Below are 239,590 nucleotides of genomic sequence, written 5' to 3'. Positions count from 1 at the left end.
AGCAACGATCCACTTTTAGTAGTAAAACTTTCTGATAAAATTTTATATGAACAGGTCTTAGTAAAAATTTATTGCCATGCATTCTTTGTGGCCTCCATTACCAGCATGGTGACTGCCTTTCATGACAGTGCAATAAAATCGGATCGCAACGGTGACATCTGCGAGCTCGAGTCAAATCGGTCGGCTAAAGAGAAACAACAGTTTTCATTATTTTCTATCACCATTGTAGCTAGCCTCTGATTTTTCATGGCACTCCAGCTTCATTTGCACGCACAGTGATGCCAACAACTGTAAGATAACAATACAACACATTTATGTTTACATCAATTGGGATTCTACCGCTCAATTTTTTGCAGTTTTGTGAATCTCTGCCAGTACAGCGCAAAGCTTTATGTGAGGATAGAAAACAGCTTTATGTGAGGGTAGAAAACAGCGAACATTAAATTCCATTCATTATTATGCTTTGTTTACTACTATCGGAAGCCTTCAAAGCAGCAGGTAGCAGATTATTTCAGTAAAATCACAATATAAAAATGGATATGGGGAAATAAATGTCACGCAAAACGTTGTTTCACGCCCTTTACCTTTCGAGCCCAATAACTATCCATTGAATAATCTTTCCAGTCTTGCGCCACATGGCTCTTATAACTCAGGCTACAATTGATCGAAATGTCTACATAAAAACATGTACAAGGAAATAACTATATTGCCCCCGTAAAGCATAGTTTTTCCAACTCCCCCCAAAAATGCAATCAATTTAATGTGACACATGACAGCTCAACCCCACTAAAATAAAACCTTAACCAATCGATTTTTAATTCATAAATATGATAAACAAAGGAAAGTAAAGAAGCAGACAGTGCAAAATATTTAACTTAATAGATCATCGTGACCTTAATTTCTGTAGGGGAAAATCACACAGCTTTTCATCTCACGTTCTTTTGATTGCTCTAATTCAATCCGTGCGGCAATGACTGATCAGCAATTAGGTTCCCTAGCATGGATATAGCTCTATTTTTGGAGTATGATATCGAAATCCCTCGCGTGTTGTGAATATCAGAGATAGATTAATCCAGGCGTTAGGGTATCACTTTAAACTTGAACTTCCTCAAAACAAAGTTCATCAGCAACATAATTACTTCCTATGTCTGAGTTTCCAGGAAAACTTTCGTTAAGCCTGATGATACATGCTCCATTTGCCTTCTAAAGATTGTGACTATCTTCTCTGAGGACGAAAGCAAAAGGGGTATGGCTGACTACACTTTAGAAATTCCGTGTAAAACAGAAATATTTGATTGAAATTAATTTATATAAGAATGATGTGATGTCATAGCACACATTCAAATTACATGCAAATGACATGCAAAAGACATCTCTTCATAGACGTGTACAGATGTATCTGAAAGTCTACAACATCATCTGCTGCAATTTTAGAAAGAGGTAAATGGCATGCACGGAAAGTGAAAATTTGTGTGAGTTATAGTGACAGCATTCTACAGTCTGTTTCACTTTGCTTGGCTATAGCCGCGGCTATTTATTTACTTCAATTTTCCCCAGTTTATATGTTCTACAGTATAAACCCTTTGTTGCCTTCATAGAATATAACACAAACAATTTTTTTTCATATCCACACATTTTTTCAGATTTTCCCCAAAATTTTGGTCAAAAACCGTAGCCAATAAAAAGTTATGTCCTTTCGGTCCAAAATTAAAAAAATGACAGAAAAATTCATAAAAATTTGTAAGATGTTTCCCTGATATTTTGGTGGGAAACATTACAGTGCTCAAATCGTTGGAGCATCTATGGCCGCAGCGAGACTTGAAAGTGTTTGATATAAATATTGCCAGGACGCATACGACTTCAAAACCAAGTGGATAATTCACTTCGAGAATTCACGATATGTCTTCTGTTTTGCAAATACCTGTTATGTTTTATGTGGGACTTTTCAAAACCCAAACATGTTAAATATAATTTAAGAAACAAATCACAAGTATGCATAACAAACTCAAGAACAACAAGATATGGACTACAGTCTTTATTGAATTAGGCTAAAGTGCGAGGCTTTGGAACTCACTACCCCAACATATGAAAAATTGTACTGATTTACTTGATTTCAAAACAGTGATGCAATAATGGACGGGTTCTTTGTGTAAATGTATATTGTGTCGAGATTAAGTATTTTTCTGTAAATGTTTTTGATGTGTTTATTTTTGCTTGTTTTCAGTCAGTGATATTAGTCTCTGGCTAAATTTTGAAACTGACTTTAAATAAAAGGATTAATTTTAATTGAATATACCTTGTGAAGTATCCACCAGCCAATAATTTCTAATTTCGAAAATAACAAAACTGACCACTCTGATCTTTCATAAGCTTATCTAGTATTTTGCCTTTGGAGATTTTTGGTCTTCGCCCATAGGCCAAAAAATCTCAGAGTGCAAAAATACTTCCTCGAGCGACAAGATTGTGCGAATTATAACTCAGAGAATACGGCATTAGACCAATTATAGTAACCGCAACTGAGACGAGACTTCGCTTTCAGACACGCGTAGCCGATCTAGCTCTACTTACACACATCTTTGTATATCTTGTAAAATGCGCTGAGATAAGGGAAATTGTATTTATGTAGATTTAATGGCAGTTTAATAAAATAAGCTTTAACAAATATTTGCAATTGTTGTTCCACTGTTTGCACAAAAAGCGGACAGGCCGAGCGTCCAAAGCAAGTTTTGATTTGTACAGATTGCGAATACTTGGTTGATCGACTGGATTCTTGAAAATTATGACGTAGACAATTGAACAAACAAATGTTCAGTTCACACCGAGTACCGCCTGCGCTGTTGGAATGGAACGGCCGCCGCGCCTCTACCTCGCCTGGTGTAGTCTGGTTCCCTGACCCATTTCCCCGGTAGAGGGCGTGGGGAAATATAGGGTCAGGTACCGGGTAGCCATCTTGAACAGAATTTTGTTCAAGATGGCGGAGGTTAGTCACCTGACAGAACATGCTACAATAAATATGGCTGCTACTATGAAAACGCCGGTCAAAATTCGACTGGATCAGAATTATGTTCCAACACCGGTATCCGAACGAAAAACATTGGCACATGAGACGGGAAACATAAACTGAAAGGATTAATCCAGAAGTACGGGGAAATAGAGGTGATTGAAGGCTGGCTGTGATATCGCAGCAGTACTTGTGGCGTGTATCGAACGCGCTAGGGTCATTGAGGTCATCGCCGACTGTGGCGTGACCCCAATGACCAGAGCACGTTCGATACACGCCACAAGTACTGCTGCGATATCACAGCTAATTGAAAGCAAACTTTGTTGGAACTGTGAACGACGATTGATTTCGATGGATAGAATGGTGTCCGAATTTCGTGAAAAATGCCAGGCATCATGTGGACGTTCTAAAAGTATCAAGAGGTGTGCTAAATCACAGTGGTTAAATCATGGAGGTAAAAAGTCTTTCTTTCTACCTCCACGGCTTTGTGGTACAAACAAGAAGTTGGTGTCAAGTGAGCCTGAAAGTGCGAAACCAAGAAACATGAGAAAAAGTTACAAGTGTTACTTTCATCCAATCACAGCTTGTTTTATTTTAACCCAATAGCGTCCATGTTTACATTAGCCGGTACCTGACCCCATATTTCCCCACGCCTTCTATCGGGGAAATGGGTCAGGGAACCAGACTACGCCTGGTGTACCTGCAAGATTACATAATTCATGCACAATCTCTCGCCTGTTAAGATTGTTATGTAAATAAGACCAACTGATGTGCGAATGGGGCTCCGCAAAAACAAACGTGTGTGAACCGTAACATTCCTTATTCAATCAGCTTCATTTTACTTTCTAACAGTTAAGGAAATCCCTTTGTCGTTATAAATATTGAGACAGTTGCCCATAGGCCTAGTGCGCCTGATTTGTATAGATTTTTGACGGTGAAGTTCGTCCCTCTGAATTCAAACTGTCCACCCCTACGTATAAATGATCTATCGTTGGTCTGCGACGTCCCTGACGTCACAGTCTGACGCGTAACGCTTGATGAATAGCTGTGCAACAACAGAGGCAAGGTCGCCCTAAACTTGGTAAGCTATGCATTCCTTTCTCATATCTCATGTCCTAAACTTGACCTTGGTACGCAGGTAGAGCTAATTTGCATTCTCCGGATTGTTCTTTAGTAGTTTTTGGCCTGGTTTCGAGGCTATTTTTTCACCTTGACCAATTCCGAGATCTGTGGCGTCCTTGAAAAATGGTGGAGACCCAGACAGCACAGATCGCCAGCCATGTTGATCATATTATTTTCGCCGTTGTGCCCACCAACCGCCGAATTTGAGAGTAACGAACATGTTTCATCGGAATACTGTTGCTGAACACATGTGTGTTTGTTATGGTTTAACTCTTCAAAGTAGGTCTCAAATTGGTAGCGCCAAATTTGATTTGGTTAAGCTGTATGTGTTGTCGGCTTGGCGTGTGGGTGTTGCAGACGCGTAGCCGTCCGTCTGTCTGCGAAGTGCGATGGCCCGTTTTAGCTTGCAACACGTGTCTGCAACGAACCGCCGACTCGACTAGAATACCTAATTGAGTACACTACAATGCTCAGTGGGTCTGAGTGGACAAAAAAACCCCTCGGCCTATAACCGAAAGCTAAAATAGATTCAAACACTTCGGCTGTCCAATCGTGATCGACAAAAAGATAAATTCTAGTGTCTCGAGACATTTATCCACCGTCTATGTGAACGTTGGTGCAGATCATATTTGAGGTGCATGTTCTCTTCAGGGTTCTATCCGGTTGCCGCGTTCTCCGATTTTACCTAGTTGTGGAAGTTGAGATTGCAACCTGTACATGTTAATTTTTTCGGACTTAATGATTGCAGATCTTTTGTCTGTATTCAGTATTGACATTGTCTACGTGAAGAGGCACAGACTGGAAATGAGTCTGCTCTACGTATTACGTAATGAGAAAACAAAAGGACACAGTTATATGCATGTGGTGTTCAAAGCCAGTAGACAGTTAGACCACAGCCTTGCTGGCTGAACCACCAAATGGCTGGCACAGGCTTTTTTACCTAAATTTCCGTAAACCTACCCTTGGTAACTAACATCAAATGGTGTGCTAGTATCATGTTTCATAAATCTGATCGATTTTATTTTATTGTTTATTTGGATTAATAATTGAACCCTGTCCCAATCTCTGTGGTACCTGATTGAAATATTTTAAGCTTATACCCAATAGCAGTGTGAAGGGAAAAAGATCCAACAATTCAATTTTAATACCAATTGATTTGGGGACTATTTTTAAATATTTCCTTTTTAAGCAGTGACTGGGGAACTATTATTAGCTGAGGTTTTCTGCCATTCAATTTTTTCAGACTACACAACAATATGTTCTTGTTAGGTTGGTTATTATGTTTTGTTTAATCCTTGGTTTTCATTTTTTGGTTGGATAAATTTAATGATACATGGAGGGTAGAAAAAATATCTGTATCGTGTGTTTTTGTATGACTTATTTTGTGAACAAATATGAAACAAAGTTTCTTTTTCAGATACCAGAAATCCCTCAGATGTCTATTGTACATTTTGATGTTTGGATTCATGCTTGAATGTTTCATGACCCACTGTCTAGTTCCTGCAAACTCTGATCAAGTGTTTCTGCAAATAACTCTTACATGTTCTTTCCAGTTTCGGTATTTTAGGTCAGTTTTTGGTAGTACCTTCCTGCCTTTTTAAATATAGATTATACTCAGATATCTTGAAGCGTATTTCCTCGAGTTTTTTATGATATTTTCTGACCATGGAGAATTCTATGATCCCCTGTAAAAAAGTATATCACATTCTGGTCATGTGGTCTGCTTAAATCCACCTACGCAATCACAAAGGATTTGGGGAAAAATATTTTTTCCATGAAACGTTTGTGTAATTCATATTCACAGTATTTGCTCAAGTTAAAATTCTGTAATTTAAGACTCGCAAAGGATGACATTATTAGGGACAAAGCGATATATATTTTTTTATTCATTATGATTTATGCTGGAAGTTGTATCAGTTTCTGTTGACATAAGTGATAGTAGTTGGTTGGGAAAAAAGTCTTGTCAAGCCAAAAGTTCAGTCAAGCCGTGTAGACATACATTGCATACATACACCTCAGTGAATGATGCAACTCATACTGTATTATCAGACATAACATTGCCGAGGTATTCTGTGTTATATCAATAATCAAGCCAACAGCAGAGCTGCTACTGCTGTTGATACAACTAGTCCTAATCAACAGAGGAAAAGATAACTAGTCCTAATCAACAGAGAAAAATATATACATATATATTGGTTCTCACATGGCTTACACATATATCAAAATATATCAGGTGAATTGTCCAGGTGGTCTGTTTTATTTTATATCAAAGATACTTCTGTTTATGGCTTTCACCACTGTGGTTTGGCCCAAACTCATTGTTATAATGGTGATTGTGGACTGGTTCACAAGGCACTTGGGTGAACAGGTTAAGGAAATACATGCCTGGAAATTGACAGGCTTAAAGTTTTGCTCAAATTTTCCCCAACAAAACTTTCAACCATTCTCTTAACAAAGCAAAAATGAAAATCGGGGGGTCAGAGGTCAAATTTTGATACTATGGAAACAAATTACCAACATATTTACTGATTTGTGAAATTCAAAATGGCCGCCATCCCTGTGTTATCTCTATGGAGGAAAATTTTTGATTTTAACAAAAATAAGATTTTGAAAATACACTTCCTGAAAGAGCTTCAACATGAGCCCCCACACGGGTATACCAGAAAAGCACTGAAAATGTGAGTCTGAATATCTGTCCTGGAGGTGTATGTTACCATACATGCAAGGATATAAAGTATTGATATTCAAGTCACGTATTCTGTTGTGTGAAAACAATTTCTTTTTATTTAATAACAAGAAAGTGACTTATGCTTTCAAAGTATACAGACGTTAGTTCAAAAAAAAAAAGAGACAAAAAGTCACATCATGTGCAAATAACATTCTATTTACAGTTTTGTTTATTAGTGGATTTTAGAACGCAATAATGGAAAATTCTAAAATGTGTGAAGGAGACTTCAAAAGGCTGAGAGGTGAATCAGATTTTTTTCAGATGATATACTTTGTGTTCACAAAGATTTTATGCTAAAATCAAAAAAAGGAGTGTTCCGTCCCTGTTATAGTGTGAGACAGAAGTCTGGGAAAAAAGTTTATTGTACTGTAAGATGATGTTCTGTATGAGTGCCAAGCCGGAAACAGAAGTTACTGTTCAACTTTCATATTTTCCTATGATGTCATTCAAAATCTCCTGAGCCAAGCGAAAGTATCACATGCCAAATGCAAGTCGTGAATAGCAGATTGAAATTCTTGCATCGTTAGACCATGAGGAGGTCTTTCCATACTCAATTTGTCAAAGGTGACGTGGATCTGGACACGAAGAAGTTAGGATGTCAGAGTTGCATAAGTGGGACTAATGCAGATGGCTGTTTGTATATCAAAGTGTACAACACAGACTTATTTGACCAATATTTACATTATCACATCAATAATTAATTCAGTAAAGATGATGTGGAATAGATTTATATTTGCTTTTTGTTGTAAAGGATATGATTAGAGGTAGTGACTTTTTTAAAACCACTTGTCAGTAACTTGATATTTTCAGGTGAGTTTGACAGTACTGTAATCATACCAGGTCAAATGTACATCTTTATACAAAAACACAGGTAAACACAGATTACGTATAGTTCTGAGAAGCCAGCTGTATTAATAGTTGCTTGAAAGATGTGTTTGATAATTGCGTGTTGTTAGTATGGTAACATTACTATGGGGAGTGACAAACTTATGTCATTGTATGTAACCTGGTTTATAGTAATATAGATGAGTGACAGTGGACTACGTGTTCCATTCATCATTTTCAACACCAATGAAAGCATGTACTGAAATAACATACCCGGGTTGGCCAAGAGAAATAGTATGGTCTGTTGTGAGCATGTTGGTGATTGGTTGTTCGTATTGTGATCTTATTTAAAATCGCGCTCTCGGAGAGTGATCATACAGTCTATGAATCTAGGGATTTGCACACACTTTGGTTGATCTGGTTGAGGGTGCTACCCTGGTGAATATTTTCTCAGTTTTAACCCTTTGAGCGCCAAAGTCAATTTTTGTTGCCTTTATAGAAGTCACATTTTTTTCAGAATTTTGCCCGAATTTTGATAAAGAACTGCAGCAAATGAAATGTGATGTGCAATTGGTCAAAAATTATCAAAAAAATTACAAAAAAGTTCTTAAAAATTGGTAAATTGTTGCACTAAAATTTTGGTGGGAAAAATTACAGCTCTCAAAGGGTTGATGAGTTCTGTTTGGAGTTTTCTTTGCCATGTAAATGCAGTTACATCAGGGGTCAGATGTGCCGATATGCTGTTGGTGTTACCTAACCTTTTTATAACAATGCCTTCCAACTTGAAAGCGAAAACGCTGACATTATGTGGTATTTAATCATTGCAATTCAATCCCTGAATGGCTTGTTCATGTAATGAATTGCATGACAATACTCCAAACACAAAGAAGAGTGCATGACTTTCCCTATCACAATGAAAACACCATTGTTTTACCCACACTGTATTGTGAGCTACTTAAATAAAAAAATGCTTTGCATCTATCAAAGTACATGTGACTTTGATGTTTTGTGATGAACTTAATTATGGTATGGAAGATACGATAGCAGTGACTTTGATAACATTTTCATCACTCGCGTCGAAAACAAGTATGTCTTCTTCCTGCTTCCTTAAAAAATATGTTGAAATGAAAGTGTGATGCAGGGTGCAGTGATATATTGATTCTGTTAGGACTAAAGTTCAAAAGTCAGCAATGATAGTGGGCATAATAGGCTGTGTTATAAAATTGAACACTAGTGATTTCAGCGTAAAGTTGGTAGTAAAACAAGGGAGTATTTTACAAACAGACCAGTATATCATATGTCAAAGTAATGGCTAGCCCGATTCCCTGTGAATGGTAGACAGAAATTGATAGAAATTGGTTTTGGTAGCACCATGGTGACAGAATGGTATAAATTTAGAGTAGCATAGCTTTTGCTCTTACACACCATAGCGTTTGCAATGTCAGTAAGTTGATTTTGTGCTGCTAAGGACGAGGCAAGGGAGACTGAAGTTGACAGTGTCAGGATCGGGCTACTATGGCAAATGAGTCTAGGAAACACTGGTGATATTTACTTGAGCGCTGTTGTGAGTAGATACCTTGAACCAGTTGTGCTAAGTATACATGTACATATATATCAGTTTCTACCGTACCTGTGCAATGTAGATCATCAAATCTACCACAGATCTCTCAGTATGCAAAGAACGTCGCCATGTCTTATGAATTTACAGTCTTTTTTTGTCCAGAGCTCTTGTGTTTTGCACCACTGTTGAACTTTTTTTCAGTCATAACGTCAGTAATTTAGTCATGACACAGTCACAGACATCAACATACATTCACTGGAAAAGGTTTGCACATGTACACATTAGACACTGATAGACACAGACGCAGACAGACAGAGACAGACAGACACTCATACACACACACACATACACTATTGATGCACAGACGGGCACACATCCATGTGTTTCATTGCTAAGGCGAATCCTATTTCTCACTTTTTCTTGCAGAATATGAAACAACGCATAATGTACACACAGCAATGCATCATGGTCCCTTGTTCCCCATGCACCATGATCCTTTCTTCACAGATATCATATTCATAATATTTGAACCCATTTTGGCAATACCCAGAGAATCATAGTCTCTTTCATATTGGTTACTGTCATTAAGAAATGTGATATTCCTTAGATTGGAGATTGTGTCCTGTGAAGTTGCCAAAAAGGTAACATATTTAAAACGTATAACATGAACATGGACAGGGAAAGATAGCCAGTTTGTTCATTTTTAGTCCCCACGGACACCGTCCGGGGGGACTTATAGGTTTGGTCATGTCCGTGTGTGCGTCCGTGCGTGCGTGCGTGCGTCCGTCCGTGCGTGCGTGTGTGCGTGCGTCCGTCCGTTCACGCAGATATCTCAGAGATGCAAGGAGCGATTTCATTCAAACTTGGTACAAGGATTACTTCATATGTCATACAGATGCACGTTGATTTGTTTTGTGATACGATCCAATATGGCCGCCAGGCGGCCATTTTATTATGATTTTTTCATGTACAAAGCCATAAGTCAGACATGTTTCAACCGATTTTATTCAAAGTTAGTACAAGGACATTGACCAATGTCATAGATATGCATGTCGATTTGTTTTGTGATACGATCCAATATGGCTGCCAGGCGGCCATTTTATTACAATTTTTTCATGTACAAAGCCATAACTCAGACATGTTTCAACTGAATTTATTCAAAGTTGGTACAAGGACATTGACCAATGTCATAGATATGCATGTCGATTTGTTTTGTGATACGATCCAATATGGCTGCCAGGCGGCCATTTTATTACGATTTTTTCATGTACAAAGCCATAACTCAGACATGTTTCAACTGAATTTATTCAAAGTTGGTACAAGGACATTGACCAATGTCATAGATATGCACGTCACTTTGTTTTGTGAAACGATCCAATATGGCTGCCAGACGGCCATTTTATTACGATTTTTTCATGTACAGAGCCATAAGTCAGACATGTTTCAACCGATTTTTTTCAAAGTTGGTACAAGGATATTGACCACTGTAATAGATATGCACGGCAATTTGTTTTGTGATACGATCCAATATGGCTGCCTTGTGGCCATTTTGTTACAATTTTTTCATGTACAGAGCCATAACTCAAACATATCTCAACCGATTTTATTCAAAGTTGGTACAAGGACATTGACCTATGTGATACATATGCACGTCAATTTGTTTTGTGATACAATCCAATATGGCCGCTAGGCAGCCATTTTATTATGATTTTGTCATGTACAGAGCCATAACTCAGACATGTTTCAACCGATTTTTTTCAAAGTTGGTACAAGGATATTGACCAATGTCATAGATATGCATGTCAATTTGTTTTGTGATATGATCCAATATGGCTGCCGTGTGGCCATTTTGTTACGATTTTTTCATGTACAGAGCCACAATACTCAGGCATATCTCAACCGATTTTATTCAAAGTTTGTACAATGACATTAACCTATGTCATACATATGTACGTCAATTTGTTTCATGATATGATCCAACATGGCTGCATGGCAGCCATTTTGTTACAATTTGTTCATGTCCTTTGGACACGTACGATTTTATTCACCAATTTTATTCAAACTTAGTGCAAGGACATTGACCTATGTCATACATATGCACATTGATTTGTTTTGTGATACAATCCAATATGGCCGCCGTGTGGCCATTTTTTTTTCCCGATTTTTTCATGTCCGGAACCATAACTCAGACGTGTATCCAGCGAATTTATTCAAAGTTGGTACAAGGACATTGACTTATTTATACATATGTATGTCGATTGGTTTCACAAGGTGGTCAAATATGCCACATGATGGCAATTTTGCTATGGTTGTTTCATGTCGAGAGCCATAACTCTGGCAAGTCTCAACTGATCCTATTCAAAGTTGGTACATGGACATTGACTTATGTAATACATATACGGTACATGTTGATTTTTTAAACAGTAAGATCAAATATCGCTGCATGGCAGTGATTTTGTTACAATTTTCTAATGTACAGAGCCATAACTCAGACATATTTCCACCAGTATCATTCAAAGTTGGTACAAGGACATTGACCTATTTCACACATATGCTCGTCAATTTGTTTCACGTCATGTAGCAGTAACATGTCAATTATTGAAGTTTTGTAAGTAGGCTGATATGTCAAGAAATACTGCACCAAATTTCATGAAACTTTGCACAGATGTTAAGCTCACATTGCTTTAACATTGAAAAAGACATTTATCAGTGCCATTTTAATTAATTTGTAATTGCATATGTAATGAACTTTCCTAATTAGAGTGATATAGCCACAAATTAATACAACGTCAAATTTGATGAAACTTGATACAGATGTTGATCTCATAGTTTGTTGTAAATACTGCGTCAAACTTCATGAAATATGGTACCAGTGATAATCTATTAAGTATTAGGATTGTATGCAAAAAATTTTTGCAACACCCTGTTGATTAATTCCTAGTTGACTCATTTTATGAACTTTAGGATGGTGGCCTACATTGGTTTTATGTTTTCATCACCATGGAACTCATTCTTGGCCATTGAGTGCCATCTGTATCAAAGTATTTTTATCACAGACCTAATTAATGAAGAGGACTCTATCCTCTCTGAGGACTTGTAATCAAAGTACCCATTAACAAGTGGGGACTGTGTCATCAACGATGACTTGTGTATTAAAGTGTGAATATATTTGTTTACCTGTGAATATGTCTGTATACACAAATACCTACACACACACAGAGCATACACACATATATGTGTGTGTGTTAATACATACATTCATATATATACATATATATATAAATATATATTTACACACACACACACACATCCGGATAGAGCTACATATTCTTAAAATCCAAGGGACATATGGATGAAGAAGCAAAGTGTGATGTCTGTTCATTTTAATATTAATTTTTTGTATTTATATCAGTACACTACAGCAAATAAGGCTGCTGTCATTTTTAGTCCCCACGGACACCGTCCGGGGGGACTTATAGGTTTGGTCATGTCCGTCCGTGCGTGCGTGCGTCCGTCCGTCCGTGCGTCCGTCCGTTCACGCAGATATCTCAGAGATGCCTGGAGCGATTTCATTCAAACTTGGTACAAGGATTACTTCATATGTCATACAGATGCACGTCGATTTGTTTTGTGATGCGATCCAATATGGCTGCCAGGCGGCCATTTTATTATGATTTTTTCATGTATAGAGCCATAACTCAGGCATGTTTCAACTGATTTTATTCAAAGTTGGTACAAGGACATTGACCAATGTCATAGATACGCACGTCAATTTTTTTTGTGATACGATCCAATATGGCCGCCATGCAGCCATTTTGTTACGATTTTTTCATGTACAGAGCCATTACTCAGGCATGTTTCAACAGATTTTATTCAAAGTTGGTACAAGGACATTGACCAATGTCATAGCTATACACATCAATTTGTTTTGTGATACGATCCAATATGGCCGCTCTGCGGCCATTTTGTTACGATTTTTTCATGTACAGAGCCATAACTCAGGCATAACTCAACCGATTTTATTCAAACTTGGTACAAGGATATTGACCTATGTCATACACATGCACATTGATTTGTTTTGTGATACGATCCAATATGGCCGCCGTGCGGCCATTTTATTATATTTTTTCATGTCAAGAACCATAACTCAGGCATGTATCAAGTGAATTTATTCAAAGTTGGTACAAGGAGATTGACCAATGTCATACATATGCACATTAATTTGTTTTGTGATACGATCCAATATGGCTGCTGTGCGGCCATTTTGTTATGATTTTTTCATGTACAAGCCATAACTCAGGCATATCTCAACCAATTTTAATCAAATATGCTACAAGGACATTGACCTATGTCATACATATGCACATTTATTTGTTTTGTTAGATCCAATATGGCCACCGTGTGGCCATTTTATTACGATTTTTCCATGTCCTGAACTACAACTCACACATTTTTCAAGCGAATTTATTCAAAAGTATTTTTATCACAGACCTACTGAAGAGGACTCTATCCTCTCTGAGGACCTGTAATCAAAGTACCCATTAACAAGTGGGGACTGTGTCATCAACGATGACTTGTTAGTGTGAAATATGTGTTTTGGTGACCCATGAGATTTATGTCTGTTATTTGATAAATGGTGTTGGTGTGAACAAATGCAGACATATGAAAGCTTGTATGGTTCAAATTCAAGATAAAGAATCAGTTTCACTAAATAACAAAACCGATCAGTGTACTTGTTTGCTACCCGTTTCCTACACTGAGAATGATTTATTCCACATTTCTGTAATATTGCAAGAAAAAATGGCGGAGAGTATTAGAATGACGGCAAAAGATTGCTTTGTGTTTAAGCAGCTGGGTTTTCAGAATGGCTGGTGAATGAGGAATGTCTGTGGGCTAAGCAGCCTGCTCTGTGAGCTATTTCTGGGCTGTAAACCCTACACTGTTGGCTTTTTTCAAGAGCAATTAATTTTCCTGGCTGTGTCATGTACCCTGTCCCCTTTGCTCTTTGTCGCATCTAGCAGTCACACAACCAGCTAAAAAAGCACCTCCGAGAAACAATAGAAAATGCCTTCTATGATGCGAGTGCAGGGTTAAGGTCAACCCCTAGGCACAAAAGGGACATAAATTTTTGTCTGGCGGTGTTATTTTTGTCTGTTGTTGTGAAATGGTGGCGTTAAACACATAAAGCCAATCTATTCATCTTTGTCAACATTATCATTTACAGACAGCTACCTATTCCTCAGTTCTGTGTGCAAAGCGTTTTATTTGTCCAATCATGACGTAAGTGTTGAAGAAAGTGCGTAGTATTCTAACCGTTTATCACGGGTGTTGAAACGGTGTTAATCGACTTTGAGAAATGAATGGAAGATCATAAGTAGGTTGATTGTTTTGTCTGCAAGTGTGGCAGTTTGTCAGACAAACCTACGTGCTATGCCATCCAGAAGTACATGTATGTAGATCTGCATGCAAACGTACGTTACTGACTCTCCATGTGCGTGCAGTTCTGAGGCCTCTTCTACCTTGTTGAATTTTGTGGAATTGGTCCTTTGTGCTCGTGGTTTCTCCAAAACCATCAGAAATCCAACTTCAAGACAGTTCAAGTCTAATGGTTAGTGTCATTAACATGTAGATATTTTAGGATTCAGAAATTTCAAAGATGAATACGCATGTTCAGGATTTAAAGTGGCACTCCCACTCGGTAACATTTTTAAAGCACATTTTTTCAGTCCGGGTCAGCTCCAAAATTGGAGACTCATTATGATAATGTATTCCGGCATTTAGCCAATCATCGACCAGATTACATTATTAATAAAGTACAGGTCACGCTGGGTCACAAATTACCGAACAAGTGTGATCGGCAGTTTTGGGCCGCTTATTAAGCCCTGTCTTGTGAATTTCGACGAATTTCGACAGTCAACATAATCCACGTGTTCTGCAGAAGGTCATGTCCAACAAGGAGTCCGATTAGTGAACAAATATTCGAAATATTGACGATTCATTTCTACCCCCAGTTTATCGATTTCGCTCAAGTACCGAGAATCATTTTGTGGATGTTCGTCATCTCTATTAGAAATACTGTTATAAAGGTTATTTGTGTAGGTACGCGTATAAAATTTTGCAAGAAAGAAGAGCAATGTCAGAGCTTTAAAACGATACCTGTTTTGTAGTTGTCAAATGCAGACTAAAAATGGTACGCGATTTTGAAAATGTGTTGACAGAGTGGCCACACAACTGTTCCCCATACGGTAGAATTTGTATCGCTGCCATCTCCGATACAAATGGGGTATTCTGAACGATCTGTGTAGGTACACGATTTATATTTCGCAGGACTTCAAGCCAGAGTCTAGGAATCACAGCGATATATGGGGTTTGGTTGTCTTAGCCAGAATAAAACTGGTACGCGATTTTGAAATTGTGTTTTGACAGAGTGGCCACACAACTGTTCGACATTATGACAGAATACCGCGCGGGAGTTCGACACAGTATGGCGTACGTAACGAAGGACGCATGTGGAGGTTGCCAGGAAATATAATTTTTACTGATGGCGCGCTGGTCGCTGATTGGCTAATGAGAGGGGAAAAATATTATGGTATAGCGTCTCCAATTTTGGAGCTGACCCGGACTGTTTTTTAATGCCAACGGTCGATATTTGACGTGGCGGCTGCGCACGGATTGCGAGATATCGATAAAAACATGTCTTCAAAAAAGTAAAAGTTTGAATTCCGGTAGCCAACCAAAATTCAACTACCGAACACTGAACGTTCGGCACTGGGCCCATTGTCAACTAAGCTATGGAGTATGAGTCTACGTTTAGGCTGCTGTACTCCACAGTACCACTGGCGTTGGTGATCGGTCATGCCCTGTGGGAGAAAGCTGAGTCTTACTGACTTAGCGGAAAAAAGAAAAAACAATTTTTGCTGATTCCACCAGAATTCGCATAGGTGACTAGCACAGTTACGTGCGGTTGATACATAGCGGCCGCCGCGTGGTATGCATAGACGCATACCACACGCGCAGCGTACTGTGTGCCAGACGACAAAATGTAGTCATCGGAGGCGGCTAATATTTGACATGTAAAAACTGATGTTTATGTGGTATTGGTTAAAAATATAACGACTGATTTAGAATAATGAAAATGACAAAAACTAAGGAGAAGTTTTAAAAACTTACCTGAGTTAAAGGCATAATGCTGTATATAAAGTCTTTGCAGTGGGAAGTAAATTAATTGCGTCGTTCGAACTTATTGTAGACTCCCTAGAATATCGTCAATCAGCACAACAACAAACCTTCAGGGGATTTCGGGTCAAAATCAGAAACGATCCTAAAACTTCGGGATGTGAAAAATACGCTCGGGAAATGACATGTTTTTATCAATATCTCGCGATCTGCGCGCAGTCGCCACGTCAAATATCGACCGTTGGCATTAAAAAAATGTGTTTTAAAAATGTTGCCAAGTGGCAGTGCCTCTGTAATTCTTTCTTTGTGCATATTGAAGAAGTGTGATCTACTTGCTGATAGAAAACTGACCATACTTTCAGCTTCAGTTCAGTCTGGTACATTTGTAGTTGTGAACTGTACTCTGCAGGAAGAAGACTAATATTTTTCAGAGCTTTCTGGAGTTCGCCCTAAGTGTTATTTTGAATTTAGGTAATTAGGCTGGTTGAACACTATATATAATGTTTATGTGAGAACAGCAGAGGTATGTATTTGGTGTGTACATGTATGACTTTCACCCTATTTCATTGACTGTATGTGAATCAGGCAGCCCTTTCTGACCCTATTGCCACCATGGCTTGGCCTAAAGATGTTGTTATCAAATGATGATTGTGGACCTCTTGGCATGGACTTTGGAGTAAACAGGTTTAAACTATAGGACTGTACCAAAATCTGGTGCTAAAGGGTATATGTACTATCTGTATAACATAGTAGCTTAAATAATAATACTATAGTGTGTTGTGCAGTGTTTTTGCAAAGGTTGGAAAATATCATTCAACACAATTCGGAAACTGGTTACGTGACTGGCGTTCCCCAACATGACAGAATTGTGATAAACCAAATGAAATTGTGCATGAACCTCAGTGTACTTTTAAGGCATACCAGACATGATATGAAGCCCTATCTACCTACCTGTAGGCACCATGACTGGACTTATTTTGCATTTTGAAGGGAGATAAGTTTATTTATTGACCCGATTGCTATCCGTGTGACAATGTTATGTGTGGAAAGACTGCCAGTAATGATAGAGAATGTTATAACAGGCTGTTTTCGTATCTTGGTATTCATCAAATGGATATTGAAAGAGATTTATAGTACTTGGAGTCAAGTTTGATGTTTGACCAGGTGCAAGTTCAGTGTGTGTAGTTTTCAGTGGGAATCATTTATGAAATCTAGCTGAATATCGTTTAATATTTCCATCTACTTTCAGAGACAAAAAAAGACGAATTTTATCAGTGTCATTACTTGTTCGAATTACATTCAGAAATGTTACAATCTGGTCCATGAAGCTTGCTTTGCTCGGCGTAGTATAGTGTCCCTTGTGTGTGAACGCCCCACAGTATCAACTGCAGGATTTTGCCAACATCTTGACATCATGCTGACCAATCGCAGCCACCGTTTCAAGTTCTCTTGTAAACAGAAACCATGTCTGGCATTCGCTGATACAGTAATAACAAAACGAAAAAGTGGTTTGCTGTGGCTCACGATGCAGTGTGACAATGGATACAGTACCACAGAGAAATTTCACTCTGGAGGACACACATGCATTGTAAGCTGCAGCAATAAACAGAACAAAGAGTAAAAGAAATGTGTCTTAATTTCTTTATGAGCAGCGCAACTCACACAGACAGTGCTATGTTTAGTAAAACAAACTACAATTGCAATCATTGCTATTTTGGTGGCCTATGTATTCAATGTGTTTATTAGTCCCCACTGACACTGTCCCGGGGGACTTATAGTTTGGTCATGTCCGTGCGTGTGTGCGTGCGTCCGTGCGTGCGTGCGTGCGTGCGTGCGTGCGTCCGTCATCCGTCCGTTCACGCAGATATCTCAGAGATGCCTGAAGCGATTTCATTCAAACTTGGTACAAGGATTACTTCATATGTCATACAGATGCACGTCGATTTGTTTTGTGATACGATCCAATATGGCTGCCAGGCGGCCATTTTATTACGATTTTTAGCTCCCATAGCCATATGTATATATGGCAATGGAAGCTATTCTTATAGGCTAGGAAAATGTCTGTATGTATGTATGTCTGTATGTCTGTATGTCTGTATGTCTGTATGTCTGTATGTCTGTATGTCTGTATGTCTGTATGTCTGTCCGTCAACATCAAAAACTCCAAAACCGCTGCACATTTCATCTTGATATTTGGTGTGTACATGGATGATGGGCTGTAGATGAGATTTTGTTCAAATGAAGCTGTCATTGCGAAAAATATGCAAATTAGTGCCAAAAAAGGCGTTTTTGGTAAAAAATCTCCTTCTTCATAACCGCTGGTCAGACAGCTTTGATATTTGGTATACAGGTCCCTAGGGATAGCCCAACTTGGATTTGTTCAAATTGTGATGAAATAAGCAAATCTGTATTTTTAAGGAATTTTTTTGTCATTTTTGGTCAAAAATTTATTTCATCAAAACCGCTCGTCTGACAGCTTTGATATTTGGTATACAGATCCCTAGGGATAGCCCAACTTGGATTTGTTCAAATTGTAATGAAATAAGCCAATCTGTATTTTTAAGGAATTTTTTTGTCATTTTGGTCAAAAATTTATTTCATCAAAACCGCTCGTCTGACAGCTTTGATATTTGGTATACAGGTCCCTAGGGATAGCCCAACTTGGATTTGTTCAAATTGTGATGAAATAAGCAAATCTGTATTTTTAAGGAATTTTTTTGTCATTTTTGGTCAAAAATTTATTTCATCAAAACCGCTCGTCTGACAGCTTTGATATTTGGTATACAGGTTCCTACAGATAAACTAAATATGATATACAGAATATATGATGAAATCTGCAATTTTGTATTTTTGGTGCAATTTTTGCCATTTTTGGTCAAAAAATGTGTTTCTCAAAAACTACTTGTCTGATGCCTTTGATATTTGGTTTAACAGGTTCCTGGGGGTTCTCTTAGTGTGATATAGTGAAATTTGATGAAATCTTCAATTTTTGTATTTTTGGGTCAGTTTTTGCCGTTTTTGGTCAAAATATTTGTTTCTCAAAAGTTACTCATGTGATAGCTTTGATATTTGGTATACATTTTATACATAATTATGATGAAATCATCAATTTTGTATTTTTGCAGCTAATTTGCCATTTTAGGTCAGGCCATCCTGAAATGAGCTATCAAAGATCTCAACCTTCTTCATCAATACATATGTCACAAAACGTTGCTCTCTTCATAGCACAGCAGAGCTCTGTCGACCATTGGGTCGTTTGTTAGCTCCCATAGCCATATGTATATATGTTTACAAGTTTACATTTTATTGAAAATCTCAATAGCCACTGAGCAGATTAGATGAAAAATTAGCATGTAAGTACTTTGGGCTGACCTGAAATGATTGTGCACATCTTGGGTCAGTATCTTGGACTTGCTATTTTTCATGAATTTTTTTGTAATTTTCTCCCATTTTTGGTCAAAAAATCTTCTTCTCTAAACCACAAGTCTGATTGATTTGAAACTTGGTGTATGGAAGTGCATAGGAGTGACCTTTCTCAAATCTGGGCAAATCGTGGTGAAATTTGCATATTTGCATTTTTTGGCTATTTTTTTCATTTTTGATCAAAAATTTTTTTTAACTCTGAAACCACACGTCCGATTGAGTTGAAACTTAGTGTAGAGGTTTTTACGGGTGACGTCAGTAAGATTTGATCAAATTCTGGTGAAATTTGTATAATTTTATTTTATTGGGGGAATTGTTTCTATTTGTGATAAAAAAATCTTTTAGCTTGATTTTAGCTTGTTTTGATAACTATATGGGAGCGACCAGTGACATTGTCACTATTTTTTCATGTACAGAGCCATAATTCAGGCATGTTTCAACTGATTTTATTCAAAGTTGGTACAAGGACATTGACCAGTGTCATAGATATGCACGTCGATTCTTTTTGTGATACGATCCAATATGGCCGCCGTGCGGCCATTTTGTTACGATTTTTTCATGTACAGAGCCATAACTCAGGCATATCTCAACCAATTTCATTCAAAATTGGTACAAGGACATTGACCTATGTCATACATATGCACATTGATTTGTTTTGTGATACGATCCAATATGGCCACCAGCAGGCGGCCATTTTATTACGATTTTTTCATGTACAGAGTCATAACTCAGGCATGTTTCTACAGATTTTATTCAAAGTTGGTACAAGGACATTGACCAATGTCATAGCTATACACATCAATTTGTTTTGTGATACGATCCAATATGGCCGCCATGCGGCCATTTTGTTACGATTTTTTCATGTACAGAGCCATAACTCAGGCATATCTCAACCAATTTTATTCAAACTTGGTACAAGGACATTGACCTATGTCATACATATGCACATTGATTTTTTTTGTGATTCGATCCAATATGGCCACCATGTGGCCATTTTATTACGATTTTTTCATCTCCTGAACTACAACTCAGACATGTATCAAGCGAATTTATTCAAAAGTATTTTTATCACAGACCTAATGAAGAGGACTCTATCCTCTCTGAGGACCTGTAATCAAAGCACCCATTAACAAGTGGGGACTGTGTCATCAACGATGACTTGTTTACTTATTTATTTACTATTTTAGGAGTCAACAGGAGAAGAAGCTATAGGTATATATTGAAAAACCGACAGGCAGTACTGTATGAAAAATCTATCATAAATTAGCTCGCATTATTATTTTAAAAGATGATGGAGGTCTAATTTCTAAATTATTTATAGTACATATTATAACACGCCACATGCTCATTCCTTGTCGCGATTCGCCAGAATACGTCACGTGACGAGAAAATAGATACGTCTAGTCCCCACTCGATCGAAAAAAGTGACGTCAGAGGGTGTTTTTTGAAAAGCTATTTCCCTAGGGAAATAGTTCTGACCAAATTTGGAAAAGTGCCCGGTCACATGACCGTCATGGGCAGAGTGTCGTCTGCAGCTTTGCAACAATGGCGGGTGACTGGAACGTTATGTGCGTCCGGGATAGGTGACGACACATTCTCTAAAGCAGATTTTCCAACATTTTCCAACATTCCAACAGCGTAGGAACTTGAACAGCTCATCGACGGAAAATATTAAAGTGCAACTAAGGATGTCGCTAGGTATGCTTCGAATATTTTTGAAAGAAAGTAGTACCACGTACAACTGAAACCGCTGTACATCGCTAAACTTGTCACAATGGATTGTTGCGGTGCGAAATATCAAAACACATTAAAAACTATATAACAATACAACATGAGCATGTGGTGTGTTATAAAACACCTATAGCCTGGTCTTTATTCGGGCTATAGCGCTCGTCTATTACCCCTCGTGGCCGTGTGTTACCAGAAACACATCGCTATACCCCTCGGCCTACGGCCTCGGGGAATAGCGATGTGTTTCTGGTAACACACGGCCCCTCTGGGTAATAGACGGGCGCTATAGCCCTCATGACCAGGCAATAGGTGTTTACTACCGGTACAGTAATGTCATCTTGTTACACTGCACTCCTGGGAATGAAAGTTTGTTGTTGTACCGTATGCAACATTGAACTTATAATAAAGATAGCATTCTAAACTGTCTAGAAGGTGCATAAAATGGCAGTTGATGTCTTCCTGGAACAACTCCATGTATGAGGTGAGATCTGCAAAGTCCCTTTGCACAGACTCGGTGACAGAGACAGTAGGAATATGGGATTTAAAACATACTGACCCACATACAGTATGGATGTGTATTAACAATGGAAAATGGCACTTTGTCATGACATACTCCGGTGCTCATGCACGCTAAATCCATCACAGGGCTTGAAAAGTGGAGAGCAGTTTATTTTTGGATTCACTCAAGATCAAGGAAAAAGTGCCTGATAACTGCCATTGTTACAGAAAAATAAAATGCTATCTTGTTTAAGTTTGGCTCCTTTGCAGTTATACATGTTGGATGTTAGGCCTGAGTAAGATGGTAGAACACGCCTCGGGGATAGATATTCCTACTTACAAACTATTACAGTATTCTTTTGGCCCACCACCTGTGGGGGCTCATTTCGAAGGTGTTGGAGTAAATGAGGTTTTCACTGGCTTTGTTTTGTGAAAATAAGGAATTTTATTTTGTCCCCATAGAGATAACACAGGAATTGATGGCCATTTTGAATTTCAAATATCGGTAAATATTGAGTAATTTGTTTCTCTAGTACCAAAATTTGCATGCTGACCCCAGATTTCTATTCTTGATTTCGAAAGACAATGGTTGAAAGTTTGCTTGAGGAAAGTTTGAGCAGAAGTCTTTCATTTCCGAGGTGCATTACTACTGTAAGTACACGAACCAACTGCCACATCTCTCTTGGCCACACAGTTGCTAGCATTACTCTTAAAAGACATCAGCCCCAATGAAACACCATATCAGTTGAAAAAATCTTGATGCAAAGAGCAAGACATTACAGAGATACAATACTGAAAAAATCTGTCGGCGTTCCTGCCATCAATTGCAGCACATCCCTGCCCTTCACTGTAAATAATCATAGGATTGAACTGAAAGTATTCCTTAACTTGATGTAAAATACCTGTTACTCCTTTGAAATTGAAATTAAATCAAATCAACACCAACAAAGTCATTTTAAATGAGAAATTTGATCTCTTCCTATATGATAATCACATTCCATATGGGTATCTTTATTGCAGTAAATTACTCCCACACACTATTAGTGGGATTAATTTATTCCACAGGCTAGTACCTTCTGCTGGAAGTTCTTCTCCTATCCTTATGTCCAAACATCAGTAATTCATGTATTTTTAGACATATCGAAAGGGCAGATGGTGTCTGTCATTGGTGTATACAGTATATCACAACTTCTATACAAATAAGCAGTCCTTTTGGTTGTTTGTAGACTGTTTTTCCAGTGTGCGGACTTTCGTTATTATTGTATTGCTTGATTAACTTTAAGTGGTAGTTATGGCCTTTCAAAGTGCTCCTTTTCCTGGAAAAAAATGCCAGTAATTTTTAGAACTGTTATGTTGCCCTCTATAAGTTGTACTGGTATTGTGAATCATGAAATGTTTACTAAGGTTAAATAGCCCTGTTCGCAAATTATGTCTGTGTTCTCTCATTAATATGCAAAAATAAATATTTGTCTACAAATTTAGATTTGAATGTTTTGAAATTATGCATGCAAAAACGTTGAAAGTAATGTCACAGGCGACTGCTGCTGTCACAATTGACACCAGAATAGATTTATTATCAGCTAAATAGACTTCAAGCTGCAACTACAGTCACGCATTCAATACTGATAAAATTTGTCCAAATTTCTCACAGTAGTGTCAGATGTTGCGTGCAGCTATATTTAGTACATAAACATGCAGCCTCGAACTGCCCTAGTGGCTCAGAAATCAGTTCTATTTTGTGTAAAAAAATGTACTCTAGTCTGTAGATTTGCAGAACCTTTGGAGATGTGAGTTATGCTGATATGCCAGCTGTAGTGATGAAATGCTGTCCAGGTATAGCTTTCGCAGAGACATAGACAGGTACATTTATGAATGCCATGATTGAGTAACATGACACTGTTTTTTACATAGGCAATAGCTGTAATGGTTTCCAAATATGATATGTTCACAAAGTGTGTGATTTTCTACAACATTTTATGTAAAACAAGTCGAATAACAAAAAAGGTCAGATGGTATGTAACATGGAAAACAGTTTTGACATCATTCAATCTTCTTAGCTATATGGACAACTTGTACTGGGTCAGGCCTCTTGTTGGCATACGACCCACATGACCTTTTCAGTGTAAAGTACCAGCGACTGAGACCTTTGAACTTTTCTTTGGCGTCGCACGAGTCAACCGCTTGTGTGATGCTTTACAACTCGTCTAAAAAATGTCGGTGTGATATTTTGTACTCTCACAAATGTCAGCCTATCAGAAAAAACACAAGCACCAGCTGGTGAGAGAAATACAACAAAACAAAAAACAATTCAGTATTCCACTCATAATTCCGGTAAACATGAATGTTGAGAAACATTTGTAACTCTGTGGTATTGAGAGTTTTATTGGTATACATACTTGTACTATAAAATGTTTAATTCTGTTTGATTTTGTTGATCAAGTCGATCTTATTTGATAATATAAGATTGTAAATACAAGTCAGAATGAACACAATAAACAGATATTTAAGCTTTGCTATAAGGAAGACTGTTTAAGGTAGTATGTACCTCAGAAGTGAAAGACAAACTATGCTCAAATTTTCCTCTATGAAATTCTTTTACCAAATCAAGAACAAAAATCAGGGGTCACCATGCAAAGCTTGGCAGAAAATTACATGTACCTGATAGGTTCCGATATATGCAATTCAAAATGGCCGCCATCCCTGTCTTAACTCTACTCCAAAAGCTTTAAAATGAGCACCCACAAGTGGTAGGCCAGAAAAAAATTGTAGTCTGAATATTTGTCCCCAAGTTGCATTTGACCAAGGCAAGCCTTGTTTTTGATGTAAGCAACACATGTGTATCCATGTGTTTTGTTTGTATTGCTATGACATAGCGTCTTCAGTGTCAGTTGGCCGTAGAACACTGTAGTATAGGCAGGGCACACTCAATCAGAGACTTCTGTCATTTAACAGATTTAAGGTAGAACCAGCCTCAGGGACAGATAGTCAGACTCTCAAATTTCTACAATTCTTTTGTGATCTACCACTTTTTAGGGCTCATTTAAAGTTCTTGGGGGAAGAAAAACTTTTACAGTCTTAGTTTTCGAAAATCCAAAGTTTAAGTTTTCTCCCGCCATTTTGAATTTCAAATATCGCAAAGGGTTTTGTAATTTGTTTTGCTAGTTCCAAACTTTGCACGGTGACCTCGATTTATTGATTTGGTAAGAGAATGGTTGAAAGTTTCATTCAGGAAAGTTTTAGCAAAAGTTCAAGTCTTTCACTTTCGAGGCGCATGCTACCTTAAGTTAGATTAGGTAATAGGTTTAAGTTCACAGTTTTTGCCAAGGTTCGGGAAGATGCTGTATAAATGCTGTGGCAACCCTGGTAGTGTTTCTGTTGTCTTCTGTTATACATTGGTATTGATATTCTTTAATAGGGTAACCCAGTACGATTACTGGCTGTAGCAAAAACACAAAGTTACCTGGTTGGAGTGAAGATCGGATAAGTGGACAAACACAGCATCGTGCATAAATCGCCTGTTAGACTAAGGCTAGAGTACATCAATAGCTAGAGGTCTCCTGGTCAAACCTCTTTAGTTTTAACAAACTGTTTGTGTCCATTGAACTCACTGAAGATTTTGTTTATTATTTGTGTGGTTTGAGAGATCACATCCTGATAAGAAAATTATGTAATAATTTATGAGATCTTCAGGAAAGATTGGCTGACCACCGCTATAAATTGCAAACCTCTGGTGTGGACAGTCCGTCCTGGCTATTTACGTTTCATAGTTATAGCCAGTCATATATACCGGTATCCATATGTTGTGAGTAAGTGCTGTGTGTGGTGGATTTGCAGATGACTGAGTGTTACTGTAGATGGCATGAGGTGCCTGTGGCATCTAGTCTCACTCTGTCGGGCAACTACTTTAAATGAAGTGAAAAAGGCCAAGATGGCGCAAGTGGCTATTGACAGTCAAAACACTGGAATCAGGTTATACACCAGTGAGCTCATGGCCAGTTTTAACCTGATTACCCCAGATCACTGTGAACAGGTCCATATTCACTGCTGATCCCACTGGCTTTGGGCCAAACCATTGTAGTGGAAGGGTTAAGAATGTATTTTCATTGACTTATGACATAAATGCCCCTGTAAGCTGGATTGTGGACTGTTTGAAAATTAACTGAAAATTTTACCCACAAAGATGTAGAATTTTGCAGGATTAGTGCTTTGACGAAGAGATTTACAAATAACGTAATGTGTATTTTTGCAAGTAAGAGACAGTTACATTGAATCAAGAGTGGTGGTTTTTAACTTCATCAGAGTCAGTATTGTCAGATTTGAATCGAAGTTTCCCCAGTTGACCTATAGTATCAAAGACATCGCTGTATTGACAAGCTCAATAGCTGGTAGTTTAACATGCTTTGAGGAGTAGTACAAGAACTCGATATTGGCATGCAAAACAGAAATTGTGAACAAAATCACCAAATGCTACAGCTACTGATCCTTTTCATCTTTTAATATTTAATATCATCAATAGATTTAACTCTAGTGTGAACTAAATTCAGCTGACAACAATAATCTGGGATATCCAGGCGCCTGAGGCAGTACCTGTTTTCAGTGTTTTTTACAGTATTGACAAGTAGAGTACATGGCAAGAAGCATGATTTTTACAGGAGTTGGACAGAAAACAGTGTTTTACAGAGCAAACTAACTACACATGTTCAGGACACTGCATCAAAAGTATAGCAGCCAATTGGAGATTTTATTAGCTCAAATTTGGTATATGTATATATACCAAGTGAGCTTATAGATGTCTTCGCTAGGTGACTGGGGGCAGTGCTTTGTGAGTTCAAATCCAATGGAAAATTTACTGAATGGTAAGTCAGTGGCAATTACATTTAAGTATGTCTGTATGTACACGTATGTATGTATGTATGTATGTATGTATGTCCATCCACATCAAAAACTCAAAACCGCAGCATACTATCTTATGATTTAGTGTACAAGTGCACCCGGGGTGGAGATGCGAATTTGCTCAAATGAACATGTAAGTGTAAAAAATATGCAAATGAGGTAAACAAAGGCAAAATCCTGCAAATTGCTACAGTTCTGTAACCACAGACCAGATTTGGTTCAAACGTGGTATGCAGATTCCTTTAAGCTGACTTGCCATTTAGTTTTCTGATAAAAGGCCCACCTACATAAACGCCCATGGGGGATTATTTTTTATTTTAGAATTGCTTGATCTTTACCTGCAACATCTCAATTTGCCTCACCCTTACACTTAAAATTACCAATGAGCTGTAAACAAATGGTTGTTGTGTGGCAAACAAAATAAAAATATTCAGGCTGCTATATTCCTGGCTTCAGACATCCCTACTATACTGAAAATAACTGCAAATGGAATGATCCTGAGATAGACAATTACAGCTTGAGTTCCCAAATATTGTATACATTGATTCCATGTAATACAATATTACAAGAGGGCATCATTATTTTATTGTGGTAGACTGTATCACTAATTTTGATGTACCAGGCTGCATGGTGTATATGTGTGTGTCCATGTCAACAGTTGCCGACCGTTACATACTTTGCCTTGGTATTTGATGGACGGTGCATCTAAATGTGTTCAAATGCACTTGACAGTGAATATTACAAGCCATGGCCCAAAGAAGCTATTCCTATAAATATTGTATGTACACTCACTTCGGCCTGTCATATCTAACCAAATGTGAGTGATGTGTCATTGATGCTATTTTATCATTTACAATAACTACTATCAGTCTACTTATTTGAATAATTACCAATAATATATTTAGACTCAGAGAGCAACCTGAGCAACAGGAAGATATAAGCTTTCATGCCAGACACTTTCTTGTTCTCAAAGTTTCATGTACATGTAGCTTCCAATAATATAATCCATCAAAATATTACCCAAGTGAAAAAAAAGGGAGATATCAGTCAAAAATACTCTAATCCACTAAAGGTTCAATCATATGATAATTATTGCGTACAAAAGGAAAAACCCATGGTGCCATCTGGTTCCACCTTTTTATGTTATTAAGAACGAGAGTCTGGTTTTTTATTTTAACAAAGATCAGTGGTGTCAGATGGACCAAACTTTCCAGATTAACATGTGGGATTTCTCTTTTTAATATCACAGGGCACATTTTATCAACTGCATGCATTCAGTGGTGCATGCAGTGACACCAGAACGAAACTTGAAGCATGTGTGCGTGTGCTAAAAGCCACAAAAAATTGATGAGTGTGTTCTCAAGTGGAGCAAAACAAGGCCAGTTTCTCAGAGACATCCACTCACAGTGTAGTAAGATGCATGTAATATATTGGTTTACCAAATGTACCAGTAGTAGTTGAATAATTCATCGTTCATTTCTGTTTTAGCATGTGCAGAGTTTGTTTCCTGGTAGCTGAAAAAGTTGTTTTGTTTCTTTCAACACTTGCCTGAGATATTCACAGTAGCAACCTGTGATTCACAAAATGGTAAAATCTTTGAGTACGGGTATAAAAGTCATTTTAATACATCTTTCACAAATAAACTGAAGGTCCTCTTCTTTTGATATTTAGGTCTCCAGGGATATTGTTCGTTTCTGCTTTGTTCAAATTGTGATGAAAATGTCAACTGAATATGGACTCACAATATGTGTATTATTCGTGTTTGGTAAAAACATGAAATTTTGTCAGAGCGCGACAAATCTGCCCAGTTTCCCTTTGTATACATGTACCTGCTCACTGATACCAGGGTGATAGTTGTCGAGAACCTTTCCATAGTTTTGGTATACCAACGCTTGTGTTTAGCTTCTTGCTGAGATCTTGTTAAAACCATGAAACTGCTCATTTCACAGTGAAAGAACTTCAGCTGGGATAAACTATGTTACTTGCATCTCTGTGAAGTTTGTCACCAGATTTGTCCCTTATTGGCTAGGAATGCCGTGTGAGTTTACTTCATCCATATTCATGAAGCTCCATTGTGGCAACTGGTGCTGTCTCCTGGATACTGGCGCTGTGGACATGATGTGAATCCACCTGAATGAGTCCTGGGAATGCAAGTGTTGTAATTTTTTGTCGGCTGGATTCCCTTCACAGTGAAATGAGCAGTTTTATGGTTTTAATGAAAAAATCAGAGCACAACATCCACCAGGTGTTCGTGTTAGAGTACTGAAACTATGGCAAGGTTGTAGATAACTGTCGCTCTCATATCATTGTTATTTCATTAAAACCATAAAACTGCTCATTCGACTTGTGAAAGGATTTTTGTTAAAATCCAATGACAAAATTATGAATTGAACATCCCCACCCACAAATAAACATGATAAATTACTGAAATACGTTGTTTCAAGTTTATAAACTTCTGATGAGTGTTTTCACAACAACAATTTCAGAACAAATCTGGGCAGTAACTGAGTACATTGTTTCCATGGCATAAGCGTGACATATGGTGCAAATAAGCTTTATAGTGGAAATAGAAGTAACCCATCTCCCAATGAACACTAAGTCTGGTTTGCTATGCGCGTGGTTTAATTGTCCATGGTCCCATATGTCGGAGCCATTCGAGCATCACTGCCACGTTATGATCTCTGCATTACGGGTAAAGCTAGATAGCTGCAGTTACAGATACCAGCATAAATGGTGGTATCAGTTCACATAGTACAAACAAATAAATAAATTCATCAGCCATCATTTGTGATAAGTCGTAATTTCCTTTCCTTCCGTTAAGGTAGAATGCGCCTTGGGGACAGATATTCTGACTTTTAAATTTTTGCAGTACTCTTCAGGTCTAACGCTTGTTTTGGCTAAAAAGCTTTTGAAATACGAACAATTTTCATTGTCTTAGCTTTTTGAAGAAAAAAGTTTTTATTTTTTCCCTTTAGTGTAAACAGGGGTGGCGGCCATTTTAAATTCCAAATATCGGTAAATGTTACTTTAGTTAAGTTGTTTCTGCAGTACTGATACATGTACTTTGTTGTAAAGTATTAGCCTTTCAAATGGAATTCGTTTTACTTGATGAATAATAATATTTTTGTTGACAACAAATTCTTGACTTCAATTTAGTCCTCAACAAAAACATACAGGAATCTACACTTCTGCAAATCGCTATAGATTTACATGAAAGGTCATGAGGTCAATTGTCCCATGATTGAGTAGTTGATGGAAAAGCACCATTCAGTGTGTTGCATTGCAACTCTTGTCCATGTCATTATGATACAAGTGAGAATCATCAGGAATCTTTTGTTACTTGAAAAAAATGAAATCGAATGAGGCCTTGCTTGAGTTTGTGGTGATTGGTCTTCTAGTTCTAGGATGGAACAATCCCGTCATCTTTGTGGAACAGTAGATTTGTGTACAGGGCTGGTACATATGCACAGGCTGTGGTGTAAATTTGAGCACTAGGCAGTTCAACGAAACATTTGAAATAGGCGAGAAATTGTATTCAACAAACACAACAAAAATACTGGAAAATATATCAAAAGTTGCATCTGTATGGAGCTTTATTGTTACAGAGGTATATGTGACATAGTGTAATCTTTAATACTGTGATCTGCTTTGTCCGGATCAATTTGCATCTGGTCACAGAGAATCAATCCCACTTATAATGAATCTTTTAAAATGATATTTAACTCTCATCTTTACGGCAAAATCTAGTTTTGAAGCCATTTGTTTTGGCTTTTTTGATTTTGCTGTTTGTTACATGTTGTCTTTTATGTATTTATGTTTTCATCTGTCCTTGCTATTTATTTTTATGCACATATTAAATATATATTTTTGTTGCATCTCAACGCTGTGTGGGAAGAGCCTTTGGCTCAATAATGTATTGAGCTTAAATACATGTAGTCTAATAATAATGTAACATGTACAATTTGAACATAAAATACAAGTTATTTACATAACTTAAAACGTTCAAATGAATTCATACTGCAATAATTCTGTGTGTTCACAGTGTATGCTCATTGAAAAAAATTAATGTCACAAATTCAACTATTTAAGATGTAAGGGTTCCAAGAGCACTGTCTTTTTGTATTCAGTGATTTGAAGAGGTTGAGTTTAAGGTCAGTATGGTGATTATAGACAGTCATGGTGTGGGTGGGGAGTTATTCACTGGTGACGTCAGAAGATCTAACAAGCACTGACCCACTTTTGTTTGAAAAGAGTGGGTGTGTCATAGCCACTGGGGACGAAAAGTGAGCACTTCGTTTGAGGATTTGAGATTGCCTTCAGGAAGTGCAGCCGCGTTTTACACAAAACGTGTGCACTCAGTTATGAAAGCTGACAGGCCAATCCATGCATCATGCAAGAGGTTTAGATGTAGATGTGCATTGACGTTCATATGGGTTTGCACGTATGATGCGCAGATGGTGAAAGTGTATGTGTAACCCGATCAAACAGATCTCTCCTGCGTCACAACAGACTTCATGTGCAAAAGAACCTCTCCGTGTTCACTGCTTGGTATCATATTTTATCCAGTCTAAACCTCTCTACGTTCACTACTTGGTGTCATATTTTATCCGTTGTACAAGTTTCCGTAGATAACGGAGTACAGGTTGTAATTTTGTACATAGGCTGCATGATGTATTGATGTGTATTTCACTATCTTTTTAATTTCAATTACAAAAGTATCCTATAGGAATTCTATATATTGGATTATACTTGCAATGTTACGTCAAACCGTTTCAAGGGACTCTCTTTGACTATAGAATGCACACTGGACCATGCTGAAAATTACTATCTAATTCAAGAAAATTTTGTGAGATTCCCAGTTGATTTCATGACTGACTTTCTCTTATAGAATTCTTGCAGGATATTTTGTAAAGGCTATTTCATCACCACATTGTCGATTTATGGTCATTGAAATGTATTTAGGCTCTTTACCTCGCCGGATCAGGTCATCGGTTTGGCATATACCAGTCACCACTTGGGTTGTGACTTGCACTTTTCCTGCTGCCATTACCTATGTTTTGCCACTGTGGTGATTTGTAAGGTTGTTTACCAGTTCTTGTTATCAAAATACAAGTCAGTGTTTGTTGCCACTGACTGTAACACCTTGTCTCTGTAGTAATTGCTGTTATTATCATCACACCTCTTTTACTATCAACATCCACTATACTTTTGTAATCATGTATCTGGTAGTGTCACCTTTTGTCGTGGTACAGTATGCCACTGTAATACTAATCCAGCCCTGTTAATAACATACATTGATTCTCTGTTATCCCTGATTTGACTGTATTTCTGTTTCATTTACTTCCAGTCACTGATACACAAATTCTCTGTTATCACTGATTGGACTGTATTTCTGTCTCATTGATTTCTTCTAGTCATTGATACACACCAATTCTCTGTTATCCCTGATTTGACTGTATATCTGTTTCATTTACTTCCAGTCACTGATACACACCAATTCTCTGTTATCACTGATCGGACTTATTTCTGTCTCATTGATTTCTTGTAGTCATTGATACACACCAATTCTCTGTTATCACTGATTGGACTGTATTTCTGTCTCATTGATTTCTTCTAGTCATTGATACACACTGATTCACTGTTATCACTGATCGGACAGTATTTCTGTCTCATTGATTTCTTCTAGTCATTGATACACACGGATTCTCTGTTATCACTGATCGGACTCTATTTCTGTCTCATTGATTTCTTCTAGTCATTGATACACACCAATTCTCTGTTATCACTGATCGGACTGTATTTCTGTCTCAATGATTTCTTCTAGTCATTTATACACACCAATTCTCTATTATCGCTGATTTGACTGTATTTCTGTCTCATTGATTTCTTGTAGTTATTGATACACACCAATTCTCTGTTATCGCTTATTGGACTGTATTTCTGTCTCATTGATTTCTTGTAGTCATTGATACACACTGATTCACTGTTATCACTGATTGGACTATATTTGCGTTTCATTGATTTCCTCCAATCATTGACATGCCATGGATCGCTTTTGCCTACTCAGCTTTCTCTACAGCTTTGAAACCCAGAGGGATGAGCAATCTTCTTAACAATGTGCATATTTGTTTGTTGTGAAAATATATTCTTTTGTACATTTATTAACATATGAATAGATTGCTCCAAAACTGAGGGGTGGCCCACCCTTCAGCATCCCCATGTGGAGAACCCTGTCATTGATTACATTGTATATTATGGAAATGCACTATATTCTCTGGTCATGATGCACAACCTTGTTACACCAAAGTAGACATGCAAACTGCATTTCATCAGTGATATGAAAATTTGTCTCGGCAGTCTCTGCGTTTCATTACAATACCAGCAGATGGAAAAACTATGAAATATGAAATTCCAAGAAATTTATCTAAAAATCTGTTCAGTATTTGAACATACATGTTATACCGGGATGCCAGTATATGTGCACAAAATTGTGTATGTAGGTATGCTTGTATGCATACACATGCACTCCTACATAATTGAAAACTGCAGCAGATGATTTAGCTTAATATGAATTTTTTTTTTTGCCTTTCTAGATAATTGGATGGCCTTGCACTGGACAAGTTACAGCTTTGCAGCCCCTGCGCCACATCCGCCATCTCTGCAACCACCACCACCACCACCTCCACCACTACAACCATCAGCATCCGTGCACAGAGTGAGTGACTAAAAAAAAAACCGTGTCTCTAGAAAACGCTAGTGTAGTCAAGCATGAGTCCCTGATCCCTTACTCCCCTCTAGTTCTTTGTTACTGTGATTTCAAAAAAAACACTTCAAAGCGGTAAGTTCTCACCATCATCTCAGCTTCAGATAGTGTGAAGTCTGACAAAACCAAACACCAGTTGCAGGGAGGGTGGAGAAAAGAGATTTTGTCAAATGGACTTTTAAAAGACTATTATTCTGCAGGGTTGTGAATTCATCCAATGTCATGTACAGCAGTGACATTGATTTCAGAAGCTGGGGTTTGGTTTTCTCAGATTTCGTGGTATCTGACAGCTTTTTATATTTGAAAATGATTATTTCGTATTTTTTTCCTGCTGTACCTTGTACTTGTTCAGCGTTATGATGTCCTTTCCAAGGATGTTGATCATGAAGCAGGAAGATTTTGTTGGACTTTGAAGATTGCTAAAATCTAATTTCTTGAAGTTGTTAACCCTTTGAGTGCTGTAATTTTTCCCCACCAAAATCCTAGTGCAACATTTTACCAACTTTTATGAATTTTTCTGTAATTTCTGTGATAATTTTGGACCAAACGGATATCACATTTCATTGGCTACAGTTATATCAAAATTTTGGCAAAAATCTAAAAAGAAAATTACTGGGTAAGATTTATAAAGGTGACAAAAATTAACTTTTCCCTCAAAGAGTTAATTACTTGGTGTGATGATGCAAAAGAGTGTATGTTGTCTTTTGTGAACAAGCCTCCTCCCCCATACTTTTAAAAACTGCTTGCAGAAGATTTAAAACCTTTCATTCCCAAATGTTGATTCTGTCGTATTGTTTTGTCTAGATGGCAATGTTGAACATTGACACTTGGAAATAGGCTGATAGTTGAAGAACGTCAGAACGATACATCCTTTACAACAATATCAAAATAGGAATTGTATGAGATATTTCTGAATGACGAGAAATTGTTTCACAGGGTCCCATAGCATCGAATCTCTACAGTACAAAAGGACAAATGTCAAAATATCGTGAAGTCCCCATTACCCTTGGAAAATCTCACAAAGAGACTTTGTCCCAGTATGAGTCCTTTGTGATATTTTTCGTACGAGTACCCGCATGCCTGAAAATATCAAACAATAGGAAGAACAGCATCAACACCAGAACATTTTCTGGTGGTCGTCTTCCAGCAATATCAGGGGACCACCATCATGGATTTATCTTGTATGAAATTTATTTTCAAAGGACATGGTTTATCGTTGGAGGCCAATCCTTCCAAACAATGTAGCATTCTATCTGACCAATAATGGTTACTTAGACTTTATTTACAAATCAGCTCATAGATTAATCAGATTGATTAAGTAGTCAATTAATTCATCTATTTATTTCGTGACAAATATTTTACTCTGAAGAAAGCTAGATTTATAAGCAACTAAATCTTCTTCTGGCCAGTACTATCTGTGATATGAACTTCAATACAGAACTGCGCAAGTTGAATACCAGCCGTGCCATTTTGCTGTGATATCTAACACCCTTGACCAGACCCTGACATGCGACTCTGGTACGACCTTGATGCGACCTTCATGTGACCTTGGTGCCAGTTGACATAACCTCGGTGCCCATTGTCTGACCCTGAATTGCCCTTGATAAGGCCTTAAGTACTGTGCCCCTTGTATGACCCAGGTGACCTTTCACCTGCTTGTGATTGATACACATATTGTTGGATGTGTATGTTTGAAATTTTATGAGTAGCAACGCATATTAGTGTCAGGCTATCTATTTTTAACTTTCAGCTCTTGAATCTTAATGTCAGTGAGACCTTTGGGCCATTGAATCGCAGATGGAGGACATCTTATCTGCAGTATATACTATTCCGTTTTCGATCATAAATTAAGTTTTGATTTTGCAGATAAGGAAATTAAAATTTGTGTTTTGTAGATGAGGAAATAAGAGCGTGTGTACAGCTCCTCATCCTTTGTAAAAGGAAATCAATTTTACGAGCATAGAATTTTATATTACATTTTAATGAAATGGATCAATGTTGTTACTGCATAAATTCAACAAGTACATGCTTGACACTGTGTACCAGAACTGTAAATAAGAAACTTGATGGTGTTGGCGTTTTCTTTCCAGCATTCTGTGATCTATTCTGAAATCAAACAGTCCTTGCCACCTCATATTGATTGACATTTTCTGAATAGTTACCTATCCAAATGGACATGGTACTACAAAGCAATAAGCCTGATGAGACACAGTCCCTCCAAAGTCCTTATCTGTCAATTACGAGCAAAATATTATTTCACATGAGCGCTGGGGTGATTTATGTTACCAGATGCTAATGTATACATTATATCCTGGTTTGTTCATGTGTATTTGACTAACTATTCCCTATCCGGTCAAGATACATGATCATAATATGAAATTTCATTTGTGAATACAACTAAATACTGCTTCCCTACTAGATATCGATCAGAGCTTTGTAGATTATTAGTTCACTGGTCAAATTTCACCGCAGGTGTAGCTGAGAATTCCGTGGTGTTGTTTGACGATAATAACATGAACCAGCCAATAGAATGCCTAGTTCTGTTCAGTACCAGATGTCAAATTATTTTCATCTGTCAATATTTCAAAACAGTAGTTCTAAATGACTGTGAATATTTGGGACGATGAATGTGGCTTTCTCAGGTTTCACAGTGACGTAGTCCAATACGTTGCTGCAGTTCAGCAATTCTGTGTATGTCAATATTGCTAGGAAAACTGCCACTGCTAGATTGGTAGTCCTGTATTTACCTGTTTACTCTCACAATTGCCCGCAAATGTCCACAATCACCATCGATAATGATGAATTTTGGCCAAAACGTGGTGGTGAAAAGGTCAGTGATGTAAAGGGGTTGTGTATTCAGGATGTAAATGTGTATCACAGTTGGTGCATTTCTCAGAGTCGGTGACATACATACATGTGTACAGATACTCATGTCAGGTGCTTTGTACTGTACTTCAATACCGTGAACATCTGTCAGCAAAGTGTCATTGGCAAGACTCTTTGAATTCTATTCTCAATTTGGTTGCATGATGCATTTGCAAGCGGCCTAAAATTACTGATTTAAGGTACAATGCGCTCGGGGACAGATATTTCAACTCTCAAACTTTTGCAATTCTTTGCTGATCTACCACTTATGGGGGCTAATTTGAAAGCTCTTGGCGTAAGAAAAATTTTTACCAACTTAGTTTTTCTAAAATTGAAAATTTTATTTTTTTCCATAGAGTTAGTAATGGGATGATGGCCATTTTGAAATTCAAATATCAGTAAATATTAGGTAATTTGTTTTTCTGGTGCCAAAATTTGAACGTTGACCCCAGATTTTTATTCTTGATTTGTTAAGAGAATGGTTGAAAGTTTCCTTGTGGAGAGTTTGGGCAAAAGTTTTAAGTCTTTCACTTTCGAAGCGCATACTACCTTAATTTACAACTAATTGCATCCTGTTTCTTTGTCATCTTGAAAGTCAAATATTTTTATCGATCCTTGGCTTCTTTGTTTTGTCATCAACATTTTCTTCTCTTTTCCTACAGAGAATGGGAAATTCACAGGGTCAGCTGAAGTCATCGCGGTTTGAGGCGGCACTGCACACATCAATTGAACACTCACTGCGATCCCACAATGCAGCACCGCAACCAGTATTTTCACAGCTGTATCTAGAAAAAGGTTGGATATGAAAATGTTCTCTCTTCTAAGACAGGGGCCAGTTTGTATCACTGTTAATACATCCAGTGTAACAGGCGTATCTTACTGGCATTTTACAATATCCAAGTGTGCAAATGTCTTAAAGCCCCACTAGCTGTAGCTCATGAAATTTGTTGACATCAAAATATCTTCCTATTCTCTTGTAGTTTTCTCTGAAGGGATATGGGCTTTTACTGCATAAGGAAACCATTCCTTTGTGAAACATTTGACAAGTAAATTCAAATTTTAATGGTCAGTTTGATTTCCCACGATTTTCAAAAATTATTAATCTTACAAAGGAAACAGAACATACATGTACAATGTCACAGTTGACAACATTCACCCCTATGTATTACATTGGACTACTCTGTGCAGTTCATGTGAAGATATCAGTGCAGATATGCACAGTATCCATGGTTTCTGCTTTTCCACCTGAAGCTGTGATTTAAAGTTTGGGCAAACATTTAACAAAACTGTAATCTTTATCTTGTTCAAAATTGAATATACAGTCCCAGCGGGTAGTTAATAATAAGTGAATACACACACCTAAATTAGTACATTCTCACAAACTTGTATATAATATGAAAATAATGCTTAAAGATACAGCTAGTGGGGCTTTAAGTTTACACAAATTTTGATGTGAAAGAAAAAGAGGTTGTTGAAGACCTTTCCTTTGATCAGAATAAAAATGTAAGAACAGTTGTAAGTCAAAACTTCAGGCAAAGCTCACCGTTTGATGGTAGTGGTTTGATGTGCATTTGAGCTGATACAGTTAGGGAGGCACCTTGGACCAGTGGTAAGGGTAACAGACTCACTATCAGAGGATGGTGAGTTCAAGACCTGGTAGGTCCAAAGGAATGAACTCGCTGTCAGAGGATGGTGAGTTTGGGACTCTAGTATGGTGTTGTGCCCTTGAGCAAGGAACTTCACTCCTTTAGTTTGGGGTTAGTGGGTTATGAATATGGGTATCTTATCCTGTAATTGGGCTAACGCCCGTTGGGTGATGGACTGTTAAAAAAAACTGGGGGTTAGTTGGTTATGCATACCTCATCCTGTAATTGGGCTGATGCCTGTTGGATGATGGACTGATTAAAAAAAACAAACAAAAAAGTTATATACGATATTGGACAGTACTAAGTAAAATAAACAGATGTGTGATACTGATGGACCTTTCCTGATAGACCTGTAATGCATAGAGAATTTATGAGATTCAGTGTGACTTAAGTTTGCAAGAAAAGCAGGACAAATGATATATCGTGTACAATTTTTTAGCAGATAAGTCAAACATTAAAAAAGTCAACATGCTCTACTGGGCTTGCAGCCAACTGGTATCAAATATCAAAGACTGAAGACTTAACAAGAGATGAAAATCCTCTTGTGAGATTGTCCACATATGCTGTGCTCTAAATTCCGATCAGGTGAAATCTGAAAAAAAATTATAAATTGATGATATACTGACTAAAAATCAACGTTCCCTCTGTGCTAAATTGATGCATCATTGAGTCAAGAATGTTGCTTTTTGCAAGACAGTTTACTTAACCTGTTCATCCCCAAGTCCCTGTAAACAGGTCCACAATCACCATTGATAACATTGGGTTTGGGCCAAACCATGGCAGTAAAAGGGTTAACACATCAAGTACTGGCTTGCACAAAAATGAAATTCCCAGAAATTCGTAAATTGACGGACGAAGTTCAGACAAGTCATAAGTAGAGGGTTCACTGCCTCAAACATTGTCATTCACATTTATTTCTAATATAAATTAATATATTTGGATTTCCACAAATTAATGTAGAATTCGCCTTGAGAGAGGTATTCGGACTCTCAAACTTTTACAATTCTTTTGTCAGTCAACCACTTAAGGGGGTTTATTTTAAAGCTCATGGTGTGAATAAAGTTTTCGTAGAATTACACTACTTTCGTAGGATTACAGTATTTATATAAACCTGCAAAATGTCTTTTATATGTTAACTTTATACCTTATTTATACTTTATTTATACTTCCATTTATTTATTGTACAGGGAAAAAATCAATGGATTTAATGTAAATAGTTCATGCACACCCAATAAAAAATTACAAAATATAACATAAAAAAAAGTTTTCATAAGATTATTTTTATGAAAATCGAAAATTTTATTTTCCCTGATAGAATTGACACTTTGAGTGTTGTATATATTCCCCCTAAAATCTTAGTGCAACATTTCACCAATTCTTATGCATTTTTCTGTAATGTTTTTGGTAACGTTGAAGCAAATGTACATAATGTTTGATTAGCTCCAGTTTTTGATCAAAATTTTTGGAAAAATCTGTAAAATTATCTAGATCTGTAGAAAAAAAATGGTCTGCATGATATTTTACTGAGGCAACAAAAATTGACTTTGACGCTCAAAGGGTTAGGAATTTCGAATTTCGAATTTGAAGTGTCGGTATATATCAGGTAATTTGTTTCTGTAGTACAAAATTTTGCACGGTAACCCCTGGTTTTTTTTTCAGATTTCCAAGGGGACTAGTTTAATGTGTCTGTACGGAAAGTACGAGCAAACTTTTTACAACTTTTAATGCTGGGGCATGTACTATCGTAATCGGCGTTTAGTGATTTTGAGTACTCTGACAGTGGGTTCTTAAAGACCTATAAACTTGATGGTTTTTTAACTATTTTTGTTTTGTATGTATGTCAGTTGCAAGTTCTTCTTCTATTCCCCAATATTCACCTACTATTTAGCTTATAAACATAGCATCTGTACATGTAAAATGCACTTTATTGTTTATATTTTAGTTCTAGTCCAGACCAAAATTCACTTGTCAACAATAACAATGCAGTCTACACATGTACAAGCAGAGTTGACAAGCTGAATACTGTGTATCTCAACATACTTTGTGGAGTAGAACAAGAAAGTGGAAACAATCATCAAAAGTTGCAGATACTGGGCCGTTAATAATCGTTTTTTTGGCTGTTTTCTTCTGTGGCACAGATGTTAAACCAGTGGACAGACTAACTACTGCAGATGGCGGCATGGTCCGCCAGACACCTGTTGTACTATCATCACCCCACACGTCTCACCCACCGCAAGTGACGGCAGTCTTGGCACAACCACCCCACCCACAACAGCAGCAGCCACCAACGACGGATGTACCAGTCTTTCCGGGGCCTTTTCCCGGTCCACCCGTCATGCAGTTCCCGCACGGAATGCATACAACAGTACCGACACAAGGTTGTCAGGAAGTGGGTATGTTGGTTCATGATTGAGAGTTGTCTCTCTGAAGTGCCGTGGTTACTTGCCTTCAATCATCTAAATCTAATTATGTATTCATAAATCTAATTATGTATTCATACAGATATAAAGGAAGTCTACATAAAACTATTTTTGGACATAAAGGCCAACCTAAGGTTACCCTCGATTAGCATTAATATTTGCCCAAACCTTTCTCATATTTTGTAACATTTTATTTCTGCTCGGAAGATATACTTTCTTCTTGTGCTCCCAAAATGTTGAAATTCCCAGTGTTCAACCTGTCAATACAGTGTGAATGTGTGTATTTTCAAGTATTTTTATTTACAACTGAATATTTTATACTACAGGCAAGCATTCATGTGTCAACAATAACATTGCACATTGTACACACAATACATGGTGTTGGCAGGGCCAGTCCTCTGTATATCACTGTACTTTTGGGAGAGGAAGGAGGAGAAAATATTTTGCTGTTTAGAATAAAACTATTACCGTTAAAGTCAATATATATGACGCATCTCAAATGTCTTTACTGTCCCTTTAAGGTAGAATGGGCCCCCCAATTTTTGCAGGCTTATTTTAAAACTCTTGGAGTAAGACAAATTTTCTCTGTCTTAGTTTTTTGAAAATCGAACATTTCATTTTTCCCCATAGATTTAACACAGCTATGTCAGCCATTCTGAATTTCAAATATTGGTAAATGTTATGTAATTTCTTTTTCTAGTTCTGAACTTTGTATGGCGACCCCTGAGTTTTATCATGAGGAAACTTTCAGCAAAAGTTTGTCTTACATTTTGAAGTGTGAACTACCTTAAGATGTCTATATCAGATCACAGCTACTTCTTGTATACAATAATTTAAAAACAGTAGATGACAACAGTCAACCATTTGAGGCAAACCGTTAATGAATTATGTCCCAGAGATAATAGATAAAACAGATTTAGACAGTTAACCAATATTACAATATAAGTTCTGGTCATTTTCTGTTACAGTTTGCGAAAGTTACTCAGTGTTTTGTTAGGTCAGATACTCAGATACTCACTACTTTTGTACACATTTCACGGAAAACAGTAAGTACAGACTGGCACAGAACCATTGAAATTCACTAATAAATACGGTATGTCCTTGATACATCATACAGAGATGTGTGATTAATTTCTGTATTCCATCATAGGTTTCTGTCAGAAGGGCGCGGACATCCGCCTCACAGAACTCAGTGACAAACAGATTGATGTCCAAGAAGGCTATGTCTTGGTTGGAACCAAATCACCCTATCTCCCTGAGAACATCCTCATTGCAGCTGTTGACAAACGATTCTTGCCAGATCCAAACACAAACCTAGCATTACTTGGTAAGTTCTGATATGAAACAGTTTAACCTCCATATCCATGAGTTAGAGCCATGTGAATGTTACAAAAGTTTGATTGCGACATATCACCAAAGGGTTACAAAATGCAAAAGTATGCATATGTTTGCAAGTTTTAAGATGGCATTGCACGTAGGACCACGTATTTTGATCAAAATCACTTTTTTTAAAGAATCATACAATTTCATTAATTTGTCAATCCAAGATTAAAATATTAGTTAGGTTCGCCGTTTAGCATAACAAGCAATTGTAAGTTGCATGAGAAAAAAAGAGTAATTTATGCAAATCACCTGAGTTCCTTGCTTCTGTTTTCTCCTGTTTTCAACATTCAAAAAAAATTTAACTCTACTGTGCCTGAGTCAAAGTTTGTGAAATTTTTGTATTATGTTCTTCAAATACGGTACTATATAACAAAATGATAATTTTACTTGGCACCATTGTCATGACTACTGCACACAGCTTGTAAACACTCATATTCAATATTCACACAGAAGTCAATGACACAAACATATGAGAAAAACCTGGTTACAGATAAAATTCAGAAACAAGGTGCTGTTGTGTATTTGTTTTCTGAGTTAGTGACGGCAGGCAGCAGTAGGCTCCATCCAGTAAACCTCTCTAATCTAACTCGGTGAAATTAATCGTTTTATTCAGCCTGTCTCGTTCCATAGGGAACAGGTGTTTCCTAATTCTGGAGCGTAGCCAATATATGGTGTTTGAAGCCATCTAATTCTTCTCTTTTCCCTATGAAAGGGGTGATATTTTAGCAATGTTGAACTGAACTACAGAAAAGACACACGTTACTAACAATACAGTGTATTCAGGCAGTTCTGGAAGAATCACTGCTTGAACTGCTAACAATAGGATACTGGTAGTTTGAAGAATTGATTTTGCTGGTGATTTTTAGTCCCCGCGGACGAAGTCCGGCGGGGACTTATAGATTGGGTCCCGTCAGTGCGTCCGTCCGTCCGTCCGTCCGTCCGTCATCAACAGTTTCTCAGACACTGCTGAACCAATTTCGTTCAAACTCGGCACAAAGGCATAGCACTATGACCTACAGATGCACGTCGATTTATTTTGTGATACGATCCAATATGGCCGCAAGGCGGCCATTTTGTTGCGATTTTTCATGTCTTTGGACCATAACTCAAACATCCTTGGACAGATTCTGTTCAAACTTGGCACAAAGGCATAACACTATGGCTTTTATATCCATCTTAAATTATATCACGATACGATCCAATATGGGCGCGAGGCGGCCATTTTGTTGCGATTTTTCATGTCTTTGGACCATAACTCAGACATCCTTGAACATATTCTGTTCAACCTTGGCACAAAGGCATAACACTATGGCCTACATGTGCATGTCAAATTATTTTGCGATACGATCCAACATGGCCGCGAGGCGGCCATTTTGTTTGCGATTTTTTCATGTCTTTGAACCATAACTCAAATATCCTTGAACCGATTCTGTTCAAACTTTGCACAAAGGCATAACACTATGGCCTACATATGCTTGTCAAATTATATTGCGATACGATCCAATATGGGCGTGAGGCGGCCATTTTGTTGGGATCTTTCATGTTTTGGATCATAACTCAGACATCCTTGAACAGATTTTGTTAAAACTTGGAACAAAGGCATAACACTATGGCCTTCATGTGCATGTAAAATTATTTTGCGATACGATCCAATATGGGCGTGAGGCAGCCATTTTGTTGCGATTTTTCATGTCTTTGGACCATAACTCAGACATCCTTGAACCGATTCTGTTCAAATTTGGCACAAAAGCAAAACATTATGCCCTTCATATGAACGCTACTTTATTTCATGATATGATCCAATATGGCTGACAGGCGTCCATTTTTTTGCGATTTGCTCATGTCTCTGAACCATAACTCAAACATCCTTGAACTGATTTTGTTCAAACTTGGCACAAAGGCAAAGCACTATGGCATACATATGCATGTATCAATTAACCTTGCGATGGGATCCAATATGGCTGCAGAACTGCCATTTTGTTGGAATTTTGCATGTCTTTGAAGCATAATTCAAAGGTCATTAAACCCATTTTGTCCAAACTTGGCACAAAGATCAAGCACTAGGCACACATACATGTATACATGTCAATTTACTTCGTGACATGTTCCAATATGGCTGCCAGATTGTCATTTTTGGATTTTTTCATGTCTTTGAGGCTTAATCATATGCAAATATTCCTTATCCAATGTTGTTTAGACTTGGTACAAAGATAAAGTACTATGGCATACTTATGCATGTCTACTAATTTTGTGCTACGATCCATATGGTCAATAGACAGCCATTTGATTTCAATTTTATAAACATAGGTCACTGTCCTTCAATGGACTGATTTTGTTTAAATGTGATATGGCTGCATTCTTGTGCACATTAATTTGTTTCATTATATGATCCAAAATGGCTGATTACAACAACATACCCGATCCCATACCATTTCGAAAATTCCACCAAACCATGTGTATAGTATGTGCTGTCATGACACTAGAGGGCATCGTTATGTGTGATGTAATCAAAAGTTCCTTTAGTGGTCAACACCGGCAGAGATGAGTCTTTTATTGAACGTTCCTCAGATTACTTTATTATGCAAGTCACAGGCCTGATGCACCCGTTGCATCAATGTCATTCCACAGCTACCCAGACACCAAAGATTATAACAAAATGGACAAGCGGGGACTGTGTCATCAACGATGACTTGTTGAAGAATAGATTTTGCCGGTGATTTTCAGAGGGTTATTAACCTGTTCACCCCGATTCCCTGTGAACAGGTCCACAATTGTTATTGACAACAATGGGCTTAGGCCAAACCATTATGGGAAAAGGGTTAATGCTGTATTACCTTATTGCCGAATAATGGTAAAATCCTATTGTTTCCTAATATTCTACTGCAAAATCAGACCTCTAGATGGAGCAAATATGTTCGTTAATTACCAGACAGGTAGAGCATCGTTGACATGCTTTGTGATTGTATCAAAATTTGAAATTGAGAACACTATTTACTCTAAACTGTATGAAACCAAAGAAGGTTTGTATGAAAGTGTGGAATCAATAAAAAATAGTACTGTTGTTTTTGCATGGACGTTGACTGTGCATGTTATGCTCATGTCTGTCACAGTGTGTGTGTATTATGTTTGTTGTGTGAAGTAATGAATGCCCTTTTTAGGTAGAATGCATCAGGGGACAGATATTTCGACTCAAATTTTACAATTCTGTTTTGGCCTACCGTTTGGGTGCTCATTTTGAAGCTGTTTTTGAATAAGTAAAGTTATCACCGTCATATTTTTATGAGAATCAAAGAGTTCTTTTTCCCCAGAGAGTTAAAGCAGGGATGGCGGCCACTTTGAATTTCACACATCAGTAAATATTTGTAAATTGTTCTTGCGAGTACCAAATTTTGTGAGGTGACCCCTTAATTTATTCTTGCTTTGTTAAGAGAATGATTGAAAGTTTGTTTTGGAAAGTTTGAGCAAAAGTTGTAAGTCTTTCAGGGTTTAGGCAGATATAGATATTGCCTTAAATGCTACAGTCATGCAAGATCTCTGCCAGAACAGCAGAATTGGTCCAATACCTCTCTGTGTGTTTTCCCCATAGGATTCAGTGGCAACTGTGTTGGCTGTGGGGAGAAAGGCTTTCGTTACTTCACGGAGTTCTCTCATCACATTAACCTGAAGCTGACAACCCAGCCCAAGAAACAGAAGCATCTCAAGTATTACATCATCCGCAATAAACAGGGTCAACTTGTCCGAGGAGAACCCATTGATTGGAAAGGTAATCCAAATTGTATAGGTATTACAGTGATGATTTACTGTGAATGAGAGAGAGAGAGAGAGAGAGAGAGAGAGAGAGAGAGAGAGAGAGAGAGAGAGAGAGAGAGAGAGAGGAGGGGAGGGGAGGAGGGAGGGAGGGAGAGAGAGGAGGGGGAGCTCTTCTACTGTCAAATAAACAGCACTTGTAGCAAAGTTTCCCAAATGGAAGGGACAGAGAGGGGTCAGGGACACTCTTGCATTGTCAAAAACTGCCAATCTTTGTACTACAGTTGTATGGTAAGTATTCACATGCTGCATTTTACAGAAAGAGGTAAGATTTCATACCAGTGATGATGACAGAAAAGAACTATTAATTGTTGAAGGGCATGTTTTTGTGATGTCAACCTTCACGTTTCAGAGGTCGCTGTCAGTTAGTTTTACCACAAAATATATAAAACTGAGGAAAGCAACAAATTCTAAATTATATACGGAATATTCAGTAATAAAAAACCAGGGATCTTCACTGAATGGCCAAGCAGTATGATGACTGCTAAATTGTTTAATAATAAATAGACTAGATTTTTCACTCTTTCACCTCCAATTTTCATTTCACTTGATGATTCCCGTCGTCAGTGATTTCCAAATTTATCAACCAAGTGGGGACTATGTCATTGGCAATGACTTGTCATTTTTGCCTTGTGAATGAGGTATATCTAGGGCTATATGAATCATCTTTATCAACCTTTGTTTGCATTGTCTGTGGTTTGGTCTAAGTTTGGTTGGTGTATAGGCAGATCTATGTGTATAGCTGTGTCTGTTCTCAGCCTTGTGCCCAGGGGCAGGTTGGCTGACATGCTTTTTATTACCACACATGGGCCTTTTGTCAGATCTGATCAATAAAACATTTAATGTGCTCTATCCTTCCTCCTACATCCAGCACGGTAAATACCAGATGAGGATATAAAGAAAGAAGCACACCCACGTGGCAACATTTTCTACTTAAAAGGGATTGTTGTAACAGAGGGAACCAATTTATGAGTAGGAGTGATTCGTCCGTATCAATTTTGCTGGTTGGATTATGAGCACACGGAAAAAACTGTGTCAGTAAATGCGGATAAAGGGAACATTTACGGTACAAATCGAGACATGTTATGGAACAAAACAAAACTAGCGTTTTATGAGAAGCGTTTATTTTTGGTGCTTTGATTCCCAGAAGTGGCGACTGTAAAAAGTGAAAACCAGAGGTTTATTGGAAAACATCCACCCATAGATGTTAAATAGGGAAGCATTACTCATCAGACTGGTAGATACAACCTTTTTGTTTTCAAATGAGAGGCTGGAGCCATTTATAGGGTAACAAGGAGGGGGTGCAAAAGGAGTTAATGTTCTGTGTTTGTAGGTTTTCTTCTTGGTATTTTCTTTTACTCCAAGTAGTTATATTTGATAAATGTCAGTAAAAATGTCATGAAATGTCAGTGAAATCTATTCTCTGTGCTGGTCGGTAACTTTCGGTGTTAGTCGTAGTCAAAAACAAATGCAGAAAGAGACAAAATACATAAATAGCTTGGTGTACATAAATGCGAACTTGATATTCTTGCAGTTGCGATGCTCAAACTGATAAGTGATATTTTCAACTTTTGCTGGGGAGGTTCATTTGTGTTTAACCCTTTCACCCCCAGTTCCCTGTATACAGGTCCAACTTTACCATAGAAAACAATGGATTTGGGACAAACCATGGTGGTGAAAGGGTTAAGGCTTTGCTGAACCTTGCCTCGGACTCTTTCTTTATCCTGCATGTTTCTGGATGGTATTATCTACAAATACCCAGTGTTCATCAACAATGTCTTGTAAAATACCATGGGTCCCTTACAGCTTCATCCCCAATGCACAAACCTGTTTGCTGGTTGGCTGTCTAGCTCACTTTTACTCATATGTTAGTGATTCCCATCTAATAGTATGTTTCTCTAGCAGTATATTGGTCTGTCAATTGGGATGTCTATATTCTTCTTGTCTGTTTCAAACAATATGTGCTGTCTATTAAAAGCAAATTTGCTTGCCTTTTACTCAAGGAAGTTATACTCAAGAAAATTCGACAGATTAAACACATACTGGTATCTGGCTAGTGAAATGAAATTTCTAAAAATACCTATATTGAGGCAAAGAGTATATGAGTTCAAAGGCATACTGTTTACACATGCCTGTGTGTGTCTGTTTGCCTTCATCAACAGGTGGTATGTTTTTGGTTGGTATGGCTTCAATTTAGGCGGTGAGGGGTGGGGAGGGCAGAGATCTGTGAAGGTGGATTGGTCTTTACAACAGGAGGGTTGTCTTGAGCTCTGGACCCATGCAGATCTCAATCTTAATATCAGTAAAGTGTCACAGACATGCACCCATGTATAGTTGCATGTGTGGAAATTATTGCAAAGGTGCTTTCAATTTTAATTGCAAGTTTGTCAGTTTTAATTGCAAGCTTGTTAAGCTGATTTTAACGAGATCTGCAGAAAATTAAAACCATGGGAAACAAATTGAGTGGTAATTGCTGAAGAGTTATTTCTGAAACGTGAGGATCATCAGAGCAGCTCATTAAATTTCAATAGACCAGACAGTCCTCTTCAATGCATTCTATTTGTTTTGTCAAGGTCTGTCCGGAGATTTTATGTCTGAGTGGATAATTAAAAAAAAAAGCTGTTTTCATCAGTCAATTAGCACTATGTCATTATGCATTGTCATCAGCATGTATTTCAATTAAAGCAGATGTTTCAATTAAACCAAGGTTTTATTGCAGCCTGCATGCTGTCTGAGGGTACCAGTAATCTGTACTTGCTCATCTTTCAATTCAATTAAGGAAGTTTGTACTTTGAAACCGAAAGACTTAAACTTCTACTTAATCTTTCCATAAGGAAACTTTAACCTGTTTCCTTTCAAAATCAAGAATAAAAACCACAGGGTTTCTCTGCAAAATCTGGTGCCCAATATTTATTGACGCTTGACATTCAAAATGGTTGCCATCCCTGTGTTAACTCGATGGGAAAAAGTACAATTTTAGATTTTCACAAAAATACGGTTACGGTAGTGAGTCCCCACAAGTGATAGACCAAGAAAGTGTTGTAAAAGTTTTAGAATATCCCCAAAGTGGCATTTTAGCTCAAAATAGTTGTGTAGTTCTGTATTTGTTTTGAATTTTTAGCTACTATAGACTATAGTCTATAGAAGCTATTGGGATGGGTATTCGTCCGGCGTCCGTCATCAGTCTGTATGTATGTATGTATGTATGTATGTATGTATGTATGTATGTATGTATGTATGTCCGTTTGTGAGGCGTCCGTCCACTCAAATATCTTGAGAACCGCAGTACTTACTGATTTGATATTTCTTGTGTAGCTGAAAAATATGATATTGAGAAACTACTTTTTTTAATTTTTTGATATTGTTGAAAATAGGCAAAGTAATCCCAAAAAAGGTGTTTTTGGTAAAAAATCTTCTTCTTCATAACCGCTGGTCAGACAGCTTTGTTATTTGGTATACAGGTCCCTAGGGACAACCCAACTTAGATTTGTTCAAATTGTGATGAAATATGCAAATGTGTATTTTTAAGGAATTTTTTTGTCATTTTTGGTCAAAATCTGACTTACATTGTATGTAATTGTTGTACTGTATAAACCCTATCAATTCACCCAGTAAAAAATAATTAATATGATTTTAAATAATTGAATTTTAATTAGGAAATCATTAAAGCCAAAATAATTTTAGTGTAGAATTATCAGAAAGTTCAACTTTTTTTGACAGTTCATAGTGAAATGCTTACCATCATGGAGGATTAAAACATATAAAGGCAACTTTCCTGAATCCCAACTTTGACATATTCTGAACCGTCATTTATTGTGCCCTGTATGTTATCTAAAAGAAATTGCTCAAAATAGTCAATAGAGATAGAGATAGAGAAAGTTCTAATTTCCATTTATGGTTGACTTGGTAAGGATAAACTGTGCTCTCGCTGTCGCTCGTAACTTTCGTAAATTACGAACAAAAATGAAAATTTACGAAAAAAAATGAATGCCCGATCGGCCATTTACGAACGATTTTGTTATTTTTGAAGCCTGATTTTCGGTCAAGATTGTGAATTCCGGGGAAATACTGTCATATCTCGTCTTTCAAAACCTACGCTGCCCCTATCATCGGCGCATCGACACATGGTGATAGCTGGCTTTGGACTTTGACCTGTGATAACATGAGCATGCGCAAAAAGGTTTCAAGATCCCCGGGTCTTGTAATCTCATAGTGGTTTTTCATGCATTACCACCCATTACGGTAGTTTCGAGACACCCAAACACTCACATGCTGTCAACTTTCCGAATGGACTGTTGAAGCGGATCGAGGGAAGCGGGCAGTTACAAATACTTTGGATTGATAGTATCCAGTTGGGAAAGAAAGTTGGGCATAAAAACGGCAACTGATATGAAAAAAATACAAAACAATGAAACCGCCGAGCTAGAAGAGATCAAGAACAGTCAGCCTGAAAGACAGTCGAACTACAGCAGAACTGCAGTCCGGACCGCGCATGGTTGAACATGTACTGCAAAGTGTTTTTCTGTGCATGGAGGTGGAATAGACTGAAAGATTCAGTCGCGTGCGGGTGCTCCGGCGCACTGCGACCTACGACCCTTTACCTTTAATTTTTTTTTTTGGTAAAGGGTCGTAGGTCGCAGTGCGCCGGAGCGCCCGCACGCGACTGAATCTTTCAGTCTAGGAGGTGGAAGCGAGCCGGAAATCTCAGATGTCATAGATTTGTCATTTGACGATCTGCAAATTGAATTTTTCAGTCAGCTTGCCAATTTTAATAGGTTTCCTTCAAAATATTTTACAAAAAACTGTCTCAGCAAATGTTATAAATACTGATAGTTTTCTATGATCCAGAGAAAATGCTGTGCACAGTCCCATGACCAAAAAGTTTATCCAGACAAAAAAAATAAATGACGATCATCTGCAGCGTTTTAAAAGTATAACTGTCTCTAAAAAAACATTAGCAGGATCACCAGTCTCAGTTTGCGTACTTAAGTTTGATTGAGATGAGACAAAATTTGTGCGAAACCACAGACTGCCAGATGTTCTGATCAGTGGTTTTTTAGATATGAAAATGGCATGCTGGAACCACCTAGTACCTATGGATGACGTGCATATTTTCAAAGTAACAGAGCTTTCCAAAAATGAAAAACAGGGGACAGATTTTCTAGCATCTAAAATTTGTGCGAACACTGATAATATTTGATAATATTAATGACCGCTTCATAAATTAATATATATAATCATCAACCACTGAGTACACACACAAAGGGAGTTATGATTTGTGTCACAATATACTTGAACATGTTGTGTAATAAAGATAGAGTAATTGAATAACATTCATTGGCCGTTGACCAAAATTACACACTTTATTGAGCTGCGAGACAAGGAAGAAATTTCAATGTTACAAGCATTCATGACCCATGATGTACAGTGTTATTCAATAAATCTTTTGAAAATGCGTATCAAAATATGAGTGTTCATTGTCAAAAAAACTAAAAAGGGATTTTTCATTTTCTTTTGTCTATAATGAAATCATTCATCATTTCTATCCCCTTAAAATCATCTATTGAGTACCAGAAGTGCTTGTTGAAAGTTGGTGGGTTCAGAATAACATAATTTCTGCTTACTAATATTTTTTTGAACCCAATTCGTAAATTTACTAACAATTTCGAAAGGCCAGGGAGAGCACAGATAAAATAAAATTACTTTTTGAGGACAAAAATAGAGTGGTCAATTAAAAGAGTGGTCAAAGTGATAGGGTTTTTATGGTAAAGCTTGGCTGTAAGATTCCTCATGTGCTATTTATAGCAATTATGCAATCTGTGTAAACAGTGCAATGAAAGTTACACGATTCCTTATAATGCTTTTGGTGACCTTGAACTTCTTAAGTTTCAAACAATTGTCTCTTCAGTGTGCTTTTTCTGAGTATGTACAGTCTCAACTTATTCAACAGAACTCACTAATACAATGTTAATCAAAGATATCCACCTTCTTCAACAATCCATGTGTCACAAAAGGTTATTCCCTACATAACACAGCAGAGCTCTGTCAACTGTTGAGTTGCTTGCTGGCATGTTCTTTCAAAACCGCTGGTCAGACAGCTTTAATATTTGGTTTACAAGTCCCTAGGATGACCTAAGTGAGATAATTTCATACAGTCAGGAAATACTTAATTTTGTATCCATGTCTATAGTAGCTTCAGGGACTTTGGCCCTATGTTTTTGGTTTTGATGCAACCTGGCTGAAACTACATTTCACAGTTAATGAAAGATTAACTTATACAAAAATTACATGAAAATTGCAGAAATTATTGAAATCATACAGTGAATTTTTGTATTCTGAGGTTTGATATTCAACTCATCAATTCACTAACTTTTTATGATATTTTGAAATTCACCTTATTGATGCAGACCAGGGTTAGGATGTCTACATGGATGTTTGTGAAGATGTTAAGTAATTGTTTTCCTGATCATTAATAATTAGTGCAAGAGCTTGTAAAACAGAAACAAAAGTAAATTTGTTTATTCTACTGTACTTAAACTCTACAGACATGTATAACCCTGTTACATTACATACATGTTTTTTCCCGCCAAAATTGAGTACAGTTTTTGATCAACAGTTTGGGGAAAATCTGAAAAATAATTGCCTGGATCTGAAAAAACGTGTCTTTGGTTCTATTTATGACAACAAAAATTGACTTTGGTATTAAAAAGGTTATTTCAAAATTACAATCATATTAACCGGCAAAAAAGATAGCAATGGTGTAGACTTGTTTAGTGTACTTGAGAACTTTATCTAGATTATTTATTGATTTACTATCTATTCATCTGTTGATGTGATATTTTATGCTAAATGTACATTCTCGTGGTTTTGATATCTTGCAGAATGTCGAAAACGTGGCCCTGCAAGACCAGTTCCACCATCCGTTGGTGAGTATGAATAATAATTGCATAGTTTTGCTCTGTGAATTTTACTTAATATCATTATAATATAATTAATATAATTAAGAATTCTATTTATGCTCTTGTGCAACTTGCTTCGTTGGGTCAAAGGTCACTTTCAGGTCCAGTAGTCAATATTGCAACAGATATCATTCCACAGTCAAAGCCTTGCCAAGATTGCCAAATGATTGTTCTATTATATCAGTCTGATTGCAGTGAAAATTGTCATGAAGTTACTGAGAACATCAGACCAAAACCATTATTTTCGGTATGGCTTCAAATTTGGCGTTTCCATGGATACATTTTCATGTCTGTTTTTTATGTTCACAAAAACTAACTATACATAAACTTCAACTTTTCACTAAAAAGGTGTTTAAAAGATTGGCTCCTAATACAGTTCAGGTTCAGTCAAAAATACTGATAACATGAGCTCCGCTTTGTTCAGTATAAAGATCATAAATATATCGATAGATCACAATAAAAAATTTGAGTCCAGTGTCATTGACGATATTTTTACAATTTTTATTGAACCAATGCAAGATATCCATGCTTTCACCCGTTAAATTGAAACTTAATTGTGGCTGATCGCCATTTCATGACTCTCCAACCAATCTACACTTCTGAACATGACCAAAAATTATGGCTTATTCATCTGTGGTGAACCCTTGGAAACCAGCTCAAGGACAAATCTATGCATGATGCTATGGGTCACCAGGAGGTCAGAGTTCACAGGGTTATAATGTACTAATGACGGCTGATTTCAGAATTCTCTAAAAAATGATTAGAAATTACGCTCATGAAAATGGTAAAATTTGTAATTCGCTATGACTCAGAATCTGATTGAGACTATAAAAATCACATGGCGAAGGATCAGACTATAAATATCAATAATGAAGACAGGTGTATAAAGAAAAATTGTTTATGAATTTCTGTTTGTAGTTGTTTAGTATATCATATCAATGGTGCTGTATTTAGTTACAATACTGTATAAAACTCGTCTTGTTGGCATACATTTGCACGGCTTCATGCATAATATCTTCCATTACAGAAGCCAATGGAATCCAGCCGTCTGCTGGCCTTGGCACCAAGTCTGGTCCCCCTAGACTACAATCCAAATCATCAGTCTCCAAGCACAGAGGTGACGGGTCAGCGGACGGAGACTCCACACAACCGCCCCTGAAGAAACGACCGCTATACTTCCCGGCTGAAGACGGCGTATTCAATTCTGCAAGACATCCACATGGTAATACTCCATATATTTCTTTATAGTTTAACGGCGACTGTTCTGGTATTGTCACTATTTGTAAAGTGCTCTTGCAACTTAGAAGTGTTCGGGTTCTTGTCAATATTATTGCTGTATCCAGCCTTGCAACCTTGGATAGGCCAGCCAGGCTTTGCATTGACTATCATTAGTACTAACTCCTATTCCTGAATCGCATTTTCTCACAAAAAACAACCAACTGATATGTTTCAGCTTTCTACATATACTAATATTGTTTTTTACCATCAGCAAGAAGTTTCAGTAAAAGTGTTGACCACGTACTAATTTCATTACTTACACTCTTTGCTTATTTATAATTTTTGCGCAGGCTTCATATTTTTCACAAATGTCCGCTTCGAGTGATGTATGTCTCAGACAAACCTCTTTAGTAATCTGCAGCTTCCTAGGGACTGTAGATCACAAAAATCTCAGAGAGGCTTGTCCGGAATTCTATGGAAGCTAGACATAATGAAAGCATCAACTTGAAGTTTGCTGTGGTGTGATAAGAAGTTGAGAACTGTTTATTAGAACTCGTTTAAAATGTTCAATGACAGTACTGCATGCAGTGTGCAATGCTTCTCAGGAATTGTTTCTCTGCTGTATGTAGAATTTGTGCAATCACTGTACCTGATTATATTAGCTTTCTAGAACCAGTGTCTTTCAAGAACTAAACCGGCAATCGTACTGTTTCATCAGGAACAAGTGATTCTGTGTTTCTGCATATTCTCAGCTGATACGAAAATTCAATTCCACATCAAGCACTCTACAATGCAAGATGAGAAGTGTTTAAATATTCCACATTCATAAAGAATCATAAAATTTTGATACTGGTACTATGCACATTAATATAATTTTCATTAATGAATACTAAACCATCTCACATCTTACGCATAGTGGTAAGTAACTTTAATAAAATTTCAAATAGTATCCAATTTACATTCAAAGTACAATTTCTATAAAGTCTTCTGAGTGTATAATAGCTTGTACTTTTCATTTGATATCATATGATAAGTTCTTAGGGAAAGTCCAAAACCAGAGAAAGTGTATCATGAAGCACGTTCGTCTCTTTCCATTGTTCTTTCAGAAGTGATTGATAAATTCAATCGTCTTTCCATGCTGTTTTCTACAGGGCATCATCTGCCGCTAGCGTCTCCCAACTACGTGCCGGCGCCACCAACAGCCACCACCCACGACTCTGTCTTCATCCAGCCCGGACTCATTAACATCGTCAGGTGTAAGCCGGTCATCTTACCTTGCCATGGCAACATGGCTTATCTCCATGGCAACGTGGTGGATGTGGTGGTCAGCCCTCTGTTCCATGACTGTTTCAAGTTGCCCCAGCTACCACCAGCTGTTCTTGACTCAATGGGGTTGCTGGGTGGGCCCACTCTCAGTGTGGAGACCATGGCACTGATTACTATACAGTACCTAGTACAGTTAGGTAAGTCTGACAACTGTACAGAACTTTGTATAGTTAGGTAAGTTAACAGAACATTCCTTGGTAAAGACCAAAAAAGGAAAGGATTTTGTTTCTCAGTTTTGGGTATATCGATCTAGACTGATGTGTATCAGCCTTTTATTCCACATTTGATTGAAAAATAAATGTGAAAATACTGACAATAAGTGAGACACAGGAATATAATGTGAATGTCTAATGGATTTTACATATTCACTTTGTTACAGAGCTAAGCTATGAAATTATAGTGTTCCCCTTGTTGCATGTCGGTACTAGAGAAACAAATCACTCAATATTCCCAGACATCTGAAATTCAAAATGGCTGCCATGCCTGTACTAACTCTAAGGAGAAAAATTAAATTTTCAAGTTTTAAGATAATAAGGCCGTTAGAACTTTATTTACACCATGTGCTTCAAGATGAACCCCCACAAGGAGTAGACCAAAACAGTATTGTAAAACTTCGAGAGTTGAAATATCTGTCTCTTTATAGACACGTTATACCTTAAATAATTTATAGTGAACTGAACTGATGGGTAATGAACAACTGGTAGGACAATGATTGATAGTCATTCCACTATTCCACCAATTGTCCATTATAAATTAGTCATTGCAGAAATTTGTATCTTCAGTCATCAGTATATAGAATAAACTCACGTACAGTGTTTGGCAGGTTGAATTTGAGACATTTCACCATGAAGATTCATGGCATTTCTATCAAGATTATGTAATATATGTAGTCATCCCGTTTCCAATAAATCGGTGTCAACCTTCTGACTTGTCGATGCCTCAGTAGGACACATATTATTTTTTTCAAATTGTACCATGTGCTCCACGTAAGAGCGGTTGATAGCGTTTAGATTTTTTCAAATATTTACATGAGTATTTTTAAGTCTGATACATTATCAATTGTACTTAAATCTATGAACTCGACATTTCCATGGTTTTTTGCAAATTTTTTGATGTCATGTTAGACTGTGTTGCTCAGTGTTAAGAAGATTTTATATAAAATCATATTTGTATAAAGAAAAGTGTAAAATGTAGCATCTGTAGCTTACCATAATTTTCACAATGCTTTGTACGTTCAATGTAGGTACTCGAGTTCCGAGCCGTGAAGAGCTTGATGCAGCATTCCTGAAAGCCAGACTAGAAAGCGTTGTCAAAGACAGACCCATGCAACAAACTCCTCCAGCGTTTGTCACTGTCGCCCCAGCTCAGCTACCATGGCTTGCTAGAATGTCTGCATCCACCTCACGTGGAAGGGTCAAGGTCATTGTACCCCAGGTAAGATCAATTTAACTAGGAAGGGTCAAGGTCGTTGTACACAAGGTAAGGTCAATCCAATTAGAAAGGGTCAAGGTCATTGTACCCCAGGTAAGCTCAATTTAATTAGGAAGGGTCAAGGTCGTTGTACACAAGGTTAGGTCAATCCAATTGGAAAGGGTCAAGGTCATTGTGCGCAGGTAAGGTCAAGGTCATTGTACACATGGTAAGGTCAATCCGATTAGAAAGGGTCAAGGTCATTGTACACCAGGTGAGGTCAATTTAATTAAAAAGGGTCAAGGTCATTGTGCAGCAACTAAGGTCAAACTAATTAGGAAGGGTGAAGGCCATTGTACACCAGGCAAGGCAAAGTTAGTATTTATGGTCAAGGTCATGTATCCCGGTAAGATCAATCTAGTTATGAAGGGCCAAAGTTATTGTATTATGGGTAAAGTCAGGCTAGTTCTATTAAGAGGTTCAAGGCCATTGTATCCCCCAGTAAGTTCAAGTGAATGCTGGAAGGGTTAGCTGTTTTGATAGGCTATGGTAGGGGATTGGCACTGAAGTGTAGTATAGGGTAAGGGATAGGGGTCTTGAGTTTGGGTTTCTGGTGTTCATATGATGTCGGTGTCTATGTCTCTGACAAGTGAGAGTCAACGTCCGTGAGTTTAGGTCAGATTAGTGTTGGTCGGATCAACTAATAGTTATGGAGGGTATTAAAGGTGGGGAGAAGAGGTGACCAACAAATGCCTGTAGAATTGCATAATAAAAAGAAACTTCAGTTTTAATGTTACCTATATTTATAGAGATTTAGGTCAGGAAGCAGACAAAAATATTTTGTGTTAGTCACATTGAGGATTAGAATGATGTCAGGAATATGCTGCAAAGCAACCATATGAAGTGAAAATTTTGATAATAATATCTATGTCAAAACTGATCAAAACTTACGTATATCTGTATCAGTCATTGTAGAAACACAGAAACATAGAAAACTGCTGAAATTCCATGGTGTGAGTGAAATTAGCAGAAAACAAACGTAAGTACTTTGATCCCATTACTTGAAAACTAAAACCAGAGCAAAACATTTGTTGCAGGTATCTCTGGCAGAGGGCGTGAACGAAGCAATGAGACTGCTTTGTAACATCAATCCCAACATGAAACAACCCTTGTATGTTGTGGTCATACACGTGTCAAGACAGAGAGGAACAGAGTTCTGTGTCATTGTATCTGGTATGTATTCCATAAGTCGTCATGTTTGTGGCAGCGTAAATATCACATTGCCACAGTAAAAAAAAAGTTGCAGAACAGTTTTTCATTCCTGGATGTGCCGTTAGTGTGTTGCAAGCTGTCAAGATTTTGATACAAATACTTTATGCACGGTTTGCCTTTGGGTCACTTTATTTGGGTAAATCTTTGTCTATTTTCAAAGCAAAGTTTAGCCTCTGGAAGAAAACGTGTTATTTCCAACTGTGCTTATTTTTTTTCTGCTCTCCTTTGCCACAGAAAGACAGGCACGTGAAAAGTATAGATTTGCAACTTTTCAAAGAAATCATTTAAAGTTGAAAATCAAGCAGAGCAAGCTGTGTTGAAAATTTCCATGCAATTCTACAGAAGGGATTAAATATTTATTTTTTTGTACCCAGGACCATTACAGGCTCGTGTTCTCCTAGAATCTCACTTCTCAATCCCTGAATGCTTCAAGGAAATCAGCTACCAGATCATAACTGGTAAAATTCACCTCCTTCACACACACTTCAAGAGGAACAGTCCAGGTAAGTTGTCCATCAACGCTTCTTTGGCGTCGTTGAATATCCACCATCGGTGTCCAAGCTCAGACTTGGTGTCTGCCTGTATATAGTTGCTGGAGGCTCCCTTCCAACTAGAATCTCTGCGAGACGACGTGGTACCTACCTGCTGTCTATATGCTCTGCAATGACAACGCCAAGCCCCCCAAAGTAGATGACTATTTAATACTTCTTTTTTACCCAAATGTTCAAAATAAGCCAATAATTACACTACCTGTCAACTTTTTGGGTGATGAAAACTTCATGCTGCTTTGATTACTATATTTGAAGTAGTTAAATAGTATACGCCTCGAAAGTGAAAGACTTCAACTTTTGCTAAAACTTTCCTCAATGAAACTTTCGACTGTTCTTTTACCAAATCAGTAATAAAAATCAGGGGTCATCGTGCAAAATTTGGTACTGGAAAAACAATTACATGATATTCACCTATATTTGACATTCAAAATAGCTGCCATCTCTGTGTTAACTATGTGGGGGAAAAATAAAATTTCTGCTTTTTGAAAAACTAAGTTATACATGATGCATATGTAATAATTACATACAAGTGTATCTGAACCAACTGTTTTTTGATTTTCTTCATAGAAAATTTGGGCGATGATGTATTGCTTGATAACTATGCAGCTTCCTTGAAAGGAAACGTGTTCTTGCCATTCAACGGTGGCGTGGAGGAGAAAGTTAGGGAGGACGTAGCCGTCGGTATGAAGGCGTGTGCTGTGCCAGGTAAAACGATACTTGCTTTCCGGCATTTTAACTTGGTGGAAGAACATCAGAGAACAGGTGGTGTGTTGGATAGACATGTGCAAGGGCTAATTTCATTTTTGTTTCAAAAATAAATTTACAGATTATTGCTTGAAAGGACTGTTGTTGTAAAATTTCTCAAAAAACTGCACGACCATACACTTGAAAAGAGAAGGCTCATTATTGATTCAAGTTTATTGACATTAATCTGTCAAACAGACATGATCAAAAGACTTCTCGTCTCAGTTTTGGAGCTATACAATCTCACATGTCAAAAAGACCGAAAATATCTCTAATTTCGTTCCACATGTAACATAAGCCAGGTTCAAAATTTTCCTTCTGGAATGAAGTAAGATACAGTGTGATTGAGACACAAAAGGAACAATGCACCAAATAACGTGAATGGCATAAGGGCTTTTTATCAGACTAGTTGTGCCTCAGAGCTCTGAAATTTGAGAACCCAGATATTAGACTATCCCTTAATATCGCTAAGTACACCTGGGATCTCAGATTTCTGCTTTGTATTAAAGATACAATGGTACTACCATCAGGGATAGCCAAGTTGTCTTTTGTGTGCAATTGAACTCAAAGGAGACTATTCTAATCTGTTGGAGAAGTTTTGATGGGAATATCGAACGACTGACAATCTTAACCAGTTGACCCCAATTGCTTGTAGACAGGTCCACACTCACTGATGATAACAATGGATTTGGGGCCAAACCATTGTGATGGGAGGGTTGAACAGCCTTTCCAGCTGACTGGATTGCAGAAAGATTGTTTCAGTTGCCCATTGTATTTCATTTTTCTGTCAACTTTTGGAGTTTTTCTCACAATGCCCTATTCAGTTGCACTTTTGAGTAAAGGGACAAAGTTGCTGTGTTTTGATGTTTTTTTGTCTGTTGTGAAAAACCTTCAAGATCTCAACTGTGAGCTCGAATTATGTTGATCAGCGTTTTATGTGGATGACACAAAAACCTGCACTGAACACAGATTTACAGTTAATGAGTAAAAATATTTTATCATTGGTAAGTACTTCTTATGGATATCCAGAAATTCCAGCAGCTCTGTCATTGTTTGATTTCACTATCTACTTATCTATTTACTTTTGACAAGTAAACAGGCCAATCCCTGTAGCAGACTCTGAAGGAGAAAGATCACAAAACAGACACTAAAAAGCACAACAGACAGTATAGATTTATATAAAATTTAGTCCTGAATATATCTTGATATTCATATTGGAAAGATGGAGCTATAAAAATATCAACAACAATGTCATTATTTTGGGCCACAGTCCCAGGAGTAAATGTTTGCTTTCATACATTCAACCAGCATCATAGAACTTGAAGTATTAAAAAGACAGTGTTCTAACCTGTTCACCCCCAGTTTCCTGTAAACAGGTCCACAATTACCATTGATAACAATGGCTTTGGGCCAAACCATGGTGGTGAAAGGGCTAAACCATGTCATTGTCAGTGTTCTACCGGTATGCCGTCCGATAGGTTCATTAAGTTGTTTATCTAAAAGTCGGGAAACAAGAAAATTTTCCCCAAATTGTTCTGTGTAGTTAAAAGTCCTTTGTTCTGTGTGCAAGCACGATTGAAGGCTTTGTCTGTTGGCAACTCATTCAGCTTTATTCAAGGTTCGGACCAGCTGGTACAAGAATCACCACTTCTAGGTTTAGATGGCCATGACCCCATTAACGTCAGTCAGTTGAAAAGTGCCATTTGCATTAGTGTATGGAACTGTGACTATTGTACATGAGCACATGATATAGATGGAATTCTGCAAAAATACTGTGTCACTGAAAAGTTATGAAACAAAGGATATTCTCAGCTTATGTTTGCGTTAATTTCTCATCCACAGTGGTACATGTACAAATTGACCCTTGACCTTTCTGGAAATGGTGATTTAGAAGTATAAGCGAGTTCTTTAACGGTGAGATAAAATTATGACAAAAGTAACACCCAAAGGCATTGACTTTATTCATATATTGAGGTTTGGTTGACAATGTTAAGCTGTATGTTGTCTCTTTGTTTTTCACAGCCAACTCACCAGAAGATTTCAAACTGCACCCAGTGCAGATCGCCGTCGCAATGAAAATCCTGTCACAGGTTTGTGCCATCGCTGACTCGGATCAGATGGCCCTTGATCTCGGAAGATTCAGCAAAGTTGACCTGATGATCATCACAGCGCCCTCTCTGGTGGCACGTCAGCAAACTGTTGAAAGACTGGCACAGTCTGGTATGTCTAGGTCATTTTTATCTGCACCATATTAGAAGTGGTATAGCCGCAAACTGATGAGGTCAAATCGCCATACACAGTACACAGTGCCATAATTACAAAGCATTTGTGTTTTGTGTACGGCAATTTGATGTCATCAGTTTGTGGCTATACCACTTGTAAAATTGTACAGTGGAAAAAGTTTACTTCCTGCTGTAGGTGCAATTGTGGGTGCAATTCTTTGGTACATAGGTTAATACAAGGACAGTAAAATTTCTAAGACTTCGGTGTTCCAACAACACGTCCTTCAGCTTAGATCTGTATTTAGTGATAATATTTAGTCTGTATATCCAATCCACTTATTTGTATGTCTTGCAGGATTGCTTGTTGATCTTGGTCTGGAAGAAGTGAGCTCCATCAAAGCAGCTGAGAACCACGTGATGAGATGTGACAAGTCACCAGAAAGTCAAGCCAAGTTTGAAAACTTTGTCAAGCGAGTCAAATCCCATCCGTACACGCTGTTTGTTCTGATACAAGACCAGGCACATATTGACATCAATAGGTAGAGTAATATGTAGTTACTCTTACTGTTACTGAGTCACTTAAGATTTGCATATATCCATATAAAAGAGCAATATATGTAGTTAGTCCTGTGGTCACTGGGTTTCTGAAAATTTGCATATGTCCATATAAAGGAAACATACATCCATATATGGGATGTATGAGGCGTGTCAGCTGTGTTTACTTAAGGAATGTTCAGAACACAAGACAGTTTTGGTAACATACATTTTTCTGTGCCTGTCGCCCAAGTAAAAAATCAATTACTGGGGACTGTATATGCAAGCGAGTTGAAGCTCTGTGACTGCAAGTGGTGACATAAAGGCTCTCCTGACCAAAGCAGGTGTTATTCCTATACAAAACCTATGAAATATTTCTGCCTGCTCTGTTTGCTAATGCCAGAAACAAGACTTAGAATTCTTAATTAAATATTAATTATTCATACATCACATAATAAAATTTGAGTGGTAAAGCAAAGTTATCTTTGTTAAGAAAGATGCCACAAGGCTGATGGTATGACTGTAATGTGAAAAGACATTTCAAAGTTCCCTGTTGGCTGCACAATGTTCCAGGCTTATTATCCAATGCAGAGCTGAGTTCATCCTGGTTTAGTGAGCTGTTGCAATGAAATTTCACCATGCAATAGCGTGATTCGCGTCTACTTGTTTGTTACTTAATACGGTTGCAAGCATGTTGGACATTGATGCTTGAAATGCAGACAAATTTTTGCGTGTTGCAAATATTGCTGTTGCTTCAGCTTGTCGTCTGAGCCATAAATAGGTCTTTCAGTTTTCATGGTATCATTGGCAGTTGCTGACTAAGTTGTATTTTTGTTGTTCTTGCACGCGTAATTTCCAAACATGTAATCTAAAAATGTGGACAAAATTATTTTTGCATGTTAATAAGGGAACAATAAGGTCAATTGCTGACAGCCCTATTGCCAAGCTTTCTTTACAAGCTTTGCTCAGCAAGACCACTGAGGGCACACCAGTGTAGGTAGAGAATGTGAACTGCACAGCAAAAGGCGGACCAAGAGAATAGGAATAGTGTAGTAAATGACAAGCTTTTAGAGAGAGTATTATAAAGTTATAAAGGAACTGTGTATTTGAACATTCTTTTTAACAGACATTCCTTTGGAGCTCAGCCTTTGGGTCTAGCAGACCGGTACATCAACTGCCCTGAAATTCTCGAGTCTCCCAACGCCCTGACTTTGCAGGTGACACCCACTCCATACGTACTGCAAACCAAGAAGTCCAGACTCAGCCCACACAATGAGGTCTACATGCCAACATCAGTCAATCAGGTGTGTGGGTCAGCTTGTTGAAGTACTCAACTTTTCAAACTGATTCCAGGGGTGTCTTTGACAATTTTTACCTGAAAGAATGAATTAAAGAGATTTATCACAATCACTTGAAGACATTTAAACGTCTCAGCTTGACTTATTTTTAAAATCTCAGAGAAATTAATCATTCAGATTAAAGTAATTCTTTGTCATTTACAGATGACTAACGTTCTGCCACCTGAGAAAGTTTACTTTGGTCTTCAAGATTACATCAAGACAACTGAATGGACAGAGAGGCTCCCACTTCTACGATACGATAATGATTTTGAGCAAGCTGCAAATACGTTACTAGCAGCGTAAGTGGAATATCATGCAATAAAAATATTTAGGGGGCTTCATCACACACATATTGTCTTTAGATTGCCGTGTACCCGCAAACTACCCGCAGGTCAAACAAACACATCTGGATAAATGTGTGCATATGAATACACATAGTTCTATCTACATTCCTGTACATGCTGTTTGTACCATGGTCTTTACAAATTCCGGATTTAAAGTATTGTAAAATCAAAATGTACACAAATATACAAAGAAACCAAAGAATCCAGAAATTGAACATTTACATATAAAAATATGTTGAAACGTACATCGGTATCAATCAACTGAAACAATGGTTTGTGTGTTCATTGTGAGCAGGTACCCGCGGCTTCACAGCATGGTTATTCGTACGTATCTATTGATACGGCAGTACACAGCTGCTCTGATGTCACTCTGCGGAATCAAGGACACTAAGAAGAACAGCACTACAGAGACGTACAACATGATTAACGAGATGATCAGCGCGCCGATGCAGAACGACCAAGGCAGGGGAATCATGATCTTGCTACGTATCCCGTCACTTCAGCTGGCGCTGCTGGCTCATGAACGCTTGCGATCGGTTCGGGATAAGCTCGGCTGGCAGTACAGGTTTGACATCTTGTTGAGCTCCATGACGACCGAGTTCACCATTGATGAGCACTTTGTCTCTCGATTGCAGGTGAGTCATAATACTTCTATCTTTTTCAAGAATCAGGGACAAATGCAACCCAGCGGAAGATTTTTTGGGTCTTAAATTTTTATAGTATTTTAAAGTAGAATGCGCCGGGAGACAGGTATCCAGACTCAAACTTTCACAATTCTTTTCTGATCTACCATTTCTAGGGACTCATTTGGTGTAAGAAAATTTTCATTATTTGTATCTTTCAGTTTCATGGCACATACGGCCGTGAATATATAACTCTCGTCATTTGTACACAACCAGGGGCAATTTAGACAAACTGTTACACTTGAAGTATTTCACTCCAAATCATTCCATTCCCTGAACCAAACATTTTAAATCTTGTAAACAGAGATTTTGTCTATTGAAATTATATAATATCTCGGTGTGGTGGGTCACTGATCGACTATATAGCTTATTACAGCAAAACAAAAGCAGGTTGTCTGAAGAATTTCTATCAGTGTATATTTCTTAAAAGATGATGTTCATTTCTTTGCTAAACTAAATTAAGTAATGCATATCCCAGGGTCATGTTCACACAAAATGACAGGAAACAGGTTTCATAATTGACCATGAGCCACATGTGAAGCGTGTTTACAACTTAGCTACATGATGAAAGCCGTATGTGATGTAAATTTTCTGACCAGATGTCGTTTCACCTTCTTACCAACCAGAGCTGGCAGGGTGCCGATAAGAGCTGGCAACCCAAGACTTATGAAGACCTGAATGACCTGCCGTGTATCATGATTTTGTCTGGTCAGCACACTGCTGGAGAAACCTGGCCAAAGTAAGTAGCCTTCTCACCTACTGGTACACTGTATGGTAATAACAAGCTGTTCAATGCAAGTTCTACCACCTGCAGTGCATTGATTAGGTGTTGAATCGTCGGCAATATCTCTCTTTGACCATACTGACTTATCTTGTAGTCAAAGTGCACTGTATGTGGCTGTCTGACATTCTAGTGTTCCTTGTAGACTCTCATAACACCAAAATCCAAATACTATGGTAGTTGTATTTCCCATTGGCAATGTGTGTGTCACAATTTGTCACAAGGGTGTTGAATCTGCAATAATTTTTCTTCTGATGACCCAAATCTAGGTCATTGTCGAAGGAGTCTAGAGTTCTGAAAGAATATTCTTGTTGCGTATCTGTTGGTAGAGGAGTGGACGGATACATGTGGAACTTGTGGATTTGACCGCATGTTGAAATTTACATGTGAATGGGGTGCAGTGGTTTAATACAGATTGAGGATGAGGTTTTTCTCATAAAAACTTTATTTTTTTTTCTTTTTTGACAAGGTCACTACGATACTCTGATCTGCGTCTGGTGAACACTGGAGCCCTTGACAGAACCACTGTGGAGCAAGAAATTGGTCTGGTGTGTCAATATATAGATGTTGGAAGCATCCACGAATCAGTTACGGTGTGCGAACTGAGTGAAGAAGAAGACAGCGATACTGATGACAATGATGGAGATGAGAGTGAGGCTGACCCGATCATACCACCGGTACCACCGGCTCTTCCTTTGCACGGACCACCAGCCTTAGAGCCAATAAACAAAACGCCATCATTAGACGGGCAAAGTCAACGCACTTTGAGAGAGCCTCTCTTCTCTTCTCCATCAGGTGAGTTGTGCAATTGAATAGGGTTGATCACAATTTCAGGTCCGGACAAGTTCTGTTGTTGTATGCGCGGTTGTTGTTGCAGCTTGTAGTCTTAGCCATGAATTCATACGAATTAGTGTGACTTTTAGTGGCCATTTAACTCTAGCAGGTTTTATTTTTGTTATTTATGTGAAAATGGCAGACATATATTTATTTATGCATATTAATGAGAGAAAAAAATAATGTCATTTGCCTTTGTATGCAAATGTTGTCACAGCCTCACTTTGTCCTCCAGTATGCTGTCTTAGTTACAATGGTTTGCATTGAGTCATTGGCAATATGGGAACTGAACATACTTAGTCTAAATATCTGTCCCTGAGGTGTATTCTATCTTAAAGTGGCATTATTAATATTTTTTACCCCATTTTCCCCTGTATATCATGGCAATAACAGACACAGTAAAGAAACCTCCATCTTCTGATCAAACCATTGGAATGCTGCTACAGTCCCATACGAGCAAAGCTACAGATCATGAATCAGCCAAGAGAATGCCATCACCAGTGGTGGATGCTATGGACGGCGTTCAGATGTCGTCAACTGACAAGTCATCGGACAGCGAGGAGAAGAACGGTTTCTCTGACGATCCTCCTCCCATGCTGAAAATCGATTGGGAAATAGGCGGTGTCGATGAGGAAGATGAGGAGGAGGACGTATCTGATACCACTGTGGAAGCAGCGCCGTTAAAAACCATGCCACCTGTCATTCTTGTCTCGCAGACTGCCTTCAACGTACTGAAACCGGACACCCATCACTCGATGGACCGACTGATGTATCTGAATCTCCCCGCCAGCCGCGACTCGGTCTGGGTGTCGTCCCTGCGTCCCACAATGCAAAGCAACATGACCAATGAGGTGAAGAGCATGTTCTACAGACAGTGGACGGAGCCCAAGAATTATCACTATGACTATGAGAGGAAAATAGACAATTCGTCACAACTGCACCACCTGCCTCGCAGATTACTGCTTTGCGGCCCTCACCAGGTAAATTATTTCAAGTTCATCTGTGAAATTAATATCATTAAATATATATATTTTTTGTTTTGTGGAGTCAAAGAAGTGCTCCAAGTAGCTACTGTATATAGAATTTATTTGTCTCCATAGAGTTAATATAGGGCCATTCTGAATTTCAAACATAGGTAAATTTATGGTAGTTTGTTTCACGTGGTACCAAACTTTGCATGTTGACCATTAATTCTGAAAGAAGAGTGTCTTTCATAGTTTCCTTGAAGAAAGTTCGAGCAAAAGTGTAAAACTTGATGTTATAAAGGCATGTATTACATTAAAGGGAAGAGGTTGTCAGAACTGGGCTTGAAGGTTGTATGGGATCAATATGACCAATGTAAACACTGTATCCAGGGTATCTTTGGGATTGATAAGAGTTAAAACATGTTTGTCATAATGTATATCGTAAAGTTTAAATGTTGGCGCTGTGTTGACGTGATGTATCTGATATTGTGCATGGATTACATGGTTTGTAAACAAGAAAGTCATACTGTCCCCATACAGGTGCAGTTCTGACGACCCCCTGGCCTTTAACCCTTTCACCCCCAGTTCCCTGTGTACAGGTCCAACTTTACCATAGAAAACAATGGATTTGGGAAAAACCATGGTGGTGAAAGGGTTAATATATGTTATACATGTGCATTATGCCGATGGGCATTGTGTGGAGTCCTTTGACAAAGGTGAAAGAATAAGCCAAAAAGTCTTTCTATTTGCCACTCTGCTCTGACTAAAAATTCTTGTCACAGGTCGGGAAGACTGGGGCATTCCTGCACTTTGCCAGAGTGCTTTCCCGGATGTTGATCCGTCTCCAGGAAGTTGAGGTCTACGATGAGGAGGAGGTTAACATGGAGGGGTCGTCCAGCATCTTACAGCCACCACAGAGTCCCACGGCCAAGTGGCCAGACTTTGAGCTGATCAGTCAGATGCCATTTGATGCAGCCATTCATCAAAGAAAACTGATACTATGCAGTCCGATATGTGGCACCAATATGAAACCGAGAGGGGGGGTTTTTTTTAGGTGACATTGGTATATGTATATATATCAAAGAGAGGTATTCTGTTGAGGCAGTCTCATTTGCATGCCTGTCTGTATGTGTGTATGTTTAGAGTTTGGGTGCTGAAATTTTTTCAACTGTTTACTGTGTTACATTCTGTACTTGATGCATCAAGCTCTTTACTCCCATATGATGACACTTTTTAGTGTTTTGATAGTGATAAAGTGTGTACGTGTCAATTTTTAGGGCCTGTTTCTCTCTCTTTTATTTAAAACATCTTCTCTATCAGCATCAACTAGGCTGATAGCTTTCAAATTTGGTTTGTACCTGTCTCTGGATGCCTTCATTTAGGCTTTAATTATGGTGTAATTTATGCATGTATATATTTTTAGCGCCAAGTTTCGGACTTTTTGGTCAAAACATCATCTTCTCTGAAATCGCTTTTAGGACAGCTTTCAAATTTGAAAGGTCAAACTTGTATCACATACAACTGAATGGGAGCACAGTATCACTGATACTCCTTTTAATGTGTCTTTGTTTCATGCTATCTCCGTTGCAGGTGACGATGAGAAAATAGAGAGACCAACCACATCCATGATGATGTCACAATACAGTGCACATAATGCATTCCATCACTGTGAACAGTGTCAACATTACAAAGACATTCCAGTCGCAGAGGTAATAACCAACACTGAGGGCGCTCTTCAACAAAAAGGTTGCTGTGTCCTTTGCAAATTTCTACAGGAGATCTTACTTTGAAGTAGGAATGATATATTGTGATAAATTACTCTTTCATGTCAAAACTTCTGTATGTACAGGCAACTTTTCGGGGTGTTTCCAGAAAGTCAGTGAATATGTGTTGAAGAAATAATTAAAAAGGCTGTGAAACAGATATTGTATTCTTTGAACTTTTTCTTGATATTTTCCAATATTTTCAATGCACAATATTGGACTATAAAACCGCAAAAGATCGTGCAGTCTGATTTACACAAAATGGTATACTTTACATATTTTCCATGACATGGTCATAATTTTGTTTATAAGGCTCAACAAGCAAGGACTCACCGTTTCACATTTACATCCGCCATGTATGGTGAAGACCTGGAAATGCAATTCGTCATCCCACCACAACAAGAGAAACACTTCGTATTCAACCACAGCACAGGCCAGCTTGAAAGCATGCTACTGCCCGTCATAAACGAAAAGGTCAGTCACAAGGTGAATGATTTCAAATACATCAAGACTCCATTTTCACCTTTAACCTCTGACCTGAAGTGATAATCTGCACGTTGTTTCTGCGATGTTCATGGGTGATTTGCATGAAAGTCAAGGAAAAAAAAACGCCCCCACTGGCCAAGTTGTAATCTGGTCGTAAAATTGCCCTCTCATATATCCATTTGGCTGTTTGCATCGCTGATCCAACAAATCCATTAATTATGTTAATTTTATTCATTTATGCAAAGTATATTGATAACTTTTGCTACAGTGTGTAAAACCTAAGAATAGCAATTGTAAAATGCGCATATTCATGTACCTTTGATGATGCACTATAATTTGTAACTGCCAAAAGATGAGAACTTTTTGGTTTATGTTTTGTTAACCTCTCGAAAATCATCCGACACTATCATGCAGGGTCCCAATGCCATCAAGACGCCAATCTTTACACCAACAAGTGGACGTCATGAACATGGTCTGATCAACTTGTTCCATGCAGTGGGCGGCGCCAAGCACCTTCACATCCTGGTCGTCAAACAGAGTGAAATGGTATTGTACAAGAAGCAGTGGCCCAACCACATCTTACTGGTCTTGCCAGCCGTGGCCAATGACAATGGAATTGGTGAGTGTGTACTATGTGATCACTATGAAAATTCATTGCATATGGCCAAGAAAAATAAAAAATTTGTTTCTCATCCTCGCCGGCGTCATTTCAGACCCACTGCGTCAACCTTTTGTTCTGCTCATGAGAAAATGAAAGGAAAAAAAAATAAGCGCAAAAATATGCGACAATAGAATATAACACAGTGCTGTATAAAACACAACTGTAAACAAAATAACTGACACTAACATTCCATTCAGAACTGTACACATATGTACCAGTTATATTACGCTGTCAAAACTGCATTGCTGCACTGAAAGTCAAACCACAGAACTGTTGCTATACACAATTACTAAAGCAACACTTTAATATGTGCATTTATCTCTGCATGTATTCCTACATTGTTTTCATGGTTTTTGCACGTTCTTGTTGGTTGAAGAACAAAAAAAAATTGAGAAGAAAAAAAACGTGTCACCGCATCATTTTTGCAATATGTCTAGGCCTAACACAAAACAAGTGTATTGAAATGTAACTTGTGGTTCTATACACTATGCTATGCACTGTAGGTTATGTACTTGTGCTATGCACACTGGTCTGTGTGCATCGCACTGTTTGCTATGCATGATATTCTATGCACTTTCTACTCCATGTACATCTCACCATACTCTACAAAACTGAAATATGTAAAAAAAATACATAACAAACTTATGGAAGATAAATCCCAGTAAATTTATCTTTTAAATATCGTGAATGCAAAGTTGATGGAGAAAGCAAAATGACAAAAACTTTGAAACAAATTGCGATGACATATTAAACAATTCAACCTTTCATTACAGGGGCTGCTCGATTCTTCATCAAAGAGCTGGCCTTCCATAACTTGGAATTGGAACGCAGCAGACAGCAGGAGCTAGGAGTACGCAGACAAGACGTCTGGCCCTTCATTCTCATGTTAGATGATTCTTGTGTGATGTGGCACTGTCATGATTCTGGCAAAATAGAAGATGGGTAAGCCATAGATCTACATGATTGCATTTCATTACAACGTTGATGTAGTTGATGGTGCCTTTTATTTGAACTTTTGAACTTTAGCAGCAACTTCCGGAATATTGTGAAAGTTTGTGAGTCCGTATATATCTGTCCCCAAGGCACGTTCTACCTCCACTATTTCCTTGGATGGCGTAGCTATCTATTGACACATTTTTGAGACTCTGGAATCGTGATTTCTTGGGCTGCAACATCAGAAAAAAATGTCTGAATACTTTAAAGCATGTCTCATAAATTCAAAGTTCAGCAGTTCTTTCATTCCTACTGAGATTTTTGTGTTTTCCCCATCTGACAGCAAAGACACACTGGTGACACTGAAACAGGTCCTTGAACACATCGAGTCAACACCCAAGCTGTCCAATTTTGCCATGTTTGGAATCCGACAGTGGACAAGTAAGAACTCCATGGACACATTACAGCAGAACTTCTCACGATGTCACCTTCACAACATGGTCTTCATCAATGTGAATCTCACCAAGAATGTACAGTATGATCAGAATAGGTGAGTCTATAAAAAAATGTAAATTTTATCATTTTTTGTTAACAAAAATGAGATGCTTCATTAAGGGTTATGTTGTGATGGGTGTATAACATGATATGAACTACCGTAGACCTAGATGTAAATAGGTATACCAGTGTCAATGTAAAGGGTGAGAGAGAGAGAGAGAGAGAGAGAGAGAGAGAGAGAGAGAGGGGGGGGAGGGAGCACACACTGGTTGGGGGCATGGAGGTGTTCACATGAGTTTTGTCTTACTACTATTTTTACAACCAATTGAACGCGGTCCTTATTGATTTTACAAACCAGTGTTAATTTTTATACTCTAAAATTCATGTCAGAGGTTCAGACATGTACAGGGGTTTACTGTGTTTGCATATGATGAACTTTGGACAGGTTGTTTGAACTCTGACCCGATCGTCGATTTCAGGTACTTCTGTGAGGACGTGGATTTCAACATGAGAATCAACAGCTGCGGCTTTGTGGTCTGTCGCTTCAACCAGTTCTCAGTTATGAAAAAGCACATTAGCGTCGGCGGCCAGAGGGAGTTCCCCATCCAGCCCAAGTCTGGCACAACTCCAGAGGGACTCTCACCGCAGCACTTTGTCTGCGCTCCAGATAGTGAAGACATGACGGCCTTGTTGGGTACACCACAGTATCTGCTTGAGAAATACTTGGCATGTGTCAGTGCTGAGAAGCTCTTCCCACTTGCTGCCAATTATCCACAGTATCCTGTACTTGTAGTGGACCATTACATCAATCTGGGTCCATCTATCACAGGTAAAGTTGAACAAGTTCCACAGTATCCAACATCCAAGAAAGGATTCTTAGAAAAAATGGATTCCCAATGAAGAAATCATAACACAAACTCTATCACTTGCCAACCGTCCGTCATCAATATCACAAAAAATCCTTTTAACATTTATGTCAATTTCAAAGAGGTATTGTTGAAATTGTATTCTGATTCTGATGGTGCAGTTAGTATGGTGGTTCAGGAGCGCCCTCACAGTTCATTTGTTATTGGGTTTTGCTTCCAAAGAGTGGTATAAATATGTTTAATAAAGTCAATCAAAGTAAATGATATAAAAATTTTTTACTCATTTTAACCATATCAATATCATTTTCTTGTTTCCTTTGTAGTTCATTACGCCAGCTCCAAACCACATTCCAGCAACTTAAATGATAGTAGCCTGCGATTCAGTGGACTTCTATTGTACATGGTAGACTCGTTTGTCATGGCCGATTTCATCAAGCAGTTCAAGTTCGTATCTGGTGAGTAGTGTCTTTTGCAAATCCTGCATAGTTGTTGTATTGTATTGTATTGTACTCATATTTATCTGTACCATCCATATCACTCCCATATATGTAATACAGAATCAACCACATAGTTACATCGTGTACACAGTAACAAAAAAATAACGTTTCAGATGTCCCTGTTGTTTCACTTGTGATATCCTTCACTAAGCCCTGTACCAATAAATGTCATATGGTAAACTTTCTCGTGTCAAAATGAACATGCTTTAAAGGTATACAGTCACTTGTAATCTAAATATGCCCGTATATGGTCAAAGGGGCGTTCCTTGGTATTCAAAATGCCCATGTGAGGGTGCTGTTTTTAAAAAGCGGCCACCCGCTTAAAATCTATGATTGGTTAGATTTACTCTTTCCATGGTAACTGTGGCAAAATTGGAACAGGTGACAGTATACCTTTAAGCCTTTGGTTTGTTAAGGTAGTACACACCTCAAAATAGGTCAAACCCAAAATTCGAATGGACCGAGGTACAAACAAACCCACGTGTGCAAATGCGCATGTACATATGCATTAGTACACATGTTGGCTTGTTTGTACCGCAGTCATGTGATCTCTTGGGTATGCTGAGTCTGTAGAATGTATCACATCCTTCTTATTCCGGAATATAGTAGAGCCATTGCTCAAACTTTTCATAAGGGAACTTCGGACCATTCCTTTCAATATTGAGAATAAAAATCAGGTGAACACCATACAAAATTTGGCATGAGAGCGAAAATTACTTACATTTACAATTGCTTTAAATTCAAAATTGCAGTTATCCCGGTGTTAATTCTATGGAGAAAAATTAAATTTTTGATTTTCACAAAAATAAGCTGGTGAAAACTTTATTTACAATGTGAGCTTTGAAATGAATCCCCCACAAGTGGGTAGACCAAAGGTACTGAAAAAGTTTGAGAGTTCCATTATCTGTTTCCGAGGTGCATTCCACCTTAATTTGCATAAAGGAAGTACATTTCACACAAAATACACCAAAGTCCATCTAGGCACAAAACAAACACGATATATTGACTGCATCCCCACACAATGGTGACTGCTTCTTTCATAATTTGTTGTTTTGTTTTTTCCGCCAGGTGCTAAATTGTGCCTTATCAGTCCAGACAGAAACACGCTACGACGACAAGTTGTCCGTTTAGAGCTGGAAGACCAGTGGCGCTTCAGACTCCGGGACGAGTTCCAGACCGCCAACAGCGCCGAGGATAAACCCTTGTTCCTGTTGACTGGGACTCATGTGGAGTAAAGACAATACAAACAGCCTAATATAGTCGAGATGTTAGAAGTGTGCTTAGAAAGTCATCGTCAATTTCTTTGTAGAATAGACAGCGAGTAGACAGATATAGCATTGACAACATTGGACCTTTAAAACTGAAGTGTAATACCCACAGTTGTTCCCCCACGCTTGATTCAAGAAAGGGACTCATATTTCAGAAAACTATGCTTTTCTATCTACAATGGAAAACAAATTTTATGCAGGTGGTTAGTGCTAAAAATGCACTTCGGATATCAGAAAGGGGGAAATTCTGATATGAAAAGCTGAATCCCTTACCCCTTGGTTGGGTTGAAAAAATAAACCAAATTTTTATGTTTGAATGAAATAGGGCACAGAGGGGGGTTTGGACGTCAGAACGTTGATATTTACAAGCAGTCGAAGCTGAAAAGTTGACAAAAAGAGTACATTTTGAAATTTTTATCCTGAGAGATTGTCTGTGTTGTTTTTTCTGTTTTTGTAAAGCTTGTAACCCTTCATGGTTAGTCCCATTGTATTTTAACAACCCCCTTTTAGACTGCCCAGGGTGTCAGTCAGGTTTCTTATTAAAAAAGTGCCTAATCTGAAATTCTGAAGATGATGTAAGAATAGAAAAAAAAAGTTTTTGGCAAAGCCAAGTTCTCTGTCTTTGCTGAGAAAGCTGAGACAATCCTTTTATAGAAAAGAAACCCTAAATCGTGTTATGCACAGGTAAATTTCATTAATCCACGTGTGACCAATTTGTGTACTCTTCAAGCTAAAAGTAATCATAGCTCGTGCTCAATATGGTATTTTTTTCCCCTCGACCCATAAACCACTCCCTGACCGGTCCAAAGTAGATAAATAGGGCATTATTATCAGTCATGTTCAAAATTATTCTTTTACTCTTCAATTACTCTCAGTAGCTTCACGCGAGTCTGTAGGTAGTGAGCAAAACTTGTGCTGACTAAGGGGCCCTGGACTAATTAATAACTCATCAGCAGGACAAAAGAAAGTCTTTGCATGTACTGGGGCAGGGTGCAGCTCTAGTTTGATTATTGAGCATAAAATTGCAAAAACTACCGTATAAATCTGCATAAGGGCCCATTGTGTGTGAGTCTCATTCATCGTACATTTATCATTGCAATGTTGATTCTCTTTTCATATTTGGGGAACCTTAAAAGGGCCTTTTCATATTTGTCTGACATCAAATTTGATGACATATTTTGAACAGTGTATTGCGTGTCACGTTTTTATGTCCTTTTCGATGACAACGAAACTGATCACATTTGAACATGTCGGGGCAGGGTCTGGATAAGTGCCCAACCCCAGTATCTGAAGAAAGTTACATGCTACGGACCCGTACGCAGATAAATACGGTATATTGCCATGGTTACCAGCACTATGTACATTTGTGACACTCGATCACCATTCGCATTTCGTTTTGAAATGTTTATCGTTCAAAAACTTGCCAACATTTTCAACTCTCAACAACCTATATCAAACTAACGTTTATTGGAAAAGGTTCAAGTACAAAAACAGAGTATTTCGCTTGTCATGTATGTGTTCAAATAGTCCATGGTCCCCAACACAGTCCACTATGCTTAGGGTTAGGACATATTAAGATTCCTCTTGTCAGGATGTGCATGATGTACGTTTCCGATGAATGGTTTTTTTTTCTGGCTGTTCTTATAATCTCAGCCGCACTCGTGTTTTAGAAGACATATATGCAATTGGCACATGACATGTCGCTATGGAATTTTGAATGACCCTTGACTTTACTGAGATGATGCAAGGCTAATGATGTCATGTGACTCTGGTGCACATCATTCCACATCCATCAAATAATAGGTGTCTCCTAACTGTAAGGTTGAAGGACGGTGGGATTAATGTCAAGGGGGTGATAAATTCTTAAAGAATGAACCAGTTCTCAGAAAAACAAAACCCAGATTCCAATTGTTGGAAAGTGATCATTAGCAAAAAACGCCTGTACTCAGTCCATCATATACAAGTGTGAAATTCCATAAAGTGTTGAGTTGAAATTTTCACATATTCACAAGTTTATGCATCCAGTTTAACTTGTTGACCCTCCCTGCAAACAGGTACAAACTCACCATTGATAACAATAGGTTTGGGCCAAACCATTTTGGTGAAAGGGTTAAAAGTAAAGATGATGATTTCCCACCAGAAGGATATCAGCTTATTTCATACAACAGACGAATCCATGATCCATACATACAGCAATAACAGCAGTGTAAATTGCCTGTGCTCAGTAAAGGCGGTATGTAAAAAATGCCTAATTATGCTTCTACAAAAGGAGATATCCTTGGCAACCCCCAGGTTTTTATCCAAATTTGCATAAACACATTTCACATATAAATCTCAAGTCAAACTTGATTTGAAGACGCAAACATGAATATTTCACAGCTACTTTGTCGTTTAGTGGAGACTTTACCAAACTTTACAGGACTTTTATTCTCATTCTCACAACAGCGTACATTACATGTAATTTCCTTAAATCTTTCACCCTATATCCCAGTGTGTAGTGGTCTACCTTTCCCACTGAAAAAAGATAGGAGTGGGCTAAACCATAATGGGAGAAAGGTATGAATTGGGACTGAACGAAAGTAGTTGTCAATACACAGTCGCATGGAAATGTCATGAAATATTTCAAACAAGCATTTGTGCTCTTTACAGTGTCAGTGAATAGTAGCTGTTTTCTTGATTAGTTTATCAAGTCAAATCCCAGGACAAGTCGGAAACAACTTCAAAAGGTTTGAAGAATTAATACATCATGTTATGTATCACGAATATTAATATGTATAAAATACTTCGCTAATCAGCTGTGGAATTGAAATTTTCCAAAGTGTATAAGCAGATAAAATGAATCATTTTCATGTTTGATTTCCTTGTCTGTTTAACCATACATAATCAAGAGATTTGCTTGGAAATTCAAATTTGAATCAATTCTGCAAAGTTTCAGTAGAGAGGATACCCAGAATCCTTCTCATCGCTCTCGAAAGAAAATGTGTCGCAAACTCTCAATATTTTTGGAAAGTATGGCTCACATAGACAGCTCAAATACAGAAAAGCATTAACACGTAGATTTTAGCAATGTTGAAACTTTCATAGAATACTAGTACAAAACATGGAAAATATTGTCACATCTTAGATGTCAGTTGTTGCATGTTCCAAAAGCGTCCGTTTTAAGAAAAATGGCTGCGGCTACAGACATAGTTTCACATACCACATTTTTAGGAATCCTACCGTCTACCCTTTGTTCTGCATTTGGTTGAACCTAAAATCATTAGGACTGCTCCAAAGTTCAACACTTTGAGGGTTGGAAAAGCTTTCATGTGGTGTAAAACCTACTAAGTGTAGTGTGGAAATTTGAAATTTTGTGTCATTGATAGGAAACATAAGGATACCCATTAGAGTCAAATTTTCATGGAACTAGGTGGCCTAAAAGGACACAGAGGTGTAGGGATTTCATTTGAATTTCAAAATCTATCATGGTACCTTTTTTTAATGAGAGCAAACATTTTCAATTTTACGGTGTCAAAATTTGATGTCTTGATTTCATAGCCTATTTTGTCATGGTTTCTTTTTTTATAGTAGATAGCAACCTCGGCCAGAATTCTTTTTGCCCCACATATTTGTAAGTTTTTTATCTGCAGAAGAATGACAGAAAGTTTTATTCATGGCAAGATGGCAGGCATGGTGATACCCACGATATTAAGATGTAGTTGACCACACCACATTAGATAGTAGCTCTGTACCAAAATGCACGCACCTTTTGAGGAAGTTTGGTATTTCAGATGCAGTCGAAAATGAAGATACTTCAACCAATCAGAAATTAGGTTGTTGCCGTCACTCATGTTTTCTGCAAAAGTATCTTTATGTCGAGGGCTTTCATTGGCTGACGGCTGCAAGTACATTTATCAGTATTCAGTATTACGCAAAGTAGATGCATAACTGGTGTCAAGTGCTGTTAGCATAGTGACCTGTTCCTTTTAGGTTATAATGGAATATTTACAAAGTTAAATTGCAATGCTAATGACAAAAAAAGAGTACAAAAATTTCCTGCAAATTAATATTTTTATTTTTACTAATTTGTACCAAGTATCTGTGTATTAGTAATATGGGGTTTGTAGAAAATAAAATTTCAACCAATAATTTATGGTGCATTATATGTTTGGTGTTGTTGTGTTGAGACATAATCGAGGCATTTTGAGACATTTCATTCTTTTATCTAGCAGCCTGGTAAAAGGACAGATCTAGTCTCACAATGATACTCGAGAGATCAAATGCTGCTTAAGGTAGAACGCACCTCGGGGACAGACATTCGTACTCTCAAACTTTTACAATTCTCTTCTGATATACCACATGTGGGGGTTCATTTTAAAGCTCTTGGTGAAAGAAAACTTTTCATCGGCTTAGTTTTTCGAAATTCGAAAATTTTTATTTTTCTCTATAGAGTTTACACAGGGATGGCGGCCATTTTGAATTTCTGATATCGGTAAATCTTAGGTAATTTGTTTCTCTAGTACCAAAATTTGCACGGTGACCCCCTATTTTTATTCTTGATTTTGAAAGAAAATGATTGAAAGATTCCTTGAGGAAAGTAAGAGCAAAAGTTGAAGTCTTTCACTTTCGAGGTGCATACTACCTTAACATGTGAATGCATATTATAAAACCACCACGGCATCCCATCTCATCACCTGTGAATCTTCTAGTACTTAAAGCCCCAATAGCTGCGAAATCGTAAAACCCAATCTCAAAATATCCTCGGTTTTCCAAGAGTTTTCTTTGAATAAGACCCAGCAAAGACTGAAAAAATATATAGCACTGTCATAAGTGTCAAAAGTGGCATGTAAATTCAAACGTTGTAACATTTTAGATTTCCAACCGTTTATAAACTAATATGGCAGAGAAAACCAAGATTATAACAACAAAATGTTGGCTATCATATGTTGTGCATTCAAGTAAATGGCATCATGCTTGTTTCTGGTGTGATTGTGATGTGTATGTGCAGGAAATGCTGTGTTTTCAGTGCGGTAAAACGTGTAGGCATTGTCCAAATCAGCGGGCAGTGATACGGTACTTCTATACACATCCTTTATTTAGCACTTTGATACTCGAACCAAGTTAACTTGTGGTTTGAAAATAAAATCATGAAAATAATGCACAAAACTTGCTGCAGCTATTTGGGCTTCACAATGGATTCACGTAGCAAATCTGTTTCTGTTCAACTCGTATGAAGAAATATATATGCTGATATGACAAAAGATGACACCATTTGACTGATGATCACCCTTCTGGCATGAAACTTTCTAGAGTGACAAAAGTTTCATGATGACAATATGACTGGCATCACATGAGCAATGTTTCACTCCACGAGAGGAACCCCCCCCCCCCCCACTTGATCATTTGTACATTGTATGGGTGAAGGAGATAAGTGAATACAGAAAGTGATATACACTCCTCACCAGTATCCTAGGGTGTTGTTAGGGTTAGAGATATTCTCTTGTATCAGTGTTGACATTAAGGCAACAATGTGACATTATTTGCTGTCTGATATACTTTGAGTCTTTATGAAAACTCTGTTTAATTGAAAGACTTAAACTTTTTTCAGTTTCCTAAATGAAACTTTCAACCATTTTCTTACCTAATCAACAACAAAAAATTGGGGGTCTCCACGTAAAATTTGGAACTAGTGAAACGATAATCCAATGTAATGTGATATAAATAAATATATTTGAAATTCAAAATGTCGCAATTCCTGTGTTAATTCTACGGGGCAAAATAAAATTTTGGATTTTCGAAAAACTATGATGATGAAACAGAAAGTTTTTCTTTCTCCAAGAGCTTTAGAATGAGCGCCCTCAAGCGGTAGAGCAGAAAAGAATTACAGAAATTTGAAAGTCTGAATATCTGTCCCCCTAAGGTGCGTTTTACCTAAGAGCACTCAAATTGGCACCACATAACCCCATTTTAATATGGAAATTTCAAAATTTTCAGTATAAGGACGGGACACCCTGTCCTAACCACCTCTAAGTAATTGGATTAATTGTGTCATTTCAGTATTCTATTACCTCTATGCATTTACAGTCTTTCAAATCATTAGTCAGTTTGTGCCACATGCTTTTAGCTAGCCTAATCACTAACAGTTTTCTTAAAGATTGAGACCTTAATGGGTTTCTTATTTTTCTTTTATCAGTAATTTTGCTGCAGTAAAGAATGCTTCTATTTTTTTTCCAACTTTCCAGCTTCTTGAAGCAGACATTGCTTGCCAGTTAGTTCCATGTAAAGTTTGTGCTCCTTTACATTTCTTTTCACATTCATTTTTGTTATGTTACATATATGAGGAAAAAGTAAAGAAAGGTGAATATTGGCATTTCAGCCAGCTTATGCACACCCGAAAAAAAATTTCTCTGAGAAGGGAAGTGGATGAAAAAGATACCAGAATTTATACAATTGAAAAAGAATAATTCCGGATGAAGCATGGAGAAAAAATATGCTCCAGAGCCAATTTTCCACGCCCCCTTCCTCCTAATATAAAATGGTCCACCCCTAAACGACACGCGCCTGGCTGTTGAACTACGCCCCCAACGATGTCGCCAGTTTGAATTGCGTCATTGTTTACCCACAATGCTCTGTATTCCTGGTGAAAATGGCGTCCACGCGGAAGTCTGAAATTTGGAATAAATTGACCCCCTTAAAGATACGGTAAGTTGTCCAAAATAGAAGTTGATGTTTACGGTAATATTCATATCGCGTGGTTTTCGTTTGTCTGAGATTTTTACGGAATATCCCAATGTTGAATTTTGATAAACTCGTGCATTGTTATTTTTGTTTACGGGTTGTCTGGACGGTACACAAAGTCACAGCGTCTCACGATGGTAAGCCTCATGACACGAGCAAATCTATTTCAGAAGCTGAGTCAACATGACACATTCACAAAATCTGACTAATAATAGTCGTAATTACCCACTTTTAAAAAAGTGATCACGTCAATTCGTTTTTTACCGTCCATTCAACTCAAATGATAGTTCTGGTGTTGGCGTTTGTCTCGGTCTATCGTGTTTACGTTTCATAACTTGTCAGCGTGCTTCTGTTGTGTTTTAAAACCTACGTTTGTATGACATCAGGATACTTGAATTAAGAAGGTCAGTAATATCACTTTATAATGTTTTGGCGCCATGTACAGATGGTGTGAGCGTTTCTAGATAGGAACGACATGTACTGTTTAAATATGTGAATTCTGAAACAGATTTAATGTTCTAAATGGCAAGAATAGAATGCTATTCAACACGCGCTCTTTGTTGCATAACAAACCAGTTTAACATAGGGTGTTGAACCGATGTTTCTCCTTCTGCTGGTCATGTTGAAGGCCAATGACCTAATACCTATCCTTTCGATATAAAAATGCTTAAATCATTTATTGTGAAGGGTAAGTCAGACTTGTAGCGCAACATCGACCTATAAAAATCAGTGCACACTTTATGTTTTGAATGCTTCAGTCAAGTGAGGAATTCTAGAAATTTCTTCTTGTCAGCCTCATACCAGTATACGTGAACTTTAAAATGTTCTTGCACATATGAGAGCTTTCTTTAGTCAGTGTTGTTTCAGTTTATTGTGGAGGATACATGTATGTTTGTAATGTGTTAATGTGTTATAACTGTACCGAGGGTACAGCAATGACCTTTTTTGTTTCAAGAATGGAAAGTTTCATTCAGAGTTTGATTACTGATTTTCTTTTGGTGTTCATGCTTTTTTCAATCTGTAATATGGCATGCACACAGTATAATGGAGAAAAGTAGTTTTCAGATATATTCATAACACAAAAATTTTAGCCTATATGTAGCGGATGTTTTCATTGAAAGATTGTTCATTTGCCAAAATTTAGAAACTCTGGTATTCCATTCAGCTTTACAAATAACAAATAAACACTAATTATTGCATCTAGGAAAGAGTGTATATAGAATTCTAGCAAAAACACAAAGCTGCATGTCCCCCAGCAAGAATAAATCCCATGTGTAGTAAATTTGCTGCCCTCTGCGTGTTACGAAATCATAAAGGTCATCCAGGTAAGGATGATAATCAGTGGCCTTACAAAGGTTAAGTGATTACGGAACCTAGGTAACACGTCTGCTTCTCCTTCTGTATAGCAGGGGAATCCCAACTAACTGCCCTGGAAATTCCAGTAAAATTCACCTGCCTATCAGACTGGTATTGGAGACAATTAATGCTATAGCATATGGAATAGAATGAACTTTCCCCAATAATCTTCATATGAAATCCCCACATGTAAAATCTTTTGAGTCCAAATGACTGGATTTACATTGCCAAAGTCGCCTGGAAATCCCATACTTGATTCATCGTTGAGTCGTTGGAAATTTATGTTTTGGTTGATAGTTATTGCACAAGGTGAGGGTCTTGTAGAATCTCCCGTATGGTGTAGAAAGAAATCTACTCTGTTACTGATCTGTGTCTATCGTATATGGAAGCAGGACAGGTTTGAGAAACGAGACAAATTTATCATCGTTTGGATTATTACTGTTTGTAATATCAGTCGGTACAAGTAATTTTCTAAGTAGTGCTGTTGTCGTGTTGAAAGATCACCATGCTTTACAGTTGATGTAATACAGAAACACTTTCATAACTAAAATGCATAGATGTTATTCATAATATAGTAAACGTTACATCAATGATGTATTGATATTCTGTGTCTGTATTGAAACAAATACTTACAAAGACATGTTCATAACTAAACTAACCTCTGATAGTCACTGTCATTACAATATAACATCTGCTCAGGGAAACGGCATCCATTGACCAAATATAATGTGAATGATAAATCTGCTTTGATTTTTGCCTAAGAACCATGATTTCTTTCACAGTATTGAATATAGTCAATATTTTCCTCTATGGAGTATACTAATTTAGACCTTTCTTGCTTGGATTATTCACAGAGAATGAAACGATGGCAACTCTTCAAGAAAATACTGACGACTCAGACTTGCACTCGCTTTTTAAGCGACTGAAAGTTGACCCAGAGCGGTATGTACAGTTTACTTGTAATGTCCTTCTTTGCGGTGAATTTTTAGTGATGTGAAATCCTTGTAATACTCTTTTGTTTGTGCTTAATTTCACTCGAGAAGTAAAATTTATTGGTACTAAGGGGCCGTCGATAATAAAAGCTGACGCACAAGAAACGTAATTCCTTCGTTTTACTTGAAACCCCCTCCCTCCCCCTCAAAACGAAAGTTCTTATGCGAAATCAATTTCGTATTATGATGCCGTTTCTGACAAACCCACTCGCACCTCTCCTATCCGCACGCCCATGAAAAAATACCGGAAGTGCACATTAATTAATAAACCTCCACTTTACGCGTATCACTTTTAAGACACAGAACATTTTAATGTATTTCGCACATAGGAAAATGTTTCACGTACATGTCACGTTGAAAAACCATACAAGTTTTATTTCACATTTATATCTTATTGTTGTCTTTTCTGTCTCCGTATTTTGTGGTCATTTTGTTCTCGATGAACGCGAAGGTAGTATTGCGTTCTCGCTGCAAAGTCGCACCTCGAAAACAATAGACGAAAATCCTTATGCGATTTTGACGCACACAAAACAAATTGAGCTTTAACCCCCTCCCCCCCCTAAACGCAAGAATTACGTTTGTCGTGCGTCAGCTTTTATTATCGACGGCCCCTAAGTTACCTTGAATGAAATAGCCTTGTGTATTGAAAGAGAATTTTTATTCCCTGCTGGGTCAGTCAGCTGCCATCCTGGCAAGTAGGCAAAAAACGGTATAGTGAGCCATAAGATTCGTACTTGAAGTCAGCTTTGGGGGCGACTCGCAGCGATTTCGAAGTTGTTATCCAATTGGGTGGCTGAATCTTACCAATATAATGAAAACAATACAAATAGACTCCCTAAGTGGCTGTGAATAGTGACAATCGACCAATCAGATATAACCTTGCAAACAAGCTGTGAGTCAGCCGCAGCTTTGTAGTCTGAGTCCCCCTTAAACATCTTCAGAAACATGATGTCAGGGGTGTGCCACTGGTATACACTAATGGCTAGTTTACATAGACCTCAATTTCACTGATCTTGGCAAGGCTAGATAGCCAGTGAACGCAATCTGTTTGGCATCCTGAAATTCAATGCAATTTCCACTGACTTTTCTGGGAAAAGCAAGCAGCGAAAGCATCAAACACTGTCATAATTCATTGCTGCAGATACTGTTTACCTATCAGAATGTGAACTCCTTGACATTTGAATGCCAGAGTCAATTTTTGTCACCTTTACAAGATAAATCCCAGTCAATCTTTTTCAGATTTTTGCCAAAAAGTTTGATAATGAAATGGCAATGAAATGTGTCCATTTGGTCCAAAATCACGATAAAAAATTACTGAAAAATTCATAAAAATTGGTAAAACACTGTCGAAAGTTTTTATGGGAAAAATTACAGCACTCAGAGGGTTAATCAACCACAAGTCTAAATGCAACGAGAAAAGTACTTGATATGCATATACTTTTATCTTGTGTTGTTTTGTGTTGAGAAGAGTGACAAGGCTTTAATTCACCAATCCCTCTCTCTCTCTCTCTTCACCTGACTGCCAGGAGTTTAAGATGTCACAGCAGAGGTAGGAACAGGAGAAATATGAACTGTCAGGGACATTGGCACAGGTACGTATGCTATGTTTTCTACAACATTTTACAATATGTGCAGCAGTTGCTCTTGTAATGATCATAACCTGTGCAATGCAGAAATCTCATATTTGCGGACGACACTTTCTCACAGTTCAATCACTCTGATGGGAGTGACAGTAACGAAGTATAACATAGTGTAGGTAAAGATAACCTGTAAACCCTCTTTTCCTGTATTAACAAAGGTTTACGTGTATATTTACCATTCAAAAAATAGGTCAAGGCCAGACCACAATTGCGATGCTTTCCACAGTCTCATCCGAAGTCATGTATAAAATATGAACATCATTCTAAACCAAATGTAGGCGTTGCTGTTTCATGTTCTAAAAAAAATTGTGAATATAGAAGCAGTGTTCTCCCCAGGCCGTTTAACAGGATCGGCCCCGATCCTTTATTTTTTTCGCCCGATCCTTTATTTTTTTGCCCGATCCTTTATTTTTCATGCCGACCCTGTTCCATGTCCGCTGATTTTCTTTAAATGTGGCTGAAGACCTATTGTTTCTCGGCGGCGATTTTGTCACTTTTATTTCAGCGAGCGTATCAAGTGTGAAACGGTTCTAATGTGGCGATAACATGACGTGCCAGATGATTAAAAGGTTTATTCCATCGCTAAAATGTGTGAAATGGTTAGACTGTTCTCCTTTCATGTCGATGCTTTAGGTGTTTTACACACAATAAGGCACTGAGGCAGGGTTATTGGGTGCAAAGCAACCAAAGTCGCGCTTGTCCGCTTGTCTGTGAGGAGAATAGGCAGGCCGTATTGCAAATGAACATCGGCTAAGACAGATTAAACTTAAATTCAAAAAGCATGAAATGTGTTACGCTGCCGATCGTACAGATAACGGCCATTTTATATAACGGACATGGAGTATACTCAACGAAAGGCTCGGTGTTGCATCTTTGCCAGCGGGCATCAGTCAAAGCATGGAGGTCGATAGCCCTGCGTACGATGCTGTGTGTTCCGCTACAGCTGTGAGCGGGGCTATTAGCTGTAGCGGAACACACAGCATCGTACGCAGGGCTAGGAGGTCGATGGTCAAAGCATCGATACTAATTACTATAGGCAACTGGTTGAACTGCCGTTGCCACCAATGTCTCGCACTGGTAAGAATCCGAAGATCAGGAAAAGTGATTTCGATCAGAAGTGGCTGAAATCGTACGATTGATTGTGACAAAAATCAGATGCAAAAATGTATGGTACTGCCGCGTGTTCAGATCGTGTCTGAGTTAGCCATTTCAAGATCTGTGTAGCAGTAGGCCTACGTCAACATGACGTTGAAGCCATGTGTGTCACCTCGTGTCACGCATTCGTAACTTGCATGGATTTGTTCGATTGACTTTATGAAACAGTTGCACTTGATCCAGTTTCAAAACCCATGACCCGTTTTACAATATTCAAGGCACCATGAAATGAAATAAAAAGGAACTACATGAGCTAAAATAATCATTCGTGTGATCATCTGAATACAGCAGCTATGTACGTACAGTTAGGGTATACAATATAGGTTCAAAGGTCGCGTGTGTTCAAGTGTGCTCCACACGATGCATGGCCGTGGCCGACGCTACGCAGTTGTCAAAGTTTCGTACGTTTGTCGAAGTAGAAGTCGATGCAATTTCAAATCTTGTTCTTGAAAATACCTGGTATCAATATTTTCGGGCTTCTCTTTATTATGAATTGAGTTTTAAAGTCAACATATTTCTCTGCAGGCATGCTCCTCTGACTCTGAATTGTAAGTGCAATACTCAGTCCCGTATGAACTTGTCCGTGTAACCGTTTTCCCATGGACATTTAAAAAAGACGTCCATGGTTTTAGAATAGCAATCTGGCTACAGACAAACATGTACCGGTTGTAACAGAGGATCACATAAAACGTCTGATTTTGTATGTTATTCTAGAAAGAAAATATGGATGTAATATATGAAATGCATGAAAGATCTTACTTTATCCTTTTATTGTGGGATTTTTTCTGATGCTATGGAGTGACTTTTGTATTGCATAATTTACATAAAATTTACATAGTTATTGTTATGCAAATAAGCCGATCCTGTTTCAGAAATTTCTGGGGAGAACACTGAGAAGTGACTATATCATGCTCACTCACTGCTAGTACAATGCTTTGCTTGACTTTCAGTTGTATGGTGCCCAATCTCTATTCATTGTTCCAAGTTTCTGTGAAAATGTTGTGCACTTAAAATTGTTCATGTGCATACTTTAGTGTACAAGTGTTATACAGGGAAGAAAAAAACTGTAGGTGACTTACCAATGATATTATCTTTGCAGAAGCAGCCTGCTAAAATCTGGAAAGTTCTCAAGATCACTGCCAAAGAAATCTTCATGTGAGAGACCAGTAGTATCAAAGAAAGTTGGAAATTGGAAGTTGATGGCTTGGCAGAGGTTGCACAAGTCCGGCAAAAAATCCTACCACTGCTATGATCTCGTTGACATTGCCAAGTTGGACATTAGCGAAAATGTGAATGACAGAGAATCTGTCCGTACCTCATTGCAAAAGACAAACATGACCAAGTATTCAAAAGCCAGTGCAAACAAAGACTTCAGGAATTCTAGAACTCAGCAGCGATGCTCCGTAATCTGGGAACCGAAGCTGCGGGCGGGAGAGCTGATACGCCGTTACCGACGCAGCCACGACGAGAGACTTCACCAACTGCCAACGATCGAAGAAGACAGGAACAAAGAGGAAGCCGCCTTGCGCGACGTCACTCAAGAGAAATCACCGGGAGCTGACAGCTTCGGAAAGCCACAGATCAAGAGTTTTGACTCCTTTTCAAGCCTTGCCAAAAACAAAGAGAAAGCGGAGGAAAACCAGAATTTTAGAACAAAAAAACGATGCTCTGAGGGGACAGACTTTGCGTCTAAGGAAAGGGCGTGCACCAAAATGCCCAAATATAATTTCATGGGATATCGAGACACTGAAAAATCGGCAAGCGGGTCGGCGCAGGATGCAAGTAAGGCTAAGTCGAGACACGTGGAGGCATGGAGTTGTGGCAGCTGCTCCCAGGAGGCCAGATTTGTGGACGACACCAGCATGGAAGACCTGGCAGGGTACTTTGAAAACCTTGTGTATATACCCAAGAAGATGTCACCAATGGCCGAGATGATGTACACGTAACCTTCTAGGAAGTATAGCTATTATCCAAACGACCATCATATCCACGCCACACGTACAAGTACTCACTTACAAACACACACATGCATACAGAAACACACTTGCCCACACACAGACATACATTGCATACACCCACCCCAGAGTGCTGCTTGCAATCAAGATATATTAAATTTTTTGACTCAAGATTTTCTGTTACGTACTATTGTGATCTACAGCTGCATTTAATTAAGATGAAAAATGAAAGTGTACTCAGAAATCCAAATTATTAATAAAATAGGGATTCTTTTTGCTGTAAGTGACAATCTCGTAGGTAGTAAGTTTTTCTGAGTAGGTATTTTAGGTATTATAGTCCGTGTTAGTATTGATTAGTTTATGATGAAATTAATAACAAATGATTGATATCAAAACTAATAAAAAATTTGGGAATGCTGTTTCATAACGCTAAACATATCCACATTGTAGGGTAGGCTGCAGTTTACATGCAATTTTTGAAGTTTTTTGAGGGGAAATCTGCATTGTGGTGTCCAGTGTGATTGCATTTCCTCATAGGCAGGTCAGCGTGTGCTTTTACTTTGTGAAGACATCTCTACTATGAAAATCAAGAGGTTTTTTCAGTATTTTCCAATAAATGATACTTCCCCTTGTGTGTTGTTCTGCCAGACACAACCCTTCCTCCAACAGTAGCTCTGCATTAATCCTTTACCTGCCAGACATGTATCGCTTCCCAATCTGCCAAGTCAGTAAAAAAGGACCATTGAGCCAAAACCATATACATTTTCTCCCACTTGGCTTGGTATGTTATAGCATCTTTAGTCTGAAAAAATCATGTTTACAGTATCTCTGTCTTCAGGGACCTTCAAATCTTGGAGTCTTTGTTAAAATGCACCGTATGGGACATGTTTTGCTTCACTAGTTTTAACCAACTTGACCTGATGGTGACATACAAAGGGTTAAACACCAGTGCTGCATGCTGACCTGTGTGTGTCATTCCAGCAGTCCCCTGACCAAATTAAAATACCATAAGCTGCAAGACGTATACAATACTTGTTTTTATATTCCCAAATATCAGTTTTGATTCCACTCATTATTTTTTGTGTACTTTCCTAACATAGCGTAGTCTTCAATAGATTGTTATGACTAATTAAGTTTCCAAAGGACTGCTTGTCAAGTCGTGGTACTACTACTACTAATATTATAAATTGCTCCCTAAGGATGTATTTCTTACCAATAAAATGTCTGCTACAGTGATGTGCTCAGCCTTCTATGTTGACACAAGATAAAATTAATCTCTCATTGTAATTTGTTATATGTTTGTTCAATTTCTTTGTATATTTAAAGATTACATTTTACAGGGAAACTACCCTGATCATATTGTTCAGTATCAGTTGTGTCAATGTGTCAACGATGTTACTCCCTCATGTACAAGTAAAGCTCTGCTTTTTCAAGAGAAAAAAATTCCTTTCCACCCAGTCAACATTTTTGCTCACATCACTGAGAAGTATTATTTTAAGTTGTTGATCATGTTAATTATCAAATGTCTGACAAAAAGAAATGCATGATATCCATGTCCAGTATGACATCAAGTGTTTTGCAAGTGTGTAGATTGAGGGCGCATTATTTGCAGTTTCCCACAACCAATAAGTATATCAGACCACAGTCCCTCTGAACAGACATTGAAAGCACTGTACTAACAAGTACCAATATATACAAAATGCTGCAAAATTTCAATGACAGCTGGTGTCAGAAAATGTAATCACACCCAGCCCAACCCACCACTCCCTGTGAATGTATTTATTATAAAAATTATTCTCAGTGAGTCTCAACTCAGGTAAAACAGTAGCATGCTAGTTGACATGCACCTGTTAGTAGGATATGATCATAGTCCCTCCACAGTGATATGATAATAATACAGTTACATAATCATATGTGTGTTATTATCACAAGTATTGCCAATAAAGAAGGCATGGTTTCCTTTATGTCTTGTTGTCACCGTCCGGAATGAAATACAATACATACTGTGTACAGAAACTCTGTGAATCATTTTATATATCAGCACCATAAAGTAAATCCATTTGGAATGCTATATTGCATGACTGGATTCAAGTTTCCACATCCCTGTTGATAGCAACCTTTGTCAAATCAGCTTTGTCAGACTCTTGTGAGATTGTGTAGTGGCATTTTAATCTGTGGTCAGTTTAATGAAAAGACAAAACATAAAAAAAATTAGAAAATGGGGTTAGTTCTGTACAATATTCAGAATATTTATTTCCACCACAACTCATTACTTCATCATTTTAGAGAGATACACCTGAGTTGATGCGACAATTCTCAAATCGTCAAGCATATCGTCATCTCACAAGAGTAAAGTGTAGTGAAGTAGTGTGATGTTAGTTGAACAAACCCAGTAAAAACGCTTATGCTGTATTTACCAAATCCTCTGGAATGCAGAAAGGTGCACAGTTCATTTAGTAGTAGTCTTTAAACACGGCAGTTGTGGAATCAAGTAGACTCGTGTCAGACATTTCAAGAATGAATGCATCCGTGTAGCAAGTTCACACCATAGTTAGTTCCAAATTCATTGAAGCGCAAGCAATTTGAATGTCATGCTTGCTATGTGTTTGATGGTTCTGCAAAGAGTTGCCATATCTTTTAAAAAACATCTTGCATATCGCAGATCTGTACTTTCACCCTACAAGATGGTATAATGTAATCACTATCCAGTATTTTTAACGGGCCCTTTGGTTTCTGTGTATTCTGTAAGTGGCCTAGAAGTTGAAGTTTTCATCCGCGTGTTTAACTCCAGATCATTGTGATTTTCAATTCCTGTCTTTCACAATGTATGGTCACTTCAGCATTGTTAAAACATTTACAGTCTCACTTCTGAAATGCAAGATATGAAATTTCGCCTCTGGAAATCACTCTTGATTAGGCTTGAATTTCATGATCCTCGTAAAATCATGTGAATTGACAAATCCAATCGACATGCAGCTGCATCTTGTTTGAGGCAAGGAAACTCGTCAAGATGCTGTGTCAGTCTGTAACTCGTCCAAATGTTCTTGCAGCACAAACAAATGCTGAATCCTCATCCCTGTCTATAATCAACTGAGAGATTTTCTCAGCAACTGAAAAAATGTAGGAAACAAATAAATATATGAGTATATTTACAAAATATGACACCATCGTTATTGTAAATGAAGCACTGGTTTTCTGCACAATTCTATGAGTCACTGCTGTATGTCAGACATCGATTTTCTCCAATGAAGTGTAAGATATTTTTGCAAAAGTTTATTGCCATATGTAGTTATTTATGATAGGAAAGAATATATAAAAGTTTTGATATATTAAAAAAAATGTAAAAAAAATATACTGTGCAGCGTGGATATCTTTATACTGAGTGTGAAAAAGGCAGGTGGACATCGTTTGACTTCAGTTTGTGGAGCAATCTTGTTGAATGTCATTTGTAGAAACGATTATGCTGAAAGAGTCTCTAATAATGTAAACTACAAGTTTACGTGAACATGTATAGCCACCAAATATGCTAATTGTACAACTTGCCCCATCAATCTCCACACTGATTAGAGCGCGGTGTGGTAGCAGTGCGGCATGGATGACTCGAACCTAGCTAGAGAGTCTCCAAGCCATTGACCGTGCGCCCCAACCAATCTCTGCTGCAGGCAAATTTAAATATTCCAAACTGGGACTTCTTTCTGTCTTGTGCGTGCCCAACTGGCTCAAAAAACATGGCTGACATCTCAGATTTTGATAAGAGCTGTTAAGCTAGAGATCTCACTTTCCATACACTGGTAAACATTATACATATACACTAGCAAGAATAATAAATAATCTGCTAAAACTTTGACAATAGCGTCTGCAATACTGACAGCCATTGGGGCATACATTTTGAATCACCATTCACATCCATGTAACCTTGGGCAAGGTCTATGTTTTGCAAGTGTTCATACATTTTGAATCACCATTCACATCCATGTAACCTTGGGCAAGGTCTATGTTTTGCAAGTGTTCACAGGAATGAGGATCAATATTGAAACTGACGTATTCTGCATTTATCTAATGTTTATTGGTTCGAAGTATTTTATGTGAAAGAGGAAATGTATATTTTGGACGATGCGCAATACCCAAAAAGTGAGTGTCTGAAGTGAGTGTAAAATGTCAATAGTGGCAGAGATTTAAGTGTGGCTACTGCTGAGACTCCCTAGCTAGGTTCTAATTATCCACACCGCGCTGCAATTTCTTCACAGAGATTGGCGCTCTGTAAGTGAGATAACTCACTGAACTGTATAATTCATACTTTGACTTCCTAGTGTTTCTGTACAGGTAGTTTTGAAATCCCAGTGTAATCCTTGATCAAACCGTAGACACTAGAGGGCTCTTCCCCACCTCTACTGTCTATGATTTAAACTAGCTAAATTTGTATTGAGTGAAATTTCAGTCTAAATTTCAAAATACTACAAGAAGTCTGAATGAGCTTGTGGTACAGTATTTGACTTTTGTGTGAGGGTGTCAATATGGCTGCTTTGGTAGATGTCTTCCTTTCTTCAGTATCTTTTCCAATTTAAAATCAAAATTATTTGTTAAAAGTTTGTTTTCAAATTAATAATGATCTTGACTATGAAAGTATATTAAGAGAGTTTATAGTTACAATGAGCTAGGGGTCTGGAGAAATTGAGGATGGGTGGGAAAACGAAAGATATTTTTGTTTTTGTGTGATGGTCTTGATAATATTAGGGAGCATTCGTTTTTTACAGGGAGGGGGGTTGGTGGAAATCAGGGGGGTTGACTTATACGAAACCGTTTTTTTTTTTTTAAGGGGGGGGGGGTCAAATTTTACAATCAATGATTGGAAGGGGGTCAACTTTTACAAAGGTTTGTATGGAGTTATGGAAAAAAGAATTGACTTTGGAATTTCACCGAAATGTTGCTTGGTCCTCCATACATAATCTATAAGTAGTCTATGAGAAGCTATGAATAATTTCTTTCAAATACAAAACTAGCTAAATCTGTGTATTTATAAACTCTTGATTATAGATATTAATGTACTTGATCACTATGTATGCGATTTTGTTTATTCAGTACTAATGGCCACCGGCCAAGACGGTACAAACTTCAATTGAAAACAGTACAGATCACTAGTTAACAAAATTTCTGATTCAAAAGAACGCATACACATACATATACAAGAAATCTTAAATATTTGCATAGTGGGCATCTCCAGCAAACTCTTCCCTGCATTTTGTCGCGAAAAAATATATCTGCTCAACTTCCTTAGTGTGACGGTATTCTGAGATGAAAGGAGGGTCTTGAATTTATACATAACAGGAGGATTAAAGTAATAGTAAGGTATATATTTCGCTCTCAAGTCCATATACGTTGGACAAACAAGTAAAAAGTGAGATTCCTCTTCAGCGATACTTAGATTACAAAAACCACAAACTCTGTCAGGTCTGGGAATATTATTTCACCAGCCGGTTGATCAGAGTAGGGTAGTTACCGATGCATATGTCAGCAAGAAATTTGATTTTGGAATTTTCCCGAAATGTTGATTCACCATACATGTTGGTCTACAAGGAAACTATGAATTATTTTTTTCCAATACAAAACTAGGTAAATGTGGGTATTTATGTACTCTTGATTATTGATATTAATGTACTTGATTAGACTAGGGCGATTACATTAGTTCATGTGTGTGCAAGAAATTTGATTTTGGAATTTCACCAAAAATGTTGATTCTCTATACATAGTGGTATGTGAGGAAACTTTTAATATTTATTTTACAATACAAAACCAGCTAAAATCTGTGCTTTAAAAAAATTGACAATTGCTATAAATATATGTGACGAGAATATTATATTTGAAAGAACAGATCAGAAAAACCAATGTGATATTGGAATTTCACCAAGTGAAAAAAAAGGATTCTTTGAAAGTTCAATGGATAAATGGGAAATTATAATTCAATTAAGATATGGATTGTGACATCCGGGGGAAGGTCCCTGTTTTTTGTGCATGAAAATATGGGTGGGTAACTCTTTTTCTTGCAAACACTTTTGAAGGGCGTAATTGTTCAGCCCAGGGCCATAGGGTGCGAAGGGTTAATGAATCAAATCCGATGAAATTATTATTATTTTTTAGGGGGGGGGGGTGTCACATTTTACAATTGATGAACTTGGGGGGGTCCAATTTTAGAAATTTAATTTGGAGGGGGTCGCTGTTTACATTTGATTTGTCGCTGCAGTTCCACCGACCCCCCTCCCCATAAAAATAGAATGTTCCCTTAGTAATGGTATGAGGGAACATTCAGAGATGAGTAGGTCTATTGCAAAGAAATCGCTGTCAGGCTGTAAAGCAGTTGCCACTTCAAGACCCCATGAACATGATAGTCAGTTGAAACTCTGTGATTCACATTTCAAAAGTACAGGATTCAGCACCTCAGGAACAAGCTTTTACAATATTCTTTTGGCCTACCACTAGGGGGCTCATTTTGAAGCTTATAGAGTACATAAAGTTTTCACCGGATTAATTGGGAAAATCAGGAATTTTATTTTGCCCCATAGAGAGAGCACAGGGATGGCAGCCATTTTGAATTTCATATATCAGTAAGTATTTGGTAATATGTTTGCCTGGTATCAAAATTTGCATGATGACCAGCGATTTTTATTCTAGATTTTTAAAGAGAATAGTTGAAGATTTGCTTGAGAGAAGTCTGGGCAAAAATTAAGTATTTCACTTCTGAGGCACAAACTACCTTAAATGGTTCAAATTTTGCCAAACAAGGAGGGTAAACAACGACGTAGGCATTATATAGCTAACTCCACGTTTTTCCATGGACTATTTCATGAACTTGCTTTTTCTAACAATTCAACTGTAACAATTGATGATAGTGCACACCATGACCAAATTGGTAATAGTGCCCTCTATGGTCACTCTCTGTGTTGTGCCATGAATCGACCTGAGTTATAATGAACTCTAATGATAATCATTAAGCAAGTCTGTCACCAAATTTCAGTAAATGGACAAGTCTAAAGAGCGCCATCATGTGGTCTCGACTGGTATTATTTTGTTTTTACTTAAAACAACCTTGGGCGATCGACGGCGATTTTCCCCTAAATTTCACATGTAATTCGCCCACAGCTGTTAGTATTGTAGTAATACTCCACGTAGTCATGTTGAGGACAACATTACATGAATGCTGATAAGGAATCCCACTCTAGTTTTTCAATAGGTTGTAAATGCTTGGACTCGTCACTTTGGGCGCTTTGTTACTTAGGCCTATAGGTTTAGGGCTACTGTTTGCCATTATATATCGATGGCTTGATTAATTTAACGAACCACAGACTCTGGGCCCGGGTCACAGGTGTCGACCGCCACTAACCTAACCACCAGCGACTGTTGTCAGGACTACTGGTACTGATGCATTTCCGTCGGCGAAATGTAAGACGGACAGCATAGAAGAAAATCCTGGGGGAGATCATTTGGCCAGAATTGGTACAGGTGTACCCATGATTGTGTAAACCAGTCCCCTACGTGTCAAAACTACTGAGCACAGACGGTAAAAGTTTTCCTCCGTTGGGGAGGAATCGCCAAATGCTTGCATTGTTAACTAAATGCTGTAAAAACTCACATTTGCTACAAAATAATGTGTGACCGTTGTTTATGTAGGGTCATAAAGTGTACTAAGAGTGAAATGATAAAAAGTGGTCAAATATTTGCTCCTTGTTCAAGAGCAGGTACAAATCTTGGCACTCATACCTACAGGCCTAAATAAAAGTTCCTTTCGTACACTTTTAATGAATATTGGATATGACGACTTTTAAGTATGATCCGTACCCGTTGAGTGGATTTCCGGCAGAGCGTGAAAAAATCGTGAATGAAAAAAATCGTTTCTGGGGAGGAGTGAAAAAAATTACTGTGATGCACACAATCGTCTGAGTGCTGAAGCATGCATGTTTTGTCAAAAGATTCTAGAACCCCCCCCCCCCCCCCCCCCCATACGACCGCATTTGCAAACAGTACATCTTTCAGTCTTTATAGCCCGACTTTCAGGAATCAGTTCATACGCCGTAGGGTGTTTTTCCTGAAAGGTTAATGAAAACAACATTATACACTTCATTTATAGGCCAGATTGGATAAAACAGGAAAATATAAACACCAATTCATTCTTATACTCAATACCAATAGATATGTATACTTCATTTTCAGATTAGTAGAAATGCGTGACTTCTAGTATTAAAGGGATAGAGTCGTCGGAACTGCCCCCATTGGAGTTTCTTGTTTACAAACAATGTATTTCGTGCACGATATCTAGATGCACCTCATCATCATAGCTGCAACATTTTATTTAAAGATGTAGATTATGACAGACATGTTTTAACTTTCATCAATCACCATCTTACCTTGGATACAGTGTTGCCATTGTTCGTATGGGTCCCATGCGACCTTTGAGCGCAGTTCCGACGACCGTGTCCCTTTAAAACTAACCTGTTGAACTAACAGATTGTTGTGTCATTTGTAAGTCGGTATATCTGGCTACGCCTCCCACACGGCGTAGCCGGTAATACACACACACATCCCTGACAGAGCAGTGTACTATGATTGTATGCGAACGCGCGTGCGTGTTTTGAATAATCCACAATTTTTATAAAACAATTATTTGCCTCTAATTGACAAAAGTTTTATAAAGATGAATTTGAAATAAAATAAACTTTGCTGTCGCGAAGGTTTGCTGTCGTTAAGGTAACAAAAAACCCCTGCTTTATATAGGCACAGTGCCGAAAGCCCCCCCCCCCTCAAATCGTGTACCACTGACTTTAATACTCGCTTTAAAAAACACACAAAAACAAACAAACACATTTAAACAAACAAACAAAAAGTTACTCAGTTACTCCTGTCTCTAGATTAACATGATCCTTTAGTAGTAGGTAATAAAAGTTACAAACAACACAAAACAAAACAAGCTAGTGAGATTTTCCGAGAAAATGCCAATATGCACTTGTCAAGCAAGTATCCGCACATTCCTCGAGCACAGTTTTCGGTGGGGAATCTCGGGGTTTGGAGCGAAAAAAACTTCATCGGGACGAATAAATCCTGCAATTCGATTTATTTTTATCGGTACAATTAAAGAGAACATGATTCTAGGCCTACTTGGTAATGAATATAAGAATGTATTGGTGTTTATATTTTCCTATTTTATCCAATCTGGCCCAATCCATGTATTTACTTTCCTTGTGAACCTGTATGTTTAGTTGGCGTACAGCGGGCCCCTTGAAGCTGGTACTTGTTAATATAGAAGACACTGAGAGTACAACTTTTGTTGCTCATAGCTATCACTTCTCTGGAGTTTCTTATGTAACAAGGCAGACGTACACAGCCATGTAAATGCACGGGGTTGTCTAATCATAGACATCCCCCCTCTACTGTTTGGTCTAATCGACTGACTCTATCTTTGCGCGCGCTCCCAGCTCGTTGCTATTCGCAACTTTCATCGATCGACGCCATCCGCCAGATCAAGGGAGTGTGCGCGTGGCTTGCAAGAGTTCGGGCACACACTGAACACGCCGCTCCGCCTCTCATAAACTGATAAATAATACTCCACATGCATTTATATCGTGAGCCTTAAATTGATGAGCACGGTATACAAGTTCTGTACAACCTAGGTAACGTATTACCAGTCAACGGTATTGCTGACAACTTTTGAGTTCAGGAATCCCCCAACCGTGACCTCTCTGTGTGTTCGACGTTCGTGCAGGGAGGCGGCGTCGTTGCACAAACCTTCGCATACGATTTCGTCATTCGTATCACATGGGAAGATGGCTGACTTGCTTGGATCGGATTTACACGCATACGAAGAGATAAACCAGCTGAGTGTGCGATCGTATACCGAGTTGCTGGCCGAAGAACGCGCTAGAGACCAAGATTTGACCGCTATATCAACGACGGTAAGATTTATGGCTTTTCCTTGAGTTTCACCTCGAATCTCATCTTTCTATTCCGTGCACTCGAAGATGCGTAAGAACGGCGCAGCACTCAGCGGGAGCACACGCGGCCGAGCTGTATATCTTCACTGAAACACTTATCCTATCAACATTTCTAGTGTTCACATTTATTAAGACGTTATACTTATAATCGTGAATCGTAGTGGCGCCTCAAAATTGTAGAGTGGTGGGAATGTGCATCGCTCTCACTAAGTTCACATTGATGTCGTAAGCCGCCGTGCGTTTAAACTTTATAGGTGTACATCTTTAAGTGAAAATTACAGGTTTACCACTAGGTTATTTTCATAAATTATTATATTAATGCATTGCTGCAAAGTATTTCAAATATCATATCGACTGAGAGGAAGCGGTCGGCCTTGACAGCACTTAAGACATTGTTTTGTGAGACAACAGACCCAAAAAGAATAAGTTACATTTTCACTGACTGGCAACACGGGATAAATATTTAGTTTCTCCGATTTTCGGCCGTAACTTTATGTCACTTTGCTGTGTCGACTGATGTGCTGTTGGCCCGCTTGCAAAAGGTGACAATACGTGAGTTTCATACATGCTGCGAAATTTTTCTTGTCAAACTTTTTGTCGGAAATGAAGCCGTCTGTCATTTTATGCGTGCAAATAAACACGACCTACTATCTTGCGTAGCTATTTCTTGGCAGATTGAATATGTGCCCTCTAGCTTTGTGCCACTATTTGGAAATTGTCAATTGGGTTAAAAATATACAAGTCTGTGTCTCAGATGAGACACATTTATACTATAGAACTTTCAAAAGTGTAGTTGCACCACAAGACGTTCAGAAATATTGCCCTTTGACTCAGTGTATCTAGTTTCAAGTTAAAAACTATCTACTGTTGATTGACCAATCAGAGTGCTCAATTCAGGGTGTTTTATTTACTCGTAAAGCCTTGGTCACCAAATTCCAGAAACGAATGACAGCGCCATAGTAAAGTACTGTCCAATCAAAAGTGAACATGTCATATTCTGTAGACATCTGGTACGTTTTAATATTCAAATTTGGTAACACAGCGGAAACCAGCTGCAACACAAAATCTGCTGTGGTACAAACATAAACTAATGTGCCCTAGGGCATTTATAGGATGTTCCATTACATTGGAAGGCTATTTCACAAATAAAAAGTTTTAATTCATATCCTAAACATGTTACATTGACAAAGGGGATGGTTGACGTAAACACATTGAAACGAAAATATATCAGTTAGGGGTGATAGTTTTTAAGTCAGATAAAACCCTCGTACTCGGGCTCTTCTGGTATATAAAGTCCAACCCTACGATAAAATGACTCGGCCTGCGGCCTCGACATTTTATTGTTGGGTTGGACTTTATATACCAGAAGAGCCCTCGTACTCGGGCTTTATCCTATACTTAATTTGCCTTTTATCTGTCACTCAGAGGGATGTGGTAAACATGCATGGTTAAAAGTTGAAAGTGTTACAATGTCCTGTATCGGTATGGCCATATCAATAGTCCTCCACCTTGGTGGAGGTATGTTCTGGGCGTAACCTTACCTCAGTGTGTGGTAGGGTAGGTGAGCTCAAATACCCACTGTATTCCCTAATCACTACAAAAGATGGACAGTAGTAAAACAACAAGAACAGTTAGAGTTTTCAGATAATCTAGCTGAATATATAGTGTCTTGCCATAACTTTTATGAGCGTTTGGAAAGCTATGATTCCTTCAAATGTTTCCCGCCTTTTTTCAAAAACATGTGGCTCATTCATTGTTCCATACAATAGGCAGGTATGACTATAGCAGCATTGAAACTCTAAGCCTATTGTTATTAAATTGATCCTTGCTGAAAGGTATGGGACAATGAAACGTCAAAACGTAGGGGATCTCAGCAAGGGACGTTGCATTCTGTACCATAATAATATTGCCCTTCTCAGACCATTGTCAGACAATACCCTTGTATAACCCCTTGCTGTACAAAAAAAAATCAGGCAGAAGATTATGTGATTTGCCAACGTGGAAAAAATGTAAAAGAAGCTGGTTCTAGTGTGTTGTAAGGTTTTGTGGATCAAGGCTGTCTCAACTCTCCCTCGTCTTCCCCCTCCTCCCCCTCCCTCCCCCCTCTCTCTCTCTCAATCTCTCTCTCTCTCTCTCTCTCTCTCTCTCTCTCTCTCTCTCTCTCTCTCTCCCACACATACCGTGGATATCATTCATTTACACTGAGTTTTAAGGTTGAAGACCTACAGGCTATCCAATGTCTATGAACTCCCATATAGCATATTAGCTTGCTTATAGCAATACAAGAACCTGCTATTGATATATTGTCATTTCTTTTGGAAAATTTCATGAAAGACTCAGTGAGATACACCATTCAGAAAAAAAGCTCAAAATACTGAGCAACCATGCTAGATTTTACAATGAAACAACAAGGCAGGTTCTTTCTAAATTACATACAAATACTTGTCAAAAACTGCTGACTCAGCAGTATCATTACACTTGATGTCCGACAACCAATCTAAACGTCTTCTTGAGTTTGAAAGTCAATTTTTAATTAAACTTTGAAGAAGATGTATAGAAATCAAGACTGAATGAAAGAAGAGGATTGTTTTTCTGTCGTTATCATGCAGCTCCTTAATTCTTTCAAGGATAAAGCTTCATGAAACATGTTTCCAAGTGATGCAACTCAAAAAAGTAAAAAGTAACTTTTTCATCTCAGTTCATACCCAGTACCAAACTTCTGTTACACCAGTGGCCACTTTAATTTATATATATATATATATATAATATATATTTATATATAATCCCATGGTATTTTTCTCTGTTTGACGTCATCGTATACGAGTGTTTTTCGCGGAGCCGTACAACTTCGAGCCGAAGGCGAGAAGTTGTGCGGCTCCGCGAAAAACACTCGTATACGATGACGTCAAACAGAGAAAAATACCATGGGATTATATATTTATCACATGAACAGTCTTCTTATTTTTCTTTTAACTTAGATGGATCAAAATTATCATAACAAACTGCATGAATTTCGTCGCGATTTGTGTTTTACTAAAGCGGATTACTTTCATTTAAAGAGTAAAGCGGCCCGTCACCCAGGAGATACTTTCATTCATAAATCCCATCAAGCTGAAATTTGCTACATTGAAGGGTATCTCCACCAACCAGACGTACGGATTTGGTCACGTGAACGTGTCAATCATTGTCTCGCGCTGTACCGATGCCAAGGCAAGTTGGCCATCGGCGGACATATCTTTCACCGTGCTAGCGACGGATAACCATAGTATTCAGAGTTACTTAGAATATTTACAATTATATTTATGAAGTAAATGAGACGACACGATCGAAACAGTACTCATTCTCAGAGATGCCGTGGCTTTCAAAATATCACACAAGTTTACGACCTTTGCGAGCGCGAAAGATTCCGTTCGATGATAGGCCTACACTCATTGCATGTCTGTGCCCGCAACGTTGCCGTCACCGGTCTCTGCCGGTGTCAACTCGTCAATCCCGATCTCGGTCATCAATGTTTTCGTCTTACGAACTTTGATGTTTGCATTGACACATATCTCGTCCATGGATACATCCTAATTTTGTTGACGGAAACTCTGTTTTGAGTGTTGTCTGAGTAAACTTTCGAAGTACAAGGGATTCCACAGCGCTGCACACAGCTCGACGACGACAGCTTATGTCTTCGCTACAGCATTACAAGTTACAACATGCCGCGCTGCAAGTTTGATTCCGAGCGAGACTTTACGGAGTTTTTGTGTGATTAAGGAAATTGATCGTTGTTAGTCGAATGACTTTAGGCTTGTGCCTCCTCCTATGTCACTTTCCCGAAGATTATACTATACTCATTTATTCAGTTTGAGGTGTAGGTTTCGGTTTTATCGCCAACCGGGGTCGCCAGCTACGACGTCCACACGACTCGACTTGAGCCGAGACGTTACTGAGCCATTAAAATAACGATCGTCGGTATCTCCATTTGATTCCCGGGAAAAGCTACTGTTTTAGCGACTTGAAATTTCGTTGGACAAATATGCCTTCTATGTTTCCATGTCTGGATTTATCGGGTCACCTTTTTGTAAAAATAACGTGCGAGCTAGCACGGCATCGATCACAACAAATATGTTTATTCGGCCACAGGGGGGATTATCCGTAGCTGTAGGCAAACTTTTGTGGTGTTTTTCCCTTGCATGTTAAGTAATTGCAAACTGTTGTTTTGTTTGTTTGTATAATTCTTTGGCTTACCTGAAACTATGTTTGGTATTTATTGTAATAGTCAACAATCTCTGTGCAATTTGATAGTTTTTGGGAGTTGAATGTTGGATAGATCCCAGACATTAACCCTTTTACCACCATGGTTTGGTCCAATCCCATTGTTATCAATGGTGATTGTGGACCTGTTTACAGGAAATTCGGGGGTGAACAGGTTAAGGCTGCAGTATGATCTGCATCAACTGTTATTGCTGAAAAGTGAATAAGTAAGGCTATGCTTACATGACGTATATTCACTTGTTAACAATGACACAGTATAGGGCTATGTAAACTGTCTGTGGTAGTTTTAAGTTGCACATGTCGACAGGCTGGAAAACCGGATTTTATACTAAATAATTAATCCAAAGTAATAGCGTGAGCTAAATAGATTTCTTTTACATCAAAGTTAGCTCCTATCTATGTTGTACTCTCAGAAAACAGACCAATAAGGCCTGAAAGTGGAAGACTGTTGTAAAAATATCAATTAAAATAATATTCACATGAACGTGAAAGATGGACTTGAAAAGATAGCTATGCAAACTTGCAAGTTACATTTTCATGTAAGATCTTATTCACAAGTCATCAATTAAAAAGGAAATTCAAGAAAGTGAGTATTATTGTCTTTTAAAAAACCCTCTTAAGGTAGAATGCACTTCATGAACAGAAATTAGGAGTTTAAACTTTTCTACAATATTCTTTTGGGCAACTGCTTGTTGGGGTGCATTTTGAAGCTTATGAAGTAAATAAACTTTTCACAGGCTAATTTTTTGAATGTTTGAATGTTTTTACCCCACAGAAATAACAGAGGGATTGCACCCGTTTTGAATTTCACATATTAAGTGAATTACAGTTATTTGTTTATCTAGTACCAAAAGTTGCTTAGTGACCCCCAGTTTTATTATTGATTTAAAAAAAAAAAGTGGTTGAAAGTTTGCTTGAGGAATGTTTGAGGAAAGGTTTAAGGATGTACGATCGGTAAAATTAAAAGTAATGTCATTTCTCTAAATTTTCGATTCTTGGATTCTCCTTTGTAAGTATTATCAAAATATGCGATAAAATATAGGGGTTACCGCGCTCGTTTTTGAGATGCATGACCGTGAATTTTGCCATTTAGGAGAAAAAATGCTGAGTCAGCATTTTTCACCAATGCATTTTCTATGGACGAAATAATTCAATGCTGTTTATCTCAAAAGTTAGCGCGGTGACCATATCATTTTATTTGATCACCATTATTTATTTCTCTAGACTGAGCTTTTTGCAAATTTTCATGAAAATGACAATAGAAGAAATTGATTTTCCAGCAAATTTCAATGTAATCCTATGGGAAGTGACAAATTCCACGCGCGCGTACCGCTCGTACATCCTTAAGTCTTTCAGTTCCAAGGTGCAAACTAGCTTAATAAAATGATTTATTCTCCTCAGATATAATTTAGTTAACACCCACACTTGAGACAAAATTAGGTAATTATCCCCTGCCATAGTACACCTGCCTGACAACATAGATGACAGTTCAAAATGATAGAGAGTAGAATTAATTACCTCTGAGCAGCCTACAGATTGGGTTGACTGGAAAAGAAATTAGCTAATTTTCAAAACTTTGATTAGAATATGTGATGTAAAAATTCAGTTTTGAATTAATTATCGTAATTTATACTTGATATCCTCAATGCATTATATTCACAAGGGGGTTGGAGAAGTAAAGAAAATTAGGTTAACCCTTTCACCACCATGGTTTGTCCCAAATCCATTGTTTTCTATGGTAAAGTTGGACCTGTACACAGGGAACTGGGGGTGAAAGGGTTAAACTGAAGATGTTAAAGAATTTTCATTTAACTGCAGACTGAAAAGATCATTGAGTTGCATCTTCTAATATTTTGGATTTTTGTAAGTTCTATCTTTTAGCGTGTTATCCTTAATTAACAGATGTGAGACAGAAAGCATCAATGATGTTACTTTGTTGTAGCTCCCAATTTCCTTGTGGTGCAATTAATATTACATGTATTAGTTGTTGAATTCTCATGTTATATTTTTCAAAGGAAGATGTTGACTGTAATGGCAGTCATTAGGCTCGCAGATGGAAGTATGACCAGCTATATGACCTCAAATGACCTTTTGATGTTTTTCCTCCCAAACCCTATTACACAGGACTTGAAATGATTACATGAAATCCACTGAGATTTTTGTCAGCAGTGTTTACAAAGCAATGCAGTATATGCTTATACTATATTCCTGGCATTTTCTTGGCCGTTTGTTTTGTTGCTGATATAAGTTTTTGGCGGAAAATAGAACTAGGAGTTTAAAAAAAAACATTGCAAAAAGTACAAGTTCTATTGAACTTCAGCTTTGTGAAATATTACATCACATTGTTTGGAATTGAACATAAACATACTGGAGGGAGTTAGTCAGAGTGTCAACATGATCCCTTTGAGTGCTGTAATTTTCCCACTAAAATTTCAGTTCAACATTTTACTAATTTTTATGAATTTTTCTGAAATTTTCTGGATAATTTTGGACCAAGTGGACATCAAATTTCATTAGCTTCATTTTTATCAAGTTTTTGGCGAAAAAATCTGAAAAAAATCGACTAGGGTACATTTTATAAAGGTGACAAAAATTGACTTTAGCACTCAAAGGGTTCAATGTGTGTAACGTGTATTATTATATTTGACAAGTTAATTAAGAGCTATGACAATGGAAAACATTATTGAGGCCAAATTAACTTACCGGTAATAACTCTTCCAGGGTCAATTTAAGAATTTCTAGAAGTTTATTTCTTTTTGCTTGCCCTATAACGGTAGTGTACGTTTCTGTCAGGTCTCAGAGAGGTGTCTGGAATCTATGTGTGGTATGTCAGTTTCGCTCAGACTGAGAGCACAATGTCAAAATTGCCAGAGTCTTCACTGTGGATGCAAAATATGAGTCTGGGCACTGGATGCACATAATGTCGAGTCAATGTCACCTTGATCACCCAACCCTTGCTATTAAAACAAAAGATTATTATGTCATTGTGTTGCAGACTTGGAGGTGTCAGGATTTTTGTATCCATAAATAAATACATACCACACAAACGCCATGCTGCATGTGTGAGATGTTTCTCCCTGAACAACGAATGACATGTTAGTTTTTAGAATAAAAGAACAGCTGTCAACTATGTTCTTACAAGTAACTCTCAGATTCCAGGGATACCACAGTTGCATTTTTTCTGACTTAAAAACGTTACAGTTTATGTTTAAACTGACTCAAAAGTTTTCTATAAGTACATTCACTGCTGTCATCCTACGGGGCGTGGGCTACTTTCACTCTATTATTGACAGAGGGGTCATGCTTGGAGTGACGTGAATGCTCTGGGGGTTGACTAGTTATTTCCAGGCCTCCGGTTGCTATCCTAGCTAATGGCCCAGTGGGGAATCCATCTATTCCAAATTACTTGGTACAGGAATATCCTTAGTATTCAAATGTTCATATCTGCGAGCAGTTTCATGGCAAGATTTCAGGAAATTAATAGTAATTGATTTTCTATCAACACTTTATTGTCGGAGACTGCTACGGCTGCAACTTGGGAAATATTCTGATGCATTTCTCATGTACAGCTTGGTATTGAAAGAGACAATATTATTTTATGTTCATGTAAATCCCCGAATGGACAAAAATTTGCTTTATTGAAATAACAGAAACTGGCAATGGACCAATTGGTGCTCAAAATAATTGTGCTAATTAAGTTTTAGAAATGGGTGGAGTTTGGATTTGAGAAAAATGTGAAGAATTTATTTGATAGTTATTTGATTGAATGAGAAAGGCTCATCCTGGATTGAAAGTTAATGGGAAAAAATTGTTCCGTCTACGGTCACAGAGGTGTAGGTGGCAGTATGGTTAAGGTTTTTAGTCTAATGTTTTGGAGTTGTCCAAGATTATTATACAGATTGGTCCAGATGCAATATTTATTCAACTGAGCTTGAGAAAAAGTATTTTTGTACTGGTGCACATGTATTCAGAACAATATCTACCATGTTGGGCTTTTGTCAAAATGGAAAGATTTATCGTTTCTTGAAATTGTAGTATAATTTCTGTAAACTTCTACCCCCCCCCAAAAAACCCCCCAAAAATGAAAAAAGAAAACAAAGACAGGAAAACATTTTGCCAGCAAGTCACAGTATATAATTATAAAACATAGTTGCATTGACCAATCTCATGAAATCATATGCCGTAGAGGACTCAAGTTTACATTTTTGATGTTGCTATTCACATATGAACTTCAAAAAGTTGAATTCTTGAAAGACTAAAGTCCAACAAAATATGTTAGTGGATTTTTATATTTCAAATCAACTCTGTCACAATTGATGACTAGTCTATTGCTATTGTTGTCTACATGGACGCTTTTAAAAATTCTTAGAGGTCCCACCATGAAATTGTTTTCCTGGATTAATTACTCCCTGAGTATTACCGGTACTTGATGCGTATTTTGCAGTTTCGTCAACACTCTCTTAATGCCTCTGAAATATAAACTAAATAAAAAAGTTGTCTGGCTACAAGATACAAGCTGACATCATTGTTGTGACATGATTTAATTCCATGCAAGTTTGAATTATTTTGAAATCACACTGGCCACTGTCATGATTCCGTGTTTCTTGGGAAAATGTGATCACATGCAACTTTTTCCATTTCACGAGGTGGAGTTATAATTCCCGAGTTCTATGATCTATCATCATGTTATTACCCATATCTGTATAGCTATGAGTTCAAAACTAAGGCGTACAAGAGATATTAGACTGAAATTCCTTGATAATTCAGCCTGACCTTTGATACCACCTGTCATTTTGTATCACTGAATGGAAAACAATTCAAGAAATTATGGGATTGTAGTTTGTATCAAGTTTCTTTATCTTGAGGAAAACATATCAATCATGTTCTCACTTTCTCTCATTTGAGAACACACACATGCAGACACATCAAATACTGTAGTTGGAAAAAAAAATTGCACAGCAGTGTTTGGCAAATGTACTCTGTTAAACTCACCTGCTATATACCATTGAATAAATAAATAAATAAATAAATGAATAAATATCAAATACTGTAGTTGAAAAAAAAAATTTACACAGCAGTTTTGGGCAAATGTACTCCATAAAACTCATTAGCTGTGTACCATTGAATGAATGAATGAATAAATAAATAAATAAATAAATAATAAAATAGATAAAAATACACAAAGTATAGTGAACTCATATTTTTGAAAAAGAAATTGATGGATGAACGCGTTAGAATAACCCACAGTTGTCACCCTTACTTGCTGGTGTGGAAGTGCAATATGCAACTTCACTATTGAAAACAGTACTGAGGGTGAACTGAACCAAGCTTTTGTTCATACATTATTTATCCATGGACAGTGTTAAAAGAAACCCTAAAACATTTGCACTGCAAACTTCCATTTTGATGGGTCAATTTTGAGTTAAGTCCAGAGTTACACTTTGCTAGTTAACTTAAGTTTGTTCCCTTGGCATATACAAACCCCAAAACATTGAATGAGTAACCACAGATTCTTAGACTTGCAATATCAGTTCAAAATGGCAAATCACAGGAAATATAGACATTCAATGTTGAGTGGCATGTGGTTTTTCGTGCAACCGCAACACACATTACTGGATAATAGCCAAGTCTATAGCCATATGTTCACCATACTACTTAAAAATCTGTGCTATGTAAATTGCATATTCATGTCATTTGTAAACTCTTTAACTCTCCTTCTCTTTCTCCTTCATGAAAAAATAAACAGAGTGGAAAGTCGCCAGTCTGGGTTTCATGCTTGACTGAAACTTTGTTGCTTTAATATTCTGTCGGTAGAATGCCATATTGAGTCCCCTCACTTCAGCACTGTCTGAAATCCACTATACAATAGATAATTTGAATTATAAGCAAGAATTATAGATATGAATTAATCCTTGTAACTTAAATTTCTTTCATTTTACAAAGCCTAGTTTAAAATTTCAAAGTTTGTCCTCTTAGGATAATGGCAAATTGATACTACACCATTTTCAGTGCAGTAATAATTTTATTAATTTTTTACTGCTCTGTAGGACTAAATTATGCATGCTCCAACTTTTGATGTATTTCCTGTAATTGTTTAGGTACTGTTTTTGCAAACTACATTTTCTTGACTTAGGCCTACTGTTAATATGAGTAATTGCCTTGTCAACTTTTAAAGACAACCTGTACTGTATGCAGGAATGTGCTCAATATCCACTGTTATTGTTGAGAACTCCATCCTAGTTTACACTAGAATTCAATCGTCAACAATAACACAGGATATTTTACACAACTGTGTTGTGTTGTCAGGGCAGTTTCACAGAACCAAAAATAATGAAAATATCATTAAAAGTCGCAGTCATTGTCTCTTTGATAAACTGTCTCAATAATTCATGCATCCTCGAAGTAACAGTAATTTTTCCAGTTTATTTTTCTTGTTTGTTTAACCATGAAAAAATTACAGTGCTGCTGAAAAACAAAAAAACAAAAAAAAACGCCAAAATTTGTACTGTGCATCAGCAGTATAATTTGCCTTTCCTAACCCTGACACCTCTGAAACCTCAGAATAAATTACATATATTCTCACTGTCAAATTTGGATACTTCCCAATAGTTTTATACAACCATTACTATTGACTATTGTGAAGCAAAATTGGCCGTATCTAGCATCCTATCAGATTTACAGTTTGTTACTAAGTTACTGATATAGACAAGCAAATTCTCTGAATTGGTTTTTTAGGTCAGACATTTCAGATAAAAAGACTAAATATAACTGTCAAGAAAAAATGTACTTCAGATGATAATATGAGGTTATTACGAAAATACCGCAAAGGATGCACGAGGACATTGGCGCAGCGTATCGCCCGACGCGAAGCGGAGGGCGATGCGAGGTGCCAATGTCCGAGTGCATCCTTTGCGGTATTTTCGTAATAACCTTATTATTATACATCTTACATTCCTGATCGGGGCATCAAAATGTCGGAGTAGTGACCGTTTTCGTGCAATGTCAACAATTTTTCTTCCGATTTTATCGCGCCAGTGTGGAACGCTACCTCGGACGCGCTTCTGCAAGTTTTGGCACTACACACACGTACGTACATACAGAGCGCGCGCGAGACTTGTTCTGGCACTCGTCCAAGGGTTCCCTTGAAACCGTTCTACAGTGAACGCGCAGATACAGCCGCAGGGAATGGGGCGCCTTGAAACCGTGCCGTACGGAACGGGCGCGAGTTCCGTACGGCTTTTTTAGCGTACGCTAAATTCTATTGTTCTCGATGGTAGATGTATAATAATAATTATAAATAAAAAGTAATCGATAATTATTAAAAAGTAATCTCAGTATATTAAACAAGAAGCCCTTGACTTCTGGTTGTGACATTGCATTAGTCTCTTATGCTAATGTTTCATGTTTTCAAAAATAATGACAAATAGTTTACATCTGGGAAAATTGTAACCTTTAGTTGATTAGAAATCTGTTACTAATGCAAAAAAAATTGTAAAAGTGAATTATGAGTTCCACTCACAAAACTTCATAAAATAAAAATCACATTCTACATGCTTGCTGGATTTCTCATAAAGCTGTGCGACAGTAACCAGAGTTGCACTAATTGAACCACAATCGTATGTCTTCACTGATCCATCCAATTAGATCACCGATTGAAAAGCTTCACATAAAAAAACCACATGAGTGACTTACTTTCTTGCACCGCAATAGTTTATTTCAATATCGTTTGCTCTGTGCGTGTGCATCCTTCATGCAATGCACAGTAGCAGCACCAGGGTTGACCTCTTGACCAGGTCATTCAAATAAATTCCTACGTTGATTCGATAAAATCATTGTACAAATATCACACGGCTTCTGAAGATCCCGTTTCTTTGTGCGCTCTGTTTAGACAAGTGGACACATTACGTACACATGGTAGTTTCCTTTGCTTCACAGTTGAAAACATCCACTTTTGTTCATCTTATAGAGGGATTTCTGAATTGCTGTGTATTTTTTTGGAGCATTTCAGCCATTATTCTATATTTTAATGAGACTGTAGTTACTGAGATACGGCATGCAATTATGGCATTTTGCCTGTTTCCTCTGCTTTAACTTCTATCCTCAGACTTCCACAAGACTTTAGAAATGCTTAATTGTGTACAGAATGAAAATATCATATAAAGGCAGAAAATGCAGATTTTGTATCGAAGCCATTTGAAATATCATTCTAAAAATCAAGCCTATTTTAATTGTTCTTCTTCCTAAACTCTGCAAAAATGTATGTTAGTCATGCAAACATTATACATTACAATGTAACCAGTATACAATAATTGCCATTGTTGATGATTGAATTCTACAGTAGCAAAAATTTAGTTGTCAACAATAACATTTGACATTGAACATATCTACATGTATATTTGCTGTGTTGATAACAGTGAAAATTTTACTTGATATATCGGAGTAGAAACTTGGCATTATGACAAACAGAGAACAAAAATGGAAAAAAAACCAACAACTTTATTTGTCTCAGGTATAGATGATAATAATTGACTGTGTTCAGTGAAGGACATGTAGATGCTACCAGCTGATAGAATTGATGGGTAGACAGACAGACAGACAGACAGACACACAATACAGATTGATATAATACACACAGAAAAATGTACATATCGACAGATAGACAGATCCTAACTGGTAGATAAAGGTACCTTTCCGTCCGAGAAGACTAGTCTATTCAAAAACAATGAGAGAACTAAAATGATAAATAGTATAAAGTGAAAAATATTCTTCACACAAAAGAGAGATATTATTACCATCATATGCTGGCTTTAAAATGTAAGTTCCATTATTTTTGTACACTGAATGCTTATATGTTGTCCTTTGAATGTTTTTCTGTGTTCCCTTTTAGAACTTTTAACCCTTTGAGCACCAAAGTCTATTTTTGTCACCTTTATAAAATATACCACTGTCAATTTTTTCTGATTTTTGCCAAAATTTTGATTAAAAACTGTAGCTGATAAAATGTGATGTCCATTTGGTCCAAAATTATGAAAAAACTTACAGAAAAGTTCACAAAAATAGGTAAAAAATATATTGCATTAAAATTTTGGTGGGAAAAAGAACAGCAGTCAAAGGGTTGAGGTAGGTTTAAATAAATGGGATTATTGCCATATAGTCTGCTGCCTCGAACCTTTCATATTGATCATACCAAAACCTATCAAGTGAGTGTTTGAGAAGTGAAAGTCGGTGAATTCAGGGGTAGAGTTCATTTTCCGTAATCTGATTGAGGGTCAATGCAATTCAGTTTGAAATATCCTATGACCCAGATTGATGCTGACAGGCAATCTTCATGATCGGCAAATCTATCACCATTCACCTCCATCATTAAATGTTTCTCTAAATGTTGAAGTTCATGGATGCACACCAACGCCTTCTTCACTCTGTACCAGTGCCTGACAGGCTGTGTGTTCAATACCACATAACCAGTAGTGTTACAACTTCTGTATTTTAGATATATACTATATCAGTAGTGAGTCTATAATTACTGATATTCTTTTATTTAAAATATTGAGTAACTAACTTTTGATAATATTTCAATATTTTTTCCATTAAGGTAGAATGCACATCAGGGACACATGTTCGGACTCAAATTTTTACAATTCTTTTCTGATCTACCACGTGTGGGGACTTATTTTAAAGCTCTTGGAGCAACAAAAATTTTCACTGTCTTAGTTTTTAGAAATTCAAACATTTTATTTTTCCCCATAGAGTTAACACAGGGCTGGCGGCCATTTTGAATTCAAATATGAGTGATATTAGGTAATTTGTTTTTCTAGCACCAAATTTTGCATTAATCCCTGATTTTAATTCGTGATTTCAAAAGTTAGTGGTTTAAAAATTCTTTACGGAAAGTTTGAGCAAAAGTTGAAGTCCTTCAATTCTGAGGAGCATAATTTCCTTAAATGCATCTTTTCTTTTCTAAACCCAAATCAACTGACATATTACATTTTTAAAAAGTTTCAGAAGAGTAAAAGAAACAAATAAAAACACAAAATCCCTGAAAAATTAAGTTGTGGTGTGGAATTTTGTTAAGAGGACCTAATGTATACAGACTAAGTTTGAGAAAAGCCAGCAGTCTTCAGTGTTTATTATATTTTAATATACCGTAAGTAATGAAATTATCACAACAATAACATGATTGTCAGATTAAATCAGTAACCTTTAAAATCATGACCTAGAAAACATAATGCCAGTGTCTGCTTGCAATGTATCTCAAAATTTGCACTCATCTAGATCAGACAGTGGTTACCATGGCAATGTGAATTGTGAATTTATTTGTCGGAGTTACACATGTCCAGTCAGCAAGAAGATCTAACAGAACTGATAAATTGTTCTTTGCAGTAGAACAACCCTGAAGCCCCCCACAAAGAACAAATTATAGGAGCCAAGTCATTCTCATATACAGTGTACGCCCATGTTTCCGAGTCAAATCAAAAGTGCAGAGCAGGTGGTGAGGAGTATGATGGTATTTGTATTACTAGGCATTTAGTAGATTCATCAATTTAAAGTGAAAGGCATCATACAAGTTATTGTACATGGCAGTGAGAGAAAATCACAACTTTTATTGACAGAACAGCCCTGTGTATGTGTGTTTGCTTGAGTGACTTAATATCGCTAGATCTACACCTGCTACATATTGTGCTTTTTTAAATGCATGTGTTGGCACCAGATTGTCTCATCAGAAAATTTACCCATTGGATCACAATTTCAATGGAAAACAAAAGGCTATCATACCTCCGTAATCCTCTTACAGACTAGAACAATTAAGGCGATCCCAGGGACCGCGAGCAATGCCTTTAAAGATGGAAAGAGATGATTTTTTGCAAAACAGTTGTTTTATATTTTTATGTGTATTGTGTGTGTAATAAAATTGCTAATAGATGTTTTTGTTATATCACATACATTTGCAGAAAGTGCTCTTCTGTTGACCTTTGACCTTGTGATAATTGCCCTGACCTGACCTTTGAATAGAAGCTAATGTGTTCAATTTAAGTGTCAGTCACCTTACATCTCTTTTGTGTGTGTGTGAGCTTTTTCTTCGAGTGGAATATGCTTTTTGATATTTTATGATTGAAATCTGAACAGAGTTACAATTTCAATTGAGGCGTTCAGTTACAATGATAAGTAGTTTTACGTGTACCTGTATGGTAGTGTCTTTTTTAGGGTCTGATCTGAGATCTATGATACTTCTAAGCAGGCAAACACTAATATTAGATGTCAGACTATGTGTCAAATCACAGAGCACGTAGGTGAGTTAATGATACACATAGCTTCAGGCGGCCAGTTGCATATTCGCACGTATTCCACAGTTCAATTTTGCTATACATTCTAGGGACCTTAGACTGCCCTATTAGCACTTTTCTTTTGGCTGTGACCTCGTAATGCAGCCTGAATTTTAAAGCGTCAGATTGCAAGATAAAGTATATCATCAGAAATGCAAGGTGTTTAATTATATCACACAGTGGCACACCATAGTTCTGCTAGAATGATATATATATTATATATCTTATGCTTTTGTGGACGTACCCCTGGAAAAATTGATATTTTGATAACATATTATATGTATGTGCGCTCGGTTTTTTATCAATAATATACTTGAGTGCAGTGAGATTAATGCATATATTCATGAAAAAGCCTGAGTTTGATGCAGGTGTTGCCGTGAGACTGGACTGCATCTCGGGAGATTAGAGGTGTTGCCGTGAGACTGGACTGCATCTCAATACATCGTGTTGTTGCCGGGAGACTAGGTTGTAGACTGCATCTCAATACCTGTAGATAAGCATCAAAAAACGTTTTGTTTCATCTTTCTTTCTCATTGATCCAGATTATGCATTCTTGCTGTCAACAACAATAATTTGAAATTTGCACTGGGTCGAGCAGCCACCAATTGATTCTCTGAATCTGGGTCCTGCTATTAAGGTCATTGTTACCAATTAAGAAAGATATGTTTCTGTAAGTAGATATTCTGTGGCACATATGCGTACAGTTGGCAGTCTTCTATCAAAGTGATCAGTGAGCTGTATTATTTAAATACAGGGATAATCATATTGAATGTGTTTTTTGAAGTGATGAGTAACATGAGCAAGGTGGGTCAAGTGTGTCAAGGGACAATGATTGTGTTGTTACCATGGCTACAAGAAATCTCTCTATCTTGATAATGGTGAACGCCAATGCATCATATTGTGTTGTCTTTTGCCTGTGGTTTTCAATGGCCATGGGAGGTTTGAGAATTTCATCTGTAGGGGTTTTGGAAATGGGATTATAGAACCCTTCCTTTGGTTATAGCTGCTATAGTGGGAAAGTTTAATTGTCAGTTTAATTATCAGTTTAATTTGATTGGGTTTTGGAACGCAGCATAGCCACTTTGTAAGAGGCCACGTAAGGGAGCGTCCCGCTGCCTTATAGCAGCAAATGTTTCTGTTATCTAGTTATAATTAGCAGTTTACCTCCCCAGAGGGAGAGCGCTGTTGGCAAAGTACATCATGTGACCTTTGACCACACAGCCATCGGATCAGTAAGTTGCATTTAATGGTGAATTGTACATTTTCGTACTCCGCCTGACACGTCTATTATTACAACACTCTTTTATTTAGGACTAAACTCATGTTTAAAATGAAAGTTACAGGATGTAAGAGAGTTTTACTAGTCTACATCTGGGAAGACATGTAATAAATATAGACTCGGTTAAATTACTCTCCCTGGTCTGTGCTTCCCACTGATAATGAAACACACATGTAAACGAAAATACGGTCTGCTGACGGGCAAATCCACATCAACGATACTTTGAATTTTGAATCTGGTATTAGTGTAGTCAGGATCTAGTAGTCAGTCCTCATTTTGGGTCAGTTAAATTATGAAACGAGATTGGTCATTGGATATATTTTCTAACACCTTTTGATTCAATTGATTTAATTGGCTCATAAATCAGATTGATGAATTCATGGAAAATACAAATGCATCACAGCATGGAAGATCACATCTATAATCATTGTGATCTCGAACTTTTAAATTTTCAAACTTTTGGTCAATTAAGGAACTTCTTGAAATGCACTGAAATGAGTCCTATGGTATATGAAGCAATAGATGTTTTATGTAGAATTTTTGAGTCAAAGAAAACTCTATAAAGTCTGCAGTGATGGTCATATCAAGGCTGGCTAATAGTCTAATACACTATGATATAGCTCTTTGTGATGTAGTGAGTGGTACATAGCTCGGTTATTGTTCTAAGCTGCCTCCCTATTAGGGAGTGGGGTTTGATGCGGCATTATAGCCAATAGCTGAGCACTGATGTTGGGCTATGTCATGTCTTGTTGCGAAAACAGACTGTTGGGTGGTTTCATTCTGATCAATACTTTCATTTTTTGAAAGAAATACGGTAGAATTCCTGTTAGGGACATACTTTAAGACACTCTAGTCTGCCGTTTGCATGCTTAAGGACTCATTTTGGACCCTGCAGAGCAAATGGCGTTTTCATCGTCTTGTTTTTGTGATAATCGAAATTTAGTTTCTTTCAGAGCTCCCCTAAGAGTCTACATATTGAATATAAGTAGCAGCCATTTGCAACTTCAATATCAGTAAATTTTGTGTATACTATTTTTTTTCGTAAGTAATACCAAATTTACATGGTAACCCCTGGACTCTTTTTAGATTATGAAGAAATATGATTTACAGTTTCTTTGAAGATAATTTGAGTAAAAGTTAAACTTTCAGTTTCTTGAGTGTTACACTATAAGGAAGTTTTTTCATTGAAATGAGATTTTTTATGTTGACAGATACATATTCCATTGTATTGCAAAATACTGATATTCTCATTTTATTTAGGTGAAATATGAATATATACAAATAAAAGCCGCTTAAATAGAATACATGTTAATTCCTTGTCAAGCAAATGTGAGAAACAGAGAAAAAAATGTAGCTGGCCCCAGTGACCACATACTTCATGACTCCTGTAGAGGTGAATGAACTCTTTCCAGCATGCAGAAATCTTAAGGACAGCAATTGAGATAGTATGTTGTGTTCTGTGCGATTTTTTTCCGTATCATTCCTTGTCGTTTAGTTGTAGTTGGTTACTGTTTTTCCTTTCTGTTTTGTCCAATGGGTGTTTTTCAGTCCATCTCCCAAAGCCCGCTCAGCAGCACTCTGTGGCTGAGCTACATCTTGGGCCAAAGCCAAACACTTTCTCTGAAAGGAGCTAGTAATAAATGAGCCTAGAGCCTCGTGAGCCATTCCCAAATTAACTATTGAATTGTGTTAATTGTACTTCAAGTCAGATATCGATTGATTCAAACATCAGTCGCTATATATACAGTCTTTACACAAGATTCTTTCATTCAATTCAAATTTTAATATCTGCTCTGCTGTAGTCAGTCAGATTGTCAGTGCATGATCAAAGGAAATGTCGAGTGTCACTGGAATTTTATTGCCAGAATTATTTCATATTTTATATTTTTTGAACTTTTGGCGTGTTTCTGCCTTTTTTTTTGATCAGGTATGAAATGTTGAAACAAGCTGAATAAATTAAATTAAATTGAACACGTACTACATGAGTTTGAAAAAAAAAATTGTGATTGACCTGTCAGTGCAGTGAGAGTTTGCAATATCGAATTGTTAGGTGTATGCTTGGACTTTCAGTGAAAATTTTCTTAACCGCAGCTATTTCATTCAAACTTTTTCACAGTCAGTGTGGATCAGTGTTTTTATAAGAGGCCGTCTTTGGAATTATAAAAATAGATATGTATGATTAAATACGTGCAATATGATGACGTGTTTCCTTGACACCGTTCATTGACGTCACAGGTTCAGCAGTGAGTTTATCATTGTTTGCTATAGAAAGTACAACACACTGAGTAGTTACAATTGCAACTGTTGTGCTGTGTCCTTTCTATATCTCTAATTGTTAAGATGTGGTTGATAAATGACTTTGAGACCTTGGAACGGCCCCCTTCCTGTTTGGAAAAGATTATGTCAAGTGATCATTTCACTCCTTGGTATTACTCACCATGACAATTGACAGAATAGCTGCCTGCTGTGACTGGCTGCGAACCCATATTTTAACAATTGTACCGGCTGTAATCTACTCTCTAATATGTGAGTAGTTTTACGTAGTACTGTTTGTCAGTATAACTGAGGAAGCTTCCCATCCAAACTCATCACCATGACTATCTCGAATGGTTTTACGACCCGTTTTATTGTTCCTGTAGTTTGATTTTTTGCAGCATTTGGAAAGGAAATAGTGGTAACTGGTGAAGTGGAGGAGTGGCTGAATTGTCTCTCAGTATGTGTCATAACATTAAATCAGCCAGGTTTTTAGAGGGAGATCAATAATTGGAAACGATGGAACAATTACACTAAATGCTTAACATCTAGTATTTTGCATAGCAGTTACCAGTTAGGGCATGTTTAATATCACTTAAAACCTGTTGTAACTTTGCACATAATTGGTTTTTTATGATGTGTGTGTTATAGTGCTTTATAATTATTGATAGTGTGGTTTAATGAGCATTAAATAAAGCAATTAAGCCAAAGAAAATGCAATAAAATAAGTGGCTGATGGTAATAAAGAAGAGCTTTAAGGAGAATCTGCCCCAGGAAACAGATATTTTATTTCAAACTTTTACAATACATGTTTGGTCTTGTAACCATTTGTAGGTGCTTGTTTGGACGTTTATGCAGTAGATGTACTTTTCACTGGCTTACTTTCCTGAAAATCAAAAATTTAATTTTTTTCAAAGTTAATAAAGGAATCATTGTGGCCATTTTGAGTTTCAAGTGTTGATTAAAGTGACCCCTGACATGATTTCGAAAAAGAATATGGCTTGACGTTACCTGGAGGAAAGTTTGGTCAAATGTTTACATCTTTCAATTTTGAACCATCTTAAAACTCCATGTCTTTGTTCTGTTTATAACATAAAGTTTGTCATTTTAATTCCCAAATCATGTCAAAATGTTATAATAAATCAGTGATAGTAAATAGAAATGCGGGATGAACATGGCAAATTATCTATATTTGGTGATACAGTAGTCTGCAGGATTCTGAAGTACAAAGTTTTCCCCCCGATCAAAATTTGACAAAGTTTCTATTTTTTATTCAGCATGGCAAACTATTTTCTTCCTCCCAATTTTCACTTTTTCTACCAACCTATGTGCATATTAAAAAAAAAAAAAAAAAAAAGGGCAGCATGTGATGTTTTTCAGTGCTGAGACTTTGCTTTACAACGTTCTTTACATTTCTGACCTCCCGTAGCTATCCCAAAATGTTCTGGTCCATTAATTCTCCAAGAAATGCAAATAATTTTACTTTTAAAATTGTGTATGCTATTTGTCAAAGTTTATAAATAAAACACGTAAATATACAGGATTACTGACACAGTAGGTCTTGGAATAGAAGTGTACATGGCCTTCAGTGGTATCCTTAATTATCTGATATTACTTTGTTGTGACGTACATATTGGTGACAGAAATGTTCAGGATATGCAAATCAGTTCTAGTGATGTCACTAAATTCTTATGATTAGGAAGAGAAAACAAACAAATCCGTGCATTGATACTTTAAAAAGATTCCACACTCAGATTAATTTGATTTGGCATGATTAAATCTTGACAGGGTTTAATTCTGCTGTGCATTTAGAGTACCCCTTCCTATTTCCGGACTGAAAAATAAACAGTAGCAAAATGAAGAAGGAATATTCAAATGTGGTTTAATTCGATTCAAGGTTCTGCAGCAGCAGTCGACCTGCCTAACTGCTTTAATCATTTTAAACATTTGAGTTAGTAATAGTATTAGTATAGAACTGACAAGTTTTCAACTTTCTGTATTTGCTTGCACTCTCTCCCGGCAATATGGATGTCAAAGCTTAGCTGTCCCCCTGAGATGTTGTCTATCTCTCTCGCTCTCCTCTCTCTTGTTTCTATAATTTGTCAGTATTTCATATAAAAAACATTCCCCTTTCTCATGAATAATTCCTCAGATTAGGTCATCATCCCCTTTACGCAGGTTACCGTGACATTGGACGTAGCTTAACCTCCAAGAAAAGATGTCACTAACCGGAGATGACTTGCCTTGATATCATTTTACTAGAAATTTGTACAATTACTACAAAACAGTTCTAGATGAATCTCTCTGTTTGAAAGCAAAGAGACTCCATCAATCTGAGTGGTTTTGAACATCCGTACACTACAAAAACTGGGAAACATCTCATCAGTTCTTTTAATGTCTGTCTGTCAGTACAATAATTCAAGTAAATGGAATTATAAATGAGAGAACATCCTCTTAGTATCTTTTTGTCTAAAAAGAAAAAAAATGGTAGATTGGCAAACAAAATGAGTCACTGCCTAATGCACTTTTGCAATTGGCAGATGTGATAAAGTTCTTATAAATAGAAAGGTATCATTATAATATGCAAATAAGGTGTTCAGGAATTGTCTGGCTGAGACAGGAATCAGTGTGCAGTTTCTTATCCCAGGAAATATTTCTTGCTGTACATGTTGGATCCTGAAAATGGCAGTCTATCATATAACCGTCAATGTAAGTATAGAAAACTTTAAGATTTTTTATGTCAGATTTTTGCTAAAGACCCCTGATCCAGTGTAAATTTTGAGAAAGCCTGTTTTGTAACTGATGAAGTAAGTTTTAACTAGGTGCACAGATGTAACATAAATTTCAGAGTATATGTGTATAAACTGCATTAAAATTATGGAAATCTCTTCCATGTACAAAGATTTACCCAAGATTGGCTTGATTTCAGAATTAGATATAGTATCTTTTATAAAATTTTGACCATGTTGTCAGCACAATATTTGTGAAATATGTGCCTATTTACAATTGCTTTCAGTGAGTTTCTTCCAACTCCATTTTACTTATTGCTTTCTGAGTTTATTCCAACTCCATTTTACTTGAAATTAGATGAATGAAGATGAAAGATTTCATCCTAGAAAACCTTATTATATTAGTGTTGCTTTGAAGAAGAAGTAAATTTAAAAACTTCACTATTTGCTTTCCATAAATTTTTAGAATAATAATCTTGCCGGTTAAATTTGTCTGTCTAATAATACGAGAAGAAGATGGACATTGAAAACCAGCTGGCATAGAAACCTTATCATCTCAGATGCTACAAAATACAATGTTAATCCAATGGTATGTTTTTGTCAGATTTTGGCATATTGTGAACATTTAGCAAAATGTCAGAAAGTTTTCGTGTGCTAAGTAGGCAGTTAATTCGGAGAAAATGAGGCGACAATATCGAAAACCGTTAAATTATGGACGGGCTACGTCTTCCGTTGGCAGACAATACCTGAATGTAAGTATTCTAATTCAAACCTGACTGTTCTAAGCATAAACTTCCAACCCATATTTCTGGTAAGCAGAAGCACTGTCAAACTAACAGGAACAGCTTAGCTCAAATGAACCAATGTGCATATATATACCGGTATGTGTGCCAATAACTGCCGTTTTTTTATGCAAGCTCAAGACAGGAATTAAAGCTATAAGTTGCTACCATCCAATCATACTGTTGATAGGAAACCTTTCTGGCCGACAGAGCTGTGTTCAAGGGTGATTACACATAGCAATTCTCTACACTGTGCCAACTTAACCCTTGAATTACCTGAGTTTGGCACAATCCCAAAATAATTTCCAGCATATATGCACCATACTCTACAGAGAGGGAAGGAGATGAATAAGCTCTCCAATTCTTGGGGGACCAAAAAAATTAAACCACCTAGGAGACAGACCGAGGTACGGGCAAGCTATAACCAAGTAAAATTGTTCAGTGGTAAAAGTACCTTTTCAATTTTATCTCGTACACATCAATAAATACCACTTCTAATTGACAGATGTTAGGAGAAATTTGCTTTCCAAAATTTCTTCAGAAAATTTTCAGTTACAGTTGTTGTGAAGTAACAAGTAAAGTATACGTTTCTGATTCCCTCTGGTAGCGTTAAATTTATTTAAAATTTCTTTTCACATGAATGAAAAATTGCCACCTTTACGGCAACTTGGATTTGCTTCAGGTTTTCTCATCAGTCCTTCAGATTATTCATGAAATTCTCCCGATAAATATCAAGGCTTTAGATCAACAAGGTTGCGTGAGCACCCTAAGAAATGCTATGAGGCAGCACGTTGTAATCACACGTAAGTCTCTTCATTTGATAAGTGATGCGAATTAATTCTGGTCACATCAACTCTTATAATTTAAAAAAAATTGGGTTACCAAGATATGCCAAGCTCTCGTACTTTGTACTCATTTAATAGACTTTTCATTAATTGAAGTTTTGTTAAATGCTTTCTTTCAGTATATTTCTTTTATCTATCATACATTCCAACATGTGTAGTTGAGCCCTGTTTATTTTTTATTATAATCTGAATGATACATTTAAATTTATGCCAGTTAAATAATTTGAAGATAGTGAGCAGGTGGCACGTTTCATGTAAAACAGAAGAAAAACAAATTAGGAAATGAATGCAAATGGATGATCATAAATTTTAATCCTTTTGGGAAATTCATCATTTAAACTCTGCAATCTAATTAAATTCGTTCCCTAATTTAAGTGTCAATCAAGTATTTATCAAACGCAATGATTTTACCTGAAGGGTAATTTAAAATGCATTGAAATTGAAGCGACCCTTATGCAAATTAGTGCTGACAGTTTGCTACATTCATTCAAATTAGTATTAAGATGTACCTCAAGAGTTCCTTTTATTCTATGACTTTCTCACTGCATTGGTTTCTGCTTGTTTTGGGTAAGCTAAGTAGACCTGATGACTGCAACTTTTCTTTTCAGAGTATGTTTATCCCGATCAGGTTGTTTTTGATTGTATTTGTGAAACAAACAAACAATCTATCATTTATTGCATCTGATCGATATTTACACGCAAGCCTTTTTATCTTTTCATGTTCATAATCTCGGTAACACAATTGACAAATTAGTGACATGGAGTTTTGTTGAGGTCTCCCTCTAAAATTCACCTTATCTTTTAAAGTAGAGAAAAGTTCTCTTCTTCCACTGTGAATTACAAAAAGAGACATGTTTCAAATAAATCACAAATCAATATTAATCCTTCCTCCATGATGAACATACACAGTAGCTTAATAATATCTTTTAAAGTGTAAATTTGCACAACTGCTATTAAAAATAAAATATCGCAAATATGAATTTTGGATGCGAGAGACATAATAATTTCCCATTCAAAAAGGAAAACATATTTAGCAAGTTGGTGGATAGTATATTTTCAAGAGAACTGTATAGGGCAAAAAGTTTTATTTGATATGCTTATATAGTTTTTAAATCCTTGATCTTTAAAAATTTGGTCAAAGTGTATTTTTCACACACACAAAAAAATTCATAAATAGATATATCAGAATGAATCAATATCATTGAACGGTAAATTTAAGTTTGTCCAGAGTAAGCGCATGCATGTTTGATCTCATCTTTGTTAGTGAATTGTAAGATCGAAGGAAACTGTGACCATAATTTCTCTTACATTACGCAAACCAATCAGTGAACAGGTTTGCAGACATGTGATTCCTACTTGACCAATGAGCTGTTCACTGTTGTTTGACATGTCTATTTTTACAGATGACAGGCCAGAATTGCTCCTTTAACTACATTCTATTAGTCTGCATGAATTTTTCAAAAGGTGCAGGTGCAGATGTTTGTGTAACTCATAAGAGACATGGCTTGCTTCCGTCTCAAAACACTTCATGCTGAACAGATGCTGTTGAATGTACCAAGAATGCCAGGAATTGAATTTGACCACAGCAGGCTAATCCAGAGGTCAAGCTCAGAACCACAACAACATGCCAGTGTCAAATCGAATATAATTTGTTATGATAAGAACATGTATAACATTGTTTACCCTGCTGTGAGGTAATTTGGTGAATATTTTATTCCCTATGTGTTACGTTTAACCAGATCAATATATGAATGTATCAAACTGTCATATTGTACTTTACAAATTACAGCTTTGTGGTAAGTTGTTTAAACTCAGGAATCATTGTTGGGATGTTTAATGACCGATATCTTATCAAAGAGGTTGTCTGTCATCATCTGGTGTTGTTGTTTGTCAACGTTTTGCATTCTTCAGAGCTTCATGTTAAAAACTGCTTCTCCAATTCTTATTTTAAATTAATATACAGGTTCCTAGGGATAACTGTAATAAATCAGGTTTGATCAAGTTGTGATGAAAGACTCAAGTGTGGTATTTTAGGCCGTATTTGGAAAAAAAAAACTACTTCAAAACTGGTGGTCAGACAGCTTTGATATTTGATGTACACATTCCTAGGGATGACCTTATTGTGATTTGTTCAAATTATTAAGAAATCACAATTTCTAATTTTTAAGACTTTTCTTTGCTTTTTAGTAAATTTTCTCAAAAACCTCTTCTCTGAAACAATTGTCAAATAACCATTTAAGTTTGTATGTTCCTGGTGATAACCTTATTTAGATTTGTATGATGTGATGAAATTTGCAAATGTAAATTTTTAGGGCATTTTTTCATGGCTCTCTGTATATCACTGGTCTTACAGCTTTGAAATTCAATGCGCAACTTCTCAGGAATACTAATAAATTAGCAAAAATATAAAAAATCTGAATTTAAGTTTGATATTTGTATGATATTTCTTAAACTATTTATTCTCAGTCCATCTATGTACCAGAGAGGGAAATTTAAGATGGTGATTCTGAGAGCACAAACTCACTACACCAGTATTTGCGTTTGGTTTGATTTTCAAAATAGAGTTCCTATAGATGAAAGCCAGGGCATTCATCATGCAGGCATATAAGCAGGGGCCCTGCAGACATAAGTCTCAGAATTTTCACTGCCAGATTATCAACCTGAAAGCCAAACTGATGCTGGTAGGTGTTGCTTCTTTTCAATTATCAATCTCAAAAAAAGAGAAAAAGACGGTAGCTTGTACATACTAAAATGGGCATGAAAGTGTTAACCTGGCAGACTGACTTGCTTCCACTGTCCAAGCATGAAAGTGTTAACCTGGCAGACTGACTTGCTTCCACTGTCCACTGGGCTTTCAACTCTCAGAAGAATATGCCTGTAATTACGCAGAGTCTGTGGTGAAAGGTTCGGTGAAAATCACGAGCTCACAGCAACCACACTTGATTGATTGGGGTCAGTCACCTCTGGTTTCTAGACATCCACATTAAGTTGGATTTACAGTTTAAGGTCACTACCAATAATACCACAGTGTATGTATGGAGTATACAATGTCACAGGTTCATTATATATAATGTCGAAAAGTCAATGGATGTAAAATACCCCAAAATAATTAGCAGCAATCTGTAGATAATATCTGTCATCTTAAAGAGAAAAAATATTTGGGTGATTGTAAACTTGTCAGTAATAAAAACTGACGGAGTGTACAAAGATTATATAAGCATGTTTTAAATCTCCTTTTGGCATCTTGTCATTGTATTTCTTATAGCTTAAATTTGTTAATGTGATTCAGCTGAATATTTGGTGTGAAATAGGTCCCCAGGGATTACCTTACTCAGATTTCATCAAATTATGGTGAATCGTGTGTAGTTGTATTTTTTAGAGATTTTTTGAAAACTTTTTTACTGATTGTAAATCAAATTGCTCTATAAAATTCACTTTTCAAAAAAAACTCATTTGAATTAGCAGTGAAGTGGTAGATCCTAGAATTAATATTTCTTATCATAATTCGGTGGCAAAGTTGAGCTTTACATACCACGTCTACCAGTTGTGTTAAAATATACACATGCATACAGTCGAAGTAGGTATTGCCCAAATAATTGTACTTACATGCACTTTGTAAGTACAGAAAATTTGGGAAAATGTAAATGTAATTTCAAAAGTTTGAAAAATGCATGTATAGAAATACTTTATTCAAACTATGACCTGCATTGTAGGCATAATACCATAGTTGTTTGTTTTGCTGTTTTGCCGTGAACTTTTGTGAAATTCATGAACACAATTGTATACATAAATTTTTTCAAAAATAATAGTCAATAGAATATTTGGTTTACATGTCACTTAAACAAGGTCAGTTCACCCAATTGACAAAAATTCAATCTGGCAGTCAAGTCAATTACTGATAACAGTACTAATAAAAATAATTTTCTTCAGGAAGTAGAGGAGAATTCTCTTGCCCTTCAAGAATCTTGAATATACCAGAATTTTGTGGTTTATTTGGGGTTTTTAAAGCCCAAAATACCCTAAGAGATTTTGGACTACTGAACAGCACAGTGTCATAATATAAAATCTCCAGCATTGCTGAATTGCAAAGGAGAGATTAATTGTTTTGTTGTAGCAAACTATTTGCAACGTCCCATTTGCAGTTTTGTGTCATGGATTTTGTTTATGTCAATTAATATATAGTTTGCTGGGACTAATACCGTTACATGCAGGGCCCGGTATGGGGCCTTTAGGGGCAGGGGATGGTGTTGGTGTTGATAGAGAACGTACCATTTTGATCCTGAGTTATTTGAAAAATGACTGCACCGCTAGACTTGCCAATAGGTTAATGAAATTGAATTGAGAAAGGCATGAAAAGAAAAGAAGCCCTAGCTATAGTCAGGAGTAAGGCAGGGAGTGAATTTCCAGCTGCCGTTGTTAATTTTGTTTTATGACCGTCAATACAATTTCCTTACATGCTGTTAGCTGTCAAGACAGAAGTAGAAACAAGTACATGTAGTAACTCATTTTTTATGCTTAGTCAACTCTACAAGCAGATTTACAGTGTGTGAATCATGTTGTAACTTTGTTACATCATAACTGGAATGAGTGATTTATTGTACCAGACTATTAAGTGTTGTGTTTTGTGGGTCTGGAATAATTTCTCTCCAGAAAATGCTGTTTGTGAAAAAAATAAAGGGATTCTACTGTCACTAGGGAATTTTCTGAAATGTTACTGACTCTGATGCCCAGCCTTACAGTCATACATGTAGTTAAAGTATCTGTAAAAGTGTATGATACATGATTTAGATTTTAGGAAGACCTTTGGGCATTTAAGAGTCATTCTGTAGATTCACTGCTTCTTCAGGTTTTGACCGAGTACTTTGAAATATTTTTCATTCATTTCAAATTTGGAAAAAATTCACTTTCTCAAAAAATTACAGGTGGCATGCAGGATATACTATTTGCTGACCTCAAGATCAGACATTACACAGTATTTGTGGTACTACTCCTCAGAGCATTATTGTTCACCGACCGTAAACTAAAGACGTACAGGTATATGCAAATCTAAATGGGGCTTTTTATGAAATCTGAACAATTTTTGTGCCTCATATTACCCCGTAAACAGTGACACTGAGCAAAATATAATCATCAGAGGTACAACTTTTATTGTTCTTGTTATAATTGTTCCACATAGACAATAATAACCAGAATCTTCTTGACTGAAAATTGCGTGGACATTTGCCTAGTAAACTTTTGAGTAGGCCCCTTAATAGTAGATACAATCTTTACAGTGTGGGCTATAGTTAATTCAGTGTGCCCTGATGTTAAAGATAAACTCTCCATTGTTAGAATAGAAATACCTCACATTGAACTCACAATGACATTTCCCAGTGTAAAGTGTGGCCAGTCTGAAAGAATCAGAGATCACTGGAGGCCGGCTGACAAATTGTTTACCACCTGGTTTTCATGCTTCGTTGCCTGTGGGATTGGATTAATAAATCTTTCTGAGGGGGCTGCGTGTACAACAGACATGGTTGGAGCGCCAATAACTTTATACCATCCATCATTCAATCCGAACCCTGAGGGTATACATCCCAGCAATTTATGAAAACACAGCATATCAGGTGTGTTTTGGTAAAATTATAGTTCTGTTAGTGTGGGGGAAGTACATCATAGTGTTGTTGACATTATTTTGGATTTTTATTGTACATCTATGTTTTTGACCAGTACTGTGCAATTTGTAAACAGCTGAGTGACTGAAATGGCCAGCAGATGTTGTCATGCAACTTTGGTCTCGGTACAGCAAACACAGACACTGAATTGCAGCACTTTGAACTTTTATTGTTTTCTGTGTAATGCATTTATCGAACTTAGTACTTTGGGAGGCTTACTGAGAAAAATACTATTCTGTTTGATTTGTCAAGGGCAAAGCTAAAAAAATGTCTGTTACCATAATATCGTGATTTTGTAATCAAACCAGTGAAAATCATTTGTCCAGAAAAAAGGATATATCAAAATGTGATGAGTTAGAAATAAAGTTTTCTCTCGCCCCAAAGCCCCCTTGGCCTATGAATAATTACCCATGATACACCAGTTTTAATCTGCAGCATATGAACTCAGTAGCATGATTAAATGTTCTATAAATGAAATCTCCAGTATTTTAATTAATATTGTCTTTTAATAGTTTTATGACATCGAAATGTAGGTAAATATCAAATTCAAAAGTATGTGGCACCACAGGTACCACATTTCATGTGAGCATGTGTTTTGTAAAATATTCAGAGATATAATTTACATTATTATATAAATATGAGCATTTGAATGATGGCATTGTTTGACAGGGAAAGTAAATGCTGGGTTTGACAAAATGGTAATAAAAATTTCGTTTAGCCTATAGTTTTAGAAACATGATAGGGTAAGTGGATCAGGAATTAACCGTGAGAGGTCTCTCCCCTGTGATGTATCACAGGGTGCTGATCAGGTAATGTGAGCAGTGATACTGGTAAGCGACCAGGGAACTCAGGTGCGATATCGTTCCTGACAAAAATGGCTCTCCATGGGTCCCTGGATTTCGTGTAAAGCAATACCGCCGGAATACAAAATGGACCGAGGGTCCTGTAAACACAGGTGGTTTGTTTTGCAGAAGAAATCAATAACTACTTCTTTAATCTCCTGACCTCAACATCGAATGTCACTGGTTTGACTGAAATTCAACACCCGACAGCGAACTTAAGCAGTGTTCTAGCAAACAAAAAGGGGTTGAATCAATCTCCTATCAGCCTCGCGTGTTTGAAAATGTTCTGTTCAACAAAGATATAATTTTACAGGCAAATTGTACTAGCTACTGTTACATGGATTGTTCGCGTACTTTCCCATGGGGTGCGTGGGTAAATCAGTTGAAGTCACATATAGATCTTGTACTGCCCGTGTACTTGAAACACTGGTTGATTTCAGATGATTGTCACAGATCTTTGATGTACATTCGAAAATAAATAGTTTGTCAGGAGTTTTTGCATTTTGGAGTCCATGAGCCCTTGCAAAATGGCGAAAAGTTTCTTTTTTAATATCAATTAATGTTTAGTGATCCATCCAAAACTTGTAAAGAAGTTAGTGATCAATACTAGATAAAGCAGCAGGTATCTCATCATATGTAATTCTCTGTTTTTGGAAACATCATATTTGCAGTATGAAAAAGTGTTGCCTAATGCTTTCCTGAACATAAGAAGACAAGTGGCACGTCTTTCTTTACGGTAGCCATCACTTGTCAATCACAAGAGGCAATATCGATCCAAGTTCCATTTTTAAAGCAGGCTCCAGAGTTGTGCGTGGGCACCTATCATAGATAACTCCAGATGGTTTGAACCGAGACCAGACATACTTTTCTCTGACAGTTTGGAAACCTGCCAATAGGATAAGTAGCTTTTGAAATCAGTGTCTGTTTCATAAATGCTACGGGAGCCAGACAGAAGCTTCCAGCAAAGCGCCTGTCGTCCTCTTAAAAATCAGCTGTGTACAAATCACAGTACTATGTGCATTTGAGGATCATGAACTTGATCCACAGAACTATATTTTTCCTGACAGTTTCTCAAAAGTTGGGTCAGAAAGTGTTAATCACAAAAGGCAGATGAAGAGCTAATGTTAAGCTGTAATCATGATGCCATCAGTGTATGTCATTGAAAATATTAAGAAACCTGGAAATCTAATTAGTTCCTTGCAATTGATAGATAAACCACAATTGATAAAATTAAATTTATCATTGTTTTATCAATTCTATTAGTTTTAAACCTATTAATTATTACAGTAAATTTTTTGTGTACATTTATTTTTAAATTTGAAAATGAAAAGGACAAATTATTATGGCATAACACATTTGATTTTAAATAAATATTTATATTTGCAAGTAAAACACAATTAGTATATTGTGAGTTGTTGAAAAATTGATTTAAATCAGAAGTAAGATACTACATGTATGTCCTTGCTGTGATCTTTGATTCATAAATGCCTATCGCAGCAGATGGTGCAACTGCCGAGTGATACAGTATACTGTCGCTGTGACAAAAACTATTTCAGATTCACAAAAGCATCAGACTGCTTTTCCTTTGACAACTACAGTCGCTGTCAAGGAAAGATGAGGTGATCAAATGTGCAGCAATTGATTCTGTGCTCTTTTTGCAATCGTAAAAGGAGGAAACTGATCGAATGTCTGATAACAACCAAACGGAAGGATGCGGGCAGGATGAATGACTATTGATCATAGTGGAGTTTTTTTGTTCCTTACTCTGACATTTTGTAGAAGCAGCAGACTTGGAAACTCAATGCTTTAGATCCTCTTTTTAGCTTTAACAGAAAATCTCATTTATTTTCTTTGAAAAATTTATTTAACATGATGTTTTAGCTAACAAGATGACACATTTATTCAAATACAACTTATTAGTTATGCACTTTTCTTTCTTTATGTGATTGACTTGTCTTCTGTTTCAATATCTTTAGTGGGTGAGAGAAAAAGGGAGTTGAAATAAATGTGTATCTTCAATGTTCAATGAAGCTAAATAGTCATCTGTAGTTAATCATGTGGAATTCGTAGCCAGTGATGATGAGAGTTATTACTCAGTAATCAAGACAAGCTTGTTACGATCAATGTACCGTGATGCCCTTCTTGATTAGAAAGTGCATTCTTGATTAGAAAGAGTCCATATGTTTGATTAAACTTGTATCTTTAATATAAAATACCATAGTAAGTCATTTACAGCCCTTTGCTGAAATATATATTTTGTTTTTTTTCACAATCGGCACAAATGAATGAATAATCACAGTAAACCAAAAACCTCTTTTATGGTCATGCACTTCAAATACATGAGTCAATTTGGGACATAATCTTTTGATTTAATTTTCATGAATGCTTTACAAATTGTGCATCTCCAGCAAAGTATGAAGACAATTAAGTATCTTCTCAGGATGGTCAGAAATAACTTTTAAGCAGTTTATTTGCAATTCCCTCCAACAATTTAGGTGCAGGTAATGTGTGTTCACTGTGTTCACAAGCTAAAATCAAGTGAACATGCTAGGCCTTATAATCTGTATCACACACACCTGCACATGGTTGTTAACAAATTGCTCTGCTCGGCCTTTGACATACAGCTGCATAAGGCGTACATGTACGTCATCAGTAGTTACTGCCGTGTGTAAGAGACTGCACAGAATCATGCAGTAGTGCTGCGCTGAATTATTCCTTTATCTTCAGGATAAGCGTATGTGAACGCACACGATACAATTTAAATTATAATTACCCACGTAATTCAGAAATGAATGAATAAAAGGGAACGTAATTCAGTTGAGAGATTTCGGAAATCGCAAACAAGAGCAGAGATTCCTCAAAAGGACACCGGAGTTTACGGCTCTCAAAAGAATTGATAGATCTCCGCAAAGTCGGAAATGAATCATCGGCCAACTACGTCAGAGGGAACCAGGGTTGAATTGAATAAACAAAGAAGTAGGTCAAATTTGTCACTAATGTTAGAACAGATTGCCATAAATCTTTTCGTATCAATAAATTTATTAGTCACAAACAAAACCAAATGTAACTATGAAAATATTAATCTCGCTATGCAAATAAGAAGACAATCTTTTAAGATTAAATTATGCCATGAAAACAAACACTATATTCGTAAAATATATTACTCTGGAGGATTGAAAAGCAAATGTTGAACTTAAAATAAAAAGTGCAATCAAAATATAATACACAATGGATCATCAGATAACATTAATGGCATTTTAAGTAGAGGTTTCCTGTTTTAAAGAAAGATTGTAGAAGTATTATTATTTGACATCATAGTTTAAGAGCACGAGGGCCGGTGAGAATTGATATGAGATGCATCTGATTATTTATGAACAAGATGTCTAAAAGTATGTTATTTTTTATTTTTAATTAGCTACTATAGACTATAGTCTATAGAAGCTATTGGGATGGGTATCCGTCCGGCGTCCGTCGTCAGTCTGTATGTATGTTGTAGTATGTATGTATGTATGTCCGTTTGTGAGGCGTCCGTCCACTCAAATATCTTGAGAACCGCAGTACTTACTGATTTGATATTGTTGTGTAGATGAAAAATATGATTTTGAGAAACTACTTTTTTTTAATTTTTTGATATTGTTGAAAATAGGCAAATTAATGCCAAAAAGGTGTTTTGGTAAAAAATCTTCTTCTTCGTAACCGCTGGTCAGACAGCTTTGTTATTTTGTATACAGGTCCCTAGGGTAACCCAACTTAGATTGTTCAAATTGTGATGAAATATGCAAATGTGTATTTTTAAGGAATTTTTTTGTCATTTTTGGTCAAAGTTTGACTTACATTGTATGTAATTCTTGTACTGTATAAACCCTATCAATTCACCCAGAAAAAAATAATTAATATGATTTTAAATAATTCATTAATTAGGAAATCATCAAAGCCAAAATAATTTTAGTGTGGAATTATCAGAAAGTACAACTTTTTTTGACAGTTCATAGTGAATTGAGGATTAAAACATGTAAAGGCAACTTTCCTGAATCCCAACTTTGATATATTCTGAACCACCATTTATGTTATCTAAAAGAAATTGCTCATAATAGTTTGTCATGATAGGGTGGTCAAATAAATAGAGATAGAGAAAGTTCTAATTTCCATTTATGGTTGACTTGGTAAGGATAAAATAAGATTACTTTTGAGGAAAAAAAATAGAGTGGTCAATTAAAATAGTGGTCAAAAGTGATAGGGTTTTTATGGTAAAGCTGGGCTGTAAGATTCCTCATGTGCTATTTATAGCAATTATGCAATCTGTGTAAACAGTGCAATGAAAGTGTAACATGATTCCTTATAATGCTTTTGATGACCTTGAACTTCTTAAGTTTCAAACATTTGTCTCTTCAGTGTGCTTTCTCTGAGTACGTACAGTCTCAACTTATTCAACAGAACTTACTTACAATGTTAATTTGAAAGTTAAAATGTGCTTGGTTAATAGGATGAAAATACTGATATTAAAAGATAATCAGCTCAAGGATTCTTTATAACCTGACAGATATGCTGTTTTTTTATGACGTAAATCTTGATTGAAGCAAGTCTTGTTTAATTTAATTAGAATGTAATTAACTCTCGTTATTTGCTATTATAGACTAATATAGTCTGATGAAATATGCAAATCTGTATTTTACAGAATTTTTTCCATTTTTGGTCAGGCCATCCTGAAATGAGCTATCAAAGATATCCACCTTCTTCATCAATACATGTGTCACAAAAGGTTATTCTCTACATAACACAGCAGAGCTCTGTCAACTGTTGAGTCAGCTTGTTTTTTCAAAACCGCTGGTCAGACAGCTTTAATATTTGGTTTACATGTCCCTAGGATGACCTTAGTGAGATAATTTCATACAGTCAGGATATACTTAATTTTGTATCCATGTCTATAGTAGCTTCAGGGACTTTGGCCGTATGTTTACATTCTCGGTCTCACATATTACTTCTTTGCTTTTCTTTTCCATATTCTGCAAAGATGTGACACAAAATTGCCGTCTTCATTCTGAGTGCTGCTGCTATCACTTTGCAGTGGGTGGATACTTTCTGAAAAATCAAACAAAAAACTGACGTTGAACATTTAAATGTTACAGGCTATAGTCAATGGGTTTCATAAAATTTACTATTATGAAATGTTTACCATTGTTGCTCTTTGACCTTCGCTTGACCTTATAATCAATTTTTATGAGGAATGAAATTACGTTTGCTGAAGGAGATTGTAGTGATAGAACTTTAGTGCCCCCCCCCCATCCCGGATGCATACGTTGTTGTTTTACGTTATTAATTGTCAAAGGCCCCTTTCACTAGAATTCATACATCTGTGTTTCCTATTCCTAGCTCATGAAAACCAGATTTCCAAATTTTAATTCTTTTTTAGGGTTTTCTGACTGAAAAACATTGTTCTTGGTCAGGATGTCGCCTATCCAATCTGATGGCGTCTGTCGATGTTGAGGAAGTGAATTCATATCACTTCCCGTGCCAGCCAGCTCTCAATCATTCATCCATTCATTCATCGCAAGCGCTGTGTTTGCAGACTCAGATTAGGAAAAAACTGCCAGACGCTGGCTGAGGGCAGAAACAGAACAGAAGCGTGATCTGAATACAAAGCAGAAGGACTTTCTGTTCTCAGAAACTGGAATGAAAATATCTAGATCAATGACTGGTCCTGATTGCAACTCAATTTGTAAATCTGAAGAGATAGCTGTGGCATGGGGTGTTCTATTTGTGCAAGCTGCAAGTTTCCAATAACGCCATCAAATCCCCTGGACAATAATTAAGCCTTTCATAAAAACTGAAAAAGCTGTAATTCTATTTAGTGAACACAAGCTTAAGATGATGGATGAATGGGCTTTTTATGTCTGTGTACTCCCTGTTCAGAGCTGAAATTTGTTCTTATAATTTTATTTTCTTTAAATACATGTATTTAAGTTTCAAAAATTCACATGCATGTTTTCAGTGATTTTGAGCGTGTCATTCAGTGGTCAGCATGAGATCTGTGGTTGAAGGAATACATATGGGAATTTAGGCACATCGAAAATGAAGGTTTTCAATTTTTGTCACAAGGAAACATAAATTTATTCTCTTTAAAAACCAAAACTCTTTGAAATGTTTATCAAATAACCCTCAAGTTTGTTTTTTTTTTAATTTGAGAACTTAAGTGTAGGAGTAGGTGTTCATTGTTTGTAGATATTCTACATTTTGAGTAAATTTTGAGGCGAAAGTGAAAGATCTTAGCAACATACCGTATACCTTACCTGCCTGCCCACTAAGAAAACACTTGTGAAAAAATAATTCTGTAAGGCCATTCCTAGTAGGAACCCTATAATCCAATATATTAGTTTGTTTATGAAAATTATCAGGGAATTTGCATATTTGTAAGGGTGAAGATTTTTCAATCAGTTTTTGCTATTAAAGCATCTGAGAAGTCACATGACAAAGTAATTTTATGCCTATCTAATTGCTATGCAGCCACTCGGCTTGGATCTCTGAACTGCTGATAGTACTGTACAGTTTTATGTGTAATATTAATGAAAATAGCAATTTTGCCATATCTGTCATGTGTCCTGAAAGTTATTTGGGATCTAATAATTATATATTTTTATTTTTGTACATTAATAGACTTAGCAAACTGTGACATCATTGGGACAAGCCTTATTCCCACCCGGGTTAAAGGCGAGAAACTGTCTGCAAATTTTCTTGCAAAATATGTCTTAAATTAGTGCAGCGGTTTAAACATTATAGATAGCGTGGCACTTCAACTTTCTTTCCAATTGAAAACAGATTGTGACATGAGCCTTTTAGTTTCCTTTATAGGAAACATAAAAGTGACATTAAGAATTGAAAACATTGTTATCAATCGCAAACGAACCTATCAATAATGACATAGTCATAGCTTATAACAGTTATTAAGCTGGTCCACTCTGCCATTTGGTTGACATAAATCTTCTGTATAAATAATTGATAGAAAATGAGGTAAATGGTAAATTTCACAATGTCTTTCAGGCGACCCAAGATTTACAGCGTATTATGAAGAATGACTAGATTCTTTGAGCTAGAACAATATTTATTTGTCATTATATTGATGACAAAAATACAGCAATCTGATTGGTCGAGATGTAAAAGTATAACTAAAAGTGGCCCTGAACATGAATCAACTTTATGCAATGTAGTAAGTGACAAGGGAATTTCTGATTTACCCACATGTACCAGAATTGATAGATTAAATGAGATACAATAATTACAATTTAGACCCTGTTCATTTCACAAAATGAAGCATCGCAAACTTTATGATATTGAACAATGCCCACAGCTGCCACTCAAATGCTTGCCATGTAATGTACATGTATGTCATTGATGCACTTGCGTAGAAACTCATGTCAGCTGAGCGGAACATTGCAGTCAGTGCTCCATATACACATTGCTGTCGCTCATGTAGTTGTGAACCAGTGAAAAATCTCACTGTATATCAGTCCCTTGTGTGGTTTAATGCTTTGTTGTCAGCTTAGTTAATGAAGCTGTACAGCCAAATATTCTACATATTGCCTGTATTAAGTTACCGGTAAATTTATGTTAATCGGTACAGTATGTTCAACGTTTGTAAAACGCGTAATAATTTTTGTATTGCATGCAACTTTTTATACCTGTGACAGAAGTGGATACAGACAAAGGGAATCTGGTGTGGCCTGTTGTTGTCCAATCCACGAATGTACAGTAAGTACGTGTCGCTGTAGGTTTACATGGAAGGTGATAAGGTCAATTGTTTTATGATTGTACGAACAGCAGTTGTTGAAAAGTGTCATTCGACATATTGAACTCACTGACTCATGTATAGCAGCGATGCATAAAATTTCTCAGAAATTTCATACTGATTGCTGAAAGAGATATGGGCAATTTTTGCTGATATTGTTGGACTGTAGGCCATCAATTTGGATGAAAATAATAGAAATTGAATCAGTATGGCGTGGGTTTGTTAATCAAAGCTCAATTATTAATAAATCCATGCTTGAGCACAGGACTAAGATTAATGAATCATAAATATGCATGGAATTTAATAAAATTGTAACTCAATCGAGCAGACTCACCAGTGATATCAATGACATTTCATAGTGACATCTCAGCATTCTTACTAGAACAAACTGACAACATAAATATCATAATAATTGCCAATAACAGTCCATAATATTTCATTCATTGGTTGTTCCACCACAATGACTTTCTAAAATGTCCATGAGTCAGATCATTTGGAACATTGAAACTTTAGAATGCATTCAGGGATGCATAATTCACCATATATCTGATTTTATGTGTCATATATGTGTCTTGTTTTTAAGTCTCACTAGATAGTAAGGCAGAATCAAGTTGACATTGTCAGAAAGTATGCCAAAGCAAAATAAAAAATGATTAAAACATGAAAATCACTCCACTGACATTTTGTTAAGAATTTTTTTTTCATTGCATAAAACCTTTACACACTTAGATTCTGGTACACTGACACATGTACATTTAACCAAAGTGAATTATTTTTTGAGTTAAATATCTTTGGAAATGTCCTGGAAGAAAAATCCAACCAAACCGATTCACCTACAGTGTTAATGTATAGTGGCAAAGTTTCCTATTGGAAATATTGCGGCACAATTAATCGCTGAATCTTATGATCGACAATACAATTACAAGTCATATTATTGACACATTTTGCTGTGAAATTGTAATGGCTCAATGTCCTCGGGGAGTTTCTCTATTTCAATCAACATTTGCAAACAATGTCATTACCGGCTTCAGTATCAATCACGATCATGACATTGATTTAGTGTGAAAGTTCACCCCGGCAATTAATTTATCAATGTCCATGTAATTGCTAATAAAGTATCAAATGCCAAATCTTTAACAATCATATTAAGTATCCCGCCAACCAGTTTCATCACGAAAGTGTATTTGTCAAACCTATTTTAAAGAATGGTGAATAAATAACTGCACATTACATCAAAATTCAAAGGGCAACAATGTCGGTGCAAATTTTGTTCGCTTATGTACTGTTCTCTCCAGGTTTCTGTTGCAAGGGGGAATATATACCCCTCTGCTTGAAAATGGAGGGATTTGGATCGACTGAGGGGGACTATAAATTATGTAGCTTTTTGCAGATTGGAAGGTAGATTATCACTGTGGCTTGGCAGATAGTGGATTTAATGAGCCACATTTTAGGTAGCAATATTGGATTACCACCACAACTTAATATATTTATATCAATATCTCAAGATCTCATTGTAGAGGGGATAATATTGCGTTTGTATTGAAGGGGAATTTGGATAAAATAGGGGGTTAACGCAAAGGAACGACACGGAGACAAGTGTTTGGCCGAAATCCGGGGTTATGCATGCACTGCCATGGCAGGGGCGACGAGGCGTCATAGCGGCCTGAATGGCGGTACCGGGCTCTGGCTACCGTGCATCGGGCAATGTGTTACCGGCCGCCCGCAGCAGACCCATGACAGTACCCCCCTGGAACTTTATTGTATAAAGTAAGCAGTATAAAGACGTACAATATCTTTTATTGTGAGCTGCTAGCCTGCAGCGAGGCTTTATTTATTTATTTATTTATTTTTCTTTTGCGGAGGGTGGGCGGGGATTTTGTGGTGTGAACTTGAGCGTGGCAGAAGTTGAAATGGACGAGCTATAGCTTTGCTCACACTGATATGCGCATGGATAGTGACGTGGAGAGGGTGACGCAAATTGTTTAGATAACGGTGAAGGGGGCAGTTGGTAGATAGGTTACGTCATAAGTGCATCCAGCTAGTGGTAGTAGGTGGCGCATGGTGACCCACATATGTCAAGGTCTAAACCCTTCTCCCCGTGTCCTCCCAGACGTTAACAATGATTATAGCAAAGCCATAATCACCCATTAACGCAAAGGAACGACACGGAGACAAGTGTTTGGCCGAAATCCGGGGTTATGCATGCACTGCCATGGCAGGGGCGACGAGGCGTCATAGCGGCCTGAATGGCGGTACCGGGCTCTGGCTACCGTGCATCGGGCAACGTGTTACCGGCCGCCCGCAGCAGACCCATGACAGTACCCCCCAAATTATGGCCAAACCGCGGGCATGTATGACTGCGGTGCGGCAGTAACACAGCCCCCCCCGCCCCCCTCCCCCCTGGGGGACCATGCGCCACTGGGAATTGTCTCATAGTATATGTTCATTGTTCTTAGTGTTTCATGTCTCTATAGTTCGTGTAGGGCCATTCCATTGTTGGAATTGCCCAGCGAGAACAGAGTCCTGTGTCAAATGTTAGCCAGCCACGAGTACCTTAGTACGAGTGTTACGTAGAGGGTCTCCCGTGGTGTCTTGATGTAGATCGGTACGCGTCGCTCCTCCATCTGCTCAGTGTCTTTGTGAGCCAGTCAGGTAGGCTGGCTTCTGCAGTGGTTGTGGCGGCGTCACTGCAGAAGCTATGCCCCCCAAATTAAACCGGCGACTAGTACGGGTCGTGCAGGCCAGCTGAGTTTAGTGAGGTTGATTGGCGTTGTCGGCTGTAGCATTGCGATTGTCACTGTGTGGCTGGTCGCTCCCTTGGAAGGGCTGAGGGGTCTCTTGATAGTTGCTTTGGTGGTGGTGCAGAGCATTATGGTCGGTCGCGTTACACACAGAGCACTTGTGTAGCCTGCCATAGTGGCAGGGGGTCTTGCATGAGCCTCGGTTGAAAGATCGACATACCTGAGGTTGGTCATACTGTTTCTTGTTCGCTGGGTTCTCCCAGTAGAATGGGTTGCTGTCGCTGCTGCGTGGGTTTGGGCAGTCAGTCTTCGAATGACCATGTTGGCCACAGGCGAAGCAGGAAGGACGCAGGAGGTGTGGCTGGTTTGTGAAGTGCTGGAAATTGAGGTCTGGGTTTGGTTTGCTCCAGTTGGCCCTGTCTGGGTAGCGGGCAGCGTTCAGGCGGAAGAATTTGTCGTACGCGAGCCAGGCCTCCAGCTTGTAGGCGGCAGCTTTGGAGGCGAGGAAACGAAGGTAGGTGGCCATGGGGATCGCTAGATGTGGGTAGTAGAATGTTCGATATGAGAAAAAGACGAGGAAGCACTGTAGCCAGGTGTGGTGTGAACTTGAGCGTGGCAGAAGTTGAAATGGACGAGCTATAGCTTTGCTCACACTGATATGCGCATGGATAGTGACGTGGAGAGGGTGACGCAAATTGTTTAGATAACGGTGAAGGGGGCAGTTGGTAGATAGGTTACGTCATAAGTGCATCCAGCTAGTGGTAGTAGGTGGCGCATGGTGACCCACATATGTCAAGGTCTAAACCCTTCTCCCCGTGTCCTCCCAGACGTTAACAATGATTATAGCAAAGCCATAATCACCCAATAATTTACACAATCACACACTCTGGAGAAACGCTCGTTTAGATACTAGGAATCATATAATAACTGACAAGACATCCATTCCTTTCTCAAATTTGATTTGATTGAGGGATATCTCTCACAGGATGTTCGACCTTGTAGGTTAAAAAGGTTTGGTGAGTTTAGTTGTAGAATTTACAAAAAACGTAATATTCTACTGAAGACATACAAAGGTCAGAGCGTATCTTAGGGAAATTTTCTTTTCTTAAAATTCAAAGACATTCTCAAGTAATACTGTATACTTCAGTGATTAGCAAGGATGTGCTCAGAACCATTGTGGGATGTTGCTTAGGAACAAGGATATTCCTGTATATGTGGCCTAATTAGGTATTGTGAAGGCCCATGTGTCATTCTTTGCAAGGACGTGTTTTTGAAATTCAACAAATTCAAGTTGGTTGAATTTGTCAATTGTCAAAAAATCATAGCACAGCATATTTTATTGAAGTTACGTGGGAAATTAATGGAATTGTAATGACAACTTTCCATTTCAAATAATTATCGGCTACCATCTTATGGGTAATATCATAGAATCTACTCCAATAATAAAAGAAAAGTGACATATATAATTGATGGACGGAAATATCAGGGTTCCAATGGCTGAAGATTACTCGCCTTAAATTTAAGACTAATCAGACATTGTCTAGTCTTTTGCTGGAAAAAACCAAGAACATTCTGTGGCTATCATTATCAAGAAATAAAATAATGAATAAATAAATGAATAAGTAAATAAATATGATATATCTATCTATCTATAGATGCATATATATATATATATATATATATATATATATATATATATATATATATATTATATATATATATATATATATATATATATATAATACAGGGTACATTAAATTTTAAAACTACTGTACATACAATTTCCAATAAAAGCAGGCACTTTTCACTTTTATGCATAAAATCTGATGTATAAATTTGACATGTTGAATTTAATTAGCACTGTTGGTGTCACAACACATGTACTCTTCATTTTATATGGCAATGAATATCGCTTGGTTTATTCAAAACAAAGACAAAGTTGCGTACAGCAATTACAGTGTATTTGAACCCAGTGTTTAATATACATAGGTCAAGACGATATTAGGACGAGTTCCTCAGTAGCTCCCTCACCACTTAAGGTAGTAAGCGCCCCGAAAGTGAAAGACTTAATTAAAGTGGCTCAAACTTTCCTTAAGAAATCTTTTAATCATTCAAAATCAAGAATAAAAATCGGGGTCGCCGTGCAAATTTGGTACTAGAGAAACAAACCATAGAAGATTTACTGCTATTTGAAATTCAAAATGGCCGCCATCCCTGTGTTAACTCTATGGAGAAAAATAAAGTTTTCGATTTTTGATAAACTTAGGTGGTGAAAATTTTTCTTACACCCAGAGCTTGAAAATGAGCCCCTCCAAGACAGTAGATCAGAAAGAATCGTGAAAGTTACAGAGTCTGAATATCTCTGTCCCCGAGGTGCAACTACCTTAAATGCAATGAATATTATTTGCCCACCATGTGTCATTGTCCGCGGCCCCTTAGGGTACAAGCCTTAAAACTGTTCAGGTGGATTGATTGCAGACATTTCGCAAGAAATTGTTTACGTCTGAAAATTGTACCAGTAGTTCAGGTTACTGCAGTCATGCCGAAAACAAATGCCACAGTTCCATACTGATCACCTAATAAAAGACAAGAATGTGTGGTTTACAAATGCACAATGGCATGTTCAATCGGTGGTAGTGATTGTATCGACTCATTTACATCTGTCTAAAGTCAGACAATTCCCCACTGAAAAACAACAATATGTGGTTACTCCTGTTACTCGGTCATTCAAATTGGAGCTCAATTGTGTCGGCATGAAATTGAGGAAAAAGTTTGGTCACAATTAGTCACCCAATTCCCAAATGTGTTCATTATACAGGTGTTTGCAGGTAATAATATACTTGTGTACAACTAACTCCCCCCACTTCCACCCTCCTCCATCCCATATGAAAGGTCACCTTGACAGGCACATGTGTGAATGCATTTCTAAAAAGCAATGACATGTTTCCTTATATGCGCTTAGAGTACTGAAACCAATTTTTAACCTTTAATTAGAATTGAAAATGTACAGTTCAGTATGTAGTAAATGTAGAAAATTTCTCTTCAGAAGAGAAAAAAAATCTTGAAATTAAATTTACAACAAAACCCACGAGAAAAATAAGATTCTTAATCTCCTACAGGGCCTGGCGTATTTCACATTTCAGGCAATATAGAAAACATTAAAGTTTATACCTTTCTAGAAAAGAGATAAATATTTATTATTCCAGCCAAGATAGCTAGCTTGGTCAGTGGATATGATGATGATGGGATATAAATTTTATCATCACAGAAATTGAAATTCTGGTGGAAAACATGAATATAATTTGCTGATTTATAATTTGCATGTTTCCCAACAAAGCTTTCCCAAAATGAAATTTTGATGAAAGCAGTCACCTTCATCCTGGTTTATACAGTACCTCTATATCAGTTGTAGCAGCTAGGTGCCGTATACATTAATCAAACAGACTGGTCATGCTAGCTAGTATAAATTTTCCTAGCCAATATAATACAAAAATATTGATTGACATCACACATTTTTAACGACTGGTTAAATATTACTATCACTGATTGCTAGATTGTGTGTCTATGAATACATTCAGTGGATATCGTAAAACTATTTCTAATATTTCTGTATAATCATAAGTTGCAACAAAGCTCTCGATAATTACAGTCTTTTGAAATATAAATTCTTCTTTACATGAAATCAGAAGCATAATTGCGATTGAAACATGATTGTTTATCAATTCGAAAATTTAAGATGTTATTTTGATCAGTTCATAATTGCGGGATCCTGAGGTTAATTATCGTATTTCTCTGCGTTCAATACTGCTAAGGGATGTAAATTTACAAAAACAATGGGATGGGTAACTATGACAATTAACAGACCCTCTTCACCCATACAGTATGGATCCATGTCGATCTGCACTGAGAGTGAATTTGATGTTTGGCCATACGTGTATTTTTCAAAAAAAAATCAGTGAAATCTTATCTTGTCTCATCTTTCTGGAGAAAAACTTGTGAGGTCAAAGGTCAAATAGCGTCTAATAAGACAAAGTTATTGGACCCCATTAGAAAGTTATTGGATGCTGCATGGACTGATATTGAAATTTACTGTTCGGTGAAATGCTATAGGTTACAGATGTAGGTGTATAACAGCTGCTATATTGAAGTAACCGATATCGTAATAATGGTAGCAACGGATATTTTATGAATGACGCTTTTTGATTAAAAAGTAATATTCATGAAAAAAACTTTTATGAACATAATGCTGCCATGATGTAATTAATACTACACAAAGATATGTGGTTCATAAGGAACAGATAAGGTTGATGACTCAGGTTTTTAAGTTATACCTAAAACATATAAAACGAGTAACCTGATATGACAGCTTGACAAGGTCAAATGAAGGTCACAGCACAACCTCACAAGATGAGCAGTTTAGCCTACAGATGTATTGATGGACTCAGAGGCAATATGCTGTACTGTGCTAAAAAATGAACGCCATACGTGACTATACTGAGAGGGTTGATGAAATCCGAGTCAATTCTGGTGAAATATGACTATCTCTCTACCGAATTCAGTGAATGAAATCAGAATTCTGAAAAGTTTGCTCTTTGTTATCTATTGATCTGTTTGAGCAGATGAAATTCAAAGATGGAGACTCAATAACTATTCATTTTTGATATTTTAATAATCTCAATCATGGACTGAGGTAACAACTATAACATCATAGCTTTCCTGTGTGTCACAGTTGATATTGCCATTTATGACGATGATAATATATGAGATTTGTACCTGATTTTGAAAGGCTAGAAATTAATGAAGGTTACAAGGTTGTTTTAAAATATTGATTTAGTGATGCATTGTCAGTAAATATGAGCATGTTAAATATCATCCTTTTGGAATTTAATTTTTCAAATACTGATTTTGTAGTCTTAATTGGTGAGAGGTATGGGTCTCACACCAAAATTGCTGATCATACAATTAAGTCATTTCAGTGATTAAATTTGCTGTGTCGGTGATATTTGGGGTACCAATAGGTGTATAAGTTTTAACAGTTGGAAATTCACTTCAAGATGTCTTAAATCCATTTTCTATACCTATGCGTTAGCTTCATCTGATTTCAAGCATCCACCATCTAGGACGTACGTGTCTTAAATTGTACTGGTAAATTGTTGTGAACTTGAATTTGTAGTACTGTTTGTGCAATTTATCATCAAAATCCAAGTGTACTGTACAATGAAATATGGCTATAATGGCCTGAGGGACAGATATTCAGACTCTCAAATTTTTACATTTTTTTCTGATCCACTCTGGGCGTATTTTAAAGCTCTTGGAGTAAGAAAAATTTTCACCGTTTTAGTTTTTTGATAATTGAAAATGGTTTTTTCCCCCATAGAGTTAACACAGGGATGGCAGCCATTTTGAATTTCAAATTTTACTAAATCAGTAAGTTTTTTGATAATTGAAAATGGTTTTTTCCCCATAGAGTTAACACAGGGATGGCAGCCATTTTGAATTTCAATGTCACTCAGTAAATGCTTAATAAGTAATTTGTTTCTCTGGTTCCAAACTTTGCACAGTGACCCCTGAGTTTTATTCTTGATTCAATTGTTAGAGAATGGTTGAAAGTATCATTGCGGAAAATTTGAGCAAAATTTTTAGTACTTTTGAGCTGCATACTACCTAGACCTTGACTTAACTTTTGGTTTAAATTTTGTATTCATAAAGATAGTGACAACTCTGTCCTGGTGAATCACTCAATACGTGTATATAGGAAATCACTTAACTGTTTAGATAGACAACAAAAGCATTGCATTTTTATCACTCTATTGGCTATTCAAGGGTAGCTGTTAGAGTTCAGATTGCCGACTGAATTGCCAACAGTAAAAGTTTAACTATGAAGTTAACTGGCAATAAAATAGAACGGATGATCAAAGCACACATTGACAATGAATTCCATTCAACAATGGATAAGCAGATCTTTCCGTGGTTGAAATGGGATCGCATGTACTCAGTGTCCTTCATTGAGTGGATTATACTTGAGATACCAGGATGATGAAGATTGTTGCCATGGTGATAAAGCACTTAACATTCAAGGGCACTCCATCAGTCAGAGCATCCACCATGAAGGTCAAAGGCAATGAAATGGAGGATAGAGTTCTGGTGACCTGTGACCCAAGCCTTATTTTTTCACATTCCATTCAGCAGTGATAGGTAGGGTACTGATACACTAGTGTTTGCACAGGGTAAGTTTCTTGAAATGTTATGGTAAAGGAAAAGTTAACAATATGTAGCATTTACTACAAACACCTATATTGTAGGATATTTTTCAGTCTTAAATGGGACATAATTATTGGATTTTATTTAAAAAAAACTGGCTAGTTTAACATGACTTCAAGCAACATGACTAATTATTTTAAAATCAAAACAAAAATACTGAAAAACTTATCAAAAGTTACTACAGCTAATAGAGTTTTAACATAGCACTGAGCCTTTCTATTACATATGTCATTGTAAGCGATATTTTAAGTTTTTAGTGTGTAATTGCAACCGTGCATGGGAAATACTCAATTTTTGAGAAAAGTTTGGTATTTATTCCATTTCAAGGAGAAAATGGTGTATTTCGTAGGAATAAAACCCTTGATCTATAACAGTTTATGTACAAAGTACAGTGTATGACTATTTATGTGAAATGAAAATTTGTCTTCAGCTGTCGGTTTTATTTTTCTCACCACGCTCAAAAGACATATTGACACTATTTCATTCTAACATATGCCACGTACATGTCTCAACTAATTTTAATTTCTTTGTCCCTTTTGAGTAAATCAAGTTGAACGGCAAAAAATGTATGAAACAAAAAGCTGCTGACGTTGCTACCGAAAGCCATTTGCGCAGGTGTACCTGCGACTCGTAAATTCAAAATTTTATGCAAATTTACAACTGCATGCACAGTAGCAGCTCAGAGTTACCCAGGCAGAAAAGGGTAATTTGTAGTTGTGATTAAAGTAATTCCTAGGTTTTTGCCTCTACAGAATTTTTATGAGGATGAGTTCAGTAAACAGAAGGTATTTTGATTAGGAAAACTCACAGGGGCATGTCAATTTCGGTCATTGGTTGTTAGCGTAAAGACAGATTAGGTCGTAAGTCTTCAGTGTAAAGAGGGATGCTAACTGACGGATTTGTTGAGACTGCCATCAATCAAATGGTTTTGCATGCAAGGTTTCACTTTCTCTGACTTTTTGACTCAGCAGTTTAATGTTCTGTTTGTCTGAGATATAAGAGAGTCTAGTTTCAAAATGTTAGTTACATCAGCATTGCCAGAAAACTCACTCTTTATAACTACGTGAACAAAATTGAAAATGGGAAAAAAATCGACCATGCAAGTTGTATTCTAGCAGACAAATGCACAGGTCAGAAAGTTTTGTTAAATATGTCCAAAGATGATGTAAGCATTATTTTTTCAATTCTGTGAACATATTTTGAGAAAGGGAATGATGAAATGTAAGTTAGTAATTTCATAGATATTAGGTCCAATGTCATACATGATGGTAGCTGCGGAAACGCAGCTATCTGTTGGCGGGGTTGCATGCGTCTTTATGTGGGTCAAAGGTCAACCCCGCCACGGATAGCTGCGGGCCAACTGCGAGCGAAAGTGGGTCTATTACGACGACACAACATGTATCGGAACTTTGAACGGCAAAATAAACCAAAGTGAGCGTAATTCCATAAAATGACCTATACCTGCCTGAACTCTGATTATTGCTCATTCCATAACTCCTTTTGTGAACAAAATTTCTGGTTCGTTTACGTAATTTCGGCTGATTTTCCAAGGAGTACTCAAGAATTTCACTCCAGCAGCGAACTTTGACTTCTATTGATATGCTAATACAGACGTCGCTCGTTCGGACAGATATTTTGGACTCTAAAATTTCTATAATTCTTTTCTGATCTACCACTTGTGGCGGCTCATTTTAAAGCTCTTGGAGAAAGAAAAACTTTCACCCAGTTAGTTTTTTGCTAATCCAAAATTTAATTTTTCCGCCATAGACTAGAGTTAATACAAGAATAGCGGCCATTTTGAATTTCAAATATCACAAAATGTTGGGTAATTTGTATTGCTAGTTCCAAACTTTGCATGGCAACCCCCAGTTTTTATTGTTGATTTGGTAAGAGAATGGTTGAAAGTTTCATTCAGGAAAGTTTGAGCAAACGTTTAAGTCTTTCACTTTCAAGGCGCATACTACCTTAAGCAATGTTAACATCAGTCATCAGAAATTATTTATTTTTTTTTTTAGTGCAGAGAGCTTGTAATTGAAATTGTTTGAACAGAGTCAGTAATTTTCAGTTTTGTCGCAAGTCTGAATGCTGTAACGATGGATTTGTATTTAATCCCTGTGCAGGATCTTTTAATTACCAAAGTAGTTTCTGATTCAATCGAACAACAGTTCATCAGTAGTCAACGTGAAAGCAATTAGTTGAGTATCTGTCTTATCATTAACAGATGCTATCGCATCTCCCAAAGCTCTAACAAGCTAAAGCAAAGTACGCGGCTGGACAATGCAGTGACAAGCACTGAGTTGAAAGTGTTGAGAATTGACATGAAAGTACAGTAGTTGCATCCCAAATTATCAGTTCTGGTTAAACATACATGTGAGGTAACCCTTGATCCCTATATTCAAATGTATTGGTCCAACCTCTCTATTGAAAACAACAGGAACTCATCAAAATTCAGTATTACAAAGGTAATTTGGGCATTACTGAAAAACAAGTATTGCATTCTGTTTGACAGAAAGTTCTAATTTTTGAAATGACACAAATGAAAAACACTGAAGATCTATAAGAGGTTGAACACTTTTCAAAATTTGAAAAGTGTTTTCGCGCCAAAGCTAATATGTACAACATGTACGTTTACCTGTTTCTAAATGGTCTAAGTATTAATTTCAACATTATCATGTTTACATAATTATGTAAATGTGTAAGAGGCATCCTGTGGTTAGGGTAACAGAGTTGCTATTGGAGTATAGAGACTTGGAAGTCTAGAATTACAGAATACAGAGAGGATGGGGATCCGTTAATTGGAGACTCCAGTGTGGGGTTATGCTGTGACCTTTAATAGCATGGCACTCTCATGGCTTGATTGGGTAATGGGCATTTGGTACCTCATCTTGTAATTGGTTGCTTGCCTGTTGAATGACGTAGTGAATAAAAAAACAAAAAGAATAAAAAAACATTTAGTACTTTGAATATCGACTTAAATTCGGATCGCATACTAACAATACTGCTATTCTGTCATTATATTAAAATTTATCAAATATACCGAGAGATGAAAAAAGTTCATGTTTGTAAAAATATGACAGGGTAATTATGTATATCATGTTCCTTTGCAAATTATATGTTGATATACATACAATAGACTAGAATCACATTTAATTTTCATGGAATAGCCAATCACTCAAAGCCTTGCATAGATCGAACTTTGCAGTGCTACATAGGATGATAGCCAATCACATTGAGCTTTACATTGAATACTTTGGCTCAAGTGTTTCTAATGAAAACTGACAAGATAAATATCGGAATTACCAGGACCACAGCGCTGTGACTGTAAATTATTGACTTCACACAAAAATTAATCAAATTGAATGTTTCCAGGTACAGCTGGAGCCAAAACTTATCAAAGACATTTTACTTGTAATTTTGACACCAAACTTGTGCCCTGGGGACTAAGGAGATAATTGCTTGCGGAAATTAGCCGTCTTTATTGCCTTGAAAGTGCAGTTAACGATAATAATCAACAAGACACGAAATCCAATTTTCTTTCTCATGTAGAAGCATTTATATTTGGAGATATTCCACTGTACACAGAGTTGCAAGATTAATCATGTCAATATGCTGAGGTCCTGCATTTTTTCTGTTCCAAAATTTTCATAATTCAAACTACCTAGTATGATTCCAAAATCTTGCACATTAGTACAGGGCATGCAAGTTGATTGTATGAGGAATATGAGAAACTGGCATAGCCACAGAAATGTTTGCATTAGCTTCACTTTCAAAATAAAGTTTCTGGCACCACGATTAAAGGACTCAGGGATATGACCTCATTGATGCACAGATGAATAACTGTATCCACCATTACAAAAAATGTTTTACAGATTTCTATAGAATTCTATAGAATTTAGATTCTTTATAGAATTCTATACAAAATGGGGCCAAACTCTATAGATGTCTGTAGAACTTCTATAGATATCTATGGGATATCTGTAATCTATCTATAGAATTCTATTGTCTTCCTTTTTTAGGGATATATATATATATATATATATATAATATATATTATAGCCCAAACATGGGACTATGTGCCAGAGGGTAGGTGACCATTTGCTCGACGTAAGGAGGGGAAATGGTCTCGTGCCCTGAGGGTACATAGTACGTTGTTTGGGCTATAATGTTTTATTACATGACTCTCTTACAAAATGTTTACTAAAAATATGTACGTTATTGGCAAATGATAATCAAATGTTTTATTTCCATCTTAGGCGAAAATCCGTAAAAAATGAAATGATTTTCATCATTGAATGGCTCATTGATATATTTAAACTACTGTTATGCGGTGATATATTTAAACTACTGTTATGCGGTTTATCACTTTTTTATGCAAAATTTTCCAAAAACCGGATTTCCTATGCAAAACATTAAATTTCAGGGATATGACCTCATTGATGCACAGATGAATAACTGTATCCACCATTACACAAAATGTTTTACAGATTTCTATAGAATTCTATAGAATTTAGTTTCTTTATAGAATTCTATACAAAATGGGGCCAAACTCTATAGATGTCTGTAGAACTTCTATAGATATCTATGGGATATCTGTAATCTATCTATAGAATTCTATTGTCTTCCTTTTTTAGGGATATATATATATATATATATATATATATATATATATATATATATATATATATATATATATATATATATATATATATATATATTATAGCCCAAACATGGGACTATGTGCCAGAGGGTAGGTGACCATTTGCTCGACGTAAGGAGGGGAAATGGTCTCGTGCCCTGAGGGTACATAGTACGTTGTTTGGGCTATAATGTTTTATTACATGACTCTCTTACAAAATGTTTACTAAAAATATGTACGTTATTGGCAAATGATAATCAAATGTTTTATTTCCATCTTAGGCGAAAATCCGTTAAAAATGAAATGATTTTCATCATTGAATGGCGCATTGATATATTTAAATTACTGTTATGCGGTTTATCACTTTTTTATGCAAAATTTTCCAAAAACCGGATTTCCTATGCAAAACATTAAATTTCAACATTTTTTCATCCAAAAGTTGTCAAGTTGAAAATAGTTCCGGTTCACTTTCAATCCAATGATGACTACGCGGCCTGCGACGTCATCGACGAGTTACCATTGAATCCTATGGAGCGCGTGGCGTTCGATATACGAGGCATGTAATAAATATATGAAAGAACAAAATATTAAAAAAATTCAAGATATGATTTATAGTACACAGTTCCATGGAGTAATTATTCAAAAGATAGTACAAAAAATTCAAAGAAAATCATGAAAAGATGACAATTACCCACACAAATGTCTTCCCCATACACTTGTATAGTGAAAGACATAACTTCTTTGTTACTTGTTATTTACAACTGTGTCAATATTTAAGATGGACTCGATAAAAGTGATGATTGTTTTTATTACATGTATAATTGCTCCTTATGTTTTAGTACAGCGTATTAGGAAATGAAAAGCATGCGGAACAATTGTAATAAAAACAATTGGCATTTTCATAGACATAATAAATATTGACTTAGGTCATGAACAATCGACACCGTTTGCTAAACATGAACAAATAAATAGATACAGGAAATGAGGAACATTTATATGTAAAAACAATGAGCATTTTTATGTTAACATGTGGTCATGAATTGTAAATAGCATAATTAAGGTAGAACGCACCTCGGGGACAGATATTCAGACTCTAACTTTTACAATTCTTTTCTGATATACCACTTGTTGGGGTTCATTTAAAAGCTCTTGGTGTAAAAAAACTTTTCACAATCTTAGTTTTTCGAATTTATTTTTCTACATAGAGTTAAACAGGGATGGTGGCCATTTTGAATTTTAAATGTCGGTAAATCCTGGGTTATTTGTTTCTCTTGTACCAGAATTTGCACCATGACCCCCGATTTTTATTCTTGATTTGGAAAGAGAGTGGTTGAAAGATTCATTGAGGAAAGTTTGAGCAAAAGTTTAAGTCTTTCACTGTCGAGGTGCATACTACCTTAAAGCGCAAGAATGTCTCATCATTTAATTATAAATGCATCATATGTATTCATAGGCAACGCTGTACATATTATCATACATTGTAATTTTTCATTTTCGCAGTGACTGTAAGTCTATAGTGTTAAATGTTACCTCACTTAATTGTATCAACCAAATGAATGTGGACCTGCATACTTTTTGCCAGTGGAAACAAATGAAAAAAATCAAGTGTGTTCGTATTTCTTGTGACTTTAACCCTTCAGGAAGGTTAGAATATTTTTTGAAATTCAGCTATGATGTTGAATACAAATGCTGCCCATGTTTTTCCATTATTCTTTAATTATCTTTGTTTTTACATCATTCAGTAATTGCTTCAGTGTTTACACAGTTGATTTTATTTTGAACTACAAGTTTATACAACGCGATAAAAATAAATAGGGAAATAGCTGTAGAGTTAAAAGACTGCAGATCCTATGACGAGGTCAATGACACGGCCAGGTGTAGTATTGCATCACAGGTACTTTTTGCAGAATTATAGGGAATAAACATTTAAAAAAAAAATTTTTTTTACATTTAAAAATGTAAGGCTGTCTGACATTTTATGACTTACGCAGAGTGTGAATTGGTCCACGTACAACGGATCTGAAGCATTCGTAGTCTATGGTGGAAATATCAGGTGATTTCTCCCTCGTATCACTGTTGGTCTTTCTTCATGCCCTGTGTGACATCATTAGTCAAAAAGGGTGGACTTTCAGATAGGTCTAGGCCCTGTTGATGTCAGTCAATTTTCATGTTCCTTCATAATCAATGGTACAAAAATTCTTCATTGTATGTCGAACCCTCTGTGGATCAACGACCTTACTAAGATTTGTTCAATTAATCATGACAAGCTTAGCAATTTTGTATTTTTGCAATCTGACAAAACAGAATTTTTTTAGGCTTAAAACAGGGGCAATTGTGTTCACACTTGACCTTCAAACAATGTATAAAGTGATGAAATAAATTATTTCATGATCTATTTTTGTGGATTTTTGTCAAATGAGTAAAAATGTGTGATTGTCAAAATATCACAGTTGACTTATATTAATAGCTAGATCGTTTGTTGTTGGCTGTATGACCAGTTTCACTTCTTAAAATTTGTATGCAACTTTCTTTAGACCTGTATCGGCTAATCATGCAGCAATGTAATATTGATACGGATGCATGGTACTACCTTCGTGCAGGAAATCCGACATATGTGATGACTTTGTTTGAGACAAGCATTACGTCCATGAAACATGCACAAATATTTGTGCAAAAGTAAAAATTGCCAAAAATTGCAATTTAATGATGTGTATTTCCATCAATTCTTGTTTTTATAGATTCTAAATGGCAAAACAAATTACTAGGCATTTTGTCTTCCTAATCAGCTTACGTAAATTTGGTGAAAAATGCTGAAAGTCGTTCAAAGAAAACAGTGATGCAATCTTCATACATGCTATGATTTCTACTCATAGATTTACATGTAGAACCAGGAAAAGCAAGTTTTTTCTTCGTAACATATCGGATAATTGCATTACCCAATTCCTTCCTCCCTTTCACACTGTGCTCCCCCCACCCCCACCAAGGTAAACTAACACAATTTCAAATATACTTTGAGATCTAAGGTAATGAAACAGCAAGATGTGAACATGTGATGTTTACTTATAGAGCTTGATTGAATACAGGTGTCAAATGCATCAGTGACATAATTGAAAAGTTTTTCCAATTATTTTTCAAACGACACAGGAGAGTTATCATCAGTGTATGAATAGATTAGCAATATTGCCAGTTTGAATACTTGTCATTACCTCTTATGATTGATATATGCCTTTTATCAGTTAGACACGATGCGCCTGGGAGATTTTGAACAGAAGAGAAATAAAATTCATTTGGGTAAAGTCCGGAAATTTCAAGCTGATAAGGTTCCATTTCCAGTTGATAATTTGCTTGATTGAAGATTATATTGTTAGTAGGAGAGTAGTTATAATTTTATGATTTTCCTGCCAATTATTAATAAATTTTATTGTACGAATAGTTTCAGCATTGCAGAGTTCACTAAAAAATTTACAGCATATTAACTTGACAAAGTTGAAATCAAGGGAGATCATATACAGAATATAGATGATTTCATTACCATGGAGTAAGATGAGATCCTTTTTACTACTATCTTTGAGTACTTCAGCCCCAAATAATACCAAGGTGATGTTTAAAGGTATACTGTCACCTGTTCCAATTTTGCCACAGTTACCATGGTAAGAGAAAATCTAACCAATCACAGATTTTAAGCGGGTGGCCGCTTTTAAAAAAACAGCGCCCTCACATGGGCATTTTGAATACCAAGGAACCCCCTTTGACCATATATGGGCATACTTAGATTACACATTTACAGGTGTGACTGTATACCTTTAAGGTAGAATGTATAGCTCAGGAACAATATATTCAGACCCATAAACTTTTTAAGTACTTTTTCAGTCTACCACTTTTAGGGGCTCATTTGAAGCTCTGGAGTAAATAAAGCATTCACACTGAATCACAGGCTTATTTTTATGAAAATTGAAAATTCAGTTATTCCATAGAGTTAACTGATGGATGGCGGCCATTTTGAATTTCAAGTGTTGGTAAATATTGGGGAACTTGTTTCTCTTGTAGCAAAATTTGTACGGTGAACTAGGATTTCTATTTATGAACTAAAAGGAAAAGGGTTTAAAGTTCCCTTCCAGAAAATTTGTGCGAAAGTTTAATTCTTTCAATTTTAAGGCTTGTACTACCTTAATGAATCATGTAAAAATCAAAATTTTTCTGTAAATCTTCAGTAGATGGTTTGATGTCAAAATATCTAGTCCTGAGTGATCACGATGTTTGTCTAAATTTGTACAGTAATGTCATAATGTCTTTTTGGAAGTGTCATACTAAATAGCATCAACATCTGCCTCCAATCAAAATTATATTACTTTTCATTCTTAGAAGAGTAACTTTTGGAATCAAATCAGTGGCACCTGAAGTTCAATTTGCAAAATATGGTGAACGCTGTGTTCTAATAGTTCGAACACACTGAGAATAACAAGATCACTTCTGCTGCACAATACTATATCAATATACTGTATCATGACCGATTTTGAAACTGAACTATTTGAACTATTGCGTACAACTTGACCTCTAGAGGGCGCTAAACCATGACTTACTTAAAGTTGCATTGGAAAAAAAAAAAAAAAAAAATGCATTGGAAATGTCATAGTAAATCTCTAACATGAGTGTTTTCATATGAAAACACTCCCACCGGCCTTATGATAGAGAACAGTTGACATTTATGTCCCTTTCCGTGCTTTTCCTGTTCTGAATGAGTTAATTAAAAGTTATGGATATGTTTTGACGGAACAGGGAGTGGGAGTCATATGGACAGATAATGGATAAGGGAATGAGTGTCGGGTCACAGAGGATGGGAATAAATAACAGAAGGTTGACATTCACAAATGATTGCTTTTGGTTCTTGAGAATTATTGCCTGTTAGATGTTATTATTTTTATTCATTGTGTATGTGTAAATATGGCATATCCAAAGTGACATATTGCATATTGTCCATTTTTGATACAATGGTAACAAATTATCTCACCTCCTATGATAAGTAAGTCCATCATCTCCAGCTCTGCCCAACCCCTCTGTAATGTTTATTTGGAATGATCCGTACAAAATATACTAAGAAATCTGTAGGAATGCACCAAAGCAGCAGTAGTTTAGAGAGTATGAAAGGCTGCTTGTAGAGAAATGTTTGAGTTCTATAGTGGTGTCAAAATCTGTGACATGATTCCTTGGGGTGACCTCATGAATAAATAATTCCTGGTGGGTTAGAAATCGTGTCAAGATATCCAGTTTTGAATAATTTTGTTTTCATTATTGCTAACTTCAAACCAATATAATGCAGCAGATCATTCCAGTTTTTGAGGCCAAATAGCAGGTATGCAGGCATATTCTCTGTAAGGGGAATGCCCCTTGTTTTTGTGTTTAGGGGCTCCACTAAAGATAAATTCATGAGAATTTCCTGGACTGTCAGTTTTATTGAGATCTGCACATAATTGTCGTATTAAGCCAATATATTGTCAACTGGACTGCTAACTGTGACTATAATAGAAAATGCCAGGTACATCAAGTCCCTCAAGCCGTAACAGCACTTTCCTCAAACCACTCCTCTTTTGTGGTTTTGGGCCGGCCAAGATCATGAATAATTGGATTATAACAATTTGTGAATTGCTTCATAGGGCCAAACAGGTTCCAGGCTGTATATAGCTATCACACAGTCTATAAAATATGCCAGATTGGTGCATCGTAAACCAAGCCGTCAGTGAGTCACGTAACATATCAAATATACCTTAGACAGGTAGTGCAAAATGCTCTCCATCTGTTTGTGACAAACACCGACTTGCCAGCGGCTGCTCTGATAAAGTAAAAAAATTACACACCTAGGGGGTCTATGACCTCAAGAGGACTGAGATTACACTGGATATAACTGCTAGGAACACTAACCTAGGTGGTACTATCTATGTATCTTTCTTCAGTGAAGCTTAGGAAAAGCAACATTCTTCTTTTTGAGAGGACAGGAAAATAATCTAGCTGTGAAGCTTTTTCTCGTTTGAAAAATACCAGTGCAGCTTTTCCATCCCGATGTATCCATCACAGCAGAATGCACTCACCAGCCAAAGTTTGTACTTCTTTGTGTTCACACCTTTACGCCGGGTCTTGAATATGTTGTTGCAGGGTACAGGCAATGGAAGCACTGGGAATCACCTCAGTCCGCCGGATAACATTCAGGAATTGAACGAATTGAGCGTGCGCTCGTATACGGAGCTTCTCCCAGATAGGAACGAGGGATCCAGCGATGGACAGAGCAAAGGGGTGAGTTTCTATCATGCTTTACATTTTATTTTCCCGTTTTCAGTCTGTAATAATAATTTTTTTTTAATCTCAGACATTTCGTGTTTGTTTTCCAGAAAGAGACTTTCAGTAACCTGTGCAATACATACCAATACTTTTCTGAATTCAAGTATCTTCACATTATAATAAGCTCCATTAGCTGTAAATTTTCATTCATTTTTAATCAGTTTTTTGTTCTATTTGTGAAATACATTGTCCTATTCTGTATTCTCCTAAATCATATGTATAAACTATACCATCCAATGTTATTGTTGACAGCTAAATTTTAGTCCAGACTATAGAATTCATTTGTAAATAATAACATTTGAATATTGAACACTTGTGTTCAGTGTAAGGCTGTGTCAACATACTCTTGAGAAAGTATAACAAAGGGTACTGGCTTCATTGAACGAAATGAAAATATTATGGAAAGTTACAACTATTATCCCCTTGAAAAAAAAGAAGTAATACTCGTGTCATGTATTTTTATTGATATCTGCTTTATAGGAGTACAGTACCTCACACATAGTCTTGTCTTCTCCCATTTATTTTGGGTGTTAATTGCAGGTCAAAACTGATTTACAAGTACATGTATGTCCAGTATGACTTCCTGAAGACATTGTAAAACTTTTATCACAGTAGTCTGACAAGGCATCTCCGGAATTTTCTTTTGCCTAAGCACCGGGGATTTTATGTCATTCAGAGGATGGTTTCAAAAACTTTTGGAAAAAAAGACAGATTCAGCAAAAAAATTGATGTGTACCAAGAGATTATAGGCAGGCTGTTTAACAGATGTTCAAGAGATTATGCATCATAATTGAAAGTCCCAGCGAGTACATGGCCAGATTAGTCACTGCAGGAAAGGGATGACTTCATCTGAATCCTTTGGTAACCATGGCAACCATTCCCCCCACTCCCCCTCGCTCTGGCATGGTACATGTTCCTGCACACTTCTGCAGGAAAAGGATGCATGTACAGTGTCTCAGTCTTGTAACCATGGTAACCATTTCCTCCTTTTCAACTTGTATGTGATGCTGATCTTCATGCATATATGCATAGGAAGTCCTGGTACATTACTGAATTTTATTCACAAACATGCATTTTATCTGCTTGTAAGGGAGGTGTCAAAAGATATAATGCCAAAAATCATAGAAATAAAAGATATATTGGTGAGCTAGAAATATTTGCAGGGTGTTTAAACACTCAGTGACATTTATTGTTTCCTCATAACTTGCAAGCTTAAAGTTTTACACCCTTGATATGGGAAACCTACAAGACCTTACATCAATTTAACTTCGGTGCAACTTTAATCACACTATATGTAAATTTTTTTCATCAGTATCATGTTGACAGTGAGACTAATAAAGCTGAGATTTTCCTTTAACTTAAAAACTTCAAAGACGAGACTCTTTTCCACTCCACTGCGGTCTCTCTGTTGGATGATAAATTTTTGTCCTGCAGGAGTACGGTATATTCTTTCATTCATAGTGAGATACAAGCCAATTTATATGCAGACTTCCCCACTGCACTGATCGCAGAGAAATTACCTTTTGAAATCCTTAGGGTAAGCGTGTAGATTAATTTTATATCCCAAGCCAAACCTTGTCGCGATTTGTGAATGCCGTGAGAAAATTAATGCTGTTTGGCAAGTCACCGAGGACCTAGCTCTAGGCGTGGATCGGCAAAGCTGTAATATTATGTTCTTGCTAATCTAAGATGAAAGAAAATGATATTTGTGAAGTGATGAAATACGTTATTCCCTCACGAATTATGCAGATTGTTAGGAGTTACAGGGTATGTAAATTGGCGGTACCATTGTGGGCTATTCGATACCTGCCTCTTTCGACGTATACAACTATGATTATGCCCTAATGGCAAATATGTGTGTGTGCGTTTTATTACACGCCCTGCGGCGACTATTACCTAGCTCTGGACAGGCAGTTCAAATCTTGGTACGACGTTACACACTCATATTTCAGGATGACATTCAGTAGTTAGGTTTTGAGTGACATGATTGCTTGATTGCATGCAAATGTAAAATCTTTCCTGAAAGTTTGCAGTTTCACTCCCGATTTCTGCCTGAGTTATTTGCACATTTGTAGAATTCCTGTTGCAGATGGTTAGTTTACAGGCAGAGTCACAATGTATTTGTCAGCTTAAGTCACAGATATAATGGCTGTTTTTACAGTCCATTCTCTGAAGATGAGACCTCAGTATACTAGCAAATGTTTTTATGGTACTGCTCTGTATAGTGGGTGCCTTCAAGTCGATCTCCTTGAGATGTACACATACTGACACAGTCTATTCAGTTCAATTGTTCAATTTGTGTATTCTTCTATACCTTGATCGACTGGCCTTGAAAGTATTCCTGTTTCTTTCTTCTCTATTCTATCTTGAAAGTTTGTCATTCAATTTAGCTGTTGTTTGACTAATTGTTTTAGAACAATTTCAAAATATTCAAATTGAAATTTCCAAGTGTGTAATTAATTTAATCAGTAATTAAACTTTTCAGTAATGGACGTGTACCTTAACCTATCAAACACTGTAACCCTGAATGACAAAAACCACTTATCGGAAATCAATATCATCACATTAATATCTACATGGTTTCAAAATTTTGCATAACCCTGAGTAAGGTTCTACGTGTCTTGGACAATACCTCTGCTGCAAGTTGTATGAGGACATAAATCCCGGTATTTTGTGAATAACCTTATTATTAAACAACCTTTTAATCCAAATGCGCCATAAAAAAATGTTGAAATTTGGGCATTTTCAGGGTGCTCGTCACACAACAGCACCTAGTGATCGCGAACAGACTGGGAAAGCGTTCGGCCATGTCAGCATGTCCGTTGAGTGCATAGAACGAAATTTCAACCTGCACAGCACACTAGTGCATGTGGAAGAAATTGTAGGTCATCGGTGTAATTTCACTCGAATTTGCAGGTTTTGGAATGACCATCATTCACTGCATGAAGTACACAATGTTTCAAAGTATATTTTTTGTAGAAAATGCAAAATCTTCTCTGGTTTTCCCGTGTTGACATAATACTATTATGAGGTCAGAGGTCAAATATCGTCCTATAACTACTAAAGTTATTGTACTCCGTGTCCAAATTATTGGACTCCGCGTCCTCTAATACCGAAACTTACTGTACCAAGAAACTCCATAGGCGCAGGTGTAAGAAAATTTTTGTGCACCAGCTTTTTAATCATGTACATGTTATTAAAGAAATTCAGTCTACTAGCTTTTTGATCGTATACTTGTTATAAAAGGAATTCAGTCATTTCAAATTCCAGTGGCCAATCACTGATTTTCACTTTAGGGCCAAGTAAATAGGTCTGCTTCCAACACTTTTTGGCACTGATATTGAATTTGAATAAATATGGCTGACACACCTATTTTACCATATATGGTAATATGCAAATATATGAGGACTCAGAGTACCCTTCAATCATGGAATGGTAAATTTAGCTGTTTCGTCCTCTCAGCAGGCATGACTTTTGAAATGTAGAAGAAAGGAATATTCGTTTTATTAGTTTGTGCCTTAATTACTGACAAGAAGGAGAAAGTAACACATGCTGTTAGGGAGCATCATGACAAATATGACTCGTCTTTGATATAGTTTTGCAAATATAATCCTGAGAATCCTGTATGAGACAGTCAGCATACTGGAACATTGGTCAGGGGAAAAGCTTTTCACCTCTTTCAATTTTGAAAGATTTTAGAATATGCCAGGACAAACTCATATATGTAGTGGTATTGTGTATTTTACATAGGCAATAGCATGACAAGTACTGCTCCTTTTTATAGAAAAATAGTATTTCCTCAGTCATCCATTGTCACACGTTCAAGGAAATATGTATGGGAAGAGATTATGTTGAAGTTTTTCTCATACTCTCCTCTCGAAGCTTCAATTGTGCACCATCCTTTCACCAGTCACAGTAAAAATTTAGGAGCCGCCATGCCAGAGTTTTAGATTTGAGAAATAATTTCCCCTAAAAATTTCCAAATATTTGAAATTCAAAATGGCTTCTTTATCCTCCTGCATTAAAATCTATGAAAACTGAATGTTTCATTTTCACAAAAAACAAAATGGCGAAAAAAATTTTCACAACCAGCTGCATTATTGATTTGACACAAGCAGCGTTTTTTAAAGTATTGTGAACATTTGCGAGAACAGACAATTGTCCCAGAGGCACATTCAACCTCAAATTTGATGTATTTTACAAATACATACATGACAGAAACACACGAGTGATGATACATAGCTGAGGATAACACACACACAACTTAAAATGCAATAAATCAATGTTGTGAGTACACACTGACAGACTAAGCCACTCACCATTCAGTCTTTTGCCGTTTGGATCACAACTACAAAGGCCAGATCGTGCCGACTGGCTGACTACATACAAATGGAATTAACATGTTAATATTAAAATTCCTTTACCGTTAGTGTGCATTGATTTGAAGTGGTCCTGAAAAAAGAAAAACATAAAATATCCATTATTGAGGCACTTTCAGTTTTAGATATTGATGTGCTTGCTTGGTAACAGGTAGATGGAGAACAGTAAACAGACAAAAAAGTAATACACTGGCTTGATTTTGTGGGCTGCAGTTTTATTTTATTCTGATTGTAAGACAAGAGACATTAAGTGCCTGTTAACTCGGTTCTGAAACTGTAATAGTTGTACAACATAAATTGCATACAACCACAGAATATTTTTATACTTTCATAAATTGTTAGCCTGGAAGGATACTTGCACGGCCTGGAATGTAATGTGATATACGGGTTCAATGGCATTGATTTTTAATGGGAAGATCACAGATGTTATTGACTCCTCAGTGAACCGTAACATCTATGATCCATATGACTTTTCTTCGCCTTGGAAAGTTGACCATATCAGGATCTGTTAGACTCTTATACATACAAACGTTGGTTTGAAATGATGCAGACATATTACACAGACTTAATTCTGATTTCAAGTACATGTTTTGCGGTCTGTTAAAACTTAATTCACCGAAAATTCCCATCGAGTTAGTAGAACTGTTTGCTGTTACTAGTTTGTTACTGCCACGCGCACGACATATCGCACACTGCTGCTTGAAATGCAGACAAATAATTGTTGCAGTTTGTAGTCTTTGAAGTTCATTATCATTTGTTACACTTAATCAGTCACCAAGTGGTGTGTTTCTTGCATGCACAATTTTCAAAAGTACACTCTCAAACTAAGTGTGGACAAACATTTATTTTTGCATATTAATGCAAGATTGATGACATCATTTACAAGCAGCCCCTAAATGAAATTCATCAAGCCACAGACGAGGTTGATTCAAATAATTATTTCTCTTTTCAAGTGAATGTGGGTAGATTGGAATCCTGTAAGCCTGCAAAGTTCACAGATAAATATAAGTGCTAGCTGTTCCATTTATATCATAGATATAATTATTGATGAAAAAAAATACTTAAATTACAGTGTTTATGTATAGTGTCATACACCATATCTAATTTGGTGAAATGATTATTTATATATGAATGTGACCATGCACATGTAAAATAACCTTCACCATTGTATTATGCATAAAAAATAATCTTATTGTATATCTGAATTGGCCGAGAACAGCATAAATTTGCTTTGGTATGTAGATTTGCTTTGCGGTCTGACTCAAGCGTGGGTTTAAAGGCTAACATATTGGAATTCCATCACACAGCTTTATTAGTCCCCACGGACACCGTCCGGGGGGACTTATAGGTTTGGTCATGTCCGTGCGTGTGTGCGTGCGTCCGTGCGTGCGTCCGTCCGTCCGTTCACGCAGATATCTCAGAGATGCCTGAAGCGATTTCATTCAAACTTGGTACAAGGATTACTTCATATGTCATACAGATGCACGTCGATTTGTTTTGTGATACGATCCAATATGGCTGCCAGGCGGCCATTTTATTATGATTTTTTCATGTACAGAGCCATAATTCAGGCATGTTTCAACTGATTTTATTCAAAGTTGGTACAAGGACATTGACCAGTGTCATAGATATGCACGTCGATTCTTTTTGTGATACGATCCAATATGGCCGCCGTGCGGCCATTTTGTTACGATTTTTTCATGTACAGAGCCATAACTCAGGCATATCTCAACCAATTTCATTCAAAATTGGTACAAGGACATTGACCTATGTCATACATATGCACATCAATTTGTTTTGTGATACAATCCAATATGGCCGCCAGGCGGCCATTTTATTACGATTTTTTCATGTACAGAGCCATAACTCAGGCATGTTTCTACAGATTTTATTCAAAGTTGGTACAAGGATATTGACCAATGTCATAGCTATGCACATCAATTTGTTTTGTGATACAATCCAATATGGCCGCCAGGCGGCCATTTTGTTACGATTGTTTCATGTACAGAGCCATAACTCAGGCATATCTCAACCAATTTCATTCAAAATTGGTACAAGGACATTGACCTATGTCATACATATGCACGTCAATTTGTTTTGTGATACGATCCAATATGGCCACCAGGCGGCCATTTATTACGATTTTTTCGTGTACAGAGCCATAACTCAGGCATGTTTCTACAGATTTTATTCAAAGTTGGTACAAGGACATTGACCAATGTCATAGCTATGCACATCAATTTGTTTTGTGATACGATCCAATATGGCCGCCAGGCGGCCATTTTGTTACGATTGTTTCATGTACAGAGCCATAACTCAGGCATATCTCAACCAATTTCATTCAAAATTGGTACAAGGACATTGACCTATGTCATACATATGCACATTGATTTGTTTTGTGATACGATCCAATATGGCCGCCAGCAGGCGGCCATTTTATTACGATTTTTTCATGTACAGAGTCATAACTCAGGCATGTTTCTACAGATTTTATTCAAAGTTGGTACAAGGACATTGACCAATGTCATAGCTATACACATCAATTTGTTTTGTGATACGATCCAATATGGCCGCCATGCGGCCATTTTGTTACGATTTTTTCATGTACAGAGCCATAACTCAGGCATATCTCAACCATTTTATTCAAACTTGGTACAAGGACATTGACCTATGTCATACATATGCACATTGATTTGTTTTGTGATTCGATCCAATATGGCCACCATGTGGCCATTTTATTACGATTTTTTCATCTCCTGAAGTACAACTCAGACATGTATCAAGCGAATTTATTCAACAGTATTTTTATCACAGACCTAATGAAGAGGACTCTATCCTCTCTGAGGACCTGTAATCAAAGCACCCATTAACAAGTGGGGACTGTGTCATCAACGATGACACAGCTTGTGTACATTGATGCTGAGTGCTGAAATGAATCGGCCTGCTTGCAAATAAAATGTGCATGCGTGTAATTGACATCATTACAAAAGAGAGTGACATCATCGCATACTGATATCATCCTTTGTGCAAATCACGATGTTTGTCCTTGCTTGAAATGTGACGCAAACCTTGTCAGTCATCGACCTAAAAAAAATTGGGAAAATTTTAATATGTGAATGCCACTCAAAATGATGTAAATTTTGTTTAAATTTCAGAAAATATCTTTTGTTTCATATTCTCTTTTATTTTGACACAGAAAGATTGAATGAATAAAAAGTCTGAAATAATGTGATGTTTGCTTCCAATTAGCATCTCCAAAAAAAGATTTCTCTTTTTTTCTAATTTAATGTGGCAAATCAGATTATATAAAAAATAATGATAATTTTATAGTGTATTTATTCAGTGAATGCTGTTTTGGGGCATTTTGTTGGAAGCGAATAGTTCAGGCATATATGCAAATTTCTACTTGAGTGCATCATATATATGAACTATCATATGTCAAAATAGTGAGATTAACCATAGACCTTAAAAACGGAAACAGGCAACTCGCAGAAAAGACAAAGAAACTTGCGTGTTTACCCGTACGATCTGGGTTATAATCCTCTGCGCAGTTATGTAAACGCAAAACACGTCACGTGATGACACAGTGACGTCTTGGCAGCACTGGAGCTACACAGAAGACGCTATACCTGTGCTGTCGAGTCAAGTCGCGTTCTGTTCCGGGGTCTAGTTCACGTTGTTTTCAAGCATTGTATTACCCATTGATTTTTACAGACAATTTTGCTACCATTTTCGACAGATGAGTCACTATTAGGTATATTATTGTTGTTGTTTTTTGTATTCCCGTCAATTCATGATCGAGTCGGCAAAGTTAATTTTGCAATCTAATCATTGTACACCCCTGATAACTCTTCCGTTTATTTCTGATTCATGTGTAATGCTGTAAACTTTCTTTTACTTCATTATGTACTTCTTGCACTTCGGCACTGTAGTATTTTTAAAAACTCGTGCGTCTTCAGCCCGATCGGCCATTGTTGTTTACGAAGCGACTTCATGTTTCAACTGAAAATTTCATACCCTGGCATATTTCTCTGCTGTAATGATAATGCATGTCAATGATAGTAAACGTTTCAACGTTAGGTATTTCGTCAACTGACTAGTATTTTGCGGGGCAAATCATGTTTACATTGTAAAACTTGTACCAAATTCACCAAATTTGTACCAAATTCACGTGCAGGCATCTCCAGCTCGATCGGCCATCATGATTGCTGTTGATGGACGATCTTTTTGTGCGTTTCAACTAAGTAATTTTTTACCCTCTTAATAATGCATGACAGTGCTAATGTACGTTTCTACGTGTCTTATTTCGTGGATTGAACTAGTATTTTTTGGAGGAAGTCATACGTACATTTGTAAAACTAGGACTATTCACGCGTCTCCGACTCAGTCGGCCATTGTTGTTTACAACACGACATTTTGTGCGTTTCCTCTGAGTAATTTTTCGTACCGTCTCATGTTTCTCTGTTGTAATAATAATGCATGACAGTGCTAACGTACGTTTCTACGTGTCTTATTTCGTGGATTGAACTAGTATTTTTAGGAGGAAGTCATACGTACATTTGTAAAACTAGGACTAAATTCACGCGTCACCGACTCAATCGGCCATTGTTGTTTACAACACCGTGAACACGACATTTTGTGCGTTTCCTCTGAGTAATTTTTCTTGCCGTCTCATGTTTCTCTTTTGTAATAATAATGCATGACAGTGCTAATGTACGTTTCTACGTGTCTTATTTCGTGGTTTGAACTAGTATTTTTGGGAGGAAGTCATACGTACATTTGTAAAACTAGGACTAAATTCACGCGTCTCCGACTCAATCGGCTATTGTGTTTACAACACGACACTTTGAAATTAGACGCGAAAGCTTGAGCATGCGCTGATCGCAATGTTGTAGTGATTAACATAATCTCGCGTCTGACAAGCCTCTCAAATCACGGGAATTTCCGTGAGCTTGCGATACGAGAGATAAACAGTTACGTTTGTTTATGTTAATGAGTGTTCAAGTTTTTCACGGATTATAACCAGGATTACATGAAAGAAAATAGCTAGTTGCCTGTCCTTCCGTTTTTAAGGTCTATGTCAAAATAGTGAGATTAACATTGTTCTTGCATTATTTTCATCAGGAAGATCTGATCCTTTACATGCCCAGTTTCCTTTACAACATGTCCTCGGAGACAATCATTGGTCAGCCTAGTTTTTTCCCCTGTACATGCCGTCAAGGTGGCAGTCGACCTGACATTACTTATATACCTTTGTTCATCAACTTGAATAAATTTGTTGAACTTCATGCATGATACAATATACATCCCTTGTGTGGGAAATCATGTATTTTGAAGTTTTGTTTCACTGAAATAAGGAAGGTTGTTTTTACAACCTGGTAGTAAGCAAAATATTTTGTTGATGTGCTTCAATCGTTTCTCTCCAATTGCCGATGGGTAATGTTGATTGAATGCCGTTGGACTATTACAGGAACCACAGTAGCCAAATGGTTTCCTGCAGTGAAAATCGATGCTTTGTGTATAGACGCCTATGATTACCAAATGTAAGATTTCTATGCAACTTGAGTGTATGTTCCAATGGGTGTAGATAATATATTATATATCTCATCATTTTAATATTCACATTTCAAACCTTACGTAGAATCACCAGCATTCACCCAAAAACAAATTTCACCCACATTTCATACTGTAATGAAGTCAAACTAACACATTTTTTGTTCAAAAAATGTTTTTAAAACACCACTTGGTGGTTGAAACATGTAAAGATTAAATATGGCATGATGAAACTAACTTACACTGCAATAGCCTGCCAGTTGTCAATCTGACGTTTGAATAGGCCCTGTGGACACAGAATTTCTGTGTATTATCGATGGAAATTGGAGAATTTCTGGAGGCGTATTGTCGCCGAAGCTAATGTAAAACGAGAAATGTTGAATGTGGGTGGGCCTGCTTGTTATAGGTTCCTGTTTGCCAGAAGCAGTACCTGTTAAGATTCTCTCAAGAGCAGCACAGGAAGACCTGCATCTCTGCTGCTTACTGTAATGTGATCTCTGATTTACTTTACAGAAAAGCTCAAATTCCCCTTTCTTCCTGCACTTTTCGGATGACGACTGATATTTTTTTACCGTGATTTAATGTACAGAGTCTGTTAATGCTTTTGAAAGTCCTTGAATTTTTCAAGCCCCCCGGATCGTGTTTGAAAAGTCCTGAAAAAATGAATTTTAGTCCTGCAGTGTCCTGGAAAATTGATAATCCTACCAAAATTTTCAAAGACGACAAGATGATCAGTCATTTATGTCATAAAAATGAAATGTAAAATGATAATTATGTAAAAATGAATCAATAAAAAAGGTGATATCTTGAAAATGATACTTTAAGACTTGACAAAGTCCTTTAAAGTTGCCAAAAGAGTCTGGAAAGTTACTGCATTTTAAGTGACTTTGAATGCATGGACCCTGTTAGTTTGACTTCATTACAGTGTGGTCATGTCCGTGCGTGCGTGTGTGTGCGTGCGTGCGTGCGTGCGTCCGTCCGTTCACGCAGATATCTCAGACATGCCCTGGTCAATTTCTTTCAAACTTTGCACTAGGATAGTTCCCTACCCCATACAGATGCCACGTCGATTTGTTTCACAATGCGATCAATTTGGCCGTGTTAGAGGACTTTTTAGTTTTCACTCCAAGACTCCCATGTATAAGGCAGTCTCCATAGACTCCCATGTATAAGGCAGTCCATAGACTCCAAAGTATAAGGCCAAGAAAAATAAAAATTTAGTTTCTCATCGTATTCATATTGCAAAAAGGATGCAGTGACACAGTTTTTAGTCCCCACAAATGAAGTCCAGGGGGCTTATAGATTGGGTCATGTCCGTCTGTGAGTCCATCTGTGAGTCCATCCGTTCATGCAGATATCTCAGATATTTTGACAAAATGTCACGTGACCTTGGTGACCTTTGACCTCAAATATATATATTTGTACATAACTCAGTAACCACACGTGCTACACCCTTCATATATGGTATGATGGGACAGCTATGACGCCACATATTGTACCTCATTAATTATGCGCATATCTAATTTTGAGCGAGCCAATAGAGCTAGAGGTCTGATTTTTGGTATATAGGGATAACTTAGCAATACTTTTTTTTTTCAAAAATGTCACGTGACCTCAGTGACCTTTGACCTCAAATATACATATTCGTCCATAACTCAGTAACCACAAGTGCTACACCCTTCATATATGGTATGATGGCACAGCTTATGACGCCACATATTGTACCTCATTAATTATGCACATATCTAATTTTGAGCAAGCCAATAGAGCTAGAGGTGTGATTTTTGGTATATAGGGATAACTTAGCAATACAATTTTTTTGACAAAATGTCATGTGACCTTGGTGACCTTTGACCTCAAATATACATATTTGTCCATAACTCAGTGACCACAAGTGCTACTACCTTCATGTATGGTATGATGGGACACTTTATGATGCCATATATTGTACCTCATTAATTATGTGCATATCTAATTTTGAGCAAGCCAATAGAGCTAGAGGTCTGATTTTTGGTATATAGGGATAACTTAGCAATACAATTTTTTTGACAAAATGTCATGTGACCTCGGTGACCTTTGACCTCAAATATACATATTTGTCCATAACTCAGTAACCACAAGTGCTACACCCTTCATATATGGTATGATGGGACACCTTATGACGCCACATATTGTACCTCATTAATTATGTGCATATCTAATTTTGAGCGAGTCAATAGAGCTAGAGGTCTGATTTTTGGTATATAGGGATAACTTAGCAATACAATTATTTTGACAAAATGTCACATGACCTTGATGACCTTTGACCTCAAATATACATGTTTGTCCATAACTCAGTAACCACAAGTGGTACACCCTTCATATATGGTATGATGGGAGACCTTGTGATGCTTCATACTGTACCTCATTAATTATGCATATATCTAATTCTGAGCAAACCCATAGAGCTGGATGTCTGTCATACATATGCACATAGATTTGTTCTGTGATACGATCCAATAAGGCCGCCATGTGGCCATTTTATTACGATTTTTTCATGTCCTGAACTACAGCTCAGACATGTATCAAGCGAATTTATTCAAAAGTATTTTTATCACAGACCTAATGAAGAGGACTCTATCCTCTCTGAGGACCTGTAATCAAAGTACTACCCATTAACAAGTGGGGACTGTGTCATCAACGATGACTTGTTTACAGTGACTTCGGTGGGTAAATACCCAATATGAACAGAAGTATATTTTTCAATAACTTATACAAGATTTTATGGATGTTTTGGGATCAACTCAGTTTAGTGCATCAGAGAAGTTTAGGATGGGCACTTCAATTCAGGTCCATCATGGAAATGGAGCTAATATTTCAAAATGTTAAAATTTTATAGGTTAATGGAATATGTTTTCATCAAAATATACATTATTTGTAGTAGTTTATTGTAGCTTACTGCACAGTCTGTGATAATGCTTGTTATGCACTGAATAAATAGACAATACTATTTTGATTTCTTAGACTTTTGTGTTGGCATTATCTTCCCACACATTGTGAGTGATAATCTTTGCATAATTATCATATAAAGTGTATATTATTTGACGTGGGACAGAACTGGCTACAAAAATACTATGTACATGTAAGATGTCATTACTCTTCAAAAAAAAAAGGGAATATAATGTTACCTAAGCTTGCCTGGAACAGACTACATTAAAGGTCAAATCAAAATTTTGTATGCTTATTGGCTCTCACATTTTAAACATTCTCTATTCAATAGGGGAGAAGGACCTCTTAGGGTAGAAATGGGATTTTATAGTTTCTGCTTTTGCCATTTTCTCGTATCGTAGCAACAGCAAAAACAACTTTATCACCAGAAATGAATTTATACTGTGAGTGTGAAACTGTTATTTGTGATAGTATCGAGAAATAAAATAGCTATGGATGAACAAATAACGCAGATGCCAGTAAGTTGACGCCAATCACCGATCTGTTAGCAATTCTGTGGGAACTGATACAGGGAATTTTTTCAAGTTGAATAGAATGAATGTCGTACAGGATATAAACATCAAGGTATAAAGTTTGATAGCCTGAACTGCGACAATAAGGCTCAGCTTTCCAACAATTCCTATAAGAATGAGTCGACTCTAAACCCCATGGCTAATTATTCCAGCCTATGGATAGATAATAGTATCTTGTTTTTTTTTTGCTTATTCAGAAATGATATATACTATAACTTGTTCACTTACGCCCACATTAATAACTTCTATCGCAACAAGAGTGTATTTCATATATTTCGGCAAGCCTTTGATGTATAAATTACTGTCTGTTCAAGTCAGGCTCTCCAGCACAGCGGCCAAAAGAAATAATAGTCTTAAACAACCCTTTCCTATGACAGTTTATAGGACTGTTCACGGGGAAGGGTTTCTGCTCCACTGCTCGTAAGATGTAATCTTCAGTCTGCAATTTTCTGTGTCCCGTAAAATCTTGCAACACATTCAATTATTCACGAGCAGGTCCTTTCACTGCACAGGGCTTTCTAATTTTAATGAAAATTTTATTCCCTGGGAAAAGAGGCATATGATCATGCAAAGTATGCGTTATGACTGTCAGATATACTTCACTCCTTGATGATAACACAGGTGCAGCCATCCGGAGAGTGTACAGAAATTTATATTGCTGGCAATTTTACTGTATTTTGAACAAAAAGAAAATTTGAAAACGGAAGTAAACTAATCTCATTTAGCCTCCCACTGTGGCTTGAGACTTGAAAGCTTCCCATGCAGATCTGTTTTGAAATTATAGTGAAATCTGCATTAAAATTTTTGAGCATATTTTCTTATTTTGTGTACTTTTTACATGTTCTAAGTGTATTCAGAACCTGTGAAACTGCTCCAGGAATAGCATTCAAATTTGGTTAGCAGGTTTCTTGAAATTTTTCTTCATTATTTCGGATTTTCTGCAAAGTACAAGCAAGAATTAGATAGCTTTCATATCATTTTTTGAGAAATATGAAAGTTAGCCTTTATTTCAGTTTTGCTCTAAAAAGTATGGTCATAGTGTTGTCAGGCATCAAAAATTTCTTTACTGACAGTATTAACTCTACAGGGATTCAATAAAGTGTGGATATTGTGTTCAAGTAGGAATATTGCAGCTGGCTTTGCACCGGAGTAAGTAACTCCTGAATCACCTGATGATGTAAGTACTCAGGGCATTGTAAAAATGTTATTACAGATTTTGACATGTTGAATATTGCGTCATTCAACTGGATGGATGAGCTGTACATAAATATATATACTGTACCTTCATGGATGGCAATAACATGGCAAGTATAGCACACATCCAATAAACAACTGCAAGCCATAAACTGAAACATTGGACAAGTTATGTTGCATTTATTAGGGCCTAAAAAATCATGTCCGAAATTTTATGGGAGTGTATATTTTCAGCGAAACCTGGACTTTATGTTTACTGTTCCCAGGAAGAGATTGTAACAAGAAAGTCAATGACAACATATGTGTCTTGATTTTGTCCATGTGTATGGCAAAAACTTTGTGCATTAATGGTACATTTTTGGTTTTCATTATCAAGAATAACTTTTGTTGACTTTCCAAGAACTCATCTTGAAAGCAACTTGAAGGAACTGGCTATCAAAAATTGAAATCAGAAATGCACAATAATTCTCTGTTTGCCTCAGTCAAAGCCATGGTAAACCCTATCATGTTTTTGATACTGACTTAAAGCAGAACTTTCAAGCATCAAAAAGTTGTCTTGAAGACTTAAAGCTAATAACAATAAAGACAGTGAGAAATGGATGGGATACCTGTATAGAGAAATTGTAATGGTGTACAGCATACTGGTAAAAAACTCATGTCTTATATCATACGTAAAACCTCATTATCATATCCGGTATGGTATATACCAAGACAAGAAATGGACCTCTTTATTCTAACAATTCTCTGGTGGTTAATAAGCTCAGAACCCCCATACATTATACATTTTCTGAAAGCCTAGATATAGGGGAAGATTTTGGTAATCACAGTGTCACCATTGTTTACATAACTATCACGTGACAGGTAATTTGCATAACCTTTCAAAAATCGGTTTTCCCTATGTTTTGTCTCAATACTTCAAAATATCTGACTCAAACTTGCTGGAATGCAAGCTGTCACAATGCTCTTCAAAAGTGTGTCTCAGATTTTTTATATCTTGCTTAGTTTTTATTTGAGCACAATTTTAAAGAAATCAACTAGGGTAAATTCACCGCTCTGGACGTTTTTTTGGCATAAAATTGTTTAAGAAGGTTTAAAAAATTCTGAGACACACTTTGGAAGATCTTTAGAACAGCTTGCACTCACACAAATTTCAGCCAAATATCTCATAGCATTGAAACAGAACATAGGGAAAACTGATTTTTGAAAGGTTATGCAAATTACCTGTCACGTGATAGTTATGTAAACAATGGTGACACTATGGTAACCAAAATGTTTCCCTATATCTAGGCTTTCCGAAAATATATAATTTACGGGGGTTCTGAGCTTATTAACCACTAGAAAATTGTTGGCTTAAAAGGTCAATTGTCTTGTTTTGTCTTGGAACCTTAAGCCACGTTCTTGTATGACGCTATTGGAAAAAACATCCTCATATTTGTGTAATAATTTGCCATGTCACACCAAGGCACACTTTGCCCAAATATGGGCAAGCACATGCATTTCAGAACTAGCTTTATTCTGGTCACTCCATGCGTTACTATCAGCCAACTTCAATTCGTAAACAAAGCTAGCGCGAAACGTCTGGTCATTCTGATTGCACGGGCGATAGCAAAGTTAGCAAAATCCGGAGATATTTCTATCGAAATCCAGTGTTAACTGAGCATGTTATGGATGATGTGTGTGTTTTGTTTTGAAAGACTGGAAAGTGAACAGAATATTAATCAGATAGCATGTGATCATGCGATGAGCCGAGCCGTCCCAAAGTGTGGCTCATTTACATAAATTGGTAAAGTGCCCCTTGTTTGAATCACTTGACATTCAAAATAAAATGTACCCATATTACTAGTATTCTGCTTTGAATAAGTGGTATTTCCTTTATTTGAAGTGCAGCAAAGCCCTATGATTAATCAGTAAGCATTAAATACATTCAGTGGCAGTGTGTTTTTGAGTAAACTAGCTTGATGTTAACTTCCTCACAGAATTTTGACAGCTTCACTGAAGCGAGCTGTCTCAAGCATCCAAGAAATTCAAAAATGCAAATTTATATGTGCCAGAAATTGTGATAGATAGCACTTGTGAGGTGAAACAGTTCAATGTGTAATGTTGGCAGAGGAATTGAATTAAACAAAAGTGAAAGTCATGATGATTGCTAACTCTCAACTGCTAAAACAATATGTCATCCAGATTACTTTTGACAGCATAGATGAATGTTGGCAGAGGAACTGAATTAAACAAAGATGAATGCAATGATGAATGTTAACTCTTAACTGCTAAAACAATATGTCACACAGATTACTTTTGATGGTATAGATGAATTGCATGAGCCAGGCAATCAGCTGGTCATTAGTTCTGCCATTGTTGTGTACTGAATCAGTTTCCCCGTCATCATTATTTTGCAATCCAGCTGATTGCTGGTACAGTGTACATCCAATCAGGCCAGTCATTTGCTCAGTTTCTGAATGTTTTCAGCCATTATTAGAAATTATGGTGTGCTTTACCAAAATACTCACAAGCAGTGTCATTAGATGGCTACAATGAATTACATTCTAAACAGTGACTAAAATATTTGTACTCTTTTATAGATAGTTTGAACTCTGTTTCAACATGCGATGTAATTCGCAGAAATATGTTTCATGTTAATCTTTTAAGTTGCATTTTAAAATACATTTCACTGAAAATAAATCCCAAAAATTATAAAGGAAAATGTTTTATACCATTAGACCATATGCTGTGTTTCATCCTTGCATTCTCATGAGTAAAACATGGATTTGCAGATGAATGTAATTTGATTGAAAGACACAGTAGTCCTTGTTCAATATTGATTACATCTTGAGTAAAGGCACTTAAATCTGTGCACAGATGGAATTGACTGTAAATTGAAGATGTTATAGAAACAGAATTGGAATACTCTTTGATGGCATTGATGAACTGATGGGATAATTTAGATGGAGGAAGAGATGGGTAGCATAAATTACACTGCTGAATTTCGATTCTTCATTAACTCTTTTTTGAATACTGTGCAATCCCTGCAATAGTCGTCATCAATCAATGGCTAGAAGGTAGCACCAAACTGCGTACATGTTGGAGATGAAAGGGAAGATTTATTCTTTTGTCTGGATTTAATGGCAAACTTCGGAAATTGCGCAGTGAATAGATAAATGGAAAGGCTATTTCCTGTCAGCTAATTTCCCAGTGACCTGCCCACTGAGTGGGATAAACAGTGTGTGGAGCAAACACAACATGACTGATGAGAGCCTAGAATTTTATTTTTAGAGTGAAATATCACCATGTTAATAACTGAGAGTATTATGTGTTTGGATATAGCAGGTATTAAAATATAATGTACAACACATACCATCATTTTGGAATCACAAAGTGCGACACTAATTCCTTTACAATATCTTTATTCCACATGTGCATTTTACCAAGCTATAAATCTAACAGCTAAATCCGTTCAGGGACTGTGGTGGAATCTTAATCCCAAGCAACATTTCATAAATTGTAATGTGTTTTTTTCACTTCCAAAACCCAAAAAATTCTGAATCCCTTTTTTGGAAAGGTGTCTTTGCTAATCTGATACTTTCTGAATTTGGTATTTATTCAATCAAGTAATTTCTTGAAGAAAAATCAGGATAATTGATGAATTATATATGCATAAAAGGTTACCTGTTCATAAATTAAACATGCAATATTTATCTGAAATATTTTACTGCAACTTTAACTTAATATTACTGGTAGATTTTTTATTGCTCTTGTAATAATCTTGAAGTAGAATGTTTGCATAAACTTGATATTCAAATGTATTGCTGCTGCAAAGATTTACCAAATACAATTTATTTCAATTCTCAAATCACTAAAAAATTGCAGTTGGTAGACGCGTATGGCACATCTTCAAAAAATCACAAGTGTGCGGTTAAAAAAGCTTAAGTATAGGATAAAGCCCAATACGAGGGCTCTTCTGGAATATAAAGTCCAACCCAACGATAAAATGTCGAGGCCGCAGGCCGAGACATTTTATCGTAGGGTTGGACTTATATACCAGACGAGGCCGAGTATGAGGGTTTTATCCGACTTAAAAACTATCGCCCCTAACTGATATATTTTCGTTTTCAATGTGTTTACATCAACCGTCCCCTTTGTCAATGTAACATGTTTAGGATATGAATTAAAACTTTTATTTGTGAAATAGCCTTCCAATGTAATGGAACATCCTATAAATGCCCTAGGGCACATTAGTTTATGTTTGCACCACCGCAGATTTTGTGTTGCAGCTGGTTTCCGCTGTGTTACCAAATTTGAATATTAGGGAAAAAACGTACCAGATGTCTACAGAATATGACATGTTCACTTTTGATTTGACAGTACTTTACTACGGCGCTGTCATTCGTTTCTGGAATTTGGTGACCAAGGCTTTACGAGTAAATAAAACACCCTGAATTGAGCACTCTGATTGGTCAATCAACAGTAGATAGTTTTTAACTCATGCTGGTAACTTGCTTACAGACAAGACAAGGTCATGTTCATTGACACGTCCAATTCCTGGTGATTCATTCAAAGGGCTCTGCTTGTTTTTGAAGCTGGTTACTGTTTACAAAAGTTGTAAACAGCTCTTTCTTTCACTTTCTCTCTCTCTCTCTCTGTGGTACTTTATATCTTCCAAATTCTTCAACTCTGCTGATCCTTGCTGGCAACAGATACAGTCAACCATAATTGAAAAACTAGACGGCACTGTTTCTTTAATAGAGTGGAGCTTGCATTACGGCAATTACTCATTGACGTCATTGGATGAATGGAGCCTTTGACAGCTTGGCCATTCTGCATGTTAATTGGCCACTGTAGAGAACAGGCACACTGCCGTCAGTTGCAGACAATTTATTTTTGAGGAAATGTACCAGGCTCTAGAGCATTTTTCTAACGTTATCCGAGAGACAGATGTCTTGGTTTTGTCAGACATAGTTGATTGCAATTCAGCATTTTTCCCCGCTGGTTTTTTTCCATTTTTATTTCAACTAAATTATCATTGACAGTCTCAAACGATTATACAGAAAACACAACTGACTGCATAATAGCTGTCATTGTAATTCAATTGACTAGATTTCTTTGAGTCTGGATGGCGACAACCGTAATTTCATCAACAGTCACAATTCCGTAAGCAGGAACACAACAATGTACACTCTTTACTTGCAATGGTTGATTGTGTGAAAAATATACAAAGTAACAATATTCACTTTTTTATCGTTACTATTCAATATAGCAACATGTGTACCATGCATCATGTTAGATAATGAGAATTTTCTCAAAATTTTCTATGGTTACGTTATTGTCACTCATATAGTACATCTGGATGCATATATCTTGATTGTTCAAAGTATTTGATGGCTTTAATGTACTATTGTATTTCTTAGTATGAAAATCTGACCCAAATTCCAGTATTTTCAGCAATGTTAATTTGTTTCAAATATTTGCAGTGAAAATGTAACAAACAGTCATTGTAAATAAAACTGACTGCCCAGTTGATTATGCAGTTGATTTTGCAGTGGTTTCAATGTTTGATCTAAAGATCTCTATTTTCCCTAAAAATATTAACTAAAGCCAAACGAGAAATAATTACATATTTCAGTTGTAAAAAGCTTCATTTTCTACCATCTCAGGTAAAGTGGCTATCTTCACTTTTCAAGTGGTTATATTATGAGCTATGAATTTTAATTTTGATTTTCATTACTGTTAGTAATACTGATAACAGTATGGAAATTAAAATTATGTAAATTAAGTATTTGTACTGTCACTACTGAGGTGATGTCTCAAAGCAGGATAGTTTTTCCCCCAAAAATTGTCCTATTTAATGACCTTTGTTTATTAATTTTGACCTTTGTTTGTTTATTAACTTGAAAAGGTAAATATAATCCTTTCGTATTAAAATTTGTATTTTGAAGGTTTTGCTCTTCCAGTGTTGAAGGTATTTTCAATGTTACCTGTGTGTTGAGCAATAATAACCAAACCATCTTGCTGCCTTTAAAATTGTCCAACAGATGGCACCTGTGATAGTAATGTTAGTTGACCTTAGAAATGTATCACCAATGTATAAATGAAGCCTGTCTAAGCTATTCTGGGAGCAGGTTCCGATCATGGGAGTGTTTGATACAAGTTATCAGTTTAACATTCGGTGCAAACCGCAGCGATGTCATTTGTCTCTGTACGACACCGTTTGGAAAGCATCAGCTGATAATTGTGACAACTGCCCTTGACATGGGTTCTATCTGCTTGTAATACATCAATACAGATGTCAACATAAAGGCTAAAGGAAAGTTCGGTACATGGAAGCAATGAATCAGTTCCTCATTATTAAGTTCTAAGCCTTAACCAGACATACATGTACATGGCTGTCCATGTGGGCAGCACCTTGTACATCACCAAAGCAATTAGTTTGGATCAAAACTATGGTCATTAAATTGTAACAGCCAATTTACCAACTATCAAGTCATTTAAATCTCAAAATATCTTATTGCTGTTCTTTTAATGAACAAAATTGCCTATAAAGTCACAGTTAACACAGCTAAAGACATTTAATGCCTTTTAATTTGAAATGCTTTTCAACAGACAAATATTTCCATTACTTCATTTCACAAAATCTGCATGAAAATTGCAAAACTTCTATGTGATAATGTCAATTACCTTGCAATCATTGGAAGGACACTGTCAAAGTAGCATTTAAAATTGTAATCGAAACAAATTAGCCATTCTTGAGCATTTACTCACTCTGTGCTATTTTAATGAAGAGGCGTTTTTTTTCCTTTTGTTGAAAGTGAAAATTCTCAGACTGTATTCACAGTGCCTGATAGAAACAGAACAGCATTACAACCACACACGCAATATATGAACTGATATAAAAAGCACAAAAATCAAATTATTTTTGCAACGTGCTAGTATAATCATAGCTGGGGGCAGAATTTTACTTTGCAGCCATCTTGGTATGTTCTGCTGGGAACAATGAAGAAATTCCAACCTACAGGCCAATTGAGTTCTAATATGTGCCCTATACTGTCTGAGTATTTTGCTCACAGCCTCAGGCTAATGTCTTATGAGTTGTCTGCAAAGGCACTCACTCAATAGTTGAATATTTACCCCAGGTATCAGAAGCAATGTCTAGCTGTTGGAATGCATTTCTGCAGGAACACCTGTCCAATATTTTGATATCTGTCGATACTTCAGATTCATCCTTGATAAACGCAAAACCCATCACAACTCATCTCATGTAATTCTGTAAATATAATGTATTGAAATTCTGAAATTCTTGAAATCAAATGTGAAGAAGCAACATCAGTCTGTTCCTGATTCATTTCGAGAAAAGAAATTTTGATATGTTCATGTCAAATCTGTCGTTTGAGCTTTTGACCCTTTTTATTTTCCAATAAATGCAAGATATGTCCTTTGTACACTTTCCTTTCCTGGTCAACAGTGTGTGGACTCTGAAACGCATCACATCAGTCTTGATTCCTGAAAATAAATAATTTTTCTATAAAATTAGCACGGAGAAAATCACATGTTTAAAATTAAAAATAGTAGTAAATTTGAGGTAACTTGCATCTCCAATCCAAGAACTTACATGGTAAACCTTAATTTCTATTGATTTTGGAGATACTAAACACTTCATTCGAACAAAGTAAATGAAACTATTTTTAAGATGGGCATGATATGACTATGATATGACTATGAGTAAACATGAAACATAGAATGAGTGACTTTGCATGGCATCACTGTATCATATAACCATGACTTACATGACCAGGATGTGCTCATTTCTTTCTAAAAAATATACATCACATAATATCACCATCATTGTTAGTCTTTAGATCTATTTTGTCTTTTGTGCATTCTAATAGTCTCTCAGTTTTCATTGGAATGTTTTGTCTTAATATTTTATTAACTTGTCAATCGTGACCACAAATGTGGAATTTCAAATGACTTTGTTTGTTACCTTGTACTTCTGAGTACTTGTCTTTCAATACCTCTTCCTGAGATCTAAGAAACCATAAACTGCATACATACCACTTCTGTCTTCACCGTAATAGATTGAAGTGTGAATAATGACACACATTCATATCCTTTTCAACAGTCCATCCAAGCAAAAGGAAAGGAGGTGCTAATGTGTCCCTGACTAAGGTGGTGAAAAAGTTTGCTATCCAAACTGTCAGGGTGACAAATGAGCCCACTGAGTAGCTCAAATAGCCTTTGAGAGAGATGGAGCCATGGTTAGGTCATCATGACCAAAGGTTGTACAGGAGCACTCTTAGGTAGTGTATAAAAATCTGCATTCAGAGAGTGTTATGCCACTTTGCAGACTGAGCTTATCAATCAGATGGTTTTCCATGCAGAAAACGACTCCAACAGTGGTGGCATTTGAAATAGTCACCATGTCTGTTAGGATAGAGAAATCAAAAACTAATGGCCAACGGGCACTTTCAGTGTATTGGATTGCTGTGTAGTTGATGCACCTCAAATAAGGTGTACTGGACTAGTTAGAGACATTGTTCACCAGACTCTTGCTTCATGACTGCTTCAGGATATGAGCATTTTCTTGCCCCGTTTTATTAACAGACGAAGGCTACATTTACACTGGAATTGCGCATCAATACTACACTGCGGAGACGGCTCCCAGTGCCAGTCATGTTGATTTTTCCCATTTAAAATGCCTGTCACAGTCACCTCTCCACAGTGTTGGTACATTAGCAATAGCCTGATGATAACATCCTAGTCAATCATCTACTGCTATTCTAAAATCAAATAGCCATGCATTGCAAGGCCAATAACATGAGTAGATTTAGCAAACAGATAATATACACATTGAACTCAGCATGGTCAAAGTAATGAAAAAAAAAGATCACAATGTTTAACCTTTAAAGTTTATTTTACCGTTATCACTGTTCCAGATTGATCATTAACATTGACAAATTTGAAAGCAGGATGTACAGAGTGCCCGATTGCATTGCCCGATTGAATCCCCTATTCAGACAAATTCCCCTTAAAATGAACACAAACATGCCAAATTTGTCCCTCTACGATGAGATATTGATATAGACAGATAGCGGCATTCTACACCATCGTTGCTACCTGGGATGTAACATCACATTGGTTGATTAAACCCACTACCTGTCTAGCCACAGTAAAGTGTCAAAACTTAGACACAGTGAAGCAACAAAACTTAGAGCTTTCAATCTGCAGAAAGATGTGCTAAAGCAGAAAGACTGTCAACTAGAGTTTGCCTCCAGATTACAAAACTGTGTTGGAACCTATATGATTGAAGTTTTTATGATTTGTGTAAGCTTTTAATGTACCATTTACTATATGGATAAGAACAAGAAACACCAGATAGTCTCTATATATTTGATCAACACAATAACTGGAATTTGCTAGGGATATTTTGGAAAACCTTAATTTTCATAATTCAAATTTGCATAATTTATAACAATCCTCCTCAATCAGAACCAAATCCTCCTCAAAGTTTCAAGCACAGGCGGACATTCCCATCTTGTGAAAGAAACCTGGAGCAAACTTTGATTGATTGATAAATTTGAGAGCAGTATGTACTCAGTCTTTTTCAAAACACCTGGAGTCACCCACTGGTATGTCCGGAAAGCCTGATTTCTTTCATTAATCATATTTTGATTAGTCTTGTTTGTTATAATATTTTCAAAGTCATTCTGTGTTCTGGTGATTGTATTTATAACATGTTTATGTCATTGTCTGGTTGCAGATTAGAATGAAGCTTGCAAATGTTGTTTATTTCTGCCTTTCTGTTAGAATCCATGCATTTTGTAGGCTAAGATTACTGGACGTGATATGCACTCATGCACCAAGTAGATGTCCAGGGTTCTTCCAGTTCCAGGGTGTCACTTCTATTAGACAGTGAGTCAGGCATGCACATTGAGCTAGTGCAGCTCCACCATCATGTACTGTGCTTGTTATCTCGGTTGAGTGGTGCCCATACCAATATTAAACCATTTGAACATTGATAGACTGGTGTTTGCCATTCTGTTTGAATCAACAAACTCATTCCCCAACAGCTTTGTACACACAGACTATTTAAAAACACTTTCATATTGCAGCATTCCACGGTTGCATTCATGAAAAGAGTTGGTTGACAAGCGTCTAGAATAACAAAGTATTAAAATGCAGTCCTGCCCAGATGGTTGTTACAACTTACCATGGCGTTGCTTTTGTCATTTCCAGTTGTTTTTGCATCTTATCAACTAAAATGGAACAAATATGTTCAATTTGTAGATCAATTGCACTAAAAAAGAGTTGTCCATTGTATTGTAAAGTAAAGCCCTAAGTTGCATGAGTATTTTAGATGTTACTCACATGAAATTAAGTTCGCTGGAAATGTGCCTTGTTTTGTAGCAAATTATTTGTAGGCAGGGTTTGTATGTACACTAGACAGTCTGAAGTCACAAATTAGTGTTTGTTGAGTCAGGTTTCCTGTAATGTTGCATGGGCAGAGTAGCCTATCCATCTGTGAAGATAATTGTGTTTCTTGCGAGTGAAGAATGAGTATTGGTGTCAGAGGTGAAGTTCTTGCTGGTTGAAAGATTAGCTCGCCACTGAATTGAACAGTATGAGACACTGAGAGCTCCTTAATATGCAAGCAAACTAAATAATGTAGAACTCACTTTTATTGTGCAAATGCCGATGTTTCATCATTTATTAAACTTGAAAAAGGTAATTATTTTCCTTGAGGAGCCCTATAATGTTGTCAAATTTTATCAAATATTGATTGTGTAATATTGCCATAGTTATTGTGAATTGATGGGTATGAATTATAATGTAAGTTGATAGAAAACGAAGAAAATGTAATGGCGGAGTAGGTACTTCTACTTGATTACTGCTTGGAAAAAAATGGTTGAATATTTGTAGATTGCCAGTGGCTCAATATTGAACACTGATATTCTCATTGACGTGTATGAGATAGCAGGTATTTCTACTGTCAAATTGCTGTCTTAGGGAATATTTCACAACCGAAGGTTTCCAGTCAAATCCTCGTGAGAAATTTGATGTGTATGAAATTAAGAGATAATGAGAAATACTAATATTCCTTCTTTGAACAGAGTAATTATGTTGTTTAAATTAGACCCAGGAGGTTAGGCAAGTGAAGTTTAATACACACTGTGTACACTATGAGTGCATCCAGGCATGCATCTGTTCGGTGTCAACAAGAGATCTACATTACTCAAAACAACTTTTGCAATATTTAATTAGCCATTGGCTGTAAATTCTACCGAGGAACTGTTACTTTGCAAATTACGCTATGTCACGGTCCCTCTATCACAACCGTGGGTATGCGAAACATTTCGAGATGGTGCCCAGACACTTTGGAGTCAAAATGAAGTGTATGCTTGATATGTCAAGGATCCCTCTGTGTGATACAGAAACGCACTGTGTTCAGCTTTTCCTTCTGGTATGTGAATGTAATTGGGGACTTGAGACTGTTATGTACGTGATATGTCAGCCGAGATGCGGTTCTGCCTGACATTATATATAATCACCAAATTAACCATTGAGTATGATGTGATTTTATCACTTGCATAACCAAATTTGGTGATGAGAATGCATTTATTAAGTGAATGAATGGAAGAATTAGCCAATTACTACTTCATACTATTTATCAGTCAATTTTTTATGCTCAGTTCATAAAATGTTCTTTTTTTTGCCTATTCCCTAAGCCACACCCAAATTCCCATTTTTCACCTTTGCAACACGGCATATACCTAGTATGTTTGATATGGAATATGTTGCTGTTGGTTATTTCATCTTGTATTAAATTTGAGTTCATTTGTCAACAACAGCAGTGTATTGTGTTCATCATTTGCAAATACTTGGCTCACAAAAAAACAGAAAATGTGCAAATTCTTGAAAATGTCATAAATGTGCAGCTATTGTCCATAAATAAACAATGTGGCAATTTTGCTTTGTACAATGCACAGTTGCAGAATGCCAGTTAATATTTCTGCTTGTTGAACCAGGCCTGCATGATACTCTTCTGTTCAATTGGATTGTCATGGTAAAATACTGGCATTGTTTGGGAATCAGTTAGCTTCTGAAAACATAGTGCTAGCATGAAACATGATGTGAATGTGATAAGCCATGCATCATCGTCATTGAGTGTTTTTACAGAACTCAATTTGTGGTCTTAATTGTGACTGTTTTCATATCTGATTTGTGTCTGGATGTGTTACAAGTAATGTCAGATTTAAATTGTTGTAAATTATCATGAAAGTGTTTAATTAAAAGCTCTCATGTGAGGAAAGATAGCATTTAACTAGTGATTTTGATATAATCTCATTTTTCAAGTGACTTTTTTAAACCAAACAATAATACTTGACGATTTAAAATTCATTCCGGTATTCAGAACTGGTAAGTACAATGCAATGGGAGCCCTAGCAGTGTTTTTCACAAACATTACTGGGCAAGATATATTCGTTTGCATCGCCCCATCCCATACTTTGAGATTTAACTGTTGAAGCTAGAGGACTTGGTCATATGGTAAATGTATTTCTTGCGTATACAATAAATCATCTGAAGTTGGGAATGGCTTTTAAGAGATTGTGTTGATGGAAGACACCTTAACAATCATTGTAATAAATTGCCACGGCCCTGTTCTGGTGTGGAATCATAACGAGAGAATGCATGGTAGGGGAGTGAGATTGGTTTTATCAATTCAACCACAGGAAGATGTATGAACATTCACGGCTCAATTAGTAGAACAGGGAATTGCTAATGGCAACCTCTGAGGTCACGGAGGGATGACCTCTGACAGTCTTAGCATACTGCATGGTAATGGATAGGGGAGGGGAGATATGCAGTTGAAATTCCTACTGTTCAATACGTGTTATTTGCTTGCCCCTTGAGCCTTTTGCATGCTAGCAGCAAATTTCAGGCAATTTATTTTCATTCTAGCATAGTTCCTACCAAGTTGCTTCGACACAACATTTGCAAACTACTTAACTTATACGTATGTTACAAACAGCAAATCTCGGACAATCTATTATTCAAGCACAGCTATTCCCTACCAAGATGCCAAAACACAAATTCTATCATAGTCCTAGGTCATAACACTTTTTCTACACATTATGATTCAGTAGAGAAAATTCAGATGATTTCTTTAATGTAGTACAGCACACTGCACAGAGTGAAATCTTTTGAAATAAATTGCAACACAATTTAAACATCCCATTCAGAGTACTACTTGATGATTTTTGTAGACTTCAGCTTAATTCTTAAGTATATACAAATAAATAATGCATCACTTACATGAAGTGTGCGTAGTCACACTGTCATATGTTAGCATCACAATGTCACGTACTTCACGCTTACCAGTCAGATAATGGTTGTTGCTTTTGCTAAAAATAATGTAATGTATATAGAGCAGGAATTTTTTTCTTGGCAAACAGACAGGATGGAATAATAGTAAAAACAAGGCTATAAAAGTTGCTGTATCTACTTCCTTTCGTCTGTGTGATCTGAAATGAGATCAGTGATTTATTATGTCTCTCAGGGTAGCGTGTCAGCCCGTCATTCCACAAGTATTATAAACCATCTCAAACAACATTGAAATGTGGACAATACAGTATACATATACATGGCATAATGAAGTCCTTCAGGAGGCGAGCTTTCTTTTTATAAAACAATTTTACGAGACTGAGAGTATGATATTGCGTCTGACTCACAGTGAGTCAATATTTGCATAAATCTGTGTCTTTCTCACATTCGTCTAGGTGTAGAGCCACTTGTGCATTCACTAACAGTTGCTCTATACAGTAAACTAATAGAGGCGTCAAATTTCTCACTCTGCATCCGAATCAGACCTCTGCAGCTTATATACATAATCAGTTTGCTTGAAATTTCTAACACTATTGAAAAGTCATCGCAGCATCTCTGCAAACTGCGATTGCTGTCCCTGGATTATAGTGAAAATAAAATTACAAATTTGTAAAACAAAATTGAACTGAAAGTAAATATGCCAGTCTGAGATTAAAGCAATGATAATGGACAGGTAATCTCAAGCCTGTTCTTTTAAGTTGCAGTTGATCACTTGATTTGATAACCATTAGATGTTGACATATGTTAAATTATTCCGATTCTCAACATTCGTTGTAATGCATGCAACATTAAAAACATATTGTTATACTGCTAAGTAGCAAGTGTATGAGCCATCTTGTAGGGGGAGACTATTAGACAACCAACTTGAGAGAAATGCATCCAAATAGTCTGAGTAGGCAACGGAAAGTTGCAAACATAAAAACAAATGTTATAATTGTGTGTGTGTGTGTGTGTGTGTGTGTGTGTGTATATATATATGGTATATATATATATATATATATATATATATATATATATTTATATATATATATGTGTGTGTGTGTGTGTGTGTATGTATATGTATACATATACAATATATATATATATATATATATTATATATATATATATTATATATATATATATATATGAGACAATGTATATAATACTGTAACACTTGTTTTTATGTTTGCAACTTTCCTTTGCTTTAACTCTATCTTGATGAATTTCTCTCAATACAGTAGTCTCATAGTTTAAACAATTGTTGTGACATATATAATGGCACATTTTTCTTCAGAACCCACCTGGAAGCTCAACAAAACATTTAAAGGGACAGCAGATGATTTTTTTCCATGATTTTTGTGTTTATGTCAAAAGCAAGTTCTTGTCGTACTCCCCAGAGCCTATAGAAATACCAACTATGCAGCCTGTCAGAACAGCATTATAGGTGTAAAATGCATTGCTATTGTTTACGTTTGAATTCCAGTCCGGACCAGAATTCACTTATCAGCACTTACCTGTGCATGTGCAGACTGCACCATTGTTCAGTTGACTTAACCCTGTGTATATCAACATGCTTAACCTTGTGTATGTCAACATGCTTCAGGGAATTGAACAAAAATAATGAAACAATCATAAAAAGCTACAGCTATACTGGCCCTTTATTTTTATTCAAATATTTTATTTTTAAAGATGCAAAACTACAAGATGTGGCAATTACCTGTATTTGAAATAATGTTCGAGAATAAGAACTAATAATTATACTAGAAAATTTGATAACATCGCTTTTCCTGACACAAAGCTTCTTTAGTGTGGATGTACATAAACTGACAGTGATCAAAAGTGACATCTTGGTTTGTCTGACTTCGTATATGAATATGTTTATTTAGATTTTGTGTATAGGAATGTGATCTGCTTTACTCCAAAGGCCAGGAATACCTCTAGTATACCCTTGTGCCCTCGCAGTTATGTCTGAATGAAGTACCTTACTTGCACTGAGGGAAATGAGAAAACAACAAACCCTCCGGGCTAAGCTGCTACCAAGAGCTGTCACCGGTTAAAAGCAAATGCGATAGTGTGACGTACAGCTTTATCTTGAGGGAGGGCGTGTGTCATTGGAATGAGGTCAATGACCCTAGCAGATCTGTATCAATTATCCATTTCAAAACAGCTGAGTGATGTCAAACCCGCAAATCTATTCCTAAATGCGTCATTATAAGAACATAAAAGTCAGATTTTGTATTTTGAAAAGAATGATGACGTCTTAATTTCTTGGACTAAAATTTATCAACTCTGTATTGAAACAAAAGATTGATATATAAGGCAGCTGCTCTGTGTACTGATTTTTCTCACACACTTATGTTTTGCAATTGTTCTTTGTAACACATTACAGATGAATTGTTGAAATACCGGTATATGAAAACGCAAATGTTTCCATACAATTCTAGATCAACACTGGAGTATAAATACTATAACTAAATAAGATCTTAAGAGAATTTCATAAAAATTAGAAGTACAAATATATTCATCTGACTGTAACGATTTCAAGACTGAAATATCTAGTGGATTATTTAATGATACATGTACATCTCAATTAAATTATAGTTGCTTCAACTTTTGGACACAAATTATTATTGCGTAACAATGTTCACTTCATATGTTTTCCTATAAAAGTTTGGAAGTTTAGTCAATATTAGGAAATATAAATTGTGAAAGGGGGAATTATTTGGAGAACAAAACAGTTCACTGAGAACTGATTCACGTCACTTGCTGATCACTGGCAAAATGAAAGGAGAAATGAAAGGGGGCATGTTCTGTGGATTGATGATATGTCACAACCACATGGTTTGCAAACAGAAAGACATTTATGCTTTGTCTTCATTCCAAGCAATAATAAACTTACTCTATCAATTGTAAAGATTTGTTTGCTTTTGTCCACAATCTAGCCATCATCTTTTTGGAGGGGGGAGGGGGGGGGGGGGGCTTAATAGCATTTATACATTCCTCATGAAAAAGATGGCCATTCTCAACAATCTGTTCATGCATCCTAAAAGTGCAGCACTGAGGGTTTATGATTATGCTACAGTATTTGTCTGAATGTGATGGGAATCTTCCCATCGTTGAACTGTTAATCAGCTTGACGACAGCACAGGCATCAGGTTATGCCCCCTCCTAGGAGAACTCGGATTATGACACATTCCTACCAAGGGTTGAAACTTTCCTTTTCAATTTATAGTCTGGCTGACTTCCAAGTCAAATATTCCATACTATTTTCTCATGTAGATCTAATTTTAGCTTGAAAAGAATGTTCTATATCAAGATGGCAGCAGTCAGTAAAAATAAATCAATTTTGTGTTTTTCCAAGCAGAACCCAAATGAGTTTTCCATCATCGTGTTAAGTCATTTCCATTTGTATCAGTTTGAAGGTCAGTCATTAGAGGGTCAGTAATTTTCTAGGTCAGATTTCAGATTTGCTTCCCCAAGGTACTAATGCACCATGGTGACAGAGTTATTTCGAGTCTCAAAGTTTTCCATTTAGGGAGGGAACCATTTGATTTCAGGGGGGGGGGGCATGGAGGATTTTTTTGGGGAAAAAATTGTCAGCATGTGAAGGATAAAAAAATCCTCCAAGTAGCTTTAAACAAACATTATTCAAACAGACAGAAGTCAAAAAAATTGTTGCCAGAGTTTTGAAAGTCGCAAAAGAAATCTGATTGGTCTCGTATTCTCTGGAGGCACGATGGCCAAGGCTGCACTAATATTTTCAAATTATGTGAGTCCTATTTTCTTTACCAGCATTTATGATAAAATGAACAACTGATTTAATAGACTCATTGCACACAGTATTTTTGTTGCAATGGCATCTAGACCCTGGAAAAAATATTTCTGTGTTTATTTACAATAAGCATCAACATAATAAATAAAAAAATAAAAGGACAACTATTTGACCTAATAATATGCTTTCTGTTGTAAAAATTCAAAAACTCATGAATGGATTCTATTCAACTTTAAAAGCAGTATATATACATGCATACTCTAAACCAGGAGTACAACACATCCAAGATCTGTCAGCTCCTAATGGATTTTCACAATTAAATTATCTCATGTACTTGAAATTTAAATAGCAAAAGCATGACACTGCTGTAAATTGATAGTCACAGAACATACATGATGATCAATAAGAGTATTTCAAAATCTCTTGATCATCATGTTTATACTCTGCATACCATTATGGAAGATGAATTGATATTAACCTGGGTGCTCAGAGCCCTATTGGTGGTAGAGATTGTTGTCAAAGCAAAATATTGCCTGTCACAAAACAAAAAGTTGAATTCAGGGCCCTTTAAGTTCAGTCATTATTAGGTTCGAATGTATCATCATGCAAGGCTACCGTATATCTGCCTCATTGTAAATGATCGCACACTGTGACTCTCTGTGGCCAGTAAACATCTCTGAAAAATTGATCGAGGGCCATCTAAAATATTGATGTGTGGATGACTGAGGGCCACAAATTACATTAACCTCAGCAAATCCCTGGTGGAAAATGTGAGTGCGTAACGATCAACTTATGGAATAAGATTTCTATCATAGTGATTCCTTCCCTTGTCAGAGATTTGCAGTCGAGACTCATATTTGTTTCAGAATGAACTATTTCCGAAGTGATAATGTGAATTCCACATCATATAAAGCAAATTTTGTCATTTCATACTGAGTGTTTTACCCTACGTACATTTTTCACTGACATGTTTCAAAAATTTCAGCCCATGCACTCTTTTGGACCCAAATAAGACAATCATTTTAGATGATATGGTCTCTTGGACAAAGTTGTGCTTGCTTAAAGTGCTTGCAGGTTGAAGTCGAGTGTCCTCAGGACTTATGGATTAATTGGATTGCGTCCGTCTGGAGCTGTTTCTCAGATGTGACTTCATCGATTTGCTTCAAACTTGCCTCAGTTCCACTATGGCATATGTATGCACTTCGATTTATTCTTCACCTGATCAAATATGGCCGCCAGGCTGCCATTTTGTGCGAAAAGTTATTCAATGGCCATTGGTACAAATGTAAGACTCGATCACTATAACTTAAACATTGTATGCATTTTCATTTTTATTTATGACAAAGGCCAGTATGGGCAATTTAAATTGGAAGACACTTTGTTTTAATTATTGTTGGTCCGGAGCAATTAACTATTATTTTGAAATGATTGGACCGATTTCAATAAAACTTGGCAGAAGGACATATAGTACAGACGTTCCCAATCTGTATGTACATGTATATAGTGATGTGCCAATTACCTCGCAACACGATTCAGTATCCAACGGCAGCCTGATGGCCATTATATTTATCCTACTGAGACAAGACTGGACTGATTTCTATCAAACTTGGTAGAAGGACACACATGTAATACCATGGTGTTATGATGCATGTCAATGTATCTTGTATGATGATGTGATAACAGCCTCTGGCGGCCATTTTGTTCTGAATGTTTGTTTTCCAGAGCCATCATTAGACCCATTTCTGGACAAATAATCCAATCACATGAATAACGGATGGGGACTCTGTCATTTACAATGACTCGGTTCAACATTGCATTGAACTTAAAACACAAAACTGCAACCAGTGATCGAAATAATCGGTGGCAATGGTGGCATTTGCCACCAAAAACTGTCAATCTGCCACCAAAATTTTTTTCTGGTGGTATTTTTCTGCCACTAAATTTGGGTCATCATGTCATCGATCCTATGGCTTGAATGAAGGAACACTGAAGGAACACGCATTGTCTGACGGCGGAAAAACTCACTAGCCAAAAAAAACCCAAACTAATTGCGACATTTTGGCATGTATGAAACACAGCGTGAATCCAAACTTGTGATTGGCTAATCTCCATATCGATGACAGCAGCTTTTGTACACTTGACATGTTGTTGCCCTCTGTGATAGCCGCATATGCAGTCATAAGGCACAAGATAAAAGCATGTTGTGACATTTTGAAAACAAGCGAAACTGCAGCCTACATGAATTAAATAACAATAAATACTTGCAATTCATTAGCCAGTACAGGGCTCAAAAATTCCTATCGCCCGACGCCCGGCCGTGGCTAGTGAATTTTGCGTTCGGGCAAGTAAAATCAATATGCTTCCCGTCCGACGGGCAAGTGCACCAGCGGTTGAATTAACTAAGCTCTGGACAATTCAAGCTTGAAAACGTATTTCATTAGGTCTGTACACGCTACAATCATTGTAAGTCCTTCAACTCTCAGAAGTTTTTTTCTGAAAACCCTTGAAAATCCGCCCGACATCGCAAAATAATCGTTCTTGCTGTTGTAAAACACAAAAAGTCGTAAAAATAGAGTTTTGCGACATGTTCTCTCCGACGACACGGAGTGAACTCACTGTTTTGTATGTGTGCCGTAAAGTGGTATGCTCTTGACAGTGGTTGCCATTCTCTTTGTGCAAGTGTATGAGTCGTATGACAGTCGATCGGCTTCACGCGATAGTGTAATTGCACCATGTGCTTGGTAAATGGATGTAAACTTATTCGAAGCCATCATGGATCTCGGCAATGCTTTGTGTTCAACTTAAATCAACCCCAGTTGAAAAAGTACAAGTTTACATCATAGTCGAAACGGGCTCAGTCGAGTCGTTGCAGCTACGTATTGCATGAGATGCAGACAGTTTCAAATTACGTGACCTTGGTTGTTAGGGATCGGCTCTCACTTACAGAAAACAAATCTGCACTGAAGAAGTAACGAAAACGAAACTTGAATCTGCTCTCTTGACGAATACATTATCAAAATAAACTTTGAAAGACGGCTGTGCTCAGTGAGTAAACATGTAAACTTTAACAGTACATGTGCGTATGCATTGGCAGATAAACACTAGCAGAGCAGTTGTTTGTGATCTCAGCTTGATAATAAAGAGCAGCAGCCAGCCATGCACATTGTAAATCACACAATCTTATTAATCTTATGCAAAAATTTTAATTTGGATTAGGTTGTGGAAAAATTCCAAATTCAAAGATGTTTTCTAGATGGCCAAATCTACAGAAAAAAACTAAAGTATTCTCACATTTCTTCTGTGACATTTCAGATTTGGTAATAGTCCTTCATTTTAACAAGAATGTAGTTCATGTTTGAATCTGTTTTTCCCTTTTGAATTCACTTCATATGGCCAAACTCTTGCTCTCTGTTACAAATTACTAGTACAGTTATTAGAAATTTAGGGCAAGTAATTTTTCCTCTCGGGCAAGTAAAAATGAAATTCACGTGTCCCACGGATAGTAAGTTTGAAAAAAATTTTTCGAGGCCTGCAGTATGGGTTGATTTTTTGTGACGTGTACTCACCATATTTTCAAGAATTTATAAATTAGAATGAGTATGTGGCAATGACAAAATGTTGTATTATACCGATCACATGATGTGTTAAACTGCCACCAGATTTTTCATAATTGCCACCTGATTTTATATCTGGTGGCAAACTTTTGCCACGAGAAATAAAAAAGTATTTCTATGTTAAAAGGCAGAAAAAAAATGCTGAATATAATAATAGTACGTCTGTCATTAAAACTTACATCTGAAAGAGTTTTAAAACTCATTCTGCTGAATTCTTGCATAGTTTTATGTCACCGGTTTCATATGAAGAATTATGTCTGCATAATTCTGTTTCCATTCTGTACATAATCCGAATCTGAGGATCCAATTTTTTGAATGACATCCCTATATACAGGCATTGATAATTCTTTATGACAGTTTTTTGTGTAGCTTAAGATTTACTAAATGGCTTAAACACAAAAGTGAACATCAATTATTAGAAGCAATGCATCACATCTTTTTACAAATCGTTCATGCCAACAAATACACACCATTCAGTTGTATACTCTCGAAAAAAGTACAAGCAATTAATTCACCTTATGAATCTATTCAGGTGGGTTAATGGGCTTGTCATGGTTAATTTGGGAGACTGCATCAGATTTGGGTTCAGATGCAATTTTCTAAGTTCTCCAAAAGGTCACATCAGTTGAATAAATTGACTCGAGGTCCCCTTGACTCAGAGTCATTTTTGACCTTACCAAGGAATGCAATTATACCTTTAAATTCTGTTGTGAACTCCAAAAGGTGAATTTTCTGCTGTGTCATGTACTGGTATATTTGAAGTTGAGGTTGATATGGTTGTAAGATATAATTGGCAAGATATGAAGTATTATCTCTAGAATCATTTCAAGAAGTGGCAGATTAAGTAATTATTACATTGGAGCTATTAAAAATGAAATAGACATGGATAAAGAAACTGACTCTTTGACCAAATATGGTAGTTGAAGCTGTCTTATACAGAAAAAAATAGTGTCAAAGACTGTCTGCATGGCTACCACTGATAAGAAATTATGTGAGAATTCATGATATTTGACCAAACATGGCACATACTAAACAACACACTGTGTATATCAGATTTCAAAAGTATCAGTCTTGTGACTTCAGAGTAGCTTTTTGCCAAACATAGAAGAACAAGTGACCTTACAGCCAATATAGCTCTGTTAATGAAGAGAATAACATTTCGTGACGTTAATGAAGAAGGTGGATATCTTTGATAGCTCATTTTGATGGCCAGACAAACAATGGCAAAAGTAGCAGCAAAAATACACAATTGAAGATTTCCTCATTATTTGAACATAACACATTAACCCCTTGACTACCTATGGCGCCGGATATATCCGGCGCCATATTGAATTACCATACACCTTGAGTGCCGGAAATATCCGGCACAGTTAAATAGGCGTATTGCTTCGTTTTTGTCGCTAAAAATCCCGTAATTTGGCGTCGGCACGCAGCGCGACTAAGATTGATGTATTCCGATCTGGCCTGAATGTGATTGCGCCCCCGACGTCCAAGTATGGCCAAAATCCGGAAGCAAATGTCGTGACCCATGACCTCGACCCTGAAAGGTCAGGCTGATCACAGAAGCATCGCGCTGATTGTTTACAGTTTTCAGAAGTACGGACGATCGCGAAGATGTTTATGGTTTGTTTTTTTTAATGAAATGAAATATTTATTTATTGAAAACAAATGATTTATAAGTAAATATGTCTATTAACAGCAATATTCGTGAATGAAACTAGAGGAAATACAATTTTTTACTATAAGCCAGTGAGATTTTATAGCACCCATATTATCAATATGACTGGTCACATGACTGGTCATGTGTTTGGTCATGTGATATGTTGTTTCCTAAAATGTATTTTTAAATATTGTGAATTATTTTTTGATAAATTATAACCATTTAGATGCATGTTTCTGCAGGGAAGACATAAAGCAGGTGTTTACAAATATAAAATATGTTGATTTTCAAATACAGAATCATGTCAGATGCTGATGTTTGTGGTTCAATTACTCTGCCTTTTGGGAGAAAAATCTTAAGTAGGTACATGTATAAATAAAGTAAAGGGTAGTTATTATTACATATATGTAAAGACAATGCCATGAAAATTGCAATTGTATTCAAATTTGCGTCATTTTATGGATTCAAAACACGTCCTGATGCTTCAAATATGCATATTCTTTGCCAACTTTGGTCATATGATGTATCATGTGACCAGTCACGTGACCAGGAAATACAAAACTTATGTATGAAAAAGTGGGAAATTTCATGCTGATTCAGAAAATATATGGTTTATTGGTACTTAATTTTTACTCTAAGCAGTGTTCATGCAATGACCACACCCAAGATTTTATCAATATTTACATAAGGGGCCTGGTATATAGGAATACATTGGCCTTGGTAGTCAAGGGGTTAATCTCATCCCTAAGAACATGTCAACCAAATCTATCTGATGAGTAGTTTTTTGAGAAACATTGTTTACGGAAAATGGCAAAAGTTGCCCAAAATACAAAATTGCAGATTTCATCATTATTTCAATACATCATAAACAAGATAACCCCTAGGAAACATGTATACCAAATATCAAAGCTATCAGACAAGCAGTTTTTGAGTAGCAAATTTTTTGACCAAAAATGGCAAAAATTGCCCCCAAATACAAAATTCCAGATTTTATGATTATTTAACTTGCATACTGTCAAAATTGCATGCTTAATCATATATATAAGTCATTAATTTTAACTCTTTTATTGGTGTACTGCTCTTCATATTTGTATCAAACATACACTTTTCCTACAGTGACTGAAATGTTTAGATTTTCATTCAGAAATCCAAGTGTTTGTAATTCAGTGTTTCCTTTGACATTATGGTCAAGTTTTGAGTCGCATAAGTCAATAAGCTTTAATCTTCAATCAACAGAAAGCAAAGAGCATAATACCTTTCTTTGAATGGCACATGTTGATTTCCTGTAGTACTGTAAGATCATCACTGTCAGATTTACAGATGTCATTGGCCCTGGTGATGCATCAATTCACATGGCACGGCATTCTGTTCAGGAATCATTGATAATTCATGGTGTGAAAGGGGATTATACTAGGATACTTCAAAATGTTCAGTGTATGCATAAAGATTACTTCAGAATGTATTAAAGTTAGTCTCAGTTATCAAGCGTTGAACTCAGTGTGAATAATCATCATACTTACACTTTTCCTTCTTTCCCCCTCCCCATCCCAGCTCCGATATAGTTACCATGGAGACAACCAATCATGGCAAGGAAGTCGGTCGGAGATGCAGAAGGACCTGGAAGGTGGTCATCGGCATGCCAGGAGACGGGAGTCCAAGAGGATCAATGCAAGATTTGAGGTGAAACAAATTGTGCAGACTTATGAACATATTATTTCAAGTTACACAAATAAACAAAATGTTACTTTTCTTGGGTTTGGTCCCTCATGTGAAAACCATTTGCAATCAATCCTTAACTTTGCTTTAAAGTAATTGTTACAAAAATTTCGGTTGTAATCTAGACGAGATGAAAAGGTGGGATGAACCAGTATTTACGTCATTCGTTTGCCTCACTGTGGATCATTGTGAAAATAAGTTCAAGCTTCTAGTCCTTGCCCTTCAGAGTACGTATGCATAAATCATCATAAAAGGACATAAAATACATGTATAGCCAGCCATTTTGCCAGATTACCTCCCTTTAACAGCTTTGAGTGTGGATTGAAACTTTGTCTGGAAACTCGAACTTTGTGGAAAACAGGAACAATAGAAATCAATCAATCAGTCAATCTGTCAATCGATCAATCAATCAAAGAGTTGATGGACTCATTGGCACAGTGATGATCATAGGCACTGTACCTGAAGTCATATGGAATGAATATGAACAAACTGCATGATATCATACTCTGTAGTCTAGGTACCACTCATGGTTATAAAGTAAATTAAATTATTTCAATATTGTTGATACTATTTCACATAGAAGATACATTGAAGATTTTTAGTTTTCAAAAGAGATGTTTTCTTTTCTTACTTGTGCATCTCAGTTAAATTTAAAGCTTCATTGAATGCTCTTCCTTGAGATCCATTGATTTAAATATTGTCAAAAAGTCATATATCACGTGAAAGTAACTGGCTCTTACATATTTCTGCAACTTGCCTCAAATAAGTTCAGAATTCACTGTCAAATTCACCTGGGAGAATTAATTTTGATGAAAACTGATTTTTAAGTAGAATTTTTTGTTATTCAGCAGTCTGTGCATGAATAAATCCACTGAATCCAGAACTTTTAAGTGGGTGTTTACTGCGGTATCAGTCTCTATATGTTTCAGAAGCAAATGTACAATAGAAAACTCTTATTTCAAATGAAACATATTCTTTCCTGGTGGTGTGCTATATTTTAAGTGACAAAGTTTCATACTTAAACACGTTTGCCATACAATGTAAGTAATATTTGTGGAAAAAAGTCATTGAAATGCATTTCCATGTAAAATGTAAAAAAAAAGCTGGGGATGGAATTGATACTACAGCTGATAAGATTTTGGTTACAGCTTGCATGTTAAGTGGTTAAAAAATTTGCATAGTGTATTTTGCTTGGGATTTTGCTTTCAATTTGGCAAATATTTATCTGCATTCGAAACCAAATGTAGTAAATGTTTGAACTTAATAAAATTATTGGGGCAAGATTAAGACGTGTTATCATGATATTTGTACTTGCATACCAATGAGTCACTTGCCTAGCCAAGTATTTGTTTCAGTTGTAAATACACATCCACATTCAGGCTTAGATCTGTAAGAATACCACCTCAGTATCAAACTACCAATGGCTTTACTTTTTGCGTGTGAACAGTTCTTTACTGTTTTATTGAAAGGAAAAGCAGCTGGCTGTCATACGATTCCAAATCCGAAAATCCAGTCATGGCCATACATTTTTATATCATTCAGTATGGTAAAATCAAAATTTGATAAATAAGAATTAAAGTGCAAAAAACAAGACCACAGAGCAAAACAAATTAGGAAGTATATATGTACATCTGGTCACAAAACTACAAAGAGATGTTCTGCAGACTTTATTGTGAAAAATGATATAATGTCTGATCAACATAAGTAATTCTGCCAATTATTATTTAATTGCATAAAATTGTACAAGCATCCAAATTTCTGCCAAATACACTTAAGATGATTAGACACAAGACTATTCTTTGAAAGAGCACTGTGATTTCTACCCTCCCAGTTTTGTATATTCCATGCTTCGGCTTAAAGTCACGAGGGATTTCTCTGTAATCCATCTTACTGTTCCCTGACCTTTCTTATTTAAATTAAGAGCAATATAATCTTTAGCGTTTTATCAATTTTTACAACTTTGGCATGCAGTGACTCTTCTAGGTTTTTAGCTCCCATATATGCATATGTATATATGCAAATGGGAGGTATTCTTATAAGGTGGAAAAATGTCGTCTGTATGAATGTATGTATGTATGTATGTATGTATGTATGTATGTATGTATGTATGTATGTATGTCTGTATGTCCGTCCACATCAAAACTCCAAAACCGTAGCATCTACTGCCTTAGTATTTGGTGTACAGGTGCACCTATGGGTGGAGATGTGAATTTGTTCAAATGAACATGTCAGTGCCAAAAATATGCAAATGAGGAGAAAAAAAGGGAAAATCCTGCAAATGGCTAAAACTCAGTAAGCATTGGTCAGATTTGGTTGAAACTTGGTATGCAGATTTCTTTAGGTATTCTAAATTATGTGTGCAAAATTTGGATGAAATTTGCATGTTTGTATTTTTAGGGTATTTTTTCCATTTTTAGTCAAAAAATCTTGTTCTCTGAAATCGCTCGTCTGATTGCTATGAAACTTAATATTCATGTTCCTCAGGATGACCTCAGTCATGCTTGTACAAATTGTATTGATATTGTCATATTTGTAATTTTGGGGCAATTTTCCCAATTTTTGATAAAAAAATTTGTTATCCAAAAACTACTGATTTGATAGCTTTGATATTTGGTATACAGGTATCTAAGATTAATCTCAATATAATGTATTGAAGGTATGTTGAAACTGGCAATTTTTTTTTATTTTGGGGGCAATTTTTGCCTTTTTTGGTCAAAAAATTTTTCTCCTAAAACTTCTGATCTGGTAGCTTTGATATCTAGTGTACAGGTTCCTAGGGTTTATGTTAATTAGATTTATTCAAAATTAGGATGAAATCTGCAATTTTGTATTTTGGGGGGCAATTTTTCTCATTTTTGGTCAAAAAATTTGTTTCTCAAAATTTACCAGTCTGATTGCTTTGATATTTAGTAAACCGGTTCTTAGGGGTTTTGTTAATAAGATATATTGAAATTAAGTTGAAATCCGGAATTTTGAATTTTTGGGGCAACTTTGCGAAACTGTCAGTTTTACTGGGATATCTTTCATTTTGTATTTTTAAGATTTTTTTTTGGTAATTTTTGACCTACTGGAACTAAGAGTATATAATGTTGTAACTAGTAAGCATTTGATATGGTAAACTGTATTTGGTGTTGAAATGCGGTAAAAAAAATCCTGGCAGATTTTGAAAAAATTCCAAACAAATGCCAATAAAAAATTCAGCCAGAGAAGGTTTGACAAAAGAAAAGGTGAGAGAGTGGGGAAAAAAGAATGTACAATGGATCGGATAAAAAAGATAATGTACCTCATCGATCTTCCAGACACCATCCCTTATCAAATGGTCCACCCCGATGTATTTTTGTGCACAATTAACCATGCAGTGTATTTTAGTTTAAGATGTCAAGTTAGGTAAGGATTTGAAAGGAATACGGTAGTCAAGTTCACCACAGTTTAACTTTATCTCTTGTGTCATCATCCTTGTGTAATTGGTTAAGTTTTGTAAGTTGTTTCAGATGTGGATGCACCAGCTGTTCTGGAAGAAACAATGTTTACTTTTCCCCGTAGGGTTTCTGAGTTGATCATTGTATGTTGAAATTTCTCCATGTATCTGGTGTATGGGGAAAGTGTAAACATTGGTTGCATGTTATGTATTTCAGTCTATGTCAAATATTGTAAATGAAAAATCAAGAACAGTTTACTGTGTGCTTGTAAAAGATAACATATTTGTCAATACATAAACTGCCTTGTAGATTGATTGTCTTAAAGATTATCACAGAAGTAGAAAGTTAAAGAAACTAATCAAATTGCTGTAACATATTCACTCTCAGTGCCTGTATAGGCCTATACTTAATTATTTTATCATTACATTCAGCTGTTGTTATATTATCTTTATCACTCTCCATGGGCCAAGGCACACTTGGGGTCAATGTCATCACTCTGTGCCAGTCTGTGTATGTCAGTCTGTCTGTATATGTATGTCCATGTTTCATACAATTGTTGACTTGTTTTGATAACAATATGGGAGCGAACAGTGATGTTGTCACTAGGTTTTTATATATAAACCTCAAGACTCTCTTAAAGCCCAAGTCACTGTTCACCAAATACCCTTTTACTTCAAAAAATTCATGTGATGATATTTTTTGTCATGACCCCAGAGGCTGACACAGATTTCAACATGTTGAAAATTTGTACATCGATCACTTTTCCAATTGTGAAATGTAAAATTATCCAATTTATTAGTGTGACAGTTGGTAGACAGGATTGATAAAAATATTTCATAACAGATGAGTTTTTTAATTTCGAAATACTTACCTTTTCAATCTCTAAATGAAAATCTGCCTGTTCAAAATGAAAGTGTTCACAAACAATGTTTTATTCAGTTTTCTTTATTTTGAAAGAACTTTGAGCAAAAACTTCAAATTGCTTGAAATCAGTGATTTATTTTTTAAACTCAAAGCAAATCTGGATGCATTAGATGAAATTGAGAAGGCAATGTTTGATACAAGAGAAATAATCAAATGCCTTTGAGGTAAACCTGATTGCCTTCTTGCAATTATGCTTGATTGCAAGTAAATGAAAGTGATTTCCTTGTTTAACTCACCTGAGCAAGTTTAAAAAACTTTTGTCAGTTATTAACTGTTCTCAACAAAAATACCATCCTTTTCCTAGGTTTATTCTCTCCTTATACACCATAGAAAAATTGCTATGATGCAACAAACTGGATATTCCATTCACAATACAATAATATAGTACAAAACTTTTTCTTGTTAGTCAGAATAATTTTTGAAATGTTTATTAAAACCTGATGACTATTGTGTTCTTTCACTGAAGTGGCTTAAAGTCTCTGCTATGATGTTTAAGGTAATATGCACCTCGAAAGTGAAAGACTTTAAACTTTTGCTCAAACTTTCCTCAAGGAATCTTTCAACCATTCTCTTTCAAAATCAAGAATAAAAATCGGGGGTCACCGTGCAAATTTTGGTACTAGAGAAACAAATAACCCAAGATTTACCGATATTCGAAATTCAAAATGGCCGCCACCCCTGTGTTGACTCTACGGAGAAAAATAAAAATTTCGAATTTCGAAAACTAAGCCTGTAAAAAGTTTTCTTTCATCAAGAGCTTTAAAATGAACCCCCACAAGTGGTAGATCAGAAAAGAAATGAAAAAGTTTGAGAGTCCTAATATCTGCCCCCGAGGTGCGTTCTACCTTAATCCATGAATTCTGTTGTTCCTTGTTTTCTCTCCTATGTAGAGTGTCAACTATGATGTTGTTGAGAATGATCCATACCTGCGAGATGAGCAAGCCAGTGGATACAAGGTAACATATGCCAATTGTAACCAATTTCACTTCAAAGGACCAGTAGCTGTAACATTTGGTGCATATTTTTCTCAGTTTGGTTTGTATATCAATGACACTGTCTGGTTGTTATACTCTCCAAAGAGTATCATTGAGATACACAACTTGCATGTAGCTCATCAACTCATCAAGTAAGTGTTGTCTTTTGTATCACTTCTCTATTTAGGCATTTATTGTCTTTTATTTAAGTTTTATAGGCTTCACCAAAATGTTTTTGTCTGTAGTAAATCAAAAGACAAACATAAATACAAACAAACTAACAAGAATTGATATCACTTGATAGAAAGAAGTCTTGCTGTAATATTATATGACATATATGCAGTACAACACAAGTACCGACTGTCATCTGAGGTGCATGCTTCCCTGAAATCACTACAAATGTAGCAATTAAGATCTATAGATCTCATTAAACTTGAATTTTTTGACAAGGGAATTAATGTTAACTATACAGTAAGTCAATGATTTACCCCCTCTCGCCCCACGCCGCCCTGGAAGATATCCCAGAATCCACCACTTCGCCTTCGCTTCAAAATGACGGCCATCTAGCGATACCGCGGTAAAAACGCTAAATTTTCAAACTAATTTTAAGAGCCACTGTGTATTTTCTAATAAACTCATTTTCACGCCTACGACATTTTAGTGCCTGATGTACAAGGCAGTGGTATTTTTTTACGAATTTTCATTAGTTCTACGCGTGAATTTTTTGATCGAAAAATTGATGCTTTGTAAAGTTTGGTCAAACATCAAATGTATTCACTTTTCCCCGGACGTTTTTTGATGAAAGTCATATGGTCAACCCGGTCAATGTAGTATCATTCGACTCTTAATGGTACGAAATGTGTCAAACTGTCATCCGACCCCTATCGACCCCTAGCGTTTTCACGTAATGGGGGCTTTCTTTCTGCCTACTTTTAGCGATTTTCTAAAATGTGGACGCCTTATGTAAACATAGCCAGGCCGTCAGGCCTGCAGTTGAGGACCGGGGCAGCAGGTCACCTCGACCCCTGTCCGTTTCGACCCAAGTAATTCACACCCTCTTGTCGTTGTTTGTGGTCAAATCAATCCCGGTGCCTTAGTCACTTCGACCTCAGTCAGTTTTCATGTTACATGTACCTGACAACGTTTTACTGAGTACATTATGCAACTTGTTTCTGTGAGAAAAAATGCTGGCTTCGCTACAACAATGCACGGGGCTGTGAACATCTGATACTTGTGGGAGGCCTGGGGTACCCCGGCCCCATTGTCATTTACTGACTGGGGAACGTGTCTCACTGAAGTACGGATGGATAAAGCATGTCATTTACTGATTTTTGGAAATAAAGCATTCGTCATTATCGCAATTGCTTGCCATATGCGGCAAGATTGGATGAGCGAGGCCGGTCCGCTCGCCTTGGTGTCTTGACGCCAAATGAGCCTATTTCCGGTTTAGGCGTTGGGCTTACAGCAATGCATTATAGGATATCTTCCAGGGCGGCGTGCTCTCGCCCCACATATTGGACGAAATCAAACTTTGCATGACACACATGTAATTATAGTATACTAGACAAAGCCAAGGGGATTAGAATGCAAAGTTTGATTGAGACCACTTTGTGCTAGTAGGGTACATTATTGCTATTATTTTGTAGTTTTGGCAGCAATGCAAGGGAATTTTCCGATGTAGAAAACATCTGGGGCCACAATGCTGGATAATTGGATACATTATCTGTAATAATCAGGGGAATGACGTCACAAATTTCACTGGTTTTGACAAAGCTATAATTGTCAATACATGTGCATGTAACGTGGCAGTTTCCCAAATCAACAAGTCAATACAGATAGATCAAAACAGAGATTTCTCTACATTGAGATGTTCAAATTGTAGTTCCTATTTCCTAATCAAATACTTTTAGCTAGAATATAATTAAATTTGCACCTATAGCTCCATTCCAGAAACATAATTTCATACAAAATCTAAATCCATCACGGTCAGTTTTGGACATGACCTAGCTACCAAGGACACTCAGAATGAAAAGAATCCTTAGAACAGTAACCTTTAGAAAGGTTAAGAAATCTTTCAGCAGTATAACATTTCAGGAATTTTCTGACGGACATACCAATTAGTCTCTGAGAATACCTTTCTAACATGATAGTCCTGAACGCTGAAGACAGTTAAGAATTTCCTACTCATCAAGGTTTAAAGCGACGTCACAGTATAAATTTATTTACTCAGATACTTATCATTGACTGGGACTTTTTGATCTCATAATGATTTATTGCAGAGTTACTTTCACGCATAATCATTAATGTCATACTATTTATCCTCTGATTGGCAAACGTTGTATGACATAATGTATGAAATAAAATATATCCTAACCGATAAAAGTAAAGAAAATTTCCTTGAATGTCATCTAGCAAATCCAACACCTCCACATTCTGCCTCTTGTCAGATATGTAAAGAAAGAGATTTAAAATTATTGTTGCACTTTGCGGGGTAAATTACTGCTTTTATGGGGTCTGAATGAAAGTCACGTCTTACAATGTGGGTAATAATTAGAAATATGATATGAAAAGAAAATAGTCACCAGTGTTAAAGCACTATTCAGTATTCCTCAGATTGGTTTTCCTGTGTGATTTATTTGTGTGTTCCTCCCAGGGTAAACATGAAGGTACATACAGTCTGCACGTATATATGGCTGTATTTGTTGTGAGTTATTAGACCTGTAAAATGTCCTGCACAGCAAAAGTGGGCATAATAAATCAGTCACAAACTCCTAGTGATCATTTTGGAATAGTCTTTAAGGTTTTGACTTAAAGAAAAAACACGATTTCTCCCGCATTTCTGAATATTCAGGTCCTGACGTGCAATTCGAAAGAATGGATTTTAGTACGAAATATGATGACAGGGGTGTGTTCAAATTGTTGAATGGATGGGCCTTTTCAGTTTTATCTGGACGTATAAAAGACACACATACGCAAACTAAAATGCATTTTCCAGTTTCTCTGTAAAATTTTCTGTAACTAGGGAAACCAGGTGAATTGGAAATCTAAGATAGATGTATGATGAGACTCATTACAAAATTGTATGCACAGAATCAGTGGATTATATCCCCTGGCATGTTAGAGTTTTAATAATTATTAAAATGCCCAAAAAAGAGAAGAGTTCTCTTCGTAATTAAGTAAAATAGTTGAGAATAAATGCTGCCAAAGTGTCTATCGAACAGGGAAAATTAATCTGAAAAGGAAAATTAAACAGGCCAAAAAATTGGGGAGTACAAAATACCAAAAGGAAGACAGTGAAAAAAAACACAGGATGTTTTGGCTCAGCTCTTTGTCAGCAACTTATTTTATAATCATAGTCCACCACTTTCACTTTGCAGTGTGTTTCAACCTTAGTAAGTGTTTTTTTAGCATTTTTGGAAAAAAAAAGTGCATCATACTCTGAAAAAAGAAATTAAAGGTTATAAACTTGAGAAAGATGTTTTGGAGAATAATGTTTCACTCTCAGCCCAAGGTCGTGCATCTTTTCAGTCAGAGGTACAACTTTTAGTAATTTCAAATTAATCAACATGTAATAATTCAAAGACATTAGAGTAAAGGTTGCAGAAGGTCATAGGTGATACTATGAGGGCGCTCTCTCAGCCAAGTGTTCCGATATGATCTTGTACAATGATAAGATTAAAACAACATGAGGGTTTTTTCCTGTTTTGTGTGTTAGTTTGTTGTTTAATTTAAATGATCAGATGGAAAAGACAACATGTTTGTATATTTTTTTAATTTCATTGCAACACCTGCAGGGTTGCTTCATGCCCTCATCTGATATGTAACAGTATATAGCTCAAATAATTACTAAGAGTTCATACAGAATCTCTACAAGATACTCCAATGAGGAAGTTGCATATGCAAGAAATCACTTTCTTTTGTCTATCAGTGATGAAGATTCACCTCAGTCATGACAAATTTTTCTGAGGTGACAGAAAATAGCTCTCGAGATCTGCTAGGTCACTAATTACACAAGACATTTGCAGGTTCTCTTTTAAGAATGACCTTCAAAGTACTTCATTGAGAGTGTTTTTGCTGTCCTCCGTGACAACATGATGAATCTGGAGAGAGTGCAAGTAGAGTTGATGAGACAGCAGGATTAATGGGTTCTCTGAAAATCCGTGAGCAAGTGGCCATCTCGTTCAATGCGTCTCTTTTGCACTCATTGACACAAGCTCTTTCTCTTCTAGACGTTTGAATTTTAAAATAAATTTTGGCAAAGTGGCGCTTTTAATGTGGGCTTGGCATCAACTTCTAAAGACGCAATATAAATCTGTTCTGATTTTTGTGTAGATTTTCCTCAAAACACATCGAACTCCTTGATCACATGTGATATAAATTTATGATGAGAAAATGTAATGAAAACGAAGAATACCCTTTCAAAACGTAAAACAAATTGTTATCATTCACTTAATCTGATTTTAAATTTGTTCTCACAATTCCATGATGTCTGAAAAATGCATCAGTTTTGTGATTTATCTCGAATTAGTTTCCATTTTTATCAGATTTCATGAAAAATTTATGAAGTGATGCATCCGCCATTATTTCTTGTACGAATATTTTCAGATTCTGAGGGAAAAATTCTTACGCATTAAAAAATATATAGCTTGTCTGGTATCTCAAGCAGAGCCCCATTACACATTATACACAAACACACAGCTGACTGTGACATGTTTTTAAGAGAACAGTTTCTCCTTGCCTGTACTGGTACCAGATAAGATAGTGCAGAGAGACTCTGATAAAACTCTGTCACTGAAAACAGTTCACACAGACCGGTGTGGGCATTTGCCTTCCTTTTGAATCATTCCGTTTTTCTCCATGCTCTCACCTTCTCCTTCTCTGTCAAATTACGTCTCTGATGTGTGATAAACAAGGCATGAAAGAAAACTTTATTAGCCGACCGCCTCATTGCGCGATAAGATATACGTAAACCAACGACTGTTGTACATTAACTGATCTTAACAAGGAAAGAAGTTTAGTGAATATGTATGGCAAAAATAGCGGTAGTCTTCAATTCCTTATAGTGCAGTACAGCCTTTCTAACAGATGAAGGTTTACTTGGGCTAATTTTAGACTTGAAGAGCAATTCAAGTACAAGTTAGAATATATCTAATTGTTAATCCAAATTTTGAAAAGTTTTACATGGTGTAACATTGAGTCATCGTGTGAGGTTTAATCTCACGGACCCAAGGGAAATGATTTCCATCATAAATAGAATAGACTTGCTTAAAGTATGTAGTGCACTATTAGGTATTATAAAGATATTAAAGTTCTGACCATCCATATTTTTTGCTTGATATTAACCGAATTTATTTTTTATTTAAAAAAATTCAATTATCAGTATTTTGTTTATGCATCTTTCACAGAAAAAGATATCGACAGACTTTGCTTTTGTTATGCAGTGTTTTACCAAATTTTCAACATGGCAAGCTATTAATTAATCAGAGATTGCTTTCAGAAAAGAGGAAAAAGATTTCTGTCACAAAAGAAAAATACACTACACATCTCCGACAGGAAAATGAAAACATTTCCTAGTCCTACCTTTGAGGGCAGCATTCAAAATGCATATTCAGTGCAATATACATGTACTTGGTGCAAAGTTGTAAATAATGTGTTTTTGTGAAATCACTCATCAGCCACCTTTCCCTTTCAAATAAGAGATTTCTGCTACCCATCTGAACTGATCTTTTAATTATTTTTATCACTTTCAGGGAGTTGTAAAGAAGAATATTGCAAAATGGCTGGTGATGTTCTTGATAGGACTTGCCACTGGCACCATCGCGGCTACAATTGGTATTGCTGTCGAGAAACTTGTAGAACTGAAAGTCTCAGTCATCATACACTGTATCCTTTGATTAGGAGACGTTTTTTTACCACAGCTAACGGTACAGGTAGAACACACCTTGAAAGTGAAAGTCTTAAACTTTTGCTCAAACTTTCCTTGAGGAATCTTTCAACCATTCGCTCTCAAAGTCAAGAATAAAATTGGGGGTCACCATGCAAATTTTGGCACTAGAGAAACAAATAACCCAAGATTTACCAATATTTAAAATTCAAAATGGCCGCCATCCCTGTGTTAACTCTTTGAAGAAAAATAAAATTTTCGAATTTTGAAAACCAAGCCAGTGAAAGTTTTTTACACCAAGAGCTTTAAAATGAACCCCCACAGGTGGTAGATCAGAAAAGAATTATAAAAATTCTAGAGTCCAAATATCTGTCCCTGAGGTGCGTTCTACCTTAATCATGTTATAATATTACCAATTTATGTGTGTACAGAGCAAACAAAATGTCTCTTGAAGAATTATTAATTTTTTCAGTAAATTTGCTCAGTGTATTTCTACACTTTATTTGCCCTTCTTGACATGTGGTTGCGCCAACAGTAAGCAACAAGTTAAAAAGTACATTGCATACTTCGAGCACATCATGTAATTTATGCCAATAGGACAAATCCTGGGCATTGCAATGTATATCTATAGTTGTGTGGGGCCGACCATGAAGCTCAAGTTGATATGCTAAACTATATAACTATACATGTGAAACAATTCTGAAACATCGCAGCATAAGATTGCTGATTTCAAATTCCTACCTCAGTATACCTGTACATGTACGCAAATTGTGAAATATTTTCCTGTGTCAACCATTATCAACAAAATTGACCAATATAAATTTCTAGTGTAGTGCTAAGTACAGGAGTGGAAGTAAATCTGCATGTACATGCAATGTACGGTTGTTGCTGTTATAACTTATTCAGCTCATTATCTTCTTAAATAACTGAAAATATATTTTAAATACTGCTAAATTTTTTATACCAACCATCATTATTACTCATTCTACTTTCCTTGACAAACTTTCCAGACATCAACCAATGTGTTTCCAATAACTGTTTATATATTCCCTTCTTCCTCTGGTTAGCCATGAATCTTGTAGGTACTTTAATCGCTGTCACATTAGTCGTCTATGGATCGGTATGTGTAAAATTAAGAATATTATCCTTTCGTTTTTCTTTTTACTCTCTAGCAATTAAGTCAATGTTCATAGTTTGGTTGGGTTGCAAATTCTAGAGATGAATCTCAAAACTCCCAGGGTGCTAAATTTCATTTCTTACTCTATGGCATCCAGTTTGCTCCACAATGTCTCCTCTGACACTATTTTATATGCACATTTTCATTTATTTCCAAAGACTATTTCTTTGATATAGGCAGGTCAATTCTTCACCGGGTTCTGTGATCATGTTGGAGTTACAATTCTGGTGAAAATCTCCAAAATATTTTCTTCAGCAGCTCCCAGGGTGTTAGATATTATTTTCTTACTTGATGCCAAACAGTTTTCTCCGCAACATCTCCTGACACCATTCATGCACATACTCTAATTTTATTTCCACACATAACTTTCTTAAATATGTGAGGGTCAATTCTACCGCACCTTGTAAGAGGTCTATATGTGCTCGTTTTATCAAATTGAACAGTGCAGTTTACATGTCTGCGGCAATGTGTGATTAATTTGACAGCGGCCTGCACAAATTACTTCAATAAAAACTTGATATTACCCAACCAAGGGTTGTAGGTGCAATTCCGCTCCTGCGTAGTTGGTTTATTTGTGCTTTGAAATTGTTTTGTACTGAGTAAGAAACCAGATAAATTGGGTCGCTGACCCACTTTCCCAGCTTATCATTGGAATGCATAAATCGTTGGCAGTTATTGCGACAACTCGTACGTCTCTGTGACCTTCACAGCCCAAGTACATAACCTGAACATCTTTTCTTAGTTTTTTATAAAGATTGCAAACTGTGTTAAATATATATTGAGGAAGTTTGCAATCATAAATCATACAGAACAAGTTACTGCATTAATTATCAGATCATATGATGAATGTTTTATTATTTTTGATATTCCTTTTAGAGTTTTACATTTCATTCTCTCCACGTTTGAAACTTTTTTCTGTTAGCCTGTGGCAGCGGGTAGCGGCATTCCACAAATAAAGTGTTATCTTAATGGAGTGAAGATTCCAAATGTTGTTGCCATGAAGACCCTGGTATGTAAAGTGGTCGGCGTTACCATGTCGATGGCGGCGGGGCTTGCCGTAGGAAAGGTGAGCCATACACTCTGATGAGCCTCCATCACATGCACAGACATGTGTGACTCGCTGTCAGTATGTTGACATTTTTACTGTAGTTCAATCTCTTCAAGCTAAAAATACCTATGGCTACCGTTATCTTCACATCCCTGTTTCTGGGTTATGTTTACTTTTGCTATCGGCAAATTTATTGTCATAGCAATAGACTTGGAGAGGAGCCATGAACTTCCCATTTGACCACCAAATACATTATGTATACATGTAGTTCTACTCTGCTCCATTATAAGCAAGCACAAGGAATTTAATTTTAACATTTTATTAAGCCAATTGAAGGTTGTTTTGATTTTGCAACCTACAGATAACTAGGTAGCTATAAATTTCAAATATGTTTTTGAATGTTACGAAATACGTATTCCCAGTCTGTTACTCACAAGTTTGCTTGTACTAAATATGGTGTATTGCACAATGTTTTAACAGGGTCTAGTCTGATTTCCATGTTATGTGTTTATCTCATTCAGATCTCAAATAATCAAAAATTTATTTATTTGCTTATTTGTTTGTTGTTTGTTTGTTTTTGTTTAAAGGAAGGGCCCATGATTCACTCTGGTGCAGTGGTTGCCACTGGCATATCACAGGCCAGATCACGAAGATTCAAATCTCTAGATTTCAAGGTATGCCATCCTGCAACGCCTTTTAAATTCTATTTCAAATTTCAAACCAGTTTTAATAACCAATTTAAATTTACAAGTATGCATGCTGATGTATTCTGAAAACTTATTTTAGTGTTAACTTTTATCTTGAGTATTTTTAATATATCATAGAAATAGATGACAGCAGTTTTAATACTGACCATCTATTGGTTCTGCGCCAAGGCAGTCTTACTTGGCAAAAATCAACTTCATCAATTTCGTTTACACCTTGTGTTCTTTTCCTGGAAGACAGTTTTCATGTTAATATATTTCCCTTCTGTGGTCAATAGATTTTCAAGTATTTCCGATGTGACACCGAAAAGCGGGATTTTGTCTCTGCTGGCGCTGCAGCCGGTGTCGCATCTGCATTCGGTGCACCAGTAGGAGGTGTACTATTTACATTAGAAGAAGGTGCTAGCTTTTGGAATCAGAGACTTACATGGAGAATTGTAAGTGCATGACTTTTGTGAGAATTTTCAAATTTTCTCACAAATATCAATGCTAAATTCTTCTTTTTTATAAAAAAATAGCAGATTTTGTGTCACAAAATATTAAGTACAACAGTTTGAGTGACTTCTGCAAGCCAATTACACATTTCTTTAATTTCCAATAATTTTTCTTTCAAAAACAATTAAAATACAATTAAAATTAAAATTGAAAGTTTAAAAAAAAATTAATTTAATTTAATTATATTTTTTAAATTTGACATAAAAATGAAAATTTTATTTTCCATGGATCCGAGCGAATCATTCCTGAATACTTTTTTCACAAATGCAGATTTTTAACAAACTGCCTGGAATTTTGCAATGAAATGAAATGAATGCTGAAAAGGCTAATATGACTGTATCGGCGTAAAAGGAAAAAAAAATTGACAGGCCCTGTGTCTGCTCTGAAAGCAACAGTGATAATCTTTAAGCTCCTCTGTCTATATTTTAATCTTCACATTTTCTCTTTTCTTTCCACAGTTTTTCTGTTCTATGGTATCAACATTCACAGTCAATTGTATACTGAGTGCCGTGAATGGACACGCGGGAGATTTATCAAACCCTGGTCTGATAAGCTTTGGTGAATTTAAAGTAAGTGTTATACTTGTACAGTCAGTCAATTTTCATCACGAAACTAGTTTGCAATTCATGATTTGCCTATCTGTGATGTTAAAAAGTGTGCTTACGGATGCAGATAAACTTTTCCATCTGTGAGTCGCCCAACTGTGATTCAATCCATTCAAAGGTCAAATTTGTGTGTTCTTTCAAACTTGCATGCTTTTCAAGGTCTGCATTTACATCAGAATCTACTTAAACACATAAATATTGCATTTTCTTTCTTTCATTTAATTTATCACAGCGTCCACTTTAACAAAAGATGGAATTATTCATGTGTATGTTGGTAATTTTGTGCCACTGCATTTTAATTAGAATGCTCAGTCTCTTTTATTGAGTCAATCTAAATTTTTCTCATTTATTTAAAAGCCAGTAGAAACATACCTCTGGCAAAAAATCAACATTTTTATCTGTCTTGGCACAAAAAACACAAGAGAATGAAGATGAAAAAAATCATGAGGTAAAAATCGTGTGTGTTAAGAGTTACTACTCTTAAAATCTTTTTTTTTTCGCAGGATTTGAATTACGAATTGTATGAATTATTATATTCATACTAATGGGAGTTATAGGTAAGGTTGGAATTATTTTTGCCAATTGTAGATGATAGCTGCCTGTTGCATCTGTGTTTCAAAATCATTTAACCAATCAGATGAAAGTAAATCCTGCAAAGCATTGTGGGAAAAATAAAAAGCCTGTGAACGTAACGTTTTTAGAGTAAATTACTTTGAAATGACAGAGTCAACTGTGATCATTTCCAAACATTTTTGTGATTAAAATTTCATTATCAATCTATCTTTTCATTTGATAGTTGATCATTTCTGAAATATTAGCATTATCGTGATCATATATTACATGGTATATGGTATAAAATTTCATTACTTTGTAAAATTAACATTTAATGTAAAATTAACTAAATGTATATCATCCTTTTTACAAATGTCCGTTCACTAAGGGGAAGCATCAAAACTTTCTTTATAATATAGAAGAATCTAAAATGATATCTTCATTTAGTAATGCATGTACTGAACTATTTAATATATGACTCAGCTATTCACAACAACACTGAATGATCTTCTATTAAGCCAAGGTAATAAAAAGACTTCAACTTGTGCTCAAACTTTCCTCAAGGAATCTTTCAACCATTCTCTTTCAAAATCAAGAATAAAATTGAGGGTCACCGTGCAAAGTTTGGTATTAGAGAAATAAATCACCTGAGAGTTACTGATATTTGAAAATCAAAATGGCCTCAATGGCTGTTTTGACTCTGTGAAGAAATAAAATAAAATTTTCGATTTTTGATCAACTAAGACAGTGACATTCTAAATTTTCTTACTCCAAGAGCTTTAAAATGAGCCCCACAAATGATAGATCAGAAAAGAATTGTAAAGTTTGAGAGTCAAAATATCTGTCCCCAAGGCACATTCTACCTCAACGCAAATTAATGTTTCATGGACACAGAAGCGATAAAATCAGTAGTTTTTCTTCCAAATTTTGAAGACATTGTGCAGCTTCTAAACATGCCTGCATTTTCATTGAATTTTTCAAGACATTGTGAATTTGTTGCCTACCTATTTTTTATCATTGCTGTAGCCAATCAGCCAATCCATTAACACCAACAATCATGTTTATATCTTTCTTACTAAAGGTGGCTTAACAGGAGCTTTGTTTAATTTTGTCAATCACAAAATAACTGTCATTAGAATGAGGTGAGCAAATAATGTTAACTATCATCATTATAATGCTTTGAAAATTACGCACACTAGTATTTAACTTTCACATCGCAGGCTTTTTACTACTTTGAATTGTTACTGACAGTAATGTGTCAAGTTCCACTTAGTTAACCCTTTGAGCGCCAAAGTCAATTTTTGTCACCTTTACAGAATATACCTCAGTCAAATTTTTGCAGATTTTTGCCAAAATTTTGATAATGAACTGTAGCCTAGGAAATGTGATTTCCATATGGTCCAAAATTATCAAAAAAATTACAGAAAAATTCATAAAATTTGGTAAAATGTTGCACTAAAATTTTGGTGGGAAAAATTACAGTGCTCACAGGGTTAATATTACTGCGTGGTATACGGTATTGGAGTAACATATGTGTATCAGTATTCAATGTCTGGCAGTGTACAGGACCATTTTACTCTGAAAACCTTTGTCAGCATCATTGTATCTGTGCATTGTGGTAAAGAAGGAAAGAAGAAAGAGCAATGCACAATATCAACACTGAGGGCGCATTTTCCTTGTGAACATACTGTTTTTCTTAAAGAACTCCCCATAGCTCAGTTAATGAATGTGACCTTGAGGATTATGTCAAATCATTTCACAATGTTAGCCAAATAATTTTCAGTATCACCATGAGGCTTAAAACTGAAATATTTGTACTTTTCTAAAGTCTAAGTTTATATTGTTTGCATATAAGAAACAAACTAATATATATTGTACAATCACTGAAGTCGAAATATGTAACATATTGACTTTCTGTTTAGAGAAGAAAATACCTCAAAAAAATTATTTAATTTTCTTGCAAATATTTCAATCATAAATTTAGTTTTCAATCACAAATTTTTCTACACCTATAAGTATCGAGAATTTGGCATCTAGCTGACTGATTTACATCACACATACATGTATATCCACCGACAGTGGGTATACTTCTTAAGAATGCTATACATATGTAAGCAGGCTAAATTGCCTGACTGGCATGGGAGAATTGGGTTTCCTTGTCAGAAATTTAGTTATATGTATTCAGTATAATTTCATGGCAAACAAACACTATAATCTTATTTCAGTATGCTCTGAGGGAATTAACTCCTGCATATTGTGTTTAATCTCTTCAATATACTTCCCATCATGAATACATACATCACTTTCATCTCATTCTAGACTTGTGTATTTAATGATCTGTTCCATGTTCGAGCAAAACTGCACAGCATACCGTACATATGCAATCCATACTCCCATGTGTGTGTGTGTGTGTGTGTGTGTGTGTGTGTGTGTGTGTGTATATATATATATATATATATATATATATATATATATATATATATGCACACATAATGCATTCTTCTATATTCAGTGAGAAACAAAAATGGGAGCCAATGGTTAGTTAATTCTCATAACAAAGAGATAAATTGCTGAGATAGCATCCTTGACAAATATTATTTGATGTGTGATGAAAATTGCTTTGTGTGTGATGAAAATTCTTTAAAATTTACATTTTTGCAAAGAGTATTTACCAAAAACTAATCTTTGTGCATCTCTGCATGGTAGCTTTCCAGTGAAAATATGTGTATGTCGTTGTATTTCTGGGTATTTTTTCTCCTTCACAGATATGTAAATCGTAATCTATTGAAGATGCTTGAAGCCATCATTATCTGCACCATCACAACTATCATTGCCTACCTACTCATGTATTTCACTGAAGACTGTCAACCAAGGAGTATTTTCAATGGCACTGACCATGGCCACCATGCTGAGAAGTTCCAAGTTCAGGTATTTGACCTTGATTTGAGTCAACATCCCTCTGTTACAGTAACTTTTTATAATATTTTCAACATTTTAATTTTGTCTGTCTTGTAAAACGTACTCACAGATCTGACTGCATATTCTATAGCATAATTAAATAATGTTTGTATTGAAATTAGGAATTCTAATATTAAATTTTTTAGGTTTCTCATCTTAGTCTTTACATAATCTGTCTTCAAATTTCATCATCCTGATCATTCCATTTTTTTTCTTCAGCTTCTTTGTCAAGATGGCTATGTAGACTCCATGGCATCACTCTTGTTTGAAACTCCAGAGGGCAGTGTTCGAAGGCTATTCCATGATACAGCCAGTGAGTTGCAAGATTACACATGTAGTCACTTTCACCTTGATTGCTCTCCCATGTGTCTGCACAAATTTTTGGATAACCCGTTTTGTTTCTATAGCAAATTTGAAGCGTAGGCTGTAAAATCAGCTTCAGTTAAAAGTGTACCGCCCCCCACAAGATAGGATTATAGAAAATGACCCCCCCCCCCCCGACAGTTTTCTATAAAGTGACCCTTCCCCTAATTCCTGCCCTCCTATAATTACTGAAGGCTCCCTTAATGAGACACAATCTTCTGCAGAAATTTAATATCGAAGAAATCAGAACACGGACAGACATATATATAGATTAAAAATATGCAAATGTTTTAAAAGGGATCATAATGATAGTTACCTGTTGATGATTTAATTAATTGAAAAAGATAATTGTCTCAAGTAGTTTTGCCAAATACCTGCATAAATTATTTACAAATCAGGAAAGGGGCTCAGTACCGTGAAGTGAGAAATACTTGTGATTTCATTGCCAGAGAAATGAAAGATTGTGAACAGATATTCAACAGTTGCTTTGTATTTTTAAATATTTTATTTTATGTATCAACAGAAGCCTACCACGCTGCTTCCCTAGCTTTGTTTTGTGTGCTGTACTTTATGTTGGCGTGTTGGACTTACGGCATCAATGTACCCAGTGGAATATTCATTCCCTCCTTGCTAACTGGTGCTGCCTGGGGTAGAATGGTGGGAATGCTAGTGGATCATTCCATTCCTGGTAGGGTGAGTACATTAGGTTTCTGTATTAATGCTCGATTCAATTTCTGGTAGCGTGAGCTGCCCGATTAATAATGGGCTATACCATTCTTGTAGGTGTAGTAGTCAGCATTCCTTCTCGCCATGCACAATCATCAGAATTATACTTCAATTTTTCTGGGTCGTACCATTTGTTGGAATATGGGGGTGGAAGCTGGTGTTTCAAATATTTATGAGAGACATTTCCCTTCTATGTCTACAGTAACTGGTAGGTATTGATCAATATAATTGTTTGATATAAAAATAATCGCAATCATACCAATCATAATCCAATGACAGTAGGTCGGAATTCGCAAGACAATAGTTGTAAACATAGACACAAACAGCACAGAACAGACAGTAAATAGACGGTACACAAACAAAGTCATATTCATGAAAGAAAGATATATGGACCTCTGGCCAGAAGACCAAGAAGTGATGTCAGGTGTTTCAAAAATAGTAAGCGCATCCTGCCCCACATGTGGCACCCGCCATATATCAATCTGTAAGTCAGATAGATAGTGGTCACTAACTAAGGCCCCATGTCACCGATGCCATCAGTGATCATTTGTCGAAGAGAGATATTGTATTTATCTACCAGCTTGCGATACCTGCCAAAAAAGCGTTTGAATGTAGAGACAAGTCTTGCTCTGGTGTAACCTTGATTTAATAGTTTGTTAGAGAGATGGCCATGTCTCTCTACAAAATCACCATATGAACTGCATGCTCTTGCATATCGAATAAGCTGGAAAATGTATACCCCATAAGCAGGTGAGAGTGGAATATTACTTATGAGGTGTGGAAAATTGATGATACTAAAGTGAAAATCATCTCTCTTGTCATATAACCTAGTAGAAAGGTGACTATTAGAGTCAAATTCAAGTAAAATGTCCAGATATGAAACAGAAAAGGCCGTTTCTGTAGTTTCTTTAATCTCCAATTCTGGAGGATAAATCCGAGCCATAGCGAGATATTTACTGAATTCAGAGTTATTCATAGAAATAACATCGTCTATGTATCTATATGTTAGATTGAAAGTTCGAGCTACAGAGACCTTTTTCTGTTTAATTAAGTTCTGGATAAATTCTGCCTCATATGAGAACAGAAATAAGTCTGCAAGCAAGGGAGCACAGTTAGTGCCCATAGGAATTCCTATACACTGTTGGAAAATGTGCCCTCCAAATTCTACAAATATGTTGTCATGAGGAAATCAAGCATACTGATAATGTCTTTCTCGGTATAAAACACTTTAGCGTTAGTTGTATTTTTAACAAAATATGTAGAATTATACCCTAATACTACATATTTGTAACGGCGTGAACCGTTTTTGTAGAAAAATGCTTGGTTGATGTTGTTTTTCAAGCGTTCTTTCAATTTATTATGTGGTATTGTGGTATACAATGTGGAAAAATCGAAAGTTTTAATAGATGTTATTTTTGAAACAGATCTTGATTTCAAATTTTCCAAGAGTTCCTTCGAATTTTTTAATATCCACATTTGATTTATACCACTCCGAGAAAAGACAACATCACAGTATGCTTGAAGTCCCCGTTTAACAGTACAAAGAACAGAAGTCAGTATCTTCGATAACTCTGTTGTTGAACATTTTGAAGATCCTGTGATAAACCTAGCTTTGTAAGGTGTTTTGTGGAGCTTTGGTATCCAGTATAAGCTAGGCAACTTATTATGGTCATCCTTTGTTGTAATATTAAAATTATCCGACTTATGGTTTGCCAAAATTCAGATTTGCTGAACATTGATTGTCTGTAAGTGGAGTTGGTGGAGGTCTTGAACTAAACTTAAACTAAACTTAAAGTGTAAAATATATTTTTATTTTGCTGACGTGGTGGATTTATTTTTTATCTTCTTCAGAGTTTCAATATAGGTAAATACGCCCTGATAGGGGCGGCAGCTCAACTTGGCGGGATCTTACGCATGACTATCAGTCTCACAGTCATTCTTATAGAAGCCACAGGCGATATGACGTTTGGTCTTCCAGTAATGTTAGTACTTATGACAGCCCAGTGGACGGGCAATCTATTCAATTTAGTAAGTAGCAATTTCTATCTCATCCTGACTTAATTGGTACGGTTTACCTGGGACAGTTTGAACTACATGGCATATGAACTGTACACACCTGTATAGTTTTCCCTTCAATGTGGGGTCAAAAAGTCTACATTTTGCCCCAAATACTGACATCAAATTCTGAAGTTTCCATGTAATAGCTGAATTTATGCCTGAGGCAAAAACAGTGTCTACATTTATCAACATCTCCTCGGTCAAGAGTCTCGGAGGCCTAAAAGTAGTAATTGTACATGTCTCTCCCAAATAATTTTCATACTGAATTTTTGGATTTGCAAATGAAAGTCATGTTGAACTTCCATTATAGACAAAATTCCATACAAAAAAAACAGTTTTCTTCACAGAATGGGACACGAAAATATTTTCAACACCATGGAATCCTATAATGGCAGCGCCTGTGACGTTCTATACATAAGAGGTGTCGACACTGCTTATGGCAGTGTCTATTGAACATGAAAAATTAAAGTTGATCGCTTGCAAGTATACTGGGAAAAAAAATTTCATTCATAAGAAAATTACTTATTTTATGTTGGCTTTTCTTATTTTTCCCAAGGGTCTGTATGACATACATATTAATGTAAATGGGGTGCCATATTTAGGATGGGAAGCCCCGCCAATGTCTGCAAGAATATTTGCTAAGTGAGTAACCCATAACATGTATCTGTTTAGCATGCATGCAGTGTGAAATATAACCAACAGTTTTGCTTATTTAATATTTAAGTCACAAGTGCAAGGTCAGATTGGCATCAAGCAACAGAAATTATCACTTATAATAACTCAAATACCATATACATGTATACCTTGATCGGTGTACCTTAAATTTTTCTTTTGTTTTTTTGCTCATCTTAGTAAATTAAACCCTTTCACCTGCGTGGTTTGAACCAATCCCATTGTTTTCTATAGTTATATTGGACCTCTAGATTGGGAAATGGGTTGAAAGGGTTAAGATGAGAGGTCGCATATCTGTCCCCAAGGTGCATTCTACCCTAATTATTCATAAGTATCACATTATTACATTACTTTATTTCAAGCAGCATACCATTGCATGTCCATATGCATTTCAGAATTATAAAGTGTACAAATAATATACACTATTTATACTTTACAAGGTGAAAGTGTGATTACTGTGTAACTAGATTGTTGCACCCTGCGTAATTTGTTTGACTGGGTAGATATTAAAAGGTTTCCTATATGCTATTTCTTAATGCTTCTTTTTTCTCAGAGAAGTAATGTCAACACCTGTTCTGTCCCTGAAGACAGTTGAGAAAGTTGGCGATGTCGTTGACCTCCTCACTCGAGAGATCCACAATGGTTTTCCTGTGGTTGATGCCTATGATGCAGATGAACAGGTGATGCTAAAATGACTTCAGAGTGTATTTTTATCATCACAAATATGTGTTTCTTTTCATTGATGAGCGACCTTAGAATGTTGTATTTTCTATTACCAGGCCAATGTCTGTGTGAACATGAACATTTCACAGCCATGGTAGCACAGATACTTTGGTATACTAGTGTCCTTACTTTGTTTTGCAAACTGAAATAACCAGCAAAGCTTGCACAAATGTTAAATTAAACTTTCTTAATCAGCTTGATGATATTTTTTTATGCTGTACAAAACCTTTATGATCTCACAAAAGAAAACTGACTTCTAGATATCAGCTAATAAGCAAACAGAAAACAATGATGGAATCTCACAAGGCTTATAGGACGCACCTCAGCTTTGTCAGAATTCAAATTCATACGACTAGTAGACTCCCTATGCTAATGTCTATTAATATTGCCTGGAATGCTTGTGCAGTACACTCAGTGTCACCGATTGTGGAAGAGCGTATGTCAAGAAACCCTTATACATGTACAGTGGATTATAAAGACATCAGTCATTGAGTCACAACACTGCGTACAACAAACTTTTAAGTCAAAGTATTCCAGATCTGTATCTTTCAAAACTGTGGTTTCTAATTTCAAAAAATTGCTTTCTTTTATCAGATCAAGGGGGAGACATTTGGGCGGCTAAGGGGGCTTATATTGCGGGGACAGTTAGCAGTGTTACTTCGACAGAAGGTAGGTGTATAAATGGTGATGACATGACTATACATGCCAATAACAACTGAAAATGTATCTGCAAAACTGCAGAAAAATACTGTAATGTGGCAGTTCTCACAGATCACTTGAATTTTTTTTTGAGTCAACCCGTACCTACATGTGTAATAGAGAATATTTTATAGAACCAAATAAAATCAAATTCAGTTCAGTTTGACTGACTTTTTGTTCACATCATTTTAGCACTCATATTCATGATTTAAGACTATATGGCTGTGACCCTAGTATCTGTATCAAAAGATTTGACAGCTTCAATTGAGCCATGAACACACTACAACAATATTGGAGATTTTTATATTGAGGAAGCTGGGATCTAATTTCCTTTGGGCCATGTAGGTTTAATAATCTCTCTTTTCATATCTTGTTGTTTGCATTAGGTTTTTATAGATGTACCAGATATGGAAAACATTCCACCAGAAAAAATTGAAGAACTATCTCAAAAAGTATCATTAACAGATTTCCGGGATGCATACCCAAGGTACCCCCATGTGGAGGTATGTCAACTCTCTCCAATGTTTGATTGTATAATATTGTTATATTTCAGGAATGCATTAGTTATAACAGATGTTCAACATATGATACATGCATCAGTATAGTTGCCCAAAAATAACAGAAAAAATTTGATTTTCAAATGTGTGGATCGGCAGTGAATTTTGTTTTGTTTGCTGTCTACAAAGAATAGGAAAATGTTTGCTGCAGTTTTATATTGTTAATTGTGAGTAAGAGACATTGAAAAATTGAGATGCGAATGATAATTTCATTATGCGTGACAGTTGTGCTGTCATTGTTCCTTCTGTATATCAATACAAAATCTCTCCCGCATTTACGTCAAGAGTCCGACGTCATGTCACAATTTTGTCACTGGCTGTGCTGTGCCCATTGTTTTCATTTTATCAATGATGTCATCCATCTTGTAGCAAAGTTTAATTTAGCAAAACAAATGTTCACTTTTACCAGTATTGTGTCTGTCGTTTTACCACAACGTTTAAATGAGTATAAATACTATGTATATTCACATTTTGTTTGTTTCAACACCATTTTTGTGTTTCCTCCGATAAAAGGGTGTAATTTCTATGTGTGGTGCCGTGCAAGTGTCCTATAGATATCAAGTGTAATTTGTCTCATTTTTGTGACTGTTGTCTCCTATCCACTGGTGTGATGCCGTGCTTTAACATACTTCAAATCCCATTTTACTTCCGAGTGGATGTTGCGCTTATCTCTCTTCCTCATCCCCCAAAAAATTCTCCTCCTGCACACACTGCTCCTGCTATATCATCTGCGAAAATACCGTATAAGGCTAAAAAAATAAAAATAAATGTTTCTGGTCAGCGCGTGCGTCACTTGAACAACAGCGCGTAACCCTTTTTTTTCTGTCTGTGGCCGGCGGCCGTGGCTGACACCAAACCAAAATGGCTGAAGAGAAAATGAAAATTCTTTGGGGAGGGGGCATGATCAGTGACTGCATGAACAATATATATGTGACTATATGATAAAACTATAAAACTGACCCTCCTCCCTCCCTTGAGGCAAAAAAAAATAAAAATAAAAAAATGCGCGTCACCGCACCATTTTTTAAAGAAAGACCTGACCAAAAACATTTCTTTTCTTTTTTTTGGCCTAGCATTGTGTTTTTTCTGATCGCGACAGCCGTCATCGAGTGAACATTTTTTATCTGTGTTTTCTCGATGCTCTTTTTTGTGCCTTCCAGTGTGGATGCCCTTACGAATCAGCTTATGAAGAATGGTGCGATTCATTGCAAGTTAGTAACTTGCATGCTCCCTCCCTCTTTCTGTTCTTTCCCGCGAAAAAAGAACGGCCTCTGCTTCCGTGTGAATTATCAGTTTTCATGATCTTTGTGAAAAGTATTTCATAAATAAATTCCTTTCTTTATTTTACATGTTACATAATTTATATTTTGATGAAAAACTCTCACAAGATTGTTGCAAAATTGGTTATCTTAAGTTTTAATTTCTTTCCTTGAGTGAATGAAAATGTTGCTATCAAAATATTTCATATAATTAATATTACTGTTATTTTCTCCAATTTGGATGTAACTCCTAAAAAAAGTTTGCACAAAGTAGAGACTTAGTTTCCTTTACCCTTGTTTTGTTGCATGCAAGCTTAGACGTGAAGTTTACCTGTGTCATACAGATGAGAAATTAGTTTCTTGGACTAGTTTGCATCCTTTTCTGCATGCCTACGCGAAGCTTAAGCTCCTACTAAAACAATAAGTTACACGAATCCTGCTTCTCACAACCTCAGTCGGCTGCTCTGTGCAGATGTGATAACTAACCTTTGAATTTGTGACCAAATGATAGCTTATGGATGATTCCTCTTCCTTCAAAATAAAAAAATCCCAGTCATATCAGTTTGTGATGAAATCTGTCAAGTGTTATACCAATTGAATTTCATGTGAATTGTGCCTGTTTAGGTCTGTCAGTGTATGATATATATATGTCGTCAACAACAACAACATATAGTATGGTAATATTGGATATTCAAAGAATGCAGGTTGCTGTAGTTTTAAATTCAGTTTGATATTTTCAAAACAGTGACTGTATTCAGATTTGGTGAAATGATAGCTCAATTTGCATATTTTTACTTCCAAAGATTTTGTAATTTTGGTCAACAACTCAAATAAACCTTTTAACAGTATTTACATTTTGACTTGTAGGGATTTGGCTGGGTTTTTTTAAATTGTTGATCTGTATACTTTGCACAGATTTAGTCTGTCAAATTTCTTTTACAGTATAACAATAGCATTATCATTAATTTTTTGTAACAAATCACAATAAAGAATTGCCGGTCATTCTCAGGTCAGGTAATTCAAATAAGTACATGTATTTCTGTCAATTTTTCCTGACAAAAACTTAAAACAAGGCAATGTCTTGTGTTACTGAGTCCTATAAAGTATTCTTTTGGTTCTGCCAAACAAATCATACAGTTTCCAAGTCTTTCTGTAAATAAGTACCAATTAATGATGTCCGTTTATTTGTTCATGTGCTGTTTGCTAACATAAGAAAGTAAATGTATAATTACAGATCTGAAATGCATTGTATAGTTTTAGCTCAGTGCACTTGTGTTGGTTAATGTCTCTGTGCTGCAGTAAGTTTGCTTTGATGTAAGCTACAGTATAGACTGAAAGATCTTGTCTCTTGAGGGGGGAGCGTAGAGAGCGCCCTCGAGCGACAGATCTTGCAGTCTAGCTATAGCAGTATTCCTCCTGTCCTTGTACAGTACACCTAATGGGAAGCAAGGTCTGTCACTTGAGGGCGCTATACCCTCCTCAAGCCCATAGTATGTCAGAAAGACAGTAGCAACAGATCTTCCAGTTTGCTTATAGACAGGCAGCCATCAACAAAACCGGTCATCATATGCAAATTACAAATCATTGCTGGCCAATCAGATTTCAGTTTTTACTCTGGGACAACATATACCTGAGAAGTTAGATCAGATATCACGGTCGGAAACTTTAAATGCACTTTGACATCGGAAACTAGTGAACAAGAAAACAATGGTATAAAGAATAAAGATTATCATATGATTTTCAAAATAGAATGGCCACCTAGTGACTTAAAGTGTTAGTTCAAAAAACAAGCGCATGTAAATTTTGACATAAATGATATTTCAGAAGTGTTGATGAATCTATAAATCAATTAACAATTAATTCTATGTTTGAACTGAATCTGTCATATGTACATGTATATACATGGATAATGGGTTCTTTTATTAAAATGTAACCATTATAGTCAGGAACTTTGGGCAGTGAGGTCTACTTGATTCTCCTCAAATACTTCCCACAAATTTGTATAACAAGGTGTTTTGGCACAAATTTGGCAGTTAAGGGTGTGTACATAAATATGTTTTTAAGTTAATTTTATAATAGTAGGTGTTTGCCACAAATTTTGCAGTTAGGATGTGTACACAAATGTTTTTTTAAGTTAACTTAATTAGTATAGTATTGTAGATTGGTGAAGAATGGCTTTTTGATGCTCATAAATATATGTGCTGAATCAGAGTGCATTGATAGACAATATGGATCCAAACACTGCATAGAACTATATTATTGGCTTAGAAGTAGACTGAGCCCAAGTCTGTAGATATAAAAAATGGTGAATGCGGTTTAGAAGAGAAATTCAGACTATTTTTTTCCAGGCTTTGATGTAGTGGAGCTAAATGTATCTCTGGATCCGGAAGAATCTTACTGTCAATCATATGCACAACACAAATGCACTGCAAGATCAGATGCAAACACAGCGCAGTTCTGATCGTACTGCGATCATCTCACTTACCAAAGCATTTCACATAAAAAATATTTAACCTGCTGAAGTGACTTTATTTCACCTAATCACTGACTTGAACCAAGTCTAGCTGAAAAGGCAGCTAGTGAATAATTCTAAGCTTGCATCACACTTTTGTCAGTCCCATAACCTTCGTCCCATGTACTTTTTTAAAAAAGTGTATTTGAAAGTAACTTATAATGAATGAAGTCTTGATACACGTAAGTAGATCTCAATGTATCACTGAGACAACTAAGGGAATGTTAACACTTGCATTGTGTTGTAGCGTATGTGGTGTATAGTCGTGTAGTTGGTACACAACTTGTTGAAGGTGTTCTAGAGAAATTTTAATTAGGATGCTCCATATAAAGATTCATACATGTGTCTTAATATCCATTTTTTCTGTGAACTCTTTCCAGGATATTTCCATCTCAGATGAGGAACGGGAGATGGTGATGGTGCTGACTCCATTCATGAATCCATCCCCTTATTCAGTGTCACAGGTCAGTTGCTTGGCAACTCAGTCAGCTTTTACTGGCAGCCATTTTGTTCACTCACTGAATGCAGACTGTTGTCACTCATTGTGAAAATTTTCCTATTAGGAATTTTGTAAAATTTTTCAAAAATAACTTAATTGGAATATGAAACTTTGAATTAATGTTATTTGACATTAATTTAATTATATTGTTTTTTTAATGAAATATTGAATTCTTGTAGTCAATAACATCCATTTATTGTTTGTCACATATTCTATATTTAATGTAATATATCTCAATACAGATATTTTGAGCATCATCAGCTGTATCATACAATATGCATACAGCAACAAAAATTACAGCACACCACCAAGTTAGTGACCACCATTAACATATTCCATACCTCACTTGGAAAAGTACTTTTTCTATAAATTGTCGAATATTCCCTAAAAACTGGCACATTCAGATTTGATTCAAATGTGATAAAATAATATTTGAATTTTCTCAGGCTATTGAAGTATTTTCAATAACTAAAAATCCTCCCTGAAATATCTCATATTCTAATAGCTAGTATTATATTTTCTAATGGTGACCCACTGATACGACAAGAACTTTTTGAAATCAATAGTAGTAAGTTTTTCAAGTTCCATTATATAACAATATGAGTGTAGTTATTTGTTGTAGTCTTTAATATTTGAAGATACAATGCTACAAAACTATACACACATTTGAGAAAAGTAAGAATTTCTACAGGAATCCATCTTAAATGTCACTTGAAAGAGCTGTCGATTAGATATGGCTGTATGTTGAAATTGTTATATATTTATATATGAACTGTGACTTTTAATATGACTAGATAGAACTTCATAAAAAATGCCATATATCCACTCTTACATTCCAGTGGTCTTCCTTGCCAAGAATATTCCGTTTATTCCGTGCACTTGGTCTCAGCTACCTTCTCATAACAGATGATGACAACAGGGTGAGTCACTTAAAATTGCACATTTCCATGGAAATAAACTTAGGCATTTTCAAGTTATGTTTGGTTCTCCAAGAAAAAATTTCTTTCAGTGAATTTTATTCAAAGTCTATAAAATAGGATTACACACTATTCGGTTTATTGTTTTTCAAAAAATGTGTTTTGATATAATGTTAGTCATTAACTATACTTACTGCTGTTAATTCTTCGAAAAGTATACAGCAAGTACATGTACATTTATCTGTCACAAAATATGATAAATTGTATCAAACCAGTACGCATAAATACAGCAATCTAATTGGTCAAGATGTGGAAATAACAGACCTTATAATATTTGAGATATATAGCGCACTTGGAATGTGTGCAAGCTCTCAGGTTTGGAAAAAAATCCCTTTTAATATTTCACCATAATTGCAATATAAACTTAAATGACAGAATGACAACAAACTTTGCTTAGCAACGGGTATACTTGGTTTTGACCACGCAGTTTACTCAATTTATACTCTCGTCATCGCTTTTGTGTAATTTATTTATGGTCTTCTTCAATGGCTAACGTCACAGTCTGGGAAGGTCAAATCTGATTTGATTATCATTATTTACAGCAACTTAAGGAGTCTGAAACTCAGGGTTATTGAGTAACTGATTGGCTGTAATTCAATAAAAACAAATGTTTCAGCCTACCAATTGGCTGGAAGCTTCTAAGACACTGCACGTGGCCAGCCACTATGCAATGAAAAAATATTACCTAGGGTTGTGTTGTAAACAGCATTAATTATTGTAATGAAATGATAAAATTCACAAAATTCTGTCTTTACTGCTTTTCTACCAGCAAATGTTTTCACAGACTAAAGTCATATTATTTGTAGCTTTCATGTTCATTATCTTCTTTATACAAACTACAACAGGTGAAAGGTATGGTGACAAGGAAGGATCTTGCTCGATATCGGTTGAGTGTGAACTGGAGGGGCCATGTTAGTTTGGAAGAGTTGGACATCCGCAGGAATTGAAAAGATCGTATGACAAGTTGACTGGAATCAGTGTTGGTAACCTAGGTCAAAGAGGCAAAGGGCAAAGGGCAGGGAGTCAGAGGGGAAAGAGTGATCTTAACAGACCGAGTTGCAGAGGAGAGAATGCCAGGATATTGCAAAAGTGAAAGAGTGTCGTCTGCTTTTTGTTGAACTACAGTTGTTAAAGGCAAGAGTATCGTAAAAAGAAAAATCACTTCATACGAGATAAATTTCACCTGAATCAAATCTCTCAGGGGCTTTGGATTATACCATGTGATTGTCACATGATTGTCACATGATTTTGAAATGAGATTTGCCACTGCCCAGACAATGATATTGATACATAAGAAGAGAAAAAATTTGACAATATAGCAGTGGTTATGTCATAATCGGTATTATCACACACAAATCTTAAATGATGAATTTTGTTGCTTTGCAATATCTTTTTCAAATCTATGCAGAGGTTGCAGATTAAATACAATGTGAATTCATCAGCGCTCTGAATTTCTTTAAGCAGAGTGAAAACATTTAACAAGAATGATAATTTTACAGTCAAAATCGTGACAGTTTAGAAATGTAACGAGAGATCACTCAAATTTCCATAATACCTGAAAAAACCTTGCAAAGTGTCGTTGAAGTAAAATAGATTTAAAAATTGTGGAATGCAAGAAAAAATCACCTTACATTTGCAAAATTAATGGCTAAGTGATTTTAAAATGGGGAACTGTTGACAGTAGATATATTAAAGTTTGTTTGTGCATTATTATCTCAAAATGTATTTCTTTGCATATCTTAAGAGAGACACAGGAGGATGATGGAATAGGGGTGGGGTGGGGGGTTACAAAATTCATATTCAGTGAAGGCTTCTACATGTTTTATTTTTGAGCAAGAGTTAGATTATGGTTATTTGTACACATTAAACTGTTTGTTTTTCAGTTAGGTCATCCAACAGTTTCAGAAATTTTTGTAGCTGTAGAGAGAGTCGACATATTTGGTATCATGTCACTTCAGAGTACATAAAGCTTGAAATCATGATGGAAAATATTTGAATAGAATTTTAAACTTTGTAACTATTTGCCTGGCAGGAAAAGGCAGAAATCATGTACTGAGTTGATTTGCATTAAAAAAAATTGCCCTGATTCAAGACTACTGCCCTCTAGAGGACAGTAGTTGAATTGTGATTAAATACTCCCGAAAGTAAGGTGATGAACAGACAAAAATGATTCTTTGAACTATTTTGAAGATGTGTGTGCGATCACATCAACCTTGTGTGTTGTTTTGTAGAATCAACAATTTATGGGATATTGCCTCAACCGCATGAAGTGTTATCAAGTTTAAATGTATTTTTTTTTTGAAAATGTGTTGTCAATGCAAACAGTGTGTGTTTTTATAGGGATTTACAGCGAGTCTTAGCTGTGAATTACAGTAGCTTGTGTTTGAATTTACAAATGTACAAACCTCCTTGATTATTAAGTTACATTATACAGCATAATGTGTTATTAAGGGAGGATAATATTTTTCATATTTTGCAATTTTTTTCGGTCACAGGCTTTAAATCTTTTTACTGATTATCCCTTAGCGTTTGGTGTATTAGTGATGTGTTTACCCGCTAGATGTTAGGGTTGCTTATCTTTCCCAGGTCAAATGATTGTTGTATTAAACCTAATGAGAGTTTGTACAGTCTATTGCATTCTTGGATAATTAGCTATTTCTTACCAATTCTCACCGCAGATGCAGCCCCTCGCCCAGTGATGCACTCTGGGAAACACTCCAATCATAATAATTGAATTTGCATCAGAATAGGTGAATGTGACCAACACAGCAACCAATCAACTTGCATGAAAACTGAAATTAGGATAAGTTTGATCTATCCAATAGCCTGCACTGGCTCTGAAAATCATGCATTCAAGGATATCATAGTATAGTCATGCTTCTAAAGTTATAATTCTTTTATTGAATGAAATCAAGTCATGCAAAAGTAAAATCTATTTGTAAAATCTTTTTCACTAAAGTTTAAACATTTGAAGTGAAAACTCATTGAGCTTTAGATCAGATTTCAGATGTGTTTCTTTAGTCACAAATATAAAACAGTATTTCTTTCCGTAAACTCTCACTTTTTAGTATAAAACAGTATTTCTTTCACTTAACTGTCACTTTTTAATAATCTTTCCTTTATTTAAATGCAAGATGTGTATTGTCATCTTCTAGTCCCATCTCAGGGATGTTTTCACATAGCTAGAGGCAATTCTCAGGCTTATTTGGGCAAGATCAGGTATTTACAAAATTAAAAATGTACATAGAGTTCTGTAAGTGGTTTATCACCAACTATTCTGCTGTTTGTATATTTATAAGTCATTTCAGAGAGAATATAGAATTTTTTTTTAAATGGTGTTTAAAATCAGAGTGAGATATATATCAGAGGCTGTGCCTTACTAAGATTGAAATGGTAAATATATTGTTCTTTCTTTTATTTTTTCTGTATTTATATACAATGTTATGATGTTTCTTTGCAGAGTATTTTCTAAAACCTGTGTATTACAGACACCTTTTATAATATGAATAAGTACATCCATGGAACCATGGTCTGACATTCTAGGAGTTTGGATTCTGTGGTTGAATATGGAGATATTCCATATATCTATTATTTTTTTCAAGTAAGTTATGGAACTGCAACGAAAATGAGTCAAATTTGAAAATGAGAAAGTGAATTTCATATCAATGTTCCCTTTAGAATATCTGGAAATGTCATTGTTGTTGAGTCAGTTGTATACCAATTGCAATATGGTAGACTGACTTTCGTGCCTCAAATATAATTTGCCTCCCCCCAACACTTCTTTGCTATGATTACCTATTTCTGATAAATGTGGGAATTTTTTCACTTCAACTGAGACAGCAAAAGTGTCTGTAATGACAGGTTTAAATTGACTTTCTGTAAAGGTATACAAACGTTGCTTTTGATCTGCTTTAAGTTTGTCATTTACTTTTCTTTGCTATATTTATATTGTTCAGTACTTTGTTGTTCATGTACCATCAGTGCTTCTGACTCAATTGTTTACTTTACTGATCATGCATTTATTCAATAACAGAAGTGTATATGTGCATTTAAGGTAGAATATCGCACCTCAGCGACAGATATTTGGACTTTTTTTTTGATCTAACACTTGTAGGGGCTCATTTTAAAGCTCTGAGAGTAAGAACAATTTTCACTGTCCTAGTGTTTTGAAAATCGAAAATGTTATTTCCCCATAGAGTTAACACTGGGATGGCAGCCATTTTGAATTTCAAATATTGGTAGATCTTGGGTAATTTGTTTCTCTAGTACCAAAATTTGCACAGTGACCCCTGATTTTTATTCTTGATTTGGTAAGAGTATAGGTGAAATTTCACTGAGGAAAGTTTGAGTAATGTTTAAGGAGTTTCATGTACAAGGTACGTTTGACGTTTTACCCTAAGGTAGTACATATTGCAACTCACATATTGAAATTTTTGAAACTATTCAATTTCAATATCAAGAAAAAACCCACTGTGCCTGTGCATAATTTTCCATGGTACTAAAAAACAATTTAACAGACGCTTAAAATTCAAAGCGGCTGCCAACCCTGTGTGAACTCTATGGGGAAATCAAACATTTTCACTTACATGAAAACAAGTCTGTGAAAACTCCATGAGCTTAGAAAATATACCGTAGCCCAAACAAGTGGTGTGCCATGTATTGCAAAAGTTCAAGAGTTCAACTATATGACCCCAAGATGCACCCTACCTTAAAGAGCTGCTGTTTGCATGATCCAAACCATAAAGTCTCTCCATTAAATATTATCCTAAAATTCCTGCATAAATTATAAAAAATTTTTCAAACATTAACACAATGTCATGAGATACTGACAGTATACAATCACAACCATCAAAGTATTGTGTGTGTGGCTTTCAAATTATTTTACATGGAAAAGGTAGTTTCCCATTAAAATTTACATGAAAATTTTCAGGTTCCCCAAAAACTTTGTGTCTACACAACTACATTTACTGGTTTTGAATTCTACACCTATTCAATCTCCCATACAATTATTCAATAGATGCACAATATGCAAATTATACAAATTATGTACTGATTGATTTACAAGTCTGAAATAGTGTGTGAAATTTGTAGAAAATTTGTAGGGTGTTAGAAATGGAACAAAAACTATTTGAAAATATACCTTCAATTATGCTAATAGAGCACATACTTTATTAATCCATTCGTTCCATTTCCCTGTAGTTAACGGTACATCCATTTTCGTTATAAATGACTGAATATACCAGACTCTGGTAGTACAATGGTTAGATTGTCAACTTTACACTGTTCTCCCCAGCACCTTGTAAAATTTAACAGATCCATACTTGCTGTGGGCCCAACCATGGTGTGAAAGGGCCATCAATCTATTAGCATGTCTTATTCTCATATATTTGCAACACAACTGACAAACTTTGTTTATTTGTCATGCACATGTTTTGACTTTTTCCATGGCCCACAAATTTATATATAAATTAAATATTAATTGTCTGCATCATACACTGATTTGTCTTTTGAATAATTGAGCAAGCCCTCCAGACTACAGGATTCAATTTGATCAAGTATTACAGCGTTTGCTACAACTTATTTTACAAAATAAGTAATATATTGCAGTACTATCCGTATATTTAATAGAGTTTTTAAATTCTGTTGTGCTAGACTTTGCCAAAGGATTGTAAGTTTTGACAAATGAAAAAATTTGTAGTCATGTAGTTTTTAAGACATTTTCTGATGTGGTTTCTGCCACTGGTTTGGCTGAAAATTTTGCAAAAATGTACTCCGATGTACTCCAGGAAAGTATTATTGGTGTTATTTTGCAGTGTTTTCATTTGTGTGTAAAGTAGCTATAGACCTGAAATATTAATTCTGCAAAAACCATCAAGAATTTGATAATTATATACTGGTACTATAGTATTTTTTTGTTACAAATAGTTGTTCAGTGGTTGAATTGCTTCTTGTCTTTATTATATGATGGAGGAATGCATGGTGAAAATTTTGTTGTTGTCTTTACTTACAATTAACTAGACGAACTATTACCACCAACTTTCACACATGACCTCTTGATGGCGCTGTCTTTGCTGGCGACATAAATAAGCTAGCCGAACCCAATTCAGCACTAACGGATCATGGCATCTACAAAGGTGTTTTGCTATAGATTTTACAGTATGTCAGCCTTGCATAAACAAAAGACATTGAAACTTAGAAAGAGCCATCATTATCAGGATTGTTTGATGTAGCGGAATGGCAGATTATTATTATCATATATATGTTACGCTGACATACCCATCAAATAATGAATTTACAATAATGTAAACAATTTTATACATCTTTAATATCAAATAATGCCTTCTGGCCCAGTGATGGAGACAGTGTTGCTGTTGCGGCCCACGAGCTGTTAAAAGTTACCTCGGTTCCCAGATGTATACCATCAAAGCATTGATGTTACGTTAGGAAACAAGAAAGATTTTTCACAGCCCACACCCAACTGTTCCATAGCCTAAGCAAAACATCGAGGACAAATAACCAGAGGTTTTCTAAATAAGTGATAAATTACCAACTGAAATTAATTTACGATTCCATCCTAAATTATACAAACAAATGAAGTCTATGCAATATTTGAATAGATTTACGAAAATAAAACTTGTAGGTAGCTCGATGATGTAGAGCAAAGTTAAAAAAGTTTTTACGTTGTCTTGCAAGACAATGCCAAAAAAGTCATGTGGAAAGTTATTTCAATCGTGAGTCAATAGAGCATTATTGTAATGGAAATTCCTTGCTTGCCAATTTGAGATATGGGATTGACCATGGGATCTGAGGAGGGGTGGTAAGATAGACAGCTTTAATTAGATTTTTTGCATTTCAAGTTTTGATTTTTTTTCAGAGTACACAAAACATGCATACCATTTATCAGAATTCTTTTTTATTTTAGCTTCCATCAGTTGTGTGAATATTCTTTGCCGCATCTAAGCAGCAACACTGCAGATTTATTAGTTTTAATATGCCCAATAGATTATTCTCATTATTGACCAATGCTACGAAAAATTTCATGGTTCCCCCTCAGCCTGTAGTCAATGTCTGATTGGTTGAATTCATACTTGTGACATTTATAGTGGAATGTGGTTGGTTAGTTGAACTTTGACCTCAGCAACAACCTTTGACCCTGCATTAAAGCCCAGGTGATTTATTTGTTTCACTGATTACAAATGTGCTAGGTTAAGGTGCATGCACTGTAGTAAAGAGTACTTTTGTTTCATAAAGGATTCATTGACTTCGTGAAGTTGTAGCTGCAAATGTACATTACCTACTCAAAAATACTTGAAAACAGACTACAGCCAGGGACTGCGCTACAGCTTAAGTATCGCTCAATCTGGGTCCGAGAAGAATCACCTGACAAAAGTATGCAACTACTGGATAACAGAAATCACTTAAAATTTTTTCGTACACTGAAAAACTCTGTGCACTGAAAAGCGTACAAAAACACTCTTCATCTAGACATTTTAGAGATATAAATTATATTGCAAAACACTAGATACTATTTTATGTAATATAGGAAAATGATGTGCTGTGTACATTGTGATATATTTAGTATGTAGTTTTATCTATCGTAGTAGAGAATTTTTTGCAGAGTTGTTTTATTCCCATGTTTTATATGAAATAATGCCAAGAGGTTGTTTGTATATAGTGTGTAAGTTCTGTATGGTGTTTTGTTTGACTGTGGAAACTTTCATAAAAACATTATGAGGTAAATCAGGGGACTTAAAAACTAAGTTGTAGCATCTTAGAACCTGATCAATCATGGCTCCATTTTGCACAGTATGATGACATGCTTGACACTGAATAGCAGCCAAATCATTGCATCCTGAGAAATGTTTCTTAATTATGCGCCCTCACATGACAAATCATTGTTTCTATTGTTTTTATTTCTTTGTTGCTTCCTATTAATTTTACCATTGTCTTCTGATGCTGTTGTATAACAACTTGTACAGTTTAGAGATACTACAGGCCTACAGAATCTGCAAATGTAAGGAAGCAATGTTGGACTTTGATGTGTTCTGCAAACAGCATGTGAAATTTACATACAATATATCTACAGATCCACATTTGACAGAACTGCGTACGATGCTGTGTGTTCCGCTACAGCTAACCGCCCCGGTGAGCGGGGCGGTTAGCTGTAGCGGAACACACAGCATCGTACGCAGGGCTACACATTTGACAGAACATTATTTTTTGTGTGTAATAAAAATCAGATGATACTTTTGATATTATTGTTGCCATGCTTGATTTCCATACTATATGTGCAGTCATCTAAATTGACAGTCAGAGAAGACAATGCATGCATACATTAATATTTTCCCCCTTTATTCCAATGTCATGGGATAACAACAGCAGAGTTACAGTTATTTGCATTGAACCATTAGCAATACGTATGGAGTCAGTTGCCAACTCTGTCAGGCGTAACTGCCGCCTAAGCAGTAATATCAGTCGACCATTAGAAAATCAATTCTGCAAAAGTTGAAACATCTTCTGAAAGCAGGTCAGACTTGGCCAAAATAACATCACCAGATCAGCTTGAACAATGTTTGCAAATGGTGTGTTCTGGATAGTTAGAGGGATATGTGTGTGTGTGTGTGCGTGTGTGTGAATGCATGGTGTTGTTTTTACGATGAGTTACCTCCTTTAAGACAATGTTTCAACTTTTTTCAGAGTTGATTTATTTGTGGTTGACTGATATTACCGCTAAGACGATCATTACACCTGATAGTGTTGGCGACTTCTCAATTTACACATTCTGTCTAGTTCTCTTAATGCCAACAGTTCAATTCAAACCACAGTATGAAATTGGGTAAGCTATATTGCACATTGTTTGAGGAAAGTGATGATCAATTCATTAACTCATTTTATCAACCATTTGTACACATCACATATCATTTCATATCACTTAATGATGCCATTATATATGTTATTGCCTGAATAAATTTACATGGGTGTATGTGCCGAAGAGCAGGTGACAATTTGCCGGAGGCAAGGAGGGCAAATTGTCTCCTGCTGTGAGGGTACATAAACCCAATAAGTTCAGGTAATAATATTTTTAAGTACATGCCCCTTCACAGTTTACGCTGTCTGACATTTCATTACATGCAGGGCATTCTCAAATAATTTGACCATTATCGCCCAACATCAAGCAATTTAACGAAAGTCAAAATAGCAGTGGGCATGGTTATTTTACATCTAGCATTAAGCGTCTACTTTAAGCGTCTACTACTACAAAAAGTTGAAGGGCTTCACCGGACTGGGTAACCATGGAAACCAGTCAGTACATCGTTCACATCTGCTAACTCCCCTGATGTTCCTATTCAAATCAATGCACTCACATCGAGGCATGCAATACATGTAATGTATACAAGAGAATGAAAGATTGCTTTCTGTGAGTTTGTTGGAAGTCCAAGGATAGCCTTATACTGCAGGGGCAAGCAAATTCATTAATGCACAGGTTTACTCAAGATGTACTTTGTAAGGACTTGCTATGGACAGCATGCATACACATCCCCAACTGTGAATCACTTGTGTTCAGGTATCCATTCTGTCAAATCATTGAACAAAATACTGAAAAATCACATTTGTTCCTGAGTTTCTCTTTATTTTACTTTCACATTCAATATGGAAACATGTCCAGAGAGGATTGTTGTACAATCAGGAACAGTTGTTCACACGATTCTTGGCTATTTCTGTCCCCTAAGTGAACTAAACAAACAGACAAATTGTCTTTTGTTAGTAATGTATTTCTACGATCTTCATATATTGAATACAATGTACATTAAAACATGAAAGAAATAAGCCAAATAGATTGAAAATTAGTAAGTATTTTTCATCAATGTTGACAAGTTATTAAATGATTGTGACCTTTTGATATCAGATAAAAATGTATATTTAAACATGAAGAAATCAATCAATTAGAGTGAACAATAAGTATTATTCATTAATGTTGACACAAACTTTGTTAAGTGATTGTGCCCACTCCTTGGAAGACAATCTGTAGATACCTAAACTCATATTACTTGTCATATGTTTATTGAAAATACATTACCTTAATATAGTCAACCCATTAACAAATAATGGTGATTTGCATGTGAAAGCAAGTGAACCAAAATCTCATAGTGCAGACAATTCTGATGTGACTTAATTCAAAAGAGAAGACATTGCCTTATATGCAATCATATATCAAGTCATGATTTAAAAGTGAACTTTTAAATAGATTGGTACAAAATGCAAGCATGCTTCACAACGCAAAATATTGCATTGTCAATCAAAACATTTCTTAGCTTCATAATGAGATATTTCAATGTAAATACAATTAAGACAATTAAAAATGGTATACTGAAAGTACAGCATATCAATTTAAAATACAGGAAGATTGAAAAATATTCAAACATTCAGTGTTATATCTATGTATATATCTATCTATCTATCTAGATATATGTATCTATATATATATATATATATATTATATATATATATATATATATATATATATATATATATATATATATAACACAAAACTTTTCGAGCATGTCAAGAGTACTCTCATCTCTGAGCAACACGGTTTTATTAAGACAGAGACACCGTTTCTAACCTCATTTCATATGTTGCACCATTTGTCCAAAGCTTTTGACTCTAAGCAACAAGTCGATTCCATTTATCTGGATCTCAGTAAGGCCTTTGACACTGTGTCTCACGAACTTTTAACTCATAAAATGAAATATTATGGATTTTCAGATTCATTGCTAATGTGGATGAAATCCTATCTCTCAGGTAGATCTCAAGAGTAGTTTTAAACGGTAAACAGTCTTCCTGGAAGCCAGTTCTTTCTGGTGTTCCCCAGGGCTCTTTAATTGGCCCTCTTCTTTTTATTCTTTATGTGAACGATGTGTCTACTGTTATTTCCATTCAACCTTGTCTATTTATGCAGACGATACAAAATTGTTCAAATGTCTTGACTCAGCTGATGACTGTATATTTCTTCAGCAAGATTTGAACAATATATCGAATTGGTGTGCAAAATGGAAACTGAATCTTAATGTTTCTAAATGCTGTATTATATCATTCACCAACAAAAGAAACAAAATAGTCGCTGATTATTCACTGAACGGCTCTATGCTACAACGGGTGTCTTCAGTTAAAGATTTAGGTATAACCCTGACATCCGATTTAAACTTTAAAACTCATATTAACTCCATTATCAGTAAATCTTACAAAATGCTAGGTTTTCTTAAGCGCACCTGTAAATCTTTCACCAATATACAGGCTTTGCGGACTTTGTACATTTCCTTAGTTCGATCAAATCTTGAATATGCTTCCACTGTTTGGTCTCCGAACCAAAAATATCTCGTCGAAAGACTTGAAACTGTTCAGTTGAAATTTATTAAATTTCTCTGTTTTAAACAAACATTCCCTATGTATCAGAAAAATATGAACAGACTGAGACATGTAAATATTTTCACCTCCCCTAGCTATTCTCTCGTCGCAAGGCCGCTGATCTTAACTTTTTACACAAGTGCGTTCATTCCGAGGTCGACTCACCCTATCTTGTAGAACAGGTTAATTACAACTTTCCAATGAGGACACTTCTCACTCTGAGTCTTTAAAACCCCGCGAGATCTCGGCTAAACGTTAGGAAGTATTCCTTTTTCCCAAGATCCATGTCCGCTTATAACGATTTAGTATGTAAATATAATACTGTTGACATTTTACTACTAGGTCTGCCTTTCTGCCTTTAAATATGCAACTTTCCCCATAAATCTATATATTTTAGAAAGGTCTGATGCGCACTTTCAAAAAATGTATCATTTTTATGGTTTCATCATTCATGATTCGAAACAGAAAGGAAACATTACCCCTACCCTTATGTTACACACGGATATATGGCATACCGCGTAATAAGAAACAAAGGTCATGCACCAAAAATCTCAAGACACATACTTTTAATGTGTTTTCTTGTTTATTGTACTGAGTTCTTCAAAAAATATATAAATACCTTATGAAAAATTGTGTTGGAGGAACGGGAACTTAATTATTGGGTGTGAAATTTAGCAAATTTTACGATTTACGGTCAATGGCCGATATAAAGTCATATCGACGTTCGAATATTAATTTATCCCTATTAGTTATTTATCAATGAAAAGGCCATGATCTTGGCTTTCTAAAAATGTAACGTTTATAGTATTTTATTGTTTCTGTTTCCGTCGAGCGGTAAATACGTGACCCCTACCCCATTGTTGAAATCCAAGATGGCGGCAAAGACGGCGGCAAAGATGGCGCCAAATGAACCCCAAGGGACACTATTGATTTTGGGAACATCAAAATTCATTAAATATAGACCCTAAGGATTACAAAAAATGTAGGTTAAAAAAATACATCATGAGTGCATGGGAACCCTACCTTCCGACCGACTATTTAGGGAGCGTTCAGTTATTATGGCCGGGGGTGCACCGGCAAATTCTTCCCGCACATCTGTCAAAATAAGTGAACCCCCCTACCCATTGTACCAAAAAATTGATGACCCCCCTTTCAAGATGACAAAAATTTCATGACCCCCCCCCCCCCCACCACACTTGCTTGAGTAAAGCTGCACACACAAACACCTCGGGGGTATGGAGCGATAGAATCCCAAAAAAAGAGCTTAGATTTTTTCAAATGACCTTCCTTACAAACTCACAAGGTGTTAATGCTCAGATTTCCCCTTCTGACTTGCTATAATTTTGAAATTACCCCTCAAAGGGGTTGGACAGAAATTACAGGTGGATCGCAATATTTTTGCGCAAGCGTGTGTGTACAAATTTTGATATTTGGATTTAATTAAAATCAGCTGTTGATAATGTTGATTCACTATACATGGTAATGTGTGAGAAAACTATGTAATACTTTTTCAATGCAAAACTATATCTATGCATTTATAGATATTTGATAATTTACATAAATGTACTTAAATGAAATAGGGTTGTTACAACTGGCATGTGGACAAAAAGTTTGACTTTAGAATTTCACCAAAAATGTTCATCCACTATACATGGGAGTCAATGATAAAATTGTGAATAAATTTTTTTCCAATGAAAAACTTGGTATACTTGTGCATATACAGACGTTCAATAATTAACATAATTGTACTTGATTAGAATATGATGGTTAAAGGTGCATATTATGTGTACAAGAAATCTGATTATGGAATTTCACTGAAAATGTTCATCCACTATACATGGGAGTCTATGAGGAAAGTATGAATAATTTTTTTCCAATACAAAAATAGGTAAACCCATGTATTTATGTACTCTCGATTATTGATATTCAATGTACTTGATTAGATTAGGGTGGTAACAATGGATGTGTTCGCCAGAAATTGGATTTTGGAATTATACCAAAATGTAGATTCACTGTACATGGGAGTCTATGAGGAAAATATGAATAACTTTTTTCCAATACAAAACTATCAAAATCTGTGTATTATAGACATTTGATAATTCATTTTAAAGTACTTAGTTAGCCTAGGATAGTTAAAAGTTGATATGTGTGCAAGAAATTGGATTTTGGAATTTCACTGAAATGTTGATTAACTATACATGGGAGTCTATGAGAAAACTATGAATATTTTTTTACAATGCTAAACTAAATTAATTTGTGCTTTTATAGGTGTTTGATAATTGATACAAATGTATTTGATTCAAATAGGGTATTTGAAAGTTCAGATGTTGACAACAATTATGATATTGGAATTTCACCTAAAGTATTATTTCACTTTTCATAGTACTAGTAGTCTCAGTACAGGTAACTGTTAAATAATTTCCGTGACAAAACTTGCTATATCTCTAATATGTAAGTAATAGGAATTGTTCATTGCCCTCAGTGAGCTCGATTTACAATAAGACAAGCCTCAGAGTTGCCAAGTCAAGATGTTCATGTGACAGATAATTATACTTTTGTTCAGATTTACAGTTGAATAACTTCAGAGAATGAAATCATGCAACGAATCATTTTTATCTCCCAAAATATTTCTGAACACTGAAACTGCATTTTGACGGGACGGATACTTATGAAAATTAAGTGACCCCCTCTGAGCTGTTTGAAAAATACATCCCCCCACCCCCCCCCCTTTGCAGTTTTCAATTTGAGGTGACACCCCCCTGGATTTTGCCGCCCACCTCCGGCCATAATAACTGAACGCTCCTTAAGTTTGCAGATGATCATTAAAGTGAAGATACAAACACAGGTGGTCGTTTCTCAGTAGGGGTTCCCTTAGACAGGGGGCGAATACAAAAAGCCCTTGCCGGTTGCAGGATCCTGTCTGGGGGTGCCCTCTGTAGATTTTACAAGGCTCTTTGCACGGGTGGCATTCAAACTCGAAGATGTATTATACAGTTGATCAGCCTAAATGTGTTTATTGCAGGAGAAGTACATAATCATTTGCAGCTTAGCATTTGTTGACTGAAAATCTGCCACGTAATCCCATTTTAACTTTGGCTCTCCAAAGGGGTAAAAGTATCTGAGTACGGAACTCAGTGTCAGGGCATATTTAGAGAGGAGTGTTACGACCACCCATCCCCGTCTCCTGTGACACGTCAGAAGAATTTGTCATGCAAATAATTCGGCAAGTTCATTGCATCCGCTATCTATGACAGATTGATACTCGATGTTATATAAGTTGAGGTATAGTATAATTTCTTGAAAGTTTTTGTGAAATGTTTTTTTCAATGTTCTTGTTTTTGAATTGATGTGAGGGATGGGGAGAATTGACGAGTGGGAGAATAAAGATTGGGACGTTGAGATTTTATGGTAGACTAGGTTTAGTAAAGGAATACGTTGTGTTTGATGTGAAGCAATGATGCTCGCATCCTATCCAATGCTTTATACAATAGGCAATATCATTGAACGAAGTGATTAGGATTTGGATATTACTTTGTTCCCGCTAAGGCCAAATATGTGGCAAATAGAAATCTAGACTAACTATAATAAATACAAACAACACAGTGTTGCAGTAAAACACTGGTCTCTGGAGTGCAGGGAATAAGATTCCCAACTCCAGACGCTCAAGGAAAAAAAACGGGGAAAAGGGGGAGAAAAGGGAGGGGAAAAATCAACAAACAAACAAATAACTAACAACAACACCAACTACTATAATCAAAATCTCGGCAAAAGGGTCGCAGGTGGCTAACACTTTACTTTAGGTCATGGCAGCTGCAAGCCGCCTACTTTTCCATTCTGGCCCCCTACTTCAAACTTAATGAAACCCTGAACTTTAGGCTACACCTCTGCAAAATTACTCAAGCCAGAGACACCATTTTGGCGACTTGTGTACGTTGACTAAAAGGTCTAGCAAGATAAACTAGTGCTGCCATTGAAGACCAGTCACCTTGTAACTGAATCATTTCAAGAGAGGCTGTACACTGATGAGCAAAGGTAGCACCTCCACGGCGAAGACTGTGACCTGAATACTGTGATGCATTGTGACCTGTGAGGTCGACCCAATCTTTAAGGGTCTGGCAAACATAGCATGGCTGATGGGCTGTGTCTTTTGGCCCACTGTA

The 239,590-nt window shown here is 36.4% G+C and overlaps 3 protein-coding genes and 1 long non-coding RNA gene across 5 annotated transcripts; all 4 read left to right on the top strand.

The window, feature by feature from the left end:
• Positions 1-14,685: 14,685 nt before the first annotated feature.
• On the top strand, positions 14,686-78,131 carry LOC139133641 (GREB1-like protein). Its single transcript, XM_070700391.1, has 30 exons — positions 14,686-14,845; positions 33,552-33,673; positions 37,249-37,381; positions 40,371-40,625; positions 41,803-41,979; positions 45,622-45,798; positions 52,724-52,768; positions 53,829-54,023; positions 55,126-55,482; positions 56,589-56,779; positions 57,853-57,988; positions 58,402-58,530; positions 59,146-59,283; positions 61,345-61,542; positions 61,900-62,083; positions 63,205-63,382; positions 63,581-63,717; positions 64,058-64,397; positions 65,072-65,184; positions 65,696-66,021; positions 66,454-67,040; positions 67,808-68,079; positions 68,563-68,734; positions 69,101-69,262; positions 69,689-69,893; positions 70,709-70,877; positions 71,212-71,418; positions 71,843-72,192; positions 72,553-72,684; positions 73,795-78,131. Exons 1-30 carry the CDS (start codon positions 14,701-14,703, stop codon positions 73,959-73,961), a joined length of 6,099 nt encoding a protein of 2,032 aa, XP_070556492.1. The 5' UTR covers positions 14,686-14,700; the 3' UTR covers positions 73,962-78,131.
• Positions 49,749-51,187, top strand: LOC139133482 (uncharacterized). Its single transcript, XR_011552603.1, has 2 exons — positions 49,749-50,376; positions 50,527-51,187. It is a non-coding gene; the product is annotated as an uncharacterized lncRNA (long non-coding RNA).
• A 2,432-nt stretch (positions 78,132-80,563) lies between the features above and the next one.
• LOC139133467 (oxidative stress-responsive serine-rich protein 1-like) lies at positions 80,564-89,380 on the top strand. 2 transcript variants are annotated; one of them, XM_070700077.1, is made up of 4 exons: positions 80,564-80,675; positions 82,922-83,009; positions 84,586-84,651; positions 86,954-89,380. In XM_070700077.1, exons 2-4 carry the CDS (start codon positions 82,933-82,935, stop codon positions 87,798-87,800), a joined length of 990 nt encoding a protein of 329 aa, XP_070556178.1. In that variant the 5' UTR covers positions 80,564-80,675; positions 82,922-82,932; the 3' UTR covers positions 87,801-89,380. The 2 variants fall into 2 exon arrangements, with proteins under 2 accessions (XP_070556178.1, XP_070556179.1); XM_070700078.1 differs by lacking the exon at positions 80,564-80,675 and adding an exon at positions 80,936-81,115.
• Positions 89,381-97,478: 8,098 nt separating this feature from the next.
• Positions 97,479-225,098, top strand: LOC139133464 (H(+)/Cl(-) exchange transporter 7-like). The gene is given in 25 exon segments (XM_070700073.1): positions 97,479-97,747; positions 155,317-155,454; positions 194,075-194,203; positions 199,473-199,538; positions 205,307-205,439; positions 206,451-206,560; positions 207,540-207,683; positions 208,253-208,339; positions 208,648-208,806; positions 209,323-209,433; positions 209,973-209,997; positions 210,000-210,026; positions 211,103-211,163; positions 212,787-212,949; positions 213,199-213,292; positions 213,866-214,035; positions 215,920-216,096; positions 216,683-216,768; positions 217,352-217,478; positions 218,116-218,190; positions 218,607-218,723; positions 219,938-219,988; positions 222,929-223,012; positions 223,887-223,967; positions 224,870-225,098. Coding segments are annotated over 25 exon segments (2,646 nt in total). The 5' UTR covers positions 97,479-97,618; the 3' UTR covers positions 224,972-225,098.
• The last annotated feature ends 14,492 nt before the right edge of the window (positions 225,099-239,590 follow it).

Source organism: Ptychodera flava, chromosome 5 (assembly GCF_041260155.1).
Source record: "Ptychodera flava strain L36383 chromosome 5, AS_Pfla_20210202, whole genome shotgun sequence".
Taxonomy (NCBI): domain Eukaryota; kingdom Metazoa; phylum Hemichordata; class Enteropneusta; family Ptychoderidae; genus Ptychodera; species Ptychodera flava.
The sequence above is the reverse complement of the archived record's forward strand: the minus strand, read 5'-3'. Positions and strand labels throughout refer to the sequence as shown.

Bases quoted from the DNA above. Each gene is read 5' to 3' on its own strand.
- LOC139133641 (XM_070700391.1), top strand. From the start codon at position 14,701: ATGCAAACGTACGTTACTGACTCTCCATGTGCGTGCAGTTCTGAGGCC. The intron at 57,989-58,401 runs GTATGTATTCCA...TTTTGTACCCAG, and splicing joins GTTCTGTGTCATTGTATCTG to GACCATTACAGGCTCGTGTT. The intron at 67,041-67,807 runs GTAAATTATTTC...TTCTTGTCACAG, and splicing joins TGCTTTGCGGCCCTCACCAG to GTCGGGAAGACTGGGGCATT.
- LOC139133467 (XM_070700077.1), top strand. From the start codon at position 82,933: ATGGCAACTCTTCAAGAAAATACTGACGACTCAGACTTGCACTCGCTT. The intron at 83,010-84,585 runs GTATGTACAGTT...CCTGACTGCCAG, and splicing joins CTGAAAGTTGACCCAGAGCG to GAGTTTAAGATGTCACAGCA. The intron at 84,652-86,953 runs GTACGTATGCTA...TTATCTTTGCAG, and splicing joins TGTCAGGGACATTGGCACAG to AAGCAGCCTGCTAAAATCTG.